The 260821-nt window shown below is 34.5% G+C and overlaps 10 protein-coding genes and 1 long non-coding RNA gene across 17 annotated transcripts; 4 read left to right on the top strand and 7 right to left on the bottom strand.

The window, feature by feature from the left end:
• Positions 1-3844: 3844 nt before the first annotated feature.
• LOC102810082 (transmembrane protein 53-like) lies at positions 3845-7849 on the bottom strand. The gene is made up of 2 exons (XM_085500944.1): positions 7606-7849; positions 3845-4859 (listed from the first exon to the last, which is right to left on the bottom strand). Exons 1-2 carry the CDS (start codon positions 7747-7749, stop codon positions 3960-3962), a joined length of 1044 nt encoding a protein of 347 aa, XP_085357070.1. The 5' UTR covers positions 7750-7849; the 3' UTR covers positions 3845-3959.
• Positions 7850-12481: 4632 nt separating this feature from the next.
• Positions 12482-16720, bottom strand: LOC100371449 (stabilizer of axonemal microtubules 3-like). Its single transcript, XM_002731873.4, has 6 exons — positions 16548-16720; positions 15156-15338; positions 13924-14091; positions 13517-13737; positions 13288-13407; positions 12482-12865 (listed from the first exon to the last, which is right to left on the bottom strand). Exons 1-6 carry the CDS (start codon positions 16656-16658, stop codon positions 12676-12678), a joined length of 993 nt encoding a protein of 330 aa, XP_002731919.4. The 5' UTR covers positions 16659-16720; the 3' UTR covers positions 12482-12675.
• Positions 16721-19809: 3089 nt separating this feature from the next.
• On the bottom strand, positions 19810-50021 carry LOC100372958 (uncharacterized). 2 transcript variants are annotated; one of them, XM_085500940.1, is made up of 17 exons: positions 49972-50021; positions 39099-39402; positions 38891-39005; positions 38183-38333; positions 37418-37632; positions 36648-36848; positions 36043-36288; positions 35117-35237; positions 32683-32830; positions 32150-32393; positions 31624-31733; positions 30317-30506; positions 28039-28171; positions 26128-26367; positions 24668-25723; positions 24089-24203; positions 19810-21397 (listed from the first exon to the last, which is right to left on the bottom strand). In XM_085500940.1, exons 2-17 carry the CDS (start codon positions 39319-39321, stop codon positions 20970-20972), a joined length of 3936 nt encoding a protein of 1311 aa, XP_085357066.1. In that variant the 5' UTR covers positions 39322-39402; positions 49972-50021; the 3' UTR covers positions 19810-20969. The 2 variants fall into 2 exon arrangements, with proteins under 2 accessions (XP_085357066.1, XP_085357065.1); XM_085500939.1 differs by lacking the exon at positions 49972-50021 and adding an exon at positions 45138-45254.
• LOC100372806 (tetratricopeptide repeat protein 17-like) lies at positions 45466-75620 on the top strand. Of its 3 annotated transcripts, none has more exons than XR_014929875.1 (21): positions 45466-45589; positions 48302-48564; positions 53537-53648; positions 56071-56187; positions 58850-58959; positions 59291-59438; positions 60616-60755; positions 61029-61186; positions 62645-62754; positions 63321-63380; positions 63696-63916; positions 64419-64611; positions 65332-65409; positions 65821-66045; positions 66370-67038; positions 67284-67386; positions 68675-68801; positions 69221-69383; positions 69553-69747; positions 73166-73271; positions 73575-73705. XR_014929875.1 is itself a non-coding variant. In XM_085500942.1 (21 exons), exons 1-21 carry the CDS (start codon positions 45473-45475, stop codon positions 73698-73700), a joined length of 3576 nt encoding a protein of 1191 aa, XP_085357068.1. In that variant the 5' UTR covers positions 45466-45472; the 3' UTR covers positions 73701-75620. The 3 variants fall into 3 exon arrangements, 2 of the variants coding, with proteins under 2 accessions (XP_085357068.1, XP_085357067.1); XM_085500942.1 differs by having other exon boundaries at positions 63699-63916; positions 73128-73271; positions 73575-75620; XM_085500941.1 differs by having other exon boundaries at positions 73128-73271; positions 73575-75620.
• Positions 56994-57719, top strand: LOC146750858 (uncharacterized). Its single transcript, XR_014929876.1, has 2 exons — positions 56994-57075; positions 57403-57719. It is a non-coding gene; the product is annotated as an uncharacterized LOC146750858 (long non-coding RNA).
• Positions 75621-76477: 857 nt separating the features above from the next.
• LOC100372656 (uncharacterized) lies at positions 76478-86555 on the bottom strand. Its single transcript, XM_002731881.3, has 9 exons — positions 86255-86555; positions 83124-83380; positions 81746-81811; positions 81420-81533; positions 80881-80990; positions 79720-79831; positions 79241-79368; positions 78114-78261; positions 76478-77811 (listed from the first exon to the last, which is right to left on the bottom strand). The coding sequence occupies exons 1-9, from the start codon at positions 86543-86545 to the stop codon at positions 77766-77768; spliced, it is 1272 nt and encodes a 423-aa protein (XP_002731927.1). The 5' UTR covers positions 86546-86555; the 3' UTR covers positions 76478-77765.
• Positions 86556-89300: 2745 nt separating this feature from the next.
• On the top strand, positions 89301-93465 carry LOC100372508 (archaemetzincin-2-like). The gene is made up of 2 exons (XM_078006776.2): positions 89301-90220; positions 91080-93465. Exons 1-2 carry the CDS (start codon positions 89366-89368, stop codon positions 91392-91394), a joined length of 1170 nt encoding a protein of 389 aa, XP_077862902.2. The 5' UTR covers positions 89301-89365; the 3' UTR covers positions 91395-93465.
• Positions 93466-102859: 9394 nt separating this feature from the next.
• LOC100371296 (uncharacterized) lies at positions 102860-105572 on the bottom strand. Its single transcript, XM_002731872.4, has 4 exons — positions 105465-105572; positions 104512-104637; positions 104029-104169; positions 102860-103289 (listed from the first exon to the last, which is right to left on the bottom strand). Exons 1-4 carry the CDS (start codon positions 105526-105528, stop codon positions 103057-103059), a joined length of 564 nt encoding a protein of 187 aa, XP_002731918.1. The 5' UTR covers positions 105529-105572; the 3' UTR covers positions 102860-103056.
• A 3874-nt stretch (positions 105573-109446) lies between these two features.
• On the bottom strand, positions 109447-162220 carry LOC100372358 (uncharacterized). 2 transcript variants are annotated; one of them, XM_085500938.1, is made up of 12 exons: positions 161859-162220; positions 146650-146742; positions 145690-145904; positions 141201-141378; positions 133017-133207; positions 128640-128803; positions 128313-128550; positions 127817-128043; positions 121712-121883; positions 117037-117065; positions 112893-113034; positions 109447-112498 (listed from the first exon to the last, which is right to left on the bottom strand). In XM_085500938.1, exons 1-12 carry the CDS (start codon positions 161992-161994, stop codon positions 111902-111904), a joined length of 2382 nt encoding a protein of 793 aa, XP_085357064.1. In that variant the 5' UTR covers positions 161995-162220; the 3' UTR covers positions 109447-111901. The 2 variants fall into 2 exon arrangements, with proteins under 2 accessions (XP_085357064.1, XP_085357063.1); XM_085500937.1 differs by lacking the exon at positions 161859-162220 and having other exon boundaries at positions 146650-147791.
• Positions 162221-162495: 275 nt separating this feature from the next.
• LOC102808437 (uncharacterized) lies at positions 162496-207725 on the top strand. 2 transcript variants are annotated; one of them, XM_085500936.1, is made up of 10 exons: positions 162496-162635; positions 186618-186788; positions 190691-190858; positions 192972-193183; positions 194336-194374; positions 196029-196158; positions 196757-196969; positions 197485-197666; positions 198197-198366; positions 200367-207725. In XM_085500936.1, the coding sequence occupies exons 2-10, from the start codon at positions 186654-186656 to the stop codon at positions 204821-204823; spliced, it is 5706 nt and encodes a 1901-aa protein (XP_085357062.1). In that variant the 5' UTR covers positions 162496-162635; positions 186618-186653; the 3' UTR covers positions 204824-207725. The 2 variants fall into 2 exon arrangements, with proteins under 2 accessions (XP_085357062.1, XP_077862900.2); XM_078006774.2 differs by lacking the exon at positions 194336-194374.
• A 4584-nt stretch (positions 207726-212309) lies between these two features.
• Positions 212310-252985, bottom strand: LOC100372205 (homeodomain-interacting protein kinase 2-like). 2 transcript variants are annotated; one of them, XM_006812917.3, is made up of 14 exons: positions 252643-252985; positions 237050-238115; positions 229223-229346; positions 228279-228398; positions 227339-227481; positions 224057-224185; positions 223559-223718; positions 223184-223381; positions 222165-222317; positions 221888-222079; positions 221244-221519; positions 220069-220244; positions 219184-219525; positions 212310-218913 (listed from the first exon to the last, which is right to left on the bottom strand). In XM_006812917.3, the coding sequence occupies exons 2-14, from the start codon at positions 238111-238113 to the stop codon at positions 217587-217589; spliced, it is 4404 nt and encodes a 1467-aa protein (XP_006812980.1). In that variant the 5' UTR covers positions 238114-238115; positions 252643-252985; the 3' UTR covers positions 212310-217586. The 2 variants fall into 2 exon arrangements, with proteins under 2 accessions (XP_006812980.1, XP_085357061.1); XM_085500935.1 differs by lacking the exon at positions 221244-221519.
• Between the last annotated feature and the right edge of the window lie 7836 nt (positions 252986-260821).

Here is a 260821-nt window from a genome sequence, read left to right as displayed (position 1 = left end):
GTGTAAGCTATGATCATTATAGCATAGTCCATACATTCCTTTAAAGTGTGTGCTGTGATCATTATAGCATAGTCCATACATTCCTTTAAAGTGTGAGCTATAATCATTATAGCATAGTCCATACATTCCTTTAAAGTGTGTGCTGTAATAATTATAGCATAGTCCATACATTCATTTAAAGTATGTGCTGTGATCATTATAGCATAGTCCATACATTCCTTTAAAGTGTGTGCTGTGATCATTATAGCATAGTCCACACATTCCTTTAAAGTATGTGCTGTGATCATTATAGCATAGTCCATACATTCCTTTAAAGTGTGTGCTATGATCATTATAGCATAGTCCATACATTCCTTTAAAGTGTGTGCTATGATCATTATGGCATAGTCCACACATTCCTTTAAAGTATGTGCTGTGATCATTATAGCATAGTCCATACATTCCTTTAAAGTGTGAGCTATGATCATTATAGCATAGTCCATACATTCCTTTAAAGTGTGTGCTATGATCATGATGGCATAGTCCACACATTCCTTTAAAGTATGTGCTGTGATCATTATAGCATAGTCCATACATTCCTTTAAAGTGTGTGCTATGATCATTATGGCATAGTCCACACATTCCTTTAAAGTATGTGCTGTGATCATTATAGCATAGTCTATACATTCCTTTAAAGTGTGTGCTGTGATCATTATAGCATAGTCCACACATTCCTTTAAAGTGTGTGCTGTGATCATTATAGCATAGTCCACACATTCCTTTAAAGTATGTGCTGTGATCATTATAGCATAGTCCATAAATTCCTTTAAAGTGTGTGCTATGATCATTATGGCATAGTCCACACATTCCTTTAAAGTATGTGCTGTGATCATTATAGCATAGTCCACACATTCCTTTAAAGTATGTGCTGTGATCATTATAGCATAGTCCATACATTCCTTTAAAGTGTGTGCTATGATCATTATGGCATAGTCCACACATTCCTTTAAAGTGTAAGCTATGATCATTATAGCATAGTCCATTCATTCTTTTAAAGTGTATGTTGTGATCATTATAGCATAGTTCATACATTCCTTTAAAGTGTGTGCTGTGATCATTATAGCATAATCCATACATTCCTTTAAAGTGTGTGCTGTGATCATTATAGCATAGTTCATACATTCCTTTAAAGTGTGTGTTGGGATCATTATAGCATAGTCCATACATTCCTTTAAAGTGTGTGCTATGATCATTATAGCATAGTCCACACATTCCTTTAAAGTGTAAGCTATGATCATTATGGCATAGTCCACACATTCCTTTAAAGTGTAAGCTATGATCATTATAGCATAGTCCATACATTCCTTTAAAGTGTAAGCTATGATCATTATAGCATAGTCCATACATTCCTTTAAAGTGTGTGCTATGATCATTATAGCATATTCCATACATTCTTTTAAAGTGTAAGCTATGATCATTATAGCATAGTCCATACATTCCTTTAAAGTGTGTGCTGTAATCATTATAGCATAGTCCATACATTCCTTTAAAGTGTGTACTGTGATCATTATAGCATAGTCCATTCATTCCTTTAAAGTGTGTGCTATGATCATTATAGCATAGTCCATACATTCCTTTAAAGTGTAAGCTATGATCATTATAGCATAGTCCATACATTCCTTTAAAGTGTGTGCTGTAATCATTATAGCATAGTCCATACATTCCTTTAAAGTGTATGTTGTGATCATTATAGCATAGTTCATAAATTCCTTTAAAGTGTGTGCTGTGATCATTATAGCATAGTCCACACATTCCTTTAAAGTGTGTGTTGTGATCATCATAGCATAGTCCACACATTCCTTTAAAGTATGTGCTGTGATCATTATAGCATAGTCCACACATTCCTTTAAAGTATGTGCTGTGATCATTATAGCATAGTCCATTCACTCCTTTAAAGTGTATGTTGTCATCATTATAGCATAGTTCATAAATTCCTTTAAAGTGTGTGCTGTGATCATTATAGCATAGTCCACACATTCCTTTAAAGTATGTGCTGTGATCATTATAGCATAGTCCACACATTCCTTTAAAGTATGTGCTGTGATCATTATAGCATAGTCCATTCACTCCTTTAAAGTGTATGTTGTGATCATTATAGCATAGTTCATAAATTCCTTTAAAGTGTGTGCTGTGATCATTATAGCATAGTCCATTCACTCCTTTAAAGTGTGTGCTGTGATCATTATAGCATAGTCCATTCATTCCTTTAAAGTATGTGCTGTGATCATTATAGCATAGTCCACACATTCCTTTAAAGTATGTGCTGTGATCATTATAGCATAGTCCATTCACTCCTTTAAAGTGTATGTTGTGATCATTATAGCATAGTTCATAAATTCCTTTAAAGTGTGTGCTGTGATCATTATAGCATAGTCCATACATTTCTCTATAGTTTATACTGTGATCACACAAGGAAATTCTAATGATTTTGTTGACATATTATAAATCATTGCCTATATAAAGTATGTGTTTTATAGAGTATGAGTATTAGTTACTCGTTTAAGGAGAATAACTTGCTGCAATACTGTAAATCGTTTATTTAGAACTGAATTAATTTATGACATTAAATGTCAAAATTCGAACGCAAGGGGAAGTTCACTTTTCTGACAATTCTATACCAACTCTATACTGTGTCACTGTGTTTTCTCATTATATACATACAATATACAACATGGACAAGGGTTGCACTCTCATGAAGCTACAGCAAATAACATAGCTATCTTTTATTTGCGATAATTTTTAATATTTAATAAATTTATTCATTATTCATAACATATAATATATTTTTAACAAAATACCTGGCTTTCTCTCTAATGCACTTATAAAGAAGCACGTACAGTTGTGGTGGTACTGTAACTACAGTAATATTAAAATAAACAATTAAATAAATTTGTATTGTTAAATACGAACGCTTACATTTGATGACTGTGCACACCCTACCAATGCCATAGAAAACAATTGTAGAACAAAATACTATTGTCCATTTCCACTCATGTCACTTCAAATAATATTCGATTGATTGATTGATTTGGGTGTGCCGCATAATTGATTAGGCTGAGACTTGTGTTGTATTTATTTATACATTCATTAGCAACATTGCTTTTTTTTATTTTACAGTTAAATTCATAAATTGTCAGAATAACTGTGACACATTTACTGACAAGCTAAGTTTGAACATGCTTACTACAAGTTTGTCAACAATTATCACTAAAACTGTTTTGAAACAACAGTAGAATTACAATGTTCAATTGTGTAAACAACAAAGGCCATTGTGCACATATCTCTTTTGTACAACATATATATTATTAACACTGAATGGTGTAGATCTATACAATCTCAGCCTATACTGGTTTATTTACATCTACATTGTACTCTTAATTTCTCAAGTAAAATTACAGTTCCTCTATCTATTACAAGGAATGTGACAAAAGCTAATTAAGTATTTTCCAAGATACACGTTAATTAAAATGCTTAACTGTAGTGCATTGAAAAGTATAAGATATAGTCGGTGAATCAAAAATAAGAAAATTTGCATTTGTACTACAAAAACAAAATACCAATCATGTAAATTATATAACAGCTGTAAATACTGATAATGTATGAATCGTGTGAATGAGTGCTGATGGGTGAATTATGTGTAAATGCTTTAAGTTAGATAGTGCCTCATTTGAAATGAGTTCTTAATACATGGCTCTACATATTTGCAATAGACACATGAACAAATTGAAAAAACTATAGCAACGTCAATCACTAGGAAGCCAGGTATATGGAGCGCCGCCAACGACTATCTGGAGTGGCGTCGTGCTTTTGTTTTTTTTCACGAAATGCTAAAGGCGTACATTTCTCCTAATAAATAACTGATAGACACATAATGAACATAGTGCGAGGCGGATCAGTTGCATTCCCGTCACGAAAGAAATTTAACTTGTTTCATAAAATGGCTTTAAAGTGTTCAAGAATTTATACAACACATCGACATATTCTGTTTTGTGTTTTCTCATATGCTCTACATGAGGAGAACTGTCCCAACACTTAGACGTAACGCGATATCCTAACTCACTTTTCCAGGATTCGGAGAAACGCTCGTTTTCGCAAGCAGTACCGATGGGATCGTCACGGGAGTACAGCATCAGTACGGGTGAGTTGATTGGATTATGGCGAAGCACTTCAGTAATCTCCTGGATGTGAGCCACTGTGTATTTATGGGTCACCCAGAAGTAGGTCACGGCGACCCCTTTCAAGAGGAACCACAGCAAAGGATTCTGGGTGATGGCATCGCAGATGGAATTAAAGCTTCCTCTGGGAGACGCACAGCTATCAAAGACCTGTCCGATGATGCGATCTTTCACGGGTAGATACCGACCACACTTCGATTCAACCTTACGTAGCATCTCACCGTATAGATGGCCACCCACGGAAAATGAGTGAATGATAATGGGTTGCTCTCCCTTTTCGAGATAATTCAGAAGATCGATGACCACTGTCTGTCCAGTCGATGGCCAGACTAAATTCACCGGGTCCATTTTGACGACGAGCACGTCGGCATTCTTTGATGTATATAGATCGACGTATTTCTCAATGTATCGACGCTTGGCGGACATCCATGTGAACATCAACACTAATGGACGATTTGGATCATTTCTAGTGTCGTTTTCATCATCCCAAAACAGTATATCATCATGGATCCATTCGTCAGCCGTGTGGAGTTCTAGGTTATTTGAGATGTGAGTAACTGTGAGTTCTGGCATCCGCGCATCGTCAAAATCACCAACAACGCCAAACCAGTCAGATGCAGAGGTCAGCCGTAACCGATTGACCGTCTGAAATTAAAGAAACACAGAACTTGAAAGTTGTATATTGTGGTCAACACAACATATATTATACAGATCAAACCGTTCATATATAATAATAATAATTTTATTCAACACGAAAATCTACTACAGAGAGTAATTTTATGGTTGTAAAACAAAAACAGAAATAATACTTCACGCAACTAATATCACAAATAGCACATTAAATACCTGTAATTATAGAACGAGGAAAAAACATGATAAGCTAATGTTATTGTTTAAGACAAGGCAAAACTGAAATACAGTTCACTCCACCAAAATCACGAATAAAACATTGAATAAATGTAACTAATTAAAATTGGTATAAGAATAGTACTACTAAGCTACTAAATATGCCATTGCATTAAAAAAAAACATGAACACCACCAATCAAATAAGTCACGTACTGGATAATATTACACTACAATGACGTCAGCGGGGAGTTAGTCTGAGGACATATTAAACACAAATATCCTTATTAGTGCCCCTTATTCTCACAGATACGATGTGTGTGAACATTCTCGGTGTAGACAAAAACAACACTCTCTATATATACTGAGAATGGCAACATGATTAAACATTGTGTGCCTTGTCCTTGGCGAGGCAAATAGTTACACCAGATAAATTCATCATAGTTACACGTGCACGGGTACTCGGATTCAAAATAATAGACTATAGTTTATCTAGAACGGAGGCTGCAATTCTACATTTCGTCTGAAATAGACATCAATGTTCTAAACTTTTCGCAATATCATTCAATGATGAATGACCTTTATTCAAGTTTCAACACAGAGGGCGATCTTTACGCAGCACCGACCTTTCATGTTATGAATGGATCTTAAATCTACGTTATTCTGCAACAAAGAGGACTCTCAATACTACGAAATGCTGAAAGGTTGTTTTTGAACGTGAAGTCTATATGCCTCCTATACCGGGGTTCAGTCACGGGCATGCAACAATGAAATAACATGAAATTGTTTAATAATTTCTGTAGAAAAATACATTGCGATGTTTTTCCCCTACTACATTATTATTACGAGCCAAAAACATGATGGCAGGATGAGAGTCATCGAATTTACGCCCTATTTTGATAAAGAATGTAAATTTGGACATTTGGTTGGTTAATTTGTGATGAATCAAAGCCAAGTTGTGCAGGTGATAGTCTTTACACCCCCACCCCACCCCCGCCGAGATGAACATGCACAACAATAAATAGTGACTAATGGTATGGTGGAAATGTGGCGTATAAACGACAACATGTGCATTGGCTATATTAAACGTATTAAATTTCAAATGAAAAACACAACATCAATCCCTATCTTCGTGAATCTGGTGTGAACAAACAAAGCAGTGTAGCACATCACATTTATAAATGGATTTAATGACTAACGATAAAACGAGACGATCTTGTCATCCGCGTCTGTCCGTTTGTCAGCGAGAACGTTTTAACGTGTATTAGTACTGAGTTCAAATTCAAATTTATTGTATATACATATACAATCATTGCAAGATATATGTTACATCATGACGCAGTCCCGTCAAAAATACTGTCAGAATCGCGGAAAACATTGCCCTCTATATAAATCGTATTTTGCATTCCATGCACGTGTGAGTAATTCACGTAGACCGAGACGCATAAATTATAGATGACCATTAGATAGAATGGGATATTTAGACTTAAGTGACAGTTGGCCAGTGATCCCTTTTCTCGATCATGGAATGTATAAGCTGTCTTTCGCGCAGACTTTAATTTCTCGTTCTACGATGTATGAAATACCATGGAGCTCTTTTTTTAGCTGCATGGAAATACTGACATGACGTAATTACGCAATCACCGCGCTCAGACATTGGGAATAATGCACGTACACGTGACATGGTGTTCAATCACTGAACACATGTATATTTCATCACGTTGTATTCTATTGCCATAGCAACGTGAAATAAGACGGGCACTGTGGTGAAACGTGATATTACACACCCTAATAACTACTGATATAGACTGGCAAAGTCGGGACTTCTTTTTTGGTTTTACAAAATGAAATAATTAATTGTTCTTTTAAGTCCTTTTAGCGTGATCGCGAAAACTAACCTGACCGCTAAAGAAATTTTCTAGCAGTCACGCTAGTTTTCGTGATCACGTTAAAAAGGCTAAATTGACAATTACATGTAATTATAATTTTTTGTAAAACAAAAAAGAAGTCCCGACTTCGCCAGTCTACTACTGATGCTGATCTGTTTCACATATCTCAGGCCACCAGCTGTTTCCTGTTCCTGTTTACCCACGGACACTAAATGATGCTGACTTCACTGCGAATGCAAAAAAAACATCCCTGGAGAAAGAGAAACAATGGACCAGGGTGGTAGGAATTTGTAACCTACTATAAAGACGCGTTGTGTAGTGATATATATGTATGTATGCATGCAAGTCGCCTGAAATGATGCAAGAATACGTGACATTGTTATGTTTATATATATGCTAATGAGCGTCTCCGTTATATTTTTCACATATATAAAAACAATCAATGCAATTAAATTCGTCGCAAATTATAAAAATATAAATGAGACTTTTCATCATATAAATACAATATGATCTTAGATTAGTCAGTGGTTGGGGTAAATGCTATTTCAGAAAGCATTAATGCATTTTTTAAATCATGTGCACAAATGTACACCTATTTATACAAAATTATTGTCAGGGGAATATAATTGAGATGACGCAGTGTTGACTGATACGCACCTTTTGGCCCGTTAATTGAGCAAACAGTCGACAGCATAGATCATATACGACGAAACAGACGACTGTCACTGTAATCGCGGTGTACGGAGACTGTAAAAACAGGAAAAAACCTGGCACGATCTCGCTAAGGCCGTGATCTGCCATTTTACGGCAAACGACGATGTTGTTTTCGTTGTGTTGTTCTTTCCAGCGATTGACCTCCTTTAGATCGGCGGCTGGGGCAGTATGAAAGGAATGGATGGAAAACACGATTTATAAACAGCTGACTGCCTCATCGAAATGCGCAGACGCAGATCTCTCATTTAATAGCCCTGTATAAATTATGTTAAAATTTGCCCGTCCACAAAGACTTTTTTAATTCAACACGATATTTGTTGTCCATGGCGTGTGCATTCGTTTCGAGTCACTAGTTTGCTCAAAACGTTTCGACTGGACACTGGTTACACACCCTGGAAACTATGAAAATAAGCTGATACCCCCTTTATAAATGTTACAATCCAAAATGATAATTTCTTTCTCAACACTATTGTATGCAAATTGTGATAAATATAATTTATATTTGTGTAAACATATTATCAGTGAGTCTCAAATGACCTATATATTCTAAATTGGATGAAATATTATGTTACATGGGATATGTTATAGCAACGTGTGGGAAGGCTGCAATACTGCTGTGGGACATATATATATATATATATATATATATATATATATATATATATATATATATATATATATATATATAGTATAGTATATTTTATTTGACACTAAATAATATATTTTGTTACATTATCTGTGGTCAAAAGACATTAAATATAATAAAACACAAGTACACACACGAGACAAAAGAAAATACATAAATAACTAAAGTCTAAGTAAAATTATATAGGAAGGTAGTCGATTATTCCAGGTGAGAGTGCTTTTGGATGCTTAGTTGGATGCTTTTTATTGTCACAGCTACATGATATTTGCGGAAAAATGATCGGCCTGTACAGATATGATGGCTTAGCCGCTGTAGACAACACACCCAAAGAAACTGAAAGAATAAAAAAAGCCATCTGTCGTATTTTCAAACTACACGGTCTGAAAGTCACAATCGAAGCTAATAAAAATATTGTCAACTTTCTGGACGTCACATTCAACCTCACTGACAGCTCTTACAGTCCATATATTAAACCCAACAGCCACCCACTATACGTACATAGAGAGAGCAACCACCCACCCTCCATCACAAAGAATATACCGGCAGGAATCAACAAACGATTGTCATATCTTTCATCAGACGAAAAACACTTTGATCTAGCCGCGCCACCCTACCAGACAGCTCTAAATCAAAGTGGATATGATTATCACCTCAAATTCGAACCCCCTACGGAAAGAAGAAGAACAAACAGACCTCATAACAGCATCCTCTGGTTTAACCCTCTGGATTCAGTAAAAATGTCACTAACAGCGTCGGGAGAAGATTCCTCACCCTGGTTGATAAGTGTTTCCAACAGGGAAACAAACTCAGGAAAATTTTCAGCCGTAACACCATCAAATTGAGCTACAGTTGTACGAATAACGTGAAGCAAATAATCTGCAATCAAAATAAACAACAACTTACAGCGGCCAACACCAATACACCCAGTACCGAGATCAACAGATTATGTAACTGCCGTAAGAAATCTGAATGCCCCTTAGACGGTTTACCAAGCTAATATCAGACGGCAAGACAACAACAAGTGTGAAACATATGTGGGACTAACAGGAAATGATTTTAAAACCCGGTATAGAAACCACACTGCATCGCTATGCAACCAATCATTGAGAAACGCAACAGAGCTCAGTAAATACGCTTGGTCATTAAAAGACAATAACATCGATTACGACATCAAATGGAGAGTGTTATCGCGTGCTGCACCATACAATACCGCAAGCAAACGTTGCAACTTATGCATTAGAGAGAAATATATTATAATTTTCCAACCACATTACTGTAGTTTAAATAAAAGAAATGAGCTTTTTTCTTCCTGTAGACACAGAGCCAAATCGTTGCTATGCAACAACTAGTTTTAATACCGTAAACACACTCCATTGTTATGCAAATCTGTAGCGCTTATAACGTAGTCTGTTTCGGTGGTTGATTTAATAAAGTCTTAACTCCTGATGAGTGAGGTATTCCATGTACCTTACGAAACAGTACTGTAGAGTGAACTCTACTCATGTAGTCGTGTCTTAATTTCTCTGTCCACGTATGTATATATATATATATTTAATTATAATTCTTGCACAATCGTTAAACTCGAATACAACTATTCATTACGACAAATAGATGAAACGTCAGGTGCCAGCAGTTTTGGGTCGAAACATCCACGGCTGAAACAGTTAGTAGTGATTAGTAGTTAGTACTGATAGGAAAATACAGACTGAAATTTGAGAATTTTCTCGAAGAATTTAGAAATCTTAGACTTGAAGTTTGCCGTTGCTATGTTGCTATACGTTACGTGTGACACCGCGCACTGAAAACGATACTAAACGTACATCTTAAGCCATTTGATTTCAAAAATACCTAAATACACACAGACAAATAAAGTAGTTTAAAATGTTAACCTCTTTATTGTGACAATCATTGTACTGCCCATCATAGTTCACTATGAACGAGGGCAGACATAGGAATTCATAACCGCATTTCGATTTCAAAGCATAAAAATTGTTCAATAACTAATAATATATGTTGCGTATTTGAGTGCGGGTGAATAGTCTAGAGTGTAGTTGATATAACTCGACGAAGACTTGAACAGTAAAGCCATACTTATAACGATTTTATCCAACGTATTTAATTTCATTACTAGTATATTCATTTTACTGTGTCTTCTTTACAAGAGACCACACTATCTTTGAAAATGAGGAGATACAAAGTATTAAAGGGCGGTGGTCGTCGCGTTTTCGAATTTCATGTAAATAAACAATGTATTTTACACACGTTGTATACGTCGCTATGAGTCCCATATCTACCAGAACGCGGCGCGACGACCACTGCCCTTCAACCTGAAAACAAAACTTGTGCCCATCACCTCGAGTTTTAATCGGCCAGTCATAAATTTAATAACCAAATTAAATGTTATGATCGGCCTGTGGCAATACATTGTTTCTCACTGGATACAAATTGCAGGCAGTAGTTAGTGTAGTCCCGACAGTAGTTGTATTCACGTATATGTTATTTTATTATTTTAAGGAGCCACAATGGATACTTGTCAGTATAGTATTGTGCACGAAGGCTGTCGCCAAAAACAGAGCCCTTTTGTTTTCTTATTCAAGTTGACGTTGACCACCGGTATTGGTTTAATTTTGAAGATGGATCAAACCGAAACAATATTCATGTACGCTTGTATCTACATAGTAAAACAATCTGATTAATATCCCTTGTAACTATTTCAATTGCCATTTTTTATTTGTTCATTTGTGTCAAGTCACCAGTGAATTTATAGGAAGTGAAGCAAGTAAATAACACCAAATACATGGCAAGGTCAAAACTATGTTAAATCAAAAGTTATTAAATATGCTTTACTCGGGATTCCCGGTTTACTAATGGTTGCCTACGCAGTGTCTACCCATGAGGTGTAGTTGGACGATTTAGCGCCGTACGAGAGCGTCGGTTGGGTCATGCACGCAATACATGTTTACTTTGATTCAATGCCATTACTCAAATAACTGGCGACACAGTGGCGGATCTAAGGGGGTTCTGGGTCCGCCCCCCCCCCCCCCCGTTGAAAATTTATTCAAATTGTTTTTGTATAATATAAAAAATCATTAACTTAGTCTGGCGATTTAAAAGTTTCGACCCTCTCCCCATAAAAAAAATCCTGTATCCGCCCCTGCGACATATATCGTGAATCATTCTGTACTTTTCATTATCCAAAGTTTCCAAAATCTCAAACAGCATCTTATCCAGAATCAACCCATCATCTTATCCAGAATCAACCCATCATCTTATCCAGAATCAACCCATCATCTTATCCAGAATCAACCCATCATCTTCAGTTGCTAGATATAAATTGTTCAAAGTATAGTTAACATTTTCAAATGCAAATAAAAGCATTTATATTATAACATTATCCATTATATGGATTCAGACTGCATATAGAAGTCAACTCATACTAGAAACATTACTTACAAAAACATACAGCTTTTTTACATTACTTTTATTCAGTATTTACAAAAAAAAGTTTTAAAGGTGTTAAAGTGTAATATTCAAAAAATATTCATTTTTTTTCACAATTTCACATTACATTATAAGTACACGTGAAACATATCTAAATAATGTAGCGGAGAGGAGGGGTATAAATACACTTAGAATATAATTTTGATGCAAGAAAGCAAGCATTTATTGCATGGATCTATACAGAGGAAAGCAAAGAACACAAGTTCATGCAGAAATCACATCAGAGTCATTCCATCAATAAGGTGTAGTAGAAGTTATATTTGTGCTTATTGCACATACATGTCATATGCACAGTAATAAATTGCATGTATACAGTATTTTTTCTGTGCATTACATGCTATTTAAGCAGTGAATTTCCAATTATTACAAGGTAATATTTACTATAACAAAGCAAGGGTGGATGTGAGGCTTGTATAACACAAGGATACTCAGACATTCTTGGGTGCCATTCACAATTATCATACCAACCAACATTAAGTGGGTCAATGTCAGTAAGCTCAACTCTACCTCCCTGCCTATTTCCATCATGATTGCTGAAATATCGCAGTGACATAAAACAAACAATAAACACCACAACATTCTAAAAAATACTTATCAAGCTATGGACGGTTGTGATATCTGTACTTAATATGCCTTTTGTGCCCACACCCTCGATAAACACCACACATATAGTTCACATAATTATACATTTATTTGACTTTCAGTAAAAAAAAAGCCTTAAATTAATTTCCTTGATTCTGTGACCATGCTTGTTAAAAACTCAGCATAATTCTCATGTATGTACACAATCTATTGTATAAAGTCTATTGACCAATCATATGGCCGACTGCATAAACAAGTCTTGATATACACAAGTTTAAAAAAGGTTAGACTTTGACAGTCTCTCCACTGGCGTATGTCATATATTCTGTTTTGTACATGCGTGGTACTGAGAAGATTTCCTTTGGGCCTGGTTCCGGTAGCACCCATGGCGTATCAACAGGACAAAGGTAATTTTGTTTCATTCTTAGGTCAGATGGTTCAATGTATTTGGCTTGTTTTTCTGTCCGCATTCCACTACAAAATGAAGGGGGAAAAAAGAAAGAGGTTAATTATTAACAAGTTCAAATTTTTAGTATATTTTCTGATCTCAAATTCGTTGTGAAACAACTTTGTTAAAGGGTGGTGGTCGTTGTGCCACATCCTGTTCAATAGGGACTCATAGTGACCTACACAGCTCATGTAAAATACACTGTTTATTTACATAAAATTCAAACATGCGTTCAACCTCCACTTTTTAAGGAATATTTGCTATTACAATGTTCGGCCATGTTGTGTTATAACACGTCTGATATCACATTTAGTATGATAAAAACATCCTATATGTAGTTACAAAAGCTTTCTCAGTATAAACAATGTGAATAATAAAGTTGAACTCATACGACAATCTTCAAATAACAAAATATATTTTTGAAAAACCACATTTTTAAAAACCTCACCTGTGTGGAACTCTCTTGAATTTTTCTGGCCACCTCACTGGTTCCTTTATCCTTGTCTTAAACCAAATATCATCTCGCATTGGAAGTCGTTCCCTTGGTACAGAGCCAGGTGGAAGAGGACTGTCAAGAAAATGAACATTGTTAGTTTATTGAATGATAATTATGTAAGTATACCTTTGGAAACATTAATTATGCAAACAGTATGAATACACATGCAAAGAATACTTACTTGTGCTTAGTTCCGTGTCCCCATGCTTGAGGGTAGTCCTCACATCTCCAGTATGTTGCTGCATCTTTCTTTGGGTACCCTGAAAGCTCTCGTTTTGCATATGGTCTGTGATCTTTATGTGTTGTGCTAATGTAAGGATCTAACTCAGTAAGGATAGCTGGATCACGTGCATAAAATGGTCTACCTCGTAGCTCCTGGTTTTCCGTTGATGGAACCACACTCTGCAATAAAAATTAAGCAAGAAAAATTTGAAATCAATACCAGTCAAAATTTACTGTGTTATTTCCAATTCAATTTGGATATCATTTGACAAAATGAAGAGTACAAAAAACTTAGCTGAGAGGAAATAACTAAAATTATTTTTCATAAGATTTGAATATTAATAAATTTGAGTCCTTGGTACTTACCTTCATTGGACCATTTGCATGGTGGTTTTCGAGCAATGGTGGCAGTGGATTGGTTCCTGGCACAAAGTTATCAAAGTTTATTTTGGATGGAAGTCCTTTATAATTAGCTTGCATTTCTGTTTCCATGCTACCTGTAGTCAAAGGTCGTCTCCACTGTCTGCCTTGAAGCTGTAATGGACAAACAAAAAATGGTCTTCATTCAGATTACAATTTATACACATTGAGCTGGCAACTTAGGAGCTGTACAAAAATATCTGTAAACAGCAGACTCAGTTCTAAGGATACTAAAACATATAAACACCTACCACACAACTGACAAATACATGTATCAAATTTATAGAGAAGAGACTGATTCTTTGCGATCAAAACCGGCAATGAGTGTTGAAACAAGATGGCTGACACACACGCACAAATCAAAATAAAATCGTTTGTTGCTAGGTACTGCAAGAGTAGGACTAAAAAAAGAAGAAGATACAAATGGATACTATGTATCACAAATAAATTGCTAAGTATTGCTACAATGAGTTAGGTCTTTAAACTACCCCATAATCCTTTGCAATGTCATTCATAATATTCAGTCAAGCAGAAAGCATTTAACAGTCTTCTGTTGTGCTACAGTATTTGCAGGGAAGGCACCTGGTTTCATTTTAATGGTTTGCTACATGGCAAATTTTATAGCTGATCTTTACCAGCAGACTGCCACTTTGGACATTTTTCCCCTCATGCCCAAACTTTTTTTCTTATAATTTTTCATCTGCTCCTAAATTATTAGGCTTGAACAGAGAAGATCAAAACCATGAGTAGACCCCCCCCCCGAAAAAAAACAGTAGTTTTGAATAACCAATCCCCTTACTAAAATATAGGGGTAGAGGTTACAAGCCAATCTGTATTGGAAAAAGTCTGAACCTGCTGTTTGATTGAAGCATTGTTAGCCGAGCACAGAAACTTGTGAAAAGAGTATGAATGCATATTGTTCGTACATTGTGGTTTTTATTAAGATCAAAACAGCTCTACCTTACAATCCATTCAAGTTAGCAACCTTATTTACCAGTGGCATTAAGAACTGTATATCAAGAGAATTAGGGCAGTTGTGAATTAGATTCTCTCCAGTGAACTTGAATTCTGTCACAACTTAATCTACCCCTCAATAAGAAATTGGACAACAAAGTCTTAACAGATGACTGAAAAATACAAACAAAATAGGAACAGTAAAAATCTTTATTAATACTCACTTTTTCATGTGTGTCTTTTGTATAATGTACTTTCCAATTACCAGGAGCCTTCTTGTGAAGATCATTTGAATACACTCCACCACCCATTTTATAATCATGAACATCTCCTGTGGTAGTGCTGAAAGGTTTTATGATCTCATCTTGCTTGGCGAGTTGTGGTGGCAAAGGATTGTGAATTGTTTGCTGTGAGAAACAAAATATTATGATTATATAATATGCAGTTAAATACAATTAAATCTAATCAAACGAAAAGGTAAATGAAGGAAAGTTTTATTTTTCAGAAATCAAATAAGGAATCAGTTTTTAGCACAAATTGTGGAAATTTCCTAAATAGAAGACATCAATGTCAGGACTACATTATTTAAGTCACTTGAAAACTGACCTTAATAAAATATATTATTTGTTATACATTTATTTGTATGATTCATTAATAAATTAAACATTTTGGGGTAATGGATGATTTCATACCAATTAATTACTATATGTTATTTTCACAAATTTAATCAAAGTGACTTTCAATCAGTGTCAGTAACTGGGGAAAAAATACTTGTACCAGTTTAAAAAGTATTTAATATGAAATTAGACTTGTAAACTTTGATAAAGTTAACACTTGAAAAGTGCTGGGAATCGTAAATATGTCATTACAGCACTGAAAATTGTTTATCGATACAATGCAAATAAAAACATACATCTTTATTAAATTTAATAGACTACTATTCTGTGCGATAAAGTACTCGGTAAACATTATTTTGAAAAGTAATTCAATATTATATTGGCTTTAAAAATACTTAGCATTGACTCAAAGAAAAGACCTAGTCATTTTAGTGACTGAAGCCCTGTTAATTGCCTTATTGATTACTTCAATTTTGTACTCGTTCTACAAGTGAACGAAGAAATGCCGTATAAGCTGCAATACATCGGTACGAACTTCTATTTTTCACGTTAATTGTCGTGGGCAAAATGTTTTAAAATGTAATTCGGAAAATGATTTAGTATTAGCATGGAACTATAAAGTGGTTGTTCTTCCTGGGGTTTATAGTTCCATGGTATTAGTATAGTAAACGGATTGCGGACAGCTGATCATCTGATCGTTTCACGGGTGAATACTTCCTGTTCAGGCTGTTGCTGTGTAGTGTTGACACGTCGCCGATGACACAGTACCATAGCGTTCAAAACGTTCGATTGAAAATTGACACCATAATTAACACATATACACACAATTTGGTGTCTGTATTGTTGAACGGGTCGTCGGTAAATACATACAACGCCACCACGTAAAGCACAATCCTGCATTAACCATTGTCGTCGAACATGGGTGTGAGTGAAGAGAGTCAGTAACAGATCGCGAACGCGTTCTGTAAAATCGGCTCCACGGCGTAAAAAATATCTTACCTTAAAATCAGAAGCAGGGAAATAATATGCTGGCCTCCAATCATGGCCTCTTCCCGTACTTGTCTGGTGTAAGTCGAACCGTTTTGGTGCTGGAGGAGCCGAAAGCGACATGGCTACAACAGCATGAACTAGACGCTCTACTACAATGTTGCTATGTCCAGACAACGCCACTTCGTGAATATTCATTGTTTGTTCTCCCATTGCCTAGCAACAACTCGCAAACAAGAAAAGGCTGCCACCAACGGCCATATCTAGTCTGAAAGCATTATTCGTTTTTGGTTCGAATTCATTCACAAGTGGAATCAAAGAAAGCTTAGAAAGAACTGCCATGTGCTGAGAGTATTGGAGACACATTAAATATAATTTGAAATTACTTAGCTGAAAACTAATTATGCAAATCAGAAAATTAATATGAACAGATTTGAGTGTAAAACTAATGAGGTCTGCGCAATGTAACAGAAAATCTAAAAAAATATCTATGCATATTAAACTATGTACCAAGTTTAATTGAAATGTGATTAGAACCAAAAAATTATGAATTATTATGCTAATTAGGGAATTAATATGTACAGATTTTTACCCAAAACTAATTAGGTTTGTACATTGTCTTAGAGCATCTTTGTACAAACATTCATTGATATGTGATGACTAGTACCTGAGATATCACTGTGTGAAAGTTGGAAATTGGTTAATTATGCAAATTAGGTGTTTAATATGCACAAATATTTACCGAAAACTAATTGGGTCTCTGCATAATTCTAGATTCATTGAAATGTGATGATTAGTACTTTAGATATCAGTAGAAAGGCTGAAAATTAATTATGCAAATTAGGTAATTAATATGCACAATTATTTACCCTAAAACTAAACAGGTCTCTGCATAGTCCTAAAGGATCTATGTACCAAGTTTCATTGAAATGCAATGATTAGTACTTAAGATACCCGTGGAAAAGCTGAAAATTAACTAATTATGCAAATTAGGTGATTAATATGCACAAATATTTATCCGAAACAATCAATCTCTGCATAGTCCTTGAGTATGTGAGTACCAAGTTTCATTGAAATGTAATGCTTACTACTTATATCAAAAGCTGAAAATTAATTAATTATGCAAATTAGGTAATTATATGTACTGATATTACCATAACAAGCAGCCTCTCGGCTGAGATAGCTCCGCTGTTAGCAATGCACATTTCAATTAAAGAACAGAAGATATCATTAGAAAATGAACAATACGTATAGTATCAATGCAATGGGACTTGCTGTTTTCAACAAGAATTCAAAAATTACATTTTTCACCATAAATGATTGTGGTTTTTAACAAGAAGAAAATATCACTTTTTACCAAAAATGACAAAAATATTCACCAAAATTAGAGAATTAAAGATATCATTACAAAATGAACAAATCTGAAAGAGGTCCACATGTAGTACCTATATATGTAATATCAAAGCAATTGGACTTGCGGTTTTTAACAAGAAGTCGAAAATATCACTTTTTACCAAAAATGACAAAAAAGTTCACCAAAATTAAAGAATTGACGATATCATTACAAAATGAACAAATTTGAGAGTGGTCCACATGTAGTACCTATATATGTAATATCAAAGAAATTGGACTTGCGGTTTTTAACAAGAAGTCGAAAATATCACTTTTTACCAAAAATATTCACCAAAATTAGAGAATTGAAGATATCATTACAAAATGAACAAATCTGAGAGAGGTCCACATGTAGTACCTATATATGTAATATCAAAGCAATTGGACTTGCGGTTTTTAACAAGAAGATGAAAAAATCACTTTTTACCAAAAATGACAAAAATATTCCACCAAATTAGAGAATTGAAGATATCATTACAAAATGAACAAATCTGAGAGAGGTCCACATGTAGTACCTATATATGTAATATCAAAGCAATTGGACTTGCGGTTTTTAACAAGAAGTCGAAAATATCACTTTTTACTAAAAATGACAAAAATATTCCCCCAAATTAGAGAATTGAAGATATCATTACAAAATGAACAAATCTGAGAGAGATCCACATGTAGTACCTATATATGTAATATCAAAGCAATTGGACTTGCGGTTTTTAACAAGAAGTCGAAAATATCACTTTTTACTAAAAATGACAAAAATATTCCCCCAAATTAGAGAATTGAAGATATCATTACAAAATGAACAAATCTGAGAGAGATCCACATGTAGTACCTATATATGTAATATCAAAGTAATTGGACTTGCGGTTTTTAACGAGAAGTCGAAAATATCACTTTTTACCAAAAATGACAAAAATATTCCCCCAAATTAGAGAATTGAAGATATCATTACAAAATGAAAAAATCTGAGAGAGATCCACATGTAGTACCTATATATGTAATATCAAAGTAATTGGACTTGCGGTTTTTAATGAGAAGTCGAACATATCACTTTTTACCAAAAATGCAAAAAATATTCACCAAAATTAGAGAATTGAAGATATGATCATGAAATGAACAAATCTGAGAGAGGTCTACCCAAGGTACATATACACCAAGTATCAAAGCATTCAGGTTTGTAGTTTTCAAGAAGAAGTCAAAAAAGTAAAACATTCACACGTACGACAGACGACGACGGACAATCACTCATATGATAAGCTCCGCTCGACAAAGTCGACAGCGGAGCTAAAAACTATCAGGTCTGTGCAGTGTCATATGACATCTATGTACCAAGTTTCATTGAAATGTGATGATTAGTACTTGAGATATCAGTGGAAAAACCGAAAATTGACTAATTATTATGCAAATTAGGTAATTAGTATCCACGGATTATTACCAAAAACTAATCAAATCTGCGCATATGTTCAGAGCATCTATGTACCAAGTTTCATCAAAATCCAATGAGTGGTTCTTTAGATATCAGTGGAACAGTCATAGAACAGCTAAAAATCAGCTAATTATCATGCAAATTAGGTAATTAACGAGCATGGATTTTTACTAAAACCTAATCAAATCTGCGCATTGGCCCAGAGCATCTATGTACCAAGTTTCATCAAAAACCGATGAATGGTTCTTGAGATAGCAGTGGAACAGTCGGACACACATACACACATACACACACACACACACCCTGACACACTAACTGCAAAGATTCCCATTATGTGCTTCGCACATAGGAGTAAAAAATTACGGCACTAATATTTCAGATTACTTACTGTAACCAATCTTTTAAAATGGCCAATAGTGGGCGCTGGTTTCAAGAAAAATCACATTAGGTACATCACAATTATTAAATACGTGAATACTAACTTTATTTATTTTATAAAAAATTGGAATATCAAATTTATTTTAAAATAATTTACAAATAATTCGTCCCCAATTTGTGAAAAAATAAACAAAATACTAGATCATACAATAAAATGTTTTCAAGTACTGTCATGTTTTAGAAAAGTTGAGAGAATATGTGTTCAACTGGTATGCTAGATTTGTGGAATACTTTAAATTAAATTTATAATGTACATGTATCTACTTTTTTTTTTCTTCTAAATAACTGAACAATTATTTTTTTGTTTGAACCAAACATATGCATAACTTGAACACCTTCACAATTCATTCATTTGATAACACAATTGTCATTTTGGCTCATGAGTACTGATACTATTGACATTACAAGAATATTACATTGTTTTTTATTAATTTTTATAAATTTCAATGAAGGGTTTTTCAATCAGCGATCAGTGTTCAATGGCATCATTTGAAAATGTTTCAATGTTGTACCATCGGCCAATAGAAATCGAAATTTTCAGTTTGAATTGGGATAAAAATGGAGGGAATGCATTTGTCGTGTCAATAGTATTTACATGGATTAAATAAAGAAAGCTTCGAAAGAACTACGATGTACTGGTGATGATTTCGCACATTAGTAAAGTTAGATGCTCTCAGCCTCATATAAACACTTTGGCAGTATTGTGGGTAATGTGTTACCTTTGACATATAGATATATTAATTAGTCATAATTTTAAAGTCGACCATGAACATTTTGGCAAACAAATTAAGAACTAATCAGGTCTGTGGTTTATCCCAGATCACCTATGTACCATGTTTCACGGAAATCTGTTGAGTGATTCTTGAGGTATCAGTGAATTTCAAAGAAACTAAAAATGTGCTAATTATTATACAAATGTTGTAATTAATACATGCGAATTCAACCCAAATCTAATTATATACATATTATGCCAGGTTTCAATAAAATTGATTAAGTGGTTTTTGAGATATCAGTGGAAAGTACACACTCAAAACACTTGGTTCTGTGCTTTCACATAGCTGAGTGTAAAAAATTGTAAAAAACAATGCAGCTTATTGTCTTTTAAACACAGAAGAAACAAAAGACTGTGCAAAATGTGATAAAGGCACACCTATCAATAATTCTATGCGATTAATTTGTAATTATCTTTTACTAGCTTGGTGTTTCCGCCAGGCTTTTTGAATTGTTTCAGCTGCTTTCATAGCCTTTCTAATCTTAGCAACTCGTTCTTTCTGCTGTTTGACTGAGTTCACATAGGACTTCTCACGCTCCGATTCAACCATTGCTTTTATTTTAGGTTTAGTGGGTTTCTTTTTAGCAAGTTCCATTGATGCAATGTCCTTACACTTCTGATCTGACCCCCTTGTTTTTCTGTCGTTATCAAGTTTGAGATTTGGAGGTGACTCTGATTCATTTTCTTGTTGGGTGTGCCCATCTGAGTACAGACATGCAGTGGTATACATAGAGAATGGGTCAGATTCAAATGAGTCCATAGTGGGATTGGCAAGTTTCAAAGATGATGCGAGTGTGCTGATGTCCTCTCCTGCTCCAGAAACAACACGAGGTTCAGCTGGAAGATAAAACAAAAGATGAAGAGTGAGTCATTGTTTTTTTACCCCAGACCATTCGTCCCGGTGTTATCGCTATCGCCACACGAGACTCCAGCTTGTCTCCTATACAATTTTCCTTCCGCCCACTTAATTTTAATATTCATATGACCTTTGCACTGACATCGATAGCCAATCGCATTCGACCGCGGACGTCACTCTAAATAAACAACTGAATAAATTAATATACCATATTTGGAAGATAGCGGGTAAATTCAACGTTGTTGGTGTGTTCCTTCGGGTTCCGAAGTCGCACGAAACGAGTTCATGTTCCGTTATCTTTCGCAAGTAAAACAGGTCGATATGTATTAAACATGGCATTTGTTTTCTTGTTTTAACCCCCTTATTACGCAAGCTTCCGTCGAAGTGGTGTTTTTTTCGACGATTTGTGGCATGTTGCAAAACGAACGAAACATTGCGGCATTCTTAGCGGTGGATAAGGGATCGACTATGTCGTCACATTTATGTCTCGTTTGAAAGAGAATAAACAACCGCTCAGAAAAATATGTTGCTAATATTTAAGTGCGGTGCCTTGAAATCGCCTGCCCGACGTCCAAATTTCAAAAGGATGTTCGATTTGCAATGACGACCGTTCATATGTACTAGGCGACGTTACTAATTACTACTAGGGTCGGTGTTTGCATTAAGAATTATAGAACAAAAGATCAGCAAAGCGGTGCTTTTGTCGGCGATTTTGTCAAAGGGAATATTGATAAAATGTTGCAAAACAGAATCGCGAGTTGGGTGAAAAATTGCGCCGGCGGCATTCTCAGCGATGGCGACACCCGAGAAACACCGTGTCACGGTGCATTCATGCATCAGTACACCGAAGAAATACATACATATTGTTGCGGACGACTATTGTAGACTGTGTTCGTGTAGTCTTCGAGTTTGTGGACAGTTAAAGTCGTGTGTGAATTTATTCAAGCCAGGAAAAGCAGGAGGGATAACTTATGGAAATCGTCTTTCCAATTTGATCCAGTGCGACGTTGTGAAAGGAGCGACTCTGTCGTCTCATCTATGTCTAGTTTGTAAGAGAAAGATTGATAGCGCAGAAAAATCCGCCAATAATGTAAAACAGTGGCGTGAAATTGTCAGTCATTCTAATATCTCCCAACCTGTGAACGAAAGGGTTAAGCGTGCTGCCTTGAAATCGCCTGCCCGACCACGTTCAAGTTCAAAACGACGTTCCATAACTTTCTCACATTCAATTTGCAATGATGACCGCAGTTCAAATGTACTTAGCGACGTGACGGACATTAACAACCATGATGTTGAAAAGGAGTTTGATGAAAATATGCCATTTCCAATTAGAAATCATTTTGATTTGATTTATGGATGGCGAGCACCGACACTCCGATCCGATGAACTAATCAAAACTAAAATGGCGCGTGTCACGTGACTTTGTTTACTAAAGATAGCGTGGGCGTTTGATTGACACTCAACTCATTAGTATTCCACCAATCACAGCTACATCTACTTTCTGGATGTGCGCAGTCAAATTGTATAGGAGACAAGCTGGAGTCTCGTGTGGCGATAGCGATAACACCGGGACGAATGGTCTGGGGTATTGTTTTTTGTATCCTGCATAGAATTTTTTTTTTCAAAAAGGCTGTGATTGGCTGAAGGCAACAAGACCACTTGAATAAATTTTAAAACACAAACTTCATAATAAGAGAGTAACATTTTGCTCATGTATGTTACACTGGAGTAAATAAACGCATGTATCGGTAAATTATAGATTAATTTTGAATTATTTCATGCAGTGACATCACAGGTTTGGTGGATTAATATACATGAGTACCGGTACTTTATAAAATGTTGATGCTAGCGGCCAAGCCAATTTAATCATCATTTTTGGATATGAATGAAACTGATTTTAAATGAAAACATAAATATAAATAAAACAGTTTATAAATATTTGTAAAGTATACACATTTGTTGACTTCAATGTACACAATTTGTATACATGTATTTAGTGGCAAAATCTGCAATGAGTAATTGTGTATTGAAGGTACAACTCATTTCCTGCTTGTAGTAAAATTTAGTGAGATATACATAATAATATCCCAAAATTCCAGTGTGAAACAGTTCAAGAGAAATGTGTGATTGTTCATTTCAGCGGCATGATTTGATTTTCATCATGCACTGTTGCTGCATTCAATATTAACAAAGGGACATCTGTAACACAGTCAATGATGTCTGTACATGGTGTTACAGATGAAGTCTGCCAGATATAATCAACAATATTGCACTACTCACTGCAATTGAGAAACAAGAATTCAAGCCATGAATACTGACAGGTGTATATATCAACATAGATTGAATTACTGTCTAAAAGTTGAAGATTATCATAGATGAACTTGGCCAAAACTGATTCTGGGATAACCACCAAGACACAATTACATTCAAAGACTCATAAATTGGTGCTATGAAAGAAAGTGTAATACATTTATCAGTTATTAAACGAGCTATGTTTTAGAATTTTAGGAGGTGACTTGTTGGTGACATCACGATTTTAAAATTGTGTGCAAGGACCAACTAGATTTACAGCTCTGGAGAAGGTTAAAAGGCAATGGGTGGCTAATATTAACAAATATTACATGGCTTTATGTCACTGCCACTACATGATACATGTGATAAAACAAACTTACATCTCCTGACCATCATCATTTTAGGAGGTGACTTCTTATTGGCTGCAGTAGTGGATGACTTATCAAGATATCTGGCTAATTTCTCTTTCATTGACAGTGGATTTTCATCTGGTGACTATGAAAACAAAAATAAACATTAGACAGAAATTAACTAAATCTCAGACCATCAGGAATTCTTGTAGTGGAAATTCAGTGTTGACCTATCATCTACATCCTTGTTATCATAACTGTCCTATCATAATAAGCTTTTATCTACTAATCGCATTCTGGTAACATGAAACTTTCCTGCCTGAACTTGGTCTATTTAAGTGACTGTCGTTAGCCTTGTACTAGTAGTAGCAATAAAGTGTTCAAGATCAACCCAGTTGTTGTGTTCAGCATATCAAACTCTAACCCCACAAAAACTTTACATTGTATAGCAGATCTACTGTTAAATCAAGGAAGGTGACATAATTTGTGGATATTATATATTGTTGCAAAGAGTTTAGAATTTTTTTAAAGAAAATTCTAGGTCTAATATGTCTGAAACAATGTAAGGAAAGCAAGGCTTTCAAGTTATTTCAAATTTCAGAAACTCACCTTGTTATTTGCCCAGATTTGTGCACTCTGGACTCTAGTACCAATTGGTGAAGAGACTCCACTCTGAATGGCTGAGTCACCATAGCCTGAACTGTAATTGGACCATTTGGAACTACTGAACCAATCATAGTCCTTGTTAGAAGGAGGGCTGAGTGGTCTGCTGCTAGAATCATCAAGCATGGAATGCAATGCTGAATCAAAAGTTCTAGATTGTAATGAAAATTTATGTGGATCAAATGTAAATTTGTTTTCATTTTGAACATAGTCACTTGGGGTGTAAGTCATCTCAGAATCTTTGCTTTCATTTGGTTTGTTATCCTTTGGTAAGTCTCCACTATTATAAACTTGTTTCTTTTGGGCTGACACCATCATATTAGGAACTTTAGCTGGCGTGTAAGCAAATGTATTATCAAAAGGTGACTTTTTTGGAGTTTTCTCTTTATGTTCATTTGCTGAAGTAACAGGTGTACTCTGTGGATAACTGTCTTCAATGTCTTCCACAGTAATGTTCTGTGGTACATTCTTTGGCTTAGTCACATTAGTTGTGTTAGTAAATGAGGTTCTCTGCTGGGAAGGTGTTGTAAATAATGACATCTCTTGTTCTGTATCACCTCCCTTATCAGCATATTGCATTGATAATGTTCTCCTTGTTGTGTTTGTATGTGAAGCGCTTGTAATTGGTGAGTGTGAGAGTTCTGATCCTGTGTGTGTGTATTCTGATGTGCCAGTATTTGGAGAAAATTGTGATTCCTTTTTAGCTGAGCTTGGTGTTGAGCTCATCCATCCAGACCTTTCAGGAGTTGATGTATTTGAAGGGCTCATGATGTTACTATCCTGTTGTGCATGCCAATCCTCAGTGACAACCTCACTTGAATGTGCCCATAACCCATCACTGCCAGATGATGAGGGATGACTGCTGGGTCTTATTTGCCTCTCTTCCTTGGACTGTTTGAGTTTGTCTTTGAATTCTGCTAGTTTTTGTCTGGTCTTAGCTTCTTTGATAGCAAGGTGGTTGGTGACTGACTGTATTCGTTGATGCTCTATAGTTGCTTGCATCTGATAAACAAAAGGAAAACATTCATTAGTCAAAACCAGCTCTTCAAACAAAAACTATTATGTGAGGTAAAAGAAGCCTGCATATATCAATCATGGTTGGATTTCTGTGGAAGAATAACTGATATGCAAATGAGCTCCAATATTTATATGTTTATTTCTATTTAGTTACCCTGGTATAGTGTATCCTAATTCTGTGGTATCCACCATTTTTTGCATCCTACCTTATTAGACAATGTAATTTTCAACTGAGGAATAGCAAATTAAGGAAAATTATTATCCAAGGTCACTCAAATCCTAAATCCTATTTAAAATACACAAAATTAATAATTATAGCCAAAAATGATATGGTTTTCCTGTTGCACAACTTGATATCATGTTGTAATCTTTCTATAGTCTTAACTAACCTTATCCTGCTTTCGTTCTTCTTTCCTCAGTACTTCCAACACTTTCCTGGAATTCACCTTCCCATCTCTCATTTGGTATTTTCTCAACAATTCTTCCTTAAAGCTTGTGGTTTGTCTATCATTCTCAGATTCAGCTTGTTTCTTCTCTTGTTCAGCTTCACCAAAGTTCTGCTGCCTCTGCTGTTCCTCAACAATTTGTAACTGTTCCCTGACAAACCTAAGTCTTCTTTCATATTTACCCTACAATGATAAAGCACAGACAATTAAATGTGTATTTAATCAAGCTACAAAAACATATTTGGTAATTCTACAAATTCTATCAATCAAAAAGTCAATTAGTTACAAAAATCTTAAGTGTACTTTGATGTAATAAATACAACAAATTTGTTGTGAATGTGAAGGTCTTCCTGAACTGAAACCATATCAGTAGTATTTACAGAGATCAGCACACTGACAGCGAATAACACATATGGAGTTAAAAAACATGCTTTGCCACTAGATAGTGAACCATCAAGTATGTCAACTACTAGAAAACACTTCCCTGTAAACTTTCAAAAAGCAGCTTTTTCAAAACAATAAGAACACATTTCCATTGACTTAGTAACATTCAATATATTCCACAAATTTCAGTCTCAGTTTCGACATTGGTTTCGACATTGGTTTCGACATTGGTTTCGACATTGGTTTCGACATTGGTTTCGACATTGGGGTAGACATTGGTTTCGACATTAGGGTAGACATTGGTTTAGACATTGGTTTAGACATTGGTTTAGACATTGGTTAATGCTAAGAAACGACACTAGAGACCAGGTCTTGGCTGAGAGCAGAAGGGGTGTGAGCCACGGTCAAGCGTCGTCGCCGAAACCTGTTCCGTGATGTGAGTCGCAGATTTGAGTCACATCACGGAGAGATTAGCTTGGTACTTGATCGAGGTCAGTCAACGCAGGGGTCACCACCCGACCGTCGTTGCAGATACCATTTCCGTGCACAGAGTCGCATGTTTGACTCTATTCACGAAGAATGGCAGCGTGTTAATCGAGTGGTGTCCGCATGCACTGCGATGACAACCCCCCTTAACTTTATTGAAACAATGTGGAAATAATACAGGTTGATGCAGGATTTGAATGCTTAAATTATAAGGTAGTGGGTGGGTGGGATAGCTTAGAGACGGGTTCAGGTCGCTTGCTGAACGTAGAATGACTATGCTAAGGCAAAGTTGGATACAGGAAAGCTTGACAATTGCATGGCAAGTAGGATTAGGCAAATGACCGTCACGAGAGTATGAGCTTACAATATGCGTGTGAATGGAAATAGCACGGGCGAGGCGTGCACGAAATGGAAGGTCTCATGCCTATGAATAGGGGCACACGTTGATGTCATGTGCAGGGGGATTATGACTGGCGTGTGTTGCGTAAGTCATGTGTTAGGGATTAAAACTGAGGCGCCGTTGCCGAGCATTAACGCAGACTATGCTGACGCATAATCATACTATTTAGATATATTGGTTAAGACATTGGTTAAGACATTGGTTTAGACATTGGTTTAGACATTGGTTTAGACATTGGTTAAGACATTGGGGTAGACATTGGGGTAGACATTGGAACAAGGTTGTGTAGTTTGTAACATAACACTCATGTAAGCAATTGACTTAACAATATGAATGAATGTCCAGGCTTTTGAAAAATATACACTCAATACAAATTTAGAATGCAAGAAACAGCAGACTTTATTCAAAAACATCATTATTCTATTTTGACTATCATAATAATTGTGTCTTTCATCTTTAGAAACTGCAAGCTAACAAAGGTCAACATAGAAATTACAGTTTGATTGACAATGAACATGTAGTATTCAACAAATACAACATTACCACACAGACAGCACTACAAAGTCATTTACAGGTTTCCTTACCTGTCGCTTTTTCAGTTGTTTTTCAACAAGTTTTTCCTGAGCTATTACATCTACATCAGCCCTATCATGTAACAACTGCGAGACATATGCATGTTGTTGAGATATATTCATCTTCAACAAACTCATCTTGTTGCTGCAAAGTAATAATGAGATAAACATTGTTACATTTAACCAGTTATTCACAAATGCTAATCTACTAAAAACAATCAACATGTGAACAAGCAGCCTGTCGGCTGTACCCCAGACCATTCGTCCCGGTGTTATCGCTATCGCCACACGAGACTCCAGCTTGTCTCCTATACAATTTGACTGCGCACATCCAGAAAGTAGATGTAGCTGTGATTGGTGGAATACTAATGAGTTGAGTGTCAATCAAACGCCCACGCTATCTTTAGTAAACAAAGTCACGTGACACGCGCCATTTTAGTTTTGATTAGTTCATCGGATCGGAGTGTTGGTGCTCGCCATCCATAAATCAAATCAAAATGATTTCTAAGGAAATTGTCGCGTCAGCAGTGGACAGTGTCTTAAAACACATCGATGGCATCAACTCTATCAAAGAAGAACAATTGTCCGCAATTGAAGCTATATGTAACAGGAAAGATACTGTCGCTTTTTTGCCAGCTGGTTTCGGAAAATCGCTTATTTTTCAAACGAGACATAAATGTGACGACATAGTCGATCCCTTATCCACCGCTAAGAATGCCGCAATGTTTCGTTCGTTTTGCAACATGCCACAAATCGTCGAAAAAAACACCACTTCGACGGAAGCTTGCGTAATAAGGGGGTTAAAACAAGAAAACAAATGCCATGTTTAATACATATCGACCTGTTTTACTTGCGAAAGATAACGGAACATGAACTCGTTTCGTGCGACTTCGGAACCCGAAGGAACACACCAACAACGTTGAATTTACCCGCTATCTTCCAAATATGGTATATTAATTTATTCAGTTGTTTATTTAGAGTGACGTCCGCGGTCGAATGCGATTGGCTATCGATGTCAGTGCAAAGGTCATATGAATATTAAAATTAAGTGGGCGGAAGGAAAATTGTATAGGAGACAAGCTGGAGTCTCGTGTGGCGATAGCGATAACACCGGGACGAATGGTCTGGGGTATGTCGGCTGAGATAGCTCCGCTGTTAGCAATGCACATTTCAATTAAAGAACTGAAGATAAATAAAGTTATAAAGCAATCAGGTTAGAGGTTTTCAAGAACAAGTTGAAAATAAAATTTTTTACCAAAAATGACAAAAATATTCACCAAAATTAGAGAATTGAAGATATCATCATGAAATGAACAAATCTAAGAGAGGTCTACCCAAGGTACATATACACCAAGTATAAAAACATCCAGGCTTGTAGTTTTCAAGAAGAAGTCGAAAAAGTAAAAAGATGGATGACGACAACGGGCAATCACTCATATGATAAGCTCCGATTGAAAGCGGAGCTAATAATTCGATGTAGCTGTAAGTGCCATTCACGTTAAATTCTTGGCAGGTGCTGACTCTGCATGTGACAAAAAATACTAGATATTGGTCCCTATAGATGTTCGGGACCGAAACTCGGCACAAGCTGAGATTTGCTGCCTGAACGTTCGGCATGAACTGAAATCACGCCCTCAGTGGTGAATTTAAGAGTACATGTAGTACCAACATGACAGAAGAAAGTGCAGCTATATATGGTTGGATGCTGTAGTAATGAATGAAATGAATGCAAACCATCGTCAGTGACGGATATTTATGTACTGCTGCAACTGTTTTTTTCTGGCAATGCTACATCAACGTGAAAAAGTAATTGTTTTTTGCCGTTCATGTGCACGATGACTCGTAATAAATACCATAAATGCAAATGGATATAATTTCAATATAACAATTATTGTTATCATCATATGTGTATCATTTTCCATGTTTGGGTCAAATAATAGATCAAAGAATGAGGGCGTGATTTTGACACAAGCCGAGTGGGTCCCGACCAATATGAACGCAACTGCTGTAATCCTTCTCCAAACATGAAGAATTACAAATTTCGGCATGAGCCAAGATCCCATAACATGAACGTTGTAACAGTTGCAATTTACAGTGAAGCTAATATATAAACATTGAAGTATGAAAAACCTGTCTAAAATAAATACAGCAAGGACAAACAAAAGTTTAAAGAGGTTGTTTAGATAACAAATCTATGCAGAAACACTCCTGGTAACATAAATAAAATACTAGCGTCATCAAAAAAAATCATCAACAATTGTCAATAACAAACATAGCACAAAATACTTACTTGATATCCGCCTTCATCAACTCCAACTGCTCTTCTTTAATACTAATCTGAAACTCAAGCAAATCTTGGCGATCACTGACTTGTGTTTCCTTGAGTCTATCTACTTTGGCACCTATTCTTCTGATGTCGCGATCGCGTTTCTCTTCAAATGGTGATTTGTAAGTATTTCTCTTAGCACCATGATCACTCACTGTTAAGTAAACAAAGATTGATAGAAATTAAATTTCGATTTAGAACTGCAAAGAAATACTGAGCCAGAAAATTCTTCATGAGTTACAACAACAAATTTCTAAATTTAATGATACAAACGTGAATGTACAAATACCAGTTTCCCAATTTATTAAAAATAACACAAACCTTATCCAGCAACACCTTTTAGCAAATTAAATAAATATTTTTTTCCTTTAATCCTTTTTTTTTCATTTTTGTTCCATGTTTTAATGATTTATATTATTTTTTTTTCTTATTATTGCCAGTTTTTTCAATAGTATTTTTTTTAAAAACTTTTTTTTAAAACATGCTTTAGATAGTAATTTTTGTAGAATTTGTATGTTTTTAATTAATATGTGTTCTAGTAGTTATTGTAACCATTTTAATTGCTTCCGAAGAATTTGAAGTGTTTCAATAAACAATTTCATAAGCTATTCAGAACATGTCAAAGGGTAAAGCTAAACAACTACAATACACTGATCACACTCATCACAAGTATGGATATTTACTTTCTTTCAAAGACAGTTGGTTACTGAATAATATCACTGTAAAATGTTGATTTGCAAAATATCCTTGTATTAAACTTCAAATACTTTGCCTTCAATATTCCAAGTATGTACATCCCAAATTGTTTGACCAAACCTTGTGTGAAGGCATAGTGAAAATATGGTGAAGAGCACTAAGGCTGGCAATGTGAAAATAAATTTAAATGAAATCTCATTTTATAATATACACTGCTTTAAATATGCATATCACTTATATAACATAATGTGTTTACTTCAACACAGTTTTCTTTATTACAATGTAGACTACTAAATAAAAATTAGAAAACAATTCTCTGAATGATTTTGCAATTAATTTAATTATAATTTATACCTTTATTACACTTTTTTTAACCAAACTAGAAATGTATTGTTTCTCTATGATAGTAATGAAGAATTATCTTATCTTATCATATCTTATCTTATTTATAGATTTTGTTACCAATTATCTGCTTCACCAGCATGTTATTAATCTTATTGTTCTATTGACAATACAGATACACTCTCTTACATGTCAATTATCAAACTCAGCTGTGAGGGCAGTATATTACTTACTTGATCCTCTTGGACTTAAAGTTTGATGTGCTTCCTCTACACCTTTCTGATGATCCAATTGCCTGCTACGTCTGGCTCTTCTGTTGGTTGTTACTGGAGCACTCTGTGCTCTGAAACACAAAACATTGTTTGTTATTTCCTAAATTATGTGTTTTATTATGTTGTAATGAAATAACAAAACCAATGTAATAAAGTATGTCAGAACAAGGTGACAAACAATTAAATGAAATAAAATAAAAATGTTTCAAATTGTTTGCTGTTTGTGTGAATATTGAAAAAAGGTATAAGTCTTGTGAATTCTGCATATAGAATATCTCCTTTATTTTTATACCAGTCACATGTTGTAACAACTTTCATCTTCAAGTTTTTACAATGTTTGCAAAGTCTGTCTTGTATTTGTGACGGCCAAGTTCAATTAGATGATTTTGGCTGAGTTGTACGTAAAATCAGTTATATATATATCATTCATAACAAGGATGAATTTAACGCTAAAATACTGTTAGATTATTAAGTGTTGATAGTATACCTCCTAGGCCGTGGCATTGGCATTGTATCGCCACTTTTGTCTTGCATACGTTCTTGCGTTGAAGACTCTTGATCCCCATAGCTTCCAGTTTTTGTTCTTGTTCTATGTACAGTGCGCCCTCTATCATTCTCCAAAGAGATGCTTTCATCTTTAAGTTCAGTGCTGTCATCCTGTGCATACGACGTTATCAGCATTGTTCTTAGTATCTGTGTACACTCTTTGAATTTGTATGGATCTTTAATCCCTAAATAAGGTAATATAATGTCAGTGAAATGCAGTGATGTGAAATCAAGTGGAATAATGAAACCAATTGGATTGGGTGTATTGTACAACTATATGTTGGGACAACCTAATGTCGCAACTATGGTAACCACATATGCCTACTCTTTTAAATAGAAGTAATTTTGTTTGATAGGCAAAGTATGAATTAATTTCTCAGCACACTCAAAAAACACTACCAATCAAAGATTTGGATATGGTTACAGCACAACATGGAGCGAACCCCAACAAACTGGACAATCATAAATGCTCACCAGCAGCTACAGGATCCTTAATTTGACCGCTAATAAAACCATGCATAATTCTCCTACATAGTTTCTTATCATCATCAGACAGTCCAATTGTTCGGGGAATCTTTTCAGATTTTTCAGCATTTTCTACTTCAGTGTTGCTCAGATGTACCTGTTATAATTATAAAAAAAAACATGAATAACATGGTAAATAAATATCTAATTTATTAAATTGTCAATGCAACATTCTTGTTCGAAATATGCACCATGTACAGGGTTCCAACTTTAGAATTGTTGGGGCAATCATTTTGGAGGCAAAACATGTTGAAAATGTTTTGGTCTCATTGAAACTGTACGTGTAATGAAAATTTCAGAGCACCTAGGCAGTCAGAAAGGGCATCAAGGCAGTCTGGGGGGCATCCAGGCAGTCTGGGAGGGCATCAAGGCAGTCAGGGAGGGCATCACGACAGTCAGGGAGGGCATCGAGGCAGTCAGGAAGGGCATCAAGGCAGTCAGGGAGGGCATCAAGGCAGTCTGGGGGCATTGAGGCAGTCTGGGAGGGCACCACGGCAGTCAGGGAGGGCATCGAGGCAGTCTGGGGGCATTGAGGCAATCTGGGAGGGCATCAAGGCAGTCAGGGAGGGCATCAAGGCAGTCTGGGAGGGCATCAAGGCAGTCAGGGAGGGCATCACGACAGTCAGGGAGGGCATCGAGGCAGTCAGGAAGGGCATCAAGGCAGTCAGGGAGGGCATCAAGGCAGTCTGGGGGCATTGAGGCAGTCTGGGAGGACACCACGGCAGTCAGGGAGGGCATCGAGGCAGTCTGGGGGCATTGAGGCAATCTGGGAGGGCACCACGGCAGTCAGGGAGGGCATCGAGGCAGTCTGGGGGCATTGAGGCAGTCTGGGAGGGCACCACGGCAGTCAGGGAGGGCATCGAGGCAGTCAGGGAGGGCATCAAGGCAGTCAGGGATGGCATCGAGGCAGTCAGGGAGGGCATCAAGGCAGTCAGGGAGGGCACCACGGCAGTCAGAGAGGGCATCGAGGCAGTCAGGGAGGGCATCAAGGCAGTCAGAGAGGGCATCAAGGCAGTCTGGGGGGCATCCAGGCAGTCTGCGAGGGCATCAAGGCAGTCAGGGAGGGCACCACGGCAGTCAGGGAGGGCATTGAGGCAGTCAGGGAGGGCATCAAGGCAGTCAGGGATGGCATCGAGGCAGTCAGGGAGGGCATCAAGGCAGTCAGGGAGGGCATCAAGGCAGTCAGGGAGGGCACCACGGCAGTCAGGGAGGGCATCAGGGGAGTCAGGGAGGGCATCAGGGGAGTCAGGGAGGGCATCAAGGCAGTCAGGGAGGGCATTAAGGCAATCAAGGAGGGCATCACTGCTTTTAGGGAGGGTATCAAGGCAGCCAAGTACAGGTCAAGGTCAAGGTCAAGTATAAGTATTGTGAACTGAGGTCAAGTGTAGATATTGTGAATTAACTGAGGTCAAGTACAGATATAATTGTGAACTGAGGTCAATTATAGATATCATTGTGAACAAAGGTCAAGTATAATTATTGTGAACTGAGGTAAAGTATAGATATTGTGAACTGAGGTCAAGTATAAATATCATTGTGAACTGAGGTCAAGTACAGATATCATTGTGAACTGAGGTCAAGTATAGATATTATTGTGAACTGAGGTCAAGTATAGATATCATTGTGAACTGAGGTCAAGTATAGATATTGTGAACTGAGGTCAAGTATAGATATCATTGTGAATTAACTGAGGTCAAGTATAGACATCATTGTGAACTGAGGTCAAGTATAAATATCATTGTGAACTGAGGTCAAGTACAGATATCATTGTGAACTGAGGTCAAGTATAGATATTATTGTGAACTGAGGTCAAGTATAGATATCATTGTGAACTGAGGTCAAGTATAGATATCATTGTGAACTGAGGTCAAGTATAGATATTGTGAACTGAGGTCAAGTATAGATATCATTGTGAATTAACTGAGGTCAAGTATAGACATCATTGTGAACTGAGGTCAAGTATAAATATCATTGTGAACTGAAGTCAAGTATAAATATTGTGAACTGAGGTCAAGTATATATATCATTGTGAACTGAGGTCAAGTATATATATCATTGTGAATTAACTGAGGTCAAGTATAGATATTGTGAATTAACTGAGGTCAAGTATAGATATCATCGTGAACTGAGGTCAAGTATAAATATCATTGTGAACTGAGGTCAAGTATATATATCATTGTGAACTGAGGTCAAGTATAGATATCATTGTGAATTAACTGAGGTCAAGTATAGATATCATTGTGAATTAACTGAGATCAAGTATAGATATCATTGTGAATTAACTGAGGTCAAGTATAGATATCATTGTGAACTTTAAAATGTGCCATCAGCGTTTCTTAAATTATTTTCTTTTCATGAAGACTCAACATAAAATGTGTCATACCTCATAATTGTCCTGATTTGCATATTGTGAAGACTTCAGACATGCAATCTCCGCTTCTAACTCAGCTATACGTCTTCTTAGTTTCTTGATAACCATTTTATCATCGAGTTCTTCATTTCGACTATGATAAAATATATCACATGTTAGTTATATGTATAGTTGGTGATGATGTAAAAACCTAATGTTTTTGTTGTAGTTTATAAACTAGTTTTATTTAGTCACGAGTTTGATCAAGAAACCATAAAACATGTAATATGATTTGTGGTTGAATAAAATTTTGATTGGAGTCAATAATGCAACTGAAAGCATACTTTCTTAGTACTAATCTGTTCATTATAACCATGTCACACTTATCACTTGATTTAATTGTGTGTTGAGTCAATAGCAATGCTAATTCTCTGCATACATTCACTGGAATTGTTGTATTCTCAAACTTTACTATTAAGACCAACATTTCGACCTCTCAATGATCATTATTTGGACCACAGTCAGCTGGCACACAAATGATAACAAAATAAATTTGATATTTACTATATGGGGGGCCATCATCCTGAATACGGCATGAAACTAAATAAAGAGACAAGTTGCGCAATGGATTTTTCAGATTCCTACAAATCAGGAAAAAAATACATATCTTTCACAGCTAAACAATCTGTTGTGGGTAATATTAAGCCAACTGCTAACAAAATTCATCCAAATTCATCAGTTTTGTGTGGAAAATACCTTGCATACAATCACCTAATTACACAAAGAACATAGAACAACTCAGGAGCCAATCAGCGAATGCCTTACACACTTACCTTGAATATGCAGTTCTAAATACAGAGAAGTAACACATTACAGACATCACAGCTAACTGACTTACCTTGCATGGTTCTGAATACAGAGAAGTAACACATTACAGACATCACAGCTAACTGACTTACCTTGCATGGTTCTGAATACAAGCAACTCTCTGTGCAAACCTACAAGTTGACATAGTCTCTCCAATATTGGATTCTTCTATGGATACAGTGGCTATCATAGCAGTTAAACAGTTCCCACCTAAACTATCTCTTAAAACCATGGTTAGTAATGAATTCCTATAAGGGATGTGCCTTGGTGTTGACGTGCTGTGGAAACTACCAGAACGACTCCTCACAGAACGGTTACTAGAAGCACTACCTATACGGCTGCGAAAACAGGAAAAATAAAACCGAATTATTATGGGGTTAACAAATGTCAGTTGTAATTACATGTACATCATTGCTAGATTAATAGAATTAAACATGAATAATCATGATTTAGCCATGGATGAACAAATTTAACAAAATGTAGGGTCATCACTGTAAAAGTGTGTGGAGAGAACTGTACAAATACATAGCACAGATTGATGCAATCCTGTACTGCTTGAGTGGTATTCTTGTGATAAACCTATTACACATCTTTTTCTTTTCCAACAAAAAACAAACTGAACAGAAAACAAAATGGCCAACACTATACACTATCTCTCAAAAATTCTCTTGATTAAATACATGCATTTTACACTTACATATAAGTCCTGGAAGAACCGGCACTACTGCTCCTTGCTCTACTTTCTGTCTTTTTAATTTGATCCTGTAAAGCTATGATAACACTCTCCAAATAATGAAGAGATAAGTTAATGAACTTGGCTTCATCCAATTGCTGTCCCCATATCCCAGTTTTAGCAGCTCTTTCTGATCCAGCCAAGTCAACTAAATGCAGCTTAGATCTGGAATAAACACACATAATAAATCAAATAAACCCTTATACAATCAAGCTAAATGTTGCAGCTTTGCACTGCTTTCATAATTCCTCTGTAGATGTACATGAGCCAAGTGTATCTAACGTAGGAATTGTGTTGAGTTCAATCAGTCAATATGTATGTGTGTTTGTTGAACTTCATAATATTTTCTAACATTTGGGTCCAACATTTGGGTCCAACATTTGGGTCCAACATTTGGGTCCAACATTTGGGTCCAACATTTGGGTCCAACATTTGGGTTCAACATTTGGGTCCAACATTTGGGTTCAACATTTGGGTTCAACATTTGGGTCCAACATTTGGGTTCAACATTTGGGTCCAACATTTGGGTCCAACATGAGTACAATTTTTTGAATACCTTTCTGTATTTCCCTATAATTTGTTTTTTTATTCCAAACAAAATATACATGATTTTGTGATGTGCTAAATAACACAGATTTAGTAATTAATATTAGTGATGACATGTTTATTATGAAATTCATGTTTTAATAATTTTCTATGTATCATCTCTTACTCTGGTGTTTTTTAAGTCTTACCTTGTAATGACCTCTGACCCCGGTGATCTTGCAGTCAGGTGAATTGTGAATACAGCATGTGACCTTGAAGAACGCTGATTCATGGGAGTTTCTGCAACTTTTCGGTTGGCTTGTCCTTGAAGCAATAATGCCTGTGCAATGTGCTCATCAGCCGCCAAATGATGAGAGAGGTTGCGAACAATACAAGTATTTTGAGGACCTTCAACAACACTAACCTAGATTATGGGTAGAAAAATAAGTCATAAGTAACCTATCATCAATGTGACCATGTATCAGCAAAGCACCACAGTGTGTCATAATTTTGTGCTATTACATAAGCCATCTGCCTCTTGATATTTCCAAGTCAATGGATATGTTTCAAAATGAAGTGCTTAGCAAGACCTTGCCTTGTTAGGGATGATGTATAATAACAAGACCCTTACAAATATATATTTATTTTATATTTTATACATATTCTATGCTACATACAGTGATACTTACATATCACAGTATTTTAATATTTCTTATATTATTAATAATTGTCTGTAGTATTTTTGTCGTTCATCAATTTTGAATTCTTTTTAAATCAATTTTTACATTTCATGTACTTTTATTATTTACTTTATTAATCTGAAAACCTAAAAAGAAATGTTAACTCTTTCTTTATGGTATTAATAAAGCATTATTCTATTCTATTCTTCTATATTGCAAAATATATAGATTGTAGATGTGTTACAATATTGCCTTGTCTTGTACTGTCTATGAATTCATTTCTAATAACCTTACCTTTGGTAGATGTGTGACAACATTGCCTTGTCTTGTACTGGGATTCAATAAATCATAACCAGTTTCCTGATAGATTTCAAGATAAGATACATGTACACTGATATCTTCATCTGTCCTACTTTGTAATGCTCTGTATATCATGGACAATGCTCTGAATACAAAACAAAAACATAAAAGATATTTCCTACTGTGGTAAGGTAAATTCAAAGAATGAATTCTTTGCTATTAAGTTCATGTTGGTCTATTGGATCTCCCCCACCCTGGGGCAAAGTGTTCTTGACACCAACCTTGTCTTGGTCTGTTTGGTACCCTTCCTTCTGGCACAGTGCTCTCAACATCAACCAGGCATGTCAGACCCTCTACTCCCACCCCTAAACACCAGCCTGATCTGTGACCTCCCACCCTCCTAGGCACAGCCTGTGCTGTTGGATATTCCCCACCCTGGGGTACAGTGCTTACTTCCCACACCCAACCCTTTTGTCAGCACATACTGTAGAATCATTTAATTTTGTAGGTGTTTATTTTGCAATTTAGCAAAAATGTTTCAATTGAATTATTTGTGCTTGTTTGCAAAAACTGCCAAATTAAATAAAAACACACAAATTAATATCCTGGTACTATGGTACCTAATAAGAAAATAATCATGCAATTGCTATGATAATTATATGCCAATTGAAATCAATGAGTTTGTAATAACTTGTTACATACCTTGGTGACAAACCCCTATCTGAATACCTCCTAGCCCCACCTTCCACAGTGAATGTTTTACCAGATCCAGTCTGTCCATAGGCAAATATAGTGCCATTATATCCTGACAGGAACCCTAAACAAACAGAATGTTTCTCAGTAACATTGTAGACACTTACAATAATCTATATTAATGAGTTTTGTTTTTAATGATGTTTTATCAACTCACCAGTTACGATGTCTTTTGCAACAGTGTGAAATACCTCATCCTGTGAGGTATGTGGACCAAATGTTGACCCAAACTGAAACTCATAATCAATAGTCTTGCCACGTTCCACATTTCTCCCCTGCTGTTCTGGAGTGCGGAAATAGAATTTGGTGCTGTCCCAATCAAAACACTGTGACAAACTTGGTGTTGGCCGGATACGACAGTACGTCTTGATATGGGCCATACTGTGAACAGGAATATTACTGTTATGTTACAGTATGATATCCAAGCCTGAACCACGTCCTTTCAACTCCCATAATGGTACCTAAGAAAATAAAACATTGTAAAAAGTAGAACTACAATTGTACCTATACAATGCACAATGAGGGTAATTACAAGGCTACAGCAATGCACAGGGAAAAGTGAGCTTCACAATGTGGGTGAGTTTTGAGAGAAATGAGATATATAAAAATTTTCCGAAGGAATACATGTTTACAAATCTAAAGAGCAAACAAGAAAAACATCAGAATACAAAAAATGTGTTCTAGATACATGTATAACTAACATGTATAACTGTACTTGTTCTTAATAACAGTCCTGTAACAATAAATGAACACCATCAATTTAGCAAATGAATTCAATAGTCTATTATGTATTCTTTTTGCCTGTTTTCGTTGTGGGGTTTTACCACTTAGAATTGAAGAAGGTCGGCGCGAAGGTTTGCCTTCAACGGAAAGAGTCTGTAAACTATGTCGTGCTAATTTTGTTGAGGATGAATATCATTTTCTGTTGATTTGCCCAGCCTATAACACATTAAGACGAGAGTTAATCCCCCCGACATTATTCATTCCAACCAACCATGGATAAATTTCAAAGGTTTGTTCAAGCAACAAATGGTGTTATTCTACGAAATATTTGTGTGTTTGTGTTCAGAGCATTTGAAGTTAGGAAACAATTGTTAACAAATTAATTATTATTTAATTCCATGTGATCAATAACCGAGAATATTATCATATTCTACTTGTACCTGTTACATTTTAAGCATTGGTTTGATATGTTTGTATATGGGCCGGTGGCCTAGGAAATAAATAAATACTTATTTATTATTATGTATTCTTGAAATGACAACAAAATCAGCACAACAGAGGGGTTTCCATGACAACAAACTGTTTAAAACTTCAAAATCCCATTTAATTATCATGAAAAAGCAAAATTACAACAAGTACATTTACTTGAATAAAATAAAAATATAAGTCAAAGGAATATCTCCTGAAAAAACAACATTTCATTTTGAATTACTTACTATGATTGTACAACTGTAAGAATTAATTTTAGATGTACAACTGATTAAAAAGCATGTACTTGCCTTTTATCAAAATACATAAGAGAAGAAATATGGTATAATTTTGTCATTTCAAGAAATTGAAACAATGTTTCATGTAAAATATAAAGTTAAGTTTAAATGAATTTCCCACTAGATGAGAAGTACATTAGTGCAGCCACACTTTATTTATACATCAAGTAAATAAATAAACAAACAAATAAATAAATAAATAAACAAACAAACAAATAAATAAACAAATAAATAAATAAATAGTGTAGTTGAGTCATTTTCATATGTAACATTTGTTTCAAAATTACATATGACTTCAAGACACTTGGTAGTCTGTCTGTCAATGGTTGATTAATCCAGTACTAGTTTAATTCGGTGGAAGCACTAAATAGTATAGCTTTGAATATAAATGTATTCACTGTGATCAAACAGGTAAGAAGAAACCAAAATACCTTAGGATGTCCGACATCTGTCTTAAATGGAAATAACTTGAGGTGTCTGACATGTGTCTTGAACAGATATAACTTAGGGTGTCTAACAGGTGTCTTGAACATAAATAACTTGGGCTGTCTAACAGGTGTCTTGAACAGAAATAACTTAGGGTGTCTAACAGGTGTCTTGAACAGAACTAACTTAGGGTGTCTGACAGGTGTCTTGAACAGAAATAACTTGGGGTGTCTGACAGGTGTCTTAAACAGAAATAACTTGGGGTGTCTGACAGGTGTCTTAAACAGAAATAACTCAGGGTGTCTGACAGGAATCTTGAACAGAAATAACTTGGGGTGTCTAACAGGTGTCTTAAACAGAAATAACTCAGGGTGTCTGACAGGAATCTTGAACAGAAATAACTTAGGGTGTCTGACAGGTGTCTTAAACAGAAATAACTTAGGGTGTCTGACAGGTGTCTTAAACAGAAATAACTTGGGGTGTCTGACATGTGTCTTAAACAGAAATAACTTAGGGTGTTTGACAGGTGTCTTAAACAGAAATAACTCAGGGTGTTTGACGGGTGTCTTGAACAGAACTAACTTAGGGTGTCTGACAGGTGTCTTGAACAGAAATAACTCAGGGTCTCCAACAGGTGTCTTAAACAGAAATAACTTAGGGTGTCTGACAGGTGTCTTGAACAGAAATAACTTAGGGTGTCTGACAGGTGTCTTAAACAGAAATAACTTGAGGTGTCTGACAGGTGTCTTAAACAGAAATAACTTGGGGTGTCTGACAGGTGTCTTAAACAGAAATAACTTAGGGTGTCTGACAGGTGTCTTAAGCAGAAATAGCTTTGGGTGTCTGACAGGTGTCTTGAACAGAAATAACTCAGGGTGTCTGACAGGAATCTTGAACAGAAATAACTTGGGGTGTCTGACAGGTGTCTTAAACAGAAATAACTCAGGGTCTCTAACAGGTGTCTTGAACAGAAATAACTCAGGGTCTCTAACAGGTGTCTTGAACAGAAATAACTCAGGGTCTCTAACAGGTGTCTTAAACAGAAATAACTTGGGGTGTCTGACAGGTGTCTTAAACAGAAATAACTTAGGGTGTCTGACAGGTGTCTTAAACAGAAATAACTTGGGGTGTCTGACAGGTGTCTTAAACAGAAATAACTTAGGGTGTCTGACAGGTGTCTTAAACAGAAATAACTTGAGGTGTCTGACAGGTGTCTTAAACAGAAATAACTTGGGGTGTCTGACAGGTGTCTTAAACAGAAATAACTTAGGGTGTCTGACAGGTGTCTTAAACAGAAATAACTTGAGGTGTCTGACAGGTGTCTTAAACAGAAATAACTTAGGGTGTCTGACAGGTGTCTTAAACAGAAATAACTTAGGGTGTCTGACAGGTGTCTTAAACAGAAATAACTTGGGGTGTCTGACTGGTGTCTTAAACAGAAATAACTTGGGGTGTCTAACAGGTGTCTTGAACAGAAATAACTTAGGGTGTCTGACAGGTGTCTTAAACAGAAATAACTTGAGGTGTCTGACAGGTGTCTTAAACAGAAATAACTTTGGGTGTCTGACAGGTGTCTTAAACAGAAATAACTTAGGGTGTCTGACATGTGTCTTGAACAGATATAACTTAGGGTGTCTAACAGGTGTCTTAAACAGAAATAACTTAGGGTGTCTGACAGGTGTCTTAAACAGAAATAACTTAGGGTGTCTGACAGGTGTCTTAAACAGAAATAACTTGGGGTGTCTGACAGGTGTCTTAAACAGAAATAACTTGGGGTGTCTAACAGGTGTCTTGAACAGAAATAACTTAGGGTGTCTGACAGGTGTCTTAAACAGAAATAACTTGAGGTGTCTGACAGGTGTCTTAAACAGAAATAACTTGGGGTGTCTGACAGGTGTCTTAAACAGAAATAACTTAGGGTGTCTGACAGGTGTCTTAAACAGAAATAACTTAGGGTGTCTGACAGGTGTCTTAAACAGAAATAACTTGGGGTGTCTGACTGGTGTCTTAAACAGAAATAACTTGGGGTGTCTAACAGGTGTCTTGAACAGAAATAACTTAGGGTCTTTAACAGGTGTCTTAAACAGAAATAACTTGAGGTGTCTGACAGGTGTCTTAAACAGAAATAACTTGGGGTGTCTGACAGGTGTCTTAAACAGAAATAACTTGGAGTGTCTGACAGGTGTCTTAAACAGAAATAACTTGGGGTGTCTGACAGGTGTCTTGAACAAAATTTTGTTGGAGACTTTTAATTAAACAAAATTCAACTATAAACTAGTAGATTGATATCCAACAGCTTTATAATACCCAATGTTGTAGCTACAGATTGTTTTTATCACCAATACATTTTCAGTCAGGATATTTTGAATGAATTCCCATTTTTGATGAACTCATGACACTAGCAACAAATAAAAGTGATGATTTGTTGTGATAGTAACTAAAACAAATATTTTCAGGATCAGTTCTCCAATCCACATTTTACCTTTTTTTTATTTATTTTAGAAAAACAAAATAAGAAAAAGTCAATAAATCCCTTTACAAGGATCACTTGATGTGCAGCATGCTGTACGAGTGAATCAATATTCTCTGCTCAAAACATCAGCTGTTGATCACATAAATTCACTTTGGCAACCTGAATGAAGCATGCAAAGTAGACGGATTTCAGTAATCATAATCTGATGATTGTAAGCTTATTTTTTATCCATATACTATATACAGTTTAGATCATATCAGCAACTCTGATATAAGTGATTTCCTATAGTTTTAGCTGCAGCAAATATTTTTTGGTATTCAATAAATCAATACCAAAGCCCAGGTTCAAAAGATATCAACGTCAGGCATAGCACAAACAAAACCTGGAAATAACAGTGCCAGTGTTGGTCACATTGCACATTGTTAAAACATGCAATCATTATGAATATTGACAGCAAACTGATTTTTCAATTCACAATATTTCAATTGTTTTTACAAAAATAATGCACCAACAGCGGAGTCTGCAAGATGAAATCTTATTTATTTTAATGTGGATTCATACAAACACATTCAAAATTGTGATCTCTAGTACTTAAGCTTGCTGGTCCACTATCTTGCTGTCAATTTCCTGTTGTTCTGTGGGTTTGGAGTGATTATTAATTTCAATGTCAATTCATCCCAGTTAAAGTTATTTTGCCCTAAATGCTGTTTCTTGTCAACAACGTTTTGTCCCAGTTCTTTTATTTTGATACCAGTTAAAAAGCATTCAGGAGAAAGGTGCACTTTAGAATATATATTTTGGAATATACACAATTCATGTGTAAACAAAAAGATTGGATTGTTGGATCACACATATATACTCACTTAACGTTGTCATTTACTGTTGTGTATGGTAATACTATAAGAGGAGAGGTCATGCGGGAATTGAGTCCCAAGCAACAGTAACAACGCGCAAAAGCAAAATGCTATGGCCGCGCCTGCACAGGTGATGACTCCTAGTTCTGTTTAAACATATACACTACCAAAGATAATTTGTATATAGTATCTACTGAGTAATATACAAAACTAAACACCAAAATCAATAATATTATATTGGAATAGTAATATTTAAAATACACTTGGCCATTATGAAATAGTTGGAAATGTTGGACTTTCGTATAGAGCCCTACTCTCGAGTCAATGCTAAACTACAAGATTATGTGCTTGATCAGACCAAGCAGCTTCATCGCTGGCTGTTTTTTTCAACATATGAAATTCTGCCTTGTATTTATGCTTTGACTCAACTGCTACTATCACATAAGCCCATATACCCCCTTTTGTTATTTTTTAACAAAAAATGTGGGTTGTATTTGTTGATAACATAACAGCATTGGAAAGGTACAAAACAACTTAGATGACATTGCAACTCACATGACTCATTCAATTCATGTGAGATCTTCATCGCATAACACACTCTTGCAAACCCCAATCTAAAATCATTGATTCTACATATAAGTTTTTCGCTAAATACTAAGTGTAGCACTGAAATATTCATTTCATACTACCTTTGATAATAATCAATGAATGCAACAAACTGAATCAATCTAGACTAGAATCAGAGCAGTATAACAATTGATCCTGATTCAATGAAAAATATTACGATCACTCAATATAACTGGAATTGATGTTCACAGCAACGGCATATGCATATGGTTTTTGTACTGTAGCGACCCCCACCCCCCGAAAAACAACCAAGAATCATTGTATTTGGTATCACATGTGCTATGGTGTATAAAGCAGTGATGTTTCCAAAGCTGTGATATACTTACGAGAATGGCCTTAAGGTTATTTGAGATTACACTATTTTGAACTTGGAGAAAGGGTGTTGACACGATAACAGATCGACAGTTTACTTCACAACGGCTGCCATCTTTTAAGAAACTATTTACGAAATAGCCCGCCCTCTAGAGGAATGTAACGTAAGGCCAAAAAGTAACGTTTTCTCCAATTTGTACACAAAAAGAATATTCACGATGCATGCAAATTATGTTATTTTGCTAGAAATGTTAATTATTGTATGCTTTGACCCGTATATTTAATGCGCCTATTAAATGGATTAAAAACTATCGTATAATTAATTATTTATAAAGCCATTGAAGCCAAGATGGCCGACTTGGTGGCTAGTGTCATGCTGGTCTTGGTCGTTCAGGCCTCAATTTTACCCCCTTCGCTATCAAGTACTCATTGGGTTGTAACCGAAGATGGTATGGTAACACAACATGTGAGTATTGGCGTATTTCTGGAACGATTGTTGCATGCTTTTCTTCGGAATGAGGCGAAATCGTTCTGAACTTACGGTAAAAACTGACGTGTCCTTACCGACTCGAGTTCCACTCCAGTAACCTTGTTGTCTTCCGTCGTAATTTGCTTTAATTTTCCCGAGGTTTCATGTCATTTTGCATCAACCGTGTTAATTTAATATTAATTCAGCATTTCATAGAAAACTGGTCAAGTCTTAAATAGCTGGTACAGATATTTACAGCAAAAGTTGAAAAGAAATCTTGGTATCGCATTTGTAAACAAAGGTCAAACTGTCGTGTCCGGTCTGTTTATGTTATCACAATTTTCTATAAAATCTTTAAATTAATGACCCATTCAATCGCTGTCGTTAACCGTAACTGAACTTTCTCGTTGTTTGGATTTTAATGTATTGATTCGGTAACCGTGCGATTGAGACCTGTCAACAAGTTGTTGTGTAAATACTGTTCTGGTTCATATATGACCATGCATTTGAACACAGTCCCTTGTTGTTGAGGGGCTGTGATTTGAGTAATGATAATTGTATTAATACATAACATCCACCGTAGGGAGTTATATAAAATTAAAAACTAAAAAATAATATAAAGTGAGAAAAAAAAATACTCCTAAGGGGTTGACCATTAAAAACTCTAAGAGGATGGTGGCCAAATTGGGAAAAAAATAATTACACAAGAAAAATCTTGCACGGACCAATAACAGAAAAAAATGCTAAATCTTGGAAAAAAATATTCCAAATAGTGTACAAAAAATTACATCATGAGGGGGGAAAGAAAAACAAAATTAGCCCCTTTCATTGTTTCTTATGCCCAACACCAGAAAAGATATAAATTGGATTTCTGGTTGTCACAAATCACCAGTAACTAATGTGAAATAATGATAAACTGACTTTTGAGTTGTATGTGTTTCATTCAATGTTCTGGTGTTATTTCTGTATGATTTAATTAATATTTCTTCAATAAAACACTGAAAAATGAAAATGTTACAAAAAAGGAAACATGTACCATCACTGCAAGATATGTTGAGATACAGATACTAAATAATGCATCATAGTAAATTGACACAACCATATCATTTTCTCTATCATTTTCTAATGGGAAACCTAGCTTATTTATTCAACATCATTCATGATAGATGATTTTGTATGAATACATAATTACTTCTAAAATTCTTTATGACAAATGAATATAATACTAAAAAAAACTGTTGAAAAAGTTTGAATTGTAGTTACTGGGGTAAGGTATTCATGTCATGTACCAGTACATGTCATTTCTATGGAAACAGTTACTATACATTAAATTATCCCATTGGCTGTGCTCTCTCTTTTATAAAATGGGTAATATTTACTTTATTGTCTTCAACACATTACATTGACATTATTTATAAATATAAGCAATTGCAAAAACACTAAATATAGATGTATAGCATGACAATTTACTGGTTATTGGTCATTTATATTACCAATAAATATACAAAGTAATAGTGATATTCAAAACAGTCGCAATCTGATATAAATAACAAGGATAATGTAAACTACATGTTCACTTCTATTCATGGAGATTGAAAATCCTCAAAAACTCCAGCCTCAGGTGCATGTCACGTCCACAACAGTTTAACAGAAGGTTGAGGAAATAACACATAAACAAACATACTTAAGGCTGGTGTATGTTTTGTGTGGCTTCCATTGTATTTGTATTCATACTCCAATGAATTTCTTACATTTATTACATGGGCCAGTAAATAAAATAACTCATTAAATTTTTAGCAACCCATATCTATGTCAAATAATTTTAATAGTCAAGTTACATGTGTGTCATAACACTTGAAAGCTTTGTCCGACATTGTTTACAATTCCAAGACGGATGACCCTTATTGTACCAAAAAACTTAAGGTCATGGTCAGCTTGTTGTTTGGCTAAGCCAGCATGGATTTTTCTCCCTTAGTATGAAAATATACAACTATATGAATATTTGTATTTGAATAGATAATTTATTTTTGCTATTGTTGCTTCAGAACTAACAATTTTCATCATACAACTGTAAATGCTTGGATATTTACTGGGTTTTAATTTTGTTATTTTTGCTTATACATAATTTTTACTAAATTAAATCTTTGTGAACATGCAAAATAACGATATACATTTGTAACTCATTGTTTCCCCCAGCAAATTCATGAACCAGTAAATATGCTAAAAAAGTCAAAATAGTGAAATGAAATGCCACTGAAAATAAATGGTTTTCCAGTATGCATGTCAGCTGAAATAAGACCATGAATAAACAAGCGATACTATATCTCTAATATTATCACATAAGTATGCCACTTACGGATGGATACTAGGATGGATATAATTAGTAATTGAAAATTGCCAAGGTGAATCCCTGTATATTATAAGCCTAACCATCAAGTTAATAGATTAAAAATGCAATAAAAAAAAAGACATTAAAGGATGGTGGTTTACACAAAGTAGGAATACATGCTGCGCAAAAACTACCACTCTTTAATAATGTAATCAGCGTGAATAATGGTGTCCCATATGATTCTCAATGTTTAATCCCATAGACGAACATTATAGTACAAGTCATTACCTGCTTGTTACACTGAGGATGATTTTGCCACTCTCCTCATTTTTGCAATTTTTGATTGTACTGATCATGTTAAAAAAATTTTTTTTTTTCAGTTGGATTCAGTGTTCAATCTACGCAAGCCATATGATTTAATTGAATTTATTCGTCAAGCTGAACGCTCAGAGTCGGTGCATGCATTGCAAACAGAGCTGTTGAATCAAAAAATTCAAATTGATGAGAATGATGATAAATCAGATACAAATATTGAACAGCAATATTATGATACTGATGGAGACTGTATGATAGCAGAGAAACCACTGCCAGAATACGATTTATATACCAGTACAGTTGTACCACTAGAAAATAAGGGTATTGAGTAAGTAACATAACATTAATACATATTTATATTGGTAGAAAATTTTAGTTATCCATCTTTTTATTTGTCTATTTATGACATTTTATTGGACAGGTTAAGTTGTTCAATTATTATAACTGTGCACTTGAACTGGAGTATTTGACCATGGTCCACACATTAGTATATCATAAATGGGCTTGTATTTGTCATAAATTAAGATATGAAGGCTATAAGTGGTTATACAATATGGAGTACAGTATGATGTCTTTGTACATCACTTCATGTACATGTAGTTTGACTGTAGCCTGTCTGCGTCATAGACTGGGAATTACAGGGCAAAAGAATACTTTGCTATGGAACAATTTAGTGAGGATAATTTTCTTTTCCATATTCTGCTGTAGTAATCGTATTTATTTAATAAGGAATCATTATTAATGAACTTGAGTCTTTCAATGTACATGGTGACCGTGTTAAATTTTGTTCAATATTTTCAGGAAATTCTTAGTAATTTTTCAAATATATTTCCAGTAATAGAGCTTTGATATATACCAGCTACACCCTCTTTGTTACACCTCTTTGTTATTACTGGTATTATACGTATTGTTGTACTGCCTACATTCCTTGTAAAGATTAACCTAATACCATATAATAATAATAATAATAGTAATCCTTATTGAACTTGTATCCTTGAACATTGAGATTTTGATAACAAGGAAAAAAAAATATATATACACTACATATCACATGTATTTAGAAAAAAAAGGAAAATCATATAAGAACAAAATATTGAATGAGAATTAGCTAATTTTTTATTATGAGGCAACTGGTTGTCTCAATTTGATATTGTTTTTCCATTGTTTGAAGCAGTTATCAATGAATTTACAGATTTCCCTGATTAGCATATTATTTTCCTTTGGTAATCAGTTTATCACAGTCTGTCTGATTACTTTACTTAGTTAATAATAAAATCTGCCTTTCATTTTCATATTTTTTGCATCTGATAAGAAAATGCTCCTCGCCTTCTAATTTATATTTATATATTTATTTATTTATTTACATATACCTGACATGTTTAATTAATATCAATGTTTCAGTGTTTCCCTACTTCTGTCTGAAGCATTATATGTACACTTATCCACAGTTGTGCTATACTGTTTTAATTCTACAGATTTCTCACTGGATTAATAACACATAGTAGTAGCCCATAATGCATTAGTACTGTCCTGCTACTAACAGGCTTCCATTTCGGAGAATTTACTGAAACATTACAATAAGATATTTGAGCTACTTGAAATCGTGACTTTTTTGCCACTTTCAATTTCCCCAGAAATAAACTTTATAACTGTTGAACCATATTGTAAATTAAAAACAATAATTTATTATTCCCAGTTATTGGCATTTGTAACTAATTATCAAACAATAACTCACCCATATATTACATTCTGTCATTTAATCAACAAACTACCGTAGTTACTTTCTCTAAAAGTCAGGCATTGTGTATGTGTGTCATTTTGTGTAAAGATTAATTTTTATCCATATGGACTGAATGAATCATAAAAGCCCTCGAGTAGTTAGTGTATTTGTACTAAAAATAGACTATGAATAATCCATCTGTGATCATCAAATGTTCATGTTATTCCTTGTTTCCCGCTAGATATGCCTATATGCTGTGTGAAACTGTCTCTTAACTCTTAGAAAATTCATTCTGCCATATTAAATAACTTTACACTTGTTTTTGTGTTTCATCAAGACACATGCTATTTATCCTACCTACTTCAACTGTAATCCCTCTCCAGTGTTTTTTGTAATACCAAATTCATTATTTTTTATTATTGATCAGTCTGACCAGAATGAAATATCTTCAGCTTTTTCTGCACTTATTTATCTGAATTGGTGCCAACCTTGGCACTTGTTTTGATTTTATTTGAAGTGCATGGACTTTACTATGTCTTTATATCTAAACAATCAAGGTTGAATAAGTAGAATGCAGAGATGAGGTAAATTTGGATCACAAAATCAGATAACGAGTGTCATAAGGAGTGTCCTAATTTTCTCTTAAAACAATACATTAAGAGTTGACCATTTTAAGTTGAGGCAGTTGTAATCTTTTCCATTCATAATTCTGAACATTCTGTTCACACTTTCGTTTTAGTCCCTGTTGGACCAGGAATGGGGTTGGAGAGATAACTTGCGTGCACAATGACAGGGAGGTGCTACCTGAACCTCACAAACTTGAAATGTGTGACTATATGTCCTACTTTTGCACTGATATCTGAGTGTCTAACTACTTCTTGGTCAAAAACAGCTATGTCTAGTTACCAATCTGGTTATACCCATAACATGATACATTGGTGGCTATTTTGGTTTACTCTGGAAATTTCAACATCCAAAATACAGATTGAAGCATGTGTGTTATGCTCAGGCGAAAATTTTTTGTTTTAATAACTACCGGTATGTTACAAATATTGCACTTGAGACACTAAACATTTATATTCAAAATTGATAATGTTCCACCTGAAGACCATTAAATCTGGAGAGTAACTTTTTTACTTTCAAGGGTGGGTGGTCACTTCCCTCTCCTGTCACTCACCCAAATCAAGTCCCAGAAAGGCTACATGTAATTATCAATCTCTCAATTCATACTATTTTGAAGAGATATTACCGGTAAAAGCGTAGCTCCCCTAGTTGCATTGCCGTGTTCAGAAGAGCAATTTTTTGTTTTTTTGCCATTTTCAAAAGACAAAGCCTGGAGTACTATAACGCTACTTGTGGTAATAAAATATACCCCATAAGCGTAGCACAATGCCATGAGTCAGTTAACCCAAGTCATTCCTTTGGATGTTTGACCTAGTTTAAATCACACTTATTTTGAGTTCTATTCATTCAACATCATTTCCCGGACATCCCAGTACAAAGACAAGTCATAATGAGGACGTACATTGTGTATGCATGGGGATTTGTTTTTAGACCCCTGACTGGCAACCAATTTTTGACTCCCGTGTGCGAAGCACAAAAGGCAGTCTTTGCAGCTACCCTGTATGTATGTATGTATGTCACTTTTTTTGTTCCACCGTTATCTCAAGAACCACTAATCAAATTTTGATGAAACTTGGTACATAGATGCTCTGTAATAATGCGCAGAATTGATTAGGTTTTGGTGAAAATCCATGAATATTAATTATTTAATTTGTATAATAATTAGCTGATTTTTAGCTGTTCCATGACTGTTCCACTGATATCTGAAGAACCACTCATTGGATTGTGATGAAACTTGGCACATGGATGCTCTGAACTAATACGCATATTTGATTAGTTTTGGGTAAAAATCCATGAATATTAATAACCTAATTTCCATGATAATTAACTGATTTTCAGCTGTTCCATGACTGTTCCACTTATATTTAAAGAACTACTCATTGGATTTTGATGAAACTTGGCACATGGATGCTCTGAACTAATGTGCAGATTTGATTAGTTTTGAGTAAAAATCGATTTATATTAATTACCTAATTTACATAATGATTAATCAATTTTCGGCTTTTCCACTGATATCTCAAGTACTAATCATAACATTTCAATAAAACTTGGTACATAGATGACATATGACACTTCACAGACCTGATAGTTTTTAGGGTAATTTCAGTACATATTAATTAATTACCTAATTTGCATAATTAATTAATTTTCAGCTCTTGATATTTCAAGCAATAATGATCACATTTCAATGAAACCTGGTACATAGTTACTTGAGGACTGTGCAGAGACCTAATTAGTTTTGGGGTAAATATTTGTGCATATTAAGTACCTTATTAGCATAATTAGTTAATTTTCAGCTTTTCACCTGATATCTCAAGTACTAATCATCACATTTCAATGAGACTTGCAACATAGATCTTCTAGGACTATGCAGAGACCTGATTAATTTTGGGGTAAATAATTGTGCATATTAATTACCTAATTTCATAATTAGTTAATTTTTTGCTGTTCCATGGCTGTTGCACTGATGTCTAAAGAACTACTCACTGGATTTTAATGACACTTTTAAAGAGTACTCATCACCACATTTCAATGAATCTAGGACTATACACCATAATAGTTTTTGGTAAATATTTATGCTTCTTAATCATCTAATTAACATAATTAACATAATTAATTAATTAATTAATACTTGTATCTCAAGTACTGATCATCACATTTGAATAAAATTTGGTACATAAATGCTCTAGGACAGTAGGCAGCCTGATTAATTTTGGGTTAAAATCTGTTCATATTAATTCACTAATTAGCATAATAATTAATATTTTTTTGGTTCTAATCACATTTCAATGAAACTTGGTACATAGATATTATATTACAAAAATCTTATTACTTTTACATTGTGCAGACCTTATTAGTTTTACACTTAAATCTGTTCATATTAGTTACCTTATTTGCATAAGCTTTTCCATCAATATCTCAAGTTCAAGTAATTTTTAATTAATTTTTAATGTGTCTCCAATACTCTCAGCACACGGGAGTTCTTTCTAAGCTTTCTTTGATTGGTGTTGTCTTCACTCGTTCAGTAGGTTACTAATGCATGTCGGGTGTTTATGATTTGATTTGATTAAAAATGACCAACTGCAGGACATATTGGTTTTATTTATGTGTCCTTTACCATTTCTTGGAAAGATAGAACATAATTTTTTGTGTTTTTACTCAAGATTTCATTGGTACGTTCCAAATAAAAAAATTCTATCTATCTATCTATCTATCTATCTATCTATCTATCTATCTATAATTTTTTGTCTTCAAATGTTGATTCAGCCAAATTACAAATGGGGACTGTCATTGACATTGACAATGAATTGTTTCATTACAGTATACTAGTACACTTCCATTTTTATACCACACACACTGAGCAGCTGACTAGCATCCTAACTGTGGACCCTTAGCTGTTTCAGGAACTTTGCTTAGCATTTACATATCCCTTAAATGATCAACTTTTGTATTTCAGTGTTGAAGAGCATATAGATCTGAATGCTAAGTTACCCAAGAAGTTAAAACAGCCGAACTGTTCAACTGTGCTTGAGCTGCCATTCAGTATTCATGCATTTGAGCATTTAAAGGTTGGTTAAAATTGGTTTTCCTTAACCTTTTCGTCACTAGACTTTCTTGCCCAAATTTTTTCACATTTTTTTTTTCTATTCTTTAATATTTCTGGAATAATCCCTATTTTTGGAGCCAATCGACAAAATTTGAATCAATTTTCAGTTATATACTCAAAACATTTGGCCATTTATGTCCCAAGGAAAGTGCAGACTATAAACAGAACTGTTTGTGATGAAAAAAGGAAACTGATGGTAAAAAGGTTGAGCTGTATTATATATCAACTAGAAAATTTAGCTTGGAATGAATGCTCTTGACTTTTTCCTAAATATATATAAGAAAAAATCAAATTAGTTTAATCAATATATTAGAGCTCATAGAATCTTTTAATATGATTATTGAAGAATATTTTTATCATCCAAAAAATTGTGTGAATTTGAATTTCAACAATTGATTGCAAACAACCAAGAAAAAATGTTTTTTCTACCAACTAAAGCCACCAACTATTTTTAGTGGCATTACTTAATTTGTTTAACATCTGCGAAAAAATATATTTTTATACAACCTGTAATAATTTTATTTTTTAAACCATTAGTGTTATTAGTATATGAGTCTATTATCATATCATGCAATGCTGTAAAGAGAACTGACATTTAGATGGCATTATTAATTGCATATTTTATGATACAATATTACATATCATTATGAATATATGTGTATTTGTATTTAAATGTAAAACACACAAAGTACAAAATTCATCAAGATGACCTTTTAGTAAATTAAAAATTGTGTAAAAGGTATAAATGTCAATACATGTATTGTACATGGATCTTTTAATGATTTCTACTTTATGTGGCATCTCACTATTGGTTGATATCTGTTTGCATGCATGGAATACTTGCTATGGGTCAGGTTACATTGTAATTTTCCTTTCTATTGTATTCATAATGACATTGGGACAATCACTATTATAGGGTGTTTAAACAAACAAATATTACTCAGTGATGTTTTTATGAGATTATAAAACTGTACAGTTTATTTGTCATGCATGAAAGCAACAGCTTGTGAAAGAAACCTGCTCCATATAATGGTTGCTGATTGACAAAACATGTTATAGTTATAGGTAGTTTTTGAAAAATAATAATAATCAATAATTTTTGGCTTACCCAAAATGAAAATGAATGAAAAGATTATTAGAATATCTGTCTGCTTTGTCACCAATGTTAAACTTTATTTATGGTTACTTGCTGTAACTTTGAGTGATTGTTATCTGTGTGAATTATATATGAATTATTTAAAGAGGCAGGTTTGTGAGCACTCTCATCCCTAAAAAAATGTTTTTAATTTTTTTTTTAATGTTGACTGTCTTGGTTTCATACTGTTACCATTTTGAAACTACCACTGTAGAAGTGGCACATACTAAAATAAATACTCAAATTATTGGGAAAAAATATTTCAAATGCCTTGCATACTTTGAAAGCTGTACATAAATAATGTAAAGTATAATTTGGTTGTAAAAAATGATGCAGGAATACCAATGTAATTTACTATAAATAAGTTTACAAAACTGTAATTGGCTTTATCATAAGTACCTGAAAAATGGGTGCTGGGTGAATGATTCCACTTGAATTTTACAGTTGGTCAGGGAAGTTCAAACTTAGATTTTTCCCAGCTTTTTCCTAGTGAAACTTTCACACTGTGTTGATGTTTATAAGTCGCCATTCAAACACAGTCCAGATACAAGGACTTATGGATTGACCTCTGTGCATGTATGTATATTCTTACCTGCATCTCAGACATGCCTGGACAGATTGCATTCAAACTTTTAGGATATATATGCTATATAATGATTTTGTTCAAGATCCAATTTAAAATGGCCAAATGACGGCCATTTTTGTGCTGAAAATTCATTAAATTTACCATTTCAGTCTTGTATGGATGGATTTTTATCAAACTTACATACATTGGACACATATGTACTTCTTTTCATCACAAAATAGTGCTGTTTATAGTCTGCACTTTCCTTCTGAAGATTAGGACAAAAATACCCAAATTCTTTGAGTAAAAAACTGAAAAGTGACTCAAATTCTGTCTGTGCTTCAAAATTAGGGTGCATTTCCAGAATATAAGAAAAAAATGCAGAACAATTTGAGCAAGAAAGTCTGGTGGTGAAAAGGTTAATGTACATCATTTTGTTCTTCAGATCCAAATCAAAATAACTGACTGTTGGCCATTTTGTTTTAATAAATACTATTCCAAAGCCATATCTCTGACATGCCTTGAGCGATCATGTTCAGACTTCATTTATAAATCATATATGTTAATACTAAGTATATTCAGACAAAAATTGGTTTTTTATTACCAAGTAGTTCTTTGCGATTCTGTCATGTCATGTCAAGTCATGTTAAATTAATCTCTTTCTTTATTGAAATGGTTTTGTAGGGTGTACAGTACAGAAAGAACATATCAGATAGTGCAGAGCCTGGCCTAAGAGGTGCAATAACTTATAAAGATGATACCGACGAGTTTGGACATCTCATTTATAAAGCACTACAAAGGGTAAGATAGACTGCAAAAGGTGTTCCTGCTTGCATGCCACTTTCAATTACACTCATTTTATTGGGTAAACTGTATTGCATTCAGACACAATTTGTTTCCTTTCAAAATTATTTCTATCACCAAGCATGTGATGCAACAATGTAATCTGTGTATGTGAATGACAGCAAATATTTGAATAGCTTGTGTCAGCTGTCAGGTAGTTTAATATCATGTTATTTTATTTAACAACATGTATACCTTGCTCGGATTAAATGAGACAGACATTTCATAAGATTTATTAACAATATTTTACTTAAAGTATCGTGATTAATCCATGTTTATAGTAAATAGTCCAGTGTTCTCCCCAAAGCGTTTTAGCGTAGCGGGGCCGCTACTCTATTATTTATGCCGCTACTCTGAGAGATTGCCCGCTACTCTGAGAGATTGCCCGCTACTCTGTGGCATTTCCTGTTACTCTTTGTTTTAGCTTGTAAATACACGTGCGAATCTGTTAGTCAGCGTCATCAGCGTCCGGTACTGTGAGCCAAATCAGGTGTGAATGGAAACATGTCAGTAATTGCGCAAAGACAATGGACTAATACAGCTTCGTACTTCGAAAATAAACACTTTTGCCCTATTTAATTGGGGTAATAGCGAGTATTTTCTCAGTAGCATATTCGGCTGGAAGAAGCAACGATGTCAAACAGCAGAAATATTACATCGTGGTTCCGCGTAGAACGCCCTGCTGGGCCCCTGGTTGCGATCGATAAACCCACGCGGTCACCGGTACCCCTGTCGGCAGTGGTACAAGATGATGTTACAACGAAAGGTGCAAAAAAGTAAACTCTGGATTTGATGCACAATGGACAACAAAATATACGTGGCTGAGAGAAACATCCGATGGCAAAGGTAAAAAAAGTATTTATTTGTAGCGTTTTACTTGGAAGCATATTTTGACCTAGTTTAGTAAACTTTTGTATGGCTTCATTTTTTGCCGATCGTCGAAACATTTTTTTGGAAACGACTTTCTTTCTGGAAGTTCAAAAATTGTTGGCTACGATTTATCAAAATAACTAATACTAGTATTATGTTTTGAAATAGTTGGGTAAATTTTATCGTGGCAATTTTTTAGTTTAGCGACTTTTCAAAATGGTGGCAATTTGTTTATTTTCGTGTTGATCGTGACGATATTTTTTAAATACAAGTATTGATTCGCTCCTATTTCTTATCTTTTAGGAATGCTGTGTCACATATGTGGAAAATTCAACTTAAAAACATCCAGAAATAGTTCTTTGGTATGGAATTCTATGCCATGTATAAATATTACGAAATATGCTATCGATAAACACGCACACTCGGAGATGCACAAGAAGGCCATGTCATTAGAAGTGGGAAGCAAAGAAAATCACGGCATTCTCAAAAGCTGCAGATCACTGGGCTTCCATGAAAGTCCGAAGAATCAACATTACATAGAAATCACACAGCAGCAGATTCATTTAATCTTGTACATAAATTTGTTAAAAAATAAAGACACAATTTCATCCATGCAAGCCTGTCATTATTGTTTTCTTTATCTCCAGACATATGCTAATGATATGTAAATTATATGCAAATTAGCCGCCACTCTGATACATTTTTCTGGGGAGAACACTGTAGTCAAATTATACTGTAAATAAACCATTTTTCCACTCTGAGATCTCACATTATCAAACGTAAAAACAGGACAAACAATGGTCATAGCGTTGTAGTGGCGATAAAACATGTGGGATTCAACAAACGCTAAAAAAAGTATTTGGAAGACATTTTTATGGTTAATAATGTGTTATACACATTTGATGATGGTAAATTTCCCCCTCAAATGAAATTTCTGCCATTCCGGAGCCTAATTTTGGTCATGTATGGATGGATTTTGTTCAAACTTGGTACATACATTGGACATAATGAGACCTTGTTGCAAATCATTTTGTTTTTCAGATCAGATTCAAAATAGCCAACTGGTGACCATTTTTTTTAACAATTGCTGTTCCAGAGCCATATTTCATAGATACATCATACATGATGTTACACATATGTACATATGTTTGTTTGACGAACAGATTCAAGATGGCTGAATGATGATCCTTTTATTGTTAAAATACATCAGAATCGAGCATTTCTGCCATTCCGAACACAGATCTTGGTTATACATGGACAGCTATATTTAACAAGCCTAATATATTTGTTCAGATCGGATTCAAAATGGTCATATGTAAATGCTGTTCTATAGAGCCATGTCTCTGACATACATTGTCTGATCAAAATCAAACATGAAAATAAAGCAGAAATAGAATCTTGTATTTTCCTATTCTAAGGAAGTCTCTTACTTCCTTACTCTCATGTCATTTGTTTCATGTTCTGATTCAAAATGGCTGACTCATTTCAGTTTTGTTTACTACTCATCTAACAGGGAATTATTTATAAAATGATTGAGGAAATAATTAATGATTAGTTTACTGTCGGCAAAATAATTATTTAAATATTATTTAATCTTTTGATTAATTACAGTTTTTTGTGTATGTGCATTCTGACAAGTTTTCTATTGACCTTGTGAAAAAAATTACTTTAACTAAATGTATTAATAAGAATATTACATAAGGCTACATGTATCCAGCCTCTCATTGGTTCTCAATCTGTTTTGGCATAGAATAAGACGTCCTGGGTGCTCTATAATTTAGCTGCATATTATTGGAGAATTAAAGGAAACTCATATCAGGTGATAGAATGCTGCAGAAGGGCTCTGCATTTTTCTCCAAGGTAAGACATTAATATAGAGACTGCTTGCCCTGTCCAATACTTTGAATGTTTTTTTTTAATATTATGGGTATGGATGTATTGTATGCTTGTTGTAAGTTGTTTATCATTGCATGCCAGAACAACAGATTACTTACACTGACAGAGGCATCTACTGAACCTTTGAACTATTAGGCTTTGTGCAAATTAGTGGAATGAACTCTAGCCCAGACTCCAAGAATGAATGATGAACGTTAAATCATCATACATATGTATCATCATTTTAAAATAGTTTAATAACATATGTGGTAATAACAGAACAGCAAACTGACTATTATACATTTGTTGGTTACAGAGAGCATAAAGATGTAGCATTGGTTAATATGGCCAATGTATTACACAGAGCTCGACATTCACCTGAAGCTGCAGTGCTTATACATGCATCATTAGATATCTCCACTGATCTCAATGTCAATCATTTCACATTGGGTAATATCTATGCGGTAAGTGTACAGACTGTACAGATGAGTTAATAATCAGTGGTCAAATAGTCAAATAGTCAGTTCAATCCATGGATCTCCTGTTACTTTCTTAATCAAGAGGCTCATTCATAAGTCTTATGGTTAGTAATTCTATTGCTAGGTATATACTGAAAGAAATGTGTATTTCTAATTAAAAATATTATAAAATATTAAAAGTATTATGAGGTTATTACGAGGATATCTCAAAGTATGTATGGATATAATACAGCGGGAGTATCTGCACAGAGGTCGATGCGACAGTGTACTGTCTGAGTGCATACTTTGAGGTATCCTCATAATAACCTTATTATTATACATCTTTTCCTCCCAAGGATACATCATGGGAGTGCTGAAATCCAAAAGGTTTAGAACAGAATCAGCAAAATACTTTGTGTGGAGTTTGTTCAAACCTTGGTGGCAGCCATGTTTGTTTTTATTATTAGAGGACGCTTGTGTATAATCATTCCATATTTGGAATTCGCATTTCCTAATATGGTAGGATGAAAATACTCTGTAAAATATTGCAAAGTTACGCCACTTAAGGCGTTACGGTGACAGATATATAATAATATATATTATGGTATAGTATTTTGTCATACTATGAAGTTATTAAAAAAATGCCATATGTTATGTCCTGGTACGTCATAAAGCACAGATATTGCTTTATAGCGTCTTAAGCAATACCAGAGTATACAATTTACAAGGACATAAATTTCAGTGTTTTATTTGAGTGTAATGTGTGATTATGACATGAATTTTCATGATGTCATTTGATTTAAAAACAAAACAAATAAATAAGCATAGCATAACTATTACAACCTTGCCCTTTGAGAATCTATTAAATTATAAAACAAATAATAAATAATTGGGATGGATACAAATGAACAATGCTTGGTATAATCTTTTTCTTGCAGGGCATATGTTCTGAAACAGTACAATAATATATTTAAAAAAAATAGCACAGGAAAATATATTAGGTAAAATTTAGGTGGGAATACCGGTAATTCTGACTGATTGGATACAAAAGGTGTATGTGTGAATACTATAATGTACTCAACAGAGAATGTCCATGTTTCAGTACCAACTCATCTGTATCTTACTTCATTGTGTTTTTTGGAGGTTATAAAACCTTATTTTGTACGATTGCTACTATATATAGGTGCTTGGGGAGTATAATAGATCAGTGATGTGCTTTGAGCAGACTGCTCATCAACAACCAGACTTTGAAGCAGCGCAGAGAAGAAAACATGCTGTCTTATGTCAAGAAAAATTAGAAGCTGCTTTAGAAGAACAGCATGAGTAAGTTTTAAAGCTCAATCTGATTATTTTCAATCTCATTATAAATGTCAATAAACCAATTTGCCTAATTATACTCATTCTTTTTAGTTTAATTTAGTGAATTTCACATTCAGTTGGGACACTACAGTAAAACAGATCACAAGAATCCAAAATCATATGAAAGCTCTTCTAATACAGTGTGTAGTGGGTTCTCAGTTTGTAATAATTCTGAGTCAACATTTTTCTGAGGTCTGACATTGATTGTATTCATCATTATGTTTTACTCCTTTGCAGGAATTTGCAGCATACTCTTGCTGAATTGAAGGAATATCAACGAAAGCATGAACATTTCCAAGAGCAGAGGAAACAGTTGCTAGATCTTCAACAGATGACTGAAGTGCAATTTGAGTTGAACATCAAATATCAACAACAGAGACTGAAAGATGGTGTTGGTGAGTGAGTTCTTTACATCTCTAACATGCAATCGCTACATTCACGTTGTACATCCAAACAGATTGGCTCTTCAAAAATGGTGTAGTCAAAATAAGTAATATTGTAATGATTTAGTTTTGGTTTATATGAGCTTCTATTAGAACAAATACAGTATTCTTAAGTTGATTACCCTCACATGGGGATGCTAGCTCATCAAAAAAATTATGGTTGAATGTTGAACTTTATTGCATCCTTAGAAATACAATGTTTCTATCAGTTAATAGCAATAAAGATTAGTTGTGATATGACTACTATTAAAGAAAATTGCAATGAATGAAATGAATGCAGAATGTTGTTAGCAACCCATATTCATATACTGCGCTGTCATCGGTTTATTCTTGAAATGTTACATACATGATAGCAAATAATAAACACATTTGCAGAACATGTGTATTGTCTGTTATGTTTGGATTAATTAACAGATCGATGAATGTTGGTGTAATTTCGGCTAAGTGTGTGAATGTGAATGCAGCTGCTTTAATTATCTCTCTGCAAACATGAAGAATTCAGCATATTCATAATATGAACGTAGCCAGTATTCTTTTTAACCTGTGATAACCTTTTTAACCTGTGATAACCTTTTTAACCGACCAGTAACAAAAGACTAAACAATGGATGTACATTTCAAAACATAACAATAAATTGTACTTATGGTGCACCTACATGAATCATGTATTACGTGCCTATATATAAGCATTAATTTATGCGAGTGTACAGAATATAAGCTCTATGAAGGGAGAGACAGAAACTATACAGAAACATCATTTCTGCAGTGATGAATTCAACAATAACATCAACATTGGCAAATTACTATACGTCATGAAATCAAAGAACAGACAGTAACTACTAGGGTAGCTAGTTTAACCTTTTCACTACCAGTTCCCTCTTTTCATCACAAATTCACAAAATAGTTCTGTTTATAGTCTGCACTTTTCTTCAGAATATTGCAACAAAAATAGCCAAAATGTTTAAGTAAAAAGTGAAAATTTTCTCATTGACAAATTTTGTCTGTTTGTTTCAAAATTAGGGTTCAATTCCAGAAATATTAAAGATATAAGAACAAGTGAAGACAAATTTTGACCACTAGAAAGTCTGGTGGTAAAAAGGTTAATGCAGTGTGGTGTTACAAAGAAATGTCACTTATTCTATCAGTGGAAATAAATAAATAAATTTTGTTTGCAATACAAGCCATTGGCCCAATTTACAATTATATTATTTTAGTTGACAGGGAATGTACTGTAGAATATACTTAATCTAATTTTACTGTAACTTCCAGCTGCAGCTAATCTTTGTAATACAATAATTACCGTAAAGCAGGTTTTAGATAGACAAAAATGGTATCCTTCTTCAATTTTCCACGATTGTTTCTCTTATAAGCAGATTGTGTGTAATATTGTCATGTATATTGAATACCTCAGGTGAAACACAGAAGTGTCAAATAAATGATGAAGATGGTAGACAAGTATTGGTTTGTAAGAAAGAACTGCAACCTGAATCAGAAGCATATGGGACAATCTTCACAGAAAAGGTAAACAATATTTATACAGAGTTAGATGATAGTGTAGTATTATAATAAGGTAGCCATTACTCACAGTAGTGTGAATATTCACCATCATGTCCAGTATGACCAATACATATACAGACCCATGCCAAGGACTACAATTACCAACTGCCACTTATATAAAACATCTATTATTGTCTGATCAGTGCATGAAGATTTGCTGCCTTTTGGCTTGGGTACATGATGTCCATGTACATAAATCAGATTGAAAAAGTGGATATAAATGTAATTCGTTTTTTAAAAGTGCACAGCTGGAATTTCATATGTGAAGTTACATCTTACCATACCAGTAATGTTTACCAGGCATGTTTACTTTTTTTGCAGACATGCTTTTTAATTTGGGAATAAGAATTGTATGCGTTTCATTACTTGTAATGTTTTTAGTTTTTCTTAGCCAATCTCATAAATGTACTTGGTGGGTTTTTCATATCTTCACATCTTGATAACTATGGAATATTGTATTACACTGGTGTGTGGATTTTTTCAATTCTATAGTAATATAATAATAATATAATATATTTCTTGTCTTGCAGCAAATTGTAGCTTCAGACGACAGAGACCCTGATATTGAATGTCTGAAGAGAGCCAGTGGGGTGAGTATTCACTTATTACTCTCCTGTTCACTATCTTAATCAGATATTGTCACTAAAGGACTATTTTCAAAATATTATTCATATCCAATAGATTTTATATAACAGCATAACTTAACTGATAAAAACATGTGACTTCGCATTAGAAACACATCACAACATTGTGTTTGATTTCATCGGTTTTATAAGTATAATGGTGAGACTATTGCCAAATAAATGAACCTTGGCTGGCAGAGATGTTGTCTGTTCTGTTTTTATAAGTTTAACAAATCATTGCATGCAAAAGAAACAAACCATCAGTCTGTTTAACTTATTAAGCAGGCAGAGAATGATTGTTTTAATGTGCATCACCTGGCAGAGGAAGAGGTAATTGATGTACCTGAGGCAACAGAGGATATCAAACCACAGCCAAATCCCAATGCTGAGTATCGTGATAAAGATTGGCCTAAGAAAACTGACTGTGATATGAATTATAAAGGTCTACCAGTTTGGAGAGAATATCAGTCAACATATCTACCACCAGAAAATAAAGGCTTTCAGTAAGTGGAATTATTTTTCAGTGGTAGGTCATTTAAAATTTGGAGATGAAAAAGAAATACGCACAAGAAAAAAACAGACTATACAGTAATTCTATCCCTCCAAAAAAATGTTTTCAGTAGTAAAAAAAAAAACATTTTTGATAAATCTGCTGAATCACAATGTTCATATATGAAATACAACCTTGACTTGTTCAGTCTGCAAGCTTTCCAAAGAAAACCAATCAGTGGTCTTATTATGAAGGACATTAAGAATGATGGTACCAGGCCATGTGGCAAATGCAAATGACCCTGGAATAGGAATATCAGTTCTGCTTCTAGTACTATGCACTTTCAATTGTCTTGTGTATTTTTATATAAGCTCAATTTTTTCAATATCTGTCATCTGTATGGAGAGTGCTAATAGTTTCTACTTTACTTTCATTTAACATGGTCTATTACATTGTACTTATATATTATACATAATATGTTTTTTTTTATTTAATTAACCTTAATTCATTTACAGTGTGAAACCTCTGCTAACAGAAGATCTTGGATTAGTAAGTGGACCCGGTGAAGAGCATCCTCTGCCATGGTATCCACCAGTATGTGTGCATGTTGATGATTTAAGTGGTGTTGTAACCTCTGTAGATTCGTTGAATGGTATTGCTAATAGAGAAAGAATACCAATTAAGATGCCTGATCATAATGTTAAGAAGGTTAGTTTTGCCATTGGTAGCAGGACATTTGATTTCTCTGAAATGATTCATGATGAATCCTGTCATTACTTCCCCTCTCCCACACACCACTCCATGTTTGATCTGGGTTACATATCTTGCATGTATTTGTTAGTGTCCATTCAAATAAAGACTTATGGACTTGTGTGTATCCATAGGTTTGCTCATCCGTTCGAACCTGTATCACAGATATGCCTTGGTCAATCACATTCAAACTTCACATGCATATCATAAATCTTACCATATGCACGTCCATTCATTTTCTAATCCAATTCAAGATGGCAGCATGGTGGCTATTTTTATAATTTCAAAGTCAAGCGTCTCTGCTATTCTAAAACCAATTTGTTGCGTGAATGAATTTTGCTCAAACTTTGGACATATATTTTTTTCAGATTTGTATGTCTCTTACATACATCCACTGATCGCAATCAAATTTAAAACTACATTGTACATCATGTCATTTGTTTCATATTCTGATTCAAGACTCATTTCAAGTTTTGCTTACTATTGAACTAACAGGGACTCATGCCATGATATAACTTGTTGACATGAAAGTTGACAATTTATCCCTAAACCCATAATACTAATAAAAGTAATTCTCACTCAACATCACTTTATTATCATAAATTGCATATTCATGGAACTCAGTAAAACATGAACTTAAAATCAAATCCTAAATCCTACTGCCTTGATTTCTTGCAGATATTGTTGAGTTTAGTGAATGATGGTGATGTAACAGAAGAAGAGGTTGGTCAGCGTATCTTGACAGCTCTCAAGGAGGTTGGTAGAAAATTACTCAATTAGTATTTCAAACTCTTCTCTTCATGAACTCTCTTTCATGTAGTGTCATCTACAAGTATTTCATGTTTCTTTCTTTTGGTCACTAATGCGAAAATCACAGTAAAATTTAAACCTATTAACTTGGTCTTTCCTTATCTATAAACTTTGTCAAATGAACAAATTTGTCGGCCATTTTAGTGTTTGATTTTGCTAAATTACTGTTGTTTATTTCATTATTGCAAGCATGTAAAGTCATTACTATTCATTTCTGTCTTATACTATTTGACAAATGGTAAACTGTATATCAAGCATGAAAATGATATTTTGAAAATCACATTTTAAATTTTATTAAAGGTTTCAATGATGCTAATAGTGTGTGAAATTTGATATGAAAGTATGATTCCTTTGCAGAACAAAGAATCTAAATGGATATTATACCACTTGGCTGGTTTATATTGGCGAGTCATTGGTAATAATTACCATGGTGTAGAATGCTTGAGAAGATCAATATATTTTGCACCAGAAGAATATCTAGATGTACCACTAGTAAATCTAGCTAATATTCTGTTGAGAGTTGGCAGTTATAAAGATGCTGCTACTCTGTTAAAGAGAGCTGTTGATGTTAATCATGCTGAGGTATGTAAACCAGTATTACGCAATGCCATAGAAAACAAGGTTTACCATATTACCAGATGAATGATCATTCATTTCCATTACTGCTGGTCACGATACTATATATTGTATATGGTTCAGTTCTCAAGAAGTACAGCGAATCTTATCAATTAAGATTTTCATAAATCTCCAAAAAACTATATTATTCATTCGTCTATTTCTGATCAGAACCCATTTAATATTTAATTTGTTCTCAACATCATGAAAACTCTTAAATGAAAACTTTTTCCAATGTCAGAAATATGCATCTGTACCCTAATCTGTGTATAATGTTTACTATGTTCACAGGCTGTTTCTCATTTCACGTATGGCAATGCACTTGCAGCTCAAGTAAACTACAGTGGGGCTGCACATGAATACATCACGACATTGGATCTAGACTCTAATTTTGAACTAGCTTTCAAAACCCTCCATACAATCAAATGCCATGAAAAGTTTCATTGTGCTGCAAAGGGTAGTAGTGATGATAGTTCTGGTGATCCTAGCATGTGTCAGCGACCACCATCAACTAGTACTAGCAGCCAGACTGAAAGACGTATAGTCTGTCATCATGTACAAGGGGTAGAACAGTGTCAGATGGAGACTCGTCAACGTAGAATCTCTCCTGAGGAAGCTGGTTGTCCTGGCATATGTACAACAACGTGTACTTCTCATCCGCCAAAAGACATGTGTGGTGGCCAAGAACCTACTCCCTGTAATGGATGCTCTGGAAATAAACGATGTCATTCATGTTCCCAGACTGAAGAAGGAAAGGGTTTCCAGTGCCATACAGGGCCTGTGCCCCCGCATCAGTGTATTACAGATGCTCTAGAGATTATTGAAATAGATGAAGATGATTTGAATCAAATAGAAGATCTTGAGGAGAGTCTAGAACTTCTTGCTCCAGTTGCTAAAGCACTTAGTGATGAACAGCATACAATCAATTTGAAATCAAGTGACATGGAAGGAAAGAAGATGGTAAGTTTATAGATTGTAGGTAAATATTGAATATAATGTAGAATTGTTGTAGTGTATCAGTGTAGTCATAGATATTGTCGCAATAACATGTAGGATTTAGGCTGGCTTGGCTTGATTTGGCTGATTTTTTAGACTTCCCTGAATCTCCTGATTCATATATTCAACATGCCTGGAATTCAAACTTCACACATACATCTCACATCAGACATACAGGTATATTTTGTTTCATGTTTTTTTTTTATTAGGTGACTGTCAATGTGAAGGCATCTTCCACAAGCACCAAGAACAAGAAAACAAGCAGTGATAATGCTACTAAAAAAAAAGGAAAAGAGAATAGTAATAATGATGGTGAGAATAATATAGAGGAAGCTGATGGTATGTCTGTACAAGTACAGATTACTATACACAAAAAACCTCTTTGTGATTTGTTGAATGTCTTTTCAACATATATTCACAGTGAACCCAATCAGAATGAATGAATGAATGAATGAAATTTATTTCACCAAAAAAAAACAAGAAAAAAACAACGGTAAAGGTAGAAGTTGCACAGGTAGTAAATACATATAAATAAATAAATAAATAAATAAATAAATAAATAAATAAATAAATAAATAAATAAATAAATAAATAAATAAATAACGAATTCTACTTTAGATAACTTTTCTTTTTTTTTGGTGGGGATTACAGATATAGTTCATCAGAACTAGTCGAGTCCGTAACCCCTGTATATATAATTTCATAGTTTAATCACACAAATCTCCAAATAAAGAGAGAAAGAGAAAAAATATTACAAATCAAATTTTTAAGAGATAGTTTTTTAATTTTGCTTTGAATATATGTCTCCTAGTGATGGTTTTAAATGCATCAGGCAAAGAGTTCCAATGTTTTGTTGCAGAGTATTTAAAACTGTGTTGGTTGAGTGTAAGATTCAGTTTTGGAGTATAGTAGTTCAAGCTACATGCTAAACGGGTTTGATAATTATGGGACAAAAAATCCAAATAGTTGTAAATATCATGTACAAAATATTTATTGCTGAGATCAAAGACAAATAAACTGGTTTGTAACTTGCAGAGTGAAAAAATGTCTAGCTCCATCATATTTATCTTAACATATCTTGAAGACAGTGGTGTCACCAACTGCCCTGTTAGTCTCCAATGTAATGTGGATGTTGTATCTGCACCTAAAATTAAGGACAACAATTTATGTCCACTAGCTGTTGGCTTTTGATTTTTATTCTGAAATTTTCATTAAATTTCGTATTTTTCATGAAAAAATAATTTTCCTTTAATTCTATTATAAAATTCTGACTAAAAAAAAGCTGTGATACTAATACTTTTCAAATGTCTGAAACATGAATATTATTTGGGCTTAATTTATAAAAGATAAATTTAAAGTAATTTCCATATAGACAGCATATTAACAGAACCACAGATCATCAACCATGTACAACTGATTGAAGCTTTTTAAAAACATAGATCACCCACAACCCTTCCATGTAATCTAATGAAGCCTTTTTGTTATCATTGCCCTTAGGAAAAATCTGTATGAGCAAATATTGCTAAAAGGTATAATTGTTTTCAAACATTATGAATGCAGCTACTGTGTGTTTGATGACGTGTATTTCTTTCATTGCTAGATTTATTTCTGATCATCGACTCTACAGAATACTCGTGGCCAACATTAGAAGAATGTAAAAATCTAAAGAAGATCAATGTGCAAGGTTTTACCAGTACATGGCTGTCAGTTACTGCAAAGGAAGTAGAGTAAGTAGCATTAAATGGAAATCTCAAATACAAGACAACATAACAAATGTAACTTAATAAACTTCAGTTAACTGTTTTCTATGTTACAGAGCACACATCTGTATTGATTCCAATTTGCATTGGTTATATACTGCCATTTTTCACGTATCAAAAAGATTGCATTGAATAATACCGGTAGTATTGATACCAAGTTCTGCTTCATCAGTGCTTCTAAATGAAAATTATATTCATCATATTTTAACAAACATTTGGTTAATTTTCATAGCTGGTGTTGTGAAATGTGCATAATTGCCGCAATATACTAACACTTTTTCCAATTGGTTACAGGATTAACACTAAAATGTGTATGTTTTTAGCCTCATCATCAGAGAACCCCAAACTTGTCTATTGATGATTTGATATATATATTATCATTACAGTTTACATGAGCACATTAATTTCCGTATGAACATTCCTGATGGTGTACTCATGGAGCCATTCTGTGAAGCAGCTCTTGGCCCTAGTTTATTTACCTTGGACCATCTAAAAGGATTAGTAGAAAGAGATCAGATTGATTATTCAGCTGAACAAGGGCTTAAAGAAGTAAGTTGGTCCTTATATTTATAAATCTCTTTAATGAATCTTACACCATTATTAATGATTGTTTGGCAGTGCAAGTGAATTATAGTGTTAAGTTACTAACTAACATTTCATGAGCAGGTTTGTAACTTGCTGTGCCCATTTATCTGATAATGGCTAACATTAATTGCAGGTATTACAGACATTGAGTGGTGAACATGAGAACTATGAGATTGTTGGTACTAGAATAGCACTTGGTTTGACAAGTAACCAATCTTCGTGGGTCCTTGCTAATATGGCTGCATTGTACTGGAGAGTTGAAGGAGAAGGAGAGAAATCATTAGATTGTCTTAGACAAGCATTGACATTTTCACCAAGGCCAATGAAAGTAAGTACATTTTACTGCAATATGTCCCTGTTAAACAGACATGTATCTCAGACATGCCTGGATTGATTACATTCAAACTTCACACATACATCATACATATTTGGATACATATGCATGTCTATTCATTTCATGATCTGATTCAAGGTAGCTGAATGGTGGCCTTTTAATGTTAACAATTCATCAAAATCAAGCATTTATAGAACCCTCAATGTCATTACTTTTATTTCCGATTAACCATTACTTTTATCTCTAAATGATTGTCACTAATATCACTGATTTGCAGTTACTGTTGTCTCTGAATGACCATGACTTGTATCTTTGAATGACCATTACTTGTATCTCTGAATGACCATTACTTGTGTCTCTGAATGACCATCACTTGTGTCTCTGAATGACCATTACTTTGTATCTCTGAATGACCATTACTTGTGTCTCTGAATGACCATAACTTGTGTCTTTGAATTGCCATTACTTGTATCTCTGAGACCATTACTTTGTCTTTGAATTGCCATTACTTGTGTCTCTGAATAACCATTACTTGTATCTTTGAATGACCATTACTTGTATCTCTGAATGACCATTACTTGTGTCTCTGAATGACCATCACTTGTGTCTCTGAATGACCATTACTTTGTATCTCTGAATGACCATTACTTGTGTCTCTGAATGACCATAACTTGTGTCTTTGAATTGCCATTACTTGTATCTCTGAATGACCATCACTTGTATCTCTGAATGACCATAACTTGTGTCTCTGAATGACCATTACTTGTGTCTCTGAATGACCATCACTTGTATCTCTGAATGACCATAACTTGTGTCTCTGAATGACCATTACTTGTATCTCTGAATGACCATTACTTGTGTCTCTGAATGACCATAACTTGTGTCTTTGAATTGCCATTACTTGTATCTCTGAGACCATTACTTTGTCTTTGAATTGCCATTACTTGTGTCTCTGAATAACCATTACTTGTATCTTTGAATGACCATTACTTGTATCTCTGAATGACCATTACTTGTGTCTCTGAATGACCATCACTTGTGTCTCTGAATGACCATTACTTTGTATCTCTGAATGACCATTACTTGTGTCTCTGAATGACCATAACTTGTGTCTTTGAATTGCCATTACTTGTATCTCTGAATGACCATCACTTGTATCTCTGAATGACCATAACTTGTGTCTCTGAATGACCATTACTTGTGTCTCTGAATGACCATCACTTGTATCTCTGAATGACCATAACTTGTGTCTCTGAATGACCATTACTTGTATCTCTGAATGACCATTACTTGTGTCTCTGAATAACCATTACTTGTATCTCTGAATGACCATTACTTGTGTCTCTGAATGACTATTACATGTATCTCTAAATGACCATAACTTGTGTCTCTGAATGACCATTACTTGTGTCTCTGAATGACCATTACTTGTATCTCTGAATGACCATTACTTGTGTCTCTGAATGACCATTACTTGTGTCTCTGAATGACCATAACTTGTATCTCTGAATGACCATAACACTTATCTCTGAATGACCATTACTTGCATCTCTGAATGACCATTACTTGTGTCTCTGAATGACCATTACTTGTATCTCTGAATGACCATAACTTGTGTCTCTGAATGACCATTACTTGTGTCTCTGAATGACCATTACTTGTATCTCTGAATGACCATTACTTGTGTCTCTGAATGACCATTACTTGTGTCTCTGAATGACCATTACTTGTATCTCTGAATTGCCATTACTTGTATCTCTGAATTGCCATTACTTGTATCTCTGAATGACCATTACTTGTATCTCTGAATGACCATTACTTGTATCTCTGAATGACCATTACTTGTGTCTTTGAATTGCCATTACTTGTGTCTCTGAATTGCCATTACTTGTGTCTCTGAATTGCCATTACTTGTGTCTCTGAATGACCATTACTTGTGTCTCTGAATGACCATTACTTGTGTCTCTGAATGACCATTACTTGTGTCTCTGAATGATCATTACTTTTATCTCTGAATGACCATTACTTGTATCTCTGAATGACCATAACTTGTGTCTCTGACTGACCATTACTTGTGTCTCTGAATGACCATAACTTGTATCTCTGAATGACCATAACTTGTATCTCTGAATGACCATTACTTGTGTCTCTGAATGACCATTACTTGTGTCTCTGAATGACCATTACTTGTGTCTCTGAATGATCATTACTTTTATCTCTGAATGACCATTACTTGTATCTCTGAATGACCATAACTTGTGTCTCTGACTGACCATTACTTGTGTCTCTGAATGACCATAACTTGTATCTCTGAATGACCATAACTTGTATCTCTGAATGACCATAACTTGTATCTCTGAATGACCATAACTTGTATCTCTGAATGACCATAACTTGTATCTCTGAATGACCATTACTTGTGTCTCTGAATGACCATTACTTGTATCTCTGAATGACCATAACACTTATCTCTGAATGACCATTACTTGCATCTCTGAATGACCATTACTTGTGTCTCTGAATGACCATTACTTGCATCTCTGAATGACCATTACTTGCATCTCTGAATGACCATTACTTATGTAATAGCGTAATAGTGTTTTTTTTGTTAGCTCCGCTGTTGACTTTGTCGAGCGGAGCTTATCATATGAGTGATTGTCCGTCGTCAGTCGTCGTCCGTGTCAATGTTTTACTTTTCCGACTTCTTGAAAACTACACGCCTGAATGCTCTCATATTCGGTGTGTATGTACCTATGGTAGACCTCTCTCAGATTTGTTCATTTCAAGATCATATCTTCAATTCTCTAATTTTGGTGAATATTTTTGTAATTTTTGGTAAAAAGTGATATTTTTGACTTCTTGTTAAAAACCGCAAGTTCAATTGCTTTGATATTACATATATAGATGCTACATGTGGACCTTTCTCAGATCTGTTCATTTCGTGATGATATCTTCAATTCTCTAATTGTGGTGAATATTTTTGTAATTTTTGGTTAAAACGTGATATTTTTGACTTCTTGTTAAAAATCAAAATTCCGATTGCTTTGATATTACATATACAGGTACTACATGTGGACCTCTCTCAGATTTGTTCATTTTGTGATGATATTCTCAATTCTCTAATTTTGGTGAATATTTTTTGTCATTTTTGGTAAAAAGTTATATTTTTGAATTCTTGTTGAAAACAGCAAGTACGATTCCTTATACATACTATACATATTGTTAATTTTCTATTGATATCTTCAGTTCTTTAATTGAAATGTGTCTTGCTAACAGAGGAGCTATCTCAGCCGAGAGGCTGCTTGTTTTGATAACTTATTAATTTACTTATTAGAAACACTGCATAAAACTGACCATGGATTATATCTCTGCAGGACATTGCTCTGATCAGTATGGCTAATATCTTTCATAGAGCTGGTTTATTTGAGGATGCTTTGGTTGTGACTGGTATGGCATTGGAAATTTCACCAGACCTTGTAGTCAATCATTTCACTATGGCCAATATATATGCAGCAATGGTAAGTTAGTATTGTGTTGCAACTAAAACATACCCTGTCTTCGTTATTATTTATTTACAGCTTCATTCAAAGTGAGAATGTGGTTTTGTTGGCTAGTCTTTATTCAGAAGTGTTTACACCAGTGGGAAAGACAAAATCAACTAATATGTAAACACAGCCATGTTAATGAAAATAGTTATTATACTGCTGTTTTTTTTTTTACAATCACCACCAATATTATGCCTTTAATTCCAAAATACTTTAGATGCGTTATGATAGGTACAAGTAATAGATGTCGTCAAAACTGTCTTTTTTTAACTTCAGGGAAACTACATAGAAGCACTGAAGTACTATGAAACAACTCTACTGTTACAAGAAGGGTTCCAACCTGCTTTGGAAAGAATGAAGACAATACAGTGTCATATACAGCAAAGCAGTAACAAGAAATAACACATATACTAATTTATTTTTAATGAGCTGCAAGATTTGCTATATTATCATTGCTATATTTGTGCAGGAATCCTAAACCATTATTTGATTGAGCAGTTGACATGGACATGGATATGTTGGAGACAACAGTGTGTGTAAAACAGATAAGATTGCTGTAAAATACCTCTACATTAGAAACAGTGTGCCCTCTAAGAGGACTGATTTTGTAGGAATCCTGAGTCAAATGAAACCCCCTAAAATTGAGTTGAGTCAACTTGTTGACTGCTGGGGAGGTTTGTCACCAAGAAAAAAATTAAATTGTACATGACTGTATAGCAAAAATGTTGTGGCTAGATTTTCTTTGTATTTATGTTTACTTTGTTTATAAAATGTGAATTTCATTTTACCAAATTAGCACAACTATTTTCGTCACAGCAAATTTCTTTGCACATTATGTCGGTTTAGAGGGCACACTGATTAGAAAAACATTGACCTAATAATAATTTCTCTGGGCTGTAAATGTCAATATCAGCAACAAGTGCAGTGGTCAAGCTAATATTTCATACATCAAGTCACTGTAATTCAGTATAAATCAACGACATAAATGATGTCTATAACAAGGGACCATCTTGTGATCAATAAATTATGTACCACTTCACAGATATGAAATTTTGAACCAGGTCCGTGATTGTTTACGATTGAGTGAAATTCCTTGGATATGATGTAAACAGGGTATATAGTAAAATGACCACACAATTAAAATAACTTGCATCTCTAGCATATGACACAAACAAAACAGCACCAACTACTTGTTTTAACCGGTGACATAATTCGCATAACTAGGATCTATTTCTGCAATAACCAGATTAGGCCAATCAGAAACTACCATATTTGCATAATACGCAGGTGACATTTGACAGAAAAGTAGCTACCCTCAACAAAACGACTCAAACTTAACAGATGGTACAAGTAATTTTTTTTTTTCTTTTCACAAACACTGCACTATGTCTTATGTTGAAAAAAAACAATATGACATATAAGCTCTCCACAGTTGTGTAAAATGCAGTTATAACTGATACACAAGTCTTGGTCAGTTTAGACGAATTCCTGGATGCAACTGACTACAATGCACATTGCTGGACACCACTATGTTCAAAGGACTGCTATGTGTCATATCGTGTATTGTATAAAATTTGATGAAAAGTATCAGAATGGTTTTCTCTTTGAATGATGAAAACTGGAGTATTTGCATCTTGTGTTGATTAAGACAAGATAGCTGTGTTAAGCTTTTTATTTGATGCCTAATTCTTTGCATTAAAACGGAAGTGTGATTGGATGAAATGGAATTTTATGTTAATTTAGTAATAAAATTGAAACACTCATTGTAAATCACATCTGCAACCAACAACAACATCTTGAAGCATCATGACAATATAAGACTAATTACTTCAATAGTTTTCAGACATGTATTATGGTGTAATCTGTAATTTTATTTTCATCACTAACCTGAGTTCACGTGAATGCAGGGTTTAAGTTCATTTTACATGTCCCATTCATTTTGCCAGCAATACATCAAAGTAGATTTCAAATATTCTCAGGTGTTACTGATTGCAAGTGTGATTATTTTTTTTTTTTCTCCCAGTCATTTGATAAAATGTATAACAAGACTTGTTTCAAACCTGCTTTCAAATAAATGCAGTGATTATGTTTTAAATCAAAGTCCAAACCGCTTCAAATCATGCACATTGATTGTAAGTAATTAATATTTTCATTTTGCACTGACCAAACCATGGTTGATTGAAATTTATATTTTTACACTAATTTTATTAGAAGATATGAAAAGATGATTTAATAACAATGTACTGTATGTATTGTTTGTATCACTCACAGTGGTGATGGGAGTTGTGCAAAGTAATAATTTTATTAAATGTTGGTAACATATTGAATGACTATAATTTATTTTGTTCATTGAATGAGAAGAATGTTGGTGCTATGACAAGTTGTACGCTACCTTGACATCCACTTTTAAAATTGTTCTAATTCAGTAAATGAGATTTTAGACTGACAAAGTCTGGAATTCTTTTTTGTTTTACAAAAAAAATATAATTGTCAATTTAGCCTTTTTAACGGGTTCGCGAAAACTAGCGTGACTGCGAATGAAATCCCGACTGGACGCATCTGCAGGCATCGTCATGTGTTGGAGAGAAAAAACTCCGGTGATTATGCTAATTAACAGATGTTGATTAGCATTGACAACGACTGCAGTTGTATACGTCATATCTTATCTATGTTAATATACATGACCTTTCACTTGAGAGGTCCAGGTCATTTTGAAAGGCTACTTGTATATATTGGACATTTACATCGACTTGTTTTCAGTAAACACGGATGAAAGTATTGCCTTACTTTCACCATGGAGGTAATGCTTTCACCCATCCACTCATGAATAATCAATGACATCATGCATAATTAATAGCAGTCAAATACCCACAGATGCGGCCAGTCGGGATTTCTTTAGCAGTCATGTTAGTTTTTTTCGATCACGTTGAAAGGACTAAAATAACTATTTCTTTTTGTAAAACAAAAAAAGTCTAGACTTTGCCAGTCTTTTTATTAGTCCATGTTTGGACAAAGTCTGAAAATTGTACGTCATGCTTTATAATGGCAACGACTCAACCCTTAGTTTTCAAATATATGTGACATTAGCCAGGTGTAGGGTCACCCATGTAATTGTGTCTAAAACAATATTCCAGTAAGATTTGGTCATCTTTAAACAAAAATGTGTACAAAATCACAGATATTGTCTAAGTATTTATATTGATTTTATTCATTAGAAAATTCTTCAATATAAAATCATAATTTGGTAACTGGGTATGGATTTTTTATCAAGATACTGAAAAACAGAATGCATGATTAAATGACCTTGCGTAACTTTAGCACTATGGATCCAGCCAGATTAGTTGCGTTCACACACAGCTCCTTAGCACGGGCTAAGACATCAAATTCCTTAGCCCGTGCTAAGCAAACGTGCGTGAACGCTTAGTACGAGCTAAGGAATGCTAAGTACGGGTTAAATCTGATCTGAATTTAAGACGCGGTCTAGACCTTAGCACGGGCTAGCGAAATGTGCGCGAACACTTAGCCCAGGGCTAAGCACCCTCTGCAGCGACCTTTGGGTGTGAACATTATGCACATGATCAAATATATACAACTTTTTCATTCCCAAAATGGCAACCGAGCTCAGTGTACACGCTTCCACACTGATCGGGTCACTGTAGTAGAGCATACAGTAGCACCAATCGTAGACAAAATAAATTTGGTTCGCTGTCTACAACATGCATTAATAAAACTCTGTATTCTATTACGCCGTTGTATACTATTCCTGTTCATCCAAATAAGTTGGGATCGTCTTCTCACGTTCCTGTGCACGTCGCTTCAAAATTAGAACAAAACATGTCAGCAGCAGAAATAGAACCTCGCGCGTGTCATTTATTTTTTCGTTCGTAAATAGCGGCTTGCCAAAGGGCACTAACTGATGACGCCCCTTAGCCCGTGCTAATGACTGGCCCTCCCTGTGCGTGGACGCAATTGGGTCTAGCCGAAATGCAAATATGCTAGATAAGCCTAAATCAGCTTAAATCTTAGCCCGTACTTCGTGTAACGTGAACACAACTATTGATACAAATTTACAATTTGTATATATTGTGGCACCACGTTTGCTCTGTTCGACACCTATATTAGCGGTGACTGTATTAGCCCATATCAACATTACTTTAATAATCGTTTTCTGGCATATTTATGGGTGCCAATGTAGTATTATTTAAAAAATACTACTGACATAGTCATTATTTATTTGAAGCAAATAAACAATTTTGTGCCAATTTACAATTATTTTTCACACCATGAAAAGTATGATGACAAATTTATTAATATATGCAGAGAATCATGCACAAGTTCATGCATTATTCACTGTCAGTTTATTTTGATAAATATGTTCGTAGCATTATTCACTTCATTCATCATTGAGCAGCTGCTATCAGAGTGTAGAAGCCTTACATCAGATCTTGAGAATTCCTTCATCCTCTCTTAATCAAAACTTAACTGTGCATCTCTTGGACATCCTAAGTAATACCTGAGATAAAAGGATATACTGTTATCCAAAACCTAATCTATCAATGATCACTATATATGTTACTGTTTTTGTCAATTTCAATTTTTGAGGGCATTCGTGAGGATATTTCACAAAAAGATGCTCATTTATCTCTAGAAATTAACAGGGGTGTTTCTGTCATGTGACCCTTTGAACACTGATATATGACGGTTCTGTTATTTTACAAATGTTTCACTCAATGTGAACAAATATTACGGTGGAGATGCTCAATATAATATATACATGCAAATTGTAATTCTGAAAAAAATTCAGTTTGATTTTACCTGTACAAAAACTCTGCAATTCCTCGTCCCTTTTGACCATTGACATTGACACTGACCATTTGCTCATAGATTCTAGCTTCCCAGCCAAACCCCATGTAGAATATAGGAGCCCTATGAACTTGAACTTTCATGTTGTATTTCTTCTCACCTGTCAATCAAAAATGGGAATAGCATTGAATGTCTGACAATACTGTCATCTGAAAAGATCACCATGGCAGTGAAACACCACTTCCTGCCATCTGAAAAAATCACCATGGCAGTGAAACACCACTTACTGCCATCTGGAAAAATCACCATGGCAGTGAAACACCACTTACTGCCATCTGGAAATATCACAATGGCAGTAAAACATCACTTATTATAATCAAAGAAAGCTTAGAAAGAAGTCCTGTGTGCTGAGAGTATTGAAGACACATTAAAAATTAATCAAAAATTACTGGTACTTGAGATATTGATGGAAAAGATGAAAACTAATTATGCAAATCAGGTAATCAATAAGAACAGATTTGAGTGTAAAACTAATAAGGCCTGCGTAATGTAATATCTATGTACCAAGTTTCATTGAAATGTGATTAGAACTAAAACATTATGAATTATTATGCTTATTAGGGAATTAATATGAACAGATTTTACCCAAAAAATTAATCAGGCCTGTCTATTGTCCTAGAGCATTTATGTACTAAATTTTATTCAAATGTGATGATCAGTACTTGACATATCAGTGTGGAAGTTGGTTAATTATGTTAATTAGGTGATTAATATGCATAAATATTTACCAAAAACTATTTGGGTCTCTGTATAGTCCTAGGCTCATTGAAATGTGATGATTAGTACTCTTGATATCAGTGGAAAAGCTGAAAAATAACTAATTATGCAAATTAGGTAATTAATATGCACAAATATTTACCCCAAAACATTCTATCTCTGCATAGTCCTAGAGTATCTATGTACCAAGTTTCATTGAATGTGACTACTTGAAATATCAAAAGCTGAAAAGTAATTAATTATGCAAATTAGATAACATGTACTGATTTTACCCTAAAAACTATTAGGTCTGTGCAGTGTCCTATGACATCTATGTTTCAAGTTTCAATAGAGATATGGCTGCCTAGATGATTCAAACACACCTGCTAGAAAGTTAACTTGATATTCCTTTGGTGGTATCCCTTCTTCACCAAGAGTTGGTAGATCCATATCAGTCCAGGAAATGGCTTCTTTTTTACCCTTAGTATTCATCACATATCCAATAGATAAACTGAAAACAGATTTAACATGTTGCATTGCACCATAATATAACATGAAAAAAGGTTCCTGTCTTTATACAGACTGAGACAAAACTAGATAACACAAGATAATCTGACTTGAATTACTGGATAATCTGAACGAACTAGCTGAATAATATCTAATAGGAGAATCTAAATTGTAAATCGAGTGAATCTAAAATAGATAACAGGAGAAACTAAACATTCCAAACTTCTATTCATACATATACTCGTAAGTTTAATGAAGAATAGTCACACTATGTACATGTTTTTAATTTTTTTTTTAATTAGACTGATTATCACTCTAAATCCATGACTATAATGTTGGTAAACAAATAACTTACTCTGATAAGGTTTCAGGTAAACAAATCTTCCCCAAATTAATTGAAGTGCCATCTTCCAAGTGAATCATATGAATACCATAGCGATGAAAATCACCCCATTCACGGTGTTTACCTACGAATATAAGTTACTAATGGATCAACATCATATTGCTAAATGGTATGTGTGACATTTTAAAATCACAGCTAGGGTATCTGAGGCAGAGTGCATCAATCTTTAAAGGCTCTGAACTTGGCTACAATTACAGTCATAGTAAAATCACTGTATAACTCTAGACAGATTCATGCAAGGAGGAACAAAATCGTCTTTGTACAACTATCAATATTCAAGAATACTGCATTGTGCCATTTCATACAGTCTCATTACTAAAGTTTCTACAAGTTATAACGTGTACCACTTTGTCTCAGTGTGCTTAGTATAAACCCTAATTATCTACAACTAAATTCAAGACAATATCTTTGTAACAAATCACTTTTTGGGGAGTTTAATGTGAAACCTGCTACTGCCACCTGTCAAATCTCACATGCTACCAATAGAAGACAATTTCTAGACTTCCAGGTAACTGCATTATTATATGTCATATGGCCTTATACAAAAAAGTTTCAGCTTGTCAACATCCCTCTATCAACATAACTGCATATGAGATTACCAAAGTTACTCTCAAAAATGTTCCATTTTCCCAATAGTAGTTGTACAGTTAGAAATCCAGATTCTGATCAAATTATACGCTTTAAGCTCTATAGCACACAAAACAATAGACCTAAAAAACAACATAAATCATTATTTAATACAACATCCAGATTGCTCATGAATGGTAATTTTATAAATAAATTATTTCTTGAAAAGCACTTTAATACAAATCTTGATAGTGCAGTATATAAATTTATAAAGAAGATTAAGGGTAAAAAACTGAATTAACGTTCCTTTGCTATGCCTTGCATGTTATTTCAACAATCCTGCTTGCTAAACTGAACTGCATTGCAAAATAATCTTTGTAACCCTCATCTTTCAAACAACTTTTTAACCAACATGTACCTATGCACAATGAGTGGTGTACCTATGCACAATGAGTGGTGTACCTATGCACAATGAGTGGTGTACCGAATACAACAATGAGATATGTACCTACCATATGAATTGAGATTTTAATGGTATGTACTCACCATATGAATGGTCTCTCATGCCCTTCATATTTAACTCAATGTCATTATGACCTTCAAGTTGAACTTTGCCTTTCCATTCACCAAACTGCTCATAATGTGTCTGATGAGCACTGAAATCAAATAAAAACATATTAAGCTAATATGAGAGTGGAAACAAGCATGCATTTAATCAGATTTGTGGGTGTCATCAACAGTGAACTTGTTTATAAATGCTACAAGCAAATCAAAAGTCATATATAATGTTCTGATTGAAGGTGAGCAATATTGAATCAATAAATTGAATATTAAAATTTAAACTTGTAACCAGTTTTTATTTCAAAGAGGAATTGAGAGGTTTTTAATTAAACCAAATATTATTTATGATTGCAGGGACCATTCTATTCAATATATAAATAGCATCAGTCAGTAAAGTTTAATAATTTATACAGGTTGATAGTTTTCAAACTTGACTAAAAAGCTATTACACCAGGTACATTGTCATAGAACAATAAAGACATTTTGGACACAATATCAATATAAATTTTATTAACACCACTTACTCTCTGAGTAGCCTGAAGAACTCTCTGCTCCATGGTTGCTTAGCAACTGCATCAATTATGGTATCCGGATGCTGATCCACATCAAAATCATAAATATCTGTATAGCTAATCCAGCTACAATGAATGAGAACAGAGAATACCATATTGGTAAAGAAAAAACTTTATGTTCAACTTTGCTATGACATATTGTTCTAGAATTTGTACTCCAAATTATGGTAAAATACAAACACCTTGACAATTTTGTGTTCCTTCATTTCAACTTTGAAACTTATATGGAATATAAAGAGTATAATCAAGGGTATATTAATTAATTATTGTAATCTTACATAAACTCAAATTTAGCAGTAACCAGGTCAGTGTCATCATCACTCCATTCATTCCTTGGACCTTTCCTAAAAATAAAAAAATCTTATGATGTATCTTGCTGAAACTCAATCATGAAGTCTTTACTATAATGGACCAGTCATGGCACTTAGCTCTTATTTGTACTTGACTACAATATGTATCTTTCGTATATATTTTAACATGCAGTGACGAATAATGGGTAGGATGTGACCAATGCATTTCAATACCACCCCCTCAGGAAATGCTGTTTAATCTCAATGAAATGTCTCGTGCAAATAAAATGGTTTACAGTACACCACTTTTATCAATACAGAAATAATCCAGTTATTGTATGGGCCATTGCCAACTCAAACTGCTTACCTTAAACTGTTTGCCATTGCCAAATCCAACAGCTTACCTTAATCTGTTTGCCATTGCCGACTCAAACTGCTTACCTTAATCTGTTTGCCATTGTTGATTCAAACTGCTTACCTTAATCTGTTTGCTATTGTTGACTCAAACTGCTTACCTTAATCTGTTTGCCATTGTTGACTCAAACTGCTTACCTTAATCTGTTTGCCATTGTTGATTCAAACTGCTTACCTTAATCTGTTTGCCATTGTTGACTCAAACTGCTTACCTTAATCTGTTTGCCATTGTTGATTCAAACTGCTTACCTTAATCTGTTTGCCATTGTTGACTCAAACTGCTTACCTTAATCTGTTTGCCATTGCCGACTCAAACTGCTTACCTTAATCTGTTTGCCATTGCCGACTGAAACTGCTTACCTTAATCTGTTTGCCATTGCCGACTCAAACTGCTTACCTTAATCTGTTTGCCATTGCCGACTCAAACTGCTTACCTTAATCTGTTTGCCATTGCCGACTCAAACTGCTTACCTTAATCTGTTTGCCATTGCCGACTCAAACTGCTTACCTTAATCTGTTTGCCATTGCCAACTCAAACTGCTTACCTTAATCTGTTTGCCATTGCCGACTCAAACTGCTTACCTTAATCTGTTTGCCATTGCCGACTCAAACTGCTTACCTTAATCTGTTTGCCATTGCCGACTCAAACTGCTTACCTTAATCTGTTTGCCATTGCCGACTCAAACTGCTTACCTTAATCTGTTTGCCATTGCCGACTCAAACTGCTTACCTTAATCTGTTTGCCATTGCCGACTGAAACTGCTTACCTTAATCTGTTTGCCATTGCCAACTCAAACTGCTTACCTTAATCTGTTTGCCATTGCCGACTCAAACTGCTTACCTTAATCTGTTTGCCATTGCAGACTCAAACTGCTTACCTTAATCTGTTTGCCATTGTTGATTCAAACTGCTTACCTTAATCTGTTTGCCATTGTTGATTCAAACTGCTCACCTTAGTTTGCCATTGTATGTTATTTTCCATTCTTTCATTGGGGTAACAACTTCAATGCAAAGACCACCTGCTTCATGTCTGTCTGGGTTACATTCATACACAGTGGAATCAGGATGCTCTGGTAATTGAAACAATCCAACATCGGGGATGTAGAGAAAGAGAACAAGCTGAGCTACTTTCTTTGGTCTCCTGGATACAGCAGTGATGATGTAAGCACCATCCTTGTTGGAGCCATTAAAATACACTGCATCTACTGCCTGTCAAATAATAACACATGTCCAGATATGAATTCAGTACTGATGCACAAATCACTAGACTACACAGTCAGTTCCTGCCTAACTCAGCATACATGGTGTTCAGGCATCATACATACCAGCATGTAGTTTAATCCTAGTTGAATGACATAAATACTATATGATATGTAGGTTTCAATACAGTATATGTGAAAACAATATTATTGATAATGAACAATATAAATTCACAGATTCATGAGGGGATTTGGATTGTGGCTCTCAGATCAAAATTGAATTACACAAGGGAGAAATTTAAATATGACAATTTAATTTTTACCATAACATCACACTGTATGTGTACACTATTGTATATGTATATTTATTTAACTCTTTGTTGATACATTTATTATTTATTTCAAAAAAATAAGAGAAAAATACATTTCAAGAGGTTAGAATTAGAAATAAATTAGAAATATACAGAGCATGGTTGCCGTGAACTTTGTTCAGAACAGATCAGTATCTGAGAATTTACTGTACACAGTGGCTGATCAATATCGGAGGGTCAGCTGTACACAGGGACTGACCAATCAATATATGAGGGCCAGCTGTTCACAGGGACTGACCAATCAATATCTGAGGGTTGTCTCTACATAGGGACTGACAATTAATTATCTAAGGGTCAGCTGTAAACAAGGACTGACCAATCAATATCAGAGGGTCAGCTGTACATAGGGACTGATCAATATCTGAGGGTCAGCTGTACATAGAGACTGACCAATCAATATCAGAAGGTCAGCTGTACATAGAGACTGACCAATCAATATCTGAGGGTCAGCTGTACACATGGACTGACCAATAAATATCTGAGGGTCAGTTGAACACATGGACTGACCAATCAATATCAGAGGGTCAGTTGTACACAGAGACTGACCAATCAATATCAGAGGGTCAGCTGTACATAGAGACTGACCAATCAATATCAGAGGGTCATGCAGCTCTACATATAGGGACTGACAAATAATTATCCAAGGGTCAGCTGTACACAGGGACTGACCAATCAATATATGAGGGCCAGCTGTACACAGGGACTGACTAATCAATATCTGAGGGTTGTCTCTACATAGGGACTGACAATTAATTATCTAAGGGTCAGCTGTAAACAAGGACTGACCAATCAATATCAGAGGGTCAGCTGTACATAGGGACTGATCAATATCTGAGGGTCAGCTGTACATAGAGACTGACCAATCAATATCAGAGGGTCAGCTGTACATAGAGACTGACCAATCAATATCTGAGGGTCAGCTGTACACAGGGACTGACCAATAAATATCTGAGGGTCAGTTGAACACATGGACTGACCAATCAATATCAGAGGGTCAGTTGTACACAGAGACTGACCAATCAATATTTGAGGGTCAGCTGTACACAGGGACTGACCAATCAATATCAGAGGGTCAGCTGTACACAGGGACTGACCAATCAATATCTGAGGGTCAGTTGAACACAGGGACTGACCAATCAATATATGAGGGCCAGCTGTACACAGGGACTGACCAATCAATATCTGAGGGTTGTCTCTACATAGAGACTGACAATTAATTATCTAAGGGTCAGCTGTAAACAAGGACTGACCAATCAATATCTGAGGGTCAGCTGTACACGGGGACTGACCAATCAATATCAGAGGGTCAGCTGTACATAGAGACTGACCAATAAATATTTGAGGGTCAGCTGTACATAGGGACTGACCAATAAATATTTGAGGGTCAGCTGTACATAGAGACTGACCAATCAATATCTAAGGGTCAGCTGTACACGGGGACTGACCAATCAATATCAGAGGGTCAGCTGTACATAGAGACTGACCAATAAATATTTGAAGGTCAGCTGTACACAGGGACTGACCAATAAATATCTGAGAGTTGGTTGTACAGAGGGACTGACCAATCAATATCTGAGGGTTGGTTGTACATAGGGACTGACCAATCAATGTCTGAAGGTCAGCTGTACATAGGAACTAAGCAATCAAAATGTTGGGGTCAGATATACATAAAAGGTCTTGACCAATCAATTTCAGGGCAGCTATGCACAAGGGATGACTAATAAATATATGGAGCTTCATTGAAAGTCCTTTAGATTATTTTAAGACTACAGATTTAGTAGCCATAGCATTGTTGGAGGGTATGAGTTACCATATTTTCCATGTTGGCATATTTATTTCATAACAAATACAACAAAGTTAGAACTCAATAGTAGAAACATTAATAATATAATAAGGTGAAAGCTATCATTAGCATCCAAGCTGTTAAGGGATGGACCATTTGAGAATTATGAGGGAGGTGACAAATGCAGGGTGTTTTAGTATACAATAATGTTTAAATACTTTTGAAAAAATCGTTGTTAGTGTATTACACAAACTGTGAGCAGTACAGGTGTGCATGGGCAATAATCTTCAGGAATATGTAATTATTATTCTCATAAAATGTTTGTATATGTATAATTTGTATAATCAACCGATCTAACTGATCAGTTCAATGGGTAATGTGTTTCAGAACCTTAGGTTCATAACCTATAGTGTTTCACCTTTAATGTTATGTAATCTAAATAACTGTCTAAGGAATAGTTATAAGAACAAAGATTTAGAGAAAATGGGTAAAACTTGAAAACTTGACATTTTAAAGTCACGCAATTGAAACATATGATTAGTTGAAAACTTCCAATCCTCCCGGATACAAATTTTAGAAAAAATAAGAAAGATAATAATTTCAATGAAGATGGATTATTTATTATTCACGCATACCACCATCACTGAAGTTGTACGCATTTAATTTAAAGATTTAAAAATGATTTTTTTGATATTATAAATTGATAGAAATAATCACTGGTATACTGTACCTTGGGCGTGTTGTCCAGTTTCTGGGCACGGTCCATGTCCTCTATCTTGTCCCTTGAACGAACCCCATAGCCAGCAGCATCGGACTGAGAAGCGTTGCGTTCGACTTTCCATTTACGGAGCTTCATCAACAGGGTAAATACTGCTCGCTTTTCGAAGTACCATGGTCCCCGTTTTGAATAGTACTTCCCATACAATGCAACTGGAACAGGAAGGTATATATTCCTCAGTAAATACAATAAAATGACAGTAACGATTAACCACATACACCAAGACATGACAGCTATACACATTTCGACATCGACATCGGCCTGTTCGTGCCTAACCTTTGAACCAAACACTCTTGTCACCTGACTGGACGCTGAACGTGTATGATTAGGTCCATCCAGAACAAAATAATAATGTTTCTGGTCGCAGTTTTTGTTTATTTGTTTGTTCGTTTGTGGAAATGATAGAAAAATTCATAAAAAATGACAATTTTAAAAATAATAAACCGCGTCCACTGAAAACAAATTTACCAGAATAGCTTTACTATATTTTCTGGATCTGTATGCAGTGTATTGTTTCATTATTATTATTTGAAGGATTACTTGTCCCGGTGCATCTGGTGCATGTGGTGCCATGTCATCGGTGATGTCATGCTTATGTCAAGTTCAGCAAAAGAATATCCATTTATTTGATGGGGGATGTGTATCACCGAGTCAAGATTTGCTGATTCGGTTACCATGACACCACCCACAGGGCTGAGGACGTTGATTCGGTCACTACCCACGGGGCTGAGGACGTCGATTTGGTCACCACCCACAGGGCTGAGGACGTTGATTCGGTTACCACCCACAGGGCTGAGGACGTTGATTCGGTTACCACCCACAGGGCTGAGGACGTTGATTTTATTGGAATGTAAGGATATGTTTCCTGCTTCCAAAAAATAAAATGTTTCTGTGTGGGCATAGAAACATAATAAGTAACAATTCCCGGAATTCAATCATCATCATCCCGATAATATTTTTAATGTTTGTAATTCTCTAATTGTCTAGCTTCGTCTCATTGAGCGAGGTCATCGTGTGGGCACCGTCTCTCGCATGGCTCTGCTAAACATGTGTTTTATCTCATTTGATTCGTACTCGAGACCTTTAATTTGTTTGTCATAATGAGTGGAATACGCTGTTTCTTTGTGTAAAAGCGATCTGGATTTGTGCAAGACTTGCAACTCTAAACAGTTGGCGAGGACAACGATAAAGACACGAATAGTTGGACTAATGGGGCGTCTCAAGCATTTTTTGCTGATGTTGTTGTTTCAGGTGAATCTATTATTTCTTGATGATTTACATCATTAAAAATGGACTTTATTTCCATGTACAATTTGCTCTTTAGGTTTGTGAATAAAGCGATAAAATTGGATATCTACCCAATTCACTGTAAATAACCATTTTCTTTTTATTTAACAACTTCTTGAAATATTTAAACTATTCGTCCGGTCCAACCTCTTGAAGCTTGCAAAGAGTTACAACAACACTTACAGATACATTTACGACCTCTTGAGTTTAAATAACAGGGATTTTTAGAGTTATTTTTACTTGATTTATCCCGAAGAACATACAAGCAAGAACACAGCAAATAGCATGGATTCATCTTCATAATTTGATCTGTTCCAGCAAACCATACGAGACAGCATTTCTAATTACGACTCTATATAGACCACGTTAACCTTGTCAAGAGTAAATTGTTATTCCTTGACATGTCTCACAATACAGGTCCAATCATGTGGTGTCTAGTCAGCAAGGTATGCTTACTCACACCAGATATTTGGTACCACTGCTGTGACGACAGTGGTTCATGATGGTCAGTACTCTTTTTTGTTAACAGTGATCTACGTCACACGAACCTAGCAACAGTGTGTTACTTTATGGGGCATTTAACTCTCCTCCTATTGTGACATTCCTATTAACGGTCTTGTATATGATGTTGTTACAAAAAGTTCTTAATCTTTTCTACGAGTAAAGAATCGGGGAAGTAAGATTCTAAAATTCTATAAATGTTACACGCCTAAATTTAGTCTGCAGTGTAAATTACAAAGACATAGTACAAAAACGAACAGACAATGTAATTTTACATTGAAGATTATTCACGCATGTCATCATTACACCTATCACTAAAGTTGCACGCTTTGAATAACGTATTACTATCAGTTTTTAAAGACGGACAGGGATTGACATCTCATTCCCATTTGCGCCCATTCCCATTCCCATTCCCATTCCCATTAGCGTAGGAAAGACTAATCTTTACTGAGAGAATAAGTTAGTGATTTTTTTTTTCGCTGGATAGTTACCAACATAAAACGGACGTCTATAAATCCATTTCTGTCTTCATTTGCTTTTACATGTTGAAAGGAATAGAAAGTACATATTTTATCTTTTATATTCTTGTCATGCCCCTGTGTTTATGACCAAAGAGCCATGGACCACATTATTCAGTATAAATCTACTATTGATGTGAAGTTATCAACACATTGTTTTCATTGTCTCGAGTTTCAAAAAAGGATTGAAAGTTTTTCATAATTACACGGGTCATGTTTTACCTAGCACATAGAGTCCTATGTAAAAATATATATTTTTGCTTTGTTTAACGTTGTATGTTGCTCGTAAAGTCGAAGTATAGATAAATGTTAATTAAAGTTTTAAAACACAGATTTTGGAAATAATTGAGAACAACAAAAAATACCCCATCATTCACGATATATATTTTTTTCACCAGCCTACAATTTAATTTGTTGGAAAATGAATAAATTGTGGGTATTTAAAATCTTACCTTAACTGGAAATTGAACATCGAGTTACAATTTAGGCGTGGTTTTGCAAAAGTGGGCGTGGTTTCTAAAATATGGGTGTTGCCATTTTGGTAACTCGATGTTTATGTAAGTCAATGTCCGTAATTCGAGCAATTCAGCTTCTCGTCTTGAGTTGTATTCTCCAAGCATCGACTATTATTATACGCGTTGAATCAACGTTGGACTCTCAATCCGCCACCAACGGCAAAAATGAGTGGAGGCTAGGAGAATTTCTGAGTAGGCACGGCCATGTTTGGGTCATGTCCTGACGCCAAGTAAATAACAGTATGAGCGTTTATAATGATCTTGTATTAGTTTGGTTCGACTGGTTCGTTGTTTCTTTCTACACATTGTATTTCATTACGCTTGGATTCTTCATTTGGTACTTCGTGAGACTAATGTTTTGTAGACGTGATCTACGCGTTCGTCACAACCGGGTTCGTGTACTGGTTGGAAGTATTGATAAATTCGACACACAGATTCAGAATTTGTTCATGATGTCAGAAGCATGCCTTGATCCATCCCCTCCGGAGAGGAATAATCTGGCGAAACCCCAGTCATCTCAAAGAGATAAAAGTAAACTGTTTATCTGCAAAGATAAGATCGCCAATTCCGAAAGACAAGGCTTTCCACAATGGAAAGTGGCGAGAGAAATGAACTCGTTGTTTGCATTAAACTTCAGTTCTAAGAGAAACATCATTTTCTTCCAACCAATTGGAGAATTCCCGTCACACATTCTGGACTTTAAGGTTGGTGGGATACCTCTTCTGCAGTTTCTATGTGATTTTCTGAAGACATTCTTTCATGGAATGGAAGTTGAAACACAAGAAGAAATCAGTGTGGAGAGTCTGGAGGTTACCTCACGATATCACAAAGTGACTGGGAAGAAACAAGTGCTTGTCACTGATGTGCTGACAAAATTGAAAAAGTTTTTAAAACATCGTTTTCACTACATCGTTGGTATGTCGTGGACAGATTTGTACCCTAGTGACGATCTCAACTTTGTACTTGGAGAAGCATCCTATAAACAACGATCTGCTGTGTTCAGTTTTGGACGCTATGAACCACAATGTTACCATGACAACAAGGCATACGATGATATTGTTGAAGTGGATGGAGAAATATTGTGGAAACTCATCAAGGTGATGTTATTATTATTTGAAAACAACTGAACCCGGAATAGCCTCTGTCAGAGTTGAATAAATTTATTCCTTTCACAATTCAAATTGAGGGGCTTCTATTGGCTGATTGAATAATATTTAAAAAATTTCAAATGACGTTTTCGTGGACTCTGCTTGTTGATTGGCTGGCTGGATTCAACTGCCATTGAATGAAATAAATAAATATTGATTTAAAAAGGGAATGCCTTTGTTGCACTTGGAGTACCGGTATTCTAAGACTTGCTTTGCCAATCTCATTCAAACTTGGCAGAAATACCTTTACCATTTGATCATATATGACTGACTGGCAGCCATTTTGCCCCTCAAATTTGCTAAATTGCGATACTCAAATGTCTTCGGAATTGTTTCTTGGATATGAACAGCACAATTTCATTCATTCATGTAATTATTTTGAGAGGTATAAAAGCTAGGAGCTTTAACTCGATATTTTGGTTTATGTGTATTTCATTTCCAGTACTATTGCCTTGTCTACCCCTTTCTAGCAGTGAAAGAACCCCCTGCCCAGTGTGAGTTCTGTGGCGATAAGCAGGCCTCACACTGTGACATTTCAAATGAACAAAGGTAATCCTAGATGGCGCTTAGTCCATACTAGCCATTCGCACATACTTTGTTAGTTTGTACTAAGGTCAGAGAAGGTCATAAAAACAGATCAGATTGAGCTCAGACTAGCCATTTCTTAGTGTTTGTTCATGTTTTCTTAGTCTTACCCTGTGCTAATTAACTGTGTGTCAATTCAACTAATAAGTCTGAGCATAATTAGAATAAATCTTAGTGGGCATTTTTCAACTCTGAATAAACATTAATTTTACTATAATTCCAGGTGATGACCCATGAAGTCTGTCATACATTTGGACTGGCACATTGTGTTTTCTTTGAGTGTGCTATGAATGAAAGCAGCTCAGTAAAGGAAGCTATGTCGCAGCCACTGTTTCTGTGTCCAATCTGCCTTAGAAAACTTCAACATCTCTGTGATTTTAACATCAGGACGAGATATCAATCATTATTGCTAATCTGTCACCATGTGCAGAAGTATTTTCCAACAAAGAAGATGGAAGCTTCAATTGTGTGGTTAGAATCATGTTTGCAGTTTTTAAACAATGAGAGATCTGATACAGTGGCAGTGGACAAGGTTTAATCGTGTTTGCAGTTTTTAAACAATGAGAGATCTGATACAGTGGCAGTGGACAAGGTTGAATCATGTTTGCAGTTTTTAAACAATGAGAGATCTGATACAGTGGCAGTGGACAAGGTTGAATCATGTTTGCAGTTTTTAAACAATGAGAGATCTGATACAGTGGCAGTGGACAAGGTTGAATCATGTTTGCAGTTTTTAAACAATGAGAGATCTGATACAGTGGCAGTGGACAAGGTTGAATCATGTTTGCAGTTTTTAAACAATGAGAGATCTGATACAGTGGCAGTGGACAAGGTTGAATCATGTTTGCAGTTTTTAAACAATGAGAGATCTGATACAGTGGCAGTGGACAAGGTTGAATCATGTTTGCAGTTTTTAAACAATGAGAGATCTGATACAGTGGCAGTGGACAAGGTTGAATCATGTTTGCAGTTTTTAAACAATGAGAGATCTGATACAGTGGCAGTGGACAAGGTTTAAGAATGTTAGATACACTTTCACATTTGTGTTTGTCATCTCTGTTTTTTATCTTTGCTAACATTGTAATAAAAAAATTACCTAGCGTGCATACAATATTTATTGTGACAATGTTAAGCATCCTTAAGCACTGAGCAATATTTAATGTAAGGTATCGTTTTAGATAGCATATTATTTTTGTCAATATTGTTTGCAAATTAATTAAGGTGTCAAGTGATATACATTATTATAAATCTGTCACTGTAACGCCATAAGTTACAGAGTGCCGTAATTTTGCGGTATTTTACTGGGTATTTTCATCCTACCATATAAGGAAATGCGACTTCCAAATATGGAATGATTACGCGTGTAAGCGTCCTCTACTAAAAAAAAAAACATGGCTGCCACCAGGGTTTGACCGGACTCCACACAAAGAAGTTCGCTTATTCTGTTCTAAACTTTTTAGATTTAGGTATTCCCATGATGTATCCTTGGATGGAAAAGATGTATAATAATAAGGTTATTACGCCGTCGCATTGACCTCTGCTGTGCGTCGGTCGATACTGCCGCCGTACTGTCTTTGTGCATACTTTGGGGTATCCTCGTAATAACCTCATAGTATCAGGAGATTATTTTGTAACCATATATTGACCATGGATTTTTAAAATTGTGCTTTATTATGAGGCAGTGTCCATCACAACTGTATGCAACCAAAATGTTTGTAAAAGACAACATACCGGTAGTTGAAATTAATTCCAAGTGAAAATAAAGTTTTTTTACAGTAGTCTCAATTGTATGGTGTTCAGTCAAGTTGCATGCACCATGCAGTTGTTTAACCATAAAGCTAACATTTACAAGAAATTAAATTATTCATTAATTAATATTCATTTCAATTATTGTAGTATTGTACATTACATGGTAGAATATAAACATTAAAATTGGTCAATATATTTTGGTATGCATATCTTGTATCAGATAGTACTCTGCAAATACTGTTATATACATCGTTACTGTGAAAAAAAATGATTGTATTTAAACAACAATGAATTCCCATAGTGGCATATTGGATTTATCGCAATATAACATGTGAGGTAAAGTCAAGCACATTATCGGCATTAGAAGCCATGACTTCTATTAAAATGGTAGAATGCATAGACGTGATGCGGCTTCTATTAGAGCAACTGCACATAAGAGAAATGGTGAATTTTTGTTCTCAATTGTTCCAAGATGTAGTAAAGATGCAGCTTCTATTAGAGATGCGGTTTCCTATACAGATTTTACAGTTGCCATCTTAAAAGATGATAATATGATTATGAAAGGAACAAATATTAGCAGTCTGTTTGTGACTATTCTGTGGAGGGGAAAAAGGAGATAGATAGCTGGTACAGGTAACAGGAAATAAAAAAGGCTTTTTACAAGAAATAAAACGACAGATAAAGCAAATTCCTAATTACATTTTACATTTTTATAATATATTTGATAATTTGTGTTTAAGAATCAAAATTGGAAATTGCGTAAGAATTACGATATTTAATGTGGAAAATGCTTTATATGCTTACAAAAAATAAGATCTTTGTACAAATTACGGACAAATAAAATAGCTGATTACATTTTACACCTTGCCCACGTCTATGGATTTACCGGTACAAGTTTTTTATTAATACGAAAATAAGAACAAACAATTGATTACAGCTTACGAAAATACCCGTTTTTTAAAATCATAGACTTGGTCTACACACAAACTACCAAGACAATGAAGTCAATATTGCTTTTTTATGCAGGTATTCGGCTGATCTGCACTGGCTCGGAAGATGAATTCTGATTGGCTAAAAAAAACAAAAAAACTTGTGGCGTTGAATGCACGTTCATTGTCAGTATTGTTATGCAAATTCAAACTAGCTAATCATTTACAACCTTCCGAGCCAGTGCAGATTAGCCCCAGGTATTCAGTAAGATAATGTTTTTTTTGTTTTTTGTACTCTCATATTATTAAAATTAAAATGCGGTGTAGGTATAGGACTTTTTAATTCAAAGCAAGATATAAAATAAAACAAATTTAATATTGGCAAATATGTAACAACTATACAATAGTCATTATAAATAAACAAAGAGGACAACAAAAAAGTATAAAAGTTAAAAAAGAAAAAAAAAGCCTATACCTACATCAGACTTTAATCAAATTGACCCTGGTGGTTATGTCTTTATGGAAAATTAATTTTTGAAAAAATTACCATAAGACACAACTATATAAGCTTTGAACAGACTTGTTATCCATGGTTTAGGCAAAATTCCATGACAGTGGCCCTGTTTTTGTGGAATCTACAGAGACTTGAATAAATAAAACCATGGCGGTTTACAATCTCCATATGAATAAAACCATGATGGTTTAGTCTTCATATGAATAAAACCATGGAAGTTTACAATCTCTATATGGAAAAAAAAAACTATGGTATTTTACAATTTCCATATGAATAAAACCATGATGGTTTACAATCTCCATATGAATAAAACCATGGCGGTTTACAATCTCCATATGAATAAAACCATGGCGGTTTACAATCTCCATATGAATAAAATCATGGTTGTTTACAATCTCCATATGAATAAAACCATGGCTGTTTACAATCTCCATATGAATCAAACCATGGCGGTTTACAATCTCCATATGAAAAAAATCATGACGGTTTACAATCTCCATATGAATCAAACCATGGCGGTTTACAATCTCCATATGAATAAAATCATGGTTGTTTACAATCTCCATATGAATAAAACCATGGCTGTTTACAATCTCCATATGAATCAAACCATGGCGGTTTACAATCTCCATATGAAAAAAATCATGACGGTTTACAATCTCCATATGAATCAAACCATGGCGGTTTACAATCTCCATATGAATAAAATCATGGTTGTTTACAATCTCCATATGAATCAAACCATGGCGGTTTACAATCTCCATATGAATAAAATCATGGTTGTTTACAATCTCCATATGAATAAAATCATGGTTGTTTACAATCTCCATATGAATAAAACCATGGCTGTTTACAATCTCCATATAAATACAACCATAGTGGTTTATAATCTCCATTTGAAGAAAAAAAACACGGCAGTTTACAATCTCCATATGAATAAAACCATGATGGTTTACAATCTCCATATGAATAAAACCATGGCGGTTTACAATCTCCATATGAATAAAACCATGGCGGTTTACAATCTCCATATAAAAAAAATCATGACGATTTACAATCTCCATATGAATAAAACCATGGCGGTTTACAATCTCCATATGAAAAAAATCATGGCGGTTTACAAATCTCCATATGAAAAAAACCATGGCGGTTTACAATCTCCATATGAATAAAACCATGGCGGTTTACAATCTCCATATGAATAAAATCATGGCAGTTTACAATCTCCATATGAATAAAACCATGGCTGTTTACAATCTCCATATGAATACAACCATAGTGGTTTATAATCTCCATTTGAAAAAAAAAACACAGCGGTTTACAATCTCCATATGAATAAAACCATGATGGTTTACAATCTCCATATGAATAAAAACCATGGCGGTTTAATTTCCATATGAATAAAACCATGGCCGTTTAATTTCCATATGAATAAAACCATGATGGTTTACAATCTCCATAAAAACAAAGAGACAAATGGAATAAATGTACAGATTTTTTTTTTATTTTCCGAGTATCAGCCAATATATACAGCAAGTATATGAAATATGACAAAATATACACAAATGACATGAAATGTTAGGTTATTACGTAGATTCAGCACATGAATCACAAACGTAATATAAATATGCCTTCATTTCCAATTACTAGTAATTAATTTCTTTTCAGATTAAAGGGCAGTAGTTGTTGCGCCACACATGCACGAGATGTATAAACAAAGATGGCGACACAGACTGTTGCGCAGATCAACGAGTAGACGACCCTTGTTTATTCAACCTTTGTATAGGCAGCATGAAAACAGTATTACATATGTTTAAATTACATTCATCATTTCTTTTCTATATTGCCATAAATCAGTTACATATTTCCTAATTAAAGCTGATGAGGTATTTCCCACATTTTCATTTATGTTCCATAGTGTATCACCAAAAAGGAAATTAAACCTATAATTCAACCCCCCTGAAAGAAAACTATTCATTAGTGATGAAGATTCAACATTGTTTCTCAGTGAGGTTTCTAATGCTAAATAATATTCCTTTCTAATATGATTAGATGACGTACAAAGATAAAGAAAGTCGCGCCTTAGATTGTGGGAAAATCAATGTTGACGACCACCACGCTTTAATAAATGTAAACTCAAACAATGGGACAAGAACTTACTTTACTTTTTGCAATACAGAATGTTTTTTATTACAGTCTGTAATATTTTGAACTGTTCTGTACCTCTGCCTGTACCCATTATGCCTGAAAGCCAATGGCTGGATAGACAGTCTACAAGGCAAGCAGTAACTGTGGTTACTTGCTTTTCATTTTCTGTAAATGCAAGTGGGCAACCATACAGAAGTTGTTTTTATGGTTGTATAAACAAAAGAAAACAAAACAAAAGAAAACAAAAAATTTACGAACAAATAAGAACTACGTATAAACAAAAATGTGACGAATAAAAGCTACTATAAAGCACTAATAGTACTTAGTTTGGTGGAGCTGTTACATGTATAATTCATCTCTGATTTTCATACCTGACTGGATAAATTGTGCAACATCGACAGAGCACTTCTTCATAATTTCAATAAATTGAACTTCAGAGGGCAATGTGTCGAAATAGGCCGTCACATTTGTTTGATTCACAGTCAATTCGTCCCAATTCACATTCGTCCCAACACATTCGTCCCACAAGTCGATTCGTCCCAATTCACATTCGTCCCACGAGTCGATTCGTTCCAATTCACATTCGTCCCAATTCACATTCGTCCAATTTATTTAATTTTTGGTCAGCATTACGATCTTGAGCAGGGTCAATTTCTATGCCAACTGTTACTGACACGCTAATTAATAACTCCACGTTGCGTGAACGGTGTATTTGTATTTATTTATTTATTAACTAATAACTCTACGTTGCGTGTACGGTGTATTTGTATTTATTAACTAATAACTTGAACGGTGTATTTGTATTTATTAACTAATAACTTGTACGTTGCGTGTAAGGTGTATTTGTTTTTATTAACTAATAACTCTACGTTGCATATAAGGTGTATTTGTATATAACGTCGGCAAAAACAGTGCGTGGGACGAATCGACTTTGGGACGAATCAACTTGTGGGACGAATCGACTTGGGACGAATTAACTTGTGGGACGAAACGACTTGGGACGAATGTGATTTGGGACGAATCGACCGTCCCCCATTTGTTTATGGTATTGCGCGCGCAGTGACGACAAAGACCGCATTCGATGGATATAATAACGGCGTTGTGTCCCGGGGCATTGTGTGCTGTTGTTGTTATATGAATGTACATTTACGTGTTGCTGTTATTGACAACGTTGACACGTCAGATCACAAGCTAGTACTAAACAGTGAGCGACATTTGTTAACAGACATTGCATGCTGATTGCCAAAAATGTAAACATATGACGTCACAGTGCGACGGTGGATATCTGTTTCACGGTTTGAAGATTTTTTTGTTACATTATGTACAACAACGTACTACTGATACAATTCCTTTATTTTATATTTTAAGCATTTTTAACGATATTTTTTTAGACACAAAACTCATCAAAAACAAATCTCAACCCGTTGTCTGCTCCCAAGCGTATTCACATCAAATTATTCAGAAAAATATCTACTCATCGATTTTGGTTATATCAGTCTTCAAATTATATAACATCCTGGAATTGTGTTGATCAGCAATTTCAGGTAGCCTGGCACTGCAGGAGGAACAAATGGTTACCGCCCCTGAGACCATGAACCTCCATGGACTGGAACATTTTCCTGGTGTTGGTGGCGCCATATACAATAATCGGAATCTCACAAAAGACGAAACGTGTTTTTTGTACTAACGATGATGGCAGTATAACAATAAACATATCCATAATAAAACAAAAGAAGTTGATAATGTGATCGTTGGTGGTGCTAGTAGTTCCGTCTGAAAACAAAGGGTGTTTGAGAAGTAACGCTGGTGGCGCTATTACATTTTGTAACAACAAAAATAAACGAACGGATTTAACATATTTAACATGATATATTGAAGATAATATTTGGTAATCGTAGTCCTAAATAACTATTAAAATAGCTAGACGTTTCGAGCAATGGCTCTTTATCGATAGCATAGAAGCAAGTGTGAACAATTGATGTTCAAATCAAGGTCCATATTTTTAGACAAGCTTTTATTAAAAAGTACATCAGGTTTCATGAAGGCGTGAATTTGTTTTTCATAACAAATAACATAACATATTTCATAACATATTTAACGTAGGTGGCGTAGTAACAATCCAGACACATTCAAAACGAATACGAATATATCATTAATATATGTTCTACCTATACGTTATAACATTTTCTTCTATGCTATCGATAAAGAGCCATTGCTCGAAACATCTGGCTATTTTTAATAGTTATTTAGGACTACGATTACCGAATATTATCTTCTATATATCATATTTATCAGTCCGAGCAGAGTTTATTTATTTATAAACTACTATTACGATTAATATTGAACGTTGGTGGTGTCATAAACAAGATATAAAAACGATCGCAGTTATAATTTTTGACCGTAGATAGCGCTACACACAATATTTTATTCCACACTACTATTTACATTACAGTCCCTGGACAACTGTAGAGCAGAAACACAATTTAAATGGTACGGAACAGGTACGGAACCTGGATACGGAAGAAAGAGAGTAAATGACACCCAAATTGCGTGAAGTTGCCTGTAAATCTAGTTCCTGGACTAAGTATCTTGAATTCGATGGATTGCTTAGAGTCGGGTGCTGAGTTTGAACTAAATGTCCGGGCTAAACAGTAAGCGGTAGCTGCAGATTCTGACCGACGTTACGCTACCTTTATTTGTTATTTTTATTTTTGTGTTTTCTCTTATTTGGTCTCTATTTTGACAATGAGCCACAGCTACGCCAACGTCTGTCCGCCAGTCACTATACCCGGGCATTGTACGTAATATTTTCCCGGTTACTTTCAGTCTTTTTTGACGCAAACGAAGGTGTGAAGAAAACGAAGGGTTTAGAATTTTATCATGATAAAGGCACGTGCGCTCGGTAAGTTTCTGGGACAATAATCAAAATAAGAAGGGATATACTTGGGGGGGGGGGGTCTTGTTTTGGCTCATCACTCACAAAATATTTCATGCCCCACAGTGTTCAAGTAGGGAACCCTTGATGTTCAAATCAAGGTCCATATTTTTAGACAAGCTTTTATTAAAAAGTACATCAGGTTTCATGAAGGCGTGAGTTTGTTTTTCATAACAAATATTTATAAATGTCAAATGATGATTGAAAACAACTAAACCAATAATAAGCTGATGAATTCCTTCTGTATAGAACTCTACTGTTGTCAGTTAACCACTCCTTTTGACACTGGCTCGCAAAGACTCACAGGGTTTTCAACAGCCATTGCATTTGAATGAAGTGTGATGATCCTTCAGGATATATGTTTTAGAAATATTTATAAATGCCCATAAAATAAATTCACGCCTTCATGAAAACCAGTGTAATATTGAACTGAACTGAAGCCTTGACAGAAACGATAGTTCTTTTTCATGCAATACTATTTCACTACCAGAAAATATATATCCATTACTGTCCCAAAAATACATCTCAAACATCCCTGTCCCAATGTTAATCAAACTTGGTTTAAATGTTGCACATATTTGGCTAACTATGCACCTTCTTTTGTTTCATGATTTGATTGATCCAAAAAACCAAATGAACATGTATTTCAAGGTACCTTTTGACCTAGCTCTACACATCACCTGTTTCTATGATTCTAATCCCAACCCACAGACCATTCATATGAATGCAGGGTTATCTTTGACCTATTTTGTTTTAATTTGGACATGTACAATAGGTGATTTTCCGTTCAACTGCGAGATCTCGCGAGATGCATGAAAGACGCACGTCGAACGTCTGCCGCAAAAATCGAACGATTTGATTTTCAACTCGAATTTCTTTATTTCGTAGCTCACATCGACAGGCCGATCTTCGACAGAGGAATATTGATTCCGAATACCCTCACTTAATCATGTGTATCATCAAATGTATACAGCACATTATTAAACATGGAAATGCCCCCAAAATATTTTCGCGTTTATCGAATCCCACGCGATGTTTGACGCCACTACGACGCTATGACCTTTGTTTGTCCTGTTTTTACGTTCGATTTCACGCATAACACGTGATTCTCGCAGTGTACGGAAAATGGTTTATTTACAATCAAAACGACTATTATAAATCATGTTGGAAAACTGATATCTGTCAATTGTTTTTTTTTATTTTATTCAAATTAGTGACCATTTGTTTGTTGTTTTTAGTATGTCCTTGCCTGTATCTTGGACAGACTTTGACTCAGACAAGTTATGATATTCATATTAACCGGCATTAAATTTTGAATACCATTATTGGATAAAGTGTACCAATAACAAAATGTCATTGTTCAGGCTATAGACACCTGGCATGTTTTCCCTTCCTTGTTCTCAAATGTTGATTACAGTAAGGGGATTATATACAATGACAATCACCTGTTCTTGAATATTTTTTGTGAAAAATGTGATTTTGATTTTTCTTGACATTCTTCAAAGCCTGATTGTTTTGATCTTCAATACCAGGTTTGTCAAATTACCTGTATTTTGTACTACCGGTAAATAGTTTTCTTTTTGATCTAATCTTCAATACCAGGTTTGTCAAATTACCTGTATTTTGTACTACCGGTAAATAGTTTTCTTTTTGATCTAATCTTCAATACCAGGTTTGTCAAATTACCTGTATTTTGTACTACCGGTAAATAGTTTTCTTTTTGATCTAATCTGAAATTTTGAAATTCCTCAGTATTTTTTGTTGACCAAAAATTGTTAAAAGGCGGTGGTTGTCGTACATGCATGAGATATGGGTCTCATATAAAGAAAGATGGCGACCGAGATCTTACCAAAATTTAATTAGGTATTTATTAGGTGATTTGAAGTCATCAAAGGAATCACCTGTGGTAATTAATGCATATTGCACCCAGGTCAAAAATCATACTTGCCATTTCCATTAGAAGAGCTCATTGGATTTATTAATTGTGGAAATTTGAATGTTCATCAACACAAATGTTGCACATTCTGCTGATGACAGGCAGTACAGAAATATTAATATTACTGATAATTTATTTTACACGCTAAATGAACTATTGACAAAATATGCATACACTTTTAAAAGTTAGTAGAAAGAATTGAATATATTTATGTAATATTCTAAAATAAGTTATTTAAAAAACTGTATAAAAATACTGATTGTAATACAGAACATTTGATTATCATGCAAAGTATGAAATTTCATATATATATATCTGTACATGTATAATGTTATGAATAAAAAATTAAAAAGCATTGACAACACAGTTCGTGTTTGGTGTTTTCAGTAGTATGGTAGATTTCAATGTGCAGTACAAGTCACATGTAGTTGTAAATAGAGGACTCCATGCATTGAATTGAGGTTATTATATTCCAGAGAAATTAGCATAACAGAACCAAAATGACAGCCAGTCAGCCATACCCAAATGGTAAAGAAAATCAATGTGTATATGTAAGTAATTATATGTGGTCTTTTTGTTAAGTTTGAACAAGATCAGTCAAAGCATATCTGAGGGCAGGGCAGATGTAACCCAATTTGAATAGCTCTGATTTCAGGCTCAGTCCAAATGAGGATTTACAAGCAGTCTCTTGGCCAAGATAGCTCCGCTGTTAGCAATGCACATTTCAATTAAAGAATTGAAGATATCACAAATGAACAAATCTGAGAGGTACACTTGTAGTACCTATATATATATAAAAAATTAGAGAATTAAAGATATCATCACAAAATGAACAAATCTAAGAGAGGTCTACCCAAGGTACATCAAGTATCAAATCAATCAGAATAGTAGTTTCCAAGAAGAAGTCGAAAAAATAAAACGTTGATGCGAATGGTGACGACAGACGATAAGCTCCACTCGATAAAGTTGACAGCAGAGCTAAAAATATAGTAGTAGTAGTAGTAAGTTCATGATATTTAAAGTCGCAATGAATTGAATGTATTGAAATCATACAAATATTTATAATTGAAAATATGACCTTAGAATTCTCAATGTTAATAAGAATTTATTTCCATAGTAATAATCAATGACTATATTTCATAATATTTCTTTAATATTTTTCAGGTTTACTTCATCGAATAATTCCCACAAGGTTTCTCAATGAAAACAATGGTGTCAATGGTAAGAAAAGAAAAATCATTGATGCTATTCACTTCAAATGTGGAACAATAAATCAGGCAAATATTCATGATAAAAACTGGACACCTTGCATGAATATGAGGGTGTCTGGGAATTCAAAGAACACGTACGTCAAGTGGAGTTACTTGTTACTTACAAATCATAACCTAAATCAAGGCATAACCTAAATCAAGGCATAACCTAAATCAAGGCATAACCTAAATCAAGGCATAACCTAAATCAAATCATAACCTAAATCAAGGCATAACCTAAATCACCAACCTGATGATGATTTGCATGTGACCTTGGTCACAGGTCGATTGCACATGACCTTGACATGTCGTTTGTACATGTCCTTGACATGACGACTGCCCATGACCTTGGTCACAGGTTGGTTGCACATGACCTTGACATGTCGATTGCACATGACCTTGACCACATGTCAACTGTATGTGACTGCTGCATCATAACATTTATAACACAACTCAACTTATAGGTAATGGTAAGGCTACAATGTAATACAATGTAATATGATGTAATACAATGTAATACAATGTAATACATTACAGACATATTTATCATGTTTTCTGAACTTAGAATTTAATACATTGTACAACATATGCTGCATATTTTTACTGTATTTGACGCTTGACCATGCAAATTTGGCTGTCTTGCCTACCCCATGGTCAGAGCCAAGCATTGCTGATAATAAATTGTATGTTAAAAATCCCATTGCCAGTTACAGCACTGTCAGACTTTCTTCATCGCCAGTCACAGCACTGTCAGACTTTCTTCATTGTTTGTTACATTGAACATATCTGGACTGCTGACAAATTCAATTTCTCTTGACCTTCTATGACCTCTGTGATGTCTTCTTTGAATACTAACATTATGTCTTTGCTGAGTGTACACCAACATTGCAAAGAGGGAGCCGCCAAGAAACAAAACAATAACTGATAATATAATGATGGTGGTTGTCATTCCTGATGCAGAGGTATTTATTGCTGTAATAAAAACACATAAACTTGAATGAATTATGATGTAATGACATAGTTGGTGAAGATGTTTCTTGTGATTTTATATTGCGAATAAAACGGGGAAGCTTGGGAAACACATCAAAAAATGGGGAAAGTTACTTAAAGTGTTGCACTTACCTCACTACTTCAAAGTTTTTGAAATTTCTATGTAAATGTATAGTTTTGATGAATATTGATTATGTATTTTGAGCAGTACGAGAACCACAAAGAATGATGACATCACTCACACTGAACCACAAAGAATGACATCACGTGCACTGAACCACAAAGAATGATGAAATCACTCACACTGAACCACAAAGAATAATGAAATTACTTGCACTGAACCACAAAGAATGATGACATCACTTGCACTGAACCCTGAACCACAAAAAAATGATGACATCACCTGAACTGTTGTAAACATTCTTTTGCCTTACTAAGCATGGAAATCCTTGACCGTTCATATAAGTAATATATGTACCACAAGAGTACGTCTAAATGTAATTGAAAATTATTTTCTTTGATTCTGTATATTTGTTTATTTTCTGATAATCGTTGACTTGACATAACACCTGTCAGTTTGTATAGTTATTAATATCTATTATTTATTGGTTTTGTTACGTAGAGATGGGAGATTTTGACACAGAAACCAGTCCTAACAGACTGTCTGAAAAGTTCTTAATAGCAGCATCTATTTGACAATATCAATGTAATAAGAGCTCACCACATTGTTCGTCTATGCCATCTAAACAGTCTTTTACACCATCACATACATTGTCACTTTTGATACATGTTCTTCCATCATCGCATACAAATATATTGTCAGTATCTGGACAGTTTATAATGTCTGCACTTGAGTTTACAACTATAATACAGATAGAATATCATAATGTCATACACTAATGAATTACTGAGTGTGAAACATATCACACAATGAACTAGAATGTCCTAATACATGTTTTTCTGTTCATACATTATTCCACTACATTTATATTTGAAGCCGATGCCATGAGATGAATAGAGAAATTTTATCAATTGTTTGACAACAGCAACTCACTCTAGAAAAACAATGGTGCTCATTCACATGGTTCCAACGCAATTGATTTTAAGGTGCATGACTGAAAGATATATGTGGATTTAAGTTTACAATAGTTATCTATGCAGTTATTAATAACTATGTGGTTAGGAGGCCTTTAACAATACGTACAACAGTTCACTTCATCTGAGGCATCTTGGCAATCTTCAGATCCATCACATTCCCAATCCTTATTTAAACATTGTCCGTCATCACAAATAAAATCATTATCTGCACATGATGGACGAGGAATTGAAGCTGTAGGAGAGATTAATAAAACATAGACTATGTTAGTATGTCTGCATAATAGTGTCAACCGATGTTAGAATTGTCTGCAGCACAGCATTAACTAATGTTGCTTATATAATGGAGCAAACAGTAGGTGTTTTGAATTGAAAAGTTTTCCTCAATAAAAGTATTATCGTGTTTGACAATAAGTTTATTTTAGATTTTTCCCCTGCACACTCAAAAACTTTTATTTTGAAATCTGGAGGAATTTGTCTGGTTAATTTCTTTTTACAAAAAATAAACAGTAAAAGGAAAGTTGTGCATCAGCCTCTGGACTCCAGCAGGATGGAATAACAATAACATTGATATGTTATTTTTGATCTAGTACAGTATCACAGTTTATCAACTTAAACAATCCATTTATTATACTTTGAATAAAAAGTAAGAAGAGAAAAATAATGGCAAGACATAAACATGATAAGATTAATTTTAGAATCTGGGCCTGCGTTTTATTACTATATGCACATTAATGCCACACCCACCCACTACACTGGAGTAAGCCGACACACCGGTACTAGTAACTCTTAATGTTGAACATTGAACATAGAACATAGTATTAAACATGGATCGACATATACGGTTGTATGTCCATGGCAACATTTAATGTAGTTTCTGACACCAATATCAATGTACTACATGGTCATACGTACTAACTTAATATGACATCCACAAAATAAATGTAAACAAAAACATTGCTACAGGCTACAGTGATCAACTAGGGATAGTTTTTTTTACATATATCAAAAAAGACAGCCACAAAAACTCACGCCAAAAATGCGCATATGTTATTAACAAACCTCTAGACGGTGATATGACTAAAACTAGTACCCAAATAAGAATACACTTCCACGATTTGCACATAGCTCATCGTTTCCATTGAATGCGAGTGTCATTTCTTCGTGATGACCTTAATACAAATTGTCCCCTTAGGCGGAGTAAGATTTTAAACACCCCTTAACTTATTAGTTTCAATACACTCGTTGTGACTTTTACTTCCAGGTTTCAGTTTGTTGTATTCACAGAATAGAACGACAAAGCTTAACTGAGCAAGGATAACTTAACTTTGTTTTAAGTAATTTGGTCATGTGCTCAAGTTTGTCTGATCGATTAAATAGGAGAAATCGCTTTAAATTATATTACTGTCGACGTTCCCCGGCGACGTTCTTCTCCAAATGTCTCTTGAATTCGTTTTCTTCATTAATCCCCGTTTCAAAGTGGACTGCAAAACGTTAGTGTTGAGGAGCGAGAATTAAAAAAAAAAAGAATTTGTAGACGATCATAAAAGTAATGCGTGTATGATTGAACTGTAACTTGTACTGAATGCGAATGAACTGGATGTTAATATTATGCAAATTAGCTGTTCATTATGTCTGTTCAATAATACATTTGCTGAATTTCAAATGAGACCTGTCCTGCATATTTAATATAGTTTGTAGTTTTCTTTTCGTTTCGTTTAGTAGCATTTTGCTAATTCGTTTGCTAATGCTTCCACAATAGGTGAACAGGATTTAGATAGTGAAAGTAAATGTTTCCTCGCCAGCACAGCAATACAATTATTTTCCAACTGTATCCAGTACCGTACTCTGCTTACCTCTGGTGATTTGTTGAAATTGCTCCCCAGCTTCAATCACATCCTTCCGGTGGCTCACTACACATTTACAAATAAAATTGTATAGTATTTCTGGGTATGGATTACAAAAAGTTCATTTGTATTCTTGGAAACACACTAGGAGTATGAAGCATTTTTTTATTAATACTCGAACTCGAACCATAGATTCGTGTGGGTAAATTGCAACTTTCCTGTCAATACTACCTTTCAGTCATGCAATATCCCTATTTAATTCCACCAGACTGTTGCAGCGGGTGCAAATAAGATTTGTACGGGTAAATTACAACTTTTGTATAGTCATAAGAATGTTGCAATGTCCATGGTAACAACCTTACGTTGTAACAGTTTTTATACGCATTTTGAAACTAATTTACCTCACCGTTCGTCTGAGGTGCGGGGCGCACAACGTTGGAGTCAATGCGAAGCTACTTAAAAGATCGTGCCTGATTGGCTACCCTGCCCTAATACCTAACAGTCAGACTAATCAGAGAGCAGCTTGCTTGTTGACAGGTTTGTTCGACGTATCAAGTTATATCTTGTATATATGCTTCGACTCAACTGTAACGTATCAGCGATGCCTTCTTCGTTCTCATAAATGACACGAAAAACTTTAGCCGTGTTATAATATTACTTTAATTTAAAATAGAAAACTTATTTATAGTTCGTATCTAAACAAAAAATAAATAGTCCAAAATCAGGGAAAGTGAGATTGGTGCAAAACGCAGGAAAGTGTGTGTTTTTTTTGTTTTTTTTAACTTAAATCAGTTTATAACGCCAACAGGAAAGTTCCTCACATATTGCAATGTCCAGATGGAATTTCCTATGAAGTTAACTGACTCCCCGTACGTTTGCGCCCGCAGGAGTACTAACTACTGTTAGTACGTAACTAGTATTTCACAGATGCACATACATTCTACAGAGGATTGCGTTCTACATTTTAAGTCCACCATCGATATACAAATCTGACACACATCATCCAGCTATCTTTAAAAACTAAAAAATTAATAGTTTTGTTAGCTATCATTATTATTTTTGTTATCTTATCATCCAAATTGATAATATGTGACTGGCATCACTAAATGATACTAATACAACCGACTGAAGTGATTCCAAATCTTTATGATGATTATTCTCAACAAGAAATAATGTCAACAAGTTAGTGTGCATATTTTTGTTTACTCTGTAAAATATGGACCCCAGATAACAGCTTAATTTACATGTTCGTCCGTGACTGATACGAACTAACACCGTGCCAGTCTCCTTAAAAGTCAATCAGTGCATCATGTTTTGCTCATAATTGATTTGTTGTTTTCAAGTTGTTTTTGGTAACAAATCCAAAAATGCATTTTTAAGTGAAACTGACACAAATTTCAGAACATTCTTTATTGAAGTTTTGGGAGTACAATATTACATATTATGCGGAATATGTTACTTGACTAAACATAACACAATTTCAGTCACTTTCAAAACGCCCGTATGTTGGCGATTGTTTCGTTTTCCCCAAATTTAGTGCAAATATTTTCACATTAATTTCATTGTAAGACACTTTCAGCTATTTATTCATGTTAATCATTAAAGAGCTTTTAAACAATTGTCTAATAATCTTACATGCGTAAGAATAAGTGATTTGAAATTTGTTTTGACATTTTAAACTATTTCAAAAAGTTTCAATATATTTGCTATTTCTTATTGAAATGATTAACAAAATAAAATAATATGTAAAAGTAAATCACTTTCTAATTTTGAATAATTTCCCTCCAGAATTGTTTTGTCTAAAATTTAACTCCCAATGTGCAAATAGTGTGCCAACTAGAGAGTAAATCAAAATTCTTTTCGTGTCCAACTTTAGCCTGACAAGTTGGCGTGAGTGGCGCCCTGGACTGCTGCGAAGTCAGGCTGGTCCAACTTGCGTAGATAGTAAATAAAAAAAATCTTCCAATTAACTAAAAATTCTTTCACGCAAATATTGTAATCCTTAGATGTATTGAATAAATAACTCGGCAGTAGATCACCCAACAAAATCCGAACAACAAACTTATCTACCTTAATCGTGGCCACGCACTCATCGTGCATACCACAGCACTGCGAAGACTGAGCTCAAGTCGTTTATTGTATCACACTTTGCGGTACGCCAATGTGTCAATCGTTAAATCAAGTTATTAATATTTCAAGATCATAGTGTAATTGCAGGCACTCATATTTTGTAGTAGGCGTGTCAGTATCTAATAAACACGGTTGGCCGAACCCGCGATCGAAATCGACAAGACTTAGAATATTAACAACCCACTGCACACCAACATAGAAATCGACACCATCCTGCACGAGATTAGTAAGGCAATGTGGCGAAAATGTATTGGAACGAAAATGAATTGTGACGAATCGACTTGTGGGATTGACTGTGAATCTCGAAGATTACCACAGTACCGTCCGCGGTCGTTGCCAGTCTGTGCCAACGTTTTCATCTTCTTTAAAACTATATACGGCGTTGATACTTTCCAGGAAGGTCCATTGAGCGGTTCTCCTTCAGATTTGTTAATTTCGTGATAACTTTAATTTTCTAATATTAGTATTTTTGTCACTTTTGGTAAAATATGTTCGATCCAATTTCTATACTGTGGTTCAAAAACGATTTCAACCTATGAGTGGAGCGTCACAATCAGCATGTCAATGTCTGATAAGTAATGTCGCTCATTGATCCACTCTAGCTCATGCAAACCAGTTGTTGTTTACATGAACACATAAATGTTTAATAACAGAAGTTGTGAACAACGTCATTACGTATGTTTTGGTTATTGCAAACCAGTTACCGAGCATATATCAACTAAATAACAATTCTTAATCAATTTAATTATTTTACCATAACCAAATTTTTACTGAATATTTTTCATTCCATGTTCAGATCTTTATATTATTAAATATCTGCATGAAATTATAGAAAAAACTAAATGATCGACAACTATTAGAGCATACAAATGTAATTTGTAATCAGAAAATTTTGACCTTGTTAAAATTTGTTTTCACACAGCTGACAGTCTCCAACACCACCATTGTATTGACGAACCCAGAATAAATAAATAAGCATATTTCATTTCGATAAAATGTCAATAGAGGGCGCAATTTCATAAACACATAATCAAGCGAGCTTATATGCAAAGTTATAACACTTTACGTTATAATTTATATGTTTGTCACAGTTTATTCAGAAGATATTGTATTAAAGAAATGTACAAATATACAAACTTGGAGACACCAGGGTAGTATCCCAAAATGTACAATTTTAAATATATTGACATAAAAATTTGAATGACGCATATAAAAACAATATTCACACAGCTTTATAAGATTATCACTAAAGAGACAGAGAGAAAAAAGGAGACAGGTTATTAGAATGTAAAATAGTGATGGAATTCCATACCAGGATTTCTTACAGTAAACTTCAAAGACTTTTCAAGGCCCAAAAATGTAATTTTTAGAATTCCACTACATAAATCCTGTATTATAAATCCTGAATATTCAAAAGATGACAACACTTAATACCATTGGTCATTCATTCTAAAAAAATAGCATATATACATATTTATCCTTAGTACTGTTAATATTGGTAGTTACCTTTTTAACAATTATAGTGATGTAGACATTGGTTGGTACCAAAACTACCACTTTCTTTGGATACCACCTAGTTTGTGAAAAAAACAAAGATACCTGAACAGATAGTGGCTTTCCAGTTGTACTAGGACCACCTGCATTACCATATTTCCCTCTAACTTGAAAACAAAACTACATTACTGATTGTAGCATTTTATTGTGAATTAATGGTTTTCTTGTTTTTCCAGGCTGTATAAGGTATTGATCTCAACATTTATAGTGGGGAAAAAAGCAAATTTAATGTTCACAATACAGCAATACATCATAATAGAAAACATATTGCAGTCTCAAGATATGAATATGGTACAGGTTGACATCAAACTAAAGAACTGTGCAAAACTACAGATTGTTTCTATTATCACACCATATGAAAAATAAATCTGATTATACCATTTGTCAGTCAGGATAGAGCAACAAAAAAGGCACCTGGATAAGATTACATAGTTTCTATAATCCTTTGAATAACAAAGCAATCATAGACTCACTGTTTGGTATCAGATATGATGCAATGGACGTTTAAAGCTACTTTAAAACATGCAGACGTGTTTTACAATGTAACAAATACATTGTGATTCTGACATTAATCTAAATCAAATAGCTTTGATTGACAAGATATACCAAAATAATTTTAATATTTTGCCACAATAATCAATAGAAACGAATAAATGTGAAAAATAAAAAAAAAATTTAAAACAAAACTTAGATACTTTTATTTTGTATGTTGATTTTAGAATAATGCTATAATAAGCAGTTTACAGTCTGCTTTCTCAAGGGAATAAAAAACAGGATTATGAAAATAGGGGAATTTTCATGAGAAATAAAAAAATTGTTTTTTAAAAAACTATAAATTATGTTCAAATATTAACAATATGGACTGTGAATGGTCATTATCATTAAACTGCAATTAAATTTAAAACTAAATCCATAAAATTTCCACAGGTTCCCTTATTTTCATTCTGGCTTTTAATTTTAAGATTCTAGAGATGTATCTGAATATCAGATCAAGAGCTGTTCATACCAAAATTATTTTTTATACATTTTGTAAATTATTTTTGATTTTTTCAAAATCAATTGTTTAAAAATCCTAAAACATTGATTTATTATTCCCAAATTCTCAAGAAATAATAACACACATTCAAATTAAAGTACCGAGTATGGTATAATTTTGTAACTTACTTGTTTTATAAACCATGTATTTATTCTATACAATTGCTGTATTAAAAACTGTACAAATCTTGCATAGTGTACACACTATAGTCCATTCAGTCATCACATGGATATAACATTTAAAAAGGTAATGTGGATATATTTTGGGCATTTTTAAAATAATTTTGTTGATATTGCATCTTGATAATAACTTTAGGGTATGATTTACTGTAAAATAAAAATATTTTGGTCGCAAATGTAGCAGTATTCATTCAAAGAAATATTGAAAACACAAGTTTTTAATTAAATGTATGTACCGGGTAGATAAATCCAGGATATAAGCGTGTTGGAGTTGTTCAGTATTTCATTGAATGAACACTACCATGTTTGCTGCCAAAACTAAATTTGTATTTTACAATAAACCATATTATATTCTTCTCAAGATATCAAACACTATTATAAAAAGATGCTGAAAACTACTTGACGTTATCCACATTGCCTCTTTACTTAAATCAGAATATTACAATTTCAAATATATACAAACATATTTACATCTATACAAACTATCATAGAAATAAATAATCTGAAAAAGAAGCTTATTATTAAAAATTATTATTAATACACAATTTGGTGTCAATTTAATTGCTTGAAATGGTCACTCTTGATTACTTGAGAACATGAGGGTTATGAATCATCAAAATACAAAACTTATATTCTGACAGCACCAGAGACCCCCACAGACCTTTAATAATCATCATCCTTTCAAAAAATACTTTTATCATCAACTTGGTAACAAGATATATAGTTACAATGTGCCTGTAATCGTTCCCTTTCCTACAGTTCAGATATTGTTGAGCCTTTCCTTTGGAGCCTCACCAGCTCATCTCTGATGGCACGAATCAAAGGCTGTGGATTCTCTCCCACTTTCACAGAGTAGGCAACATCCATTTCATCGTAATCGTCATTCCGTGGTTTCCCAGCAGTTCTCTCCAGCTTTGAACTTGACAACATATCCAGCTCAACTTGTTCCCGGGGGGTTTTAGTCTCCGGTATCTCAACACGAGGAGTGACTCCCTCTTCAGAAGTCCAGCTCAGTTTAACAGGAACCGATTTCACACCACCATTGGATAAGGACTCCATTAAAGCAGGCTGTGCCCATTGTGTGTCCATTTCTAAACTGTCAGTCATCTGAGGACTTGACAATTCACCGGTTGTATCTAAAGGTGTATCGTTGCTATGGACACCAGGTGAGGCTATAAGCTGACTCAGTGTTAGAGGTCTTGTCTTTGAACTTGACATTGGTGGATGAACTTTATTAGCTGGTGTTCTCAGTAGATTGTCTTGTGTTGTGTTACTACCTGGCAAAGTCAGGATAGTACCAGTGAGAGGTGATTCCAAGGTCAGAGGTGGCAATTGTCCTGGTGCTTTAGCCTGCAATTAAAACATGAGGTTAAATCAGAAAGCATTGTTAAATGTGCCAAATTACTAAACCAACTATTTTTGTTTTGTCAATAGCAGGCCAATCAGATTATAAATAGTCGTAAAACAGTGATCGTTTAAAGACCAAAACATAATGGTTTGGCTTCTCTTGCAAATCATTTTATTTCTTTACTTTACTTTACACCACATGAAAGTACACACATATATTTCCCCCCTTATATGCCTCATATCAGTGTGGGTCCATTACCGTACTCACAGAAAGAAGGAAATTTCAGCTACCCTTCACATTAGTAGCAGTTGTTCTACTTATTATTCAAATAAAGCTTATTTTTTTCAAAACAATCTACTTATGTAAATCATCAGCTATGCCGGGAAGAACACTCACTTCTTTGGGTGACAATATTGCATTAACTTCATCCTGAGCATTGTATGTATTCCATATCAAACCACCCGATGATTTGTCTGGTAACTCAGTTACAGGAACAATAACTACTTTGGTTTGTCCCTGATGTCTGTATCTGTCATCTCTGTAAACAAATATGTTCATTTAGTAAGTGAGAATCACAAGATGGTAATGGTGGTGGAGGTAGGGCTGGGGGTTATTGGCAAATGGGTAAAGGTTATATACCGGTATACAATCTTAAAACATAATCTTTGGGATTAAATGGCCGACAGTCGGTCAGAAATCATCAAAAAAAAAATGTTAATGAACATACATATGTATACCATTTTGTTTTGTCTTAGTTCCTACTTTGAACAAAATCGGTCAAAGCATGCCAAAGAAATGACTAATACATGATACATGAAAATAAAACCAACATGGCTGCCAGTCAGACATTTTGTATCAAATCACAAAACAAAGTGATCCGCATCATCAACTCACCACGAGTGATTTCAATACCAAGTATGAATGAAAACAAGCAGCCTATCGGCTGAGATAGCTCCGCCGTTAGCAATGCACATTTCAATTAAAGAACTGAAGACATCATTAGAAAATGAACAATATGTATAGTATCAAAGCAATCGGACAATTGGTTTTTAACAAGAAGTCGAAAATATCACTTTCTACCAAAAATGACAAAAATATTCACCGAAATTAGAGAATTGAAGATATCATCACGAAATGAACAAATCTGAGAAAGGTCTACATGTAGTATATATATATGTAATATCAAAGCAATTGAACTTTTGGTTTTTAACAAGAAGTCGAAAATATCACTCTTTACCAAAAATTACAAAAATATTCACCAAAATTAGAGAATTGAAGATATCATCACAAAATGAACAAATCTGAGAAAGGTCTACATGTAGTATCTATATATGTATGTAATATCAAAGCAATTGAACTATTGGTTTTTAACAAGAAGTCGAAAATATCACTTTTTACCAAAAATTACAAAAATATTCACCAAAATTAGAGAATTGAAGATATCATCACAAAATGAACAAATCTGAGAGAGGTCCACATGTAGTACCTATATATGTAATATCAAAGCAATCGGACTTGCGGTTTTTAACAAGAAGTCGTAAATATCATTTTTTACCAAAAATTACAAAAATATTCACCAAAATTAGAGAATTGAAGATATCATCACAAAATGAACAAATCTGAGAGAGGTTCACATGTAGTACCTATATATGTAATATCAAAGCAATCGGACTTGCGGTTTTCAACAAGAAGTCGAAAATATCACTTTTTACCAAAAATGACAAAAATATTCACCAAAATTAGAGAATTAAAGATACCATTACAAAATGAACAAACTTGAGAGAGATCCACATGTAGTACCTATATATGTAGTATCAAAGCAATTGCACTTGCGGTTTTTAACAAGAAGTCGAAAATATCACTTTTTACCAAAAATGACAAAAATATTCACCAAAATTAGAGAATTGAAGATATCAACATGAAATGAACAAACCTAAGAGAGGTCTACCCAAGGTACATATACACCAAGTATCAAAGCATTCAGGCTTGTAGTTTTCAAGAAGAAGTCGAAAAAGTAAAACATTGACACGGATGATGGACGACGGACAATCACTCATATGATAAGCTCCGCTCGACAAAGTCGACAGCGGAGCTAAAAACAGTTGATGACTTGCTAAAATCTTGTTTTTTATTATTTTTTTGGACAAAAATCAGTCAGGCAGTTAAATTTGATTGCAGTTTTGGGGTGTTTTAGGAATAAAACGGCAAAATAAAACAAAGTGCATACGTCTCCCATTATGTCTCATCTCTGTATTTACTTTCAACAATATCTGCCAAAGAATGTTCAAGAAATGATTAAGGACACAAGAAAACAAAACCCTCATGGCAACCAGTCAACTATTTTGTATCAAATCAAAAAAACAAAATGACATCCATTATGTGATATCCATACCAAGTAAAATTTACCCAGGTATGCCTGAAAAAATGGTTGATGACAGGCTCAACTTTAGGGCTCTTATTGTTTATTTATTTTACCAAAAATAATAGTCAGGCATGTTGTTACATTTGATCAAAGTCTAAAAAATAACTGAAGCAAACATGCAACTTGTTATGTCTTAATCTGCAAAAGTATACCAAAGAAAAGACTACCAGGGTAATAATGAAAAAAAATGTCTCCCAATATGGCAGGAAAGGCATGTAGAATGTACGAACTGGCACATGGGATGAAAGATGCACAGACGCACACACATAACCCAAAACACAATTCCCCAGTCAGTCTACGTCCAAATATTCATTCATTCAGTAGGGAAAATATCACTGGGATCATTAAGACATGAAGTGTAAACTTTCATGGAAATTTATTCTCACAAACACCTGCTTTCACCTATAACAGATATCATAAATGAATCACTTCGCACTGGAAGTGTTCCTGAGAAAATGAAATGTGCGCTGATTAAACCTCTGCTCAAGAAAGCATCGTTGGATTCAAACATGCTGAAAAAATTATCGACCGATTTCTAATTTGTCTTTTATATCTAAAGTCCTTGAACGTGTCGTTGCATCCAGAGTGAAACAACATTTAGAGAATTATTCGTTGTATGAAGAGTTTCAATCAGCGTATCGGACCGCACATAGCACTGAAACGGCTCTTTTGCGGGTCGCTAACGATGTACTATGCAGTATTGATAATTCTAAGAATTCAGTTGCTCTCGTACTTTTGGATCTTTCAGCCGCTTTTGATACTGTGAATCACAGGATTCTCATCGATAGGTTGAGATCAAATTTTGGTTTAAATGGTCTCATCATCAAATGGTTTGAGTCATATTTGAGTAACCGCATTCAAAAAGTGAAAATTGGAAATGTATTTTCTGATATGACGTCTATATTAGTAACCGGTGTTCCACAGGGCTCCGTCTTAGGGCCATTATTGTTCTCAATGTACATGCGTCCATTGGGCGAGTTATTGCGACGTCACGGCGTAAAATATCATTTTTACGCCGATGACACACAGATTTATTTATCGGTTTCTGAAGATGATCAAATTCGCGCCCGGGTGATACTTCAGACATGTATTCAAGATGTTAGCGATTGGATGTCTTGTAATTTCCTACTTTTGAATGTGTCGAAAACTGAATTTGTGTGCATGTCGTCTCGGAGATTCTCACAAGACTTGTGTCCTTTGTCTAGTATCGCAATTGGTGAAGAATTGGTTAGTGCTTCGTCAAGTGCTAGAAACTTAGGTGTCTTGTTTGATTCGCAGCTGTCTATGGAAACACACATTTCTACTATTTGTAGATCTGGATATTCCCATCTAAGAAATATTAATCGTATTCGTAAATCATTATCCCAATCTGATACTGAAAAGTTGGTACATGCTTTCATATCTTCTCGCTTAGACAGCTGTAATTCACTATTGTCTGGTCTCCCTGTAACTAAGATAAAACCTCTTATTCGTGTACAAAATGCAGCAGCCCGCCTTGTCACTCGTGCTCGAAAATATGACCACATTACAGACATTTTTATTAAACTTCATTGGTTACCAGTTGTACAAAGAATCAATTTCAAATTACTTTTACTAGTGTATAAATCTTTGTATGGTTTTGCCCCAAATTATCTATGTGAATTAATCGAATTTTATGTACCGAGTCGTAGTTTAAGATCTGAATCGAAGTTTCTTATTAAAACTCGTCAGATGTGTAGTAAAAAGTCCAAGGTGTTATACAAAGACCGTGCTTTTGAAAATTTAGGTCCTAAACTTTTTAATGAATTACCTCTGTCTGTTCGTTCTAGTCCTTCAGTAGACATTTTTAAATCCAGACTGAAAACGCACTTATTTAAATGTGCTTTTAATATTTGACTGATTGTTTATTGTATCAGCGCCTTTGATCTTCATATGTTGGAATTGTTGCGCTTAATTAAATAGAGTTATTATTATTATTATTATTATTTTATTAATTATTACAAAAAATAAAATTCTTGCCAGCGACAGAGTAGCTTTCCATGAAGAGATTACCACTGATTATCCAAGAAATTCCTCTGCAAAATTGTAATGTTTTAATAGAAATTATTGGAAAATAAGCACAATGGTATGGTAACCTACCTGTCCATCTTGTCTTGATCATCATAGACCTATAAAAGAATGAATAAATGTTTTAATGACTAGGCCTGAGAAGGAGGTCACATTCATGCAATGTTATTCAACAACAAAACTGCAAAACAAATTGATTAAGAGATACAAGTTGTTCAAAGTTTGGAAAAAAACTTGTCAAAAACAAAAAACATTAACATTAAGCATGCTATCTTGAATTGTAGGCTGGTAGATATTTATCACCTGTATGGTAAGTAGTTTATTATAAAGTGAATAAACCTACACTGTGGGGGTGATACACTCACAGTAATCAATAACAATCAGATCAGATTGATTAGAACAGTTTTATCACCATTTTTTTTAGGAATTTGCTGATAAGGCCATTTTGTCAAAGAGTGAAATGGAGTAATGGACAAAATTTTAAAGAAAAACTTTTTCAAATAATAAAAAAAAAAATTTTCTTTCGAACTGAACATTATGAAATTTTAACTTAAAAAAAAATTGTTTGTCCACTACTTTACATACATACAATAAATTATTATTACTTTGAACCAATCTTCTTACATCACCCAAAATGATGATAAAACTAATGCAACTTTCTTTATATTTCCTAAATAGTTTTTGACACACACATGGCTGTCATAATGCAAAATATGCATATTTTATTACAATATTATTTATGTACCATCAGAATTTACGATATAAAAATTATTAGGGTTTGTGGGAAAGTAGTTAAAGCCAAAGATCTTCGTCATTATTATCTTTGTTCTTGAATGTGTTCTCAAACTTTCTATGCAAAGCAATTTCCACAATGATGTTTTCTGCACAATTTGACCTGCAACAATGTCCTTTGACCTGATAGGTCAAGTTAGTTGTTAACCAATCAGATTGTTGTGTTGTACCAACCCAATTCTCTGGGGATTCCCAAAGGCATTATGGTAATGTCGGCAAAAAATTACATGATTTAATTTATTATTTTCAGGTGATTGGTATTGGCAGTCAATATCTATGCTATATTAAATATAAATTTCATTACTGGTATAAGGAAGGTTTGGAATGGACATTTATTCAAATGTGGGCCCAAAAAAGACTAGCCCCAAAAGTGGGAGGTGGGTGCTATGTCAGATGAGTATGGTTGATTTAAAGTTTTATTGTAGATTCAACATGGCAATCTTAATGCAGAAGTTAATTTTTATTTCAAAACTGCACTTATAGACTGACATAACATATGGACTGAAGCTATAAATAAAAAATGGAAAAGTACTTGCTCAAATAAACTGTGCAAACCGTGGAATGAATCTATTGATTAACCTTTATTACAATGTCTCAGAGTCAAAGATAATGCTGATCAAATTTCACAAATTGATAAAAATTTGAACTCAAATCAATGTGATGGTTTGACTTTTGAAAATAGAATTCCCTATTCCATGTACACCATGTATCTAATAATAGTTTTTTATCTTGAATTATTATTGCTATTGTCATTAAAGAATAATGAGACCAGACACCTTTTTAGATGAATGAACAACACTATTTATATTAACCCATATTCCACATGCAATTAACTGATCAATAAAACCATTAAAATAGTACCTGACAAGTACCTCTAACAGGGCCTTAAATATGTTCTAATTAAGATTTCAATATCACTGAGTAGCTCTAAACTAACCATGCTGTTAGAAATGTCAGAGGTTAATGCATTTATATAATACAAGAAATGAAATGAAATAAAGCATAAGTAATCATAAGGTGATACAATCAAACAAATTGTTAGTTTTTTAGTGCAGTAACACAACTATATTACAGATTAAAAGAAATTCAATATGAAAACCTAAACCAAACAAACATGCTTTTTGCAATGAAAGAAATTGAAACCCTGATGCATCTGCCATGAAAAACATCCCAAAGTACAAAGACTGCAGCTGAAAGGCCAGAGTTCACTTGAAAGCACCCCAAAAGGACAGAGACTGTAGTTAGATGGCTAGTGTCCATTTGAAAACACCCTAAACTATGGAGATTGTGAGCTGGATGGCCAATGTCCATTTTGAAAAACAAAAACAACCCAGTGCTAAGGTTCAGTGTTCCTAAATGACCAGTGTCAACTTAAAAACAACCCAAACTATGGAGACTGCAGCTTGAGTGTCATCTGCTATAACAGTGTTTTATCCCTTCCACTGTTCATATGAACTACTGAGTCAATTTCAAAAGAAGTTGATCACAATTATAGAAAGATTCAATATTTTGTGGAGTATAAAACTGACTAGAAATAGACATCAATTCTGAACTATTTAGCAATAGGTGTGGTCATAAATAATAATAAAGTTATTTCCATCTAGCTATCAGCAGTGTTTTTTTGGGTCAAGATATACAATTCTGAGCAGATGAAACAAATTATCAAACAAAAGAAATCTTGATTTTCATTGGTAGATGCATTGTGGTCCAAAGTACCTTAGAAATCACAGAACAGTGAGATAAAGCATGCGCTGGGGACACAGTGTTTTGGAAAGCATGCGCTGGGGACACAGTGTTTTGGAAAGCATGCGCTGAGGACACAGTGTTTTGGAAAGCATGCGCTGGGGACACAGTGTTTTGGAAAGCATGCGCTGGGGACACAGTGTTTTGGAAAGCATGCGCTGGGGACACAGTGTTTTGGAAAGCATGCGCTGGGGACACAGTGTTTTGGAAAGCATGTGCTGGGGACACAGTGTTTTGGAAAGCATGCGCTGGGGACACAGTGTTTTGGAAAGCATGCGCTGGGGACACAGTGTTTTGGAAAGCATGCGCTGGGGACACAGTGTTTTGGAAAGCATGCGCTGGGGACACAGTGTTTTGGAAAGCATGCGCTGGGGACACAGTGTTTTGGAAAGCATGCGCTGGGGACACAGTGTTTTGGAAAGCATGCGCTGGGGACACAGTGTTTTGGAAAGCATGCGCTGAGGACACAGTGTTTTGGAAAGCATGCGCTGAGGACACAGTGTTTTGGAAAGCATGCGCTGGGGACACAGTGTTTTGGAAAGCATGCGCTGAGGACACAGTGTTTTGGAAAGCATGCGCTGGGGACACAGTGTTTTGGAAAGCATGCGCTGGGGACACAGTGTTTTGGAAAGCATGCGCTGGGGACACAGTGTTTTGGAAAGCATGCGCTGAGGACACAGTGTTTTGGAAAGCATGCGCTGGGGACACAGTGTTTTGGAAAGCATGCGCTGGGGACACAGTGTTTTGGAAAGCATGCGCTGAGGACACAGTGTTTTGGAAAGCATGCGCTGAGGACACAGTGTTTTGGAAAGCATGCGCTGGGGACACAGTGTTTTGGAAAGCATGCGCTGGGGACACAGTGTTTTGGAAAGCATGCGCTGGGGACACAGTGTTTTGGAAAGCATGCGCTGAGGACACAGTGTTTTGGAAAGCATGCGCTGGGGACACAGTGTTTTGGAAAGCATGCGCTGGGGACACAGTGTTTTGGAAAGCATGCGCTGGGGACACAGTGTTTTGGAAAGCATGCGCTGAGGACACAGTGTTTTGGAAAGCATGCGCTGAGGACACAGTGTTTTGGAAAGCATGCGCTGGGGACACAGTGTTTTGGAAAGCATGCGCTGAGGACACAGTGTTTTGGAAAGCATGCGCTGAGGACACAGTGTTTTGGAAAGCATGCGCTGGGGACACAGTGTTTTGGAAAGCATGCGCTGAGGACACAGTGTTTTGGAAAGCATGCGCTGAGGACACAGTGTTTTGGAAAGCATGCGCTGAGGACACAGTGTTTTGGAAAGCATGCGCTGAGGACACAGTGTTTTGGAAAGCATGCGCTGAGGACACAGTGTTTTGGAAAGCATGCGCTGAGGACACAGTGTTTTGGAAAGCATGCGCTGAGGACACAGTGTTTTGGAAAGCATGCGCTGGGGACACAGTGTTTTGGAAAGCATGCGCTGAGGACACAGTGTTTTGGAAAGCATGCGCTGGGGACACAGTGTTTTGGAAAGCATGCGCTGGGGACACAGTGTTTTGGAAAGCATGCGCTGGGGACACAGTGTTTTGGAAAGCATGCGCTGAGGACACAGTGTTTTGGAAAGCATGCGCTGGGGACACAGTGTTTTGGAAAGCATGCGCTGGGGACACAGTGTTTTGGAAAGCATGCCTCTGCAGCTTGTGTGAAGCCAGTGCAAACGTATCCTCTAAGAGACTGTGCATACGATTACGAATTACTCTTATTGGTTCTTCCTCTCTCTTGTTAGTCTAAAGGATGATGACGTTATTTAATAAAGAACCATAAGAGTGCAGAAATGATAAATATGCAAATGATGATATTAAAATGCAAATGATGTAACATTTTTTGAGATGCTAAACATTATGCCAGTTTACGGTTCAACTAATTCTGATAAAATTTGCAAAAATTATCTCGATTGAACTAAAGTTCATCAACCAAAGAGTAATTGCAATTATGCAATACATTTGCAGTGTATAACATGACAGATGATAAACTAGATAGTTCCATGAATTTCCTCATAATTAATGCACATCCCATAATTGTTATGAGATAAAAGTATATTTTAATGACATTAAAAACACTGCTCGAAAAATGGTAGTCACAGAAGTAAACACATTATTAAAAAGGACTTAACAGTAATCTAAAAAGGTACTGGTTTCAGTGTTGATGTTTTCTGATTATGACTAATAGTTGCTGTATACTTACACTATTTGGTAGTGGTGCTCTTGATAAATGTGTTTCTGGCAAACTTGTAATATCAAGTGCTGTATATTTACCACCATGTGGTCCAAAATGATTGTCTATTTCTGTATCAATCGGCAAGGCAGCATCAGAGATTTGATGTTCACCTTTTTTTCGTCCTTGTTTGTTTTTCTTTCTGAGAATATAAAAATTAATATAAAAAGTTTTTTTACAGTTAAATTGCCATAATTCTTTTTTATCATGGGTCATCACAGATTTATTCATGGTATCATAAATACCGGTAGTCCATGTTGTGATCTTGTCACCAGAAACAAACACTGATAGAGAAACAGCTTACACCATGAAACAAATATTTTGAAGTCCTTTGTTCTTTTATGGGCCAATGGCCTCGAACTTGTAAATAAAGACCATTTCATAAAAATCAAAATAAAAAATTAAAGAAAGCTTAGAAAGAACTCCTGTGTGCTGAGAGTATTGGAGAGTATATTAAAAATTAATTAGCTATTCAAACAAAAAGCTTCGCAACTAATATTTGTCTGCTACTAGAGATGTACAATGTGGAAACATTGAAGTTTATAATATTTTTGTAGTATCCAAACTGAATTTCATTTGTCCAGACTCATGTAAAGAGACACGAAACACAAAACGAATTATCACGAACATGAATAATATTTGTAGCGAATTTGAATGAAACCCAACAAATCCTGTCCAAGATTCTGCATTTTCAAAAAAACAAGATGGATGCAAGTCGGCCATCTTTGATCTTATTGTAAAACAAATTGTCATAGACGTGTAAAACTAAAATGTACAATGTATGTACGAAATTTAAACAAAAACTGACAAAGCATGCATAAGATATCACATTTTTAAAATCGTTGATCCAATCGCGAAATGATTCATCATAGACATGTATCCAAACATTTTTGATGTATGTACCAAATTTGAACAAATACTGACAAACATTGAAGTTTATAATACATCTGTGGTTTTCAGTCTAATTTATTCCAGAGTACCTCTACCACAAGTTCATATTAAATCTGATTTTTCGAGATAACAGAAATTGGCTAATAATAATTAGATAATCAATATGCATGTTTTTCATTATTGAACTGATCTTGTCTATGGATTACCCAAGAACATCTATGAACTAAATTTCAATGAAATGTGATGATTATGTACATTATGCAAATTCTGCAATTAGTATGCTCGAATTTAAATCCAAAACTAATGCATTGTTCCCAGGCACTTATATACCAAGTCTTAATGAAATGCAATAATTGGTTTTTGAAAAAAAATTTGGTAATTATTATGCATCAATTTCAACCCGAAACTAATTACCAAACGCTTCAGCGTGGTATTAAGATTTTGTTTTCAGGTTTGGGTGGTACCAAGGTGGAAAATGGTTGCACATATGGGGGGTAATTCCTGGAATTGCAATAGAGAGGGTTCAGGCCGAAATACATATATATAGTGTTTCCATGTTTCGTCTGATATTTCTGTGGTATTCTGCTGCTGTAAATAATGCGAGATTTGTTCCGAAATTCAGTGTGTTGTGTGCACTCCAGGGTTATTCGTTTTTTTGCTCAAAACACCCCTATTTTTTAATGGCAGAGTCGAATAGTTTCATTCCCACTGGGAAATCTGCATTGTTACTTGAATGAGAGCTAACTAAACACATTTTCCAGACCGGCGAAAGTGTATGCAACAGCCAATTTTAACAGCCTATCACGTGATTTTAGTCTGAATGTCAACATCAAAAGAGGCTAGTCCATTTACGCAGGTATAACTGGGAATAGAATATGTGAGGGATTGTATCAACAGAGATGTGTATAATGAAAAGTAACATCTATCCTTCTTTTGCATCGCTGAGCATTTCTGTGTTAGTATACTGGTTTGAAAATGTTGAATTTGCATGATTTGCAATGTGTTTTTTTACTGAAACTCCCCTATTGATCGAATCCCGGGTTTGAAAGAGAACGGCACACCACGTGATTCGTTTGAATACAATGGTGAAGGCACGCAAGCATGACTTACGTTGTCAGCAGTAGTCGCTGAGCTTCACGCTACAACTTCACTTGTGATGTTGCTTGTTAGCCGTGGATTGAATTAATTTTGATTACCGGTTAAAATGTTGCTTATTTGGCGTTGGTGATCTTTATTTGGAACTGGGTAACGTCGCCAGCAGAAACCTCCTGGGATTTTGATGTTGATGGTTGCGCCTCCAAGGCAATCGCTAATTTTACTGCGGGTGGGTCTTCCAAGAGCCCTTCGGGGTTTATAAAACTCATTCAACATACATAAAGTTCTCTCAATCGTAGTAGTCCATGTGATGTACACCTAATATGCCAAACATGTTGCTGAACGATTTTGCCAATGAAAACAAGCCGGTTGGCGATCCACTCCACTAAAAAAAAACTAGCAATATGTTTTCGGCTGTTGCCATGGTAGGACATGAACGTGAAGCTAACGTCAGTTTATAACTAAAACCGGGCACCGTATACAAAGTTCGCAAAAAAACATTCAGTCCTTAGAAGTCATTTTATTTTATTGCTAGGACGTATGCTGTTGTTAGGGATTGGTCAGTTACTTCGGCCTGGGGTGGATCAGTAGGGGGGTTACCCTGTTTTTGATTTTGCGAATGGGGGGGGTCACCCCGTTTTCTACAATTCACACACGCGCTTATGCATATATTTTTTTAAATTTTATTTCAGAACAATAGATTAAAAAGTTAATCGTACAAATGTGTTCTTAATAATAACTATTACCCATATTGCCTATAAATTTGTTGATGCAAAAAATGTTATAGGCTAAATATTTTGGGGTTGAAGTTGACAAATAACTAACAGATTATGCAATGCGGCAGAGCCCCATGCAATTATACAGTTAAGTTTTGAACACATCCCAAGTCCATGTGATATCAGATTATTTTATTTAAAGTCTGAAGTCACCATTGTATAAGATATTTACTGGATTTATCCAATTGTAGCTGGAGACGGAAAAACACAGCAATTAGTACAAAGAGCAGTGACAGTTTTTGTTCAGCAAATCAAAAAAGTTAAATGGATTCATGTATATAAATAAATATTTTTTTTGTTTTTTTAACTTTTAAATATGCATATTTTGCTCTGTAAAGTACCAAAATCCAACACAAATTTATACAAAAATCAAAGTGTCCTTTGTTTTCATAAGCACAGACTGTGCTTCAGGTGTAAAGCTTTCCTGGTCTATAAGATATGAAAGATATATTAAATCCAAATTAGTTTTCAAACCGCCTAGATTCAAATCCTCTTTTCCTATCTTATAAGGGCGTTTATCAAGTGAGTACTCCACAGCTTTGCTTTTATTTACTATCTTTAGCAGCATAGATTTCCCTACTTCCTGCAGCCTTTTCTGTAGTCGTTTTTTGGCTTTATGCTTCCCCTCCCCTCCTAAGGTGACTGGTCTATTAAATGCAAACACTAAAAATTACGGCAAACCACGATATTTTCAATGCACATCATACATTTTGTAATCATGTCAGAGCCAAAACTGTTAATGTTTCTCGGGGGGGGGGGGGGGGGGGTCAGCATGTTTTAAAATATAATGTTAGGGGGTCGCCCACTTTTTGTTGTTGATAGGAGTGGGTCAACTGAGATTTACAGCTGACAAAATGGAATCTGCCGACCCCCCCCCCCCCAGGCCAGAGTAACTGAACAATCCCTTAAATTTATTATTTTCAACCGATAGTATTTTCTAGATTGCAGGCAGCATTTACAGTTCATTCAAAGTTCAAAGTTGCGTCGGGATTACGTTGATACAGTGTAACAATGTCGGCGTCGGTGATCTCTTACCGGTGTGCAACGTAGCCAAAATAAAAGGCATGACTAGTGGGAGGTAATAAATTTGGGGTCGAAAGTATTCAAAAAACAGTTTTTGGCTGTTGCCATGGTAGCTGTGGACCAGGATTGTTTTGCCAATTAGTGACGGTACGACCTGCCTGTCAATTATAAACAAAATTAGCTAAGCCAAAAAAATCTCAGTAAATTGTTGCCCACACTCAAGCGGATTAGAATGAGCTACGTCCATGCTTTTTAATCATAGAAATGTAGGGTGTGATACATTTGGCGTGAAGGTATTAAACAATTCAGTTGTTGGCTGTTTCCATGGAAACGGTGGTCAGAATTTGTTTTCACATTTTACCAATAGTAACTTTGTGCCCACACTCAAGCTGAGCAAAATGAGCTATGTCTGAGGTGTTGTATCCAAAATTTGTAGGAGATACATTTCCTGATAACTAGGGTGAAAGTGTGACCTACCTGCTAAGTTTGAGCGAAATCGGCCAAGCCAAACAAATCACAGAAGAATTAATACGTGAAAACACTAGAAATCACACACACACACAGATACACAAAATTAAAGTGATTTTAAGGGCAATCCAAGTGGAGCGAATCGCCAATATCATGTTCATTTGCATATTGACCGTGAAAATACCAAAAACATCATTGCATGGGTAATATGCAAATTAGTTTTAGTCAAAATAAGTTACTGCTTAGAAGTACCATTATTGTTGTTCAAATTTCATTTCACTTGGCAAATATATTCATGTACCCAAACGTAAAGTATCGTACTTCTAAATATTGTTTATTTCTGCTATGTTTCGAAAAACGCTACTCTTGAACGGACTACTTTATTCGCTCTCAGACCTCATTTGCATATGGGGTGTGGAAGTACCGATTTTGATTTCAGGGACGAATCAAAATAAACTGCAGTATATATGTAATAATGTGGAATACTTCCTTTCACTGTGAACATTTTTCCGCTAAAATAAATTCCAGTGAAAATGCTATTTCCCTCATACTCTATTGAGACTTGACACAGCACAGTGAAAATTTGATTCACACAATAGGCTTGAAAACTTTTCATCGAAAATAAATTAAGTGAAATTCTGTGTGATTTCATGAGAGTTGAAAATGAAAAAATTATATGACACCCAACCCTACCACTCCATACACAATGTAACCACACCTCAAAAACATCCTTTCACCAGTGTATTCTATTTGAATTCAGGAGAAATTTAAATAAACAAATTATATGACAACGAACTTAATTATAATTTCAACCTCTAGTTCAGCACTGATTAAATAAACTACCTCGTCTTTATGCCAACTTAAAGTTATTCAATGCCTACACCAGTGACTTCAAAATCTATGTTTCAATTCCAGGAATTTCACTTGCTATTAATTGTATGGGAGTGCCAGTCTTTTATTTTCTATTGTAATGTCAATTTCTTGTGATTACTCGGAAAATGAAGCTGTAACCACAGACCACAGTGCTGCAACTAAATCCTGGTTTTGAGCACCGATTAGGCAGTCTTGAACTATGCATGTGAAGCCACCTGAGAGGTATATCCAATCCTATAGATTTCTCATTGTTTGGTAACTATTTGCTGCAAATGCAACAAAAATCAATATAAAAATATTACCCACACAGCATTCTACAGGTTACTTGTTACATGTATAGGTCTGTGCACATATGTCCAGGGCTCAGATACCAAGTTTCATTATAATATGACAATTAATTCTTTAGAAATCAATGGAAAGCCAAAAAGTAAATTATTATGCAAATTACGTAATTACTATGGATATATATAAACCCGAAACTGATTAGATTGTTGCATTGTATTAGAGTATTTATGTACCAGGATTCATTGAAATAAGATGAGTACTTGAGTTATTGATGGAAAAGCTGAAAACTGACTATTAGGCAAATTAGGTAATTAATATGCACAGATTATTATTATGCATGCACCCAGAACTAATCATGTCTCTGTATTGTCTCAGAGCATCTGTGCAACAAGTTTCATCAAAATCCAATGAGTCATTCTTAAGATATCAATGGAAAAGTCATGGAACACCTAATAATTAGCTATTTATCTTGCATATTAATTACCTAATTGAACCCAAAACCTAATCAAATCTGTGCATTAGCCCAAAGCATTTATCAAATGCCAACATATGGTTCTTGAGATATCAGTGGAACAGGCGGACACATACCGCTACTCACACAAAAACAAACACACTAACTGCAAAGACTTCGCACACGAGAGTAAAAAATATGAGATCATTGTACCTCTTATGTGGCTCAATGAAAGATGGCGGTACTTCTCCTGAAGACAGCTCCATATCCAGTACTTCATCAATCTCTTTCTGTGACTTGACAGGAGCATTTTCTTCATCCTTTGTATCGCCCACTGCAGACCGAGAACCCTTTTTTCGTCGGGTTTTCTTCTTCTCACGCTGCCTCAGCTTGTTTCGATACCTTTCAAGTTCAGCTTTCTGTCTTAGTGACTCATTCAACTGAATTCAAGAATAGATATGTGTTACTGAATGACAAGGTAAATTATTACCCCAAGAGACATATGTGGAGACAATTCATTCAAACTTGAGCTGTCTTCTACATACACAGAGTATTGTCTTCATGTCACAAACACATGTAGTATTGCATTCCTTCATTCACAACTCAGTGTCTCACAAAAGGATAAATACTGGCAACACGCATGTCTGGCACATGTATTACGGTATATGGATGAGGTTTTCACCCCAAAATAATATGCATACATGTATACCTTGGTAGATTCTTCAGATTCCATCGGTGTCAATGACGTGGGGATTACCAAAGACCTTGCTCTTCTATCTTTCTCATCCGTTGCCATTGACAACTGAGCTACATGTTGAAATAAGCCGGCCTGCCCAGCATTTCCTCTTGGTGGCAGTGGTCTCTGTACTTGGTTAGTTGTCATTTTTTTGCTATCATTCGTAACTGCGGAATCTGTATCTGACATTGTGTATTCATCATCAATTCTCCTAGTTAACAAAAACAAAATAGAAATTGACTGTAGAGGTAGTTTTCTCATATTAAAAGAACTAATCATGCAGCTTGTTTGATTACTCACTTTATGGTTGGTTGTCTGTTTTCTACTTCATTCTCATTGGTTACTTTTTGTGGCAATTCTCCAGCATTAATAACAAGACCTTTATTTTCAATTCCATTCATATCTTTCGCAACATCAAATCCTCTTGGTGTATTATTACCAGATGGGTAATGACGATATGGATACTGAGATAAGAAATAGAAACAATATGCTTAAATATAATTAATTGATTTCTAAATAAGGGTGTGTCTACATAATGCAGTCAGAAGAATGCTTTGTTTATAGCTCTGTCACACACAAATAATGAGCACTGTAGACGTCACTCTAATTTAGGTGTCAGGAAAGAGTAAAATGCCTTAATTTGGTTCTAAAATAGGCATCTAAACTGTTCACATAAAAACCACATAACAGCATAATAGTGATTCTAATCTAATACGTATTGGTGTTAATTTTGTTGGTAACAAAAAGTATATTCTATACGTTTCAAATAAACAAACACGATTGCATTGCTTCGTAGTAAATGATCATGATGGCTTAATCTGGTCATGTTGCATTTCACAAGCAAATATTTACTTGTTTTCTCGGTGTTGCAAATGTTGATTACCGGTATTACTCAGTTGTGATTGCAATAACATATAAAATAAGTCATTGAAAATGACACAGTCCCCGTTAAATTTTTGAAAGTTCTCTTTGTGCTTGTCATATTAAAGCGGGGATTGGGGGGTTGGGGGGTTGGGTTGTTGCAAGCGTGTCCTTGAAACATGAGTTCCAAGTGGCGTATACAACAGATTGTTTATTTCTATCAAAACACGTGTTCCGTGTAGTAGTAATATGGCCAAAAATAAAAACAGCCGTCTTTGGCCATCTTTGATCTGAATATGAAACACACTGATATGTATGATGTATGTGCCAAATACAAATGAAAATGGTACATAAATTGTGGAAATATAGTAGTAAGGCCAAAAAGTCAGATTGCTGTCATTCGGCCATCCTTGACCAGATTTTGAAACAAATTGTTCTGGACATGCATCCTAACATGTATAAAGTACATGTATGTGCCAAATTTGAATGAAAACTTACAGAGCACTTCCAAGATACCGCATAAAAAAACAAAAACAAGATGCCTGCCAGTCGTTCATCTTTGATCCAATTGCGAAATAAATTGTCATGTAACCTAACATGTATAATCTATGTACCAAGTTTAAATGACAACTGACAAAGCATGTCCAAAATACAACATTTTCAAAAAACAAGATGGCAGCCAGTCGGCCATTTTGAATCGAATCGCTAAACCACTGCATGTGCATATGTCCCACATAAGGTACTAGGCATATGCAAAGAATGAACGGAATCGGCCCACAGGATTCTGAAATATGACTATTGACAGACTGACGCATGAACGGACGGACGGACGGACAGACTCAGGAACTCACGGACGGTCGGGACATGTATGCTAACATGTATGATCGATGTACTAAATTTGAATGAAAACTGACAAAGCATGTCCAAAATATGACATTTTCAAAAAACGAGATGGCTGCCAGTCGGCCATCTTTGATCCAATTGTGAAATAAATCGTCATGGACATGTATTCTAACATGTATAATCTATGTACCAAATTTGAATGAAAACTGACAAAGCATGTCCAAAATACAACATTTTCAAAAAACAAGATGGCTGCCAGTCGGCCATTTTGAATCGAATCGCTAAACCACTGCATGTGCATATGTCCCAGATAAAGTACTAGGCACATGCAAAGAATGAACGGAATCGGTCCAAGGAATTCTGAGATATGACTCCTTACGAACGCACGGACGGAGACCGAATTATAAGTCCCCGTTTTCGGACTTTGTCCAAACGGGGACTAAAAAAATTAATTTGTTGGTTTGTTTGAAATGCAACAACTTAGTTTCATCATAGTAAACAAACATTTTAATCACACTCAAATGCTCAATATGATACAATATCCACCATGTTTTTTCTACACACGATTTGACCTGAAATTGTGTTTTTCGACCTGATTGGTCAAGCTGATAAATAACTAATTGGAATGCTGAATAGTGTTTGGATTACCATAGTTCCCTTGAATATGTTAATTAGGATACAGCAACATCACTGAATGGCAACACAAAAGAGATTTACCAATGTTGTATTACAATATGTTGGCATTGATTTTGGTGGAAAAAAAAGTGAAAAAACTTTTTCCAGCTCATTGTTGAAATGGAGTTTTCCCATTCACTCTAGTCACTATTAATATTGTACTGAGAAAAACTTAAATTGGACTCTAATTTATGTCAAACAAAAAATGGCACCTAAATTTAAGGTATTCACAGCAGATCACAAAAATATAAACAAACAAACTGATGCCTTATTTATAGCACTGGTTGCATGTCATAATCGGCAGTAGTGCTTACAGCAAGTCTTAGAAGTATTGGGGCAGCCAATTTGCAAACTCGCTAGCGAATTGGCTAACTGCTTGGGTTTTGACTAAATGGTTGGCTTTCGAATCTGCCTGGAGCCATCTTGCGGTCACGCCTACTTAAGATGAATCTATGTAACAGTAGGGGACGATCCCCAAACTTTAGGAGCTAATCAGCGACGGTCTTACAGTTGGATGGCGATTTCGCTTTCAAATATACCAGGGAAAGTGTTCTATGCTCTTCGTGTCCACACAAAAACAACGAATGAGGTCGATTTTTCCAGCGGTTGGCTTAATGTTACCCCAACGGATCGTTTAAGTATGAAAGTTTGTTATTTTCTCTCCGATTTGGAGGAAACTGTTTCTCAACTTATCTATTTAGTTTCAAGCAGTGTTCAAGATGGTTACCCTCATATAATAAATATCGGTCACGGTGGATTAATCATATTTATCATATCATCACTTGTACGCTAGCTGACTGTGACCAGTTTCGGGTTCAAATCATTCAGGGGAATCCAGACATGTACCAGGCTAGGTAAAAACATTCTATGTCCCCTAATGCAATATAGACTCGCCAAGAGTGGACGTGATCACAAGCCGGCGCTAGCGAGATTCGAAGGCCAACCGTTTAGTCAAAACCAAAGCAGTTAGCCAATTCGCAAGAGAGTATGCAAATTGGCTGCCCCAATACTTCTTAGACTTGCTGTAATATATTAGAATTATACATGGATTTCAATCAAAAACTAATCTAGTCTGCGGGTCATCTCAGGGCATCCAAGTTCAAAGTTTCATTGAAATCTGTTAAATGGTACTTGAAAAGCAAGTGGAAATGTTTAAAATTGGCTAATTAATATGTAAATTAGGTAATTAATATTCAAAGATTGCAACCAGAAACTAATCAGGTCTGTGCATTACTCCGGTCCATCTATGAATTAAGTTTCATTGAAATCTGATGGGTAGCTCTTGAGAAAAAGTAAAAAAATCTTAAAATTGGCTAAATAATATGCAAATTGTATTATCAGATAATCAGATCTATAGATTATCCCATCTATGTAACAAGTGTCATTGAAATCTGTTAAATGGTACTTGAAAAACAAGTAAAAATACTGTAGAATACTTTATTTTCGCATGGAATTTATTTTCGCTATTTTTGCTGAAGGGATGATTCTGTGAAAATAAAATCCAGCGAATATACTTTTTTTCCTTAATTTCACATTAAACTCATCAAAAATCAGTGAAAATAAAGTCCATACAAAACACCCGAAAAGCCTTTTCAGCGAAAATTAATTCCAGCGAAAATAAAGTATTCCACAGTACTTAAATTTGGCCAATTAATATGAAAATTATTATTTAAAGTTGCAACCAGAAACTAATGTATATTTCCCCAGACCATTCATGTATCAGGTTTCATTAAAATCTTAAGCTAATTAATATGTAAAATAGTTAAAGAGACACACACACACACACACACACACACATATGCATGCATGCATACTGGTACATACAGACGCATTAACCGCAAATACTCCCACTTTGTGCTTGACACGGGAGTCAATAACAATCAATTTGGCAGCAAATAAGTGATAAATTGGAATTATTCCTTAGCAGGTAAATCTTGGTGAGTTTGCTTGAATTGTAAGTCACATTTTTCATGTAGCAAGTTTTTTTAGAGAAATTACTTTTCTTGTGTTTTCTCCCCCAAATGTCAATCAAATGATTGTATTGTATATTCAAGTAATTGAAGCCAGTAATAACTGCATTATTAAACAAACAGTTCCCAGTGAAAAGTGCAATAAATGGTCCCTTGATTGAATAAAAATATTTTTCTGGTAAATTTTGTAAGGCAAAGAAAAGGTATGAGAGCAATATGAATACAACTTGATTACTCTATATATAAATACCTGTATTTGATTTTTATATCTTATATATTACCTTTCATGGGAAAAACACTGAATCAAAGTAAGAAATATAAAACAAACCTTCTGTTTATACTGTATTATTTTCAAAGTATCCGGATCAATATCGGTATCTCTTTTCTTCACACAGAAGCAACAACAAAAGAATGCACATAGGAATAATATAAAGAGGGGTACAAGAACAGCAGCAATAATCCAAAGTTGATCATCTTCAGTGACAGGAGGTATAGGTGTTACCGTAGCTGGAATGTACTCTGAAAAAATCCATATAGATGACTTTTAATACACAATTACATTGTTGAAGCAATTCTGTTCAATCCCACCATTGTTATACACTGTGAGTCTCACTCACCTTTCACATTATTAATTTTTAAACAGACTTGTTTGCAATATTGCCACAATTATACACTCCAATTTCCCACTTGAAGTTACTGTACTATTATTTTTAAATATTTTTTCCATGGTGCTGATTTGCTGATTTTGGTTTTGACTTAAGACTGATGGTCCCCCAGACTTGCTGGAGCTGACAAGTATTTCTTTATATTTTTTTATATTTTTTGTCTTCGTTATAACTGTTTTATTTATTTTTTGCATATAAGCAGTGTTTTGCAGATATCAAAACCATAAATCATGTTTAAAGTTGTTTACGGTACCCAGTTTTGCAAAGTTTTGAATTACTGTAAAATCTCATTCAAAACCTGGCACAATTTTGTGATGTTTTCCCAAATATGGCCAAAAAAGGTTTAGGGTCGGGAAGTAAAAATAAAGTAGGTTGGGTTATAGTTGACCTTAGTCTTCAAAACCACAATATATATATAACAAACAAAAGTGGATGTAAACCCAAATATTGTTTTTGAGAGATCAATAGTAATTGATAGTGATCAAGTTATATTCACCAACACCAATCCCACCTAAAACAAACACAAGGTACCTTCAGAACTGACACCTGTGACCCAATACCAATCCCACCCAAAACATACACAAGGTACCTTCAGAACTGACACCTGTGACCCAACACCAATCCCACCCAAAACATACACAAGGTACCTTCACAACTGACACCTGTGACCCAACACCAATCCCACCCAAAACATACACAAGGTACCTTCACAACTGACACCTGTGACCCAACACCAATCCCACCCAAAACATACACAAGGTACCTTCAGAACTGACACCTGTGACCCAATACCAATCCCACCCAAAACATACACAAGGTACCTTCACAACTGACACCTGTGACCCAACACCAATCCCACCCAAAACATACACAAGGTACCTTCAGAACTGACACCTGTGACCCAATACCAATCCCACCCAAAACATACACAAGGTACCTTCACAACTGACACCTGTGACCCAACACCAATCCCACCCAAAACATACACAAGGTACCTTCACAACTGACACCTGTGACCCAACACCAATCCCACCCAAAACATACAAAAGGTACCTTCAGAACTGACACCTGTGACCCAACATCAATCTGACCTCAAACATACACAGGGTACCTTCAGAACTGACACCTGTGACCCAATACCAATCCCACCCAAAACATACACAAGGTACCTTCACAACTGACACATGTGACCCAACACCAATCCCACCCAAAACATACAAAAGGTACCTTCAGAACTGACACCTGTGACCCAACACCAATCCCACCCAAAACATACACAGGGTACCTTCAGAACTGACACCTGTGACCCAACACCAATCCCACCCAAAACATACACAAGGTACCTTCAGAACTGACACCTGTGACCCAACACCAATCCCACCCAAAACATACAAAAGGTACCTTCAGAACTGACACATGTGACCCAACACCAATCCCACCCAAAACATACACAGGGTACCTTCAGAACTGACACCTGTGACCCAACACCAATCCCACCCAAAACATACACAAGGTACCTTCAGAACTGACACCTGTGACCCAACACCAATCCCACCCAAAACATACACAAGGTACCTTCAGAACTGACACCTGTGACCCAACACCAATCCCACCCAAAACATACACAAGGTACCTTCAGAACTGACACCTGTGACCCAACACCAATCCCACCCAAAACATACACAAGGTACCTTCAGAACTGACACCTGTGACCCAACACCAATCCCATCCAAAAAATACACAAGGTACCTTCAGAACTGACACCTGTGACCCAACACCAATCCCACCCAAAACATACACAAGGTACCTTCAGAACTGACACCTGTGACCCAACACCAATCCCACCCAAAACATACACAAGGTACCTTCAGAACTGACACCCGTGACCCAACACCAATCCCACCCAAAACATACACAAGGTACCTTCAGAACTGACACCCGTGACCCAACACCAATCCCACCCAAAACATACACAAGGTACCTTCAGAACTTACACCTGTGACCCAACACCAATCCCACCCAAAACATACACAAGGTACCTTCAGAACTGACACCTGTGACCCAACACCAATCCCACCCAAAACATACACAAGGTACCTTCAGAACTGACACCTGTGACCCAACACCAATCCCACCCAAAACATACACAAGGTACCTTCAGAACTGACACCTGTGACCCAACACCAATCCCACCCAAAACATACATAAGGTACCTTCAGAACTGATACCTGCGACCCAACACCAATCTCACCCAAACATACATAAGGTACCTTCAGAACTGACACCTGTGACCCAATACCATCCCACTCAAACATACATAACGTACCTTCAGAACTGACATCTGTGACCCAACACCAATCCCACTCAAACATACACAAGGTACCTTCAGAACTGACACCTGTGACCCAACACCATCCCACCCAAACATACACAAGGTACCTTCAGAACTGATACCTGTAACCCAACATCATCCCCCACCTGAAACATGCACAAGGTACCTTCAGAACTGACACCTGTGACCCAATACCATTTCTACCCAAAAACAAACACAAGGTACCTTCAGAACTGGCACCTGTGACCCAATACCATCCCACCCAAACATAAGGTACCTTCAGAACTGATACCTGTGACCCAACACCAATTCCACCCAAAACATACACAAGGTACCTTCAGAACTGACACCTGTGATCCAACACCAATCCCACCCAAACATATACAAGGTACCTTCAGAACTGACACCTGTGACCCAAAACCATCCCCACCCAAAACATACACAAGGTACCTTCAAAACTGACACCTGTGACCCAAAACCATCTCCCACCCAAAACATACACAAGGTACCTTCAGAACTGACACCTGTGATCCAACACCCCTATCCCACCGAAAACATACACAAGGTACCTTCAGAACTGACACCTGTGACCCCAAACCAATCTGACCTCAAACATACACAGGGTACCTTCAGAACTGACACATGTGACCCAACACCAATCCCACCGAAAACATACACAAGGTACCTTCAGAACTGACACCTGTAACCCCAAACCAATCTGACCTCAAACATACACAGGGTACCTTCAGAACTGACACCTGTGACCCAACACCAATCCCACCCAAAACATACAAAAGGTACCTTCAGAACTGACACATGTGACCCAAAACCATCCCCACCCAAAACATACACAAGGTACATGTACCTTCAGAACTGACACCTGTGATCCAACACCCCTATCCCACCGAAAACATACACAAGGTACCTTCAGAACTGACACCTGTGACCCCAAACCAATCTGACCTCAAACATACACAGGGTACCTTCAGAACTGACACATGTGACCCAACACCAATCCCACCGAAAACATACACAAGGTACCTTCAGAACTGACACCTGTAACCCCAAACCAATCTGACCTCAAACATACACAGGGTACCTTCAGAACTGACACCTGTGACCCAACACCAATCCCACCCAAAACATACACAAGGTACCTTCACAACTGACACCTGTGACCCAACACCAATCCCACCCAAAACATACACAAGGTACCTTCAGAACTGACACCTGTGACCCAAAACCATCTCCCACCCAAAACATACACAAGGTACCTTCAGAACTGACACCTGTGACTAAATACCAATCCCACCCAAACATACACAAGGTACCTTCACAACTGACACCTGTGACCCAATACCAATCCCACCCAAAGCATGCACGAGGTACCTACATAACTGACACCTGTGATCCAACACCAATCCCACCCAAAACATACACAAGGTACCTTCAGAACTGACACCTATGACCCAACACCAATCCCACCCAAAACATACACAAGGTACCTTCAGAACTGACACCTGTGACCCAACATCATCCCCCACCTGAAACATGCACAAGGTACCTTCAGAACTGACACCTGTGACCCAATACCATTTCTACCCAAAAACAAACACAAGGTACCTTCAGAACTGGCACCTGTGACCCAATACCATCCCACCCAAACATAAGGTACCTTCAGAACTGATACCTGTGACCCAACACCAATTCCACCCAAAACATACACAAGGTACCTTCAGAACTGACACCTGTGATCCAACACCAATCCCACCCAAACATATACAAGGTACCTTCAGAACTGACACCTGTGACCCAAAACCATCCCCACCCAAAACATACACAAGGTACCTTCAAAACTGACACCTGTGACCCAAAACCATCTCCCACCCAAAACATACACAAGGTACCTTCAGAACTGACACCTGTGATCCAACACCCCTATCCCACCGAAAACATACACAAGGTACCTTCAGAACTGACACCTGTGACCCCAAACCAATCTGACCTCAAACATACACAGGGTACCTTCAGAACTGACACATGTGACCCAACACCAATCCCACCGAAAACATACACAAGGTACCTTCAGAACTGACACCTGTAACCCCAAACCAATCTGACCTCAAACATACACAGGGTACCTTCAGAACTGACACCTGTGACCCAACACCAATCCCACCCAAAACATACAAAAGGTACCTTCAGAACTGACACATGTGACCCAAAACCATCCCCACCCAAAACATACACAAGGTACATGTACCTTCAGAACTGACACCTGTGATCCAACACCCCTATCCCACCGAAAACATACACAAGGTACCTTCAGAACTGACACCTGTGACCCCAAACCAATCTGACCTCAAACATACACAGGGTACCTTCAGAACTGACACATGTGACCCAACACCAATCCCACCGAAAACATACACAAGGTACCTTCAGAACTGACACCTGTAACCCCAAACCAATCTGACCTCAAACATACACAGGGTACCTTCAGAACTGACACCTGTGACCCAACACCAATCCCACCCAAAACATACACAAGGTACCTTCACAACTGACACCTGTGACCCAACACCAATCCCACCCAAAACATACACAAGGTACCTTCAGAACTGACACCTGTGACCCAAAACCATCTCCCACCCAAAACATACACAAGGTACCTTCAGAACTGACACCTGTGACTAAATACCAATCCCACCCAAACATACACAAGGTACCTTCACAACTGACACCTGTGACCCAATACCAATCCCACCCAAAGCATGCACGAGGTACCTACATAACTGACACCTGTGATCCAACACCAATCCCACCCAAAACATACACAAGGTACCTTCAGAACTGACACCTATGACCCAACACCAATCCCACCCAAAACATACACAAGGTACCTTCAGAACTGACACCTGTGACCCAACACCAATCCCACCCAAACATACACAAGGTACCTTCAGAATTGACACATGTGACCCAACACCAATCCCACCCCAAACATATACAAGGTACCTTCAGAACTGACACATGTGACCCAACACCAATCCCACCCAAAACATACACAAGGTACCTTCAGAACTGACACATGTGACGCAACACCAATCCCACCCAAAACATACACAAGGTACCTTCAGAACTGACACATGTGACCCAACACCAATCCCACCCAAAACATACACAAGGTACCTTCAGAACTGACACATGTGACCCAACACCAATCCCACCCAAAACATACACAAGGTACCTTCAGAACTGACACATGTGACCCAACACCAATCCCACCCAAACATACACAAGGTACCTTCAGAACTGACACCTATGACCCAACACCAATCCCACCCAAAACATACACAAGGTACCTTCAGAACTGACACATGTGACCCAACACCAATCCCACCCAAACATACACAAGGTACCTTCAGAACTGACACCTGTGACCCAACACCAATCCCACCCAAAACAAATACAAGGTACCTTCAGAACTGACACCTGTGACCCAACACCAATCCCACCCAAAACAAATACAAGGTACCTTCAGAACTGACACCTGTGACCCAAAACCATCCCCCACCCAAAACATACACAAGGTACCTTCAGAACTGACACCTGTGACCCAAAACCATCTCCCACCCAAAACATACACAATGTACCTTCAGAACTGACACCTGTGATCCAAAACAAACTGCACCCAAACATATACAAGGTACCTTCAGAACTGACACCTGTGACCCAAAACCATCCCCCACCCAAAACATGCATAAGGTACCTTCAGAACTGACACCTGTGACCCAACACCATTCCCACCCAAAACATACACAAGGTACCTTCAGAACTGACACCTGTGACCCAATACCATCCCACCCAAACATACACAAGGTACCTTCAAAACTAACACCTGTAACCCCATACCAATCCAACCTCAAACAAACACAAGGTACCTTCAGAACTGACACCTGTAACCCCATACCAATCCAACCTCAAACAAACACAAGGTACCTTCAAAACTAACACCTGTAACCACATACCAATCCAACCTCAAAACATACACAAGGTACCTTCAGAACTGACACCTGTGACCCAACACCAATCCCACTCAAAACATACACAAGGTACCTTCAGAACTGACACCTGTGACCCAACACCAATCCCACCCAAAACAAACACAAGGTACCTTCAGAACTGACACCTATGACCCAACACCAATCCCACCCAAAACAAACACAAGGTACCTTCAGAACTGACACCTGTGACTAAATACCAACACCACCCAAAACATACACAAGGTACCTTCAGAACTGACACCTGTGACCCAACACCAATCCCACCCAAAACATACACAAGGTACCTTCAGAACTGACACCTGTGACCCAACACCAATCCCACCCAAAACAAACACAAGGTACCTTCAGAACTGACACCTGTGACCCAACACCAATCCCACCCAAAACAAACACAAGGTACCTTCAGAACTGACACCTGTGACTAAATACCAACACCACCCAAAACATACACAAGGTACCTTCAGAACTGACACCTGTGACCCAACACCAATCCCACCCAAAACATACACAAGGTACCTTCAGAACTGACACCTGTGACCCAACACCAATCCCACCCAAAACAAACACAAGGTACCTTCAGAACTGACACCTGTGACTAAATACCAACACCACCCAAAACAAACACAAGGTACCTTCAGAACTGACACCTGTGACCCAACACCAATCCAACCTCAAAACATACACAAGGTACCTTCAAAACTAACACCTGTAACCCCATACCAATCCAACCTCAAAACATACACAAGGTACCTTCAGAACTGACACATGTGACCCAACACCAATCCCACCCAAAACATACACAAGGTACCTTCAGAACTGACACATGTGACCCAACACCAACACCACCCCAAACATATACAAGGTACCTTCAGAACTGACACATGTGACCCAACACCAATCCCACCCCAAACATATACAAGGTACCTTCAGAACTGACACATGTGACCCAACACCAATCCCACCCCAAACATATACAAGGTACCTTCAGAACTGACACATGTGACCCAACACCAATCCCACCCCAAACATATACAAGGTACCTTCAGAACTGACACATGTGACCCAACACCACCCCAAACATACACAAGGTACCTTCAGAACTGACACCTGTGACTAAATACCAACACCACCCTTAACATTAACAATGTATCTCCAAAATTGCTACCTGTGACTCAACACTTACACAAGGCATACCTACGAATCTTGCATTATGCAATGCAAAGACTGATGTATTCTAACCATCACAGATACCTACATGTATGGTACATTACTGTGTGGTTAGTTTACAATCCTTAATCAAACATGATTTATCTAATTTTCAAGTATTACTGATTATAGATGCCCACATAAAGCACATGAAGCAAAACATTACATAATTACATTTACATATCAATTTAATAACATGCGTAACTCTTGATTACATCATTCAGCTTAATAACAAGATTTACCTGTAATTTCAGATTTTACTGGATAACCAATAAAAAAAGTCAGTTCTGATAATGTCAACATGCTGTACGTAGCAACAGAGTCATAAGCAAGTACTCTGTTATAATTGTTGCCCTCGGCGACATAGAATACAGTCTCCACATTCTGGGGATACAGACTATTTCTCATTTGGTCAATCATCTGTAAACCAACATAATATAGTTTGTATTACATGATATATTGCACTACGAGGTAAGTACAGTTTATCTCTACTCAAAGATCATTATTACAAGAATTATTGTGAAAACACAACAAGAACCAGAATGCATAGACAAGATATATCAAACTGAGATACAGAGAAGTCTTGTGTTAAAATGATTTGCATTTTAGAAAAGCAGAGTCTGATTTCAGTATTCTGTCAGGTACACATGTATGCATACATATGGCATATACATTTATAGCCATAAGGCAAACACATTAACATGCTGTTAGTGTGCAGTGTTCTTTGTGCAATAAATTGTAAGGCTTTAATGTCTGACTATACCATTCATTTGCTGTGTAATGTGATTTGTCAAAAGATCTACACTGAACTGTTAATATTAACAAACTAGCACTGTGCATGAGCATTAATTGGGGCCTTCATATCTCAAGTATTTCTTATCCATTAGCCTTCCTGACTGTATTTCAGTATAAGCATGTATATCTAGGGTACATAATTATAACTATAATTTAGCATGACATGTGATCACTATCAGGTACATAATTATTCCATTACAATAAGTAATATTTTAAATTGGTGCATAATCTTTGACTTGAGCAGCAACTCTACCCTGGTAAACAGTAATATACCATGGACTTGTACCGTATTAACTTTATTAGTAGCCATCCACTAAATGTAAAAGTCAAAACAGACTATGTGGGATGGAGGTAGAATTGGTACAGTTCTAATACAACTACATGTGCAAGTATTGGAAGTTAATTTTAGCAAAAAATGTATTACAAAATGAAAATATTGATTTTAAAGATGCAATATGGAAAAAAATGTAATTTTTTGTATAGTTGTTTAACACTGTATATTGATAGAAAGACTCAACTATGAAAATTTAAGTATTGAATGAGAAAACAATGAAATTAAAATTGTCTAATATGCATGTGCACTGCTTGCATAATAACAATCTCCATAAATGTGTATTAGTGGGTTTGATTTTTGATCTAATTAATACTAGTATTGTCATCACGAATCAGTGAGAAATGTGTGTGTCATAGCTTTTATTTTAGGTTTCAATCAGAATTTAGAGACAAAATAAAACAAGCAGCCTCTCGGCTGAGATAGCTCCGCTGTTAGCAATGCACATTTCAATTAAAGAACAGAAGATATTATTAGAAAATGAACAATATGCATAGTATCAATGCAATGGGACTTGCTGTTTTCAACAAGAATTCAAAAATATGATTTTTAACCATAAATGATTGTGGTTTTTAACAAGAAGAAAATATCACTTTTTACCAAAAATGACAAAAATATTCATCAAAATTAGAGAATTGAAGATATCATCATGAAATGAACAAATTTGAGAGTGGTCCATATGTAGTATCTATATATGTAATATCAACTTAAGCAATTGGACTTGTCGTTTTTAACAAGAAGTCGAAAATATCACTTTTTACCAAAAATGACAAAAATATTCACCAAAATTAGAGAATTGAAGATATGATCATGAAATGAACAAATCTGAGAGAGGTCTACCCAAGGTACATATTCACCAAGTATCAAAGCATTCAGGCTTGTAGTTTTCAAGAAGAAGTCGAAAAAGTAAAACATTGACACGGACGACGGACACCGGACAATCACTCATATGATAAGCTCCGCTCGACAAAGTCGACAGCGGAGCTAAACAAGCAGCCTATCGGCTGAGATAGCTCCGCTGTTAGCAATGCACATTTCAATTAAAGAACTGAAGACATCATTAGAAAATGAACAATATGTATAGTATCAAAGCAATCAGACTTACAGTTTTTAACAAGAAGTCGAAAATATCACTTTCTACCAAAAATATTCATCAAAATTAGAGAATTGAAGATATCATCACGAAATGAATAAATCTGAGAAAGGTCTACATGTAGTATCTATATATGTAATATCAAAGCAATTGAACTATTGGTTTTTAACAAGAAGTCGAAAATATCACTTTTTACCAAAAATTAGAACGACGACGACGGACAATCACTCATATGATAAGCTCCGCTCGACAAAGTCGACAGCGGAGCTAAAAAGGCAGCAAATGTCAGTTGCCCGTGCTATGAGAGCTGGCCACAGAACCAAAACAATCTGTCAGCCTTTGCCGCCCACAGCATCGATATGATTTTACATTGCATAGAAACACTAAATGCAGCTATCCCAGCCAGCAATCGAATCATCAATCTTCATGAGTGATGTAACTGGTATTTCCACCTATTTGCTTAGTGGTCTGTAAGTGAATGTTGTCAAGTTCGAGAGTGTGTTTCAATGTACAGCGACGTGATCATTTTGCTTATCATACATTACCCACAGATAGTAATTGTTGAGTGATAAAGTTATTATTGTTGCTACATTTTGGGCTTGAACATGTTCTATATTCACCCAAAACAACAACGAACCTGAAACAAAAGTAACCGTCCAATCTAAATGACCTGTGTCTATAAAAATCAAGTCTTATCTCCCTTTGTTTCCGATCGAGAGAAGGTCAGCGCCAATCTACCATGATTGTTTGCTTATCATCAATTCGCAAAGGTCAAAAACGTTTTCAAACGTGAATTTAACAACGAACATTTTTGAAACGAATCAATGTTCTGGTTATCTCTGGTTCGACTGCAGTCTTTGGACCCTAAAACGCAATTTAATGCACGTGAATTTCCCAACAAAGGTTTAAATGTTTTAGTTGTCTGTGGTGTGGCACTGGTGTGGAAAGATGTCGAATAAAATGGCGACAACCTTCAAACGCAATTGTTATGCTAATTTGATTTTCGGCATGTTAGTTGACAAAGAAATGAAAAATTTCTTGAATTTTCTCGGCGATAGCAAGGTGAATTTGAACCAAAATGTTATCGGCAAGACTCAGAATGCGACAGTGACAGCCACTGAAACGTAATTGAAGGGAAATGAACAAAAAAGCAAACAAGCAGCCTCTCGGCTGAGATAGCTCCGCTGTTAGCAATGCACATTTCAATTAAAGAACAGAAGATATCATTAGAAAATGAACAATACGTATAGTATCAATGCAATGGGACTTGCTGTTTTCAACAAGAATTCAAAAATATCATTTTTTACCATAAATGATTGTGGTTTTTAACAAGAAGAAAATATCACTTTTTACCAAAAATGACAAAAATATTCACCAAAATTAGATAATTAAAGATATCATTACAAAATGAACAAATCTGAGAGAGGTCCACATGTAGTACCTATATATGTAATAATATCAAAGCAATCGGACTTGTCGTTTTTAACAAGAAGTCGAAAATATCACTTTTTACCAAAAATGACAAAAATATTCACCAAAATTAGAGAATTGACGATATCATTACAAAATGAACAAATTTGAGAGTGGTCCACATGTAGTACCTATATATGTAATATCAAAGCAATTGGACTTGTGGTTTTTAACAAGAAGTCGAAAATATCACTTTTTACCAAAAATGACAAAAATATTCACCAAAATTAGAGAATTAAAGATATCATCACGAAATGAACAAAACTGAGAGAGGTCCACATGTAGTACCAATATATATAATATCAAAGCAATTAGACTTGCGGTTTTAAACAAGAAGTCGAAAATATCACTTTTTACCAAAAATGACAAAAATATTCACCAAAATTAGAGAATTGAAGATATCATAATGAAATGAACAAATCTGAGAGAGGTCTACCCAATGTACATATACACGAAGTATCAAAGCATTCAGGCTTGTAGTTTTCAAGTAGAAGTCAAAAAAGTAAAACATTGACACGGACGACGACGGACGACACCGGACAATCACTCATATGATAAGCTCCGCTCGACAAAGTCGACAGCGGAGCTAATAAAAGCACATGCAATTTTAAAATAGGAAAAACAAGTTATGACAGAGCTCGTTGGTTCAATAGTAAATAAAACTGAATTGAATCAGAACATGAAACAAATGACACGTTATATAATGTACCGGTAGTTGTAAAGGATGATTGCATGGCTTAATAAATAGCATTTACAATCCATTATTTTGAATCCAATCTGAAAAAACATTATGGTCTTGCTATATATTATACATGTTCAATGTATTACCAAAATGAATAATAGCTGTCCATGTATAACAGATCTGGGTTCAGAATAACAAAAATGCTTGATTTTGATGCATTTTAATAATAAAAGTGGTCACCATTCAGCAAAATCTTAAACTTGATGGTCAAACAAATATAATGCATATACTGGAAGTGCAATTAATTTGAAATTCAGAATTATAAATTGCACATATTCCGTTTGTAAATACTGAACTTACCTGTACTGTGTAACCATTATGAGTAGATGCTCGTTTTTTCCTATCAAGTACAAGAGGATTAATATAGGGATCAAGCTGATCCAAGAGTCTCTCAGTCTCTTGAGCCTTCTGTGACTGTCGTTGTTTTCCCAGGTCATATGCCCTTGCGAAACCCAATTCCAAATCAATTATGAACTGAATATCATCAATATCTTGACTTGGCGGAACAGCAATTACTGCAAAACAACATAAGCTCATTATACAATGAACTATTCTTGCACAAAAACTTTTTATATTTTATGTTGATATATTTTGAGTGCAAAATCAAAATGTGGTAATTCCTGCAATTGCACATCGTATTTGCTTTATTTTGAGTGTATATATATGGTCAATATAGGTAATTTCTATTGTCTAGTACATGAATATATATGAGTTTTGTATTAGCAATGTGTTTCAAATAGAGCTTAAAACATAACATATACAGCACTCATGAACACATATATAATTAGAAATTAATAGCTATAGGCACAGAGAAAATAATATAAATATACATTCCCTCTGGATAGAAAGAGAAGCTTGGGTCTGTGATACATGTACGTCATAATGTTTTGTCTGTTATTACTGCAAAAACCACGAAACAATTGTTTCAGCCGTGGACTGCACTCACTGCACAACTATAAGGCCTGATGATCACTAGCTGTCATCAAACTTTTCAAACAAAAAGTTGATACGCCAAAAAAAAGCATACTGCGCCCTCCTACATTAGTAAAATGCAGTTAGAGCAACTCAACAGCTGAAAAAACAATTCAGTAGTTTCTGCAGTTTATATGTTTTCAACCAGCATGAGTTTGTTTGTCTATAATTCATGAAATTTTCAGGTTACCCTGGTCACTAGGATAAACCCATTCAATTTTGGTGGAGATGTGGGTTTGGTGTGTTACGACATGAAGTACTGTGATCTCCATGTAACTTTCAACTTACCTGTCTTAAGCCAGCACTCCTGAGTTGTTAACCCCTTGTCTAAAGTCCAATACACAATCCCAGGTGTTGTTGTTGGCTTCTGGGTAGTGGCCCCTGATAACAAACCATTACTTGGTGAAGGTGAAGGAGATATTGTTGGCTCAGTACTACTTCTGCCCAAAGGCAGAGAAGTAGCAAATATATCTGTTGTTTTTGGTTCTGAAGTAACAGAAGATATGGTTTCTGCAACCAGGGATGTCAACTCTCTGGTAAAACGTGTGCTTACTGGCACCGAAGTTACCAATGTGTTGGTCACCCGTTCTGAACTACTTGTCAATTGTTGTGAGGACAGTGTTTCTACAGTAGTTTCTAACGGTGTTTCTAATGAAGAGGTGGATGGATTCAGACTATTTGTGCTGGAATTAGGACTTGAATAAGAAGGCACTAAAGTAGTTTCTACAGTGTTCATACTAGAATAAGGCACAGTGGTGGTTTCAGTGTTTAAGCTTGCAGAATAAGGCACAGTGGTGATATCTGTATCAGTTGGTAAAAGTCCACTAGTTGATAGATCTAGAGTATAGACAGAAACAGATGGAGTTGGTTGCAGTACAGATCCTGTGGTTTCCAATGACACCTGGGATGTTGGATAGCTTTTGTGTGATTGGCTAATTGCTGACAGGTGAATGGATGGTTCTATTTGACTAATTTCTGACTGAATTATATTTGAAGCATTGGATATGAGCATGGTGGCTAGCAACTGGCCATTTGATGATTCTGGACTGATATCACTAAAACCCGCCACCAAGCTATTGTCCCCTAAAGCATTTGACATTGAGGTAAAGATAGGTGCATCCGTGATAGCAGGAGTGTCTACTAAACTTGGTGTCATCAATGTTGCTGGTATCAGCTCAATGGTTTCTGCTTGCATAGTGGTTGGCAGGGATGTGGGTTGAATTTGAGATCTAGTGTGTAGCTCATTCACTAGAGAAGGTAATGAAGAGGACAGCAAAAGATCATCAGGAAAATAAGCAGAGAATGCTAGAACGGTCTGTGAGGGCATCGGAACTAAGAGACCGCTGGAAAAAACTTCAGAACTACTAGTTGTGATAGTTGCAGTGTCCAAAACAGAGGACGTTTGTGTATTATTATGACCAACAGCTGACGACAGTGATACATCCAAGGCAGTTTGCAAATTGTTTTCATCGCTACTAAAAATTGAAAATGTCTGGAGACTGTATGATGTTGGTGAAATTATTTGTGAAGGTGTTAAGAGTAGGATAGAAGGATTTACTGTAAACAGTACAGATGCGAATTCAACATTGGTTGCTGAAAGCATGTAAATGTCACTCGGTTGAAAGCCAATGGTTGAAACAAGTTCAAACTGTACTGATGTAAATGTAGCAGGGGATGTTATTGTATAGTCAGTAGAGACAAGATGACTATGTTGTGTTGTGTTTAAATTCTGCAGTGAATTATAAACTTGTTGGCTGCTGGACACATGATGAAAACTACCAGTAACACCAGGTGAGGATGAGGATGATATATCACTATGATGATTTGAAGCAGACATAGTCAGCATATCGGTTAATGTAGTTACAATTGTTTCCATAATATCTATTACAGTTACTACAGTTTCTGGGGAAGGAGTTGCCAGCAGTGGTGCGTTATGCCAATATGAATTATCTATGGCAGATGTGTTGCTAGGTGATACATACACAGTGCTAGTCTGAATAACAGTGATGGGTGCATCATCCAAACTGATTACATCGGTGAAACCAGGAGTTTTGTCCATGGCCACGGTGTTCAATTCTTGGTGAACATTTGTTAGTATTGATGGTTCTACATCTATTGTATGTAATAGTGGTGGTGAAGTTGCAGAGCCTGTTTTCACATCAGTGGCTGGTGTGTTATGCCAGGAAAAATTATCTACGACAGACGTGTTGCTAGGTGATACATATACAGTGCTGGTCTGAATAACAGTGATGGGTGCATCATCCAAACTGATTACATCGGTGAAACCAGGAGTTTTGTCCATGGCCACGGTGTTCAATTCTTGGTGAACATTTGTTTGTATTGATGGTTCTACATCTATTGTATGTAATGGTGGTGGTGAAGTTTCAGAGCCAGTTGGCTCCAGTAGTAAGGCACTATTGGTGAATGCGGTATTTACACTTACCTCTGTGAATAATAAAGCAATGAGATGTATAAGTGTTTAGTGAATGAAAGCAGCATGGATTTTACATACGATATCACACAATTCTTACATATACATGTATGTACATAAAATATAATAATCTGTAAACCAAAGGTGTGTTGTACTTGTGTAGTAATCCCAGTATATGTACTGTGCACAAAAACAAACGAATTGTACAGAAACTTTGTTCTCAAGTCCTTCCCAAAGAAAGAAGCACAACATAATAATAATTACAAAATGAATGAAAACAAACAGTTTATCCAAATTGTTCTTGATTTTGTCTAAATTGCTGTATATATGCTTGTACATGTAGTTGATATGACCTCAATTATTTTTATTTTTACTTGGAATTTGAGAACGAAAATGAAAGACTTTTAATGCACACCTTTCTTTTGTGTCCATACTTTGTGTATCAGTAATAACAAAGACACTAAAATAAAAATGTTGCCATTTATGTAAAATCTGTCAATCAAGAATTAACAGATCACAATGGCATTCAATTTAGTTTCACTGTATATGGAGTCTGTCATTTACAATGGTGAATTGAAAGTTTTAATGCAAACTACACAGAACAATACAACATATCATTGCATGTGTTTTCATGCTGCTAGAATTTCAAACAGCTGTTTTCAGTGAATACATAGCACATCTATTCCATGCCACTTTCATGATGGCATGAGGTTTGTCTATCAATATTAATTGTCATTTACAAATTATGTATACATGTTATAGATGCGAAGAGATGTAATCAAGATGAGAGAATGGTTTTAATCACAAGTGACACAGCAACACTGATTGTACAACTTACATATCTAATTCAAACACAGTAAATTAGATTTGAAGGTGTATGCACTGAATATCAATAACAAAAGCCCATAAAATTTTAGTAAAATCACTCGTGTATTTTCACCATGTAAAGATTACAGGTCCTTACACAGAGCAATTATATTGATTGACAGGGAGATCCTCTGAATCTTGTGCCTGTAAAACTGATTTGTTTACTATAACACAGTCACCATTTTCTGGATCACTGGTCAGATGACAAAACATTAAACTTTGACACATGGCAAAAAGGGTCTGGTTAAAATGAAATAGTATATTAATGTGTATGGGAAACCTTAGTTGGCTCAGGAGTGTTAATTTTGACAATTCTTAAAATAGTTAATATTAAGTACATGTATACCATTATTAGAAAAATGAGAGTTTTAGCAAATTTTTTAGTCTAACAATCATCATTAAATGCTTGTAGTTGAAATATGATAAACATTATATATTGTTTATGAAAAATGTATCATTCAAGAATGACGTCAGTTTGACACGTTGGATTTACTGTTTGAATAGAGATGGAAATGTTTCAGTTGTTCAGACATGAATCATTTGTGACATAGTACATGTTTCACTTTCGCAATATTTGTTAAGGAAGATCTAATATAAATGAAAGATTTGAGACTGTCCCAGTAAGCATGTATCAATTGGGAATGTCAGAGATGTAATTCAAGATTTAGAAATAAATAATGCTGTTAAAATTATGGTATCCTAATTAATTTACATTTCCTGTCCTCTTAATAGTAGAAAATAACTTGTATTATATAGACATGATTTATATTGGACAGGCCCCCAAATATCAGTAACAGCCATAAATTGCAGCCACATACTATACTTTTTATGAGAATTTATTAATAAAACCACAGAAAGACTAAGCATGTATAAAACTACACAAATTATGACTGTGTCCATCACTAGAATATACATGAGGTATATAAGCTATAATGTAAACCATTTTAGTTAGTAGGAATGTCCACTATTTCATCATTTGAAAGTGTTTGCACAAACACAAAATTTCACAAAAATTTACTGTGACTTCCTGTCTAGAACAATGAATTTTATTCATCAAGAGAGGTATTAATAATTAATTAATGTTTTTCATATATATTATTGTTTACATTCCATTCACTGTCAATAGAATAATAAATAAAATTTACTGTCAATATAATAATAATAAATATGTTTTCACATGCAAATAAATAAAATATGCACACCATATTTTCACAATGTCCAAAATTTATGGGATACAAAGTGTGTACCAGCAATAAATGTTAATTCCACAGTTTTTTTCTTTTTTCAAATGAACTGATCGACTCATTATACTTTTATAATGCGAGTAATAAATTTCTTATCAAAACAGATTGTATTGAGAAAATTATAGTAATATAAATGATTCCATTAAAAGAAAGACACTAATGATTGTTGTCTGGCAATTGCAAACGCAGTCTAGACACTGTTAAAATTGGAATGCCCAGACAATCAACGCAAAGAGAGCAAGCCACTTAAATACATACAAGCTAAATATATGAGAAGAATGCATCCAGACGTATTTGAATAACAGCAGGAACAGCTTTCATGACATGGGTTGTGACAGAATAAACACCTCAACTGAATTATGACATTTTTCATTATACATTTAGGCAACACACAAGTGTTTTATGTGTTTACCATTACAAGAGAAAACTCAAGTAAGAGAAAACTCAGTCAGAAAGAGTTGTGTACTGGACATAAGGGTATTGGTGGCAAAGATTAAAGGCGTGATATTGGTAATATTCAGATGAATTAAAAATTGAATAGGCATATAAGGAATGAGGAGTACATTTAGCCATATACACAAAAGACACTGAGTAAATATGCAAATGAATTAATTAATCACTGCATGTGAAATTAATTCCTCACATAAATGCAATACATGTTATCATCTACAAATGAGCGTTATTGAACAATATTGCATATCTAAACTAAATATCATATGCCTAGACTTAGGATCAATTGGTTTGTGCCGAAACGTATGTGTAAACGACTGGGATGTGCCGGAAAAAAACTCAATCTCAGTCCCAATAGGGAGTCGGAACCGAAACTTGGCACATGCCGAGATTTGCCGCTCGGACGTTTGCAACGAATAGAAATCATGCCCTCGGTGGTGAATTTAAAAGAACATATACTGATTCGTACGAGTAAGGAAGTGCAGCTACATCATGGTTAGATGCTGTAGTATTGAATAAAATGAATGCAGCTGGATGTCGAGACACATATTTATGTGCTGCTGCAACATGAAAGAATAAATCCTTCTTTGCTGTTCATTTGCACGATCACTCATAATAAATACCACAACAGCAAATGGATATGATTTCAACAATTTAAAGTAATTGTTACTATCATCATCTGCCATGTTTGGGTCATTTAACATTGACGAATGAGGGCATGATTTCGGCACAAGGTGGGCAGGTCACGAGCAGTACCAAACATGTGATTGCAATTGTGTAACCCCTCATGAAGGACTACAAATTTTGGTACGTACCAAGATCCTGTAAATGTGAAACTAACATATTTTTGTAATATATGCAAGACTGTTTAAAAGATAACGAGAAACAAATATTAAGTCCCTGCAGGTATTTAGCTAAATAAACATTATGATGTGTCATTGCAACTATCAATGATTGAGGATAAATAAAAACAAGCCATGACACAGTCCCCGTTAGTTATCCAATTTAAGATACTTTCGCTGGAATTAATGTTCACTGAAAAGGCTTTTGGGGCATTTTGTATGGAATTTATTTTCACTGATTTTTGATGAGTTTGATGTGAAATATAGGAAAAAAAGTATATTCGCTGGATTTTATTTTCACGGAATCATCCCTTCAGCGAAAATATATTCCAAGCGAAAATAAAGTATTCTACAGTATATAGTTTTGTTTATAGTAATATAGTTGGAACATAGACATGTCGAAAGTATGGATCCAGAAGATGATGCTTGATTATGATGATTTTTTAACATTAAAATGATTGACATCTTGTATCTGATTGTCAAACGAATACTTGTCCATATTGAGAAATATCGCTCTGCAACAGCATTAATTAAAACAAAATGGTCACCAGTCGGCCATTTTGAATACATCTGTATATCTATAACCTACTGCATAACAAATATATAAAATTTGAACATAATCAGTCAAAGCATATCAGAGATACATGTATGACTCTAAAAGCGCATTTATTAAAAAAAAATGGCCGCCAGTCAGCGTCATAAAATGACGTGCATCAGAAACCCATAATCTCTAATGTATGTACCAATTTTGAAAAAAATCCATCCATAAACGCCAAGATCCAGTTCAGGAATGCCAGAAATGCTTGATTTTCAATGAATTTTTAGCGCAAAAATGGCTGCCCCTTGGTCATTTTGAATCAGATAGTCAAACCAATATATTGTATAATGAATATATAAAATTTGAACATAATCAGTCACAGCATAGAAGAGATATGGCACTAGAACTGCATTCATTAAAACAAAATAGTCGCCAGTCGGCCATTTTAAATCCGATCGGAAAAATATAATGATGTGCATCAAGGGTCCAACGTATGTACCAAGTTTGAACAAAATCCATCCAAAAATGCTTGATTTTGATGATTTTTTAGCACAAAAATGGCCACCATTCAGCCATCTTTAATCAGATCATGAAACAAATTGATGTGCATATGTATAATATTATGTATGATGCATGTGTGAAGTTTGATTGTGATTGGTCCAGGCATGTCTAAAATATAGGTGCAGACACACGGACACAGACACACAGATGCACAAGGGTCAGTCCATAAGTCTGGGTTTTCGGACTGCATCTCAACGGGGACTAACATGCAGTGCGATATTTGTACACCACGTTTGAAATGGCCCTTATTTTTTGGGGACAAAAATGACAACCTGCATATTCAAAATTGAAGAGAAGAAGCACAAAATTGGCATACATAATGGTCACCAATTTGAAAAAGTCAAGATAAAAAAAGTGGGTGTGTGCTAACACATTTTACCAATATTCTGTATGAACAAAATCAGTCATATCAAAACATGGAGATAATGTAAACAAGCAGCCTGTCGGCTGAGATAGCTCCGCTGTTAGCAATGTACATTTCAAATAAAGAACTGAAGATATCATTAGAAAATGAACAATATGTATAGTATTAAAGCAATCAGACTTACAGTTTTTAACAAGAAGTCGAAAATATCACTTTCTACCAAAAATGATCAAAATATTCACCAAAATTAGAGAATTGAAGATATCATCACGAAATGAACAAATCTGAGAAAGGTCTACATGTAGTACCTATATGTAATATCAAAGCAATTGAACTTTTGGTTTTTAACAAGAAGTCGAAAATATCACTTTTTACCAAAAATTACAAAAATATTCACGAAAATTAGAGAATTGAAGACATCATCACAAAATGAACAAATCTGAGAGAGGTCAACATGTAATACCTATATATGTAATATCAAAGCAATCGGACTTGTGGTTTTTAACAAGAAGTCGAAAATTTCACTTTTTACCAAAAATTACAAAAATATTCACCAAAATTAGAGAATTGGAGATATCATCACAAAATGAACAAATCTGAGAAAGGTCCACATGTAGTACCTATATATGTAGTATCAAAGCAATTGGACTTGCGGTTTTTAACAAGAAGTCGAAAATATCACTTTTTACCAAAAATGACAAAAATATTCACCAAAATTAGAGAATTAAAGATATCATTACAAAATGAACAAATCTGAGAGAGGTCCACATGTAGTACCTATATATGTAATATCAAAGCAATTGCACTTGCGGTTTTTAACAAGAAGTCGAAAATATCACTTTTTACCAAAAATGACAAAAATATTCACCAAAATTAGAGAATTAAAGATATCATTACAAAATGAACAAATCTGAGAGAGGTCCACATGTAGTACCTATATATGTAATATCAAAGCAATTGCACTTGCGGTTTTTAACAAGAAGTCGAAAATATCACTTTTTACCAAAAATGACAAAAATATTCACCAAAATTAGAGAATTGAAGATATCAACATGAAATGAACAAACCTAAGAGAGGTCTACCCAAGGTACATATACACCACGTATCAAAGCATTCAGGCTTGTAGTTTTCAAGAAGAAGTCGAAAAAGTAAAACATTGACACGGACGACGACGGACAATCACTCATATGATAAGCTCCGCTCGACAAAGTCGACAGCGGAGCTAAAAATGTGGGTTCCCATGCTATTTTTGGGTAGAATAATCTTTTAATCTGTATATGTATATGAGGATATGTATACCATCATGCATCCTCTCTATGTACAAAATTTTTGAAAATTTATAAATCATATTATGCACTAGTTTAAACCAAAAACAAATCAGATCTGGATTATCCAAAGCATAAAAAATAAGTTATTTCTCGAATCAGTGCCAGATTTGCCAAAATAGTAATTTTAACGTGCACTTCATTGTACAAGGTGGTTATAAACACATGACATTTACATTATGCAAATTAAGTACTACTCACCAGATCACCAAAAAGTATTTGAAAGGTAAAAGCACATTACAGTAAAGAATTTGTTGTTTCAATACTGCCATATAAAAACTAGGCAAGCACTCTACGTTAAATATACTAAAGAAAACTAAAGACACCCACATAAATCATGTTATGATAGCTAAACAGCAATATATCACAAAATATGCACAGAATCCTAACACTGAAAATGTTGTACATTTGCATGTAACAGAACAATCATAAGAAAGTAGCGAGATATAATAGCTAAGCCCATTTTTTGAACAAACATTACCATCTGTGACACTCTCTCGTCTCCATAGCTAAATTATAACCATTTATTAATGGAATAATAAAAGAATATTCCTCTGGTAATATATTAAAAATAATGTTCGTCTATTGTATATAAATAATGCGGCCTGTTTATTAGTATTTGTTCAGATACACAGATTATGAACAACAGTTTTAGAAGATACATCATTACAGAGCACGAGAAGCAGTGTATAAATGATGCCGTAGGGTCCAAACCTAATGGAGAACGAACACCTGCCACTAAATTTATTTGACTTCAAAATTGTATTCACTATTTGCGGTTCCTGTTAAATTATGAATTCTGGGCACCTTATAAAAATGAACACAAACACACAGAACAGTGAAAAACAATCACCACGGCGCAATTGTGACTGTGATCATCAATTATGAAACGAGTGAACAAGAAGTATATAGATTTAATTGAATTTCAAAGATCCTTTGTGCAGAGTACTCTTTTTGCTGGCCTTGCCCGATTTACTTCAAAAATAATCCTTTCACAAACCTGCGCCTTTAATCAACCATTTTTAATATGCACAATACATACCCGAATATCTTTAAATTATTCCAATCACATTTTGAATGGACGATAGTACACATGTCAACCCACTCAATAATTACACTACACACATCCTACAATTTGGTAATTTATTATATAAATGTGAATGAATTAATATAACGATTGAAGATCGATTTAAATTAGGCCACTCAGATGGGGATATATAGTAATGAGTTTTGTTAATCAAATAGAAGTAGACCCACACGTTGATAACAAGAAATGAATTAGATTGAAAAATGTCTCTTGGCTAACCATACACCATTAGTGAATTACTCCTAGAATTGGCTACAGAAAATAACGCCCTTTCCACCACCAATTAGCTAGGATGAATAAATTGTAGAGCGAAAGTGGTCATCTTTATGTCATCCTCATAACATTGAAATAAACATCAGTAAAACATACTTTGTGGAAAAACAATCAAACATTGTCATTTTTCATATTCTAAAACTCTAAGCTGATTGGGTGAGAGCACTGGTCACGTGGAATGGAATAAACGTACCCCTCATTTTGTGCAAATCATGTTGACATTTCACTCTGCACGTCAAAGCACAAAAACACACCATGCTCGTTGCCGAATTAGGAGCAAATTGGAATATCAAAATGCACAATATTGAAAGTCCAATTAAGGACATGTTAGGCAAACTTGAATACTGTGACGATGTGAACATTATTATCTATACAAATGCTGAAAACCACATCAATATTTCACTTGTGTGTCCACTCTAATCACCAGTAGCACAACACAAATGAAACGCAGCATTTAAATATGTAAACAAAATTGAAATGACAATCAAAATTCATATTCTTGTCAATAAACATGTTCAAAATATTATAAATATCTCTGTGTACAGAATGGTTGTCCCGAGAAATTCAAGATGACAAAACAATTATTAACTGTAAGCCTCAGTGAATAATTGTCACATAAGGTAACAAATCCTTATATACAATAAATGTAACCCCCAGTTACAGTTAATATACAACCTAGTTGACAAAATATAACACGAATTGGACATTATTATTTTGTATTTACTCTCCAGCATCATGAATTATTTTGTATTCCCTTAGTTTGACAAGTAACCAAGCAAGTTGGTTTAACTGGAAAACAATATATATATAGCCATTGTGGCTATTCAACCTTAGTAGAATCCCAAATGTGTACCTTATCATTATTTTTCAAACTGAACTTGCTACAATACTTGCATAGACAAGTTATAACATGCTGTAATAGAATAATAACTATATTTTAGTATGATTTGATTTTAAATATCTTTGGATAAACTGTATTTGCATAAAAGTATACCGGTGTAATTAAACTGCCAGATGGAAGCATGTAAATTAGAATTTGCTTGATGTGTTTTATGATTTTCATGATAAAACATTTACCAAATTTTTATGTTCAAATGAATGTATAGACATCAAATGTGTATTGAAAACTCCATTATATTGAAAACTCCATTATTCAAGGCACAAGTCTTGTAGGCCAGCATACTGCAAGATGATCTCTACTGTGTGCACTTTGGATTTGTCCAATTTTCTGTTGATTTTTAAATTCTAAAATCCATTTGCTTCACTTAACAGAATGACTAAAATTTTTGTACTGCAAAGGCATTTATTTTAGTTCATTATTGTGATAATTTTTCACTGAACGTTAAATTTAAAGATTTGTAATTTTACATAAATTTAATTTAGTGGGATTTCAGTAAAAGTATATAGAAATATAAAACCCAGTTTATAATTAGTCCTTTCGCATTTTGCGGGTTGGGTGGTTTATTATAAACTTTTAAACAAGATATCCATATTTTTATAATATATTGCCTAGGTAACAGGATATATTTCATTTAAAGGCAAGCCAAAGCTATTTATAACGACTTAATAATGTATGTGCATATTCGCAAGTAGTATCAAATTTTCTGGACACGTACACTTTCCTGCAGTGAAAGCAGATTAATTTCCCCACAACACTAAGCTTGTTGATTTTCAATTTTGTACACAGCATCTACAACATTTCATTCATCATTGAAATATTATTTCAGAATTTTAAACAATGTATTTATAAAAATTTATAAAAAAACAGAAAAAGTTAAAAACGAATGTATATAATTTAGATGTATAGATCCGCAGGCAAAATAACTTGTGCGGAGAAAACAGATGGGCTGCCAGAGACAAGACAGTGCATTATGTTTCATTATTAATTTTTATGACACACAATTTAAACAAATCACAAATATTAAATTACAGCATTCATGTAATGCATAGTGGTTTAAAGATATGAAGAAGGTCATACAATTATTAACCCTTTTTTAATCATAGTCATCTTATCTCAATGATATACATGTACAAGATAATCCATTAGCTGGAAGAGGTGCACTTTTTCAGTTTAAAAAACTTTTTCACTTAAAGCGGGCATCAAAAAAAAAGATATCCTTAAGGATTCCATCTTCATATCAATTTCTTGCAACATGGGATCATTTCTAGAAGTGTATTGGTTACTTTCAATAATGAAAAGCCAATGATGCTTTTGTATATAGTATGGTAATAGACTGTAGAAGTTGAACAGCTTGAGAGATTGTTTTGTTAAATGTTCGAATGGTCTCTTCCATATTCCTATTTCATTTGATGTTTTTACTTTAGATAAGAAATTCATATTGAACAATCACCACCAACAATGCTTACTCAGACTAAGCTGACGTAAGAGAAATGATCCATCATCTCACAGAAATCATCTACTCTACGATAAGGATGCCTGAGTTAATTACAGTCTTACTCAGGACAGAAGCAGGACATAAGGTCAAAGGTTATCGTCCTCAACGATGGGATGCCATTCTCCTAAACTTATTTGGTGGTCATCACAGAACATTTTTCAGTTTACTCTGTTGAGTGACTAGCCAACTGAGGGTAGTGACCACCACAAATGTCCCTGATGTGATGCGAACATACACTGAACGACACCCAGCTACGCAGTCAATCTCACACAGTAGTAACCAGTGATCAAACTTAGTAACAAAATCTAGTGCTTAATTGCCTTAGTACATATTTTCAGAAATAAGTTGAATATCAAATGACTGTTACACTTCTATGCAGGACTACCCAGTCAACTAAAAAATAGATGCACAGAATGATTGTCTAGGATTGGTTTAATTAATTTTTAATTAATTATGAAAAGTGAAGTGTATATTGTCTCTTATAGTAGTCTCAACAATTTCTTGTAAGTGAAAGAGTAAAAACAATTCATCCTTGTCTTAAATAATGTTCAGCAAGGCATAACCCTTTTACCACCAGCCTTCCTTGGCCAAATGTTTCTGCTCTTTTTTCTCATATTCTTCAATATTTCTGGAAATGACCCCTAATTGTCAATTTTCAGTTACTCAAAAATTTTTGCTATTTTTTGTCCCAATCTGTTGAAGGAAAGTGCAGACTATAAACAGAACTACCGGTATTTTGTGAATTTGTGATGAAAATTTTGTGGTGAAAAGGGTAAAAGGTATGAACGTGAAATGAATGGATGTGCATGCATCTCCCAAGATGTATGATGTATGTGTGAAGTTTGATCTGTTGAGACCAGTCCAAGTATTGGTAAGGAAGCATGCATACAGAGGTCAATCCAGAGGTCAAGTCTCTGATTTCAGACTGAGTCCAAACAGGGACTAATTGATACAGTTGATGAATAACAAATATTTTTACAACCCATGAATGATTCGACTTTGAATCCAATTTATGTATTTCCACTGTCAAACACTAAATAAAACTAAACAAATCCTAATCTAATTCTGGTGACTCTCACAGTGAAGTTTGAATCTCGTCATTGTCATGCATGCTCAGTAATGTTTGGAAAATAGTTTCTGCTGAAAATGGGCTACATACATCTACATTTATAAGATAGCTACTAATAAAAAAAAACATACTCATTTGTGAGAACATGTGATTGCCTGTATTGCTGAATCTCTCTCTCTCCTTATCCATCATCATTATCACTCGCAGAGGACATTCTTACAACTTTGAAATACAGACTGATCATATAACAAATAGTTTCATCACAGGTCACCTGCTTGTAGCTATTTTATATATTTTTAGGATAATTTTAAAAGCTAGGTTGAAAACAGTAATGTAACTAGAAGGAAATATCACCTCAAGCCATCCCAAGCTGTTCAAACTTTGTATAGCAAGAATCATTACAGTCAATGTGATATTATTTAGTAAACCAAAAATGCAAAATTACCAGCTAAGTTACTGACTGGTTTGGTATGCTCATTACAAGGTGAAATTCAATCAAAGATGCATTTGCCTTTCGATTTATTTTATCTCATTATATAAATTGCTATATGACAAATTGCAAAGTTATCACAAAATGTTCATAGTGAAACATCTCTGGTACATGTACATTGTAAGTGTGTGTAACAATACATATGGTTGTTACTATGGTCAATCTGTTCTGGTGTTTGCTTTTACTGCTAATGTAGCTAGTATTGTTACATTTTTTATAAAAATGTTGGATAATCATCATGTTCATTCCCAAGATTAATGAGTTTGCATTACATTGCACACATTTAGCCAAATGCACCTTCTTAAAAATTAGTTTTGTATAACCACCTCTAATCATGTAACGATCTTGAGACGTACTCAGCAAACCAGTCAGCAACTTAGCTGGCAATGTTTTTGTGTATAAAAACAATCAGTCAATTTATGAAATAATGCAAACTGCATCATGTAAGAAAAGAGTATTTTTAACTACCAAATGTTGTATCATTACTGAAATATTACAAGTTTGGCACCACAAAGGCATTCCCTTCATTTTTATAAATATTTATAAATATCACAATTCAAACTGAAACAAGGTTTCTATTAGCCAATTGAATAACACTGTAATGTTTTCAGATGACATAGGTACGTTACTGTGCTTGTTGATTGGCTGGTTTGATTCTACAGCCATTGAAATTTATAAATACATGCACTAGTATTATAAAGATGAAGGAATACCTTTGTTGCACCAAAAATATCCTTCATTAAGGACTGTTCACAAATAATGCTGATATTGGTCTCTATATAAGGCCAAAAATAAAGGCTTTCTTTTTCATCACATAAGTTACATAATTTCTTTTTGGCAATTTTGCATACCAGTGAAGTATTCCAAAAGAAATTAGAATGGTGAAATTTTCTGAAAAGCTTGATGCAGAATCTACAGAATAATTTGTGGCTATTGGCTGGAAACTAGCAACTAGAGTAATTGTTGCATTCATGATTGTATTATGCATATTATTTGATATGCCAAAATGTTGCCAACAATAATAGACTTTGAAGTTTATAACCTTGGTCATTTCTGTCCACAATCAAGTGTTTCTGAGATCAGCATCCAGGGATTTCAACAACATTATTGGTCAAAACAAGTTTGACTGAAATGTTTGGAACTTGGATATAGGAATTTCTCACTCTTGCAAATAAATTTTCATGTATAATTTCATGAAATTTTCCAAGTTAAGCTTGTGATTCCCAACAGGCAATACTTGTGGAACATCACATGCTGAAGGACTTGTGATGTAAAAGATCTCTGTGTAAGGCAGGCTCATTTCGAGGATATATACCACCATTTCCAAATACTGTACTACATACAAATATTACACACAAAACTAAGATACTTGTGTTATTAAATTAATAGATGGATTATTAGAAGGTTTTCGGTATAATGTACATATATGGATTTCATCTGTTTTATTATTATCTGATAATCCACCAAGGAATTAACAGGGGAAAGCATGTCTGTAATCCGTTATATAAATACACAATAGACATTGTGAACTTAAGATCAATCAAACACGACTTAACTTACCTGCAGTATTACGTAACGTCTTTGCATCAGTGAAAGGTGTTGGGGTAGCAGTCTGACCCCCAACTGATAGGATGCAAACTGATACCACAAACCCCACTAGATACACAATCTTTCGTCGTATTGTTGCCACAGTCATGGCAACTAGTCTAAAGGTTTGCAAGACGGTCAATCCAGAATATTCACTGATCGTAGCCTACAAACATTCCGCAGCTTCCATTACACGGCTCTCCCTAAATATATACTTCCGACACTACATTATTGCAAGTAAACTAAAATCATAGTCAATTGCTTTCGGATATTGTTGTATAAAGTAACGGGGTCAACATAGACCGATGTTTTCAAACATTACACGAACGTCCATTTCAGCTATTTGACCTGTTGATTGAATTTCAAATAGGATATCCTTATATGGTGCAAGGCGATACCATTTTTATAGGTTGACTGATGTGCAGGTTTTGTATAAATAATTATGATTAACATCAGCACGATTGCAAAATTAATTGATATTCAAAAAACTATATACTTAATGTTATGTTCTAGATTGTTCTGAAAACACAAAATATAGAATGATGTTCTTTAGTTCCATGAAATGAATTTGCAACACCCCAAGCTGAATGGTGTGATCAAAAATGGGAGAGAGCATCTCGGGAAACCTTGAAAATGGCGGCGTACATCTCGGCGTTTTTATGTGTCATTTGAGCGTCGAAAAGAGTAATTTGGGTAAATTTCCGAAGACTGCTGGAATCTCTGAAGCGTTCTTTTAAGCAAGAAAACTTTGTGAGTACCCTTGTTTTTGGATAAGAGCGAGCTTATCCGCCAGATTTAGCCTGTATGTTTAAGTTCTTTTGCGCAATCGTGTGTATACGCTTTACTATCGAGGCAGACAGCAAAACAATGCCTTATGTGCCATGACGGAATGATTCATTCATGCCTTTGTGTGATATGCGTCTTTTGTTTTTGGCCCCATCCCCCGGAATCTGCTAATGAGTGAAGTCCAACAACAAGTATTATAAGCGTTAAGAAAGCAGTGCTCCGAACATATGTTTATTTTCAGAAATTCGCAATTTACAAACTCGATATTTATTGTTTGTCCAAAACTAAACGACATGTTGTGTTGCGTTTAGTGTTACTGTTAGTTATTAATTTTGTTACAATGTATGACGCACGTAACAAGAGATCGTATACGTGCTGAGATACTTTTATGCATATGATCAATTGTATCCACTAATAGTATTCGCGACTTTTCCACAATATTTGTGAGCTTTTCGGTAGTTAGTGTTTTTTTCAAAGGGGTCGATTTTGTTGCAAACGTGTTTTTGCATGTGGGACATGTTGGAGATTTTCCGCTTGTGGGTGTTCTTTTTTATTTATTTCATCCATCAATTTCAAAAAAAAAAAATACTCACAATATTCATATAATCTTCTACCTAAAGTTGTAAGTTAAAAAATAAAACATTGTGATGGGACTTACTTCAACTCTCTTTTTCATAATCCATGTTCTTGTGCATAGTATCAATTGTGTGCAAAAAGGCCTCTGGGTCCTGTTATGGGGTGGCCATAACATAGCATTTGCAATCTGTATAAAGGGCCCCTTTGTGATAAATAGCTTGTCTTACATTTGTGCACTTGTGAGTACAATGTGAAATACCAGATATTTCAATGGAGGTGTGCGTTATTGAATTATGATTTTGAGAATTAAAGAAAAATGATTGGGAAATTATACTGGGTTCTAAATATTTTGTACAAGTGCTGTTGCTTTTGTTAGACTTGCACATTGTGTGGTTTGCATTAGTTAAATTCCACATATATGCCTTGTTTGTGAAATAATACTTTCATGATGCCTCAACATTTAGGGCATATGATATTGCCTTACTATTTCTGTATTTGTTGTATTTATTTGTAGTATATCATGTCATGTAATCTGTCAATGTGAAAACGTGTTTTTGTTATTTATTTTTTCATTCTTTTTGTTTGAGCATTCATATATTTTATATCAGGGGCCTTGATGAAGGTGTATTGTGTACTTAAGTGGTGGACTATTAATTACAGCAGTTTTCCTGAGGTTCACCAGGCAGTTTAGTTTATGTAGAAAATGTACTTGCACATTTGTCATAGATTATTGAACAAGAGTGACATAGTTGTTAATTCAGTAATTACATTGCTCTTTGGACAACTGTATATGATTACAATCAAGTAATGTTAACTGACCTTGGGATTTGTCTTGTATGTGAGAATGTGTTGATATGGCCTTGGAGTTTATCCTGACTTACCAATGTATAGGCAGCTGTTTTCAATGTTCTAATGAAAAAAGTGGAATACACAAAAAAGAAACATTTCAATGATTGAAACAAATCAAATATAAATGATAACTATTTTTGTACATGATTTTTTTTTTTTTATGAGAAATCTTTGTCAGTGCTATAATTGTAACATTAATTTTTTACTTATATACCAGGTTTCATTATAAAACTACTGTAGCTAAAATTATAAAGTTAACAATTAATTGTTTTTTACTTGATGATTAATCGGTATAATGATTTAATTTCCTGTGAATGACTAAAATACTTGGTATCTTTTTTTCAACAATTCCAGACCTGTTTCCTGTGAACAGTCAGATATAAGTGCATGACTTGGTTTATAAACAGTACACGTATATAAGGACAACTTCCTGCTGTCTAATGACATATGGATACATTTATTCTGTTCAAATCATTATGTGATTAGAACCTTCTTTTGTAAATAAAAAAACCAAGGCTACATTTACTCCTAGCAATTTGGGTGGAATTTGGTTATACAATTTGTATTTCTGTAATTGTTGTAAATATAACAAGTATTATGCATAAATTGATACAGTTGAATGTACAAGAGCATTATTTATTTAAAAATGGCTATTCCATCAAATGCCAATGTTTGGCCCCTTGTTATTGATTAATGAATAGATGTTATTTTCAACAGAATCCAACTATTGTATGGTATATTGTCCTGTCCGTGCATGTGTGCACAGACTCCCTCCATTCATATACTGTAATTTACATATCACCTCAATTAACATTTCACAGCCCAAGTCACCTTAGAAAAGTTGTTTATGACACCTTCATTGATTTTACTATTTCACTTCCTATTGTAACAATTATAGGTATGTTCACCAAAAAAGGTTAACATTGTACATCTTTTTGAATGCTTTGCTGGGAATTGTTTGTTATTTAGGCATGGGTAACCTTTTAGGATAATACAAGCTTACTTTTGTGCTAACCAGTGTGAATTATATATAAATCATTAGGCCATATATGATAAATTGCTGTGATATTAGCCTGGATGAAAAACAACCTTTGCGAGGTACGCTTATTCTGGTTATTAATGCATATGTAAAGAGCATTTTGTAATCAGATTGTTTTTGCCTTCTTTATACCGTTAATTCCGGCTGAGTGACTAAGACGGGTTGTGTTGAATTTAGATGTCCGGAATGGTCACACGGATACATTGAACTGATTACATTTCACATTGCTTTTGTTGCCTGCCTATCATGTAGCGTGATGATTGGAAAGAATGTTAGATGCAGTGTAGTATAAAAAGTAATTTAGATGTCTGCCTATTATGGTACATGAAGATCCCTGTCTACATTAACCTTATTCAGCACTGTGCCATTCATCTGGATTACCTTTATAATTATATGAGGGGCCTTTGTATGTGATATGGTTTGGAAACACTAAATGCTACATTTGCCTCTTAAAAATGTTATATTTATCAAACTCCCTTTTGCAAGCACATACACATTTACTCACTTGTATACATAATACATTCAGTTAATAAAAAAAATGTATTTTTCTCATAAATTTACATTTATTTCTCTTTTGTAGTTTTAATTTTGTTCAGGCATATATGTATATATATCTAGTGGCTATATATATGCTAAATAAATAGTGCATAAACAGTGGAACACTTCAAGCATTATTATTGTTTCTGTTCATACAGCAAGCTACGTTACTTTTGTTATTTTATTAATTCAAATTTGTAAAACGTTGATCATTTACCGATCATGTGTATAAAATTAGCAAATGTTTATTGAAGCACGTAGTAGTGCATCCCTGTTCTGGGATATTACACATCTTGAGAGGAATCATGTGGAAAAGCAGACATGATGTGGTATTATTAAATGTTATTTATATACTCTCCGAAAATGAGATAATGATTTAAATGTATGGTTTTCAGATTACTTTTGTTTACTGTTTATAGCAATTCAGTTTAGTGTATACACTTTGCCCCCTTGAAATAAATCCAATAAAAAACAATTTGTTAAATAAGTCGTGAATTTAATTGAGGCTGTTGATGGATACAATAGCAGTTTTCGACGTATTCTCTGAACTGTTCTCTGCTTTGTCTTCATGATATAATAAATATTTGTACTGTATAGATATAAACTGTTTTAGATCAAAATAACCAATATACTTGTATGTATTTATTGTTGCTTGTTTTTATATTCATATAATGTACATCTTATAAAGGTCAGAGGTTCAGTGCTCACTTATCAGTCTACATTTAATCTTCTCACAAAATTGTCATTCATTTTGTTTTCTATGATTAGTGTAATTGGCAAAAACAATCTGAAAATGCGCTTTTTTATTTAATTATTGTAAGATGTTTTTATGTATGCTTTTATAATTAGGTAATGTGCCGCTTGGTTGAATGATTTTTCATTTAATGCTGTTACTTGTAATTGAAATTTTAGTATGCAGTGGCAATCTTATTTATGAAGTACCTTAGTATAATGAACCCCAGGGAAAATGTGATTGTGATTTTGCTGGGTTTCCTTTTCGTTTAGGGCTAGGACAATTTAATTGTTTAATTTCCCTTGACCTACAAAACAGTATGTTTGACCATCATTAAGTTCTTCTATAATTTATTACTGCATTCTCAAATGTTCAGAATGTGATATTATGAATATTAAAGATTCATTTCTAATGATTGATTTCCAGGAATAATTAACCTTTTGCTTTAGTTAGAATGCTACTCACAAGATTTTCACATGTGTACATATTTTAGCACAAATGGCAGTAGCAATATTTTGTGTCAAAATCTGTTTACAATTATTGGTTTTAGTACTAGTCAACAATATGTAAAAATTGTTGGTTCGCTGTCAATCATAGTTATTATGCCAAGCATAAATTGTGATATTGAGAAATATCTGTTCCATAGGAAACAAAGGTAAAATGCCCTAAAACAGACAAAATATCCTATTTTCACTCTATTTTTTAAATGGATTTTTTTCTAAACCAAGTACGGTGACCTTTTCTATTTATTCCATTTTCCTCTTCCTCTTCCTCTTGACATGAAATATCAAATATGAAAAAATTAAGAAAATGATAATATTTTTACTTTACACAATGGAAATCAACGTTAATACTATGTGATATTATTTTATGTCAGTGCCCTTCGTAGAACTTTCTATTTTATTTGTTTTTGTATTGTAATTTTTGTTCATAAGGAATTGTTACTGTTAATCCAAAATGTATTCCTGGACCCTTTTTAGCTAATATTTTTTGACAAGAGAGAGCTATTTTAGATATGCGAAGTAAATCTCACTATATCTCTGGATTAGTTACTTCTCACTCACTCACTCACTCCCTAAGCTGCTGCTCATGCACTCAGTCCCTGAGTTACTGCTCACTAAGTTATCGTTATTTCAATACTTACTGCTCAATCACTGGTCTGGTTTGCAGCTAAGTTATTGCTGGGTGTACATGGCAACATTTTATCAGAGCTGAACTATTGCGCCTCCCACCAATTAACAGGAGATTATCTCTTGTTGTTTATACGTTTGGAGCCTAACAAGAGCCTAACAGAACAGCTCCCTCGGTCATATGCCAATCAATATTTTAGAATTAGTTTTGAATCTATACATCCCCTTGATTGACGTCTACCGATGACCATTCTTGGATTTTCTGTCATGACGGAAAATACATTACTTGAGTACAGGTGCACTTGCTTAAGACAAGTAAGAATGCAGCAACTGATTTGTGCCAGTCATTGCTGATGAACACTCATATTGTGATTGAAGAGGCTGCTAATCGTTCATCTACAGTTTTTGTACAGAAATTACAAACGATATCAACTCCTGAGATGCCAAGATTTGAATGGAATGTAATTTGAAGAAGGCAATAGGGACGTGATTTCGGCTTGATGCGTTTGTGTTGATGGGCCATGTTGGGTTCAGTCTGTCTGAGCCCAACCCTGAGTTTTATCGGAGCCCGGCTTGGCTGGAGCCAGCATTTACCAATCCTTGGGCTCTGATAAAAGTAATTGTCTCTTGTAACGCGGAGGTATGTCACACTGAGTGAGTGTGTGTGAGTGATGTCTCTCTTTTCATTTTCAACTTATGGCCATTGTGATTATTTTTCCAGCAGGAATATTTAAAAATGAATAAATATATGGTACCTTTAAGTACCCAATGGATTAACCATATCAACTATTGTAACTAACTTTAATATTAAGTAAGCCTCACATATGTCAAGATTAGGTCGTTATTAATCATTAACTCCTTCAGTGTTTTCCACAAGTAGTTAGGAAAGCTTGTTCTCACCCCTGCCCTCAATATTGTGTTACTGATTTAGGCAAAAAAGTATGGCTTCTCATCATCGCACTTATCAGTTTAAAACCTGCGTCTCCACATTTTTTTTTTGCAATGTTTGTTTTCCATTTCAGAGGATATTTTGTTGATCCAAATAAACCTTTACTGCATGTACTGAAAAGCATTATTTAAAAAATATTAAACATATATATTGGTGTTATAGTGGTATTATTAAATAATCTCAATAAAAAAACGCATTACTGCATCATTTTTTCCAATTTTCTCTAGAATGAGAAGCAAATTTTCCTAAATTCATTTCATATGCAAATAACAGAACACAAAGAACCATGTGTTATGCTTGTTATTTACAGATAAAGCCACTTTGTTACACCATATTTTGTGAAGTTAGATTAGTTTTTCTTTCATCCCTAAATGAAATGGGTCCAAAGTTTGCTCCTTGTTGTTCATTCCAGGTCACAATTTATCATCTAGTGCTACAAATCTAAATTGCCTGTATTAATACAATGGTGCATTTATAAGGTAAAGTAAATTTATTATATCAATAAAAAATATACTTTAAAGGGTTAGAAATTGGCCCACAATGCTTTTCGCCATGGGACAACCAAATCTTGAAAATTGGTTCCTATTAGAGCAATCAATTTTTTGTTGTTAAATTACAATATTTTTACTTTATTTTTGTATTCCAGTGAAGTCCAGCTTTTCTACTTGCCTCATGATTATTTAGATATACTAGTAGACCAGTAATTTGTAATATTTGTTCAGAATAAAAAAAATTATTGGACAACTACATTTTCATGTAGACATTGAGTTTTTCTGAGTGATTGTCTTAACCAGGTATTTTTTTTTCAATTTTGATCCCTGCTTTACCATCTATTTAAATTCTTCACTTTTCAAATAATTTTTCTGCCATAGACAAAAAGTCACCGCCTATGAACATCATCAATGTGACAGGCACAACCTAACATGTATTAAATAAATGTGTGATCCCTCATTATTACCAGTACAATATAAATTATATTACATTAGCATGCAGTACAAAAGTTATAAATAAATACATGTTTTGGTAAGCTCTTCTAATAAATATGATATTTGAAAACTTAGCCAGATAATAATAACCCATGTTGACCAAAATCCTGGAATAAACTCTGGGCCACATAAAAGAATCAATGTTTTGAAGTCTAATTTGTTCCAAGCAGACAGACTATATAAGACATGCAGGTTGTACCTTCCACCTGTCCACATTGTTGGCATATGCACAAGTACGTGTAGCTATGTAGGAATGCGTTTTCACAAAGCATTTGTTATTTATTGGAATGCCTTGTGTATGCCTCTTCTAATTTCCTGATGTACACCAGGTGACTTATCCTTTGCTTGTCAAATGATGGGTGTGTCATGTTCCATCTAGAGAGAAACATAAATGTAAATGGTTATTGGATCATTTGAAAGGTCATTTGAAAAGTCACTGTATTATGGCTGAAAGTTCAGGGGGTAATAATAATAACTTTATTGCCTTCTTTGAATAAATTTACATTGGGTTATAGCAATAAGTGATCCTTTATAATATGAATTTTACATAAGTTAAAAAATAGTGTATATAAATGCAAATAATATTAGTTTGAGAGCCTCTCTGTTGTAGCAATTTAAATTCATATTTCTACTTGAAAGTAAATATGTGAATAAATGTTTACTGTCTTTCATCTCATTGATTTTACTGAAGAATGTTTTTCTTTCAGGCATTATGTGCTTCATTTTTATTTAAGTAACATGAATATATATAATCTGTTTGCTACATCTATATATTCAAAACATTTATTTAAACAGAATCCTGTTTATTTCTGTGTCAGTATGTATCCTTGAAAAAAATCAATTGGTAATGAAGTTGTATTACCTTGTAGCATTGTATGGAAAAACCCTCAAGGTTGTTTAATTGTGAGAAAATAGTTCAATCAATTCAGATTTCAAGTCTGTTGTATGCCACCATAGTGTTGAAACTGTTGTAGCTGGATATATACAGTTTATATATTCAATTGTATTATTCTACAAGAAATTGTATATACAAAATCAATTTGGTTTCAGAAAAAAAGAATTGTTCTGTAAATTGTATTTGGTACTCAAACATAAATTTGTATTGACATGTGCATATAAATGATCATGTACAATTGACTTGACCAACTGCTGACATTGTTGTACTTATGGCTTATAAAATGCCTATATATAAAATATACTAGTAGCAAAGGGGCACCCTAGGAAGGACATGTACATGTATTTACTTGCATGCAGGTCAAGGGCATTAGATTTCCTAATCACTTGACTGCATGTACCTAGTGTATCAATTGGAATTGTCTGATCTTCAAGCAATTAGTATTATTTGTAAGTATTGTATGTAATGCTTTCAGCTTAATATATGAAAGCATTGATAGTATATGTATGGCTTCATGTGTCATACTTTATATCATTTAATCTAAAAAGGGAGGATACCAGCATGTTATGATGACTTTTACAATGTATGCATGTTTGAAACATTCATTGTAAACCCCAAACAACGCTATATTGAGATACATTAAAACTGAAAATATTGACTTCTATAGTTTAGTTTGTAGTTAATGTGCTTTAGAACAGCATGCGTTAGATTGTGTTATTTGTTGATCTCTACCTTTTACAAGGTTACCCCACAACCCCCAAAAGCTTTGATAAACATTGTGGGTCACTTAGTGAGACACCAAGGAATAAACATTGTGTGATGGTACTTTCTGCATTCATTGAGAAGGTATTCCATTATTGTGTGTTGTTTAAATTAATATCACGCCTAAAATTGACTCTGTATGTAAATGTGTTCATAGTATATGAGTGTTTGCTCTTCTGTAGCTTCCAACTATTCTCTTGTCTACTCAACAACTATTAAACCTGTATGACATCATGTACAGCCTCCATTATGCTCAGATTAATAATGAGAATTAAGACCCCTTAGTATTGTCATAATTTTTCTAATGATCTTGCTGGGAATGTTTTATAATATACATGTAAATCAATTGTGTGAACTAAACATCCTTGTTACTCTATCTTGCATTATTTAAATGCATTTTATTTACATTTAATGACTTAGGGTAACAGAAAATTATACAATATTTTATTTGGTCTATCTGCATTTTTTTGTGGAAACAAATTTTTTTTCATGCAAATGAGTACTTAAATACAAATTTCTATTCAAATTAGCTATAATCTTACTGTCAATGTTGTAATTCTTTTTTTCATCAACTTCCTTCTATGTACGGTAATAATAATAATCATCTTTATTGTTATCGTATCCTTTATGGGACTTTGATTGAAGAATACAATAAAGGTATAGCAATGGAAAAAAAAAATTAAAAGAGTATAAAACAAAGGTATTAATAAAATATAATAAATGAAAGTAAATGTTTTTATTCATTTTTATGTAGTGAATCACTGTATAAAAGACTTATTTTGACCCTAGAAATATATCTGTCATTTAGCGCAAAAGTAGCTCATTAAGATAAATAAATTAAAATAGGGAAAATAGATACTAGTAAACATGAATGAGTTTTATTATTTTTATAGCTGAGAATTATAACAAGAGACTGTAATGTTTAATCATACATACAATATATTGAATAGTTTCATCTACCCAATAGCAAATTGCATGTGCCATCTCAACTAATAATGAATTGTAAAGGATAAATAATTGTACTCAAGCAGAAAGCTGTCAACATAAATGATATCTATTGACAGTGTTTGAAATAATAATAACAGACACTAGGGCAGGTAACTTTCAAAATTTCACCAGCCCTGCAGGAAATTTACCAGCTCTGCATTAAAAATTATTCCAAGTTATCACTAAAAATATCACTTTATTTAGCAGTAGACAGTGACCATAATGATCTGAATGATGTCAGTGTTTCTTTGATCATCACTTTCATCTAGAGCTGAGAAGTCTGATCTATATTCAAAATAAGCTAAGAAATTGCATTTCCATAATTTTAATTGAAGTAGACCACACAAAAAATTACCAAACCCCTGGGCATGTTAGTTTTAATTTGTAATAGCTCAACTGGAAAGTTACCTGTCTCTGGTGTAAGGGTGGGCAGTAATTACTGCTATGGTAGTCTGGAAACTTTTTTCCCCAGGCTGCTGATGAGGGAACAGTTGTGATCAAGGATAAAGTGTTATTGTTGGCATACATTAGATTTCTAAAAATGGCAGTTGTATAATCAGATACTGTGTTATCATTTTGTAAGACAGTATAATATATGATGAGCATAGTATCACATATCCAGATAGTGAATATTGTCATGTGTCAAGTAATTCATAAATGTCACATTTATTTTGATTGGGAGGACTCAATTTACATCTGGGTACCATGGTGATGATTGTTGCTATGGCTAATAATTTGTAATTTGGTATTTCAGACAAGTTGATTTATATTACTTCTTTTCCTCCATTAACCTTCCATACACTTATTGTCCCATATCTTGTGGTCTTATAAATAAACAGCCTGGCTGATTTACCTTAGAAAGCTCAAAAAAATTGTATCAAATTAAAGAATTTAGTTTTCTAAATTTTGCATGGTGGCGTGTGACACAGTGTACACTTTCATCACATTAGGTGCTAGTTTCGTGTTGAGTCTTTGGAGTATTGTATACATGCATAAATCATTTTATTACAAGTGAAGTATTTAAAAATGGATCCAAACCCTCATCTTGGTAAAAAATGGATTGTCCACCATTGACAGGAATAATTGATATAATCTGAATTAATTCATGTCACTATTCAAAAACTTAGAATATCATACACAGATGGTATGTGATCACATTATAAGATAACAATTCAAAATTATTATTTCATGAATATTGTCTGAAGCAAAGCAAGAAATTTACCTCTGTATTTGTAGACTGTGCTTAATCCCACATGCGATATAATCTCAATTTATGTATCAGAATATTGTTAATAATCCAGCCTAGATTAATTATCTATATTGCATGTCAGGTGTTAGCAATTCATATTGTTCTGCCCATAATGCAAAATGACATATGCTGTTTTGCATATATATATATATGCGTGTTCAGAGTTCATTAAATATACAGTATACCTGCAAAAAATCAGAGATTAGTTTGTGTCGTGCTTTGAGCAGAATAGCAGCATGTTTCATCCACTGGTAAAATCAGGTAGCATTTCTCAGGTAGAGATAAACACTTTCTGCTTATTGTATTTATTCCATTAACATTGTATTAATATGCTCATTTGGGAAGTGTGTGTATGTGTAGTAGGATTCCTTTGTATTGAATATTTTGTTCAGAGCATTGAGTAAAGGGCTATACGTGGTTTACAGTTATTTGCAATTTGGCTATGATGCTAACATGCTGCACATTAAGGTTAGGTTACCAAGCAACAAGTAACATTACTGGAAAACCAGTTTTTAGCCCTGTGATAGTAAAGCTATTTGTACAATCACTGAAAGTTTGGTGTTGTTCATTGCCATCAATTTTACATTTTCGACTTCTTAAAGACTGTGTTTGTACTCACTACAAATGCCTTTTTTAAATGGCTTTATTTTATTTGTAGGCACGAATGGGTGGACTTTTGTTACCGGTAGATTTGTTAATTTTGTTCAATAACTTTCTCTTATTTTAACATACTAGTATGCATCTAAAACAGCGGGGCTATATCAGCCAGCTTGTCTCGTGAAATCATATCTAGGGCATGTTTTAATAATTTCTACTTATAATTGTGGAATATATTTACTTAAGAGCTGAAGTTATTTGTGAGTTATCTGTGTTTCATTTCTCACTGCAAGTATCTTTATTGTTCTATTGAAATAAGTCATTTAAAATTAAATTTGTTTGGGGCATTGTATTTACACTGGATTTCATTTAAAATATTGAACACACAATGGGAGTCTTTGCAGTTACTCTGTCTGTCTGTGTGTGTGCATGTATGTTTGTATGAATGTGTGACTCTTCCAGATTTTACTGTGAGTGCAACATATATGTATACTCCTAGCCAGCCAATAGGCAACATTGCCACCCACTTTACTGAATGGTTTAGTGTATGTAATAGACAGTGCTGCACGTGTTGTGTTTTGCAATCACATGCAACCTAACCATATGTGCATGATTAAGTTGTATAGTATTTTTAAACTCGTCTGTTAACTCAAGAACCATTCATCCTATAAATTTCAGTCAAAGTCTTTATATAGGTGCTCTGAAATAATCAATTTTGCATAGTTAATTAGCAATTTTTGTTAGCTGTTTCACTGGTATCTCAAGAGCCACTGCACAAATTTCATGAAACTTGGAACCCTGTGGTAATCAACAGACTTAATGAGTTTTGGGTTGAAATTTCTTCATATTAATTACCTAATTGGTTTAATTAATAATTACCACCAGTAGTACCCAATTTTTAGTTTTTATACTAATACTCGTCAATCTAATTTTGATATTGCAGTTCAGATTAATTTCACAAAAACTAACTTAAACTGCTGAATTATGTCAGATATATTGTTTATTAGCCTAAACTAAAATTTTTAAATTTGATATATTTTCTACATTGTATGTAATGTATTCAACACCCTCGCTTCTTTTTAAGCATTCTTTGATTAGTACATTTAGTTGAACAGCTTTCATATGATTATGAATGTATTTTCAAGTGATTGTGCTATGTACCACTATATTGATTTGATTTTTATTCATTTTTAGGCACTTTAAGCACTAACGCTATTTCTGTCAATATATGTCAACAAGCTTGTTTCAGTTATACGTTAGGTGATCTGAACATTCTTGTATATGCACATCTAATAGACCATATATGGAACATTTTCCTCAATGTATACAGTTTAGTACTGATTTATGTACATATATAATTGTGTGGCAGTGTATTAAGCAAGACGTAAACTGCTTGCTTAATTTACGAGGTTTGTATTCAGATTGAGACGTTGCTTTACTATAGATTGTACCAACTCTACATATATATTGAAGATTAATGGTTGTTAAGGGCAAATATGCTATGTACCGATAATACATAAATATGTGTTCTCGTTATATTTGCGTTTTATTTGAATATTTTTTATGATCATACAACACACTATATCCGAATAATATACATCATGGCATGCGTGTAACTGGTTTGGAGTCTAGAAAAAAAAAGATTTGATTATTTCCACCTTCATGAATGTTTCACAAGATAGGAAAACTGACAAATTGAGGTCACCAGTCAAATTTCTGTGAAAATGTTTAGCTATGTTGTATGAAAAGAGCATGTTTTGAATTGTTTAGAACATTTTATATATATAAATATTGTTATTTATGTCCTATGGAATCACAATTGTCAAATAAATGTCAAAAACACCTGCATTTTCACAATCAAAGAACAAGATAAAAACATTTGTAAATATACAAACTATGATTTATCATGATCATTATTACCACTGGTAATACATATTATTCAGTGTAAGCTTGTTTTAGTGAGTTTATGACCTTAGTGTGATTACCATTGTATGTTTGGAGTTACTATTTTTATTGTAATTTGCATATCATGTGATAACCAAATGAGGATTTACTGTTACCAAATATGGTGATTTTCAAAGTATGCTTACATACGTCATTTTATGGATTAGAGTAAAATAGAAGGTAAATAGTCTCTGAATGTCTGAATACACTATAATCTAGCATAAGATGTCATTATAAATTGCCATGATTTATTTGTCATACTGAATTATTCAAACATGATTTAATTTGCCTGTTACATAATTCAAATGGCTAGAGTACATGTATGATGCCTTCACAGTGGTTTCAAATTTTTGATTGTATTTGAACTGAAGGATATGAATCATCTCATCTAATGAATGCTTCAGTGCTTCTCATCTAGTGGTTCTCATGGAGTAATTTATTAACAACTCCTGGGAAAGTTGAAAAGTGAAAACAATAGTGCAAAAACTAAGTCTTGAAAATAAACTGTAAAAAAGATAAGGGGAAAAATACACATAATAATCTTTAATATACACAAATGTTTGGTTTGTATTGTTTCAGAAAAAAAGATTAATTTTTAGCTTCACTGTTGACTTAGTCGACAGAGTTGAGCTATCATATTTTTGTATTAGTGATTGATTGTTGGCATCAACTTTACATTTTGTTAATTTTGTGACAAATTGGTAAAAAAGTTATATTTTTTACTTTTTGATATTTTTAAAAACCACAAGTCTTTACTTTGATATTTAGCATATAAGTATCTCAAGTGCACATCTATCAGATTTGTTTATTTCATGAATATTTCTAAAATGTTCTAATTAAAAAATATTTTTGTCATTTTTGGTGAAAAAATGTTATCATAGTAAGTTTTATTTTATTTATTTATTTATTTATTTATTTATTTATTTATTTATTTATTTATTTATTTATTTATTTATTTATTTAACACTTTATTTATTTATTTATTTATTTAACACTTTATTTATTTATCTATTTAACACTTTATTTAAAGAGGGTAGGCCAATATACAATAAAGTAATTTTCATTGGGCCCTCTGTAGGGACAAAAAACACAATATACCCTCATTACTCTGGATAAGATGGCTTCCACTTTGCACATCTCAAAAATTACTGATTAATGTTCACAGTATTCATGTTTAAAATGTTATTCTTAACTTTGTTATTATAAACATTCCCATTTTTTGAATTAATTCCTTCAATTCACTCTGCACACAAGACATTTTGTTTAAACTGTGGTCCAGATTACTTGCAAAGTGTAGACTACTTGTTAGAACATTACTAACTGCTCAAAATACTCGCTTCACAAGCTTTTATTCATGTTTTTGATTACATAATTAGGATGAAACACTAAATCAATTTTTGAATATGTCACTTGCCTGTCTGGTTAATTTTCCATCCCATTTTGTGTTCATAACAGCATTTGCCAATAAATTGTTTTATTTGATATGACGTATTTTTGTACTACGCATGGAGTATTGATCTTAAAAGGTCATGTAATTATCAAATGTCAGACAGGCATCACTGCTAAGTAAAGCTAGCAATTATGTATCCTACATGTATATCCATCTTGGGTATAATTTCTTGAATATTCCAGTTATTCTGTCTTTAGCAACCACCCTGGTGGATTGTTTTATGTTTGGAATATAATTTGTACCAGCATACGCGATATATTTCCCATGCAATGATTGAGTGTACACTTTTTAATGTTGAGCAACCATCATGATATAAGTGTATCTAATGGAGTGTTCTGCAAACTGTAAGTGTGACTCCATTTCATGGTGACATTAATGTTTCTGCATGTGCTAGTGTTGGAATGGAATTGAAACCTGAGTAGACTGCTTGCATGCAAGATATCATCAATGCTGTTTGTTAGGTACCTTGTTTCCAAATGTGATTGATATGACCAAGATAATTCAGTGGGTCTATAGTTAAATTTTATTTCTGTTTAGATGTTCGGCTTACACTTGGGAATGCACTAAATGTCAAATAGTGTACGTTGATTGTATTTTTTGAAGTGTTTGTATGGGTAAAGAGTCGATTTTTGTTTGGACGTAATGAGTGGCTCACTAAAAAGGGATGTAATTATTTCGCTAGTAAATAACTAATGCATGGTAAAGTCTGAAATGTGTTAAAAACGCACACTGCTAAAGTGCAGCTGAGGACAGTTTGTTTTTAATCTGATAGGTGTTTCACAACTATTGTTTATTAATAATGTATTGACAAATACATTGTAAGTTAATCATATTTAAGAAAAAATGTTCATCATTGGTACTTCCCCCTCCCCCAATCGCACATGTACTCGCACCCCCCCCCACACACACACTTGCAACCCTTTAAAAAAACAAAGATTATCTTAGATACAAAATAAAACTGTATTCCCATTACAGAAATAAAATATCCATGTTCCTGTCCTATCTTTAACGTTGTTAGTGTTAATATCACATGTTAAATTATATGTTTGAACATTAAGGCAAAGTGAATTTGGTTAGACATGTTGCTCTCAACAATTTAATCTAATTGTGCCTATATATTTGTTATACTTAGCTTTATGTACAGACTATCAGTAGTCCATTTTAAATCATTTCCATTTAGAATGGTTTTAACATTAGTTTGAGATTGGGTGTGAGAATAGTGCTATTGGACCAATCATTGGTTTGGTACACCTTTTTATGTCACTTGGTGTGGTACAGTTTTGATGAGGAGTGTTGCGGGTAATAACTTGATAGCAGGTAATGTAATCTACAAGAAAACTCAAAACGGACTTTTATTTAACAAAGACTTAGAGGCATGAAGTTGAGATTTATTGTACATGCTGTAATTTAGTAACGCTGTAATCAGGTACTATGTTGGGATACAGCTAGGAGCATTTTTGTGATAAAGGCATTCACTATAAATAAGTCTTCAACGACACTGGGTAACGTTGTCAATTTTGCATGCGTGGCAAAGGCTGCATACAAAAAGTGTCTTCAGTATAAAGAATGGATAAAAAATTGCAGGAATTTCTATGCATGGTCTCTACAGTCTGTAAAATTACAACAAAATGTGTATCAGTGATTTGACTTATAAATGTTAGCACAGTCTACTCAAAGGTTAACGCATCATGCACAAATTTTATATCACATTTGTGGAGAAAATCAATTGTGTCGTATATTAAAAAAACACGACACTATATGCTTTAGTATACACTAGTTAAAACTACTTTCATTATTATTCATTTAGCTTTGTCCACTGATTGTTTGATGCCATAATTTATCAGAGTGACATGCGTCTATGGAAATTATAATGATATTGTGCCTCTGATCATACATTGGCTGGTGAAATCCATTAGTATGTAATTAAATATGAATGTTGCTATGTCTAATACGAGATAAAAATTTGTATGATGCAAACGTCAACGCGTCTAATCACTTATATATATATAATGCAAATACTTCTTTCCTATTCAACATTTCTTGGATATAATTGGTGTTATTGCTTTAGGGCTGTCGTGCGTGTGTATTCATCACTGAGATAATAGACGTACTGGATTAGCACTGAATGATAGCACTGTGACGGTTTATGTGTTTGTGAAAAAACTACATGATTTCACTCGGCTTTGTGTATTTTATTTCTACTATATCTTTGATTTCATCAGTCTACAAATCGCCTTGAACACAATCAACCAATACATCACTGACATGCAGGTAATGTACATGTAGTTTTGTTTCCTTCTCTTTCTGAATTGATATTTTATTGAGTGAATCAGTTTCCCTTTACGTTTTTATATGTACAAATATACTGGTATATATTCCTAGAACTAGCAGGCACTTTCTTCTGAATATTCTTTGCCGCCTTCTATTCCCCCTCCCTCCATTGATCAGTTAGTTAATTTTTCAGCAACTGTGTGCTTGAATGAACCTAAGCACAGCTACATATGTAAACTTGTACTGGCTCTTTTTTCCAAAAAGGAAACCACTGTGCCTATATATTGAAATATTATATACATGTATGCAGGACAAAAAACGGCTTTTGTTATTAAATTTGGATGAAAATATGGTTATTACAAAACTATTACCAGTTGAAATGAAATGTGATTTCATCCAAACCCAAATACTCAACAATATTGCACCTAATAACTTCTATATTAATTTTAAAATACGCTCAAATTAATTTTGATTTCACTGGTTGGTCAACAGTTTTTTATTGCCAGGGTTTTGTGCAAGAAAAACACTGTACATTCTCAGTATTATTTTGCCAAGTGTACTTTTAATTACCGTACAATTCTATTAATAGGCAGATATTTATTTAAAGGTTATTGTTTAAACCCCTGAGTTATTTTATTGCAATTAGAATAAAATAATTTTTCATGCTAATTAATTATTTAAAATGTTTATTTTCCCTGCATTGTTTAACTTTTTTTATTTGAACTGTTTTGTAGCTTAAATTATAAGTGCCCATAATTATGCAAATTACCCCCACTAAATTCATACTTTCACTTGTCAGGAAAAATTGTTTTATTTTTGCTTTGTTCGTCAACAGTTAAAAAAAAAGTGAGAAAAAAAAGAAAGAAAAAAACATGTTTGTGGTTCTGTAAAATCTATTGAAAGTAGTTAATATGACACTGGCGGTGAACTCCTTTGTGTTCAAATCATTAATCTGGTGAATATTATTCTCAAAATAAATATCCTATGCATTCTGGTGTTGGAATTGACAATTACAAAATCCCCTCAACAGACCCCCCAAAACATAAAATATTATGTAAGGTATTATAAAAAAAAAAACTGTTAATACTTTGTAACACCTAATGACTGATGTAAAGACGCATGGACAGGCTGCTTTGTGTGTGATATTCCTTTGTCCTTAATAGTAAGATGAATGATTCATGTATGTGCCCAACCAGCCATAAACTAAATTGAAGTGAATTAATCAAGGAAAATGGATTGAAATAGTATATATTGCTGAGAGATTCAGGATAAATGTCGTCATTAAGCAAATATGATAGTGCAACTGTGTATACATGCAGTGTGTGTCTGTCTATATATACCTTCATTGCAAGAAAATGGCCCCATTTAATTTTCACATGTAAATACTTTAGTGTATGTATATATCATGTTTCACAAGACCCTTGGATAGAATGTGTTTATCTCCTCTGTATAATAACATCTATATGTTGTGGCAAGAATACAAATGTGAACACAATAACATTTTTCCCTTTGGGATTTTTTTTATCGTTGTCTTTATATACTGCTATATATGCTGCCAGATTTCTGCAATATGATAGGTGTACTTAATATTTGTCAAAATACTGCATTTTTTTTACTCATTGTAAGTTAACATGTGGTTGTAATTATTCTATTTTTAATAATTAAATTTTTATTTTGGAGCACAATTACAATTTCAACTTTAAAATTTACAGATGCCTATTGAAAATTTGTGATGATTGACCCAACTTGATTAGTGAACATTTATTTAATATTAACAGATTATTTTTACAATGAAGGTTATTGTTGTCATTTTTGTCAAGGTGTGTGTCCTCAATTTGTGCTCAAAGCTTCTTATAGTGATTTTCCGGCTATTGTTGTTTATTGTCATATTTCACAAAATAACCCTTTTATTTTTGACATTTTATTTTTCTCAAGTATTGATTAAATCCATTAAATGATGGCATGTCTATCCATTTGATCTAAATTTAGTACAGAAATTTAAAAAATTATATATGGAATATTTAAAAATATTTGTGTTAAGTCCGACGGTGGGAGAATTCCAGTGGTGGTATTTTACATCATCTTATGAATAAATATTTGTGTGATAACATTCTATTGAAAACTCCATATACCATTCTTCCATAAATGATGTGTGGCGCATCCCCAGAAGGCCTCTCTGTATTCACATTCTTTAAGGGAATTTTTTGACTTCACAATCAAGTCATTCATTAGTTATTGTGACATGTCTGCTTTGTTTCTGCAAAATCTATTTTGGTGAAGTAATATTATTAGAATGGTTGCCTAATCAGGAAACTTTTCAGACTGGGTGACTAATGGCTTAGTTGATGAGAAAAACAACTGGTGACCTGATACATGTAGAAATTGAGAAACCACACCCATCTTTTACAACCCTATACTATGGTGTAATAAGGTATCAAAAAGATGGGAGACAAAGAAACCATGCATGTGTCTTATTTAGAAGAGGTGGTAAATTATTAATGATAGCTTGATTTGGCATACATTTTATACTAAATGGACTTTGTCTACTTGTATTTACTAAAGCCCCTCTGTGTTTTCAATACATTATGTATTAAAACATGCAGGTATACAGTATTTGTAATTATAACCATTGATTTATGCGCAGGTCTTGAGTTTGTTGCACCATCATTATTTTACTGCTTTACACAGCAGTCATTATAGCATGCTGATCGTTAACAACACAGAAATTACGGGCCACACAGTGGATGATTCGTCGTCATACTTGATTTTTTAAGTGACAGGATTTTTTTCAATTACTTTATAAAAGTCGTAAGTTGATAGATTTCTTCCTGTTTTTCATTGACATGAGAATTGTCACACCTTTGTCATACATAATTGATGTTGCAGTGGTTTACCCAAAATGGCATTATCTAGAATTAGACCTGTGTATATACCAAATGCTCTGAAAAATATTTGTTGTATTCTGTGATACTTGATATTTTATATTTTTCTCATTATATTGTAGAACCTAGCAAAAGTCTAATGTTTTCCCCATTCTAGATAAATACTACATTTGCATTTATGCTTAAGAGCAAAAGTAAATGATACAGGAGTGTATGGCATTTTGCCAAACAAATTAATGGACATGACATTTTAATATTAATCATAGATACTTGTAATATATACAACGTGTGCATGCATGATTGGTTAAACCATGAGAGGGTTGTAATATCTTGCATTGTAATCAGGGATATAATTGCATTTGGTGCAAATCTACCAAGGTCACATGTTTAAATGCATGAGGTTTTTGTAATGCTATGTAAACAATGATTGGCAGATGCTAACTTAGTAATATAAAACGTGGGAGAAAAATTCTTTATCAGAATAGTCGTAGGTCAAATTAGTACATTAATTGCAACTGCAATTGAAAGCTTATCAAAGCTGTTTTTATAGTTACAACGGTTGTGGTTATATAACTGCATGTGAAATTCGTCTCATCCACTCTAACTGTATTACTGTTGTCAAAGCGCATGGATCAGTTACACTATTGTGGGAACAATCAACGATTAGCTTTGCAATTTGACATCTGCAATACAGCTAATGCACAGTACTGCACTCTAAGCTGTATTTAGTATGGTAAAACATAAATAAAGTCACTGGATATTATCTAGAAATGCTGCAGACCCTTGATGGCATCAAGAATTGCAACTGTCTGAATATGTATGTACGTCATCAGATAACTCCTTAAGTGTCTTTCTATTGGCTCCTAAAGCACCCTGTACCTGCCATGTTTAATTGTGTTACTTTATGGTAATATTCATTACACCTAGCATGAACTAACAGATGTAAATACGGATGTGGAGGGTTACTCGCAATGGTTTATTTAATATGCACAACGTAGGATTGTCTAATGTACTTGTGTTGAGATTATCCATAGCATAATAACTGATGTTTTTCAGACACTCAGGAGGCGATATGCATGGTTTCACTGACTCAACCCATTAGGTAACTTTTATATGTATGTAAATGATTACAACTTTTATGTATATAATAGATCAGTACATCTATCTCGTATCATTCAACTAAGGTGAGATTTAGAATAGCTAAAATGGTTCCAGATTGAGTAGTTTGAAAACTGCATGTTATTTATAAGTTTGCTTCTGGGAACTGTCTCTATAATCTGATCATGTTCAGAAATGTATTTGTCTAACAAGCTTTACCCAAATATTTATTTGTGGTCACTGAGGTGGATGATTGAAGATGAAAGTTGTTCATTATAATCTGCATTATTAATTTACAACAGACAATTCAGTTAATTATTTTAATTGGTAGTGACGCACATCTAGGAAGCAATAAATTACTATCTCATAATTTGTCTTTATTTCAACTCCTGACAAATATTAAAACCACTTATAGGAAATGTCAAGACAAAGTCTCATTTAAAAGATATCTGATAGAGTGGAATTTTTAATAATAATTATCAAATATTTTTTTACTTACAATTCTGGCAAATAAAGGTCATGGAATTTCAATTCATTAAAATAATTCATCAACTGAGTGATATATGCAAATGTGGATTGCATTCCACAATGGGTGTAACCATGGTTACTCGTTTCGTAAGCCATTAATTGGCATAGGTTTATTAAACCAAGCCCATCATTTCAGAAGAGAACCTTTATTACTTTATTGCAAACCAATCTGTGTAAAGTGCCTGTCGTGATAAATGTTTATTGTGTAGTGTCATAGCAACACACAAGTTGATACTACATTAACGTTTTTATGTTACTGAATGATATCAACGTATATAAAATAACAAGGATATGAGTCATATGACCATTGACAAATAATGACTACACGGCCCCATAAGGTTGTATGGCGCTGTCTAGTGGATTTAATTAACCATCATCAAAGCTTTATATTATTTTTGCATATCAGTATTTGCTTTAAAAGAAATAACATATGTTGGTGTTAATCATTATTTTGTAATGATGTTTTCCATATGAGCGATATAAATATTGTGTATGGCATGTGGGGGTGGGCTGTGACTAAATTAAATATGTATGTGACTGGGTTTTCAATATTTATGTTGGTTCTCTGTACATCATATACTATCGATTGATATCAGCTGTTGGTCCAGATCACTTTATATAGGTAAAAGATATTCATATCTAAATCATTTATTGATTGGTGTCTTATGTACATACTGAACTGACACATCAGTGCCTTGATATCACTGCAGTATAGGGTTTCCAACTTGATTAGTATGTACAAGCTAAAGGCCTTGCAGGCAAGCTGCAAGAGGAGGCCTGTCCTCGTAAACACTTATTTTTAATGCATTTTCCCTCTTATTATATGTAATTTGAGTTGTGCTTTTCCTGTACAACTTTCCAGGTATGATATTTTTTTTCACTGACCTTACCCATTACAAACAATAATAGGTTTTGTGTTCTTACTCTTACATGTATGTACACATATGTTTGAACAATCACAATCTGTTTCACTGGTCTTGTTCATTGGATGTAGATGAACACATAATATGGGTTCTGATTCACATGTAAATTTTTGTCCTGTAGTTAATGCATCTTCTTACATGTAGTTTCCAGTTCAATTTTTCAAGTAATTTAATGTATGTGTAATTGTAAGGTCAGGTCAGGTCAACAGATGGTCTTGGGTGTATAGTTGGCCCCTACCAATAGATACATTATTACCGTAGTATTTTCTAGTCTTGCCATAGTAAATGCACTTTATATCAATACAACCACGTGTGAATTCCTAGGATGACTGAACACCATAGTTTTGTTCCCCCGTGAAAATTTTGTGTTACTTCATTTGGATTCTTGTACTCTGTAGAAAAGTGCATGTCAATTGCCAAGTTTATTAAATAGAGTTTTAATATAAACATCCATGTTTATAACATGAATAATTATTGCCTTTATTTAGATTTAGAATCTATCAGTACAGTAAATAATGTTTCTCAAATCTTGCATGCAAGGTCTGTAACTACATGTATGTATATTTGTACTGCTGTTTGAAGTGTGCTTGTTTGATTGACAGTTGTTAATGTAAACCTTGTGGGATCTTCTAATATGGTTCTATTCGATTAATGTCAACATTTCTAGCATACATGATATGTGCGTTTTATTGACATAGCCATTATGCATGGTGCCTCACAACATGCTCATTGATGACTGCCTCACTGAATTAAATGGCATCTTTCTATGAATAAGGCTTTCAAATCGGAGACACCTGAAATTGGATAAATTGGTTGTCAGGAATACTGATATAAAAGCAAATATTACCATTCCTTAGAGGATGGTAGTTTGTCTAGCGGCTGATCATCCATTCTGCGTTTGGTTATGTATAATTTGTGACAATGTTTGATCACAGGCATCATGATTGTTATTTATCTTGTCTCTGTATTGGATGATTTAATGACAATCAGCACATTGAATTTATTTTGAAACGTGTCAACATCTTCCATCATTTCCTGTGTGATTAAAAAAAAATGTTGAACTCAAATGTGGAGTGATGGAAACTAAAAACTGAAGATTGAGTATCATGTGCTATATTTACAAAATATGGACTACTACTACGTATTATGTATAGGGAGAAAATAAAACGTGTCGGTATTGTGGCTAAAAAGTGAATCATGGTGTGAATGAGTATTCATGTACCTGCTGGTTACAGCATTTATTGATTGATTACTTCTGCATCTTGATAGATGTTTTTTTCATCTACCACATCATTTATCACCATGTTAATGTGTGTAACAGATGACTGTCACACTCTGCTTATATAATGTACATAGATGGTGTATTGTTGTAGCCCTTCTTTGTTTTATGATATACTAATTTTGATTTGGAGTAGACCCCCCCCCCCTCCCTCCACCGGTGATCTATATGATAAATCATTTATTACCGGTAGTTGGTTAATTGGTTGGTTTAACCAGAAATGTTTATGTGGCCTTTAAATATTTGAATTCATGTCATTGATGGAGTTCTATCTTTTTGTAGTATTACAGGGAACAGGGTGAATGCACATGTTACATAATGCCTCGACAACAGGGGGTCACGCCACCAGAAGAAAAGTGGAAACTTCTACACCTTTTCAACCGGATACAAGGCTACAAAGATGATAATGGTAGAGTATTGTCTGAGTCGCTCCAAAAGGTTCCTTTACAGAAGGTAAATATGTATTATGTTCTTTACCAGAATGTCAAATTAAACCTAACTACCATTGTCCGGATACTGTGCTCCATTGGTTTTATTTATGTTGATTAATGGTTTTTAAATACTACAAATAATGTGTGATTCAAAGTTGATGAACTATTATGAATCATCATTTTATTTCAGTTTAACAATATCAATTTTTATCATCATTTGCAAAACCCACATAATTTTTTCCTGTAGGCAGTTGCATAAATTTTGTCCATAATTAACAAAAGAAATTATGGAAAAATGTATGGTAACATTTTTGTGTTGTGTGAGTGGGGCGTTCTTTTATCACAGCCAAACCTTATTTAATAACTAACACGTAGGTATGAAGAGTCCTGTTATTGGAAAGCTTGCATGATTGAATTTGAGTGTAATAAATCTGGACTGTCCTAGGTTGTTATGACATTATATAATTTGAACTTTACCCTTGTGTCCCACTATAGTTTGGATAATTGATGCTCTAGAGATAACTGGAAAGCAATGGTCAATAAATAAGTTATCTTGTAGCTGAACAGTCTTTAATGTGATCTCTCTATTAATTATTATATACACTCTTAAACTTGATTGAACTTGTTTTGATTACTGTTATCAACTGAGCATGTTAGTGGCAGTCTGTATAACTGCATGATTTCGGAACTGACCCCCTGCCCCCACAACAACAGCAATTTATTAGACAATTAATAAAGAATTCTTTCCAAGCTAGGCTACATGGAATTTGGAAATATCAATTTGGTAACTATTTTCTTGATACGTTTTTCATGAATAGATGAATACTGACAACAATTAACGCACGAGGGTCATTGATAAATTCTCGACTCAACATATGGCTGACCTCTGACACAGACTGCTATTTATTTCTCAACAAAATTGTTTTTTAACTTGTAATTCAAGATGAAACTGTAAAATTATATGTTAATTATTGTCTGTTCCATTACATTTCTTTTATTTTCATTTACAATCCCAAACTGTCTATTTAGCATATATTTTGATCAAATGTACTATCAACAATCTGCCTGATGTATATTTCTGGAGTGAAAATCGTTGTACATTGTTCATGTGGTATTTTTTTTTTTATTGATTCTTGATTATCTTAGCACCATTGTCTAAAACATTATTGTCATTTTGTATGAAATGTTTTTCATTTTATCATTTAGTTTGATAATGTAGCATTGAATTTATGCAGGTATGTGCCGTATGTGTTCTATAATTCAATCATATACTACAATGCTATATCAGCTGGCTGACAGACTGTTCGTAAACTATGCATAAATGATGGTGTATTAAAGCAATTTGATTGTTGAACTGTGAACACCATAATTCTGTTTCAATTTTTGTTTTTGACATTTTCTTTCATCCTCTATGATTGATTGTTACACATTGCTAGTAATATTAACTTGCATAATTAATATGGATGAGAACACCCTGTTCATTTAGTGTACAGTTGTGTTGTGTAGAATATTACCAACATATGTCATCCAAACTATTGTAATGGGAACATTGACATTATCCTTGGCGTAACTGGGAATAACACATACACGTACTAACAACATTGCCATGTTGGCTTCTGATTAATAAGTTGAGAGCACATAAAATAAGCCACATTGTCTTGAACTAAATTTCTTAAATTAAATTAAAAGATTACCGAACAATAAAAAACAACTTTTGCAATGACCAAGATCTGTGCTGATCAGATCTAATCTAAGTTTCTGGTTACTGAAGCAGAACTTATTGAGATGATTGATTGTATTGGCTCCAGTGTCAACTTTTTAGAAATAACACTTCTTCTTGTAATCTACTCTTCAAATTACTTCCATACTTGTCATGTTAGGTCCTTTTGGGGTGACCTCATTCAGATTTCTTTCATTTTAAAATGCTCACTATGTATTTTGTTCATTTCAAAATGGCAACTTCATTTCTCTAATTTTACTTAATATTTTTGTCATTTTAATTAAAAAATTATATTTAAAACCACCAACCTTATGGTTTCAGCATACCCTGTAATCCTGTGAAGGCACCTCTTTTAGTTTCAATATCTGATAAAACAAGTCTCATCTTATAGATGTACTACATGTATACACTAATACTAGGGTTAGGTTGAAAGATCTCGTGAGGCTTTATTTTTTGACAATGATAAGTTTGTTTGGTCGCCAATTAAATGTATGATATTTGCACTAAATAGTAGATATTAATCACCAATATTTTAATGTCGTGCCTAATCTTGATTCTTTGCTGCTGACTGAATGCAACCTACTTGCCAGCTTAGAGCATAATTATGGTAATATACATTTTATATACAGGTATGCCTATTATCCATCAGTGATATTGATAGTTCACAAAATGAACATTAAAAAGTAAGGTTTTGAATCTGGATTCAATATATGGTTTAATTCTAGTTTTGGCTCTAGCAGTAACAGGATTTGTACGCAGTCTAGAATGTACAAGAGTTCTGGAGGGAAAAAAATCATGTTTCCAGGCTTTGAAAGGTTTTGAAAGAATTTGTTGTCAATAGTATGTCTGCAGTACATCAAAAACATAAATAGGTTGTTATAGTAGTATGCTTGGTAACTTCATCACAGATCAATTTTCAACTTAATGGATGAACATGAATATTAATTATTTTTTTAATGTAATTACTGTTCATCTTTAGTCATTAATAATACCAGTATTTACATTACATAATTTGTATACTACATTTTTATATCATTTTGTTTATACATTTGTCGCTAAATATAACTTTGTATGGTTTAGCTGATTCATTGCGAGTAATGTTTTTTTTTCTACCATTCCTAAGACTCTCCAAAAAATGAGGGGAAAAAATCTAAGATGAAATTTTGGAGAACCAAATAAAACATTATTCTTTTATCAATCAGAATTTTAGTAGCCATCAATAAGTTATGAAAATTTACCAAATAATTACTTGGTAAATTTTTTGTAGGGGGATAAATTTTTACAAAAACTAATATTAAATACGTTTTTAGATTATTATGATGACTTAATTTTTTTGCAACCTAAACCAGTATTTTCAGTGTAAAAATTTTGTTTAGATATAATATTTTATTGTTTCCAAACTTTTATTCAACTCTTGCCCTGTATAGAAAAGATTATACCAGGCAGCCTTCTTGAATTGAATTCTTGTTTGTTATTAATAGCTAGATTCTCAAGGGGCATGGTCATAATAGTTACATTATTTTATTTATGATTTGCGGATGACAGGAGAAGTTTATTTTTCTGACAGTATTGTGTGTTGAGAGGCCGGGTTTTTTTCATCACCCAGAATGTGGTTTTCTAATATTGTTCTGATTGATTATTTCCAACAACATGGAAATAGAAAATGTTGACAATGATTTAGGTGAAACTTGAATGAGGATTTCCTCTGCACTGACTTATCAACATGAGCCCTGGAATTTTCTTTCCTCTGTGTTTGTTGCTGTATCAGAGAGTTGTCCTATATATATAGATAGAAGAGTTTAATTTATGCAGTGATATGTATGTGATCATCAGGATTTTAAATTGGATTCTATAAACAGCAGGAAGCCAGTGCAATCCGTATAGGAGTGTTATGGTCACATTTTTAGACCGGTGACAAAATTCTGGTCTCTTTGTAAAAGTTTGTGAATTTGGGAAACCATGTCACGGGGAGTCATAATAATCCTGTTCAGCAACAAAAGTGGATTAATTGACTCAAGAAGTCATTTTGTTTAAAAATAGTCAAGTTTAACCTATATGTCTAGTGTGAAAGTAAATACGTTTTTGAAAACTGTAGTGTACCGTTGATTATATTCCAAGGTTTCTTTTCTCTAGCGTGAAATGTCTGAGCATACAAATACCGACACTTTGTTAATTCTGAGAATATAATGTGTTTCTATCTACAGGAGAATCCTGACTATTACAAGATTGTGGGCAGACCACTTGATTTCAGTGGTATTGTTGGTAGAATGCAGAAAGATCAATATTACTCTGTTGAAGAAATGATAGAGGATCTGCTGACATTGTTTAATAATACCATCAGGGTATACAAACCATACACACAAATACATAAGGTAAGGCTGCCCTCTAGTGGTAGGAAATGACAACTACTAATTTTCAATGTCTTGACTTGTATATTATGTTCTTGGCTGTTAACAGTAAAATATACATCATGTATCTATTGATAGTTCTATACTAAGTGTTAGTTGATTTACAGATGATTCAAATATATATGCCTGACAGCATTATTGGTAGATTAGTTTGGAGATTGTTATTGTTGTCGTTTTTTCCCAAACTTATATATTTATTATAAAATGTTGGAAATTCAATTCACAATTATGTTTAAATTATTATTATTCATATTCACTACAACCTTTGTTTAATTATTAAAATAATCTGTATGTGAAATAACAACTCAATTTTTCAATTTTATTGTTTGTATAGATTAAGAGATTAGATACTCAATGGAGGGTTATTATTAGTCTCCGTTCGGACGCAGTCCGAAATCGGGGACTTATGTTTTGACCTCCGTGCATGCGTGCGTCTGTGCATGCATCCGGACCTGTATCTTAGAAATGTCTGGACCAATCACAATCAAACTTCACACATACATCATATATGATATTATACATATGCACGTCAATTTGTTTCACGTTCTGATTCAAGATGGCCGAATGGCGGCCATTTTTGTGCTAAAAATCATCAAAATCAAGCATTTCTCGGGTGTTTACAGATGGATTTTGTTTTATGATCTGATTCAAGATGGCCGAATGGCGGCCATTTTTGTGCTGAAAAATCCTAAAAATCAAGCATTTCTCGGCTGTTTACAAATGAATTTTGTTCAAACTCGATATATACATTAGACATTATGGGACCTTGATGCAAATAATTTTGTTTTTCAGATAAGATTCAAAATGACTAACTGGCGGCCATTTTGTTTCAATGAATGTGGTTCTCGTGCCATATCTCTGACTTGCTTTCACTGATTATGTTCAAATTTTAACGATTCATTATACATCATGTCATAGATAGACAGATATATTGGTTTGACAATCCTATTCAAAATGGCCGAATGGTGGTCATTTTTGTGCTAAAAAATCATCAAATATCAAGCATTTCTGGCATTTATGGATGGATTTCGTTCAAACTTGGTACCCGGTACATACATTAGACATTACGGGTTCCTGATGCACGGCATTTTTTTTTCCAGATTGGATTCAAAATGGCTGACTGGCGGACATTTTGTTTTAATGATTGGGCTTATAGAGCCTACTCTTAAATGCTTTGACTGATTATATTCAAATTTTATATATTCGTTATTCATCATGTGATATATATACATGTATTCAAAATGGCTGATTTTGAATGCTGTTCCAGAGCAATATCTCTAAATATCAAGTACTTGTTTGATGATCAGATACAAATGTCAATCATTTTAATGTTAAAAAACCATATTCCTGACATGGTTATATTCCAGCTATATTACTATAAACAAAACTATATTTCTTAAATTTAATAACTAACGGGGACTGTGCCATGCATGGCTTGTTAAACTAGCATCTCCACTTATGTGTATACAGTCTTTATTGCTTAAATTCACACATGCACATACTGTCAGATTCCATCTAGGCAAACTAGCTTGTATTTGTTTTTATGTCAAAATGTTTTCAATTTGCAGAACCATGTTACAGGTGGTTGTTATCATGGAAAACCACATTTGTCATGGAGTAACAAAATTTGAAAACCGATTGACCAATTTTGGGCAACCATCGAAGTAAATGCAGAAATAACAATTTTACAAAGTACAATGTGTCATCATTGTACAGTTTCACTGAAATAGAAACACCTAAATTAGTTTTTAAAAAAATGTTGAGCAGTGTGTCTGAAAAGCAAGTTTTGACTGATATTGTGACCAAAACATATTCTTGAGGTTTATTTATGAAAGGTAACACAAATTGACTTGTTTAGACTACTCTATTTCCATGTGGAGAATCAGTTTTTTAAAGTCAACCCATTAGACTAGAGGTGGTATATTTGTTAATTTTCATCCCTATAGCTAAAGGTGAAATTATTGTGCAGCTGTATTTGGAATACTTGCATTGATTTCATTATCTGCCATGTGAGTGCTTTGAATACTGTGAGCAATTATATACAGTATGTGTAACTGCCTTTTATTGACACCGACAGGATGCGTTGACTCTACACTGTGTACTGTTACAATCACAAGCTGAGTTGATTGATTTAGATCATAACAGAGTTGAAGTACCTGATGTACAGCAATGCGTACAAGACATACTGAAAACAATTCATGGTAATATATTGAACCATAAAGATGAATCAGGACGTTACTTGATGACTGCCTTGGTCAATTTCCTGGAACGGGAATGTTCCGATACAATGTGAGTAGTTTGTATTAATAGCTGTGATATAACACTGTATTATTAAAGTAATAACATGAAGAAAAAATAATTATTATTACATAGTTATAGCGGAATTTCTATAATGTATACAATACAGTCTTGGCAACAATTGTGAGTGAAGATGTACCATATTTGCTTTATTAGAAACACATTCATTCATTCAATGTATGTCTGTGGTCAAAATAAAGTGCATTTCAATTATCCAGCATGCAATAAATGCAATTTTTTTTATGAGCTCTATTTCATTAAAGTTTCACATCTAATAAAGCAAATACAGTATCACACTAAGTTTGTATTGATGAGTGCCAAGCCCACAAGGTAGTTATGCAGGATTTCTTTTTTTTTGGGGGGGGGGGGGGGTCTTTAGTCAAAATATCAGGTGAATCTTGTTTACGCTTAAATTTATACAAAATCAGTTTTATTTATTCAATTTAATTTGATTATAAAAACAAAATAATGTCACAAGGTAAAAGATTCCAAATCAGAATATGCAAATTCATTCATTTTTTATTGTTTTAAATTAAACAAAATAGAAAAGTGTGTTAATTAAGAGTTAGTTCACACTTGATTTATTTTTAGTTCATAGATTAAAAACATCTAGAGACTGGCAGACTTGGTTTATTGAGAGATATCATACAATAACAGGGAATCACTGACATATACAGAATGAACTCTTCTCTAATGATGATAAATGACTAATAACTCAGGGATTCAGCTCTGATCGGTTCTTTGATCAGTGCAGAGGTCAGATAAAAAGACACTGATATATGCAACCAATCAATTAACTAGACTAGACTAGACTAGATTATAATACTTATTTATCCAGTATGTGTAAACTTTTAATGTTTTTTGGTTGTTGGGGATTTTATATATGACATACTGTATCTACAGTTAGGTTATCCTATTAAGCCACACTTGTACTCTGTTCTGTAACTAACTTAAAGCTGTTGTTCTTGAAATAGGTGAGCTAACATTGCTAATATTAACTCTATGGCTGGCACATATTTTCCAACCTGTATGTTGTTTGTGATCTGTGACGTCATATTATTGTAGATTAGACTGCATTAGCTGTCTTCTTCATCTATTATATCTTCATCTATTTTAACTATAACAACATTGTCTTTATATCAGCCAACCAGTACCAACTCAGCAGTCAGGAAACTCTAATAAGTAAGTTTGGGGTTCCCTCGGTCATGTTACGTATATGCATTGTCTATATCATGTAAACCTCTTGTGTTCTTCCCATGACAACTGCAGACGGAGAGAAGAACAATTCCTTATTTTATTGAGAGTCACTCATCTTAAAGAGTTAAAATTGTGTCCATACGTTTGTGATAAAATAGTTTGCATTGCAGCTCATTTAGTGCTAGAGCAGTAGTATCTGGGGAGAATATCTAAATTATGTACTGCAATAAAGATGAATCATCTCATTGAATGTACCTAGAGTTGAAGCTATCCCCATTGGAGGAAATAACAGACAAACAAACAGCTCAGAATTGATGTATCATTTTGCTTTATGGCAGATTTGATGACCTTAGCCCTGTCGTAAAGTGCAAATAACATACCTAATCATAGTTCTTAGTACAAAAGTCGCGTAGGGAAATTTACAAGACACAACAGAGCCACATGTCCTACAAATCAGGAATTACTTTTATATACTTCATTTCCACTTGTGATTTTTTCTCATTAGACTCTTAATTTTATAAAATGTATCCAAATGTGGGGCTAGCTTCATTATTGTCACTGTACTGAATTATGTATCACATATTACGCATTTGTTGCATGCTTCCTGATACTCTAAACTTTCTTACACAATGCATATATTATGAATTTAACCACCCACAGTTTTCCGCTCAATAAACAGAATTACTTTCTTTGTTTCCATTTTAAAATGTAATTCATTGGTGTTCAGTCATGTCTGAAAAAAACATTAATAGTTGAAATTTGCACCATGTTTGTTGGGCAACCCCTGTTACTGTTACCGAGTACTATATCCAGACATGCGTGTCTGACCTTTTGTATATGGTCATGGATATGGCTAGTGACAGTAACAAGGAAGGTTATTCATGATATGCATGACTACTTGGTATTATGTTACATGGTAAATGTAGATGTTTTTTGCAGTTGCCTGTGCTGTCTTGTGATTTAGTCAAATGTGATTGTTTTTCAAAATTTTATTTGTTTTATATTATATATTTCTCTCAATGGGGCCTTATCTTAGGCTGGATCGCCTCCCACCCCACCCCACCTTACCCCAATATTGCTGAAACCATCTTTGCTTGAAGATGTGATCTGACACTTTATTCTTGCATGATTCTTTGTTACAGTCGACTGTAGTCAGAATATTATTTTGAATTTCACATTTGTGATTCTGCTGTTCGAATTGATTACCCCCTCCCACAAGAATACTAATTAAAATATGAACATACCTAGTCATTAGTATGTTGGGTTTTAATTTTCATAAGGTAATGCATTTTGTGCCTATAAATAAATGAATGAAATATTTTGATGCAAAAATACTACAAACCACCAATGAATTTGTTATTTAAGACTGTCTTCCCAAGCAAAATTTTTGTGATTTAATTCTGCAAAATTGAATTAATATCCAGAAAAAAGCCTTGCCATACCTTTAAACTAATGTGTTGATGCCTTACTGACATTTAGCCAGGGTCAGTGGTTAGATGATGGGGACTATTACTAAGTTCTTTGTAGTACCACTACCATATGCTGGTGTCAGTCTCCACTGTAGATGACAGTAAGAATGAAAGTAGATATACAGACAAAAATAAATAAATACTTCTTGTTTTTCATCCTTTCATTGTAGGTTAGTAATGGATTTCAGCACAGTGTCAAATAAACTTTACACTGGATGTTATCAACGATTAGACCAGATGCAAAAAGATTTATTTGCAATATTTGAAAAAATAAGACGTCTATCCAAAGACTATCAAGAGGTAATTAAGTAAAGTGTCATCAAATCACTTATATTCTGGAATTAGCTAATTCGTAGTTTGCTTACAGTAGAAAATATTACTAAAATGGTGAATATTTGCATCTGACCATCATCGTTGTACACTAGAACGCAATAAATCATTTAATCATTGGCTTACAATTTAATTTCAACCCCCCCCCCCCCCCATCACATATAGTGATACTTTTGATATGCAAATTTCCAATGGTTGAATGCAAGTCACATCAAATGCCGCTAAGAATCTTTCAAGGGATAGAGGGATACCAGTATTGCAATGATCGGTTCTCATGATCAGTTTATTTAGGCACCTGTTGTAACGTCAATGTCAACGTCAATGCCCTGTCATCAACGGGGCATTGTCAAAGCATTGTTTATCCATTCATACCACGTTCATGATAGTTGATAGTCAAGATACATGATATAATATGATTATCAAGAAAAGTAAAATGATGTCCAATGACCAGGTTCCATAAACTGATAGTAAAGTTTGAAGCATTTCAGAATGTATGGTATGGTTCATGAACTAGAGTGTAACTGTACTTGTAACAATATACTCACAATGTATCTTGACTTTTCTACAGATTTATTACACTGCAATAAGGCTACAGGAGTACTACATATTATCTCGTGAACAGGTGTGTGAATGGGGACAAGTTTTGAACTCTCCAGCATTGCATTATATCAATGTTCACCTTCAGTCTGATTTAAAAGCAGAAAAAGCTCATGACAAAGTGCGGAAACAAGAGCGAATGCCAGAGACAGAGACAGAGCTGGATGTTGACTATAGTAATATGGTAAGAAAACATGTCTTTTATGTTTGGTACTATAGTGGGTATGATGTATATATCCTTAAAGTGATTTACTAGTACCCAGGGAGTATTAATTTGAGATCGTCCAGAGTAATTTCTCATACATGCTTTGACTGATCACATTCAAACTTAACACACAGACAATGTACAATGACTTGCATATGCAATCATTTCTCATTATAATTTGGTCAAGTATGGCTAATGCTAATTTCTGATACATAAATATGTTCTTCGCTTCTTGGAGATGAACAGGGAAATTTCATTGAAACTTTGTATCATGATTATGCATATTGGGTTTACAGGTGCATGTCCCTGTTCGGATGAAGTCCAAAAATTCGGTCTCTGTCCGTCCGTTCGTCCGTTTTCTTTTTATGCGTCCTCGACAATTTATCAGCCATGCTTCAACAGATTTTGTTAATAGACAAGACATAGTGCTGTGTCCTCAAATGTTAGTTCAGTCAAATGCAAATATACTATGACTTGTTGTATTCATTTTACAGACTGTACCGCTAATTAATATGAGAACCAATGAACCATTAGTAAAAGATGATGGTAGTCCATTCTATGAGCAGTACGTGACTGAAACTGGGTGTTATAAAATAGGGGATTGCGTCTACTTGCATCCTGATGGTCGGAATAAACCTGGTATTGCTAAAATAGACAGCCTCTGGGAAGACAAAGAGTAAGTTCACAACATATAATGCTGGAGTGATGTCATGGTATTATCTAAGTACTAAAGCCAAGTATAAACTAGCATTACAAATACGTGTAGTCTGGTTATAACCAAACAAGACAGAAATGTAATTTGATGGTTTTCATTCGACAAAATAAACATGAGTTATTGTACAGTCATACAATTTATTGTGTATAAATCCGCATAAAATTAGTTTTACTGGTAGGGTGACTTTTACCTTATATCGGCTATGATATTTGATACTAACTTGATTCGGAATGTGGTGCACCATAGTCATGGTGAATAAATTCTATATATTTATACTATAAACTGAGAGACATTATGTTAAACACATCGTTAGCTAACCAGAATGTTTGCTCATTCTACATGCAACTCATTAACTATAGTATTCAAATTAATAAATTCATGGATAAAGCCAAAATACTAAAATTATATGATGCACGTCTTACAGCAAACTTTGCCTGTTTGTCAGTGATGTAGGTGCAGTCATAAATTTAACTTTGTCTCTATCTGTTCAGTGGTGTGCCTTGGTTCCAGGGACCTGTCTTCCTCTACCCAGAAGACACTAAACATCTTGCTACTACAGTGTTCTATGAGAAAGAAGTATTCCAGGGCCATACTATTGTCCGTCAAATGTCTGATGTGATTGGTAAATGTACTGTACTCCACTTCTCGGATTATTTAAGAAGTAAGTTTTACCCATACATGATACCAGTATCAAATATATCAATTATAAAAAGCATGTAATTAAAGGGACAATTATACCAAAAGTTGAATCAAAACAAGTGTTAGAAATGCACTGACAGTATGCATATTAGGTTTTAGGGTGCATTACATTGACAGTATGCACAGTAAGTGTTGGGTTTAGGAAGCATTAATCAAAGCAGGATATAGCTAGTTGCTTTACATCATTGATCAAGTCTGTACTAAAGGATAATAAATCATCAGTTTTTGACTCCCGTATGCGAAGCACACAATGTCTTTGCATTTAGTGCGTCTGTATGTGTATGTTTGTTCCACTGATATCCCAAGAACCATATGTTGGTTTTTGATGAAACTTGATGCTTTAGGCTAATGCGCAGATTTGATTAGGTTTTGGTTGAAATCTATGCATATTATTTACCTAATTTGCATGATAAGTTAATTTTTAGCTGTTCCATGACTGTTCCAGTGATATCTGAAAGACCTCTTATTGGATTTTGATGAAACTTGGGACATCGATGCTCTGGACTCTGTTCTCTGCACAGATTTGATTATTTTTGGGTACAAAACCATGCATATTAATTACAAATTTGCATAGTTATAAGTACATTTTTCGGCTTTTCCACTGATATCTCAAGTACTAATTATCATATTTTAATACAACTTGGTACATAGATGCTCTAAAAGTTATCACAGACAAGATTGGTTTTGGTTTAAAATCTGTGCATATTAATTACAAAATTTGCATAATTAGCCATTTTTTTGGTTTTCACATCAATAAGTCAAGTACTAATTATCCCATTTCAATGAATGAAACTTGGTACATAGATGCTCTAGGGCAATGCACAGACCTGCTCAGTTTTCAATTAAAATCTGTTCATGATAATTACTTAATTTTCATAATGATTCATAATTTTTTGGTTCTAATCACATTTCAATGAAATTTAATACATAGATGGTCTGGCACATTGTTTTGCATTAACATCTGTGCATATCAATTACCTTTTTTTCATAATAATTAGGCAGTTTTCAGCATTTCCAGCAATATCTCAACTACTCATTATCTTATTTTAATGAACCTTGGTGCATATATACTCTAAGACAATGCAACAATCTAATTTCTCTTCAGCTTTCCAATTTTTTAGCTCCACTGTCGACTTTGTCGAGCGGAGCCTATCATATGAGTGATTGTCCGTCGTATGTGTCAATGTTTTTTTTTTTTCGACTTCTTAAAAACTACAAGCCTGAATGATTTGATACTTGGTGTATATGTACCTTGGGTAGACCTCTCTCAGATTTGTTCATTTCATGATGATATCTTCAATTGTCTAATTTTGGTGAATATTTTTGTCATTTTTGGTAAAAAGTGATATTTTTGAATTCTTGTTGAAAACAAGTCCCATTGCTTTGATACTATACATATTGTTCATTTTCTAATGATATCTTCTGTTCTTTAATTGAAATGTGCATTGCTAACAGCGGAGCTATCTCAGCCAACTGGCCGCTTGTTTAGGAATAATTATCATATTAAAATAAAACTTTGTACGTTCCCCAGAACAATACATAGACCTAAATCTATGCATAATAATACATTTAGTTCATTTCTGATATCAAATCGGATTTAAATTGAATTATAGATGCTCTGAAATTAATTAGACAGAAAAATATTACACAGGAGTTCTTTTTTTTCTTTGATTATATTGTAATCACATTACACTAATATTGTTCAAAACAATTTCTATTTCTCACTCGTTGACAAAACAAATAGATGCCTTTTATGTGGGGAAAACTTTTGCCTCGGTCACAGACTTTTTTATGAAATTTTTGACATCAAATCTAGCACAACCTCTGGATTGGGTCAGTAATTAACCCAACTTGTACCAAATTCATTGTTGTTTTAAATCATTTACATTCCCTATAAGCTTTGTACATTGAATTAATCATCATTATTATTGTTCCTTACTGTGTACCTAACTGATTTTGCAGGTCGTCCTACTGAAATACCTGAGGAAGACATCTTTCTTTATCGATGTAGATATGAAGAAGGCAGAGAGTTCTGGAAAGTTGCTTCCAAGTCTGCACCCAAAATGTCCAATAAACAAGTCCCAGCTGATGAGTGGTATTTCTTCAAAAAGCCTCTTCAACTGTGGATGAGTCAAGGTTCACCGTTCCTCCAAGAAGCTCTACAGGAATGCATGAATGCTGTTCCTCCTTCAAGTAGTGATGAAAAGACTGAAATTACTACTGAAGGTGAGGAAGAGAAAGAAGAGGAAGACACTGACACTAACGCTAATACGCCTGAAGTAGATTCAACCCATACTGAAGAAATGGAACCAAAATCTAGTGTGGAGGAAGTTGCTGAACCTGATGTGAATGAAAACAATTCTGAAACTACATCACCAGAAACCAATCATCAGGAATATGATGGCCATGAAAGAAGAATAAAATTCACAAATGGTTATCCATTCTTTTTAAGAGAAAAGTATGCTCAATTCAAAAAAAAGTTTCCAAACAAGACCATGAGTGAGGTTAGAAGAATGATTCATGGGAAGTGGACAAAGCTGGATCCAGCAGAACAAAAGAGTTATCACATTAAAGCCAGAGAACAAATACAAAAAACTCTAAACAAATCTAGTTCCAAAAAAGCAGCAGAGGAATCCGAGAAAAACAGTAAAGACCACCATCAACTAAGGACTAATATTGTAGTGCCATCCATTCTTCAGATACGGGTGCCAAAAGTGAAATCTGCAAGTGATCAAAGGGGAAAACACTGTCGTAGGGGTTTTAATATACTTGTAAGGGACATGCATAAAACATTGAAAAGACAATACCCTGATAAAGTAAAAAAGGAGCTTATGAAAATCATCCATGCCAAGTGGCAGACAATGGATAAGACTGAACAAGAAGCATATCACAGGCGTGCAAGAGAAACTATGATAAGAAAACGTCAACGCAAGTATGGAAGATCAGCTGTTTCGATTGCTAGTATGGATGATGATGAAGAGGATGAAGATGTTGAAGTTGAAGAAAACGGAGTGATTGAAGCCCCTGCTCGAGATACTAGAAATGATCGACAGAAAAAGAAAATGAAGAAAGCATTAGGCTATGCAGTATTCATGAAGGAATGGTACAAAGAGGTGAGCAAACAGCATCCTGATAAGAGTCGCTTGGAAGTGTATCAACTGATCCATGAAAAATGGGATGCCTTACCACGTCAGGAACAATTAGATTATAATATTAGAGCAAAAGGTGGGCCGTTGGTGGTTAGAAAAACTTCACTTAAAACAGGCATTCGCATGTCAAGTGCTAAAGCTGCACTTGCACATAGGCCAAAGGTGGTGAAAGTGGCAAGAGCTTACAGTACCGGCTACAACATCTACTCTAAAGAGGTATACCAGGAGATTAGAAAAGATAACCCTGGAAGAAGTCACACTGATGTGATGAGACTTGTTGGTCAGAAATGGAAATCTCTAGGATTAGACTCACAGAAACAATACCTGGAAAAGGCACTGACTGCCAGAGGACTGCCAATTCCAGACGGATTAGGACAGGTTAAAAAACGTAGAAAATATGTAAGACGTCAGAAAACAAACATACAGAGACTCAAAACATCCAAGTTTATCGCTGATGCTGTAGATGGTCCAGATCCTGATCTTGACCTGGACTTAGATCCGGATCTAGACCCAGATTTTAACCCTGGTCCAGATTCTTTGTCAATGTCACATGAAGCATTCAAACTGAACACTGCAACATCTAAAAGCTCCCCTTTCTACAGATACTATAAATGGATGTCCAAGAGACTTAGCCATAAATTTAAAGGCAAACCCAAGGGATCTCTAAAAAGGTACATAGTAGGGAAGTGGTTAACGTTATCTGAAGAAGAAAAAGACCCCTACAAAGAACCATATCGTATACGGCGCCATGCAAAGATTCTCCGCTTGGCTGAAAAGATGAAGAACAACAAAATTAAAACGGTTAGACAATTGCTATCAGAAAAGCGAACAGACTCTGAAGCTAGTGGGACTGAGACTACTGATATTATGCCAGGCGATTCCGACTCTGGAGAAGTTTTAGATTTATCAAGGCCTTTGGATTTTGATGAAAATATTAATGAACTTTATGATTCTTTCGGTGAAAAACAAGGAAGTCCTGATTCCATACCTATTGGTAGAGCTCAGACCAGAAGTATTACTTCTTCTTTAAAGAAGGCTGAGAAAGATAGTACTACCAATAACACTGATGCAAGTCTTACACACTCTTCATCAGATGTACAGGAACCAGATAGTAGAAGCAGTTTTGAAGTTAAATCATCTTCTACTCATAAGGACTTGATTATTGAAGATGCTGAAATGCCTCAGCTAGAACCGCTTCAGAGAGACCCACAGCATGATGTTGGTCATGCATCTGTTGGCAATTTGGCTAGTGATAGTTACATGGCACCTCCATGTGGAGAGCTTATTGCATCTGCCCACACCATTTCTACAAATGATCAAATTGCTGTAGAAGCTCGGTTTAGAGAATTATGTGAGGAAGATGAATCACTGCCACTGCCAGGGTGTGTGCGACTACAGATGTACAGTGAAGACATGGAAGAGAATATTTCTATGCTACGATGTCTTATTGGACGTTGTGATTTTGTATGCAACAAGAGAGCTTGGATGAAAATGCACTTGCAAGTAGAACACAAAAAACTGAACAGACAGAGAAGATCGTCCTGTGGCAGCTCCAGTCGAAGTGCAACTCCTATGTCTGACAGTACAACAAGAAGTGTTATGGCAACACCAGATAAACCACTTCACACTATAACTGATCCACATAAGCTGTCTCTACTCTCACACTTTCCTTTACATGTTGCTGCTACAATTTTAAAGGCAGAGGAAGCATCAAGTAAAGCAGATTTACCAGCACTACCACCAACATCATCAATGAACAAGAGTAGTGTTAGAGGAGGTTCTGTGTCGAGTCATCGTGTTGCAAATTCCAATGAATCTCAATACACAAGTTCCACTGCACGTACTGTAGAAAAGGATGAAAAGGCTCCTCACTTAACTCGATCAAGTCCTGAGATTGTGAAAGTTACAAAAAACAGTTTGAGTTCCTCAAGGGATTCCATTCCAGAGCTTATTCCGGAGAAATTGATGACAAAAATTGAAAATAATACAACCACTCCAGTAAGGGAGAAGAAAAAGTTGATGGAATCTGAGGAAGGAACAGGACCAGTAGATCTCACAGTCCCAATGAAGAAGAGAAAAATATCTCCAGAGGCTGCTGGTTTTTTTAATGACTTATCTTATGGTGGTATTGATTCAAAAGAAGGTGTGGCTGGTCTTGTTATAGGAAAGTCTTGGACAGTTTCTCCAAATGAGCAACATATTTGGGTTGAAAATGACGGCATAATCAGAAAACTGAATTCTCAAGATGGTTCTCCTCAAAGAAGAATTGATAGTTCCAGCAGCTCACTGCCTCCAAGGAGCAATGCCCAGCCATCATATCCTGGGCACATTATGCATCCCAGGGATATGCAATCATCTTACTTTGTATCTAGGTTAAGAGGACAAACTCTAGAACCTTTTTCAAATGTTATTGACAAGAGGAATAGAGGGAGGCCTAGAAGAGGCATTTCTCCTGATAGACATGGTACATCAGAACATTTGCCTTCCAGTCAAGGGATTACATCCACTGCAAACTCTTCTCCTGATTCAGCTTATGCATCTTCTCAGATGGATTCATTAATGCAAGTTTATTCTACCTCCGGTCATGGGAACAGCATTAATTCTACTAAACCTGTAAATAGCAGTGCTGTATCAACATCTTCTTTGCATTCCTCTCGGGACCTAACATCAGTATTATCGTCACCTGTTTCCAAAACAGGGTCATCTCATCAAAGTACAGTCTCTACTTCAGGACGAGGAGTTTCAGAACAAATCTCACAACCACGTTCCCATTCTGCACCGATGATTGCAACCACTTACCAAGCAGTTGCTTCAGCAATGCAGCAAGGAGCCCCTATCCTTCCTGGAAACAAAGACAATATAAGAAATGTTTACAACCAGGGAACTGCTTCTGATTTGAGAGCACCACCTCAAATAAATAGACATTCACAAATAAGATCAAGTCAATCTTCGGTTGAATCTTCTCCAAACTCCCAGCTGTACAATCATCCTGCCAGTGCATCACAGACACGCATTTCTCCAGCAGAAGTCTCACCTCATCTCACACAGTTGCTTGAGAAGCAGAACTGTCCCAGAGTAAGCAATAGTATGCCCTCATTAATTAAAGTATCCTCATCCAGACGCCCAAACAATGACATTATGAACTACATTCAGGGGAATAGCAATGCACAAGCTGCTAGGATGAACCTGGAACCCTTCACTGGGATTCGTGACAGAACTGAGGCTTTAGCTAGTTTGGGATTGCAAAGAGCAGCACCACATAATCAATAGACTGCCGCAATCTGCCAACAAGGACAGTCGCATCAATTCTTTATTTGGTTGTTGAGTATTTGTTTGTAAGGTTGATTTTAGGAAAGATGTGATTACTTACTATTACTTTGTGAGGTCAGGCATGTTTTTATATGGACCACAACTTTAACTGGCTAAGAGTTACCTGTACATACCAGTACACTGGAGCAGGGGAACATAGCTGGACCTTGGAGTAAATATTCCAGTCCGGCAATTTATTGACAACCTTCTCTTTTATGGACATGCCTGTGTGGACATAGTGCAGGCAATTGTATCCCACAATGCCATGGTGCAATCCTTGAGAAATTTGAATGAGTGCCACTTTTCACCATTTGTTTTCCATGACATTATTAGAAGTTTTATAAATTTTATAAGATGTTTTGAAATAGAGCATTAATATATTAAGAAGTTAGACGTGGCACTCAACAGAAGTTTTGGATACTACTGTGAACAGCCAGCTGACACCCACCTCTGATGCAAACTTTGAACTATGCATACAACCTGTCAACATATACAGCTGCTGTCAGTGTATGGAACTAGTATCTTACTATGATGTAGTGTGGCTTTAGTATATGTGCGCTAATTTTAGTGAAACTAATAAATCTATTGAATGGTTTCCAACCATTGTACCATATAAGTGGTTGACTCACGTCGGACGAATTAACAGGGGGTTGTTTAGGAGTCATCTAGTCACTCATAATCCCTTGCATTGAGAGTACTTAGTGGAAATTACATATCTACTAAATATAATTGTTGAAATCATGTGTAAAGATCATTTTCTGCCATTTAAAATAGTGTTCTAGCAAATTCAACTCCAACCATTGCAAAGGTTTAATTATTTACATTTTTCAGTTAATTTTCTTTATCCAAGAACTTGCATGGTATTGAGTGCGAGTTATTTTGATTGAAATATGTTTTGTATAAAAGAACATTGATTGGGAATACAAATACTGTCAATCACTTTATTTTTTAGCTGTGATTCATTGGTTAGTATGTATGTGATGCATTTTTCCCAAAGTTGCATGCAAACCATTGATTAAATGATTGTTTTACTGGATTCTGTTCACTTAACTATTTTGTGAAAATCAAATTGTCCATTCCTTTGGTTTAATCTCAGTATTTCTAGGAATATTGCAAAGTCGTTAGTGCTTGACTTAAATCATCTTTCAAATAATTACAAATTTGATAAAAAATTAAATTTTAAAACTAAAATCATTAAAAGTGAACTGCAATGTTGATTGTTTATACTATTTTCAACCAATGTTTGTGTAGCCCCTCGACTCTGGTTACCAATATTTCCATAGACCCCAGACTCTGGACACTGATATTTGTGTAGCCCTTTGGTTCTGGACACTGATATTTGTGTAATCACTTGGCTCTAAGCACTAATATTTGTATGGCCTCTTGGCTTGGGTATCAGTATTTGTGTAGTCTCTTGGTTCTGGGGACCAATATTTGTGTAGCGCCTTCAATCTGGATACCAATATTTGTACAACCCTTTGGCTCTGGGTTGTAGCCCTTGGTTCTGAGCACCAGTCTAATAATTCATGCAATTCTTTTTGTAGAGTTAAAACAATTTATTAATCTAATTATTAAACATGACATTGTTACCCAGACAGTAAAAAAACCAGCTAACTACACATTGTCAAATTGTATTTGCATATCACTTGACAGTATGCGAAATATTCAGTTAATTGTGCAGTAGAACGTGTGCTCATTTTATTACAGTGACAAAAATATATGTATTTCTGCCTTTGTTTCACTATTTAGACTATTTCATTCTAAAACTAGCATTCCATGTATGTTGTGTGTATCTGGCAATTTACGAAGGGATGTAGGGGCATTCAGTTCTGTGGTGTTTGCTCCAAATTGTAAAAAAAAAAAAAATGCTATGAAAATACAAAAGTATATGCAAAGTGTCTTTTAGAAGAAGAAGAGATGCATGCCAGATTTTTATATGCAACTTGTATTTATTTTCTCGTGTAGTTTGGTAGATATTGGCTTTGCTATGTATATATGTTCTTGCATTGCATTTTTCATGTATTTCTTATTTTCAAACTGGGGCATTAGTGTGTTTTATCGTAGACTTGTTTGGCTTGTCGCTTTCAACTTCATTATTACCGGTATCTAATGTTTCTCTGTATGCATTAAATGGAATGACATGTGTCAGTCAGATTGGCCTGTTGTTACTCGATGTCTCCACAACTTCTTATCAACAGTCCCAATAAAATATTATGGGGAAACTTATTTTGCACAACAGAAAAACCATGGTAATGGCGAGCTGATTGTATACCATACAGACTACAGGTGGCTTGGTAGTTCAGTGCATTATATTACCTAACACACAGACAGGATTCTGTATAGTCCTAAATGAGATTATAATATGGAATATTAATTTTCGTCACATTTTACATAATGTCATAGCATTGTGTATGTTCTTTAAGCAGCTGTAGATTACTTGAACTAGGTCACATGATCATTGTGACAACAAGAACCTAAAGAAACATCTTGTATCTTACAGAGCCTCCTACATCGTTCAAATCAGACTAATTCCAGCTAATGTGAAATGTTTATCAAATTTTATTAGCATCAAGTTGTGGTTCTGTGTAGATAGCCTAGACCATATTTACCAAGTGAATGTCAGCTTGTATATCAAGATTTGATACAAGGGAAGTTTTGTTTTTCTTGAAATGTAATATATTTTTCCCGTGTGCCTGTCTGTGTATTCTTTTTGATATTCAGAATTTGAAGTTTAATGCTTATTTTAATGAAAAACATGTCAGTCTTCAAGTTAAACTGGTTGATGATCACTTCCAGTGACTAGTTTGTTTTCTTGTGCATAATTATTTTGTAATAAAATGTGCTTCATGTTTAGAAAAATGAACGATTTAACAAAGGCTTTATTGAATTTGTATTTTGTCTGTATCACCTAAAACTATTCATATCAGCATTCATAGAAGTCTAAAAACAGTGATTCAAAGTTTACTGCTTGAGCCTATAGTGTTTGACTTTGATTTAAATTCATATATCTACTGACCCCCTTGCATCTATACAAATGTTTCTATCAAGCATAGGATGGATGGATCCACAATTGACATTGATGGAGCAAACAACTGTTGTCATCTTTCAAAAAATAAACTTTTTTTTTGTAATTTTTAATCAAGACCAATAGCTAATTTACAATGGGAATTTTTTCTATTTGGAAAGAAATTTTAAAAAATAAATCAAAATATGCATGTGATGGCATTCAAAAAATTTAAATATTTTTTTGTAAAACGAATGCCATAAAAGTTGTTCACAGTATGTATAAAATGTTATCCTAATGTTTGGCATTCTGGGCTTTTGAATGCATGCTAAAAGTGGCATTCTGGGCTTTTGAATGCATGCTAAAAGTGGCATTCTGGGCTTTTGAATGCATGCTAAAAGTGGCATTCTGGGCTTTTGAATGCATGCTAAAAGTGGCATTCTGGGCTTTTGAATGCATGCTAAAAGTGGCATTCTGGGCTTTTGAATGCATGCTAAAAGTGGCATTCTGGGCTTTTGAATGCATGCTAAATGTGTGGCATTCTGGGCTTTTGAATGCATGCTAAAAGTATGGCATTCTGGGCCTTTGAATGCATGCTAAATGTGTGGCATTCTGGGCTTTTGAATGCATGCTAAATGTGTGGCATTCTGGGCTTTTGAATGCATGCTAAATGTGTGGCATTCTGGGCTTTTGAATGCATGCTAAATGTGTGGCATTCTGGGCTTTTGAATGCATGCTAAAAAGTATGGCATTCTGGGCTTTTGAATGCATGCTAAAAAGTGTGGCATTCTGGGCTTTTGAATGCATGCTAAAAGTGTGGCATTCTGGGCTTTTGAATGCATGCTAAAAGTGTGGCATTCTGGGCTTTTGAATACATGCTGTAAGTGTGGCATTGTGGGCTTTTGAATGCATGCTGTAAGTGTGGCATTCTGGGTTTTTGAATGCATGCTCCAAGTGTGGCATTCTGGGCTCTTAATGCATGCTATAAGTGTGTCAATTTGGGCTTTTTAATGCACACGTAAATGTGTCAGACTGCGCAACTCGCGGAAATTGCTGAAGTATAGGATGAAAACCTGCTAACGAGTAAAAAAGCATTGTTATTTAGTATGTTAGTGAAAGGTTCAATGAAAAGGCAAAAATAAATGCCCCCCCCCCCCTTTGAGTATGTGCAGAAATGCGTTACGAGAAAGCTGTTTGTTCCGCTCCCAGTGAAGGCACTGTGGGAATGTACCCCACTCACTTTCTGAGATGGTAACAATTGGACCAAATTAAATGTGACATAATGGTGCTGTGATTGTTACTGATCCAATGCATAATGCTAAGTAATATCAGTAGTTTATGCATCCAACAAGTTTTTTACATTACTATTTTATTATGTCACAGCATTGACTATTCGTTAACCACTGATCACATTTGAGGTGGTTCTATTTGTAGTCACCATGTATTGAAAGTAAAACCAATCCATTTCTACCCATGTTTTCTGTGACAGAATACAGCAATAATTATTTTCAAAAAGCATAGGAAAAAAGATACTTTATATTGGAATTGCTTGGAACTGTGTAGGCACAGTTTTGTAGATATAGAAAAATAAAATGTGTCATAAAAATCCAATGTGTGATGTTTTTCTGTTCTGCCATGTTTTTTTCAGAGGCTTGTGTAGGTAACCTGGGCATAATGGTTGCTACTCAATAAATATTAACGTATACAAAAAATACAAGACTCTAGTTTTAAAACTTTTGTGGATGTTTTTATTTGGAGATAAGTCTTTCAATCACTTTTCTTTGATTACATTAGGCTCTGTAACCAACGGCTTACATGTATAGCATCTGTCGTTGCACACAAAGATAATGTTGATGTTCAGGATATCACAAATTCAAATAATCTGTTACCTTTTAATTGCACCACATTTAAATTGATGGATCAAAGTTATTTTAACTAAGTCACAGATGGGGTTCATCAATATGTATCCCATGGTTCATGCATGATCTGTACTTTATCCAAATTAAACGTCCTGCATATGAGTGAGTATTGTCTAAGCGTCCTGCTCAAGGGATATGCATGCGTGTTCCGAATTTCTCACAGAAGTATACTTTTTGAAGTTTGCATGGCTGCAAAAAACAGTATTTGAAAGAATGACTGGGGCATTTGACCAGAACAAGAATTAAGACACCATTCTTCTTGCAAGACGAAATCTTGTTCAGAAATAGTATCTCTCTAAAATAAGGTTGTTTTAATTTTTGTGAAAGTTTGCATTGTAAAAAATCAATAAAAGGGCAATAAAATTTGCAGTATGTGTCTATGGTAAACTATATTGGTTGTTCTGGGATATGGCAACATTAACGCATAAACAAAAGTGGTGACTTGTGGTGGAACCCACCACTAGAGGGTGTTAGGATCTGGCAAATTTTTAATTGATGACATGCGATGACTTATTTTTGTCCATATCAATTTTGAAGGATTAAATCTGAGTGAGGTCAGAAAACTGCCACAAAATATTCCAATTTAATGCTGTGCTTTTTCTACCCACATCACAAGTCGTAGATTAACATTTCTAATTCAACAGATTTACTGTGATCACTAGGAAATGGTGATTCAACACTTGTTTTTTACATTTTAGTGTTGGTCAGTTCTGAAAGACATCTTTTTATGTCTACCTGTAATATCTTAAAGCTATTTTTATTATCAATCTTTAGAAAGGCCACGTTTCCAAATACATAGAGAATTCTCAAACGCGAATGTTATAGATAATACTGGTAATAATCAATGATGTATAGCATATTACTGGTTAAGAAGCCACATCTGCATAGAAATCTAGACAAGCAACACAATGATATGGTATTTATATTACTGTGAAATCAGCTTGCGGTTACTGGATGTAATGCACATAAACACATGTAATGTAATGCACATAAACACTCATGCCAGGTCATTCATAAACTACATTAATCATAACTCTTTAAACTACAGCTCTGGTTGTATAAAAGGAAAGATGGCAACCATATTCCAGTATGTAAATTACACTCCATGGTGAAGTATTTGGTCTGCATTGAACATTTTGTATAACATTCATTCAATATGGCCAATATGTAGATGTCTTGTCTTTTAAATTCCTGGTTCATACACCACACTGAGTGCTTGCAAAATTGTTCATTTTGATAATCCAGGATGCATTGAGAACTTTATTTTGTTGTACAATTTTGATGCAAGGGTACTACTTTGGCAAGATTGGACATTTCAAACGTACAAGTTTTCAAAGTGACTGTCAATCACAGGTTTATTGAAATCAGTGTGCTAATTACAACTTACCGGTAGTGACAATGCGTTCTTTCAAAACTGACAATGGATTAACACCTCTGATAATGTACACAATGTGCGGGTCAGTCAAATGACACTTCCCACAATGCACTGGTAAACCACACTTGTATGCTGATTTATCCTCTTATTGTATCAACAGCTCCATCCAGTCTTCACACAACAAGGGTTAAATAAAAGAAATTTTCGTCTCCCAAGCCCAAACTTGATTGCATGGGACGCTTCACAAAAAGTATGCATAATCATTGTTTTTATCTGTTACATCAGGTTTCTCACTGGCTTTAAAAACTAATTGGTAACAGGGATTTTCCAATCATTGGATGAAAAATTACCAATAAAACAAAAGATACGGTAGATTCAATCAAATTTGTTTAAAATGCTTGAAATTAGTGATTCATTCACTGAAATAAATTTTAAAAAAATGTACAAGCAGTACCATTATCGTTTGGTACAAATAGACCATTTTCCGATTACTGCGAGAATCACGCGTTATGCGTGAAATTGAACGTAAAAACAGGACAAACAGCGTTGCAGTGGCGTCAAACATCGTGTGTGATTCAACAAACGCAAAAATATTTTGGGGGGCATTTCCATGCTTAATAATGTGCTGTACACATTTGATGATAGACAATTTTGATTAAGTGAAGGTATTCGAAAGCAATATTCCTCTGTGGAAGATCGGCCAGTCGATGTGAGCTACGAAATAAAGAAGTTCAAAATCAAATCGTTTGATTTTTGCTGCAGATGTTCGAGGCGTGTCTTTAATACATCTCGCGAGATCTCGCAGTTGAACGGAAAATCACCTATTGCAAAGCGAGTCAGTGTCAAAGAAGAAGTTAAGGGTTAACTGACTGCAGTGGCGTTCTATTGGCAGTATTCATCCATTAAGGCTTGTTGTGATTGGTCTCAGACTAGTATTACTAGTCTGAGGATTGGTCAAGTTTTTTTCAATTCTCATTTGAAATTTATAAACATTTAAAAATGTTATATACAAAATCAAATTCATATCTTCACGAAACCCATTGTATACAAACAAGTATTTAAATTATCAGGGCTATTTTCTGATGGTTATGGTATTAGAGTCCTTATTTAATCAACACATAGGCTAAAATAAGAAACAGACAACTTGCATTTCAAGCTCAAAAAAGTTTTTATTGAAACCTTCCCTCATTCACCATAAAGAATATTATCATGTAACGTAAAACAGCACACAGCTAATAAAATAGAGGTTGCAGGAATTGATAACCTGACTAAAAATAACCCGCATTTTGAAAATTAATCCATAGTTTTGAAAATGCAGAGTCCTTCTACATGAATATATTGCACACTGTATTAAAATGTATGACTAATACATGCAATGATTTTTGAAATCAAAATTTATCACCACAGCCATGTTTAAACAAGTTTCCAGTACTGGATTAGTGCATTTTCAATTTGCCTGTGCTTCCAAGCCAGTCACCAGTGAGCCAGTAAAATGTGAACCAGAGCTTCCTATTGCGAGACAGGTAAATATTGACCTGAGCTACCAATTGTGAGACAGGTAAATATTGACTTGAGCTACCAATTGTGAGACATGTAAATAATGACCTGAGCTACCAATTGTGAGACAGGTAAATATTGACTTGAGCTACCAATTGTGAGACAGGTAAATATTGACCTGAGCTATAAATTGTGAGACAGGTAAATATTGACTTGAGCTACCTATTGTGAGAAGGGTAAATATTGACTTGAGCTACCAATTGTGAGACAGGTAAATATTGACTTGAGCTATCAATTGTGAGACAGGTAAATATTGACTTGAGCTACCAATTGTGAGACAGGTAAATATTGACTTGAGCTACCAATTGTGAGACAGGTAAATATTGACTTGAGCTCCCAATTGTGAGACAGGTAAATATTGACCTGAGCTATAAATTGTGAGACAGGTAACTATTGACTTGAGCTACCAATTGTGAGACAGGTAAATATTGACTTGAGCTACCAATTGTGAGACAGGTAAATATTGACTTGAGCTATCAATTGTGAGACAGGTAAATATTGACTTGAGCTACCAATTGTGAGACAGGTAAATATTGACTTGAGCTCCCAATTGTGAGACAGGTAAATATTGACCTGAGCTATAAATTGTGAGACAGGTAAATATTGACTTGAGCTACAATTGTGAGACAGGTAAATATTGACTTGAGCTACCAATTGTGAGACAGGTAAATATTGACTTGAGCTACCAATTGCGAAAAGGGTAAATATTGACTTGAGCGACCTATTGTGAACCATCTGTTTAATGTTACTGATGAGCACAAAAATCATTGCATGTTTTTAGACAAAGTCAACATGAGAACTAGAATGAGTGAAGAAAATGAAAATTGCAGTATTTGCAATTCACTAAAATGCCTATAAAATGAGATTGATTTGTGGCACAAGACGTGAATAATATGAATAATGTTGTACTCGGTTTATCCAGAATGCACATGCTCAGTACATTATTCATCAGAGAATTTACAATATTTTTATTTGAATATATTCCCCTGCTAAATAAAGCTAGACAAATTTAGAAAATTTGGCAGTTTAGATGATAACAATGAAATCAATACAACACCCTGATTAGCATGTTACATGAGGCAACAATTGAATAATGTTTAAATGGACAGAGAATGTTGGAGTGACAATTGAAATGTACATAAGATAAAATACAACACATTCAAAGGCAGTGGAACTGATAAAAAATGTTACGAAATGGTGTGACAACCTTGACTTAAATGGAAGACAAAGTCTGTCCACTAAAGTCTATTTGCCAGTCACCATTCTCAAAATGGAATATTTGTAAATGGTTGTTCACTTTGTATTTCTAATAAAAGAACACCTTCGCCACTTCTAAGTGCAGACTATGTCTAAGCTCCAGTTACAATACAACTGGAAACATCATTTTGATTTCTAGTTCTATCACCAGCAGTAAAGTATAATTTGATTGGATACAAGTGTCCAGCAATTGACCAATCAGGAGAGTGATTAGATTACCGAAAATGGACTGCATCCAATTTGGTGGAGAATTCAAGCAGCATGAAACATTGCATAGGTTCATTGAACTAGGTTGTGAAGAATTGCTAATGTTGGTCCCTAAAATGTGTGACTGAGGACAGACATGATCACCTGCTTGGATTTGATAAAACAAAGCACAATATACCAAACAAACAGTTCTATTTATTGCCTGTGTGATTTAATAGGCAAGTTTAATATATGTTTGTTGCCATGCCGAAAATCACAAGATTGAATATACTGTTAGAACATGTGAAACCAAATTAGACCGAAAAATGAGGTTTCAGATAGCATATAAACTGATGTCCAAGTTTATGAATTATATTCGGTATTTGAAACATTCGCTGGGATATTTAACTTTTCAACATGAGTCAACAGATGAGTGTTGGTAAATGCTACACAGTCTCACGAAACAAATGAAGTCTTCAATTTATATATCTACCTGGATGTGTTCCACAAAAATTGAATGTGCTGCAAAATCCCCAAAATATTAATAAATTTCTGTATCTAAGTAGTATTTGTAATGGGAAAAAATGGATGCTACCATCGCAGTAATTGCTTTATAGACATTTTCACACAAACATTGTTTTGGCTAATTATTTATGTTACGTTTTGGTGTAGGAGCTGACACATCAATGTGAATGCCCTCAAAGTTTGAATTGTGTGATGGTAACAAGCTTACACAAATAGCAGAAACAAATTCAAAAGTCAAACTATTTTTTTTCCAAAAGACAGAACATGTTTTGCTCCCATACAAAATGATTTACCCGACAGACTTCTAATATGATGGTATCTATCGGCAGCACCGAATTACCTCTATCTAAAATTTCTACAAAAAGGTAACACTCAATGTGAGTTCAACTGTTCTCTGCACAGGTTATCACAAAATGGTTGGAATAAGCATTGTGCTTTGCATCCCTCCTACTACATATCTGGTTAAAATACGACATGCAGAAAAGTGGCCTTGGAAAAGGATAATTCAGAATTCTTTGTTCTACAGCAATGCAGACAACAGTTGAACCCCACATTCCTGAACACTTTTTGTGATTTTCAATAACAATACTTACTATAAAATACTGATAAATTCTTTAAAATATGTAAAACCTCACAAAAATCGAAGACACACGTAAAACAGTTATTTTGTTTGCCTCGTAAAATGGCGAAATACTTACATTGTAAAACACTGGAATAAAAGATATGTATAATATATGTACTGTAACAACACACTTAAAATATTACATAAGTACCAAATTACAACTAAGTAAAATTACTGGAGAAATTACAACCCAAACACACATACAAATATTGTTATGCAAATTTCCACTCCACTGCTTAATCACTAAAAAAAATTGAGGAAAAAACTTTTCCTAAAAAATTCAAGATAAATTGTTCTTATTGCAAATATATTTGCAAAAATAATTTTGCACAACAGGTCATACTCTATAATAGTTAAGACAGATTCTAGTATTGCCAGATATATGTAACAAACAAGTAGTTAATTTCCAATGTTATTTTGTGAAAATGTATACAATTTATCAATAAAAAGTATTCAATTAGCTATATTAGTAGAAATTTCTCAAGAAAATAACAATGTCTAATTCATTTGATATTCAATTTAACACGATTAAAACCAAACAATTGTCCCAATGAGCATAATTTGAACACAAGTACATGCTTACAGTTCATAAAGATATATAGATATATAATATATACAAAGAAGGCAAAAAATATACCTTCCTTGGAGTTAATTTTGAAAAATAGGACTTTTGTAACTGTATTTTTAAGACTATTTAGTACGTATCCTTATAAACTTGATAGCAATGCATAGAAATGCAAGTTTAAATATTATTTTATAATAAACATCAAGGCATAAGTAAAACTCAGTACAGTACTGTGAAAAAATTAGCAATCTAGAAAGAGCCAATGTATTCGGCTACTGCAAGTTTTCATCTAAAGATGCCTAGAACAAAATTACAACTTTAACAGTGATCTATATTTCTATCGTGATTCTGATATCATTCATTTTTACTCAATTCCTAATAACTAAATTAATATAGCAAGTACTATCTTCTTTTGCACTATAACAATAACGTATCTTTTTACTAATTATTTTTATTATGATGTATATTCCAACTAAAAAGAAATTTAAAGCATTTTGTTTTTGAGTCATTAAAAAATAAATACATTGGAAATTGGAATTCACCCTAGGTAAAAATAAAACAAAAACAATTTTTAATAAAATAAAACACAATGTGTGGCAAGGTCAAAAATCAAGCGTTTGACCTTATTGAGTCATGGCATTCAGTGAAACACTGTAAACAATCCTAACTTAGCCATATTGTTAGTCAAATTCTACCTGAAAATCTACATTAAATATTAAAAGTTAAAAAAAAACTTCCTTGAGTGGTGCAACAAGGTTTAACACAGTTGAGTAAGCCACATACTAAATTAAGTATCATGCCAAGAGAAATAGAAAAAACCAAACAATAACAAGCTGATGCACTGTTCTGACCAATGGTGTTTTTTTCTTTCACAATTTAAAGTTTATGATAATTTCTATTTCCCATTTTTGTGACAATGTGAGTGCATGCATTGCACCGATGCACTCCACGTAAGTCACTCTTGGACTTCAGTATTCAAAATCAACTGTACATCATGTGCGTATCAGAGGTGGGTAGCAAATTGGTATATTTGTGAAGACCATTTGATTATTAAAAAACGATAATAGTGAGAAAGAATGGTGGAGATAAATAAATTTGGTTGATCCTAATGTGCACCACTAAGGAAGTCTGATAATTAAAATGAAATGCCTTATATTAATACTCATTAGATGTGCTGCCCAATCTTCAGAAAATTGACAGACAGTGAGTATACAACAATACACAAATCTATTTATATGCTGGCTTTTAAAGTCACAATAATACTGCCCAAAAATACAACACAAGTAAATAACAAAACGTATAATATTCAATAATTTTTAAAAAATGCTCCTACTTATACACTGTAATGCAAAAAATTAGCAATGTCCCACATATACATAAAGTGACCCCAACAACTAAAGATCACTTTGAGTCTCAAATATCCCACAAAATATCCCCTGAAAAATAGCATTATATTTGGAATAAAATACCAGAATTTAACCTTTTTTCTATGGATTAGTGTTTAAATAACACACAATAAAACAATCATTATATTCTTTATATTCTATACTATTTACATCTAAGATTAATATTTCCAAAACATATCTAGAAAATGTTATTATTATAAGTTTCTTAATATTCAGAATTCCAGCCGCATAAAAACCAATATGGCCAACAATTACTTCCTGTAACATTGCATTGTGGGTAAGTGCTAGACAGGCTGCTCAAAGTGGTGTCAGTCACCAGTAAATGTCTGGTAAAGGTACTGATATGGTCGAGTCTTTGTGGGGCTCAATGTATATGCAACACCTGCAGTGGGAGAGTTGATATAGAGAGGACGATACTGAGAAGTATGTGGCACTGTAGGCTGCAGCATTGCTTGAGGTTGCATATGAGGTGGCAAAGTGGGTTTGTACTGAACATGCCTTGGACTTTGGTGAATCTGTGGAAGTCCTGCACCCTGAGGTGAGTTCATTCCCTGTGCTGTAGTAGGGTATGGGTATGGGACAAACTGGTGGGGTGCAAGTGGCCCTGTCACTGGATGGTGAACTTGTGAGTGAGCATTTATTTTGTGAGATGGGTTTCCATGAACAAGGGAGAATGGAGGCTGGGTTACTGTAGGAGAGACATACGGTGGCTGTCTTCGGTAAAGTTCATTGCGATCAGCAGTTACTGTCTGCGATGGCTGGTTTGCAGCAGCTAACTGTGCATGTGTCAAAGCTGGTAATGGTTGCTGTCTTGGCACAAAGTTCACCATTGTTGGCCTCTGACGGTAAGGGCTCTGCTGCAGATTGAGAGTTGACGGTCGCTGACGTGGATGTGTTGGACTGTGATGTATATTTGGTAAACTTGTAGCTTTGGCTTGATTTTTAACCTGTCTCAATGCACCCGGTGATGTATCAACTTCTAAAGGTGGAAGATTGACAAACTTAACTCCTGAATCTGGCAACTGAGTGGGGTGTTCGGTCTTCAAAGGCTTCATGTTGTCATGGATACTAACTGAAATTTCTTTCTGTTCTATAGTATTTCTTGTGTGCGTCTCATTGGTTGTATTACCATAATGATCAGTTTTCATGACAAACTCAGGACTAGGTGGGCCACCATCATCTGGTGCAATGTCTACCATATGTAAATGAGCAACCTTCTTATTTTCAATTATCTCAATTTTTCGTTCTACATCCTCTGATTTGTCTAAAGTGACAGGAGTATCTACCGTCACAGAGGATACTTCCTGTTTTGTATGACATTTAGAATCTAACCTGACATCCAGATCAACACTAGTACAAGATTCTATTTTAATCAAATCATCGTCCAACGCAAGAAGTCGACTGCTCTCAGGTGTCCCTTCAGGACTATCATGGACAGTCACACAGCTGATAACATTCTTTCGTTGATGTACAGAGATAACGTCATCCTTCAGAGGTGATATACTGAAACTTGAACATGACGACTGTGAGTGTGGTCGACTGTCAGGACTGCTGCTTAGTACACTGCTACTACTCAGGGAGCAGGAATGAGCCATATCACTGCTGTTGCAAGCAGAACAAGATTTATCTTGACATCTGCAAATAAACACACAAAAGATGTGAAGATATGAATGCAAATACTTACATACTTTTCTCTCTCACAAACACACATTCAACAGATGTAAATGGAAGCAATGATATGTTTTCAAAGTGAATATGTTGCAAATTTCAATAGAAACATAAAACCAAATCAAAGGCGCCCACAACACATTTTATCCATACAATCAATGTCATGTACTTATTGTAATACAGTACTCCCATATACTCCCTCAGAAATACCAAGAAAAAAATAAAAATGAAACACACCTCTTCTGAGTCACAGTTTCATCTTCACTGTCACTGCTGATAGTAATAATACTGACAGGACTGGGAGAATCTGCTATAACAATGGTTTGACGTTGTCTACTGTACGAACTACTTGAATTTTTAGGTGAGACATGTGTCGTAGATTTATGCAGGCCAACCATCTTACTTCTTGGCTCCACCAATGCATTCCCACTTTGTCCTGATAATGGATTATGATTCATAGATGTAGATGAAACGGTTGTCACTAGAGGTTGAACAACAGGTGGTGTGTTTTCCTTAACTCTTTTGTTTTTCTGTGGTGATAAGCTATTTATCATTGATGATGTTCGTGTAGACGTTGCTCTGTGAAAAAAAACAAACATGAAAATAACATTTTTCATTACAGAACTGATATTTGACACTTCAGCATTGTCCAATTCACAGTTTTGCTGAAACCAACTACCCATGGGTGTTGCCACAAATATATGCATGATTGAGTTAGGAAAAGCTGCAATTGATCTCAGTTAAATTTGATTGGAAGTGCAGAGAAGCTGAAATATCAATCAGTTAACAGTTACAGTTAACAACTGACATCAATTTCAAATTTAAACTAGTATAATTTGTCATATTATATCACGTTATAGCTTAACAGAAAAAAACAAGCGACTTCATGTTCAATTTTCCATGGAAATGCATCACCACATCTAACTTTATAAGAGCACATGCCATTGTGTTTGATTTCATTGACAGTTTATAATAGGAATTCTGCCATGGTATAATGGTGAAGGGCAAAGGCTGTATTAACGAAACCTTGGCTGGTGAAGAAGGTATAAAAGTATATGATTTTCACTGGTTGGTTAGATTTTATAAATAAAACATGGATCAAACTTTGGAATTAACACTTACTTGGGATTGTTTTTCCGTGATGAATGGTGTGACCTTTGACGTTGAGATATCAAACTTTGCTGTCGAACCAAACCAAGATTCCACGGCGCTTGGTGGTGATGTTGCTGAGTTGCCAGGGCAACCATGGGTGTCACATGACTTGAGCTAGGATGATAAGCAGTACTGAACTGTGGCCTCTGTAAATGAACAACAACCTGGCATTAATAACATTGCATCTCTACTGTTTGTGATATATAGCTACATATAATCATATAGCCTAACTCAAGGCTTCTACCATACTCGCCTGACTCAGCACCCATGCTTAACTAAGTGCCCAACCCTAACATTTCTGTTTTTGGGCTCACTTTCGACTAAGCACCAATTCCCAAATTTGACTTTCTTGTCATAAAACCTGCACTCACATCATTTTGATCGTTAAATTAATAGACTCTTGTAAAAGCACGTGCAAGAAAACATTATTTCTTTGAATCTAGAGTTTGCTTATGATTGAATACATTTGACAATGAAGATTTTGACTGTGTTCCCACAGACCGTAATAATTTTAACATAAATTCTGGTTGTACATAATTAATATTGTAATAACATGTGCATATTTTTGGTGACCATTTCTGTTTCTTCACTGTAAAAGTTTTGCAGGAATCATTGATGACGCAACTAATTTTGCAATTTTATTTTCACCAAAAGAGTAATATTCCCTTCAATCTGGTGCATACTTTGTCAGCTAAGAGCGAAGGGCACATCCCCTAAAACACAAGTACCCTGGGCACTAAGTCGAACAAGTATGGTAGTTTATGGTTGAATAGCCCCTCAGAAGGCTAACTATAACTAGTTGACACTCCTCTCACTCCTCTATAAAGAAGACAAGCCAGAATGCTGAGATGATTGTTAGACATGGGAAGCTTACAGCTATTTCTATTCTTCTGATAACAAGTACGTTAAAATGCATAAATGATGAATTTGAGCCGTAAAGACATGCATAGCTATCCCATCATGCACTATAAATAGGAGAGAACGTTGAATGCATTATTGCACACTACTACTCAAGATGCCAATACTATTTATAATGGTCCAAAAGAATTATGTATTCCCATCAGATTTATTGCAGTTTTTAATTTATGATAATCTATGACTTTCTTAAAAAGAGTAGGTGACAAAAGCAGGGGAGGGGTACATACCCCATTGGCGTCAACAAAATGATCATACAGGCTGGCATCGGCAATATCCATCTGGAACAAAGCTGGGCTCTGCTCGGCTGATATATAGCCAGTGTCCTCTGAGCCACGCCAGGTCACTGGGGCTGCTGTCACAAACGACCGTCTCCACGTTTCGTTGATCGGCTGGGTGGCAGCCATGGTTTCTGGAATGACCGGTTGTTGTACAGCCGAAGCTCCCTGTTGCCATGGTGATAGGAACAGCTGTCTGTTTGGAGGCCATGAGTTTACCGGGGCATTCTAAGAAGTATGGACAGATAGGCATACTTAACATTTCGTAAAAGCTCTATCAATTCAAATGCTCCATTAGTTATCCTCAACTTGCCTAAATTAGGGTGGCACTTACTTGATGCATCTATCACAATAAAACATTTTTATTTCAACTATTCTGCTTCCCCCCCCCAAGTTAATGAATAGTTTCACCAATCAAAAATCTTCTTTTAATCCCAATGATACTACATAACTTGCCATCACCAAAACCAGCAAGCTTGAGGGAATTTGAGGTTGAAAATTAAACTTGCTATGCATTGAGTTGCGTGTTAGTTCTCAGCTTAGAACTTATTGCTTAACAAAATACACCAATATGATAGAACAAGAATTTTGCTTACTGTTAGGTATACAGTTCCATTCTGAACCCTAGCTCCGTTTTGTTCTACAAATCCCGGAGCCCACCCTGGTGTACCAGTTGAACTGCCAAGAGACATTGGTAGTGTAATGTGTTGCGGTTGAGGCTGTGGTGGAGGTGGACCCACATGTGCTGCTAATACTGGCGTGTTATGTCTGTTCTGCAACGTGGAAGTCTGCAAATACAAGGACGAGATAATGAGCACACCATTTTATATAACAGCAATCAACCAAAAATGAATGACAAATAATCATACACACCTGCGTGAATACTTGTGGTTGTATTTGTATTGTGTGATGTGCTTGAGTTACCATAGGAACCGGATTGTCTACTCTGACAGGATAAGGATGTTTCGTTGGTGATGGAACTCCTTGATAAGTGGGCGGACAAACAAAGGATGACATTCCCAGGGACTGAAAAAAAAAAATGCATTTCAAACCATCTGTTTACTGAAAATATTTATGTTGATCTCCTGTGCCAGGTCTAGTTCAAAGACACAGTGTCCAGGGCATGTTAACCTTTTCACCACCAGACTTTCCCACCCAAATTTTTCTCCACTTTTTTTTATATTCTTCAATATTTCTGAATTAACCCCTCATCCTCGAGCCAACAGACAAAATTTAGTCCATTTTCAGTTTTTACTCAAAACATTTGGGTATTTTTGTTCCAATCCTCTAAAGGAAAGTGCAGACTATAAAGAAGACTATTTTGTGAATTTGTGATGAAAAGAGGGAACTGGTGATGAAAAGAGGGAACTGGTGGTGAAAAGAGGGAACTGGTGGTGAAAAGAGGGAACTGGTGGTGAAAAGAGGGAACTGGTGATGAAAAGAGGGAACTGGTGATGAAAAGAGGGAACTGGTGGTGAAAAGAGGGAACTGGTGGTGAAAAGAGGGAACTGGTGGTGAAAAGAGGGAACTGGTGATGAAAAGAGGGAACTGGTGATGAAAAGAGGGAACTGGTGATGAAAAGAGGGAACTGGTGGTGAAAAGAGGGAACTGGTGGTGAAAAGAGGGAACTGGTGGTGAAAAGAGGGAACTGGTGATGAAAAGAGGGAACTGGTGATGAAAAGAGGGAACTGGTGATGAAAAGAGGGAACTGGTGATGAAAAGAGGGAACTGGTGGTGAAAAGAGGGAACTGGTGATGAAAAGAAGGAACTGGTGATGAAAAGAGGGAACTGGTGGTGAAAAGGTTATGTTTCAGAGAGGGTGGAGTGGATTGTGAAGGTAGAGGTGAAAACAACTTAATTTAATTATTTACTAAAAAATATTACAACAATACCTGCTGAAAAGGATCAGGCCTAGGGTACTGACTTCCATTTCTCGGTTGTTGTACTGGCTGTGGTAATTGTTGACTCAGTCGCTGAGCAACCTGTGGTGGTTGGTATGGAAAGTAAGGTCCCGACTGTAGATGATACTGTAGAAAAGGGAAGTCTGGATTCCCTGGTCGAGTGGTACTGATACTTTGAGTAGTGGTGGCCTGTAAACAAACAAATTTTCGCATTTAGCTAACATTTTTTCAGTGAAATTTTCTACAAAACTAGATTTTGATTCTTTTATATATTTGGAATTAAGAGGAATTACATATTTAAGATTTTAAAATCACACCACTAGAGGGCACTGTTTATAGTAAATGTTGAGAATGATGGTGACATACCTGGTTATGTAATGCATTTATTTGGTTATTGAATGTAATATTGAGATTGCCCACAGCTGAAGGCACAAAGTTAGTATATGTGCTACTTGTAGTATTGATGTTGTCATATATATGTACTGGTCTACGACACACTTCCATATGCTGTACCGATTGTTTCACCCTGTTAAAATAACACATTATATGCAATATAATTAAACACATTATATGCAATATAATTAAACACATCTTTTATTTTCTATAAATATCATTTATTTTTGTTATTGCTGACTTTGAAGACTTTTTTTGCTCTATATTATTACATAATATTTAACTTTTGCAAAAATTATTTGTCAAATTGCATAATTCATACAATGCCATATTCTAGATATTTTTTTTTAAGAGTATTTAAAAATAGTGAAAACAAGATAAATTTGCACAATTAATTTGGGTTCATCAGTAACTAAAAAATATCAATTAAATGCTCTCAGAGGTTGACAAGGTGAAAGGTGAAATACATACACATGACAATGACCATATTCAGCTAAGTGAGATAATGCTATAAATGGATGATTCAAGGCTTCGGCCGGATTGATTCTTTGGTCTGCATCAATGGTCAGCATCCTCTTCAACAAGTCTATAAATTCCCGTCTGAAAATATCAATAAGTGGTGTTATTAATACAATATAAAAATGAAAGAATGCTTAGGAAGACTGTGTGCTGAAAGTATTGGAGGGATATTAAAAATTAATTCAAAATTGAAGATTAGCGTTTCAAACAAGAAACTTGGCAACTAGTATTTGTCTGCTATTTAAACATAAAACAATGTGATCCACAGTATTAAAGTTTATTATAATAAATAAATTTGATTGTACATCTGTGGTTTTCAGTCTAATTTATTCCGTATGTACCAGGGATTCATTAGAATGTGATGATTAATTAGTCCGAAAAGTAAATTATTATTCAAATAAGTAATTATTATGTATGTATTTACACCCAAAACTAATTAGGTTATCACATTGTCTTAAAAGTATTTATATATTTAACTTCATTGAAACTTAAGATATTGATGTACAAGCAAACGAATTATTAAGTAAATTAGGTAATTAATATAAATAGATTTTAACCCAAAACTAATAAGGTCTTTGCATTGTCCTAGAGCAACTCCCGTAATCCTTCTATCAATTCGACCCCTCTATTAGTTGGACCACCTAATTTTGTCTGCAAAAATATTTTTTGTTTTTCCTCTTTTAGTCCGGCCACTCACAGGAAATGGGGCATTCAAATTGCTATCATCCCAACAAATGTTTCTCGCAACGAATAACAATAAAACAAGTTTACTATGTTTGTCTTCCTGTGCATTATTCTGTCACTTCACCCTCTTTTACCCACAAAGAAACAATGAAGTCCTCCAGACGTGGTGTTGACTGTGTGAGCTTTGGTAAACCCAAGTGCGTCTTTGTTGGGTCAAACTGGTGTCATATGCTAATCACTTTCACTGTTGCGTGCAGCTTGATTTATGGTTGCCGGCAATTTAGACAAAAACAAAATTAATGTAAATGAACTAGTAACCACAATTTTCCTACCACTGGGCCTATAGTAAATTTGATAGCGGCACACTAACATCCTGTAAAAAGATCATGTAATGAAATCAATCATTCAGCTTGTCGGTCTAAAGGCATTTATTGTTTACTGCAAATATGCTAATGAGGAGACAAAGTGGAGACGCGCATTTATTTAAAACATGCTAATGAGGAGACAAAGTGGAGATGCGTTTGAACTGAGACAGTGCGTCTTTGGAAGTCAAACTTGTGTTGTCTGCAAGGAAACATTGGATGAACATTGACCTGTGATGGCTGTAAAACAATCATGTAATAAATTATTCAGCTTGCATTTAGATTTTTCTTTAATTTTTTTTATTACAAGCTAATATTACTGTGAAGTATTCACCAATGTCTTGCCATGCTTTTTGACTGCTGGCCATTTATCTAGTCACAGTGATTAGACATGACGTTTTATATAAATTGAAGTTGGTAAAACATTTTCAGAGCCACCCCACTCTTTCAAAATATGCTAAGCAGTAAAAAAAAAAAATAGTATGAGAAAAAAATTGAGCGAGTGTATGTGTTATTACTTTTATTGCGAATTACAACAGGCATGATCGAACTATGGTTTACAAAACTTGACAAGCTCTGTGGGTGGTACATGTAGCGCTGCCGCTGTGTCTGTTGCATTCTCTTCTTCAAGTGGTAGTTTCTTTTTCGTTCTCAATCCTGCAGTTCATTTACTAGAATTTATACCCTTATAATTCGGCCACAGAAAAAAATATTTTTTGTTTTTCTTCTTATAAATCGGCCACTCCCCAAAATAATTATTTTTTCATGATCGAATTGATAGAAGGATTACGGTATGTACCAAGTTTCATTGAAATCTGACCACAGATAACTGTGGGATGAACGAACGAACGGCGGACAGATGGACAAATGTGCATGCACTCCTATTGTGTTTTTCACTCACGAGAGTCAATGATGGCACAGCTAGCAGCATGATTGGGCAGTCATACATTGATTTCTGGACATTTATTTTTAAACTATTAAAAGGGTTGCACATTCATATCTTTCATGTTGTTTATTAATAGATGTATAATTTGTGGTGGCGGATCAACCAGCGCCAGGGTATGCAAGTTATTTATGTCAATCATGAGTCATACTTCCTTCCGCTACTTTAATATTCATATATCGTTTTTAAAATGATAAAATGTAAGTAAACATATGGTACATTATAATTAAGGAATAACAAATGACACACTGTCTCAACTGCAAGACATCATTAAATCGATTACTAAAACATTTCAATTAAAGAACAGAAGATATCATTAGAAAATTAACAATGTGCATAGTATCAATGCAATGGGACTTGCTGTTTTCAACAAGAATTCAAAAATATCATTTTTCACCATAAATGATTGTGGTTTTTAACAAAAAGTTGAAAATATCACTTTTTACCAAAAATTACAAAAATATTCACCAAAATTAGAAAATTAAAGATATCATCATGAAATGAACAAATTTGAGAGTGGTCCACATGTAGTACCTATATATGTAATATCAAAGTAATTGGACTTGTCGTTTTTAACAAGAAGTCAAAAATATCACTTTTTACCAAAAATGACAAAAATATTCACCAAAATTAGAGAATTGAAGATATGATCATGAAATGAACAAATCTGAGAAAGGTCTACCCAAGGTACATATACACCAAGTATCAAAGCATTCAGGCTTGTAGTTTTCAAGAAGAAGTCGAAAAAGTAAAACATTGACACGGACGACGGACACCGAACGACGGACGACAGACAATCACTCATATGATAAGCTCCGCTCGACAAAGTCGACAGCGGAGCTAAAAAGCGCACATCTCTGTCCGATCCCTGTTAGTTATTAAAGAATAGTTTACACATGATTACCATGATCTACACATTCACACGATATTCAGAGAGGTTGATATCCACACTGTATATTTATATAAATTGGATTATCGGTATTCGAAAAAATGAGTCAAATTTGGAGCATTTTGGAAGAGATGGACGCTAAGCTAAATGTGACCCAAAAAATAGTAATGGCCTAAAAATAGGGGGTGGGCACTTAGTCGAGCATGGGTGCTAAGTAGGAAGAGTACGGTATAATCATCAATATTCTGAACATGTGGTTTGGAAATGTCAGATATTACTGCTGAAAAATGTATTGAAACACATTATGAAGGAAATTTGTAGAAAGCAATTATGTAATTGCAATTTACACAACTCACCTGTCAGCTTTCTCAGCCAGCAGTTCACTGCCCTCAAGATCATTAGGAAAATTGACATTCACCATGTCATCCAGGCAGTTGAAGATATATTTACGGGCTTCCTTGGATTTGATATGTGTTTCTGATTCATGTTCATTGGGTGTCTGTTACAGAGAAAATGATCAAAAAAGATATCATAATCGATGAACATTTTAAGCTCAACTACAAACTAAATGTCAATACTCAGAAAGCAGTCATTTAGTTACAATTGGCAGAGTCAACCACAAACATCTAGGTTAGTTCAACCGTTTTGTACTCATTTAAAGAGGGCTACTTTTTTCGTAAAGCTACTAAACCCAGCAGTGGTAGTAAAAGTGTTAATATATAACTATACATACTCCTCTATACAAACACATCACTCTTTATATATCAGAGATCAATTGGCAAAGTAATATTGACAGATATGGAGAGCAGGAAAATTGAGGATGACAGATTTGAACAGACAAAGTTAACTTCACTATCCGATATATTGCATATCTGATGTTCAGACATATACTGCTGAATAAGCATGAAAGTTGCCTACCATGCTAACAACTACCACACCCAACTAAATGAACAGTCATTATGCTAGTTTAGTAAAACACCATAACAATGGCCACACCCAACTACATTACCAATCATTATGCTCTGTGTCAAACACCATGTAAGTTTACAAACGTTACCAGACATTTTTATTCTATGTACTAATATTTTGCATACATAATGAGAATTACACTTAAATCTTGTCAAACTTATAAACTAACATTAAAATTATATTCTACAAATATTCTTGATTGTTTGCAACAGTATTTGATGCATTCTGATAATCAAACACTGATTTCACAGAGCACTCTGACCGAGTACATTACCATCAAGTACAACTGTTCCAACTGAAAGTAGACAGAAGAGCACAAAATCATACCTTAATTCTCCACAATGGGTAATCATTATTAATGTCTCGTCTGAAAAATCTGGTTGTTTTCGTTGCTTTACTCAGAAGGTGTTCTGCAGGCAAGCCTTGTGTTTGTGAAATGTAGCGAATCTAAAAACAATAACATACCAATGTTACTCAGAAATGTAGAAAAAAATTAATTAAAAGTTGAACATTTGAAAAGATGTGCACATACCAAGTTGATTACAAAATGTGTACTGAAATATTTTTCTGAACTGAAAAGAACATGAAAAAACAGATTAAATTGCATGCTATATAAATTATACAACTTACAGCAAGTGAAGCGAGCAGAGAGGTGGGAGACCTTCTATACTGATCCAGGGATCATAGAGTCAGTCTTAAATTCCTAACAAAAATTAACCTATGACTCATCATTAGCCAATCACATTCAATCTTTTATTGACAATATCATGGCTAGCATTGACTCATACAACATGATTCACGATTGGATGAGTCATTAGAAACAACTCGCCTATAGGGGGCGCTATAACAATTTCACAAGTAGCCTGTAACAATCCAGAATATGAAATTTGTTCTATCATCAGAACCATTCCAATAATGTCATTGTTTACACACACATAATAATAATTTCACAAATAAACAAGCTTATAACTTGGGAACACATTTTTATGAAGGTTTACAGTGATATATCTTTAACTTATAGTGAGAAACTATTTTACTCGTTACTGATAGTTATACAGGGAATATATATTATTTGCAGTGGATTGTGGGAATTCTGCATCACATCTCCACTACTGTTAACATAACCCCACCACCACCACCAAATCTTTATAATTCAGCAATTATTCAGTTCATTATTATTATAAGATTGACCTGAAGCTATCATTGTCTGCGACTATTAAACATGAGTAGAAACCCCATTACCAAGGAGTAGTCACATTTATAGAACTTACCTGGTCATACTCGGATGATCCTGGATACAGAGGCCAACCTAAAAATAATTCTGCTATAACACAGCCTAAAGACCACATATCGATTGCTTCACAGAATGGCAAACCAAGAATGATTTCTGGAGCTCTGTGTGAAAAGCAAACAAACAACGTCATGAAAAACGAGAGTATTGAACAAACGTTTTTTTTTGGTGAAAATTTTGTCAAACCACAATGATTTGTGGGAGTAGGTATACATTTGTACATGTCATTGTCACCAAGTATCGATCATTTAGCATGGAACATACTCCTGATAACAAGGTGAGAACCGACAAAGCAGAAGTACATACATAGTATGAAGGGATGTGAAACATACTCCTCAATCACAGGCAGTTATGCACAAGATTGGTCAATATTGAAATAAATTTCACACTTCACATTTTTTAAATAGGTACAATATACAGAATGTCAGACCAAGTAAACATGTTATTCACAAAGGTGCAATTGTGTTACAATCATGGTGGTCTACAATACAGTGCTCTCCACCCAACAACAGGATACCGCTATGAATTCTGTATTGTGAATCAGTATCTTTATCGTTGACCCCCTCCATCGCAAGAGGTCACTAGGTCATGTTACGAATGTCCAAGTAGCTCCTAACAACACATTGTTTTCTGTAATGTATTTGAATATAATGAAGCATAAACAACCAATAGATGTGGGATGTCAGGTCCATTGTTATACAGTCATATTCAATGCAGTGTTATAACATCACACATGTAATTTTAATTTCTGTGGTACTATCATCCATGAGGTACTTATAATTTACAATGATTTCCTGGAGTCTACAACAAGCCTTAATAGTAGCACTTACATTTACCTATATATAATGCAGCTATGTGTATGGTCGGAATTTATTAATCCAGTATAATTGCAATGTTTATGCGTGAATAAGTCTTATTAGAGACATGGTTCTAATAGTTCAGATACAGTATACTAAAAACTGTTACAGAATTCAAGCATAAGCACACAATGTTTTATTTTTTCCAACCCCAACCCTCATGTTTTTTGTCATAGTGTGTCAAACATTTTCTATACATGTGATACCATATTTGACCTAATAAAAGCACATGCCTAAAAGTTGGTTTGTGTGTGCTGCTATTAAAGATGTGCTTCCAATAGAACAAATACAATAATATACATGTGATTAATAATACTGACATAAATGTTTGACCTTTGACCCTATATCACTAAACCTTTCTACCATTACCATTAATAAATAAATTTGATTTGTCCTTCACTTGCACACATCTTTTTTAAGCTGATCATTGCACATTTGGTTGCCTGGTAACCCTGTACACTTATTCCACACTCTCTAGACCATATCAGAGGATATCAAATCCATTATGTACTACATCTGTGTTGTATTTCTCAGCTTTACCAGCCACTGAGTTTTGTGGATATTAATTAGAACCCTTCCCCTGTATCAAATAGCAAGTGTTGATAGCAGTAGACACAAGCACACTCAAAATAACCTGCAATTTGAGATAAATTACTGCAAGACAAAGCAGCTTTACTTTCTAAATTTTAAATTACTTCTCAACACCAATCACACTTCAACCATGTGTAGTGTGCTTATTATGATCAGAGCTTTAAAAAAGGAATACTTCATCGAAAGTTTCAACTTGAATTAGCGACTGAGATAATAATCTTATCAATAGTCAGATCTTATCTATAATACCGTTTTATTAAGTATAGTAATTTTAAAGCAATTGCCAACAAGGTGAGTTTAATACATCGTACATAAAATTTATACTGTAAATCCTTTCTAAGAAGGTTCAAATTTTGTGTCTTTAGGTTTTCTAGCGAAATTTTCACTGATACAAAATTTCATTATTTCATTTAAATTCTTTTAAAAAACAGAAAACGTAAATCCTTAATATCCATACCACTGTGATGCAATAGAATGAAGCACTGAACTTTGTTGACTGAAAATCAATTTATGACAATAGCCAGCTGATTTAGCTAAAGGTCAAACTATGTCTGTCAACCATTTGTATTTTTAAAATTGATATCACATTGTAATTGAGATATATGGCTGTATCTCTTGCAACTCACATGAAATATAGTGTAATACATTTTGTGTGAATACAAAACAGAAACAGTTTCATACTAGCTAGCATTGAAGCAGATAATGTTATTTAGATTATTTTTCATTTTAAAATCAGTTGGTCAAACAAATATACATTCTTAGGTGCAACAAGATGTATAATGTATTGAACAGAATCAGTCAAGGCATGTGAGAGATACGACGCTGAGATTACACTCATTAAAACAAAATTGCCACCATTTTTAATCTAATCTGAAAAACAAAATGATCAAGGTTTTAACAATGTCCAATGTTTGTAACCAAGCTTTTGTGTTAGATTTTAATGTGATCAGACGAAGCACATCTGTAAAACAGGACTGGATGGACAGATGGACTGACTGACACATGTATGGAGATCAATCCACAAGTCCAAAAGGAGGAAAAAAAGACTTGTGAGTGACAGGCACTCTAAGGCAAGGTCAGTTGAAGATCATAGCAGTAGATAGCTACTCTCTAATTGCAGAGGTCAATATTTTGACACTAGTTGACAATTTAAATAACGTTTGTTTTAGTCACTGGCAACAGCATTGAAAATATGACAATCATTAACACTGTAAAGCAGTTAAATTTGGGGGGGTTGGGGGAGTGGATGGAATTATGTGACAACAATGAATATGAGATGTTAACAACTACCGGGGATACAAGAATTTGTCATGGTTTATGGTGTACTACAAAAAATGTACAATTTGTGGGAATTACGTTGGTAAAAAGTACACACATTTATTGAATGAAGGCAAGTCAACACTCATGAACAGTGAAGTAAATTTACACCACTGTTCATACAGGAAATGTATACCCTTGCTATATGCAGGTGTAATTACAATGAATTGTGGGTGAACAATATACTGGTATACAAGTTGTTTATGCAGACTGAATCTAAAGATAAATTGCCCCCAAACTAGCACAATAGATTTGTTTAGACCAATTACAAATGCCTGACATGTGAACTGATCAATAACCAGTGGTTTACTGCAGTTCTCAATGTCAAGGTCCTAAAAACACTAACTCAAGGCAAGAAGGACATCTTTCTATTTAACACAGGGTTAGGTCTAATGCAGTAAACTATCATTTATTTTCCATGTCAATTCATGAGTTCTCACATAAATAAATATACCATGACAACAACAAAATGACAATCTTAGCATTTGTTTGTATTTGGTTTTGCCATATTAATTATTTTTGTTCAAACTACATGACAGACCCTTGCAAAGTGTAAAATAATATTTAACAACTGTCCATGTCTGCTAAAAAAAGGTAGCTTTTCATATCCTCGTAATATATAATGAAATTTATAGATTACTAATGAAAGTTAATAAAGCAATCAGAAGCATAGAATTATTATAGTTTTGAACATATAACTGTATTTCCTCATGGGATTTTATATAAACACCCATACTTACACCAAACCATTTATGTGGAAGTAGTTATTTGACTTACTCAGTTACTGTTACATTCCATGACTTTTCCAGAATCACAAAAGCAGGATTTTCTCAGACTCAAAAAATGGTGACTTTCTCATACTCACAAAATCACAACTTTCTCAGACTCACAAAATCACGACTTTCTCAGACTCACAAAATCATGACTTTCTCAGACTCACAAAACGGCGACTTTCTCAGACTCACAAAACGGCGACTTTCTCAGACTCACAAAATCATGACTTTCTCAGACTCGCAAAATGGCGACTTCCTCATACTTACAAAAGCACGACTTGCTCATCCTTACAAAATCAGAACTTTCTCAGAAATTCACAAAAAATAATCTCTTGCAAAATTAAAGTGCTTTAAACAGAAGATCATACATGAACAAATTGAATTGTTTTCAATGTGTCAATTAGGGCCATTAATAGTCCACTGGTGTCTACAGAAACTCCGCATATTTTTACAATGTAGAGTTGAATCCACAGTTAGATAAACTCAGACATGCTAAACATCTTTAGACTAACTACAAACTTTTACCACAATGCAAATTAGGACATTTTCATTGAATTGTTTTGTCAACTGCCTGCAATTATTATTTTTTATGACTTTGCTTTCTAATAAATCAACAAAGATACAACAAGACCATGTTGGCTCTCACGCACATGACAAAAGTGTGTCTATGAACAAAGTAAGTCGTATTTTAGCTAATTAGAATACAATATTGCCAATTTGGGTTCAACATGTGCAAAATGTGCTTCTAAATAGGGCAGATATGGTCCTTGCTAAAATGATTAGATTTTGTTGTTGCCATAGTAATATACAGCTTTCAGATATGCCTGTGATAAATTTATTTGTTTGAGATTTAAACTTAAACTCAATATTGTGACAATAAAGTTCAGTACTAAAGCTGATAACGGTCACCAATCGATATAAAAACATGCTTGCCAATAAGAAAACAGGGTAGTTCCAACAGTACATTAATGTGGGAACATGGCAGCTTGGACAAAAAATAGATAAAATTCAACATTCCAAAATTACAACATTTCCGAATCATACTAAAAGTGTACTGCCAACTAAATATAAAATGCATGCCTGGAGTTAGGATAATTTGCTATTTAAAATGGCTGTGAAAAGAAATAAAAAAAACACTACACCGCAGAATTTATTTCCTGTCTGCCCTCTCTAATTAGTTTACTGTTAGAAGACCTATGCATTTGGGCTAAAGAGGCTAACAAATGGGAAATGAGTTGTTGTAAAGCTCCCCTAATGGGCCCCAAGTAATCAGCTGTTTGAATGAAAACTAATATGGCTGCATGCTGATTTTAAAAAATCCATATTTAGAAAGGCTTGTTGTAAATTTTAACAGCCACCATCATATCTGTACTTTTCACATGGGAAGAGATAAAATTTAACTTATTTTCAGAATGCACAGAGATTTTGGAGATGAGAAGAGACATTTATAAAACAGACATACAGCTGATAATCATAACAGTTACATTGTGTTTAAAAACAGATATGATTCAGTAGAAATTCAAAATGATGGTCATGAATTAGCCAGAATATTTAGAGAATAAGTTGTATTTTGGGTAAAAATTTTAAAAAATAATTCATTACTAAACGATAAGCTATGAATGATGAATATTCGAAAGGGATTCTTATTTTTTAATTCTAGAATTATGTTACAATTTCAATAAATATTTACCACAGACCTGTGCCTTACAGTCAATCGTTCCTTGATGCTATGGCATGGCACAAAAGAAATATTCAACTCACAAACAATGATTATAGTTGTGTCTCATGGATAAAAACACCAAAGTTTTGCAGAGCTACCAGAACAAAAATACTGCAAAAATACCAGTGTATTAATTTGATACTGAGCCTGGCTTTTCTCTTGTATTTCTAAAACGTCATAAGGCCACTGGATAGTATTTTGATAAATTATTTGACATTTTCCCACAATCCTTGTAACATCATCACTTGTAATTATGAGTAATAAACTATACAGAGAATATTGTATTCTGATGTTACCTTCAAATATGTGAGACAAGAGACAGAGAAGTGGAAATGCCCTAACCCTAAATATTGCATTCACCACAATTCTGTATCACAGGATCAGGCAAAGTGAATAATGCAATTCGTTTACATATACATGTATATTACTGCCAGTACAAAAAGCATGGTAAAAAGAAAGATAGAACAAAAATATGGTGTGAATAACTTGTGGAGTATTTTAGGGCATATTGCGTTTGATATTGATGTGCTTTTTATAAAATAATACTCGTTTAGAAACAACGCAGTTTCATTTGATAAATCCTGACAATTTTTTAAGAAAATCTAGGAGACATTTCACTGTTTATGGCTAAAAAAAAGTTAAGCTTTAGGAAAAATAACTATTTTTTTTTATCAAGATGCAATATAAAAAGAAAAGATTTAAACAAGCTCAAATAAGGACAAAGTTTTGACATTTCCTCTTGAACAGATCCTTTCTAAAAATGTACATTTCTACAATAATCTCAACTTTCATCACTTTACTGAATATTGATATTATCCTATAGCGAATCATTGATAACAATCTGTGCTAGCTAATCATTTCCTGTGTGGTATGCCTCAATTTGAGCAAAGTATTTTCAGTCTATTGTGGACAGGAGTTGATATACTAGATGAATAATTGATGTGAATAGAATTGGCTGTCTCCTACTCTTAGTGAATCGATGTCACCTTTAGATGGTAAGAATCTATTATCAGAATTCATATCCAAACTACATCTAAATTAAAATGCTTGTTTTTTTTTCTTTACTGAACTTGACAGATTTTGTTATCATTTGACAAAATATTTTTGTTTTTATTAAACAATTCATCTTTTTCAAATCGACTGTAAAGAGATATTTGTAATTCTAATCTGAATGAATTCAGTTTGCGAGAAGAACATCTTAAAAGCATGCTCCGAATCAGCTAACTAGGACAACCGTTTACATGAACCAGAAAAATTTATTTGATTTCCAGACAGTCAGAACAATGTCCCTGGAAAGCAACGTAGTCAAAAATAGAAATACTAGCATTGTGTATTGTGGACCCTATTTAGCATTACAAAACCACACATCTTTAGAAACTGAGTTTGGTAAGTATACCAGGCAGGTGCAAGAAGTGATTTCATGCAAATACCAAAGGTGATATAAAGCTAAGATGAATTATAGGGGCTTGGGATACCATGCCTTGCATTCATTATGCTAATCCACACAATAAACCCAAATTCCTTACTTGTCTGTAGACTTTCATTTTGAAACTAAGAGAAAGGCAATCAATTGAATGTTGGAATGTGCCACATGTTCTTAAACAATACGCTAACATATTTCAAGTTGGCCGAGTGTGTCTGCTGTCAGATTTCTTTTCAAATCAACACAAATATACAAGGTCATTCTACACTTCATTCAGTGAAAAGCGTAATCAATTCTACTCATGTTTTTGACTGAAGTTTGGAGTACACTGGTTGGTATAATATTTATTAGGAAACATTTTGTTTTTAAAATCTGCTCAGCATTTATGTCATTACTATTTTTTTGCTGTTCTCATCTTACAATATTGTAATCAATTTATCTACATAAATATCATTTATACTATGTCTGAGATAATACAAATAGATAAGGTAATTGGATATACATATCACAATTTCAAAATACAGGCATGTGAAACAATCTTGACAGGAGATAAATATATTATCAGTATAATTTGCATGTTCATTCATTTATCATGTCAAATATGCATTTGGTTTCATCTGAACTTAAACTATCACAAAATGAATGAATGAATGGATGGTCTTTCTTTTAAGCCTCAAGGGACAACAGCATTCAAATGATTGGTAGTCAAGGTGATACAATACCTGACAAAAAAATATACTTGTAACCAACAACAACATTACTATGACAGTTAAATTTGTATTCTTGGTGTTTTGTCAGTGTGCTGAGTAGAAAGCTTTTTTTTTAAAAAATTAAATGTGTCAGGTAGATGGTACTATTCATATTGTTTGTCACGTCAATACACACTATTGGACAAAGGCAAGATTAGACAAATAGTAGGTTAAATGCATTAAAATGTTGAAGGAATGAAGTCGACCAAAAGTGATTCCCATAATAACAAGCTTTGGTGAATTCTCCTAGCATTCATCAAGCTAGCATACCTAATAACAATCTCAATGACAGGTCCTGTAATACTGCTCTCTGTAAACAAAGATTATTCCATTATATTAAAGGTGGCAAAGATACAAACAAAAAATAAGGAACATACCTGTAATATCTTGACTGGAGATAAGTTGAACAAACTGCTTTTGAAACATGACTTGCAGAACCAAAGTCAATGACTTTGACTCTATATGGTTGCCTGAGCGGGTCGACTAACATGATGTTTTCAGGTTTCAAGTCTGCATGTATAAGGCCCAGGTTTTTTAATTTCAGTAAAGCTACAAGCACCTGTTGTGTTACTGGCCGGATATATTTCAGCGGCATCGGACTAAATTTACTTTGTTTTAGAAAATCATATAGGTTCTGTTCCAGCATTTCAAACACCAAACATGTGTGGTTCTTATGCTGAAAACACTCATAGGCTCGTACAAAGTTGAACTCATCAGCATTCTCAGCACTCAGTCTTGCAAGAATACTAACTTCAATTTGTCCTTGGCGGGCATATGATGGATGGTTTTTCAGGATCTTTATCGCTACAATCTCATTGGTTCCTCTTTTCCAAGCTTTCACCACTTGTCCAAATGTTCCCCGACCTAAGAATTCTAGGACTTCATATCGGTTAGTTTGTGAATAAAGAACTTCATGTTGCACCAACTGGTAGTCTCCTTCACTATTTGACGAGCTGTTTTTTGATGTTGTTGCTGTAGATGTTGCGACTGTTTTATGTCCACTACCAGCATTGGCTGTTGTTGCCGTGGATGTTGCGACTTTATTATGCCCACTACTAGCATTGGCTGTTATAGAAGTGGTTGCGGTGGTCAGTGCAACATACTGTTCTTGCCCACTATTGTCGAGCTCTTCACTTTTACGTTTCAATCCACACTTTTGATAGGTATCAAGGAGAGTTATCGTTGATGCCCTGACAAAGCTCTTTGATGGTGTTACTGGTACATTTTTATTGATAGTGAATTTACTAGTTCTAGGAACAGCCACTACTGTAGGAGTCACTAATGTTAGTGGATTCCTACTTGGTCTCTGCTGGCTGTCCGTGTTCGGGTTTGCATTCCTATCATATTTCCGGTCTTTGCTTTCGACTCGTTGCTTCTTGACACTGGAGAAGGCACTGGTTTGAGACCCAAAGTGCGTCTGACAGCTCTCTTGTGAAGACATTTCTGGAAAATAGAATTTGAAACAAACTCTTATCAACAAATAGATACAATAATCATTCATGAAGTATCCATGGCAACAGATAAGATATAGAAAGCAACAGACTAATAAAAATAAACTCATGATGCTCTATTAGAAGTACATGACTTGCAAAATGATCTGTCGTGAAAGATTATAGAGTGATAAGAGACTCAAACAATAACTCAGTCCAGAATTCTGATAGCAGACTCCATCTTCACTAAATGCCTTGCCTTGTTTGAGTAGGCAACATTGTTCTCATCCAGAACATCAAAATACTGTGTACACATATTAGAAATGCAATCGTAATAGAGTAAAATACAGTACTGCACAGTAAGTCACATTCATGAACAGACAAATCAGGTTGATCATTAAAATATTTCAATTACTAGAGGATATCGAAATGAAGTAAAACCAAGTTCATAAAGAGGTAAAATATCCATTGTGAAATTTTGAATTCTATATTTATCATGCAAAGATTCATATTATTATTTTCCATGATTAATGGCCAAGGCAATATGAAGAGTTAATATTTGAAGGTAAACATATCATATTGTGACCACCTTTCAAAACATTAATTTTGAGTGTCACACAAAGGAGGCTCCATCAATCTAGTAAAACCATGGTTGGAAATTAACGTAGAAATATTCAGTTTGTCAAAATGACAGTTTAATAAATTTTTCAAAATGATATCCAAGAATATTTTATGATTTAAAATATGAGACCAAATGAGAAAGCAGCCTATTGTATTCATTTAAAATGGCAGCCACCCCCATCAAATAGTGCTGAACTGGCAGTTCTAAACATAATGGCGCTTAACTGCTTTGCTGTTAGCATTATATTTAACAGATGTTCGAAATGATGGTCTAGATGACTGGCTCATTCTGGTAATTCTAGTACTCTCATTCAATCGTATTTTCAATGGAACAAAGATATTTAGACAATTCATTTTGTTTATTATTAATATTAATATTGAGGCACATTAATAATTAAAGGTATGTCATTAATGATAATTACAATAAAAGAAGATAATTAATTTGAAAGGATTTACTACTTTTAGCATCAAATACAGGATATCCACAAGTACATGTATGCCCACCCACTTTACCCTTTATCCAGCGAGTTACACAAAGAATTCTAATGCAAGCGTCATTTATGCAACTTTTCATTCTTTCCTCCTGCCTAAATTAGAGTCATTTTTTCTGTGCATGAATGACATGTATACAAAATACGATGTTCATTGTGCTAGCATGAATGGGTAAATTTTGTTTAGACAATGAGCGGTTATCACTGTAAAAAGTGTTAAATTCTTATATGCTCAGTTTATCTCTACATGTAAAAATTACTCATTTCCTGTTTTTAAAAAAATTGTGCAGTTTTATCAACCAAAATCAATGGCAAAATAATATACTTCAACATTTATAATTTTCATGATGAGTTTGATATTCTCATCAGCAATATTCAGAATATCAATTAACAATTTCAATTATAAACACAACATTGTGATGGTCAAAACTGGCTTGCTCAATGGATGTAGTTTTGAGTGAAAAACAGATTGTTGATAATTGTTTTGTATTCAGTGTTGACATGAAACTGAAAATATTAACCTACGTTGAAACTAAGTTGGATTTTACTTGCATATCACAACAATCCAACAAACTGATATTTGTAAACTATAAACATGACTGAGTAATAATCAATGAATCATAGACCTCAAAACAAGCAGCCTATCGGCTGAGATAGCTCCGCTGTTAGCATTGCACATTTCAATTAATGAACTGAAGACATCATTAGAAAATGAACAATATGAATAGTATCAAAGCAATCGGACTTACAGTTTTTAACAAGAAGTCGAAAATATCACTTTTTACCAAAAATTACAAAAATATTCACCAAAATAAATTAATTAGAGAATTGAAGATATCATCACAAAACGAACAAATCTGAGAGAGGTCCACATGTAGTACCTATATATGTAATATCAAAGCAATCGGACTTACAGTTTTCAACAAGAAGTCGAAAATATCACTTTTTACCAAAAATTACAAAAATATTCACCAAAACAAATTAATTAGAGAATTGAAGATATCATCACAAAACGAACAAATCTGAGAGAGGTCCACATGTAGTACCTATATATGTAATATCAAAGCAATCAGACTTACAGTTTTCAACAAGAAGTCGAAAATATCACTTTTTACCAAAAATTACAAAAATATTCACCAAAATTAGAGAATTGAAGATATCATCACAAAATGAACAAATCTGAGAGAGGTCCACATGTAGTACCTATATATGTAATATCAAAGCAATCGGACTTGCGGTTTTTAACAAGAAGTCGAAAATATCACTTTTTACCAAAAATGACAAAAATATTCACCAAAATTAGAGAATTAAAGATATCATTACAAAATGAACAAATCTGAGAGAGGTCCACATGTAGTACCTATATATGTAATATCAAAGCAATTGCACTTGCGGTTTTTAACAAGAAGTCGAAAATATCAGTTTTTACCAAAAATGACAAAAATATTCACCAAAATTAGAGAATTAAAGATATCAACATGAAATGAACAAACCTAAGAGATGTCTACCCAAGGTACATATACACCAAGTATCAAAGCATTTAGGCTTGTAGCTTTCAAGAAGAAGTCGAAAAAGTAAAACATTGACACGGACGACGACGAACAATCACTCATATGATAAGCTCCGCTCGACAAAGTCGACAGCGGAGCTAAAAAAGTCCATAATTAAAGTTATTCACATGTGAAACAGAATGACTAGACTGATTTAGACTATTAGCTACTAAACATACAATGTACATGTTTGCATTTGGAATTGTTTGCTCTATATTTGTCATTTTCTACAAAATTAAACCAACACATATTAAAGTTACTGAGTATTTTTTTATCACATGTCAAATGTTGGCTCCTTATGACACCTACATTAACTTTAGAACAAAATGAATAGCTTTCATTGTTGCCTGACGCTTAAATTAGAATACACACCACAGTAAATTGGGGGTGGAGACGTCAGGCAGAGTTCAGACATTTCTCCCATAATGCATCACATCATCTCTGCATATGTCACTGAATTCATTATCTCAATACTGCAAATGAGGAAGTTGTTATTTTTAGGAATAAATAGCAGTCAATTTGCACAGGCAGTTGAACTTCTTTTATAAAATGCTTGTCAGCTTTGACAACTTCCTAATATCATTTTGTGAATATTCCTTGTAAACAATTAAACACAAAGCTAAGTTTTATAAATTTTTTTTTCAACAAATATTTGTCATAACTTTTAATATGAAGAACTGCAAAAACAAAAAATCCAACTCTTGTTGAAGACATGAGAGCCCTGTGCATAAATTTGTGTGTCGTGTACTGGTTAAAAATGATATAAACTGAAAAATCAAATTAAATGATGAAACACATTTCCCCACACAAATTGTGCAGTTTTAGTACATGTAATACTCATCTCACACCCCAATGGAAATCCATTTTTTGTGAAAGTCATTTGAAAAAATAATTATTATTTTTTTAAGACATTTGCACCATATGGGTACTCCATTACTCCATTAGATGAAATATAAAATACAACAAACATTCTGGGTGCAAATATACGAGTAAACTACATAACACACATATTAGAAGCAACTGTCTCTTTGAATAAACCCCACACTAAGTAAATAAATAAGAAGGAGGAATCTGAGAACTAGTGAGTTAAAAATGCATTGGCAGCATACATTTCACCAAAAAAAGTAATTTTTTATTTGTGTTTTCATGATAATTTAAAGATTAAAAGAATTAACAAGAGTAAGGTTGACAAGCCAATTACTTTTCAATTCTCTAAAACTGTTTATAGAAAAAATGTCATCATGATTAGAATGTTCATACATTTTTGTATCTTGGATTCTTTCCAACAGTACTAAACACATTCTGGATACAAGATATTTAATGTGGTGACAAGGGAGAGGCCAATGAGTGGAATGTCTCTGCAGCAACCATTTGTAGACCTGTGATGTTTCAATGTTAAAAGTTCAGAGTTTAAAAATATCCACACCAATTACATGCCTAAATTTAGTTTAAAATATGACATATCAATTCCTTAAAGCATCTTTCAAATATCTTCAGCCATTTTGCAAAATACCGAGCTACATAGGATGAGAACTACTGAAAACACTTGCAAATCAAATCCAATTTAAAAAACTAATTATTAAAATGAATCCCTTTTAAACTAATTTTTAAATTTGTATATCTTTAACTTGCACTTTAACTTTTTATGCAAAACATAGCACAGAAATCATTATTAAGTTTTTAAAATAACATGTTACAAAACTTGACATCCCCTGATGTATGCATCACGTTACATCTCCCAGTGATCCTAATCAGATATCGCAACACATCGCTCTAACAAGGATTTTAACAAATGGTCCTTTTTACTTTTTGCAACCACAGGCATGTGGCAAGAAAAAAGTGCTTTAAAATAATTCATATAGATTGTAACATTTCCTTAGTCAACACAGATAAAATTAGAAAGCATTGCTCCCAGATTAAATGACTTCAGTGCCATGTTGTTGAAAGGTTGAAAGTTCATCATTACCATATAGGGATGCCGTGACATAATGATGCTTGAAAACCCATCTTTCGTTGGATAACTGCTATCAGATGCATAATTTTGAATTCCAGATTGCAATGTAATTAATATATTATATATTTCGAGAAGAAAATAAGCGTAACCTTGATACAGTGTTTTTGGCAGATTTGCATACTTACTACAGAGCTTCATCGAAATAATAATAATAACAAATTTTATTGCATCCTTGAAATAAATTTTTCATCAGTTAAAAGCAATAACAATGAAATACATAAACAAAAAAAAAAGATAAAAGTAAGAATTATCTTTTAATTGGATGTTCTGTTCTAATGTCAAATAAGGCATATACATATTCACTCACTTGCCTTATAATTTCAACATCATTGCAACTCATCAGGTATATAAATTTCTGATTAATGTTGTGGGCTGTGTTTGGAATTATTACATCTCTCAATAGTTTTTGTCTGTTATTGTAATATTTTGGACATTCCATGAAAAAATGTACCTCATTTTCTATTTTGTTCTCTGAACAATGTATACATAATCTATTTTCTAGGGGTGTTTTTGGTTGAGTATGTCTACTTTTCTCTATTGCTAATGGATGGTTGATAATTCTAAATCTGGACATGCAATGTCTTTGTTTTAAATTAAGAGTGTCTAAATATTTTTCATAGGTGTATGTTTGTTTTAGTTTTGCATATGTCCGAAGTTTGCCATTTTGGTTGCTTATGGTTATTTTCCACCAATCCATGAATTTTTCTTTGATGTTGTTGGTAATTAGTTTAATATCGGAATGATGTGTTCATAACATTTTTGCTAAACCTGCTTATGGTAGACCATATCATGGTAAATGTTGCATCCGTCTGTACAGTGTGTATATATTTCACTATTTATTGAATCAACAAAAAAATTATTTTATCATTTCGGACAAAAAAAAATTTCCATTTGTATCCTACCATAGACCTGTTTTCTAAGGTCTATGATCCTACTCACTCACACAATTATTTTTACCACCACGACTTAAAGAGTTTTACGATATGAGCCAAGTGAACATAAAAAACAGAGAAAACACATATCTTTTTCTGATATAAATATTGTTTGTTTTTTTAGAATTGCAATTAACCTTTTTTTGTGCTTTGTAAATACCACACACTACATGTATATACCTAGGAATAACAATGGGCAGGCACACAATAGCTTGCCATGTAATGAACCTATAAATAGTAAATGCAAATTTTATGTTAATTCTTATTTTATCCAACTTTATGACACACAGAAATCTAAAAACAACATACACGAATCTTCACAGTGTGCAATTTAATTCTTCACTACTGGCATTTTATATAGTCACAAATTTAGCTGAGAAGTACAGTATTCCTAATTTCACATCATCGTTCAATCTTTAAAATGATATATTCCATATGACACCTCGTTTATCTTACTGGAATCAAGAAAATTAACATTCCCTCTAACTGTAACTGAGTTCGACCAAATCTCAATGGAGCATTGTCTTCATCTGCTACAGACCCTAAGGCCCCCATCACTCTTCTCACTGCAGTTAAATCTTCTGCTTCGATCCACCCCATCATGCAAAAAAAAAGAAGCTACCCTTTCAATAATTTTCCCACTAAAATTCCTCAAGGGCATGGAGTACCTTCAAAATAAGCACAAGGTTCCAATCCTTCAATCTATCAAGCTTCCTAGTGCTATTTCCAAAATACTGTCGCCAGTCAACCCTTAAAGACTAAAGTAGTCCTTTATCATGGTTATAAAACATCAACTTTTTATAGCTTGATCTGCCACACAAGTCTTTACTCATTGTGTGCAGCTAATGCATTTGGGTCAAACTTCAAATGAAAATAGACATAAATTTATCATTATTACTATAATAAGATCTGTAGCAAAATTGTATGCATAATTTACTCTCTTGCAGCTATGTATCACACAAGAAATCATTTCACTAAAAATATACTGAAAGCATTCAAATTGTTCTATACATAATGTTTTTAAAAATGAGAAACGTTTTTATAATAGCATGTCGTATTCAATTTTGTGAATTCTTTTTAGTTACCGGTATCTCTAACAAAGGGAATGATAAATAGTTTGTTTTATTTTTTTTTAAATTTGTTATTGCGCAATTCATGTGAAATCTCTCTTCAACATTTTCAGAATAATTATCTCTTTAGCACCATAAGGTATGTTAAAAATAAAACTGGCAAGAGTCAATATAAAAGAGCAGAAAACTCAACAACTTACAAAGCATGGTTATTAGGAACTACATGTAACAATGTGAAATGTGTGCATCACGAAAATGTCATGTAGTGTCGCATGTTTTTAGTTCTTCCTAGCCTTTCTTCTGCTTTTTGTGGCTCTTTTCCAAAACATAAGAGGAAACACATTAGGTTAACGTAAAGGGACATTAAAATGGCAGAGTTTAAATCCCCTTCGAAGATGGGCATCAGCATGGTGCAACTATTACCTAATACTGACACTGATGTGAAAACAGGGCTTAAACGGGAATATTTGCAATGGATTTGTATTAAGTGAATTGTAACCCTGAACTGCTTGAGTGCATGATCATCTGTATTCAAATTTAACTAATTTCAAAAGAAGTACTCACAATATGTGTAGAATTTACAGGCAGTTTAGGTCGTTATATGCAAAGTTAACTTAGAATCAAGAATATATAAAAAAGTATACAAAAGATACAAGTATATGGTCAACCAAAAAAGAGCTTATCTACAGGTCTCCCATTGTGCAGATTATTTACAATGGCTGCCAAATTACTGTAGTATTTACACCCCTTGTAAAAAATGCTGGTGTGAACACAACTTATGAGATCTGTATCTTTTTAATTACAGAGCACAAATTATTGCCACGTAGTCGAAGTAACATTTTCAAATGAGAAGATGATAAAGATTGACAGTAAAAGCAACAAACCTTATTAGAACCTTGATTAGCTAGAAGTGATTAAATATCAATGCAGCAGAGGAAGTACTGACAACAGAAGCTACAACAGGGAGAGGTGGTAGTTGGAAAGCAGAAGGGGTGGTAGTAAAAATTAAGGTGACCTTGCCAATTTTATTAATTCACCATGTGAACTGTAGCTACATTCACGACATCTCTGCATGTGCTAAATATTTTCAATCCTTCAAGTTTGCGTAGAAATTATAGCAGTTGCATTTATTTTAATCTAGCCACATTTTGAACCTACTTGGATTGTGATGAAATCGTGCCCTCATTCGTCAATCTATTGACCCAAACATAGCACACATATGCATGTTCTGCACATGTGTCTGATACTACGATATAAGCTGTTATTATATTTATTTTTAATCTTGGAAAGGAAAGAAAAAGAAAAATTCAAAAAACCACTATTTCTTCACGCCAATGTAGCATTGCAAGAACAAACTGATTGCAGTATAAATACAGTTCAGACAGGAGCTGGTACAGAAGTCACTACGATAAATCTATTAAATGGAAATGTACATGAAGTATTTATTTGGGGGGGGGGTACCGCAGTTTTACCAACATAGAACAACATAGCTCAGCTGCTGTCATAGAAAACTTCAAGAATCAATATACATTCTCTTAAGTTTCAATTCCACTTTCTATTGGGACAGAAATAACATATTTTTGACACGTGACGATTGGATTTTGACTCACGCTGACCAGTCCTAATGCTTGGCACATGCCATGATCTTTAACATGAATGCCATGGTTGGATGTCTTGCTGACTGCTGCTTTTTTTTGAAATCTAAATGGTCAACTAACACAGTTTAGGACAATTTTCCCATGTTAATTTATTCAATACAATCCATCTTTAAAGTAAATGTTACAGATGAAATACCAGTTTCTAATGATACAAGTTTCATACATTATCATTATTTTCACTGGTTTTAAAAATAGAATGCATTATATTATCCATTATATTATATGCTCAAGGAAAGTAAGAAAAATATCAACTTAATGCATATAACCTCTGGCAAAGCATGGATGTTTTCTTGATTTTTCTAAGATAACCCAACCAAAAGGAGATGTCAGTTCCCAGAAAGGAGAATTAAATATTTATTTTTAGAAACTCGATACTTCTCAATTTTAGATCAGATCTACAGAAACTAATTCTGATATTTTGGATTAAACGAAGATGCAAGCACAACTTATATTATATGAATCTAAAAATAATACATGTATATATATATATATTTTTATTTAATAAATCGATAACTAACAGGTACAAGTAGTAATGAGATATTCTCTCAAATCGGAAGTGAATCATTAACACATGATGGAAAAAGGAAACAGTCAACTTAACAAATAAGTGATACATAGTAGAGCAGTCAACAAGTAATACTGCTTGTTTTGTTCATGATTTACTATCAGCTGTGTTGAGAATAGAATCACAATCTACATGATAAACAGGAAATGAAAAGGATCATGAAGAACAGTGGAAAATAAGATAAACAACACTAATATTTCTTGTCATCATTAATATTTCGTGTCCACACAGAAACATGATGTTCATTTACTTTGGCTTCCATTACAATTCAATAACACTAAACCTGTTTCTAATTTCGCAAAAAAAATTAACACCATTAACAGATACAAATCTGTAATCTACAGAAAATTTTTCATTATTATTTATTACAATCAACCAAGCATTTTTTTTATAATTCAAAATACACCATGATAATATTCTACAGATATTTTTTGGGATCATCGGTGCATAATTATACGGGAATACAATAGATGTTAACAACCATGTCTGTATTGAACACAGCTTACCACACAAGAATGGCTTCCTATAATGAAGCTGATCATGTTCACTATGAGTTATTGTTGGATAGTAATTTGAATAAAGAAGGAACTGTAGAGCAACGGTTAACAGCTCATTGTTACACAGATATAGCGAATTAAATTTGTGATGAAATGATGAAAGCATCATAAAGAAAAAAATTCTAAATTCATTCGTAATTTATAAGAATGTACAAATTATCATTAGTGAATGTGTTTTTATTTATAATTTAATACACCAAGCATTAAATTGCATATAATTTTAGCTGCTCAAAATTTGTAAAACATTTCAAATTATTTATTGTGTACGTTAAAGAAATGTTTGTCATGTGAAATAGACACATATTATACTACTTTATCACATGTATCATACAGTAGCAGTGACATAAAGCCATGTAATATTTTTTTTATATTACACCTCCAAGCAGCTAATCTGATTGGTCCTTGCACCCAATTTGAAATTGTGATGTCACCAAATACACCATGCTGAAACATAGCTAGTTTAGAGACAAGACAAATTTTTGTGAAAACTGTTCGAAATATGATCAATCTGAATGTAGTGCGTTCATGCATTCACCAATATGTTTTGTTGTTTTTTTAAATTGCATTTGAGGATTTTACTTTTACTTTTATTTGCGACTTCCTAGGACCACAGTGAAAATCACTGCGACTCCCTAGGACCCCAGTGAAAATCATTGTAATTTCCTAGGACCCCAGTGAAAGTTACTGTGACTTCTTAGGACCCCAGTGAAAGTCAGTGTGATTTCTTAGGACCCCAGTGAAAGTCACTGTGACTTCCTAGGACCCCAGTGAAAGTCACTGTAACTCACTATGACCCAAGTGAAAGCCACTGTAGCTTACTCGGACCCAAGTGAAACTCACTATGACCCAAGTGAAAGCCACTGTGGTTTACTAGGACCCAAGTGAAACTCACTGTGACTCGCTAGGACCCAAGTAAAAGTCACTGTGATGCGCTAGAACCCAAATGAAAGTCATGGTGTCTCACTAGGACCCTAGGTAAAAGTCACTGTGATGCGCTAGAACCCAAATGAAAGTCATGGTGTCTCACTAGGACCCTAGGTAAAAGTCACTGTGATGCGCTAGAACCCAAATGAAAGTCATGGTGTCTCACTAGGACCCTAGGTAAAAGTCACTGTGATGCGCTAGAACCCAAATGAAAGTCATGGTGTCTCACTAGGACCCTAGGTAAAAGTCACTGTGATGCGCTAGAACCCAAATGAAAGTCATGGTGTCTCACTAGGACCCTAGGTAAAAGTCACTGTGATGCGCTAGAACCCAAATGAAAGTCATGGTGTCTCACTAGGACCCTAGGTAAAAGTCACTGTGATGCGCTAGAACCCAAATGAAAGTCATGGTGTCTCACTAGGACCCTAGGTAAAAGTCACTGTGATGCGCTAGAACCCAAATGAAAGTCATGGTGTCTCACTAGGACCCTCGGTAAAAGTCACTGTGATGCGCTAGAACCCAAATGAAAGTCATGGTGTCTCACTAGGACCCTAGGTAAAAGTCACTGTGATGCGCTAGAACCCAAATGAAAGTCATGGTGTCTCACTAGGACCCTAGGTAAAAGTCACTGTAATTGCAATCAATTGACCGGACCCGAATCACAGTATAACAATTTCACTGCTAACAATTTTTCTCTGACTATTTGTCACAAAAATAAAGCAATACACAGTAGTAACTGGATCAATAATAACGTGTATACTGACCAACGCTCATGTTATTTTAACTCAACTAATTTGAACCCAGTATAAATATTTGCACACCAAAATGAAATCCCATGTAAATGAACATACTGATCACAGGTCTACTTGCTGTATTTACAGTCATTAGGATTGTATCTTAATGTACAATTACAATTTTTGAAATAATGTTTTTTTTGTTAATGCTCATCCTGCTAAATTTGAAAAATAAATTACTCTATTATTATGGTTATCTATATTAACTGCAGTTTTTAATATGCAAATTAAACGATCACTGCATGACAAAGAATGATAGGATTCATACATATAGATCTATCACTGATGAAAATGAACACATGTTTTCATAGAATTCACAACTTGTTCATGTTAAACTAAACTTGCAACAGTGACATGGGTAAAGTAACTATATTTATATCTACCAACAGCTGGGTATAATTAACTTGTTGTTGAAGACAGCTACCAGGGGGAGATACAGTGAGATTCACTGGCTTTGTTTTCAAGGAGAAAATTAAATACAGGACTTTTATCTTTGAACAACTGCAGGTGGTTACAAACACCAGGAACAATTAAAGCTAATATCAACTACTTATGAAGGTCAAAATAGAATACACCCACAAATAATAAAGACCTTGCCAAAATGTCTGAACATTCATGGCTTAAAAACCTAACCTGAATTGGCAAACACAGTTTTACTAAAAAGGCAATGATTTGTATTCTGTCATCATTCAAACAGTAACGTTCTCAGCTCCCAGGGTGTGCTTGGTGGAAATCACATTATTCACTCTGGGAAGCTTTATAGTATCTTAAAAATCAACCATTCAGAAAAGAAACTAGAAGTCCATGGCATATCAGTGAAACAATCATATACGCACGCAAGCAAACAGTTGGTTGGCCAGTCCACTTAAATTTGTCATATACTTAATTATCCAGTAGTTTTTCTGCTTTTTTCCTGTCCAGTTATGTCTTTAAAGTTGTTGTATTTTAACATTGTTTTCAGCATACCAAGAGTATAAACTGATTATTTTTGAGGTAGCTATTGTGTTTTTGACTGGATAACGCTGAAGGATATTCAAAATTTGTGAAAAAACTTACTTTTACTGGGGACAAATTGAAATGGTTTGCAGGGTTTCACCCAAATGGTGACGATGATAATAAAACATGTATTTGTGTAATTATTAGGAATAAAATAATAAATCGTCCACTATTAAAACCATCATGACGGAGTAACCATGGCTGTCAATTACATAATCAAAATTATTGATATTTATTACTGCAGTGCTGATTCTGTTTTCCAAACATGGTAGTTAAAGAAGCCTGGGAGTCTTTATGTGAAGCTGCACGAAAGAAATACATCTCATGACTAAAGGGGATGCCCTCCGAGAGCATAGACTGCCTTAGTGTCCTTTAATCATATATTTCCTTCACAATTTCTAATGTATTTTTAGTATTTTAGGCTTTGTAATCAGGTACAATCAAATGACTAAAGTTCAAGTTTAGAGGGACTGTTTAATTATAAATGATTATAAATATATGACCTTGGGGAGAAAAAAAAAAGTAAGGGCATGGGAATGGATTTCATTAGCAGTAAGTCATAGCAAACCACCAAGTATGCAACCATATTTGTGTACAATATGGTTCCACCATTGTGCTAAAACATGGGAACCCAGCATGAGTGCTTGTGAAGAAACTGTCTGGTACATTGCACTCATAACATAAATATTAATGAGATGACCCATCTGCTTGAGTTTTCCTCATCTTATTTAAAGTGAAATGCACAAATTTCAGAATGTGACAATTCTCAATACATCAAATTTCAGTTATATCTACAATTCTAATTATATAGCTAGTAAACAAGCAGGAGGATAGTTCAATTAACTGATCTTTGTCACTAATTTGTCTACTAATACTAAGCTGAAACACACTGACTCTTATTCACCAGAGGTACAAGTTAATCAAATTAACGATGAACTAAACTAAATCCAGTAGGTGAAGCTGTGGCTAAGAAATTCTCAAGTTACCGAAAAATTCAACATGCTTCTAAGATATCTTGAAATGGAAGCCGATACGACTGGTGTTTATCAGTAACACAAAGAACACACTATCCAATCGTTCAAACTACACTTATTTCAATACTATAGAACAATACAGGATCAGGATTAACTTCACTGACTTTTAGAGATACTGGGCAACAGTCATTCAACATTGAAACAGTTCACATTACCATGACAACAAAGATAGCAGATTAGCAGTCACTTGTTTTCTAATAAGGTGCACAGATGAAAGGTGTCAACAACTCAAAAAGAAACAATTATAGGAAAACTTCTGTCTATAGATCAGATGGTAGTAATAAAAAGTAATTCATGTGATGGGAAGTGATTGTGATTGAACAACACCCAATAACATGACAACATACTGACTGTTTCTCTGTTGTGTTCAATAAGTATTGACATATTCATAAAACAATAAATGGAACTCTTCTGACAACGGAATAAAATAAAAAGACTAGCTCTTCTAAAGACTAACTATAAGTACACAAAGTCATCTAAATTTTAGCAATAACAGTTCCCCATTTTATTAAAATTGAACATAAAATAAACCCCTCACCATCACCACCGACTCGGCACCGAGGGATTTTATCTTTGAGTGCATTATATTTTAGGTAAAAATACCAAATTGACATGCATTTTATAATACTGATTCAATTCTTGTGACCAGGATGACAATTAAATTTTAATTTATGTTAGCCAATTCGTCAATGATAACTATTAACGGGTTATTTCCCATCCCATTTACAGGAACTAGCAACTACGTGTAAACAAGTTTACTTGCCCTGGTTTCTAGTCCCTAACCACAGAGGGAATTGCAAGTTCATAAGCTGGGAATGGCTACTTCATTATAAATCTTAACAAACAAACAAACAAACAAAAAACGAAAAAATACTGAACTTGTTCATCATCATTTTTAGAAATAGTTTGTTAGAGTTGCTTTATTTCTTTTGTTAATACAAGTACGTGTACATACCCGAGTTGGCCTCCCTGACGTATGTGGTTGTATGTAGCTCCTTGCATGGACTGGACTTATGAGTCATGATCGTCTCCGATTAAATCGCATATTTGTTGTTTTGGAAGAAGATCGAGTACTGATCTAAGCTAACCAATCTAATCAGAAGACCCTCTCAGTTGGATTTACAGCCACGTAGGCCCTGTATTTAACCTTAAACATGTACTATTGCAACACGACTCAAATCAATGGAGAACAGGGCTGTTATGAGATCGCATGTTATGCGTGTTTTTTAAGTCGCAACGAAAGGCGATCACATTGGGCAATTCATGCCACTTGGCAGATTATGGCTGCCACGAACAGATATCATATTGATCTAACTATCGTTCATCTTACTCACCTTTGTGTTATTTTCTCCGTCGCCGAGATATTAGGCATTTCCAACTGCGATTCAAACAATAGTTTGGTACAGCAAACAGCGGTAAAAATGGTAACACTATTTTCAGCTAACACGACACTTCGGTTAAACTCCGATCTTTATGTTTTTCGTTGTCTGTATTCCCCTCAAAATGTTACACTTACTCTCTATTGTGTCCTTTGGATGTTCAGGGGGTACGATTGATGAGTCCTTGCGCTGAACCCCCGAATTATGACTTGATTTCTAGCCATATTTCCCCCAACAGGTTCAACATGTCCTCCCCCAGCTGAATATTTTGCAAGAATACATTATTTAGTGTTTGTGACGTCACGGGGCATATACTATAGCTGATTGGGGGTCGCAGCTCCAGTGTAAGACAAATCATGGTACAATGTCTCATATTTAATGCATTTTGTTTAAATTTTCTCATCTGTCCATGTCTTTAATAAGTTAAATATTGTAATAATTGACATACAATATATTTTATGCCATTTAGACAAGTCATGTTGAATCCTGTCTCTCACTGAATCGAGCTGATACTTTCTGTCGAATAATTGTAAATGGTACTATCCCAACGTGGTTTATCCTATTATGGGGCACACCAATCAGCCGTGGGGAAATTATTTATCACCAGGCTGTTGTTTACCGCTTGTTGCATTTAACATCGAGAGGGGTTGTTACTCTATATTTTAGAGGGACGGGGTTTTATTTAGTTTCAAACTGTGACAACGGAAATTTCTACATTCCAGATTTTACAAAAACCTACATAAATATATCTTAGGGGGCTAAATATTTAGCTTCACGAAAGCTCACGATACAAATGAATGTCACACTGCTCGAATAATGAGACCCGATGCGAAATGGTCATGCCTCGCAACAAAGGTACCTTTTTGATTGGCAGTTGTGGGCGGGTATTTTGGAAAACTTATCTAAGCGTGTTGCCTAAAGGGCATGTTTTCTTTTTTTTCTTCTCAAAACATCATATCATGAAATCTCGTTAACAGATACGGTTCATGCTTTAATAACAGTCACGTAGGTTCCTTCAAAATACTTTTTTCTTCATTTTATTTTTTTTGTTTATGCTGACTTATTAAGATACATTCGGTATACTGGGGTCAGGGTCATGTCTTGTTTAATCTCTTTGAAGCAGGTTCCATTTCGGCTGATATTTTGGCAAAGCAAAATTGACAGTCCAACATGTTTGCCCAGGGTAGAGGTTTACCATACTAGAATTTCGCATATCCTGATATACAACCACGAAGTCACCAGTGTGCCACTCTTTCGAGCTGAACTCGGAGATGTGATGTTTCAATGAATAGATAAATCATAATCCCTAAACTGGTTTGGAATTGGCCTAAATATGTAGAAAACATTCTAGTGACTAATGGCATGGATCATATCTATGAAAATGAAATACCCCAAAATCCAAAATGGATATAAAGTTTTATCAAAATCAGTAAAGAAAATGAAATAAACATGTTTACACAAAATTTAGAAAAGATGAAATCATTAAAACACTACTGTTGGATTAAAAAAAAACGTTAAAAAAGAAAATTACATATTGGATCCTTATGATCATCATGGTATCTCCCTTGTCTTTAAAACTAGGTCAAACTCTTTAGATCTTGAAGGTAACAGAATGGGATGGAAAAATTACAGGGGTAATGGAATTTGTGGAGTCTGCAATCAGGGCAAAGAAGACATTTACCACTTTCTTTATCTTTGTACGTCATCTAATCATATTAGAAAGGCATTTTATTTAGCATTAGAAACCTCACTGAGAAACAATGTTGAATCTTCATCACTAATGAATAGTTTTCTTTCAGGGGGGTTGAATTATAGGTTCAATTTCCTTTTTGGTGATACACTATGGAACATAAATGAAAATGTGGGAAATACCTCATCAGCTTTAATTAGGAAATATGTAACTGATTTATGGCAATATAGAAAAGAAATGATGAATGTAATTTAAATATATGTATTACTGTTTTTATGCTGCCGATACAAAGATTGAATAAACATTATTATTGTTATATTATTATTATTATAAACATAAATTTTATTTACTTGTGATGATTTGCTCATAGGCCTAGCCCCAGGAATCTATGGGAATGTGGTGCTTGTTTTGGTGGATTTGGTTTATAACGACGGCCTCAATGACGTACTTACAGTAGACAACACATACTCATGTACGTGACTGAAACAAAATGCATTTCCTCACGAGAGAAAACAACAACAAAACACTGTGCCGTTGTATATGTCATGTGATTCATCTATCATGTTGTCCCGTTATCCTTGGATGGTTAATCTGCATGCTGCCATGGGCTCTTGAATCTGGATTTATGATTGGGTTGGGGCATGTTTATATATAATAATGTTATAAACGGATATAGCGATATATACACTATAACTAATATTACCCTAAACCTAAGTGTAGCCCAAATCTGAATTCCCAATTTTATTGTAGTGCATCTCACTTATCTGAACACCTTTGTGAGGCATGTAATGTTACCGAGCTTCAGAAATCCAACAGTCCGTTTGTCTTTGTGCACATAACTCAGATTCACAATGGGTTTACCGTTTACCGGGATTTGTTTGTCTTAGATTGACGAATGTCAGTGTTTCCTTCAATCATATTTCAGTGGTACAAAGCTTATTGCTGCATGTTTCTTGGTGTCACACGACATTTTAGTGGTTTCTGATTTATCATGAACTAAACATGTTATTGTTTACTTGTTTTGATTATGTTCATATATTTACAACAATTAATCCACTGGCAGTTCATCATATAGTGTATAGTACACCACGTGTCATTTCAATTTAACCAATGCTACTTGAGGTATTAATGATAAACGACGTGACACGTACAACGTAAATATTGGTATGATCACAGCCGTGTTCATACCTCTTAGGACGATGTTTTAATTTAACTAGCTTCCTACCCATTGATACTATCTATAAATATTTATTTACATATCATTATCAAATCATGTTAGATGACACAAACAACAACACTTCACAGAGTGACTGTGGGCACGTAATTGTCGAAGTGTGATGGTGGTTCAAGCGAGCCTCACTATAAAGACACACGCAAAATGCTATATTTATGTACTAGTATGTACCAGATTTAGTTTGATAGTTCACCTGCAAATTTATGTTTATTTACTCTGATCTAATTAGTCGCTTGTATTTTATATTGTGTTTAGTCTCGTTGTTTTTTTATAACACTTTGTCTTGATACAGTCTTTTGTGATCAGTTACCAAATATTCTATTCTATTCTATTCTATTCTATTCTATTCTATTCTATTCTATTCTATTCTATTCTATTCTATTCTATTCTATTCTAAACTACGCAAATAGAAACGCGCGGTGGCGCTCTACATCATCGATCATCCTCACTGACCCAATTCTTTTACGCATATGGAATGGGCAGATACAGTAAGGTAGACTTTTAGTGGCGGAAAATGTTCAGTCTGTGATGTTTGCTGCGAATATTTCATAAACTGTGGTCAAACGATAGTCTCATTGCCAGTGGGAATCTAAATAGATATAAAGTAAATTAAATAAGTTCACGATTCAATAAAGATTATTACTTGTTAATACGTATTTAGAATATAGGCACGTGTACGATAAGAGATGAAGCTCACATCATTGACAACATACAAATATTATGGAAATAATACATTTCCTATCATTTCTTATTACCACGGGTAAAATAGTGGTATAATATAAAGTTAATGTCAACACAGACACTATAAGCGGTGATTATCTTCAAACTTATTTTTCAAGAAATGTGAATTTTGTTACTATATATGATTTATAGATCTGCTCCAAACTTGGCGATACGTAGCTTGTCGACAGCACATCCGTGATTGATATAAACAAATTGTAATAAAAGTCAATAAACATTCACACACATTACATCGAAAAGTATGCCTGAATACATTATTTCGACGATTGAATCACGGCAATTGTATCTAATTCACATTCACATTCTCGCTACACTAGTAACATAAACAATGTCTACTCTGGCTGAATTTGTTGTCTAAATTGTGAGCATGCGTCTTTATTATATTGGTAATGACACAAAACGATGCGAGGAAAAAGAAAACCACTAATGGATCGTTCCACTGGCACATTTTAGAGAGTTGTTGCAAATAAAGAATTTAGTATATTCGCCCATGTGTCTTCGAGCAAAAATATGTCTGGATCATAAACGACAAGAACAATTTGGATAGCTATTTGTTAGAGACATCGGGAACCAAAATTCAGAAGGTAAATCAATCCGTGACGAGATTATGATAGCCAGGGGGCGAGGAAATACATTTCAAAAGTATATTTTGCCAGAAAACATAGAAGTATTCGCGGAATTACCTAGACATACAGGTAATTAAAAACGTGTGCTTTCAGTATTTCATTGAACGAATATGCAATATTTTAAGTTGCAGTAAAACATTAATGTTTTAATAGATAAATTATGCTTTTATCAAGACGCAGTCTGAAATTAAAATATTTGAAAATGCTCTCAAAATCAAAGTTATACACACTGCATATTTAGTAAAATATATGTTTAATAAGAATCGGTGTTATTTCATCAAGTACAATTTAACATTGGCCATCCTTGATCATAAAGCGCCGTTTAAGTTTATTGAGAACACATAACAATCCCCAAATGTAATTAAAATGGTTACATAGCTAAAATACAAAAAACAGAAACTACACAACACTATAAAACACAAGCAACAAAAAGAGTAAACACTATAAAATAAATCTACAAATTGAATCCTTGCTGTCTTGTATCAGTATTTATTTTGATAAATTCAGCAAGTACAATGTCCACGTAAATATTTTCGTTAAACATTAGAAATATAACTTTGTCATTTGCCAATGGGATCATGAAATTGGTAAAATTGTCATGCAAACTTCATATAATGAATTTATTTTATCAATGTAAGAAGGGCATACCTAATTCGATCTTCAAATCAGGATTACTTAATCGAAATTGATTCACGGAGTTCGACGTTTGCATTGAAATTAATAGTCATCTAGTTTAAATTTTTGAATTTTCTATATGTTCTAAATTTATTTTCATTAATTTCGTTTAATTTGTCATTCCAATGTCAACATGAAATGTTCGTTTAATTTGACATGTAATTTTTTTGCTCAGTGGTTGTGAATGTTTTGTTTTTATTTACTATCTGCGCTTCATTGGTGTTTACTATTTATATGTTTATTAAGCATTGCTGCTTCTTTTACGAATTTGTCAGCCGAATTCGTCGCTCTATTGTAGTATTTGATTAGCTGTATCTGTATGAAAACGTGAAGTGGGTGTTCCTCCAATGTTTTTATGTTTAAGATTTGATTTTTATTCGCTTTCTCTATTAAAGAGAACATAGTTTCGTTAAATTGTCCATTCGAACTATGATATTAGCCCGATAACTAAATTTTTCGTTTGATTGAAGATCATATTTGTTGTTTTGTCTTTATTGTTTTCCGTACGAACAAGTTGCCTGTTGTGTGACGGTCTTTCCTCTATTCAAACTGTTTATTCGAATGAATGTTATTTTGTGTAGAAATGAGGTTATTGTTACATTAAAGATGCATGCAGATGGATGTGACTATAACGCTGTAATTCGCTGGATAGGATTTTGATCCTCATTTGAATATAGGGACAATTAAATACGAGCTTCATGTTTCAAGAAAATTGATACTTTTATAAACTATATTGAACAATTTGTGTATCGCGTTTAATAGATATGGCTGGCCATTTTTAATAATTTCATTTGTGATTTTATCTTCTGCAGTTGCCTTGTTATGTTTAAGTTGTTTAAATGCTTTCTCGATTTCGCTTTTCAGAATTAGTCCATCAAGATCAGCATTATTGACCAAAACGTTGTATGTATTTCACTCAGACAGTACGGCGTCGCTGCGCGGTCGATATTCAGTCGTATTTGTTTAAATGTAGTATTGTGTTTTAAAGGGTGGTAGTCGTCGCACCGCGTTCTGATCGATATTGGACTCATAGCGACGTATACAACGTGTGTAAAATACATTGTTTGTTTACGTGAAATCTGAACACGCGCTGCGCGACGACTACCGTTCTTTAACCATTGACACGATGTCTATGCTATGTGAAGAGCGCCATCTATGGCGAGACTATGGTTTGATATTGTAATAATAATAATAACCTTTATTGATATCGTATCCCTTCTGGGATCTAGATTAGAATACAATAAGGATATAAGGAACAATAAAATACATAAGTAATAATAATAATAAAAAAGAAATAAATAGTAATACTGTGAAAATATTATTATATAAATATTTTTTTGGTGTTATTTTGAGGCAGCTGGTAAATTGCTTTTCATGAAATTCTCTCTTTTATTGAAACAGTCGCTGATAAACTTGGCAATTGCTTGGACGGTTTCAGAATTTTTGTTATTGAGAAGTGCTTTCAGATTACCGGATAAGTTTACGCTTTCAAACAAAGCATCTCTTTCAAATTTGTACTGGTTACAATTGAAGAGGAAGTGTTCTTCATCTTCAATTTCATTGGAGTCACAGACAGGGCATGTTCTATTTAAGACATCTATGTTGTGATATCGCCCAACTTCAATCTGAAGTATGTGGGCACTTATCCTCAGTTTAGTCATAGATGATCTGTGGATGGGGTTTTTAATAATTTCAAGGTATTTTTCAAGTGCAAAATCAGTTTTCAGCTGTCTGTAGGTACGAAGTTTATTTTTGTGATTAGTGCCTTTATTGTCATTATGCATTGTTTCTGTGCAGTGTTTCTCAAACATATTTTTTAGTTTTTTTGTAGCTAATGGGATAATACTGGTTTTTTCACAAACATCACTAATTTCCAAAAGGTTCAGTAATTTTTTTATGCCTGTGGTCCAATTACTGACGTTTTCTTTGTCCAAATTGGTGCCAAGTTTGTAGGCCTCAGAGATCAGAGTGGTTTCATCCATGTTTTATTTTCAGCCAGTAGTTAATCATACGTTTGATGCTTGAGATGATAAGTGGATATCTTCCCAGTTCAAGTAAACATGCCAAGTTTGTGGCTTTACAGTTTACTTGTAGTAGGTACTTACACATTTTGTGATGTAATTTTTCCATAGGCAAGGATTGTTTAAACAAGTCTGTTGAGTGCATATTAATAATATCGCTTGCCCAGATTTCACTACAGTAGAGTAAAATTGGTTTAACCATAGCATCAAACAATTTCAGATGTGTTTTGATTGGAATATTTGGGTCTGCATAGAGTAATTGTTTTAGTTTAAAAAGTGCCTTCATTGCTCTGTGACTAAGGTCTTCTTGAGCTCTGTTCAGTTTACCAGTAGCATTGATTTTAACACCAAGGTAGGAGTAAGATGAGACGTTTTCCAATTTTTGGCTATTAATTTGAAATCTGAACTTACTTAATATTTTACCTTGCTTGTTGAAAATGATAATTTTTGATTTTGACACATTGATATCTAGTTTCCATTGTTTGCAGTATGTTTGCACTGTGCGTATTGTATAACTTTTCCCAACTTCGACACAAATGACAGACACTAGTACACGTAACACGTGGTATGCGGTGGCTGTTCTACCTCACATGCGTTCAGTGCATATACATCCTACGTTTATTACACAATTTCCAAATAGTAGTACAATATACACAAATAAACTTTGCTACTGTGAGCATCGTGGGTGTTACAACCGAGACTGAAGGAATTCTCCCAATTATAAACACACCTGGTGAATGCTATAATTGACCAATGACACGGTGTGAGATACCCACGAATGGGTGTGTATTATATCCTAATCCACAGAACGTATATAATTTTCCATTCATTGCTTGTTGAATATATTGTGAAAATGTGGAATACATATCTCTTATTAACTTATTGTTAGGGGTCCTACATGTATTTTAAAGTTTGTGTACCAAAGGCTGTTTTTACAGTTATCAATTTAAGAAGGGGCACCGCAACCATGATAACTTATCGTGCGAAATGCGGTTCAACTACAAGTTGACAAAAATCATCCAGTGTACAAGAGGATAGGAATGTATCCAGACTTTATGGCTATTATAATTATTAGAGTTATTATAATCACAATAAGAAGACATATATTCAACCAACATCTTGAAAAATATACATCGAACAGGTAGCA

This window comes from Saccoglossus kowalevskii, chromosome 1 (assembly GCF_978046115.1).
Source record: "Saccoglossus kowalevskii chromosome 1, keSacKowa6.1, whole genome shotgun sequence".
Classification (NCBI taxonomy): Eukaryota; Metazoa; Hemichordata; class Enteropneusta; family Harrimaniidae; genus Saccoglossus; species Saccoglossus kowalevskii.
Note: the sequence above shows the minus strand (reverse complement) of the source record. Positions and strands in the feature narration are given on the sequence as shown.

Excerpts from the sequence above, each read along its gene's own strand:
- LOC100371296 (XM_002731872.4), bottom strand. The coding sequence starts at position 105,528 with ATGTGCAAATCGTGGAAGTGTATTCTTATTTGGGTACTAGTTTTAGTC. Across the intron at positions 104,170-104,511 it reads CTCAGATGAAGTGAACTGTT|TTGTAAACTCAAGTGCAGAC; the intron begins GTACGTATTGTT and ends TCTGTATTATAG. Across the intron at positions 103,290-104,028 it reads TGGCATAGACGAACAATGTG|CAATAAATACCTCTGCATCA; the intron begins GTGAGCTCTTAT and ends TTTTTATTACAG.
- LOC102810082 (XM_085500944.1), bottom strand. The coding sequence starts at position 7,749 with ATGGCAGATCACGGCCTTAGCGAGATCGTGCCAGGTTTTTTCCTGTTT. Across the intron at positions 4,860-7,605 it reads CTCAATTAACGGGCCAAAAG|ACGGTCAATCGGTTACGGCT; the intron begins GTGCGTATCAGT and ends CTTTAATTTCAG.
- LOC100371449 (XM_002731873.4), bottom strand. The coding sequence starts at position 16,658 with ATGTCGCTTTCGGCTCCTCCAGCACCAAAACGGTTCGACTTACACCAG. Across the intron at positions 15,339-16,547 it reads TCCCTGCTTCTGATTTTAAG|CAAACAATTCACAATCCTTT; the intron begins GTAAGATATTTT and ends TGTTTCTCACAG. Across the intron at positions 13,408-13,516 it reads GGACACGGAACTAAGCACAA|TCCTCTTCCACCTGGCTCTG; the intron begins GTAAGTATTCTT and ends TTTTCTTGACAG.
- LOC102808437 (XM_085500936.1), top strand. The coding sequence starts at position 186,654 with ATGCCTCGACAACAGGGGGTCACGCCACCAGAAGAAAAGTGGAAACTT. Across the intron at positions 190,859-192,971 it reads CATACACACAAATACATAAG|GATGCGTTGACTCTACACTG; the intron begins GTAAGGCTGCCC and ends TGACACCGACAG. Across the intron at positions 198,367-200,366 it reads CTTCTCGGATTATTTAAGAA|GTCGTCCTACTGAAATACCT; the intron begins GTAAGTTTTACC and ends CTGATTTTGCAG.
- LOC100372656 (XM_002731881.3), bottom strand. The coding sequence starts at position 86,545 with ATGTGTATAGCTGTCATGTCTTGGTGTATGTGGTTAATCGTTACTGTC. Across the intron at positions 79,369-79,719 it reads TTACCTGAAACCTTATCAGA|TTTATCTATTGGATATGTGA; the intron begins GTAAGTTATTTG and ends ATCTGTTTTCAG. Across the intron at positions 78,262-79,240 it reads TCAAGTTAACTTTCTAGCAG|GTGAGAAGAAATACAACATG; the intron begins GTGTGTTTGAAT and ends TTTGATTGACAG.
- LOC100372358 (XM_085500937.1), bottom strand. The coding sequence starts at position 147,688 with ATGCCCTCACAGACCGTTCTAGCATTCTCTGCTTATTTTCCTGATGAT. Across the intron at positions 121,884-127,816 it reads TTCATTGAGCCACATAAGAG|AAAGAAAAACAAACAAGGAC; the intron begins GTACAATGATCT and ends TTATATTCTCAG. Across the intron at positions 113,035-117,036 it reads GATCAAGACAAGATGGACAG|AGATGACAGATACAGACATC; the intron begins GTAGGTTACCAT and ends ATTTGTTTACAG.
- LOC100372508 (XM_078006776.2), top strand. The coding sequence starts at position 89,366 with ATGAGCGTTTATAATGATCTTGTATTAGTTTGGTTCGACTGGTTCGTT. Across the intron at positions 90,221-91,079 it reads TATTGTGGAAACTCATCAAG|GTGATGACCCATGAAGTCTG; the intron begins GTGATGTTATTA and ends CTATAATTCCAG.
- LOC100372205 (XM_006812917.3), bottom strand. The coding sequence starts at position 238,113 with ATGTCTTCACAAGAGAGCTGTCAGACGCACTTTGGGTCTCAAACCAGT. Across the intron at positions 227,482-228,278 it reads ACCCATTGTGGAGAATTAAG|ACACCCAATGAACATGAATC; the intron begins GTATGATTTTGT and ends TCTCTGTAACAG. Across the intron at positions 223,719-224,056 it reads GAATATGGTCATTGTCATGT|GGTGAAACAATCGGTACAGC; the intron begins GTATGTATTTCA and ends TTATTTTAACAG.
- LOC100372958 (XM_085500940.1), bottom strand. The coding sequence starts at position 39,321 with ATGGCCCATATCAAGACGTACTGTCGTATCCGGCCAACACCAAGTTTG. Across the intron at positions 35,238-36,042 it reads TGTATTCAGAACCATGCAAG|TCGAAATGAAGAACTCGATG; the intron begins GTAAGTCAGTTA and ends ATTTTATCATAG. Across the intron at positions 24,204-24,667 it reads AAATCTGGGCAAATAACAAG|TCACCAGATGAAAATCCACT; the intron begins GTGAGTTTCTGA and ends TTGTTTTCATAG.
- LOC100372806 (XM_085500941.1), top strand. The coding sequence starts at position 45,473 with ATGGCCGACTTGGTGGCTAGTGTCATGCTGGTCTTGGTCGTTCAGGCC. Across the intron at positions 48,565-53,536 it reads CTAGAAAATAAGGGTATTGA|TGTTGAAGAGCATATAGATC; the intron begins GTAAGTAACATA and ends TTTGTATTTCAG. Across the intron at positions 59,439-60,615 it reads CATTGGGTAATATCTATGCG|GTGCTTGGGGAGTATAATAG; the intron begins GTAAGTGTACAG and ends TACTATATATAG.